The sequence below is a fragment of the Thalassophryne amazonica genome, chromosome 4, assembly GCF_902500255.1.
Source record: "Thalassophryne amazonica chromosome 4, fThaAma1.1, whole genome shotgun sequence".
Lineage (NCBI taxonomy): Eukaryota > Metazoa > Chordata > Actinopteri > Batrachoidiformes > Batrachoididae > Thalassophryne > Thalassophryne amazonica.
Genome location: NC_047106.1, coordinates 60,422,882 through 60,711,239, shown reverse-complemented (window position 1 = coordinate 60,711,239; position 288,358 = coordinate 60,422,882). Strand labels below are relative to the sequence as shown.

The 288,358-nt window shown below is 41.6% G+C and overlaps 4 protein-coding genes across 9 annotated transcripts; 1 reads left to right on the top strand and 3 right to left on the bottom strand.

Moving 5' to 3' along the window:
- Positions 1-17,501: 17,501 nt before the first annotated feature.
- LOC117508933 (carcinoembryonic antigen-related cell adhesion molecule 5-like) lies at positions 17,502-24,993 on the bottom strand. Its single transcript, XM_034168770.1, has 5 exons — positions 24,945-24,993; positions 24,388-24,729; positions 22,937-23,215; positions 22,559-22,828; positions 17,502-17,904 (listed from the first exon to the last, which is right to left on the bottom strand). Exons 1-5 carry the CDS (start codon positions 24,991-24,993, stop codon positions 17,804-17,806), a joined length of 1,041 nt encoding a protein of 346 aa, XP_034024661.1. The 3' UTR covers positions 17,502-17,803.
- Positions 24,994-43,730: 18,737 nt separating this feature from the next.
- serpinh1b (serpin peptidase inhibitor, clade H (heat shock protein 47), member 1b) lies at positions 43,731-51,391 on the bottom strand. 2 transcript variants are annotated; one of them, XM_034167972.1, is made up of 8 exons: positions 51,262-51,391; positions 50,624-50,655; positions 49,842-49,991; positions 46,992-47,184; positions 46,619-46,889; positions 46,418-46,516; positions 44,787-45,019; positions 43,731-44,671 (listed from the first exon to the last, which is right to left on the bottom strand). In XM_034167972.1, the coding sequence occupies exons 3-8, from the start codon at positions 49,958-49,960 to the stop codon at positions 44,369-44,371; spliced, it is 1,218 nt and encodes a 405-aa protein (XP_034023863.1). In that variant the 5' UTR covers positions 49,961-49,991; positions 50,624-50,655; positions 51,262-51,391; the 3' UTR covers positions 43,731-44,368. The 2 variants fall into 2 exon arrangements, with proteins under 2 accessions (XP_034023863.1, XP_034023862.1); XM_034167971.1 differs by lacking the exon at positions 50,624-50,655 and having other exon boundaries at positions 51,262-51,365.
- Positions 51,392-64,796: 13,405 nt separating this feature from the next.
- Positions 64,797-251,869, top strand: gdpd5b (glycerophosphodiester phosphodiesterase domain containing 5b). 5 transcript variants are annotated; one of them, XM_034167968.1, is made up of 19 exons: positions 64,797-64,811; positions 73,513-73,520; positions 80,148-80,181; positions 131,085-131,262; positions 184,512-184,615; positions 199,004-199,097; positions 199,300-199,359; positions 199,610-199,708; positions 205,473-205,566; positions 208,675-208,820; positions 227,499-227,581; positions 238,617-238,767; positions 239,779-240,000; positions 241,015-241,172; positions 241,250-241,397; positions 244,810-244,892; positions 245,217-245,231; positions 247,417-247,529; positions 250,982-251,869. In XM_034167968.1, the coding sequence occupies exons 4-19, from the start codon at positions 131,146-131,148 to the stop codon at positions 251,038-251,040; spliced, it is 1,746 nt and encodes a 581-aa protein (XP_034023859.1). In that variant the 5' UTR covers positions 64,797-64,811; positions 73,513-73,520; positions 80,148-80,181; positions 131,085-131,145; the 3' UTR covers positions 251,041-251,869. The 5 variants fall into 5 exon arrangements, 3 of the variants coding, with proteins under 3 accessions (XP_034023859.1, XP_034023860.1, XP_034023858.1); XR_004560042.1 differs by lacking the exons at positions 64,797-64,811; positions 73,513-73,520 and adding an exon at positions 247,758-247,954 and having other exon boundaries at positions 79,838-80,181; XR_004560043.1 differs by lacking the exons at positions 64,797-64,811; positions 73,513-73,520; positions 245,217-245,231 and adding an exon at positions 247,756-247,954 and having other exon boundaries at positions 79,838-80,181; positions 247,417-247,527.
- Positions 251,870-259,067: 7,198 nt separating this feature from the next.
- Positions 259,068-274,432, bottom strand: hspa13 (heat shock protein 70 family, member 13). Its single transcript, XM_034167970.1, has 5 exons — positions 274,276-274,432; positions 273,848-274,192; positions 266,735-266,944; positions 266,452-266,619; positions 259,068-259,699 (listed from the first exon to the last, which is right to left on the bottom strand). The coding sequence occupies exons 1-5, from the start codon at positions 274,298-274,300 to the stop codon at positions 259,119-259,121; spliced, it is 1,329 nt and encodes a 442-aa protein (XP_034023861.1). The 5' UTR covers positions 274,301-274,432; the 3' UTR covers positions 259,068-259,118.
- Positions 274,433-288,358: the final 13,926 nt, after the last annotated feature.

Below are 288,358 nucleotides of genomic sequence, written 5' to 3'. Positions count from 1 at the left end.
TTCTGATATTGATCCAGATCAAGTTGTGGCTCCAATAAAAAAAAAACTGCTCCACAAAAACAGAAAAATAAAACAGACACAAAAGCACATCACTAAAACAGTCGAAGAAATGTGGCTCTAACTCCATTAAATAGAAATCATCAACAAACAAACCATTTCATTATACCTCCAATTTTGTGGAACGATCTCAATCCATATATATAATGACATTTTTTGTCTACATCAGAAAATACATACTTTTCTAGTCTCTCTGTATGCTGGCTCCAGTGAATGCTTGAGTCTGACCTTCAAAATACACCTCATGTCTCTGGCTCCTTAGGGCACCTTCACACATAACACGATTGAAGCCGATTGGCGCACAAAGGAGGGATCGCATGCCACTTGTGAAAAGTCAGACCCACCTCAAATGCCTCATACAGCAGTCACCACAACCATTCGGGCACGGCACATGCACTCTACACTTGCGTGCCACTCGCGGCAGAAACCCATTCGAAGGGCGTGCAAGATGAGGTCGCACTGCTGTCTGATTGTGTTTGCAGTATTCACACAGCATGTCAAATGCAGGTCAGACATATCCTGCTGTGGCCACGGAGCTGAACGAAATCATCAGCCATGTCCAACCATGGCTGAATGGAGTGATTGAGGCAGCCTTCACACCTGCAGCCAAATGTCGGCAAATCCTGGATGAATGGCCATTCGACCCACTCTCGGCTGGAGTCGGCCAAAGTCCAGGTGCCACCCATAAACATCCAAAACCACTCGTGGGGCACTTGGAAAAGGTGGGGTTATTCGCTACCATTGTCAGGTGTGGCTGAGGTGGCTGGAGTGCAATCGCTGTCTGTGCGCATCCGGATATCTGTAATGTCCAACTGGAACAGCTGACCGCTGTGTACTCGCAACTCAGCTGGAGAACACATATCATGCCATGAACAACACTCCACACAATGCACATGTGTGGGCGGGCTCTCACACTCTCATGACATGCTGATAATTATGTGCAGAATCCATCACACCATCACATGGGGTCTAGTCAGCTCAATCTGAGCATGCACAGCAGTGTGAACTTTGTTATGAGCCAGGCAGCCAGACTTATGTCACTTCTACCACATAAATTGTAGTCCACATGACAGACAGAAAGAGTGGAAAATAAATAAAAACATACAATAAGGAGAAAGGTGTGAACTCATTCATGTACGATCGCTTTGCTCATAGTGCTGTGGACAAAGGGGGTGTGTCAGCTGACTGCCGGCCAGCGACTCACTGTCAGCTGGAAGTGACAGTGCACACGACGTGTTAAATTAAAACACAGACAGATGCAGGACAAATAAATTCAACAATAACTACATACATATTTACATAACAAATTTTTCCCCAGAGCAGCAGAGCAATATAGGGTGATGTGTTGTCACACTTTCCAAATGCTCGCACTGTATTCATTCACACACACACGAGCGTACATGAAATCATTGCCACGTGATCGTTCATGCCTCCCTGACCATGTGTCCCTCCCGATAGCAGGTGGAATTTTTGCAGTTATTCGGCCAGTTTCAGCTCCTTTCGCCCAACTTTGTGTTATTGTGTGAAGGGGCCATAAACCTTTGAGCTTGAGAAATGCCTGGGAACAGCTTATAAACTCATTGGATTGAGGTGTTTGGTAACAGAGATACCTTTGCAGGAGAATGGGTTCAAATCCCCACCTGACTGGAAAATCACTAAGGGCCCTTGGGCAAGGCCTTTAATCCCCTATTGCTCCCGATGTGTAGTGAGCGCCTTGTATGGCAGCACCCTGACATCAGGGTGAATGTGAGGCATAATTGTAAAGCGCTTTGAGCGTTTGATGCAGATGGAAAAGCGCTATATAAGTGCAGTCCATTTACCATTTAGAAGGAAGGTCCAAGCGACCCCCTTTTGACCATGTGTCTTGCTTCTCTGTTTGGGGTTCCCATTAAAAAACATGAAGATGGAATTTCTTCTACCTAGATTAGCTAACCATAACCTAACAAATAGGGTAAACCTTAGATAAAACCTATAACATATTATATCTGAGCCTTTGTTTATACATTTATACTGCTACAATTATAGCTTAACCTAATAGCTATTAATTATCTAATAGGTTGCCTCACCCTCATGCACCATATATATATATATATATATATATATATATATATATATATATATATATATATATATATATATATATATATATATGCTAGTTTAATGTTCAACGCTTTAAGTGGTTACTGGGATGATCAGCTGTAATTACATGTGTTCCCACACGAGGGCGAAGCTACTGAATACTGTATTAAAATATAGCAGAAGAAGAAGAAACAGCCAGATGTGTAACGCTGGCAGCTGAAGGTTTGGTGGTTAAAACGGCCACCGTTTTTCTATTTTCTGCAAATATATGTACTTATGTCTCCATATACATTTCTACACGCTTTACTTTTTCTTGTTCCCCCCTTTTTAATATTATTATATTTAAGTAAATATGGGAGGAGTGGGATACAATTAGTTATACCTAACAGCTAACGTTAGCTTGTCTAGCCAGACTTAGCAACGTTCATCGTAGCTAACAAAATAGTTGGTTCCTTTGTGTTTGATAACAATCTTCTCCTGTGATGTCTTATCCTTCTAATGTCTTATTACTTATTATATTATATATACCTTTTTCTTGAGCTGCTTTGGTGGGTAGGGAGAGTTCCTATGGGATAGAAAAGCTCAAGACCAGGCAACTAAGTGGCTCTACTCTACTCTTTTCTACTCTCCTATTTTACTCTTCCTTTTTAGATATTCAGATATACCTTTGTATACTGGCATAGTTCCACCTTAGAATTGGAATATAATATATAAGATATACCTTACTGAATTTTTGTGATCCAGCATGCAGGTACATCAGTACTGAAGGCCCTAGCGGCTGGAGAAGGCCAAGGGGATGTTGCAGATAGATTGTCACTTTCAAGTGGTGGGGATGGACTGGTTGTCGGCGTGGATAGTTGTCATTCAGGAGCCAAGTTAGCTTTGTGGTGTGGTGAATGTGGTGATGCGAGTGCATTCTCCTAGATCTGACCTCTATATTGGCAGGGTGTCCAAAATACCAGATTTGACAGGAATTTCTTTAAATTATGATTTGGACACAGATCCACATACAGCTTACGAGTGGACTGTCAGCCTTGGTGAACTGGTATCAGAATGTTCTCTTACTCTGCTTCGATGTCATAAAGCAATAAAAACTTGTAATATCAATGGGTGGAGAACTTTTTATAGGTACTTTAGCATCTAATTTCAGAACAGATATGGTATTCCGTACACAGTAAACACAAATCTGGACAACATACCAGCTTTTCTTAAAGGAATCATTAAACTTACCTTCGCCTCCAATTCACACAGTAGACAATGAATGCACTCAGTACTGAGATAGCAACACAGCAGCAGCCAATCCAACAGCAGCAGCACAGTCACACTCCTCTAGAAAAAAAAAAAATGAAATTAAGTAATGAGTTGCACAGGAATATTTATTTTTTAAAACACTCCGTTATATTTTTGATTAAAAAAACTAGATCTCAAACTGAATTAATTAAACAGAAAACATAGCTGACTCTTTCCAAGACATTATCAAACAAAATTTTCTATGATTACATTTTCATCACATACCTACAACAGACAGCTCATGATGTACTGTGTGTCTCAGTCCTGTGACAGGGTTCCTAGCAGTGCACGTGTATTTCCCACTGTCAGACATACTACATGACGGTATGACATGTACAGCGCCTTCAACCTTCAGTGGACTGCCATTAAAAAGCCAGGTGAACTTTGGTGATGGTACAGACACAGTGGAGCAGTAGAGCGATGCAAAATCCTTAACTTGTATAGAGTTTGGTCCTATGATCCTCACATGGTCTGGTCCATCTGTAACATGGCACAACAGTCACATTTCAGCAGACTGTCACTTGTCCCTGTGGTTACTTGAGACATTTAAGGATATTTGTTCCAAGGATTTTAATATGTTTTCTTGTTGACTTTAACTGCATATCCACAATCCCAAATCAGAAAAAGTGACACTCTGGAAAATGCAAAAATTAAATAAATAAATAAATAATAATAAAAGTGATTTGCACATTTATTTCGATTTTTTGAAACCAAGATATTTCATGTTTTGTTTGCTCAACTTCATTTCATTTTTTAATGTGCATCCAATCCTGCATTTAAAGCTTGCAACAATTTCCAAAAAATGTTGGGATGCTAAAGCATTTACAACTGTGTAATGTTGCCATTCCTTCTCATAAGACTTAAAATACATTTTGGCATTGAGGATACAAGCGAGAAAGCATTTCGGGTGTTATTTTGTCCCATTCTTCCTGCAAACACATCTTGTATGTTGCAACAGTACGAGGTGGTTGTTGTTGCATTTTTCATTTCAAAATTCTCCACACAATCTGTATTGGGGACAAGTCAGGACTGCAGGCAGGCCAATACATTACAATACTTTGTAATGTTTGAAGAATGTGGATTTACATTGTCTTTTTGAAAAATGCATGGATGAAGGCACCACATGTTGCTTTAAAAGTTCAACATACATTTCTGCATAAATGCTGCCATCACAAAAGGGTTTTCTTTGCCAAAGCCACTGGCACAACTCCACACCATAACAGACCCTGGCTTTTGGACTTGATAACAGTCTAGCTGGTCCTTTTCATCTTTGGTCCAGAGCACACGGCATCTACTAATTCCAGAAACACTGAAACATCTGACCACAGCACTCATTTCCATGGTGTGATGTCCTACCCAGATGCCCCCAAGCCCAGAGATGGATGCCACCACTTCAAGAAAAAGTTAGTGCAAGGCTTTTGTTCTGCACAGTAAAGATTTAAGTGAAATTTGTGAATATAACTCTGTATCGTAGCACTTGATAAAATAATCTCTTTCCCATGTGGTTATATCAGCTATTGATGAATGATGGTGCTTGATGTAGTACTGTTTGAGGGATCGCATTTCATGGGCGTTCAGCTTCAGCTTGCACCCTTGCCATTTATGTCTTGAAATTCCTCCAGATTCCCCAAATTGTTTAATGATATTATGCACTGTATAGGGAGACATAAGCAAATCCCTTCCTATCCTTCCAAAAGAAACATTATTTTTAAATATTTCAATCATTTTCTCATGCATTTGCTGACAAACTGGAGATGCTTTGTCAATCTTTTCTCATCAAAGACTCAGTCTTTTGTGGATACAATCACCTTTTGACATCACTTGTTTGAATTATACACACACACACACACACACACACACACACATTAATAACAATATATTATTGTTATTAATATGTATTTACATAATTAAATTTCCCCATCCCAACTTTTGTTTGGAATGTGTTACAAGTTTTAAATAGAGAAATTGATGTATTTTTTAAAAATTAAATGAAGTTGACCACACAAAACCTGACATATCTTGGTCAAGGACCCAGAGGAGGAGCAGGATAAGCAGACAGAGCCGCTGAACTAGAACAATTGTGTGGCATTCGACGTTATAACCACATGTGACACTGGAACTGTGGATGGAAATGCAGAAATATTCAGTGTAGTCGCTGTCACAGATTAAAAACAACGGTCAACAATTTTTTTTCTTGCATGGACTTTGAGAACTGATTTGGGGTCATTTTGGGGTGCTGAATCCGAATCTGAGTTCAGATTTCCTCTATCACATCACGTTTTTTTGGAATGTGCATGTTCTGTATTGATAGATTACCCAAAAGTTGCTTATTCACTAATAAGTTTGACTTCGCTAATCATGCACAAACGCAGCTTCAAAAGCATAGTTTTAAACCAGGATGGCGAAATATGAACAAGAGCTGTAAAATGGCTTGTGGTGCAGAAAAGGTGTGTGATACTGCAACTTTTGCTTTGGTTCTTGATATGAGAAATATGTTTTCATATCTCAAAAACATGATGTGCTTGGCCAAAACTAACACCAGATTTGGATTCAACACCCCCAAATTACCGAAAATCCATTGAAAAACTCCATGCAAGAAAAATCGTGTTGTCCAGTGTAATATTAGTGGATCAGAAGTTTAATAACAAGATGCCCAGTATAGGCACTGTGGCTCATCTGTTTTGGTGTTCATCTGATAATTTGGTGGCATGATGCAGATGAGAGTCTATGACTTCTCTTGGATGGGACACAAGTCTGATAGAGGTTACTGTCGCAACTAAGCCCTTACAGCTGGATGGACTGAGTCACTGCTGTTGAGGTGTCTTGTCCAAGAACACAAACAGGTAGCATCCCAAACATTGCACCTTTAGATCATGACTGGCAGCCACTGAGGCAGACCAACAGTCCATCAACATCTCCTGGAAACAGTCATCTATCTGCTACAGTCAGGTGGTAATGTGTACATCATCTTGGCCTTGTCCAGTTGCTGGTGTCCGCTGCACTGAGGCACTAACACGCTGGATCATTCTCAGGGAAATGTGCAACATAACTGTTCTAGTGCAAATGACAATCCCTCAAAGCACAGGTAATATGTCTCATTTTAGATCCTTGGATTTGCTGTGGCGACCCCGAGTGCAAACAAGGGAGAAGCTGAAGGGACTTACTTTTTAGATCCAAGAAATAACAGCTCAGTTGATACAAAGTCATTGTAGGAGAACCCAATGACACACAAAATACCAAAGACACTTTATACACAATTATGTGATTGAATAACTACTGTCGAATGTGTTACACATACTAAGAACTTACTGTTGGAGTTATTCTGTAGATACACTGTTTTATTTTATCATGCATGTTTTGTGTTCTCTGCTCTGGTAGAATGTAGTTCTCTCTGCTCTGATAAAGTGTATTGTACTGATGTGATGGGTGAAGGTTACTTAAGATATGTGACATGACGTGTTTCTGCAAGTTGTGGTATCTCTGTGTGCACGCTAAGCTCTTTTTAGGACATGTGAAGATGACTCATGCAGGACGCAGCCGAAGCTGAGCAGTAAGATAAAGAATAGAGAATTGAATGTTCCAACCACAGTGTGATTGTGATACATCAGTCCTTTTGTCAGAAGAAGTGTGATTAATCGTTAGATGTCTTAAACACATCTTAACCGAGCCCAAGATTAAAAAGGTTCTGAACATCCTGAATGTATTGTGCAATCAGCAGTTCTGCGGCAACAGCTCACGCGCTATCACTCTTCCCCTCAGGAGCTGTACCGCCCATGTATGTAGGGAAGTCCTAAATAAAAAGAGCGGGAGCGCAGGCCAGACTTTAGTGTAGCTTTGGTGTACAGCCTGACTGCACTCCTCGCGAGCTTAAATTAAATTCTATCTCTCACTTGTTTTATTGCCTGGTTGTCTCTTCCTCTTATCAAAGGTACAGTATTCTAAACCCGACAAAGACTGGGGGCTCGTCCGGGATCCCAACAGACCTGACGGATCCAGCGAGCGTGATCGACACCAGAGAAATCCTTGGCCAAGGTAACTCAGACCCTTTGACGGGACTGGCTCAATCCGTTGGCTGGGATCTGAAAGGTTGACGGGATCACCGAGAGGGAAAGAGACCGACGGAGTGTGAGTATAGAATTTGATTCTGATAAAATTGTTGTTGTGAATGGTGGCAGTAGGCTGCGTAAAATAGAAATGTTGAAATAGTGAAATAGTGACAGAAAGTCACGGTTAAACAGGGAAATAAGTGCACAGTGAAAAGGCAGTTAAACCTCGCAGGGATGGTGGAGTCCCCTAATGCAGGACATTAGTTAAATTCCACGGGAGGGCGAGCTCCCCTGACCTAAGAATACGCGTACGGTTATTAAAAGTGTTTCTATGTATTTGTGTAAATAAAATAACTGTGTGTGAGTGTAATAAAAGTGACCGAGTGAGAGTGTGGAGTCACTTCGACTCCCCTCTATGAAAATCTCACAGGAAAGTAAGTAGTAAGTTTTGAGAAGAAGCAAAGGCAAGGCCTTCCCGTGCCCTCCGGGGTGGCGAAAGGGAACGCACTTCTCAGAATACTGTGATTGTAACAACACCAGTGGATTAGGACCCTGTAGGGGCAAAACCATCACTGGTCTAAAACGTTCTGAAAACACAAAATGGGAAAATCTAACAGTAAAAATGAGAGACCTAAGTCCCGGGATGATCTAAAAACAAAAGATTGGATATACATGAATAAAATTGATCCAAATTCAACAAAACACTTAGATAAGTGGATAAAAGATCATGGATTTGATGGACGCCTGCAGAAAGAGTCATTAACTAAACTAAAGAACAGTATTGAGAAAAAGTGTGGAACAAGTGAGAAAAAGAAAGAAAAAGAAGGTCAAGGTGAAATTGTAGCATGGGAAAGAGAAGTTGAGAAACGAAAGAAGGGCCTTAGAGAAGCAAAGGAAAGACAGAAAGAAACAGTAAATGATAAGAAGGAGCAGGGGAACGTGATGTTTCACAGACAAGAAGATAATGAGACAGGGCCTGCGGCTCCAAAAGTAGAAATGGTAGTAAAATTGGATACTACAAAACACAGTCAGCCAGAAGCTGAAATAAAGGAGAATAAACTCTATCCAGATTTACCGCAGGGACAACCCCCATCATATGTAGACCCTACACAACACGTCATGAGAGCACGATCCAAAACACTAAAAGATGAAGAAAATCAACCTGGACCATCAGCCCCACCGGCTGATCAGGAACCAGGTGGATCAGGAGTCTATCCAATGATTCATGTGGCAAATCCACATACGTCAGGACCAAGAACTATTCTTGTGTACCGAACTTGGACACAAGCAGACGTTAAGGCAGCTGTGGAAGGTGTAACTCCCCCACGAGAAGATGTAGCCCAGTACATTATTGACATAACCGCTTTGGTTAAATCCTACAATCTTAGAGGGGATGAAGTTCAACAAGTCATAATGGCAACTGTGACAAAGGATTGGGCTGATGTAAAAGGAGATTGGGATCCTGCAGAGGCAGACCACACTCCATTAGCCCATGATAGTCAGGAATTGGAAGATCGATTGGCCGCACTACTGCTGAGAATTAAGCAGAAATACCAGCAGAAGTCAAATTACACAAAAATAAATCGCACAAAACAGAAAGATGATGAACCATTCGAAGACTATCGACATCGAATGGAAAAAGTTTTTAAAGTGCACAGTGGTCTTCTACCACTGAAAAATGATAGCGTGTATGAACAACAATTGAAAAATGCACTCCATGCCAACTCCAGATCAGATATCCGAGCATGGGTAGACAAACACATGATAATGCTCCCAACAGCTGGGTTACAAGAGTATGTAGACCACGCCATACATGCAGAAAGAAATCTGAAAACAAAAAAGGCAGCCCCAAAAAGGAAACAGGTGACTACCTTCTATTCTGATGAGTCTGAATGGCAGGAAGGCCAAGTCTTTTTTCAAGGCAGAAAATTCGGACCACCTCATGGGCGGGGCCGTTTTAGAGGCCCACCCCGAGGACGTTTTCAATCAAACCCACAGAGGCAATGGAAGCAGGACAGGCAAGGAAATTGGCAGGGCCAAGGCCAGTCAGCTCCCCCAAAGCCCTGGGCTGGAAGGTCAAATGAGTGTTGGGTTTGCGGCAAATTAGGACATTTCGCCAAGGACTGCCCACAAAGAACACAGAATCCGCAATGACTAACCGCCCGACAAGCAACATCAACGGGACCTTTAGTCCCTGAGGCAGATCTAAACCTTCAAGATCTGCTGATGAGTGATGTACCTAAACCGGAAGTGACTTTAATGATGAATGGGAAGCATGTTGTTTTCCTATGCAATTCGGGCGCATGTAAAACAACATGTTGCTCATGGCCGGTAGGGTTACAGCCCAGTGATGAAACATTTTGGGTAAGAGCAGCCAATGGGAAGACATGTGCTGTCCCTGTGTCCCAACCCGTGTGGATTTGGGACCCAGAAGGGAAGTCATGTTGCATCTCTGTATTGATGATGCCCCAATGTCCGGTTAATCTTCTCGGACAAGATGGTCTAACTGCATTGGGACTGTCTCTAGTGTCGGACAATGGACTGTTGCGAGTAAAACGACAACATCAGCTGCAGGTCTTTACTTTAGGCTCAAATTACGCCCTAAACTGCTACTATTATTATTTTCTGAAACTACGAGATGCTAGCCCCACCTCTTTTTGTGCATCTGTTCTGTCGTTTGCTAAAACATTGTTGTCTCATCCTGAACAAACACATGAACCGGAAGATCTCCATGTCACATTGTGGTTCAAGGGTACTCCAGGACCGGACGGTAACTATGAGAGCCTCTTGGAGGAAGTAACCCCAACATCTGCAGTAGCAGACTGTATTTACCATGATGGGAAAAATAGAGCTGCAATTGCGGTCTCTCATGTTCCTCCAGAAATTCAGAGATTACATAGGACTGGGACTCCCTTCCATGTCTCCCTCTTCAAACCATATCTCGTGACTTGGCAAAGCCTAGGGTTTATGGTCAAAGAGGGCATAAATGCAACCGATTGGGTTGAATCCCATCCAGGGAGTGGAGAATTTTTCAGTCCTTCCACCGGTCTATTCCGTGTACTCCTTCTCCATAGAACGGATTTGGAAGCAGGGAGTAGTGTTGACCATTGCGATAATCCTCAACAGACAGCATGATCATATTTATTGAATCCAGAGGATGAGCAGAGGTTGGTGGAAGTTCCACCTACCCTCTGGTCCCAAGGACCCTCTGATGTAGGGCTAGTAAAAGGAGCCCTACCAGTGCAAATTAGACCAAAAACGGAATATCGCCCATGTGTCCGGCAGTACCCTTTGAGACCCGATGCGACGGAAGGGATCCGACCGGTAATACAAGATCTATTGAAGGCAGGAGTCTTGATCCCCTGCCCCGATTCACCATGTAACACACCTATCTTTCTGGTAAAAAAGGCTCCTCCCTCCATAGGTTGGAGAATGGTGCAAGACCTACAAGCTGTCAACAGTGCTGTTGTTCAAAGAGCTCCTTGTGTCCCGGATCCGTACACGTTGTTAAATTCGTTGCGACCAGATGCTAAAGTATTTACTGTCGTTGATATTAGTAATGCTTTCTTTTCTGTCCCGGTTGATCCAGACAGCCAGTTCTGGTTCGCTTTCACATACGCAGGACAAAGGTATACATACACACGATTGCCACAAGGATATGCTGAAAGCCCAACCATTTATTCGCAAGTAATGTCAGCTAGTATGGCCAAATTTGTACCACCAGGTGGTAGCCAGATTTTCTTGTAAGTAGACGACATTCTGATAGCCTCTCATGACAAAGACACCTGCATCACAGACACTTTGGCCACCTTACATCACCTAGCCAGGGAAGGACATAAGGTCAGCAAGAACAAATTACAGTTGTGGTCCCCAACAGTAAAGTATTTGGGACATGAATTGAGTGCACAAGGACGCACTATTGTTCAAGACAGGAAGACGGCTATTCTCCAGGCACCCAAGCCATTGACAAAAAAGCAGATGATGTCCTTTTTAGGCATCACTGGCTACTGCCGTAGCTGGATTCCAGATTATGCGCAAATTACGTCTCCTCTCTTGAAATTAATGTATTACGAAAGTATATCCATGTCAACAGCATTGAAGTGGACCCCAGAGGCCATTCTAAATGTAGACCCGATTTAAAAGATACATCTCTTTCAGAGGGCACAGTGGTATTTGTGGACGGCTCCTCAAAGAAAAATCATCTAGGAGAAACGATGACTGGGTACACGGTAGTGACACATGATAGTGTCCTACAAGCTGTCAAGCTACCTGCTAACATGTCGGCACAAGCGGCCGAACTGGTAGCTCTCACCGTAGCCTGCCAAATTTTCAGAGATCAATCTGTCACAATCTATACTGATAGCCAATACGCATTTTCCACGGTGCATGTGTTCGCTCAACAGTGAAAAAATCGTGGAATGGTCACTTCAACAGGGAAGCCTGTCACACATGCCACTCTGCTCACCAAATTATTAGAAGCAGTCCAGCTACCCAGTCAATTGGCTATTTGTAAATGTGCAGCGCATACAAAAGGGATTGATCTTATTTCCCAAGGTAATGCGTTCGCTGATGAATCTGCAAAAGCTGCTGCTGAAGGCCATCTTCATGTGGTTGCTGATCCTAACACACTTACAATTGATAAAGCAACTACATGTGACCCCTTAACAAACCTGTGTTGCCCAAAAATTTGTATAAATGGGCAGCTATTTCAAGCCATGGTGTTTCCCATGTCTCGACAGGGGGGATGATTAAACAAATCAAAACAGTGTATACAACATTTGGATTTAATAATTTTTCAAAACAATTTTGTAAAGCATGCATGATATGTGCAAAACACAACGTGCAAGGGAATTTGAGACCTCTACGAGGAAAGTTCCCTGAACCACAATATCCATTTCAGACCATACACATGGATTATATTCAATTGAACAAAAGTGAAGGGAAAGAATTTTGTTTGGTCATTATTGATGCATTTTCAAAATGGGTCGAGATCTTCCCCACAAAACATGCAGATGCATTAACAGTGGCAAAAGCACTGTGCAAAGACATAGTACCTAGGTATGGTATACCAGAAAAAATATATAGTGACAATGGACCGCATTTTGTAAACCAAGTTGTGAGAAACATTGGACAACTGTTTTGCATAAACCTAAAAAACCACTGTGCATATCACCCGCAAAGCGCAGGACTAGTGGAAAGAATGAATGGGACAATTAAAAATAGGCTAAAGAAGGCGATGGAAGAAACAAACAGACCATGGACACAGTGCGTGGACTTAGTAAAAATGTATATAAACATCACAAGTACAGCAGGATTAACACCATATGAGACCCTTTTTGGCCGACTGTACAGATTACCTCAGTTCAGAAATCCATGGGAAATACCAAAAGAAGCAAACCTAGCTGATTATATGAGAAAGATGCTGGAAAAGCAAAAGGACAGGATCTCTCCACAGGACGACCCTAAAGTGGTACCTGGAGACTGGGTACTGATAAGAAGCATCAAGAGGAAACACTGGCACTCACCTAAGTGGGAAGGTCCATTCCAAGTACTGCTCACTACACCCACAGCCTTAAAAATAGGAGAAAGACAAACATGGATACATTTAACACATTGTAAGAAAGTGATCTCTGTAAACCCAGTGTAAGTACGGAAAGTGAGCAAGTCTGATAATAGTGTGTGGCTCTGGTGTTAAGATCCAGGGCAGACACGAAAATCAGCAGAAGAAATTACAAGCCACTGACCAGAAACTTAGGACACTGACTTTAGGGAGATCCTGACTATGTCGCGCCATACACCATTATGGATGAAAACAGCATTGTGCTGCTGGGCATTAGTGTTAGGACCCATAACAGTCACTATATGGGGAATGCACGTGTGGACACCATTAATGAAAAAGGGTGTTGGGTATTTTCTCCTCCAAACATTTTTAAAACCTTTAACAAGACAAACAGAGTCAAGAAACACCAGTGAGACAGAAAGTCAAATTTTACGCGCGGAGTGCAGTCAGGCTGTACACCAAGGCTACACTAAAGTCTGGCCTGCTTTTCCGCTCTTTTTATTAAGAGACGCCCTCATCACATAAACAAAAACTTGTCCTAAGGGTGGGGGTGATGACGCAAGACAAGTTTCTTCCCGTAACATAAACGCATACGTCAATAAGTGCAGCTGTAAGGAAGAACACTTTCTTTTACACAGGTCAGCTCATCTCGTTCGTCTGTTGCAGTTATCAGCTGTTCTGCATCTGCCTGAAGTGTCCTGTCCTTCACACTCCTTCACACTAAGCACCACATCACAACAGTCAAAACGTTAGACTGATAGAATGATAACCACAGCAATAAGTCCAGGACCAGGAGGGGGTCCGGCATCATATCCACTTCTGGGGACAGACGACGACGAGGAGGACGATGGCTCTCCTGACCTGTACCCAGACCAATGGAAGTATGATGACCCAGACACCGATGATGGTGACAATGATGACATCACCTCTGGGGTGTAAGCCTATAGAGAGAACATACCATGATGAACCTCTTAGTGAAAATCTCAAAAAGAAGTGCTAAGCTGAGTGATGCCTACTGTATGTTTAACAGGCGATAAACAGGAGGGGAATGTTAAAGATTTTGTATATATGTTATCACTGTTAAACATTTGTACATTTGTCTTCTTTCTCATGAGAACGGTGTTGTGCTGTTTTGCACCTAACCCTGAGAACGTGTTATTCAACCTTGCATGCTGGGATCATTCTGAATGTTATTGTGCTGTTTTGCACCTGTCTTAACGCAATCCTGAGAATTCAATTTTGTTTTAGCACTCTGGGGTCAATCTGAGCTGGGAATGAAGGGCTGGATGTACTTATTATTATAATATAACTTTGTTTTCGCAGCCTCTAACGACTGGGAGTAAGAGAACGTTTTGAGTGTTGTGATGTGGTGCTTAGTGTGAAGGAGTGTGAAGGACAGGACACTTCAGGCAGATGCAGAACAGCTGATAACATTCAGAATGATCCCAGCATGCAAGGTTGAATAACACGTTCTCAGGGTTAGGTGCAAAACAGCACAACACCGTTCTCATGAGAAAGAAGACAAATGTACAAATGTTTAACAGTGATAACATATATACAAAATCTTTAACAAAGGGAATTGACTTTGGGGAAGTAGAGAACATCACAACCAGAACAGACGAAACTACAAGTGGAAATTCAATCCGCCACGTTAAACGATATGTGGTTACCTCAAAGGGAGTAACCTGCTACAATCATGGGAGGCAGATACTATGCGGACTAAATCCTTGTGAAGACCAGGAAACATCCTACCAATGGTTTTATGCCTGTTACACCACGCCCAGGATCTATTATGTTGTACAGATACCCTTTTTGGCCCTCAGACAAGATAGCTGGATTGGTGATCCTGGACAATGGCTGGCTTATGATTTCTACATGACTACGGGTTTTCCCCGTGCCAGTCATGGGTGGGGAAATACCTTTCTGACGAATGGCTACCCGTCCGCCTGGCCACAAAATTCCTATGGGTGGACAGACGAAGCGTATAGTTGGAAAAATATCATATCAAACCTAACAGTCAGCGGCCGAACCAAAACAGTGACATTCACAATAAACTCGTTAAAATTCCCGATAAGCAGACCAATCGAACAGATATGTCACACGTTTGCACTGTGTGCATACAAAGCGGGGTATGATCCTTGCTGGAAGATTGTGCTATGCCCAAAGACACCAAATACAAATGCCTCAAGAGACACCACGAATCAAACAATACTGGGTGACCTTCTCCCCGGACCGGGGTCTGTAAGAGCCAAGCAGGCCCGCTTGCATAAAGGGCCTCTGTCAGCAGATGATTGGTTTTTGGTAACTACGGGAATTAGCGGACAAAATAACAATTGGCTCCTGATGGCGGAGCAAGCAGTAAAATCCACAAAACAGGATTGCGTAGTATGTATGGGGCCCCGACCAATTTTACAGGTGATTCCAGCAGCGATATCGGACGACTGCCTATTGGTGGTAATGAAAAATACAACAATACACCGAAACCACAATTGTTCAGTATGGGACCACATTTACCCCGTTGCGGCTGCGGTAAAAAACAAACCAATATTCTCAGAAAAGGTAGCTTTGGGAAATTTCTCCTGTATCAAACTGCCCGGAACAGGGAAACCACTGGGAAATCTGAACGAGACTAAGTGGTGTAGTCGAATAATACAGATAAACGGTTCATTTGTACCAGTCAGCCAAGTGACGTGTGGTGGTGGTGTGGAGATAATAGAATTTTTGACAGATTGCCTAGGAATGTGTCAGGCTACTGTGCTTTAGTGTCCCTACTCCTCCCAGTAAAAGCCATTCCCATTTTAGCCAAGGACTTGCTGATGCACCTAAAGTCTGTGGTGCCTGAAAATTGGCATAGAGTAAAAAGAGATTGGAAAGGAGTGGGAGATCCAACATATATTGGCGCAATAGGAGTCCCCAGAGGAGTGCCTGATGAGTACAAACTGGCTGATCAGATAGCAGCTGGATTTGAATCCTCCATCTGTTGGTGGTGCTCAATTAATAAGAATGTAGACAGAATAAACTACATCCACTACAACGTGCAGAAATTGGGAAATTGGACAGAGGAAGGTTTTAAAGCGGTACATTCCCAACTGGCAGCCACCTCACTGATGGCCTTCCAGAACCGCATAGCCCTGGACATGCTACTCACTGAGAAAGGAGGAGTCTGTGCAATGTTTGGAGAACAGTGTTGCACATTCATACCGAACAACACAGCAGCCGATGGAAGCCTGACCCAGGCCATTGAGGGCCTGCGGACACTGAACAAGAAGATGAAGGATCAGAGCGGCGTTAATGCCGAATTCTGGGACTCGTGGCTGGACGTGTTTGGGAAGTATCGCACTTTGGTCTCCTCTGCGCTTATATCTATAGCAGTTTTTGCTGCAATTCTGACCTTGTGTGGATGCTGTTGTATTCCTTGTCTACGTGGTCTACTCAATAGAATGATAACCACTGCTATCTCACCAGCCAGACAGGATTCAGCTCAGGCATACCCCCTTCTGGGTAACCATCCAGGCGATGACGATGATGAAACTGATGAAGAAGACGACTACGACCACTATCTTCCAGATCTGTTCCCTGATCCAGGTGATTATGGTGAACCTGACGATGACCTCAACACCAACGATAAGACCTCCCGAGTGTAAATGTATTCTTACCATTGTTTAATGACCCTGCAGCTGAAAATCTGAATAAGAAGTGGTTGCTTAGTAACAATTGTTTACTTTTAGGTGAAGATGTAATACCGTTGGAATGCATGATAAACAGGGGGGAAATGTTGGAGTTATTCTGTAGATACACTGTTTTATTTTATCATGCATGTTTTGTGTTCTCTGCTCTGGTAGAATGTAGTTCTCTCTGCTCTGATAAAGTGTATTGTACTGATGTGATGGGTGAAGGTTACTTAAGATATGTGACATGACGTGTTTCTGCAAGTTGTGGTATCTCTGTGTGCACGCTAAGCTCTTTTTAGGACATGTGAAGATGACTCATGCAGGACGCAGCCGAAGCTGAGCAGTAAGATAAAGAATAGAGAATTGAATGTTCCAACCACAGTGTGATTGTGATACATCAGTCCTTTTGTCAGAAGAAGTGTGATTAATCGTTAGATGTCTTAAACACATCTTAACCGAGCCCAAGATTAAAAAGGTTCTGAACATCCTGAATGTATTGTGCAATCAGCAGTTCTGCGGCAACAGCTCACGCGCTATCACTCTTCCCCTCAGGAGCTGTACCGCCCATGTATGTAGGGAAGTCCTAAATAAAAAGAGCGGGAGCGCAGGCCAGACTTTAGTGTAGCTTTGGTGTACAGCCTGACTGCACTCCTCACGAGCTTAAATTGAATTCTATCTCTCACTTGTTTTATTGCCTGGTTGTCTCTTACAAAATAGACCACTAAATGGCATTGACTCTGGTTCATAATGATGTATATATCTATAAGTCTAGCTATTTAAAATGCAAGAAGCAGCCAAACTGCCCAAAGATCAGTCTGTGGGCATGTATGGGTGCTCCTAGGCTGAAAATAGACATCTAGGGGCTTCTGGCTAAAAGTCTATCTGTGCATGTATGGCAAGATAAAGTAGTGGAGTAACTCACAGCTGATGGACAGCATTACAGGACCACTGGTCACATTGTTGAAACTGCTGGAGACTTGACATCTGAACGGCCCCTGGTCGTAACGGGTGACACTGATGATAGTGAGTGTGGAGTTTCCATCACTGAGCTGGACTCCGTCACTGACTGTGACCTTAGCCGTGTCGTTCAACCAGAGGTACTAGGGGGAGGAGCCAGAGGAAGAGCAGGACAGACTGACAGAGCTGTTAAATTCTACCAGCTCTGTGCTGTTGGTATGTATCATCACATTTGAGACATGAGCTACAAGCAAAACAAAAAACAAAGAACAGTTCAAGATCTCACATGATTGTTGAGAATATGATGGATGGTTTGCTCCAAGATGATCATTCATGGCTCACATTATTTTGTAATAACTACAAAGAAAGATTGCACTTTATCATTTCACCTTTTGGTGACACTGTGGTGTAAAGCAGGTCTAACATGGATCTAGAAATGGAAGAAGAAACACCAGTATGATGGGACATCAGTCAGAGGCAGGTGTCTTTCCCCAGTCAAGGCCAGTGTCGGTGACTAAACGGTCCCCCCTAAAAATCCATCCGCCCTGCCTTCACTGCGCATGTGTCATCTCGGAGCCGCAGCGTCATTTCTGAATGTCAGTAGTGATTCATCGATTATCACCTCGTTTCTGCTTAAAACTGCACTCAAGTCATCATCTAGCTCAGCAACAGATATCTGAAACTCTTGTACAACAATCATTTCCACATAAATCAGCATTATTTCATAATAAAAGATGGGGGAAGCGATCAGAGCGCCACAGCAGCACGTCTGAGTCTGATGTGGCGCTGCGCCTACGTCATTTCAGAGTGTCAGTATTATCGCCTTGTTTCTGCTTAAAACTGACTTCAGAATGATAGGTTTTAGTTTGTCATCTGATGTTAATAATCACATTAATCCCTTTGATCGCTTTGGGTGTAGAGAGTCAGAGTCAGAGAGTCAGTCTCAGACGCATGCGAGAAGTGAAGGCAGGGCACACCCATTTTTTAGAGGGGACTGTTCAGTCTGCAACACCGGTAACCATTTACAGTTGGGTGGACTGGGGCAATTCTGATGAAAGTGTTTGGTACTACGACCCAGACTGGGTGAGAGGTCAAGGGGCATGATCAGATTTCCAGCCCAGGCTAATATATGTAGGAAAACATAGTTCACATATTGTATTGTTGGTAAACTTGGTGTCATGCTAGACCCTGGTTCGGGGTTTAGGTCCGGGTTTCAAATTTATGTCCTATATGGTTTTCTGGTTTTTGTTTTCATATGTTTATACTTTCTCTTGTAAATGTCAGTTTGGTTCGATTTATTGCTTTACTTTGATTTCTAGGTAGTCACTGGTTCCATTCTTTATCTTATCATTTTGTTTCGCATTTATTTATTCTATAGCTGTTTTTTGTATTTGTTCAGTCATGGCTCTTTAGGTTTTTAGTCTTAGTTTTGTTCTGTTTATCACAATTATTGTATATGCTTAGTCACAGGTTTTTGTTATTATTTATCTTTGATGTTGCTTATCAGTTTATTTTTTATTTGATTTTTAGTCCCCATGGGGGCAATTCAGGTGCAGTCAGCAGTAAAAATTGCATTCATAAAAACACATCATACAAGTTCATAAAAACACAGCAGAATAAATATACAAAACAAAAACCAAGAAAATAAGGTGCAAGTCAGTGTAGACTTAAGTGCAACAGTGAGTCCTTAGGTGTTATTTAGGAGAGCAATGGCTGTGGGAATAAAACAGTTTTTTAGTCTGTTGGTTCTGCATCTGGGCATTACTAGGCAGAAACTTAAATTGTGAGTGCAGAGGGTGTGCCGAATTCGCCATAATTTTCCTGGCTTTTGACACAACCCTTGTTTTAAAAAGGTCCATGATGTCCGTGCACTGAGTTCCCATAATTTTACCACATTCCTTGACAATATTACAAAGACGGTTGCGATTCTTAAGGTTCAATAAGTTGAGCCAACACAGGAAGGAAAAGGTTAACACAGACTCCACAAAGCAACTGTAGAACATTTTCATGAAGACACCATCTACGTTGTAATTCCTAAATTTTCGCAGAAAGTGCATTCTCTGATGAGCCTTACTGCACACTACATTAACCTGCAATTCAAAAGATAATTTATTGTCAATTTGGGTGCCCAGATACTTATAATTCTCAGCAACATCTATGGGCTTCCCATCAATGAACATTTGATTCAGAACAGGTGGTGTTTTCCTGAAATCAATGTGCATTTCTTTAGTTTTGTCCACATTTATATAGAGAGAGGATGAATGGCACCACTCTAAAAAGTCCACAAAGACCAAACTATGGTCTGTGGAGTCATCACCGTGCAGAAGGGACAGGATAACGGAATCATCTGCATATTTTATGATGTGATGATTATCATGTTGGCTTTGACAGAGATTAGTATAAAAAATAAACAAGAAAGGAGATAAAATGCAGCCCTGAGGGACTCCAGTGGATGATACAACAGCGTCGCAGAGAGTTTCATTAACTCTGACTCTCTGCAATCTGTTTGTAAAATTAGGCCAACATCCATTTATGTTCCATTTGTCGTTTATTGTATTATTTGGCTGTCACCTGTTTTGTCTTCTGTTCAATCAATAGTTTGTTTTGCCATTTTTATTGTACCAGTTCCATTCCAGTTTTAGTTTACTCATTAGTTTTCTGGTTTTCCCCTTTTTTTATTTGTTACAGTAGTTCTTAGTTTTTCCCCTTTTGTTTTGCTCACATTGATTTTTGAGCACATCATGTTTCTCTCAGTTAGTTTTTCTGTCACTCACTTCTCTTGTTTTCCACCACTTTGTTTTGCTCTCTTGCACTCTCTTGCCTTTCTTCTCTCTTATTTCTTCACTTCACCACACCCCTTTCCAGAACTTTCAACACACCTGCTTCACATCAACCTGATTAGATTTCTCCTCTTTAAAACCATCACAGTTCCACAGCTTACTGCCTGAATACAGGATTACTACACAGGATATGAGTCGAGTTTTTTTTTTTTTTTTTTGGTTTTGGGGATGTTAGATTCCTGACCTACACTGCAGTCCTGTTGGTGGCGGTAATGCTCCATAGAAGCTGGTTGCCAACCACCATTAAACACGAAGAAGAAGAAGAAGCAGCTCACTGCCTGATTGTTGACTTTCTTTCACTTTCTCACCTCTCATTTTTGTCCAGTGTGCTCTTGTGTATTTTGACCTTGCTTGTGTGCTCCGACCTCCACCTTGTTGTATCGTGAACGCTGCCTGTATTTTGACTCTGCCTTTGTTTTTGCCTGCCTTATACCTCGACGCTGTGTGAACAAACCCTGACTGGTTTATGGACCACGTCCCAGCCTGTACCATGTCTAATACCTCTACTCCTATGTCTGACTACCTGTGTACTGAACCCAATGCCTGGTTTCAAGATAAAGCCTTTTCTTCATCTAAACCAACCATGCCTGTGAGTCTGCATTGGTCTCCTACTGCTTCCGTTTCCAGCCCACCACGAGCCTTGACACTTGGCTGTTTAAAGCCAAGTGATCGTTACTCTGGATGGCATTTCCCTGATCTCTAGTAATACTGTGAGAAATCTTGGAGTTATTTTTGATCAGGATATGTCATTCAAAGCGCATATTAAACAAATATGTAGGACTGCCTTTTTGCATTTACGCAATATCTCTAAAATCAGAAAGGTCTTGTCTCAGAGTGATGCTGAAAAACTAATTCATGCATTTATTTCCTCTAGGCTGGACTATTGTAATTCATTATTATCAGGTTGTCCTAAAAGTTCCCTAAAAAGCCTTCAGTTGGTTCAGAATGTTGCAGCTAGAGTACTGACGGGGACTAGCAGGAGAGAGCATATCTCACCCGTGTTGGCCTCTCTTCATTGGCTTCCTGTTAATTCTAGAATAGAATTTAAAATTCTTCTTCTTACTTATAAGGTTTTGAATAATCAGGTCCCATCTTATCTTAGGGACCTCGTAGTACCATATTACCCCATTAGAGCGCTTCGCTCTCAGACTGCGGGCTTACTTGTAGTTCCTAGGGTTTGTAAGAGTAGAATGGGAGGCAGAGCCTTCAGCTTTCAGGCTCCTCTCCTGTGGAACCAGCTCCCAATTCAGATCAGGGAGACAGATACCCTCTCTACTTTTAAGATTAGGCTTAAAACTTTCCTTTTCGCTAAGGCTTATAGTTAGGGCTGGATCGGGTGACCCTGGACCATCCCTTGGTTATGTTGCTTTAGACGTAGACTGTGGGGGGGTTCCCATGATGCACTGTTTCTTTCTTTTTTGCTCCGTGTGCATCACTCTGCATTTAATCATTAGTGATCGATCTCTGCCCCCCTTCTCGGCATGTCTTTCTCCTGGTTCTTTCCCTCAGCCCCAACCAGTCTCAGCAGAAGACTGCCCCTCCCTGAGCCTGGTTCTGCTGGAGGTTTCTTCCTGTTAAAAGGGAGTTTTTCCTTCCCACTGTGGCCAAGTGCTTGCTCATAGGGGGTCGTTTTGACCGTTGGGGTTTTTCATGGTTATTGTATGGCCTTGCCTTGCAATATGGAGCGCCTTGGGGCAACTGTTTGTTGTGATTTGGCGCTATATAAGAAAAAAGTTGATTGATTGATTGATTAAAGGCACATGTGACATTTTCTCTACATACCAGTGGTCACTGTTAAATATGTACCTGCATGAAGCATAAACCAGATCTTATTTGTTTTTGTAAAAAGACACTATTCACTATTTTATCCGGTGCATTGGCCCTCACGGTCCAACTCTAGTAATTGTACACGCTTGATTCTTCTTCAAGCTCTGACTAGCTTTGAAACATATCAAAAGCTCTGACATTGTGTAGCTAACGCCTATATGAATAAAAACATGTTTCATTCTGGATGCAGTTAATTTCAACCCATAACAAATATTAGTGGCTCCAACTTACCGTGCACAACAGTGACAGCTGAAGGTTCAGACGTTTGATTTCTCAGAGTTTTGTTGTTGACGGCCTGACAGCTGTAGTTTCCACTCTGACTTAACTCAATGTTAAGGAGTCTGAGCTCTGGTCCAGTTTCAACTAGTATGCTTTCATTAAGGAACCACCGATACTGGGCAGGAGGACTGGATGCAGCCGAGCAGGACAGAGTTACATCAGTGCCTTCGTAATAGTACTCGCGTGATGGAGATATCATCAAATTAATATTTTCTGGGCCAACTGCAAAAGAGCATCATGAGAAAATGGTTTGTAGCTTATATAAAGACAGGATGGGTTGTATTTTTGCGGTACTTTAACAGATTATGATAAGGAGAGTATGACACTCACAGTTGAAGAGAAGGATTATTGGTTCACTTGTCCCATTGCTGCCAATATTGGACACTTGACACCTGAAAGTTCTCTGGTCATAGCGGGTGACATTGACAATAGTGAGCGTGGAGTTTCCATCACTGAGCTTGACTCTGTCCCTGCCTGTGACCTCAGAGGTGCCGTTTAACCAGCAGAATGAGAGGGAGGAGCCCGAGGCAGAGCAGGACAGGTTGACAGAGCTGCTGAACTCCAGAAGCTCTGTGCTGCTGGAAGTTACCACCACACTGGAGATCGGCTCTGCGTAAGAATACAATGTTGTTTTGTGCACTTTTGTAAAGAGAAAAATGGGACAGCACTGGTCACTCTATTTATTAAATAAGATACCCTTGTAAGGGATTTTGGACTACAGCAATTGATTGGTTTTAGATGTATTGGCCAGGGTGTCTCCTTTACCCACTCTGGTTTACTCATGAAATGCACAACTTGCCACATGACAAATGTTGTAGTTGACATTCCCTCCCAGTGCCTGTGATAGTCCTCATCTGAGTCTCCTCAAGTAACCACTCATTTGGCACAAAGTCATTCCAGTGGTACCCAAGGATCCTCAGAGGAGACCTAGTAGCAAACACATCCAGGTGTCACTTTAGGCCACTGGTTAGCATCCAAGTCTCAAAACAATACAGCAAAGCAGGAAGCACGAGGACCCGAAAGACTTGGACCATTGTACTCCTGCAAAGACACGGGCATCACCAAACACCTCTGTCCAGAAACCACATATAAGATCCTCCCAGGGATCTCTCAGTTTCAAAGACTGAGGATTCATAGGCATGAATGTTATTGCCAAGATACTGTAACTGAATGTCTGTGTCCAAGTCCAACAGTTTCACCAAATTAAAAAGGACCTAATGAGATGGTTAGAGAGGTAAGCAAGACAGTGGCTTGACAGTTATGTTTTTTTGTCCAAACATGTTGCTCCACCCTTGGGTTAAATCCCTCCCTCTCCACTCCGTACTCACTGTCTTGTACGCACTGACGTACTGACCTTCCCTCAGCAGAACGTATAGCATCTGAGTCCAAAACAAAAGTTCTTTTGTGAGGATACCCGTGTCTCATAAAGAAGTGAACGAGCCACATGTGGCTCCGGAGCTGTGAGATTTTTCCAGGAATCAAGCACTATTAAAAGAATAAATGCTAATTTTAAAATGTTTACTAACAATCCACAAAAAAACTTGATTCGAGAGCTGATAATACAGAAAAATAGGTGTAACTTCTAGTCCAGTGCGACTTATACTCCAGTATGACTTATGTGTGGGTTTTTCCTTTTCAACAGGTATTTTTAATTTTTTTAGTCAGGTGTGACACAAACTCCAGTGCGACTCTGGAAAATGGTAATATAAATTTTATCATGAAAAAAAAACAGTATTAATTCTATTGATACAGAAATCACATATGCACAGTGGGATGCATACCATACACGGTCAGTCTGCAGACACCTGTCTGAGATGCTCCAAACACCGGAACGAGTTGGACTTTGTATTCTCCACTGTCGCCGAGACTCAGGTTTCTCAGCTCCAGAGATCCAGTAGTTCTGTTGAGGCTGATCCTGCCTTCATACTCTGGTCCAGTGTTATCAGCAACATTAGTAACTGATGTAATTATATCGACACTACTGGAGTCATTAAAATGAAAACGCCAGGACACTGCCAGAAATGCCTGTTCAGAAGGAGTCGGTTTTGTGATGAACGTCACCTTCCCTCCGAGGCGTGCAGTAATGTGGTCGTCAGGTATAACATCGGTTCCATGGCTCAAAGCTGGAGGAGAAAACACAAACTGAGATGTGTCTCAGTTCAATTTGGTGTATTTGAAAAGATAACACCAAATTGATGTTTCTGTGAGTAAAAACAATTTTGTTTGAGGCAGATTTCTATAGTTTTTACAACATCATAATGACCTCTCAGCCTGGTGATTAGAAAGTGATTTTAGGTCTTCCTTTGCCTCCTGTCTGACTCCTGCAGTAAGAACGTACCTGAGAATACTCCCAGAATGATGAAAAGTATGACACCTCCTGCAACCATTGCTCATGTAGTCTGCAGGCATGTTTAGAACTGTACTCTGGGAGGAGGTGCTGTAAATATGCACGTGTGCACGTTTGCAGGGAGGAGCCATGGAGGGGTTTTTTGTGCCCTACCCTGGTAGTTAGGATAGTGGAAACACAAAACAGAAACATAAAGATATAATAAGATAGAATGTAAAATATACATTAAATGAGGTTTTCAATGTTAAATTTAAATGGCCAATAAATAAATAAATATCTGGATCAGATCCAGATCAAACTTTGTCAGTCGATAAAGGATACCATCCTACACAACGCTCTCAAATATGAAATAAATTTGATCTTTTCAGTTGATGTTAAAGATAGGGATTTTTCCAATTTTCCAAGAATTTTCCTGATTGACCCCTTGAAAATTTCATTACTTCTTGTCTTTCAGGATATGAAGCTTCAGTACAAATTTCATAATGATATATGAAAAATTGTGAGCCCCAGGCTGTTCACAAACAAACAAACAAACTTCATCCAACTTCATTGGTGAAGGTAATAAAAGTTATAAATACACTTCAGACACATTAAAGGTGAAGTCCCTTTGGATTGTTTAATAAAAAAATTTTTTAACAACACCATCATTTTATTTCTTAGTATTGAAATAAAGGATTCATAATGTTAGTTCATAAAATGTGCTTATTCTGCACGCAATTTAGAAATCTGGAGTAGAGCAAGAAGACATGTTAGAGGACATGGCATGGAATCCCCTAATTAAATATTTTACCTGCATTACAATTAGCTGTAATTCTGCGATATATCACATAAATAAAAGTATTTTAAAATACAAACAAGATCAACATGTGTTAAAATTTGTCAATTTATTTTAATCAAAAGACACTGCATTTTTATTTGTAAAACAGTTTGGAAATTACGAGTAAACTGCAGCCCAAAAATTTAATAAAAAAATGAAATTTACAAATAAATAAAAAGGATAAAGCAAAAATACAACAAAACCTATGAAAAGCTTCTAAATATTAAAAATCTATGATTAAGAACGACAAGTCAACTTCAACTTCAACTTTTTTTCTTATGTAGCGCCAAATCACAACAAACAGTTGCCCCAAGGCGCTCCATATTGTAAGGCAAGGCCATACAATAATTATGAAAAACCCCAATGGTCAAAACGACCCCCTATGAGCAAGCACTTGGCCACAGTGGGAAGGAAAAACTCCCTTTTAACAGGAAGAAACCTCCAGCAGAACCAGGCTCAGGGAGGGGCAGTCTTCTGCTGAGACTGGTTGGGGCTGAGGGAAAGAACCAGGAAAAAGTATAAACAAATATCTCATGCCTATCATGAAACGTTTAAATATTGATTATAAAACGTATTTTCTTTAGGCTTCACCCCAAGTGACTGCATCAGGTTTACGACAGTAAGAGCGCCATCTGGTGCTCAGGTTAAGATTTGCAGTTCAAACAGAGCTCATTGGGCCTCATGTATCAACGTTGCGTACGGCGATATTTGAGCGTATATGGGGTGTACGCCAAAACGGCTGTGCTACTTGGCATTTATCAATGTGGTCGTTGGCGTACGCTGCGCTGAAAATATACACCAGGTCGAGAGGTGGCGTAAATTATACACCAAAATGAACCAGCACTGGCATCCACATAAAAATGAAGATGATCAACATGATAAACAGTGCCATTATACAAATCAATGTATATGTTACATAAATAACACTTTCCTGATTATACTACATAATAATCAATACAAATCCCGCTTTTGCGGGACTGTTATGGAGCACGATCCGTGGTCACAGCGCTGACTGCAAAGACAGCGCTGCTCACCTTTTTCTCCAGACTTCGAGCCTGGAGCCAGAGCAGCGCTGAGTTTAACTTTATGTGGTGTGATCGTTTTAGACTATGAAATTGATAATAACAACTGTAGTTTCATCATTCCCTTAATTCGCCCGTGCTGCAACCAGGTTTTGTCGTCTCCATTCGGTTGCCACAATAAAATAAATACAGAAATACATTTAAAAAATAAAGAAATCTGACAGATTAGGCGTGTCTTATTAATTGAGTGAGCAAATATCCACATGTCAAGAATTATTGACATGTGAAAAGAGAATACAGTGGTCCCTCACTATAACGCCGTTCACCTGTCGTGGCCTCGGAGTCTCGCGGAGTATTTAGTCCAATTTTGCATGGCTTTCTTTTTTCTTTTTTTTTACAGTGTATTGTGTTCTGCATATCTGTTTATAAGAATCTTGTTGCCCAGAAGAGAAAAGTGTTGTGTGGGCCGCCAGAAGAGGAGGTACTGCTGGCCCACCACCAGAGGGCGCCCTGCCTGAAGTGCGGGCTTCAGGCACGAGAGGGCGCTGCCGCCACGGACACAGCCGGGGGTGACAGTTGTCACTCATTATCTCATGACAGCTGTCACCCATCTACACTTCATCATACCACTCCATAAAAACCGGACGTCATCTCCACCTCATTGCCGAGATATCATCTACCTGTGAAGGTAATATTCTCTGCTGTATCTGAACTTAACACTGACTTTATAGTCTGAACTTCTTTGCAGCCGTTTTCCTGTGGGTGTTTCCTTATCTGTGGGATTGGCGTTTTGGTGTGACCAGCGATGGCTTCGCTTCACACCCCAACCAGATAAGTGGTTAACAGGAGCTGCACGAGTGTGTGATTAGAGGTGGAGGTGACTTTCCACCTTCTGACTGTTTTTGTTACTGGGTGTGCACACACCCACATCTCACTGTTTGTGCTCCTCGCCAGCAGTACCAGATCTGACAGTCGGGGACGGTGATCACCTGGGAATTCGGGACTTGGCGGCTCCAGTATTCACCAGGTTCGGTGGCGGCGGAAATCGTGTGGTTCCGGCTCTTCTCAGGACAGACGTCTTCTATCCTCGAGCCTGCCCACACGTCACCTTTGTGTATTGACTGCTATCAGATTCTGAGATTGTCTGTATATTCGTTGTGCACATTCACAATGTTAAATTGTTACCTTTTGGCTCATCTATTGACTGTTCATTTGCGCCCCCTGTTGTGGGTCCGTGTCACTACACTTTCCCCAACAAAAAGAGTGCCAACAACTACTCATAACTGTTTGTCCCACAAAAACACACACCTGCTGCAGCGAGGTGTGAGTGGGAACGCAGAGGCCTGATCTGTGACATACTGGTGAGTCACTATTAATAATTTCTTATGTGTCCGACCTCGTTCGTTGATCGTTAAAATTAATTTGTTAGTTCTAAATGCCATCATAATTATTTATAGGAAAACGTTCTATTTTTATTTCTCAAACAAATGTTTGGGTCTGAAAACAGTTTGGTCTTATTTTCCTACTAAGGTTTGAACTTTGAGAGTGTTTACACACGAGAGAAAAGTGAGAAAATGTTCATGCCTGATTGAGAAAAGTGTATAAACTGTGTAGTGAGGGGTTTTACAGCTTTAAAACGTCTATAATAATTGTAAAAAATAATGCTGCCTAACGTCGTGGTTTCGCGTATTTCGGGCTATTTTTTAGAACGTAACTCCAGCGATTAATGAGGGACCACTGTAACACTTTATTGATTATATACTACAAAACAATTGATACGACAGCCGCTTTTGGCGCCCTATTGGTACGCGTCGTGATTGGTGGAGTTCTTTTTCATTGCCGTCTTCCCGACTTCCATGTCGTAAAATGAGGGTGTGTCTGAAGCGGAGTCTGAATATTTATGGGCATGTTTATTATAATTACGGTTGTTTCCACCCGCCGCATTTATCAAGATCACGTCAGGCGTACGCCAGAAATGGGCAGGTGCGCACTGCTTGATACATGTCACGGTGACTTTGGTGTATTTCAAGTTTACGCCGTAAATTTACGCCACAAGTGCGCAACATTGATACATGAGGCCCAACCCAGCTAACACGGAACGTCCTTGCAACGTTGCTGGGAGGTTACATTTTCGTTGCACAATTGGGAACGTTCTGTCCACCTCCTGGCAACTTCCATCAGGAACGTTTACTTGTTACAGTTTTTGGACGTTTCTTTGGAACGTTGTACTTACGTTGAGGGGACGTTCTATTAACTACATAATTCACCAGCCTTATCAATCTATATATTGATTGATAAGGCTGGTGAATTGGTATTGTTGTAAATTTAAATAAAGTGATTCCTGTATTTTCTTTCTTAACACTTATATTTTATAACTTGCTTAATTTTCTGAAAGTTTTCATTCTTAGGGATACTTTAGTAGGCCTACCGTCCCGATGATAGTCTAGTCCTGATTGACCGGTCGATCGCATGGGGGGGTTTCATTCTATCTGAGCATGTGCAGGGTCAAGAGGTCGTGAGGAGCTACAGTGGAGAGTGATGCGAGCGTATAATGGCGGATGAAAAAGATCCCAAACTTATCATTTTCATCCAGAGTGGGAGGAAGATTATTTTTTCGTTTATTCAAATGGCAAATCCATCTGCCTTATCTGCAATGCAAACGTGGCATTACCGAAGAAAGGGAAGTTGGAGCGGCATTTTAAGACGATCCACAAGAGCTACGATGCTAGCTTCCCGGCTAAAAGCCGGCTTGCAGCACAACAGGCCGTTTTCCCCCGGACAAATAACCACCAGTAAGGCTGCAACCACAGCTTCGTATCGTGCCAGCCGTGTTCTGGCAAAAAGAAAGAAATCATTCAAGGATGGTGAAATTGTGAAAGAAGCTTTCATGGAAGCTGCAGATGTGCTCTTTGCCGATTTTAAAAATCAGAAGGAGATCGTGTCTGCAGGATGTGCAGCTCTCAAGAAAGTCTGTTGCACGACGATGCGAGTTAATGGCGGAGGATATTGATCGGCAACTGAGGAATGATATTGAGGTATGTGAGTTTTTCTCTGCAATTCGATGAATCCACTGATACTGTGGACGTGGCTCAGCTATGTGTTTTTATTAGAATGTTTTTTGACAACATGAATGTAAAAGAACTGCTGAGCATTTTACCTTTGAAAGGCCACACGAGAGGCACAGATATGTTTCAGGTTTTTATGGAATTTGTTAATAAGAGCCAGCTGCCCCTCTACAAACTCATTTCTATAACCGAGCTGTCAGCTCGATGCCATCTTAATAATGTATTTATACAAACAACCATGTCATCAAATTTCATTGCATGAGAGGCCTATTAACTGATCGAGTAGTTCTGTTGTGTTTATATACGTGTTCCTGCTTTCAGCAGCATTGTAGCTGTTTCATGTAAACTAAACTTGAAGCAACTTTGTAACAGATGGTACGCAGTGACTTGACAGACTGGAGTCAAAGGTGGACCACATACTACAACTACTGTGGAGAAATCAGGCTGCTGAAGAAGCTGACTGCATTGGAGATAATGCAGGCCAGACTTAAAACAACGGAGGAGCTGGACCAATTCAGCAAAACGCTGGAGGACCAGGAGTTTAGGAGGACAGTGGAAAATTACTGTTCCTAACACTTTTGCAGAAGTGGTTATTTTCATAAAAGTTGCATATTGCCATTGCACACATACTTCTTTTTACTCTGTCATAGGTGAATCTGCTGAAACGGCTATCTGGATCAATGCTGAACTCCATTGCCAGGACGATGCTCGGTGAAATTGGGATGTGGCGGTTGTGGGCTGGCGTCAGCCTCAAAGGATGGAAAGGGAAGAAAGCCCTGCAGCCTCTCACTCTCTAGAGTTTTGAAGAGTAAGTTATCAAGGTGTCTCACTGCATCATTTAATTTTAGTTAGCAATTAAAAACAATTTTATCGTTTCTCCAGTTAAAAAAGAGGAAAATACAAGACCGTTTTTTATTTTGTTTGTGTGACAGAAGCCTTCAGCAACAAGATGGAAATTTTACCAGATGCTATCGATGATGCGTTAACTGAAACACTGCGCCATGCAGCAAAGAGGGTAAGTAGTTAAACTTTTATGGCATCAGCAACTCACAGGTGACTTGTACTAGCACCATGGCCACACCTAGTCATTCCCTTCAATCAAATCCCGGTCCAGTGTTGACTGTTTCAAGAGTGAAGACTGTGACCCGCTCACATGCACCCCAGCTCTTTGGAGCAATCTCTCAATCCGTTCCTCACATCCTGTATTCTCTTTCCGCAAACATCTTAAAACCTATCTGTTTGGGCTCACCTTCCCTCCATAGTGTAACTGTCACTCGGCTGTGTTGACAATTGGAATTCATTCATTCATTATTGGTTTATTTGACAGGGACAGTGCATATTAATGAACGTACAATTGTTTATAGACAGTATATATACGAGGTCTGTCAATAAAGTATAGGTCCTTTTTTATTTTTTTCAAAAACTAAATGGATTTCATTCATATGTTTTTACGTCAGACATGCTTGAACCCTCGTGCGCATGCGTGAGTTTTTCCACGCCTGTCGGTGACGTCATTCGCCTGTGAGCACTCCTTGTGGGAGGAGTCGTCCAGCCCCTCGTCGGAATTCCTTTGTCTGAGAAGTTGCTGAGAGACTGGCACTTTGTTTGATCAAAATTTTTTATAAACCTGTGAGGCACATCGAAGTGAACACGGTTCGAAAAATTAAGCTGGTTTTCGGTGAAAATTTTAGCGGCTGAGAGATTTTGAGGTGATACTGTCGCTTTAAGGACTTCCCACGGTGCGAGACGTCGCGCAGCGCTCTCAGGAGCCGTCGTCAGCCTGTTTCAAGCTGAAAACCTCCACATTTCAGGCTCTATTGATCCAGGACGTCGTGAGAGAACAGAAGTTTCAGAAGTCGTCGGTTTCAGCATTTTATCCAGATATTCCACTGTTAAAGGAGATTTTTTTTTAATGAAAGACATGCGGACGGATTGCAGCGTCAGCTCGCAGCCGCCGCAATGCTCCGCCACAGGAAAAACACCTCTGTTGGAAGCCTTAAGGACAAGTTGGAACATGCCCAACTGTTTTCTCAGATACTCACTCCACTGAAAGCCATCAAAAGCCACCTGGATTTTACAAATGGTTATCAACACGGAGGTGTTTTTCCTGTGGCACCGCGCCGGCTGCATCACGATGCACGGACCAGTCCGCACGTCTTTCATTAAAAAAATCTCCTTTAACAGTGGAATATCCGGATAAAATGCTGAAACCGACTTCTTCTGAAACTTCTCTGTTCTCTCACGACGTCCTGGATCAATAGAGCCTGAAATGTGGAGGTTTTCAGCTTGAAACAGGCTGACGACGGCGCCTGGGAGCGCTGCACGACGTCTCGCTCCGTGGGAAGTCCTTAAAGTGACAGTATCACCTCAAAATCTCTCATCAGCCGTTAAAATTTTCACCGAAAACCAGCTTAATTTTTCGAACCGTGTCCACTTCGATGTGCCTCACAGGTTTAGAAAAACTTTTGATGAAACAAAGCGCCAGTCTCTCAGCAACTTCTCAGACAAAGGAATTCCGACGAGGGGCTGGACGACTCCTCCCACAAGGAGTGCTCACAGGCGAATGACGTCACCGACAGGCATGGAAAAACTCACGCATGCGCACGAGGGTTCAAGCATGTCTGACGTAAAAACATATGAATGAAATCCATATAGTTTTTGAAAAAAATAAAAAGGACCTATACTTTATGGACAGCCCTCGTACACACATATATATACTCGTGTGTGTGTGTGTGTATATATATAAGGCACACCCTTTAACGTAAATATGCCAGTTTTAGCATAATACTAATTTCCATCCATAGTCTCCAGACATAAAATATAAAACACAGAGCATTTAACAAGCATAAAAACATTGATAATTTACAATATAATACAGTGTCATATTTTAATATAACCCAGAGCCATATAAAGGAGGAGTTATCTGTTCCGGTCAAGATGGAGGTTAAAATGCTGTTGTCTCAATATAAAGTGCAGGAAAGTACTGAGGTAGAATTCAGTTGTAGGTGTGTACAGGTACAGTCAGTTTTATAAGATGCTGAATTAAAGTGCTTTGTCGCGATAGTATAGTGCTCGATACAGCTGCAGTATCTCTTTAAAGTGCTGGTGTGCATAAGCTTACCTATGTGTTGTCGTGTGCGTGTATATGAAACTATATTGCTTTCGCATGTCTTGAACTCATAATGATTACAGGTTTGGTTATCTTTCAGCCATGTTTTAAGCTGTGTCTTGAATAAAGCAAATGTGGGGCTGAACCTGATTGTCGTTGGCAGAGTATTCCATGTGCTATTGCCCCAATAGAGAGTACATTTTGAGCAAAGACAGTTTTTCAAAATTTGATCTCGCAATCACACCTAGCGGAGGATCTGGTGTTAATTTCATTGTTACTTTTCCTGTTAATATAGTTCCTCAGAGGGAGTGGGGCCAAATTGTGTAGGGACCTGTACACAGCACATTTTAAATAGCATGAAATTCTCAAAACTTAAAAGCTTATATTTTTCTAAGATTGATTGACGGTGATGAGAAATCGTGTTTGTTTTTTTTTGGTCCAATATTTTTATGGCTTTTTTGTACAGTTGTTCCTGCAAAGGACCTTGTTGTAATGCAATACTTTATATGTGACATTAAGTGTAAGTAAGATTTGGCCGCATCTATTGTAATAAACGGTCTTATCTGTTTAAAATTAGATCGACTGAACTTTACAGTGTGATTTACCTTTTTGATACGTTTTTTGAATGTAAGATTTGGGTCAAATATCACTCAGATATTTGAATTGGTTCACAAGCACAGTTCTTCCCCTTCCAAGAAAACATGGGATCTGGCTAACTTAATTGGTCTTTTGGTGAACATCATACATACAGTTTTTTGGTGTTCAGCAGAAGACAATTTTTATGTAGTCATTTGTGTATTTTACATAGTGCATTTGTGAGGTCTACAGATATTTTGTCACTCTTTCCCTGGGTCAAGATTACTGCGTCATTTGCATATTTAGTTCAGAGCACACATCGGGGAGATCATTTCTATACAGAAAGAATAATAGAGGGGCTAATATTGAGCCTTGTGGAAGACTAACATAACTAGGGAGATACGAGGATGTGGCACCATCCACAACAACACGCTGCTTTCTGTTCGAAAGATAGGATTGAAACCATTGAATAGTATCCTCTGAAAAATTAAAATATGAATTGTAAAAATTGAGATATTGAATTAAGGATTTAATACATGGACTGGTTGAGCGCCCTTGAACTTCACTGTGCTGAGGGGACTGGCACTATAGAAGTTATTGTATAGTATTTTTATGAATGGTTTTCTTTGTTTGTTTTTTTTAGGCAAAGAAGGAGGACGAAAGAATTGGTGCTGGGGTGGATGAAGCCCTGGGCGACGATGTGGATGTCGATGCCATGGACCATTGTGTAGTGAATGATGACGCCATGGACGGCAGTGCCATGAGTGATGATGCCACAATTAGTCATGGGTCACATGAGAAGTGATTCATTTTATACTGAGAACTTATGCCTCCCCCTCTGTAAGGTGCGGGGGAGACATGAAATAAGTGCCCAATTTTCCTTGCACAACTTTTTTCCTGGATGCCATGATCATCAACTCGACTGGACTGACGCTATGTTTGTTTTGATCCACCCACCATTGTGGGAACAAATCAAAAGCTGTGTTCACCACGGGGACACGTTCGGCACTGTTCAGGATTATTTGAATTTTTTTTTTTTTTTTACCGATGACAAACAATGCGTAAAAAAATCTGACCGATGCAACTACATTGGTCCAAACCGGTCTGGATCCGGGACTGATGTTGCTGCTTTAAAGGGTGGGCAGTGGAGACATCTTCAGTTTTTGTTTAACGTTGACCCTTCTAGTTCATTTTATACTGAGAACTTATCCATGGCTTAATGCTATTGTAACTGTAATAATACTGGATGATGTCACCTGGCTTAGTACCTGAGAGATTGGAGTGTATTTTACCTGTTTCTATGACTGTATTATTTTATGTTTATTTATGTAAGGTTATTCTATTGAAGTTTTATTGCACTGAAGTCACTGATTGAGAAAAGAAATTTCGTTTTCTAGTGTATACAATTGAACAGTGAAAATAACAATCTTTGAACCTTAGTCATGGGTCACATCACGGATGAGAACCGATCCCTGGCTTAATGCTATTGTAATTGTAATAATACTGGAGGGCGGATGAGAACTAATCAAGTTACTGAGAACTTGTCCATGGCTTAATGGATTGCTATTGTAATAAACTTGCAATTTACAGACTCATGCAATGTTCACAGTGTTCCTTCGTGTTGGGACATTGCAACAACGTTGCAGCAATGTTGTGTCACAACCTCCTGAGAACGTTCTAGGTTGGTTGGTTGGCAACGTTCTTGGCAACATCCCTGGAACGTTCTGGAGAGTCTACAAATGAACGTTCCTACAACGTTGTGATGCAACGTTACTGCCACTTTGATGTAATGTTCAGGCAACGTTCCATTGTTAGCTGGGAACGTGCTGCTGCCCTGACAAACACATTAAAACATGTTGCACATGGACATGTCAGTAAAGAAACAAATATAAGTACAATTTGAGAAAGTGCTAAGCCCTTAAACTGACATGAGCAAAAAATGTGTTGGACCCAAGTGTTTGGAGCTCAGCAGATATTACTTAGCAAACAGTTAAAACGTCAAAACATTTGTTGTTTTTTTGAGCAACATAAACCCTAACCGCAACACTTTAAAAAAATGCAAAACAACAAAAAAGAATGAACATATACGCACGCACACACACAAATCCAGAGACCAGTGGGATTTTTTTTTTTTTTTTTTTATCTGGGTTTTATGCCCTGCACTATCTTAATTTTAAAAATTAAGGTAACAATTTGCATGATGTGTTAAGTAATTCTGGGTAGAGGCCCCCTGACATTTGCACGACTTTGATCTGTGTACTTGCACACACTCTGCAGGAGAGTAAACTTGTCTCAAACTTGTAAACTTTGTGCAAATGTGCAAAGAAAATTTTGAAATGTTCAAAATCTCCATCATGCATTAATTACGTGAACTTCATGTGAACATTACGCAAACAATTCAAAAACACTGCATGTGAATGCAAGTGATTGTGTCAGTGCCCCGCATCACAGCGCAGCTCATCTGAATGATTATAACGAGATGTTAAATCTATCATAAACACTTTTACAGCTACTCATGAGAAGGAATGAACATGCAACTGTTTTACCAAGCTATTACAATATGCACATGACAAATAATTACCTTTTAGATGCTTCCAAATACGTTCTCCACCTCATTAAGCGCACGTGAGAGAGAGAGAAAAGCTGCAGCTGGAACAGCCTTATGTTATTCCGGAAGCAATTAGAGGTGTTTTCAACAGCCAACTCGGAGAGAAAATGATTAATCTGCTAGGAAATAATTATTTTATATACGTAGCATCGAGCGCACAACGCATGCCAGCCAGTAAAACAAACCATGGCATCTAGCTGGGAACACAGCGGGTGGGATCGTCACGGCGATGTCCATGCAAGTGTGTGGATCAAAATTTAGCAAATGCCAGGTCAACATAACTACCTCAAGGTTAGTAAAGTAGTTCAGTACGTTTGATTTGTTTTGTCCTGTACAACGTTAAGTTAAATGAACTTAATGAAAAGGTTTTGGTATCAAAAAGTCAAGTTATTTAAGTTACTCTATCATCTTTATTTTACTTCCATTTGGCTGATGAATGCAGAAATATAAACTAGAAGAGCAAGGAGCTCAGTGCATATGGAGCTGACCTGCCAATATGTAGACATGGGTTCAATGCCCATCTGTGGCCTTGGACAACACAGACAGAAGTAATCCTCATTGTCTCACTCCACCCCACTGTAAATGGGTACCTACCTTGGCTAGGGAAGTAAATGTGAGGCATCTTTGTTAAGTGCTTTGAGGATCTGCCAGATGGTAAAGCATTATAGAAAAGTAGTCCAGGTTTCAGTGTGGAAGGTTCCCAGTTCAAACTCCACCCCTGCCACATTTCTCTGTAATGTGGAGCTGCATCAAGAAGGTCATCCGGCGTAAAATGTGTCAATTCAACATACAGATCCACCTTAGATCTTCTGTGGCAACCCCGAGTGAAAACAAGGAAGCAGGAAACTATGACAGCCGACAGGCTGTGCAAATGTGCTCCAGAGACAGTCCATCACATCGTAGCAGGATGCAAGCTGGGACAGTGTCCACTGAGAGGCACAACCACGTGTTGGGAATACACACACACACACACACATATATATATATATATATATATATATATATATATATATATATATATATATATATATATATATATATACACTCAACAAAAATATAAACGCAACACTTTTGGTTTTGCTCCCATTTTATATGAGATGAGCTCAAAGATCTAAAACGTTTTCCACATACACAATATCACCATTTCCCTCAAATATTGTTCACAAACCAGTCTAAATCTGTGATAGTGAGCACTTCTCCTTTGCTGAGATAATCCATCCCACCTCACAGGTGTGCCATATCAAGATGCTGATTAGACACCATGATTAGTGCACAGGTGTGCCTTAGACTGTCCACAATAAAAGGCCACTCTGAAAGGTGCACTTTTGTTTTATTGGAGGGGGATACCAGTCAGTATCTGGTGTGACCACCATTTGCCTCATGCAGTGCAACACATCTCCTTCGCATAGAGTTGATCAGGTTGTCAATTGTGGCCTGTGGAATGTTGGTCCACTCCTCTTCAATGGCTGTGCGAAATTGCTGGATATTGGCAGGAACTGGTACACGCTGTCGTATACGCCGGTCCAGAGCATCCCAAACATGCTCAATGGGTGACATGTCCGGTGAGTATGCTGGCCATGCAAGAACTGGGACATTTTCAGCTTCCAAGAATTGTGTACAGATCCTTGCAACATGGGGCCGTGCATTATCCTGCTGCAACATGAGGTGATGTTGTTGGATGTATGGCACAACAATGGGCCTCAGGATCTCGTTACGGTATCTCTGTGCATTCAAAATGCCATCAATAAAATGCACCTATGTTCTTCGTCCATAACAGACGCCTGCCCATACCACCGCCACCATGGGCCACTCGATCCACAACACTGACATCAGAAAACCACTCACCCACACGACGATGCCACATACGCTGTCTGCCATCTGCCCTGGACAGTGTGAACCGGGATTCATCCGTGAAGAGAACACCTCACCAATGTGCCAAACGGCAGCGAATGTGACCATTTGCCCACTCAAGTCGGTTACGACGACGAACTGGAGTCAGGTCGAGACCCCGATGAGGACGACGAGCATGCAGATGAGCTTCCCTGAGACGGTTTCTGACAGTTTGTGCAGAAATTCTTTGGTTATGCAAACTGATTGTTTTCAGCAGCTGTCCGAGTGGCTGGTCTCAGACGATCTTGGAGGTGAACATGTTGGATGTGGAGGTCCTGGGCTGGTGTGGTTACACGTGGTCTGCGGTTGTGAGGCTGGTTGGATGTACTGCCAAATTCTCTGAAATGCCTTTGGAGACGGCTTATGGTAGAGAAATGAACATTCAATACACGAGCAACAGCTCTGGCTGACATTCCTGCTGTCAGCATGCCAACTGCACGCTCCCTCAAATCTTGCGACATCTGTGGCAATGTACTGTGTGATAAAACTGCACCTTTCAGAGTGGCCTTTTATTGTGGGCAGTCTAAGGCACACCTGTGCACTAATCATGGTGTTTAATCAGCATCTTGATATGACACACCTGTGAGGTGGGATGGATTATCTCAGCAAAGGAGAAGTGCTCACTATCACAGATTTAGACTGGTTTGTGAACAATATTTGAGGGAAATGGTGATATTGTGTATGTGGAAAACGTTTTAGATCTTTGAGTTCATCTCATACAAAATGGGAGCAAAACCAAAAGTGTTGCGTTTATATTTTTGTTGAGTATATATATATATATATATATATATATATATATATATATCATTTTAATCGTAAAGTTATGTGACTTACAACATGAGACCTATTCATGACATTAGTGGTGATGTATAAGACCTGCCAATATCTCTCCAAATGCTGATTTACCAGTGACGTGAAAAGAATTAAAAAGTAGGTTAACTGCATTAATCCTGTTGAGTGGACCACTGACTCTTGTAATGGACCTTGCTGTTTTTATTCTCATCAGTCCTTCCTAAAAATAAAAAAAAATCTCCCAAATTAAGCAAACAAATGTGACTCAGGTACTCAGAGACTTGATTGATAAGCATGTTTTAATGGTTGGGGGGAGTGAACGTAAGTCATTAAAGCAACAGTCTGTTTGATTTATGGGTGTTTATTAGCAGAATGAAGGTATAGCATTCATCACCATCTGTTCTTTAGTGTATAATTAGCCACAACAATGAACTGATACATTTTCCTGAGATCACAATGAGTCCTTTTATCTACAACCCCTGGCAATAATTATGGAATCACCGGCCTCGGAGGATGTTCATTCAGTTGTTTAATTTTGTAGAAAAAAAGCAGATCACAGATATGACACAAAACTAGTCATTTCAAATGGCAACTTTCTGGCTTTAAGAAACACTATAAGAAATCAGGAAAAAAAAAATTGTGGCAGTCAGTAACGGTTACTTTTTAGACCAAGCAGAGGGAAAAAAATATGGAATCACTCAATTCTGAGGAAAAAATTATGGAATCACCCTATAAATTTTCATCCCCAAAACTAACACGTGCATCAAATCAGATCTGCTCGTAAGTCTGCATCTAAAAAGGAGTGATCACACCTTGGAGAGCTGTTGCACCAAGTGGTCTGACATGAATCATGGCTCCAACACGAGAGATGTCAATTGAAACAAAGTAGAGGATTATCAAACTCTTAAAAGAGGGGAAATCATCACGCAATGTTGCAAAAGATGTTGGTTGTTCACAGTCAGCTGTGTCTAAACTCTGGACCAAATACAAACAACATGGGAAGATGGTTAAAGGCAAACATACTGGTAGACCAAGGAAGACATCAAAGCATCAAGAGAGAAAACTTAAAGCAATATGTCTCAAAAATCGAAAATGCACAACAAAACAAATGAGGAACAAATGGGAGGAAACTGAAGTCAACGTCTGTGACCGAACTGTAAGAAACCACCTAAAGGAAATGGGATTTACATACAGAAAAGCTAAACGAAAGCCATCATTAACACCTAAACAGAAAAAAACAAGGTTACAATGGGCTAAGGAAAAGCAATCGTGGACTGTGGATGACTGGATGAAAGTCATATTTACTGTTGAATCTCAAACCTGCATTGGGCAAGGTGATGATGCTGGAACGTTTGTTTGGTGCCGTTCCAATGAGAGTTATAAAGATGACTGCCTGAAGAGAACATGTAAATTTCCACAGTCATTGATGATATGGGGCTGCATGTCAGGTAAAGGCACTGGGGAGATGGCTGTCATTACATCATCAATAAATGCACAAGTTTACGTTGATATTTTGGACACTTTTCTTATCCCATCAATTGCAAGGATGTTTAGGGATGATGAAATAATTTTTCAAGATGATAATGCATCTTGCCATAGAGCAAAAACTGAAAACATTCCTTGCAAAAAGACACATAGGGTCAATGTCATGGCCTGCAAATAGTCCGGATCTTAATCCAATTGAAAATCTTTGGTGGAAGTTGAAGAAAATGGTCCATGACAAGGCTCCAACCTGCAAAGCTGATCTGGCAACAGCAATCAGAGAAAGTTGGAGCCAGATTGATGAAGAGTACTGTTTGTCACTCATTAAGTCCATGCCTCAGAGACTGCAAGCTGTTATAAAAGCCAGAGGTGGTGCAACAAAATACTAGTGATGTGTTGGAGCGTTCTTTTGTTTTTCATGATTCCATAATTTTTTCCTCAGAATTGAGTGAGTCCATATTTTTTTTCCCTCTGCTTGGTCTAAAAAAGTAACCGTTACTGACTGCCACAATTTTTTTTTCCTGATTTCTTATAGTGTTTCTTAAAGCCAGAAAGATGCCATTTGAAATGACTTTAGTTTTGTGTCATGTCTGTGATCTACTTTTTTTCTACAAAATTAAATTATTAAATTACCAGTATGTTTGCCTTTAACAACCTTCCCATGTTGTTTGTATTTGGTCCAGAGTTTAGACACAGATTTACTCTCTTTTAAGAGTTTGATAATCCTCTACTTTGTTTCAATTGACATCTCTCGTGTTGGAGCCATGATTCATGTCAGACCACTTGGTGCAACAGCTCTCCCAAGGTGTGATCACTCCTTTTTAGATGCAGACTAACGAGCAGATCTGATTTGATGCAGGTGTTAGTTTTGGGGATGAAAATTTACAGGGTGATTCCATAATTTTTTCCTCAGAATTGAGTGAGTCCATATTTTTTTCCCTCTGCGTGGTCTAAAAAAGTAACCGTTACTGACTGCCACAATTTTTTTTCTTGATTTCTTATAGTGTTTCTTAAAGCCAGAAAGTTGCCATTTGAAATGACTTTAGTTTTGTGTCATGTCTGTGATCTGCTTTTTTTCTACAAAATTAAACAACCGAATGAACATCCTCCGAGGCCGGTGATTCCATAATTTTTGCCAGGGGTTGTACATGGCAGTGGGCCCCACTCATGGAAGTCGCCATGTTGATACAGTAACTCCAGTGGGACTTACTTACTCCACCTTTCACATTTTGCACTGCAGCCGGAAGACTGGAAAAATCACTGATTGCTCCCCAACTGACTCACTGCTAGTTTACTTCCACAGCGGGTCCGTCGCTGTTCTGAAACTCTGCAGTTGTCGGCGCATTTTACCATAAACTGTGTATGTGGGAGTGGCATTTGAATTCCAGATTTAAGTAATTATTTGTTTGAATTTCAGTATATTTCTGTTGTTGGAACTTGGGACCTTAGTGTGGCCTTCAACTATTCAGAGGGTTTGGATAATATAGGAGCGATATAAAACTAAATTAGCAGCAGTAGGACTGGCATGTCGTCCGTATCAATAACACGAAGCTGGATGATGGAAAAATTATCCCACACAGTGACCAGATGTTCATTATCCTGATATTTATTCCTACCTCATAGACACACCAGGTATTTTTGTATTTTATATCATTTATGTTGTGTATGCACTGTGAATTGCTGGTCTGCTCCAGAAGGGGTCAGCTGCTGATTATTTTCCCCAAAGTAACACATGATCGATGTGACGCATAATCCTCTTGGTGTGTCGTGATGGATTTTAATTTTCTTTTTCACTTTGTTGGTACAACCCACTGCCTCGCATTGCAGAAGCATTAACAAAAAAAACCCCAAAACAAAACAGTGGTGAAAATGAAAAACTCTCATCAACTTCATTGTCCGCTACTGAGTGTTTACACACCAGCCGGCGTTCCTGAGCACTTTGCTAAGACCTCACAGACAGATTGTCTTGATGTGCAACCGAGTCAGTACTCCATCTGACAAACAAGCAAAAATGTGAAGGGAAACAATATGACCAGCAACCATCATATAGCAATCTGTCACAATGGTGGCCCTGAAGTGCAAAACACAACAGCAAATCGCACAGCACAACAACAAATCGCACAACACAATAGCAAATCGCACAACACAACAGCAAAAGAGAAACGACAACAACATTAACCAAAACGGAAAAGGTAGGTACCTTCAGGCAGCACGAATCATCGCTGATTGGCGGTGGTCCCTCCTGCCCTGTGAACTGGAAGACTGTATACTCAGGTGCCAGATGAACAGAAACAAACAAACATGTCGCGATGTATTGCCAAAACTGTGGCAAAGAGTTCGAGGAAAAAACAAACTTCTGCAGTGATTGTGGGAAAAGGCTAAAAGAAGACGGTGACGACACTCACGCGCGACCTTCAAGTTTAAGAGCACGTACATTTTCACTAGCGGTGCTCATATTTTGAAAACATGTAAACCTTCCGGTTCACAAGACAGGACGGACCACCGTCCAATCAGCGAAAATTCGTGTCGCCCGAAGGTACCTACCTTTTCCGTTTTGGTTAATGTTGTTGTCGTTTCTCTTTTGCTGTTGTGTTGTGTGATTTGCTGTTGTGCTGTGCAATTTGCTCTTGTGCTGTGCGATTTGCTGTTGTGTTGTATGATTTGCTGTTGTGCTGTATGATTTGCTGTTGTGTTGTGCAATTTGCTGTTGTGCTGTGCGATTTGCTGTTGTGCTGTATGATTTGCTGTTGTGCTGTGTGATTTGCTGTTGTGTTGTGCAATTTGCTGTTGTGTTGTGTGATTTGCTATTGTGCTGTGTGATTTGCTGTTGTGTTGTGCAATTTGCTGTTGTGTTGTGTGATTTGCTATTGTGCTGTGCAATTTGCTGTTGTGCTGTGCAATTTGCTGTTGTGTTTTGCACTTCAGGGCCACTGTAGAACTCACCACTAGATGATGCTAAATCCAACACACTGTTGCTATAAAAATGTTAAGAGAATGGCACAATGTTCACAACACTTTGAGCAAGTCATACTCAAAAAATCGAGTGAGCATGCCCATGACTAGTGAGGGAAGTCACCAAGACAGTTACTTGTATTCAAAGATTTCTCCATGTATAATAGAGTTAACCTTCACCATGAGAGCCTTGCACTCTGTCATTCTTGTTTGGAACTGGCTGCTTTTATCTGTTATTATACAGGCTTGTGGAGGCCAACATACAGTTTTTTCATAGCTGTCTATGACAGATCAGTGATGCTGACAAATCCTTACATTCCAGACCTGGGAAAACGCTTTGACCTTCAGCCAGCTGGAAAATTGTTTTCCTTTAGATTAGCCTGAGATGGTGACCTTACATTCCACTGAGAACTGTGTGTGGACATTATTCACACATCCCGTGCACAAAAAGGAATCAGACAGAGTCCAGTTTTTCTCTTTTATTGAAAAAGGAAGAAAATATTAAATCATCACAACATTCCAACAGCTTCTTGTGGAAAATACCCTCAGCGAGAAAAAAGGACACAGAAATTAGTTGGCTAGTAAACATGAATTTCGGCTGCAGACTCAGCTCGTGCAGCAGAACAATTCAGTGCAGACTGGGCGCAAAATAAAATAAAACCAGCATACAGGGCAAGGAGTGCGAACTGTGAAGTGGAATAAGCTTGTGCAAGGATCTTTCTGTCTTTAAACATTAAAGATATTGTCAGAAAAACACACATGGATCATAGCCTAAACAATATTTGCAAAAACAGGTTTTTTTTTTTTCTTTGAAGAGTGTTCATACTTAATATAAGCATGTTGTCTGCATGTTTTAACTGCTGTTTGCTTATATAAATCTCAAAGTTAGGGTTTTCATCTGTGTTTCTGGGCTATTATGAAGTCAACCTCTTATTAGAATTGTGCCCTGCAAGGTTTTGTGTATCTACAACAGCAGGTTCAGATACTCAATCCACAGATCGTCAATTGGAATGTCTTGTTGAGGTAACAGTCGAACCAGATTGCTCGCGTGGCAAAAACAATATGCATAAAAATCTACTAAACGCACCTGACGCCATTAACATTAAAGCTCGTCGCGCATCTTGTCCCCTTTAGGCCGCACCACTCTGCCGATATACAGGATAGAGTTGGTCTTGTTGTCCTTCACCAGGAAGATGAAGGGGTGATCGACATAGAAGAGTTTGGGGTTCCTCAGCTTCTCAGTGCCGAAGATGCTGGTGTCGTACGCGTTCCCATCAGTGTCCAGTTCCAGGGCTGATGCGTGGAAGACGTTAGACAAATAAAGGTCCTTCTTCCCAGAAATGTTGGACAGATCGGCCTTGGACTTGTCCACTGCCTCAGTCAAGCCAAGTTCAGCGAGGTGTTTCTGGAATGGACGAAAAACAAAGCCTGCTTATCTTTATGGTATTAAACACGAATAACAGTTTCTTAATGGAACAGAAGTGTCCTGAATGCATTATTCCTGCATTGATCACCATTACCTGTAGGTTGTGGCTGACTTCGACTGAGATTTTGGGGAGGGAGATAGCCACAGCCCTGTTCTCCATCTTGCTGAGCCAGGTGTTCACCTGCTTTCTGGTCAGAAGCTTCTCCAGGCGATCCAATGGCTCCAGGTGATAGGGCATAATAAGGATCATAGAAACCTGCTTCTGGCCCAAAGGCATGTTCAGCACAAAGACACGATTCTCTACGTCCTCGTAGAAGTCATACAAGCCTGCAAAGGACGGGTAAGAAGAAAACAAGGCACAATAACATGACAGATGAGCTGATTACATTTTCAATACTTGTTTGCTGCATATATTAGTATCAATAAAGTGATCTCTTTTTGTAAAGATAACTTATCAGGCAGACATTTCACATTCAGAAGTTTAAGCAGCATTGGTTTTAAAATCTCCTATATGACTGGAAATAGTTCCATTTGTTTTGCATGTGCTAGCTTGACTAGTCGTTAGCTACTAGTCTGTAGCTCTATGATGGCAAACAGAGGTTTCCTGTAGTTACTGAAATGTGAGGTAAAGTTTGTTAGTTTGTTGTTTTATGTTTTTCATGGACAGGTATTTTCAATGATTTCATGATTTTTTTTTTTTTTTTTTTTGTTACATTTTTATATCAAACTCAGCAAACTGTGAAATCAGTCATATCAGCTAGCATGAAGTGAAAGTTGCTCTGCTAGCAAACACTCAGTGTGGGATTTCTGTTATCATATGAAGAGTTCAAACGCAAAACCCAGTATCTTACCATAAAACCATAAATGTTTAGTTGAAGCCAACATGTACTTGGCTGTCAAGGGGACCATCAGTGTGCAAAATATGAAAGAACTTGAACAAACTGTTTTCATTTTATTGATGAAAGTCTGTGCATTTCCAAATATGGTTTCCTTTAAATCTCCATTTTCAACTGCATTTTTCTCCATTTAAAAAAAAAAAAAAAAAAAACACTTACTGGGTTTTGCATCTGAACTACTCATATATAAATGTAATAATTTTAAAGTACTGGCAGTAATTGCCACTGTTGATTTTTGTCTTCTTAACCTCCCCACCTACACCGCTATGGCAGAAACATACATTAATTTCTGGTCACTGTAGTAGACCTTTAAAACCATTGCTGTTTAAATTATCCATTTACACAAAGGAATTACCTGATTATTTTGTTAGAACTGTTTGGTGCATATGGTTGCAGATTGATGATAATGTGGCTTTTTTCAATAGAAGGTACACAGTGGATATACCTGTACCAAGTACCTCATATGGTGTACATGAGCTCAATTACAGAGGTTTGTTTGTTGTGTATACTTCTGTGTACATAGAATGAAGTCATTTGAATATCTCAACAACAATACCTGACACACACTTGGTGCTTCCACCACTGGTGCCACGTTTGGAGTAGATGAGCTGATTTGAATTTAGAGTTGCTTGGTGCATGCATTTGCATATTAATGATGAAGTTGGTTTTCTTGTGCTTACAGGAAATTAATAATACATGATAGACATTTGATACTCGCAACCCCTTGCAGAGCCAACTAGCTGATTTGACAGCCATTACTCAGTAGTAGTTTATTATAGAGGCTTTACATTCTTAATTAGTCTAAACTAAAGCTGATGGAGAATCTTACCTGTACGATGCATCATGGCCACTCCAACAGTGAATGAGCGAGAAACCAGGAAACCGCGATTGTCAACCATTTTTTCATGGAATTTTTCATTCCAGTGAGCTGTGGGACAAATGGTGGATCTGTCAACTATCAAAGTCTCTCATTTATGACTTGAAATTTGTCAAAATTTTGATTAAGTGATGTACGTTCATTTAAACTTACGTTTAAAGAACATGGCATTGACAATCATCGCACCGTCTGCGTTCTGCACATCCTTGGTGACCTCAGGCAGTTTACCGTTGGTGGATTTGGCTGCCCACTCATTGATGGAGTTCACCGCGCTCCTCTTGTCCCTGAGGTTGATTTTTGAGTGGTCATAGTTGTAGTGCTTCTTGCTGTTTTTCACAAATTCATCAGCAAACGAAACAGAGCTGGGGCCATACAGGCGGTTATTGATCTTCCAGGTAGTGTTGAGAGTTTTGGTGTCGCTGAACTGGAAAAGCGTGACAAAAAAAAAAAAACACCAGAAGTGCTACATCTGCAAGTGCCCAGAATATCTTAGTGATCTGAATCTCATACGCGTTACTGCCCGTACCTCTGAGAGCAGCTCTGACAGGCCGGCGTGCAGGTGCTCATCTCTCAGTTTGTCAGCACTGAGGACTGTCTTCACCTGGGAGGCAGTGGAGTTCTTACCACCAAGTGCAACCATCCCCAGGGAGGAGGCTACCACCAAGGGAGAGATTGCGATGTTTTCCATGTCCTTCTCCTTTGCCATGTTGTGATAGAGGCTAAATCAAAACCGCAAGTGCAAATTAGAAAACATGTCCTGAGTCCGTGATGTGATGCAGGAAATGTGTGAAACTCCAAATTGAATGAGCTGCTCCAACAAATGTATAATATATAATTGAGTGCTATATTTTGCATCCTCTTATTTTAAAACAACAAAAAAGTAATACGGACATTTTATATTAGGGCCCTGTCCCACTGGCGTTTAGGAGGATTTGCGTATGGATTGCGCACAAAATTGGCTCATATTCGCTTAACATCCGCAATATGCATGAAACATGCTCGTATGAGTTGGCCGACACCCGCACACATCCGCAATTATCCGCAGAGGAACGTTTTTCCGCTGCCAGAATTTTTGAGCTGCACAAAATTTTGGCTGCGGATGACATACTCCATACATACACAATACATACATATACATACTCAGTCTATGCGCTGTATATCCACCATCAACTGCTGATATCTGCAACTGACAGGGATTTGCAGCTTGGCAGCGGACTGGGACAGTGTTTAAAATGGATATTTTGCACCCATCATGTCCACATCACAAACTAAAATAAGTTGTAGCGACTGCATACAGACTGGAAACGAATAAAGTGTTTTTATTACGTCTGCTTTGCATCTGATTTGCGGCAGATGCAAATCAGATGCGCTGTGTTCACAGCTGGACGCCATTCTTTGTTCTACCAGCTGCCACGCGCTCTGCACTGGATGCTGCCTATATAAAATAATTATTTTGTGGTGGATTAATCATTTTATTCTGCAAATTGGCTGTTGAAAACGGCTGTAATCACCTCTTGAATCACAGAGGAAGCTGCAGCTGGAGTGTGCACGCGCGAACGACTCCAGCTGCAGAAAACATTTTGAGCCATCTAAAAGGGTAATTATTTGACTTGTTTACATTGTCAAGGCTTGATAAAATGGTTGCGTGTTTTTTCCTTCTTGTCTGCAGCTGTTACAGTATTTATTCCTACATTTATAACAGATTTAACTTGTTATATCATTATTCAGACGAGCTGCGATCTGATGCGACCCGCTGACATCACCACTCACCCTGTTCACTGCTTCTTTACTCCAATCAACTTGTCCAAGTCCAGCAAATGCTCCAGAGGCTGTATTGTTGGTGTGAATAGTGATGCTGAAAGGAGCGAGTGTGCTTCATTTGTGACCACAATGCAGATGCCGTGCACGCGCAACACGTGCGCAATGCATTCATGATACACCCGTAATACTGCCGTGATAATCTCAATGCGTCGGATCCGTTTCCTCAGTACATGCGTTACACAACCGTGATTGTTCATCATATATTCGCTATATATTATTAATATATCAATAATTCATACTGGGACATTTGTCATTTTTGGCCATTTTTTGTTGCGGACGACAACGAACGCCCGAACTTTGTATACTCAATTCATGCGCAATTAAATCTTTTCCCCAGTGGGACAGGGCCCGTACAGGGTGTCCCTAAAAAAGTGTCACAAAATCATTTGACTCTAATTATGCAACGGCTAATCTGAATTCTGTTTTTTTTTTTTGTTTTTTTTTTCCAGACATCAAGAAATATGTGAGGAATTTCTTCTGATGTAGTTTGAGACTGATCCAAAGAGGATGCTGCTTCCAGTCGAGCAAATATGGAAATTGGTGGATTTCTATTTTGAGACCAAATCGATGGTGCAAACTCAATGACAAGATCAATGTCATTTTGCAGTTAGAAAAGCTCCAGACAGAAAGACAATATGGAGGATTGTAAAGAAGTTTCAAACTGATATTGGAAACTTTGCAGATGTGTTGAATGAATGTCTGAACAGCCACGGCGCACATCATGTGAATGCCAAAACTCTTACAAACTGAAGTGAAATTAGAAATGAACACCAGAGATAAAATTCCCTGAGATATGCTTCAAGATGACATATGACAGATATCAGTATCCAGAAGTGTATAGAGTTTCTATGGCTTTATTTTTGTTCCAGTTTTTTGGGACACCCTGTATCATTATCAAAACTGTTAATGACCATTCAGTTTGTGCAAATGTTTGTTCATCCTTAAAACGAACAAAAAATGGACAAAGCGTGTATAAAAATAAAGTTGTAGTGAAATAATGAAAATATATCAATCCAACAATTTATGAAATGTTCCTAAATACTTTGTATCTCCTTAATTTGCCTTTAGAATCTCCTCTAATCTGTGAGGGTTCCTCTGAGCAACTTCTGTGTCCCCTCAGTACAAACAGTATGGTACTGTGCTATAAATCTGCCTGGAGTAGGCAGTTATCAAAAACTGACACCAGTGAGGGAAGCCACCAAAACACATGTGCCATCTTTTGTGGCTGTGAAGGTGTATAGTGCACAACTTCATAGTTGAGTGCCATAAAGAAGGGTTTTCTTCAAAAGAAGACGTGAAGTTTCAGCAGTTGTTTGCCAGAAGGCAGATGGGACATGTTAGCCTGGATTTGATGTGTTTTCTTGTTTATAATCCTTCTGTGTCACTCCACCATAAAGCTGTGACTGGTAATGCAACAGACAAATGTTGCGCTATGCACAGTTTCTCCAATCACAGTCACGGACGCCTATAACGCCTTCAGAGTTGTCATGTGTGTCTTGGAGACTTCCCTCACGTCTCTGTTACACCAACAGTACAAATTAAACAGATTTCAGACCTGAATGCCAAGTTGGCGCTAGTGTCTGCCAGTGTGGTGGCGTGGGTGCTCAGCTTCTTGACCTCTGCGGAGGCCACGAGGGCCAGCGTACATAGAGCTACAATGGAAGTCACCCACATCCTGTCTGTCTCCAAACGCAGCTGTAGCGGCCTGCAAAAAGAAACAAGACCCACAGATTCACATTACATACCAGAGTGCATACATATGTATGTATTTGTATGAGAAGAGGCGTGGCTTTGAACATTTTCTCAGCGTAAGTGTGTCTTATCCTGTGCTATATGAGATGTGATGATGCCACAGTGGCAGTGCACAATTTGCTGTTGAGGCCGAGGACCGCCTTCAGGCAGACATGTTTGCACGCCACGTCAGCAGCGTCGGAAAGCTGGCGATGCCGCCGCAGCTGCCGTCCACTCAGAGCTCTGCTCCGCTCTGACGCCAGCATGAAATGTGACACCTCTCTTGCTGCAGCTGATGCAAACTCTTGCACATCTGCACTTAAATTAATCCACCAGGATCAGAAAACATACTGTGATATTAATGTCCACACTTGGAGCACAGTTGCTGAAGCAGCTCCAAGCTGTTTTTTAAGTGGGTGTGGACAGCTCAGGTACTCGTGCTGGTTAAACAAAGAACAAAATGCACAGCCTGAGGCTGTAATTATCCAGCTGCAGCGGCATTTCTAAATCCGCTCCTGCCTTCTGAATGTAGTTCCAGATATGTCGCCTGCATCTCAGTGTTTATTTGTGATACTGCAGAAAGAGCTTTGCATCATGTTTGGATACCTTGAGTTGTTTTGATGCCTGCGATTTTCATTCTGAAAGACAAGAGGCGTATGTAGTGATCTCCATAGAGCAGACAGTAAGACATTGTTCACGCTCTAAAGGAGACAAAGATTTTCAAACCCTGTTCCCCACTTTTCAGCTTTCACACTTTAAACATGGAATATGAAGACGATACAGCGAGCTACGTGTCGCAATCGGTCGTGTACAAACTTTCGATTGGCTGCGTGTGACGCAGGAAATAACGTTCACCCAATCGGCTGCGCCACAGTCGCACAGTGCAGGCCGCGGATTCGAACCACTCGACTCTGCAAAGTGATGAATTCAGTTTAATCAAAAAGCTAGAAAGCATGAATCGTATAAATATCCATTTTTTTAACTTTTCGCATGCAGTTGGGGAAAAGCGCCAACGTGTTTGGATTTGATTTCGGTTACAGCGAAACTTTAAGCTTTTATGACATGTGAAACAATAATCGGACATATATGGAGGTCAAATCAGCAGAGAGACGTGGTAGATTGGAAAAAAAGATCCAGCTGAGAAACACTACACTCGACCTTTAAACGGCAAAATCAGAGCAGCCCCACTCACTCTCTGCATTCCTTCCAGGCAACAAATCTTTGATCTCTGTGGAGCTTCTTACCTGGCACAGATTTAGCGGCGTTCCTGTCTTGTGTGCTGTGGAAAAAAGCCTGACTGCTGCACTCTGTCCTGCTCTATATAGCCTCAGAGAGAATCTTCTAGAAGTGGGAATGGGATATTCAAATGAGGCTTGGATGGGTTTTCCCTCACAAGCTGGGGGAGCTGGGACGGCCCTCCTGATCCCGGCATTTGGCTCTGTTCTGGGTTCAGCTCTGAAACTTTCTCATGCACGGCTGCACACAAAGAGAGAGAAGAAAAATCTGACCTCTGATCAGTTACAACGCCATCCTTGCTTTGCTGACTCAATATTGAGTCAGATTTCTATAAATCTAAATGAAGGGAATAAATGGCACACGGTTAAATGTGGCACATCATGGCATTTATTAACCCTTCTTTTTTCTTTTTGTCTCTGCGTGACATGACAGGACTGTCTCAGACAGATCACCAATGAATTTGCGTGTGATCTCAAAAAAACAAAACACTTCAACCTTTAGTGCACGTTTATTTTTGAACAGGATCTGTACCCGAGCTGTTAAAGTTCTAGCTTTCTTCAAGTTATCTGCTGTTTCTGTGGAGTTAAGCCTGAGTTCCGGCACCGCTCCCACCCCCACAGTGCCACGTCTGTCCAACTCAGTGCTTACGGCAGCCTGAAGGACGGGGGTGATGTGGAGGAGGACCGCTGCTGTAAAAGCTGCTGTGTGAATCCAGGCTTGTTCTCTTTGAGACCACCTTCATTCATTCATTCAAGAAGAGTTTCTAGCAGTTTTAGTTGAACCTCTTTAAGCTGTAACATGCCGGTTATGACTGACAGCATTGCGGTGTTAAAGTTGAAGATGTTTTCTCCTAAAGAATCGACATATAATACCAACATTTTTCAAAATCTTTAATTGACATTTACAAACACATTTGTGTCTCAGATCAGCTAAATTCCTTCAATGTGTTGTGACTCTGCTTCGCAGGAGATTCCTCTTTCAGGGGAACATCTCCTGACATGCTACTTGATGGGTAGTGGTGAGCGTAAATCTTCCTTCTATGGTGTCAGCTCTTTTGGATCTATTCACTTAAAAAAATGTTCATTTGGCTCTTAATTCTTTTGCAGGCTTTTTATGTTATTTAAAGGATAAGTTGACTTTTTTTTTTACAACCTTAGGGCCCAGGTTTGTCGTTAGTGTAGCAGCCTGCTCTGCATTGTGTTTTTGGCTCCTCCCACTTTCTCCCCTCAGGACGCAAACCCACGATCTCCAGCATGGGAGGTGGATGCTCTGACCATTCAGCTAAAACCCAGGCTCTGGGTTGAGTGGCCAGAGAATCCTTTAGCTGTCAAGGGAAAGGGGCCTATTGACTACCTCATGCACAGTGACTCCTGCTAGCCTCCGTCACATTAGCACCAGCATCTTTTACAACCCAGTCTCACGGCGGTTCAAGGGACTGGGTTACGAAAAGTACATTAATCTATGGGTTTGTGACGGGGGTACGAAAATGGGGTGTTTTCCTAACAGGTGCACAAATTCATTTTGTGAAGGGGGGCACAAAATGTGGGGGGAAAGGGTAAGCGTCTGGGGGGGTCATGGTTAATGTTTGGGGAGGATACAGACTTACACTATGGTTATGGTTAGTATTAGGAGAAGGGGAAGATGATAAATAGCAAAAAAAAAAAAAAAAAAAAAACGGGTCACAAAAAGCTTTTTACTACTGCTCCAAATAAGAATGGAGCTGACATCGGTGTGTGAGTGTGTTTGTATGAATGGGTGAATGTGAGGCATAATTCTGAAGCGCTTTGAGCTTCTGATGCAGATGGAAAAGCGCTATATAAATTCAGTGCAGTTCATGGAGAGCATACAGTCACTCAGGATGGGACAAGACCACACATATTGAGACAGAGTCAAGACAAAGGGTTGAGCGAGACTCAAGACCAAGACTTTGAATTTCTGTCAGGGAAAGAGGTTTAACAGCTAATCTGGGGTCAGCCTGAAACTTGTATGAGATCAAAAGGTCCTATATGCAACCCCTGGCAATAATTATGGAATCACCGGCCTCGGAGGACTCACTCAATTCTGAGGAATAAATTATGGAATCACCCTGTAACTTTTCATCCACAAAACTAACACCTGCATCAAATCAGATCTGCTCATTAGTCTGCATCTAAAAAGGAGTGATCACACCTTGGAGAGCTGTTGCACCGAGTGGACTGACATGAAATCATGGCTCCAACACAAGAGATGTCAATTGAAACAAAGGAGAGGATTATCAAACTCTTAAAAGAGGGTAAATCATCATGCAATGTTGCAAAAGATGTTGGTTGTTCACAGTCAGCTGTGTCTAAACTCTGGACCAAATACAAACAACATGGGAAGGTTGTTAAAGGCAAACATACTGGTAGACCAAGGAAGACATCAAAGCATCAAGACAGAAAACTTAAAGCAATATGTCTCAAAAATTGAAAATGCACAGCAAAACAAATGAGGAAAGAATGGGAGGAAACTGTCAATGTCTGTGACCGAACTGTAAGAAACCGCCTAAAGGAAATGGGATTTACATACAGAAAAGCTAAACGAAAGCCATCATTAACACCTAAACAGAAAAAAACAAGGTTACAATGGGCTAAGGAAAAGCAATCGTGGACTGTGGATGACTGGATGAAAGTCATATTCAGTGATGAATCTCGAATCTGCATTGAGCAAGGTGATGATGCTGGAACTTTTGTTTGGTGCTGTTCCAATGAGATTTATAAAGATCCTGAAGATCTATTTATAAAATTTATAAAAGCCTGAAGAGAACATGTAAATTTCCACAGTCATTGATGATATGGGGCTGCATGTCAGGTAAAGGCACTGGGGAGATGGCTGTCATTACATCATCAATAAATGCACAAGTTTACGTTGATATTTTGGACACTTTTCTTATCCCATCAACTGAAAAGATGTTTGGGGATGATGAAATCATTTTTCAAGATGATGCATCAAGATGCATTTTGCCATAGAGCAAAAACTGTGAAAACATTCCTTGCAAAAAGACACATAGGGTCAGTGTCATGGCCTGTAAATAGTCCAGATCTTAATCCAATTGAAAATCTTTGGTGGAAGTTGAAGAAAATGATCCATGAAAAGGCTCCAACCTGCAAAGCTGATCTGGCAACAGCAATCAGAGAAAGTTGGAGCCAGATTGATGAAGAGTACTGTTTGTCACTCATTAAGTCCATGCCTCAGAGACTGCAAGCTGTTATAAAAGCCAGAGGTGGTGCAACAAAATACTAGTGATGTGTTGGAGCATTCTTTTGTTTTTCATGATTCCATAATTTTTTCCTCAGAATTGAGTGATTCCATATTTTTTTCCCTCTGCTTGGTCTAAAAAAGTAACCGTTACTGACTGCCACAATTTTTTTTCCTGATTTCTTATAGTGTTTCTTAAAGCCAGAAAGTTGCCATTTGAAATGACTTTAGTTTTGTGTCATGTCTGTGATCTGCTTTTTTTCTACAAAATTAAACAACTGAATGAACATCCTCCGAGGTTTTTGCCAGGGGTTGTATATATATATATATATATATATATATATATATATATATATATATATATATATATATATATATATATATATATATATATATATATACACACACACACACACACACACACACACACACACACACACACACATACACCAAAACTGAACATACTGACCTCTTTTGATGGCTCACATTAGAGTGTGTTAATAATAGATTCATTAAAATAATATTATTACTATAATATTACAATAACATATTCACAAAGTGTGACATATTTCAAGGCATGCATGAAGCAACACAATTACAGTTTGTTTTTCCCTCTGTGAAGCACTGAACTGTTGTGAAAGTGTAGTGACACGGACCCACAACAGGGGGCGGAAATGAACGGACAATGAAAGAGTCGAATATAAACACTTTACTGTTGTGAATGAGCACAACCACAATACAGAGGAATGTGAAATTTTGCAAACAGTCAATCACAAGGGTGACGTGTGGGCAGGCTCGAGGATAGAAGACGTCTGTCCTGAGAAGAACCGGAACCACACGATTTCCTCCGCCACCGAACCCGGAGAATACTGGAGCCGCCAAGTCCCGAGTCCCCAGGTGGCCACCGTCTCCAAATGTCGGATCTGGTACTGCTGGCAACTAGCAGAAACAACAAGATGTGGGTGTGTGCACACCCAGTAACAGCAATGGTGGAGATTCCACCTCCACCTCTCATCCACACTCATGCAGCTCCTGTCACACAGCACTTATCTGGTGGGGTGTAAAGCGAAGCTGTCGCCGGTCACGTCAATCTCCAGATAGTGCACTCCACAGGAAAAAACAGCTGCAAAAAATGATTTTACTAGATTTACTAGACACAGTTATTTATACGGCTGAAATTGTTGCCTTCACAGGTCAATGATATCTCGGCAACGAGGTGGAGATGACGTCCGGGTTTTATGGAGTAGCATGATGAAGTGTTGATGGGTGACAGCTGTCATGAGATGATGAGTTACAGCTGTCACCCCCGGCTGTGTCCGTGGCGGCAGCACCCTCTCGTGCCTGAAGCCCGCACTCCAGGCAGGGCGCCATCTGGTGGTGGTGGGCCAGCAGTACCTCCTCTTCAGGCGGCCCACACAACAGGACCCCCCCCCTCAACGGGCGCCTCCTGGCGCCCGACCAGGTTTATCGGGGTGTCGGCGGTAGAAATCGGCCAGGAGGGCCGGATCCAGGATGAAGCTCCTCTTCACCCAGGAGCATTCTTCAGGTCCATACCCCTCCCAGTCCACCAAATACTGGAACCCCCGGCCCATTCGACAGACGTCCAGGAGCCGGCGTACTGTCCAGGCCGGCTCCCCGTCAATGAGCCGGGCAGGAGGCGGCGCCGGACCGGGAGCACAGAGGGGTGAGGTGTGGTGAGGCTTGATTCTCGAAACATGAAAAACCGGGTGGATCCGCAGTGAAGCTGGGAGTTGGAGCTTCACTGCGGCAGGGCTGAGGATCTTGAGGATTTTGAATGGTCCGATGAACCTGTCCATCAGCTTAGGGGAGGCCACTTGGAGGGGAATGTCCTTTGTCGACAACCACACCTCCTGCCCGGCCTGGTATGCAGGGGCCGGGGACCGCCGGCGGTCTGCATGGGCCTTAGCCCTCGTCCGGGCCTTCAACAAGGCAGAACGGGCGATGCGCCACACCCGACGGCACCGCCGAAGGTGGGCCCAGACCAAGGGCACACCGACCTCTCCCTCCACCACGGGAAACAAAGGGGCTGGTACCAGACACACCTCAAACGGGGAGAGGCCGGTGGCAGAAGACACCTGGCTGTTATGTGCATACTCGATCCAGGCCAGGTGGTCACTCCAGGCTGTCGGGTGCGCGGATGTCACACAGCGGAGGGTCTGTTCCAACTCTTGGTTGGCCCGTTCTGCCTGTCCGTTCGTCTGTGGGTGGTACCCGGACGAGAGGCTCACGGTGGCCCCCAGTTCTCTGCAGAAACTCCTCCAGACCTGAGAGGAAAACTGGGGACCACGATCCGAGACTACGTCAGCTGGTATCCCATGCAGACGGACGACGTGGTGGACCAGGAGGTCCGCTGTCTCCTGGGCCGTAGGGAGCTTCGGGAGGGCCATGAAGTGGGCCGCCTTGCAGAATCGGTCCACTATTGTGAGGATGGTGGTGTTGCCCTGGGACGGTGGGAGGCCCGTGACGAAATCCAGGCCGATGTGGGACCAGGGGCGATGTGGCACAGGAAGCGGTTGGAGCAGTCCTTGGGACCTCCTGTGGTCTGCCTTGCCCCTGGCACAGGTGGTGCAGGCCTGGATGTACTCCCGGACATCGGCCTCCATAGACGCCCACCAGAAGCGCTGCCGGACAACTGCCACGGTCCTTCGCACCCCTGGATGACAGGAGAGTTTGGAACCATGACAGAAGTCTAGGACCGCAGCCCTGGCCTCTGGTGGGACGTACAATCTGTCCTTCGGACCTGTCCCCGGGTCCAGGCTCCGTGTCAGGGCCTCCCGGACGGTCTTCTCCACGTCCCAGGTGAGGGTGGCCACAACAGTGGACTCCGGAATGATGGGCTCCGGTGGATCCGGCAGCACAGTTTTGACTTCGTCTTCGTGTACCCGGGACAAGGCATCCGATCTCTGGTTCTTGGTCCCGGGGCGATAGGTGATCCGGAAGTCAAAACGTCCGAAGAACAGTGACCAGCGGGCTTGCCTGGGGTTCAGCCACTTGGCAGTCCTGATACACTCCAGGTTCCGATGGTCAGTGAAAACCGTGAACGGCACAGACGCTCCCTCCAACAGGTGTCTCCACTCCTCAAGAGCCTCTTTCACCGCAAGGAGTTCTCGGTTGCCGGCGTCATAGTTCCGTTCAGCGGGGGTCAACCTGCGAGAAAAGTAGGCACACAGGTGAAGAACCTTATCGGTCTCTCCGCTCTGGGATAGCACGGCTCCTATCCCTGAGTCAGAGGCATCCACTTCAACCACAAACTGGCGGCTAGGGTCGGGCTGCACCAGAACTGGTGCAGTAGAGAACCGTCGTTTCAACTCCTTGAACGCGGCTTCGCACCGATCCGACCAGGTGAAGGGGACTTTTGGAGAGGTCAGGGCTGTCAGGGGGCTGACTACCTGACTGTAGCCCTTAATGAACCTCCTGTAGAAATTTGCAAAGCCGAGGAACTGTTGGAGCTTCCTACGGCTTGTTGGTTGGGGCCAATCTCTCACCGCCGCAACCTTGGCCGGATCAGGGGCGACGGAGTTGGAGGAGATGATAAACCCCAGGAAGGAGAACGAAGCGCGGTGGAACTCACACTTCTCACCCTTCACAAACAACCGCTGCAGGACCTGACGTACATGCTGGACATGAGTCTCAGGGTCCGGAGAAAAAATGAGTATATCGTCCAGATATACAAAGACGAATCGGTGCAGGAAGTCCCGCAAGACGTCATTAACCAAAGCTTGGAACGTCGCGGGGGCGTTAGTGAGGCCGAACGGCATGACCAGGTACTCAAAATGACCTAATGGGGTGTTAAATGCCGTCTTCCACTCGTCTCCTTTCCAGACCCGAACCAGGTGATACGCATTCCTAAGATCCAACTTTGTAAAGATTTTGGCTCCATGCAGGGGGGTGAACACGGCATCTAACAACGGCAACGGGTATCGGTTGCGAACCGTAATTTCATTCAACCCCCTGTAATCAATGCATGGACGGAGTCCGCCATCTTTCTTGCCCACAAAAAAGAAACCTGCACCCATCGGGGAGGTGGAATTCCGGATCAGCCCGGCAGCTAATGAGTCCCGGATGTAGGTCTCCATTGATTCGCGTTCAGGACGTGAGAGATTGTACAGCCTGCTGGACGGGAACTCCGCGCCCGGAATCAAATCAATGGCACAATCGTATGGACAGTGCGGGGGAAGGGTGAGTGCCAGATCCTTGCTGAAGACGTCAGCAAGATCGTGGTATTCAACCGGCACCGCCATCAGATTGGGAGGGACTTTGACCTCCTCTTTAGCCTGTGAACCGGGAGGAACCGAGGAACCTAAACACATCCGATGGCAGGTTTCGCTCCACTGAACCACCACCCCAGACGGCCAATCAATCCGGGGATTGTGTTTCAACATCCACGGGAAACCCAAAATCACGCGGGAGGTAGAAGGAGTCACAAAAAACTCGATCTCCTCCCGATGATTTCCAGACACCACCAGAGTTACAGGTTGTGTCTTGTGCGTGATTAAAGGGAGAAGGGTGCCATCTAGTGCCCGCACCTGCAATGGCGAAGGAAGCGCCACCAGAGGGAGCCCTACCTCCCTTGCCCATCTGCTGTCCAGCAGATTCCCTTCTGACCCCGTGTCCACCAGTGCTGGGGCTTGAAGGGTTAAATCCCCGCTCAGGATTGTAACTGGGAGTCGTGTGGCAATATGTGTGTGTCCCACGTGAATGTTATGACCCCCCCTTAGCCCAGTCTCTAAGGGCGGGTGTTGTCGTTTTGGCCGTTTGGGGCAGTTTTTCTGTATGTGCTCTTTTGAGCTGCAGAGAAAACACTCCCCGCAGACCAGCCTCCTCATTCTGTCATCTGTTCTCATTTTGGCCCTGTGCATTTCCCTAGCAACGTCAGCAGGGGGAGCTGTTGCCCCACGGAACGCTGCGGCTGTGGAGCGTGGGGAGGGCGGAACCCTTTCGGACCCGGAAGGGAGAGGGACGGCGCGTGCCCGGCCACGTCCTTCGTCTCGCTCCCGATGGCGTTCCTCCAACCGATTGTCTAACCGTATAACTAGATCGATAAGCCCATCTAAATCCCGCGGTTCTTCCTTCGCTACCAGGTGCTCCTTCAGGACTGACGACAGTCCGTTTATGAAGGCAGTGCGGAGCGCAGCGTTATTCCAGCCGGACCTCGCAGCCGCGATGCGGAAGTCGACTGCATATTCGGCTGCGCTCCGGTGCCCCTGTCTGAGCGACAGCAGCACTGTTGAAGCAGTCCCTCCTCTGTTAGGGTGATCAAACACTGTTCTGAACTCCCTCACAAACCGGTATAAGTGGTAAGGAGCCGTGAATTTTGCTCCCAAAGCGCTGTAGCCCAAGCGCGTGACTCACCACGAAGCAAGTTAATTACATAAGCCACCTTACTGGCGTCAGACGCGTACATTACGGGATGTTGTGCAAAGATGAGCGAACACTGCATAAGAAAGTCCGCGCACGTCTCCACACAACCCCCGTACGGCTCTGGGGGACTTATGAATGCTTCAGGGGATGGTGGGGGGGTTCGTTGAACGACCAGTGGAACGTTTATATCCTGCACCGGGTCGGCAGGAGGGGGAGCCGCAGCAGCGCCCTGAGTGCGCGCTTCCACCTGTGCGGTAAGAGCCTCCATCCTGCGATTAAGGATGACATTTTGCTCGGTCATCAGATCCAGCCGAGCAGTAAAGGCGGTGAGGATTTGCTGCAACTCACCGATCACGCCTCCTGCAGACGCCCGTGCACCCTGCTCTTCCATTGGCTGTTCAACAGATGGGTGACGCCCCTCGGGACCCATGACGTTGGCCGAGATATCCTGTTGGGAAAGTGTAGTGACACGGACCCACAACAGGGGGCGTAAATGAACGGACAATGAATGAACGGAGTCGAATATGAACACTTTACTGTTGTGAATGAGCACAACCACAATACAGAGGAATGTGAAATTTTGCAAACAGTCAATCACAAGGGTGATGTGTGGGCAGGCTCGAGGATGGAAGACGTCTGTCCTGAGAAGAACCGGAACCACACGATTTCCTCCACCACCGAACCCGGAGAATACTGGAGCCGCCAAGTCCCGAGTCCCCAGGTGGCCACCGTCTCTAAATGTCGGATCTGGTACTGCTGGCAAGAAGCAGAAACAACAAGATGTGGGTGTGTGCACACCCAGTAACAGCAATGGTGGAGATTCCACCTCCACCTCTCATCCACACTCGTGCAGCTCCTGTCACACAGCACTTATCTGGTGGGGTGTAAAGCGAAACTGTCGCCGGTCACGCCAATCTCCAGATAGTGCACTCCACAGGAAAAAACAGCTGCAAAAAATGAGTTTACTAGATTTACTAGACACAGTTATTTATACGGCTGAGATTGTTACCTTCACAGGTCAATGATATCTCGGCAACGAGGTGGAGATGACGTCCGGGTTTTATGGAGTAGCATGATGAAGTGTTGATGGGTGACAGCTGTCATGAGATGATGAGTTACAGCTGTCACCCCCGGCTGTGTCCGTGGCGGCAGCACCCTCTCGTGCCTGAAGCCCGCACTCCAGGCAGGGCGCCATCTGGTGGTGGTGGGCCAGCAGTACCTCCTCTTCAGGCGGCCCACACAACACTGAACACCATGTAACACAATGAAAATATAATGGCAGTCAACACAATATGAATTCACTTTTGAATTTCATTATTATAACCAAGTCAAACTCAAGTAGAACTGCTTTCAGTCCCAAGACGAGACCAAATAAGTGAAAAGGTGGTGTCGAGACCAGGACCAGACTTGAGTACTACAACACGAGCCACCACCTAGAGATTGAACACATTATGTTGAAAACCTCAAGACATTTCAGAAAAGCGTTAATGAAATCACTGCAGTGGCGTTTTAGGCAACCAATCAAAAGGAGCAAAACTTGTCTCCCTGACAACCAAGAAAATGGAAGAAGCAGCTTGCTTTGGCAATGTATCTCCATCTGCCATATGCAAGAAATGACTGTCAAAATATTATGTTTTCTTATTGTTGATTCTGTTGTTTGTTGCTGTGATACATTTTAGGGGTAAATGGCTCATTTGTAAGGGTATCACAAAGCATGTATTTGTATTGAACCATACGGTACACATGCGACTGTTTGGTGCACAGAACATATGCAGAATACACTGTACGACTCTGCACAGTATGATTATAGAAATGTACATATTTATTTCCATAAGTCACTGACATTTCAGCGAGCTGCACTGCTCATGTCCACAGACTGTATCACTTGAGTTTCACCCTCTGCGCAGGAAGGTGGGGGTCAGTCCCCTCAGCCTGCTCTCTGTGTCTGACTCGAAACAGAGGAAACAGTAAACCAGCCATTTGAAGCAAGCAACTGTATTATTCCACCCAGAAACTTTGAAAGCACAACTGCAATTGGTTAATTGACCTTTTTGTTCCAAAATATGAACCTAAAAATGAAAACGTACATATCTGCATTTGTGTTGAATCACTGTCCCCGGATGAGATCAGTATGATCATTTGAGTTTAGGTAAAAAATCAATTTATGACAAAAGTTGACATTTTATATAAGTTAGTGAAAATTTCTTAGATGAGAGAGCCGGCAAATAGCAACACTGCCTACAATGATTTCAAATCTGTACTGAGTGAGATTTTATGAGATGCCGTCATTCATTCATTCATTAATTCATTCATTCATTCATTCATTCATCTTCTACCGCTTAGTCCAGTTAAGGGTCGTGGGGGGCTGGAGCCTATCCCAGCAGTCATAGGGCGTGAGGCGGGGTACACCCAGGACAGGACGCCAGTCTGTCGCAGGGCCACAAATAGACCACCACAGACACACCCACACACACACCTAAGGACAATTTTAAAGATTCCAATCCACCTAACCCGCGTGTCTTTGGATGTGGGAGGAAACCAGAGCACACGGAGGAAACCCACGCAAACACGGGGAGAACATGCAAACTCCACACAGAAAGGCCACGGGAATTGAACCCACGACCTCCTCGCTGTGAGGCAACAGTGCTAACCACTAAGCCACCGTGCTGCCCAAAGACGATGCCATCATTTGTGCAAAAATCAACCAAACTTAACCCCTTAACGCCCAAATTTATATAGCTGTATATAAAAAAATGTTTTGTGTGTGTTTTTGCCTTTAAGTAGATGGTAAATAATGTTGAGATTATTAATTTCACTTTTGCACAAAAACTAGATAGTAATATTGGGTATTCTGGTAATGACTTTATGTTATAATGTTATAATAATAATGATGGTATGTTGCAAATTTGTGACAACGGGCATACAGGTCAATTTGGTAAGTTGCATATTTGAGTCAGAGATTGTAGCATATATGCGACGATGGGCGTTAAGGGGTAAAAATGGACCAAATATTGAAGGCAGTCTGGCTGGACATGTTGGGCAACATAAAAGCAAACAACAAAACCAAAACTTTTAACGTGCTGCACAGTAAATTCATCCAACGCGAATGACAACACTGTAAAAAAATAGTTGAGAATACTTCAAATTTGCAGGCAACAGTCTGCACTAAGACTTTTATGTTGTGCCGATGATGAAATATATGTTATAGTAGTTCATCATCGGCACAACATAAAAGTCTTAGTGCAGACTGTTGCCTGCAAATTTGAAGTATTCTCAACTATTTTTTTTTTTACAGTGAAGAGATGTGATTCATTTGTAAACATTTAATGAAAAAGAAAGTTTACTTTGTCTCACAGTGCTGGAGTGTTTCATGATAGCTCTCTGTTGCTCACAGATTAAAGATACTTCATGGAGATTTGAAGAATTTCAACAATTGAACTCATACTGAACCATGATGTCTAAACCACGATGTGATCGAACCGTGACTTCTGTGTACCATGACACCTGTGGCGGCCATTCAACACGCAACCGACATAAATCACCATACCGAGCGTGTTTCCTGTTTGGTATGTGGTAACACGCACAAAGCACATACCAAAGTGTCGCCACTTGTGGTTGGAGTGTGTCCCCCTGTTCTGCATGTGTTAACATGCCGAGGTGTGCATATTGATGTTTACTGTCTCAGCCCCTGTGTGGATGATTGCCAATGTTTATTCCTGCCATGCATATGACATCCTGTCTCGGATATTGATGTTTCCTGTCTCGACCCCTGTTATGCTTTTCCTGTCAGGACTCCTGTTAGGTTAATGGGCGGGCTGAGCTATTATAAAAAGTCTGTGAATTGTGTGAAAAGAGAGAAATAAAGTGACATGCCATGTCGTTGTCGAAATGGGAAATTGTTGCTCCTTTTTTCATCCGTCACGATTTCCACACACCTGTACTAATTTGGTGGCCATTTTTGACATGGTCTTGAATTTAAAACTCGTGAACAAAATTATCCAGGCACCATAGGTGAATAATCCTGGCTTCTGTGAGTAAAAGTCCTACCATGTATTGTTTCTCACTGTGCACCTAAAACAGGCAATTTCACTGATTAGCTCATCTACCTGAATAGCTGGAGTTATTAAAATCAGGTGGTTTATTGTGTGGATGTAACAAATATGTGGCAAGTATTTTACTCACAGAAAATGGGATTACTCACCTCTGCCAGGCATGGATGTATTAACTGTAACCATAAACATTCTTCTCACTGAATATTATTGAATAATTAAGTCCTTTACATTTCAATGAATACATTTTAATAAAAAAAAATATTTTGGTGGCCATATTGGACACCATTATGAATATCTGTCTTGATGTGAGTTATTTTTGGGAAAATCCTGATTGTGTTTTTGGGTCATTGAAGGAACCTAAAAAGTTAATTTGGTTTCATTTTCAGGAAGCGAGAGGAGGGGGTGGGATGAAAAGAGGGTGGTCCTTACTGTTCTTTTTGACTCTTTCCTTTCATTGTTTACTTCACCTTCCTGCTGTTCTACCAGCAGGGTCCCATTTCCGAAAACTATCTTCTGGCTGACATGAGTTTAGCCTTGCTTTTCAGGAACTAGGCCTAGTTCTGCTGGTTGGTACCTCTTTTCATTGAGTGGATGGAAATGCAGATTTAGCGACGATTTGTTCTTAAAAATGGAACATTTATATATGGTTGGGCTTTTACTCACAATGTCATTGTTATGTATGTAGAAACTCTCATGCTTCAAGTCAAATTTAGCCATAAAACAAGTCCTGTTAGGCTTCTGTAACACGTAGCCTGTAGAAGATAAACTGAGGCAACATCGGAATATGCATACTACTGTACTATATATTGTTGTTTGTCTTTTGGCTATCCCTGTTTGGGTGAGGTCACCACATCAGAGCCAGAACAGAGCCATACTGGGATTTGGAACACATTCAAAGAAAGACAGCGGTCATACATGAAAATACGTAGTAGTGGGGTCTGCTGAGCCATGGCATTGTACAAATAATTTTATTTATAATGTGCGCTAAGATAATTCTAAGTGCTAAAAAATAGAGCCCATAATCATTAAAACCATCAAACAATAGAAAACATAAAAGATATGTTAAAATAAGACTACAAATTTTAAATCTTAAAAGTTACAAATGAGGACATCAAAACATGAAACAAAACTGTTTCTCACTCAGAGGCTACATGCCTTAGAGAAAAGGTAAATCTTTAATTTGGCCTTAAATATCTCAACTGAATTTAATTGGGCACTGTAGTCTCGTTTGTGGGTGGGCCCTAAAGTGTTAAAATATGACATATATGACACAATAATCCTACATCTGGGGACAGCCCTCGTCTGTCCCCATCAGAAAAATGGTACTTTCTCTGAGTTTTTGTGCAAATTACACCGCAAACAACATGAAAATGCAAAGAAAAAGTGACGATGCGGTGGAAAGTGGACATGTGTGTTGTGGTTTGTTTTTGGCCCGGTGAACAAACATGTGGAGGCGGTTGTGCAGTAGAGAGAACGCAGCTACTCTGGTTAGCTGTGTGGGCTAACACTTACTGACACAACCTCTCCCATTTGCCTTGTCTTCCTTTCTCCACTGGGAACCGAAAAAAAAACTGCACTTTTTGCGACTGCTTAGGTGATTGCAGTACATACTTAATACATTTGAGTATTGTATGTACTTAAAGGATTCAGAGATTCCCACTTGAAAAGGAGAGATGCTTCTCCCCATTTAAACTACCAGCCAGAGAAACCGGTTTTGTTGTGAGGAGGGGATTGGAGTCTGAAAATGTTTAATCATTTCTTTTCAGGGTGCATCACCTCAGTACATATTGGGTAGTTTTGGACAAAAGGTTTAATGTCTGTTTTTAAACAAATATAATGTAGGCTACTACAGTATAAACTTGCTGAAAACCTCACTCACTCACTCACTCACTCATCTTCAACCACTTATTCCAATCAAGGGCCGCGGGTGGCTGGAGCCTATCCCAGCAGCCATAGCGTGCGAGGTGCGGTCCACCCTGGACAGGATGCCAGTCTGTCACAGGGCTTGCTGAAAATCTGTGTAACATAATTGAAGATTCAGTCATCCCTGAATGAGATGTTTCTAATGCGTACTGATTTTACAGGTAAACCTTGTAAACTTGCACAAGTTGGGGTCCACAAAATTGACCCGCGACTTAGATGACCAAACAAAGTTAAAATCACCTTACCTTGCCATATTACAATAGTTTTGACCATTTGGAGCATGATTCCTTCCTGGATGATGATAATTTCTTCATCTTGAGCGGGTTCAAGATCTTCTTCCTCCTCAGGCTGTTGCACTTCAGCGATGAGGGCTTCATCAGTGTGGATGATTCTGGACAATTCAGAGTTTTTCATTTACAGATCTGGACATGACCTTCCTGTTTAGATCCTTCCCGCGACCGGACATGATGGCTATTTGCACACTTGAAAACTTGCTTGCTTTAACAACCAGAACTTGCTTGCTTGAAAATCTTCATAGAACTTTCTGGAGACGATGTGGACGATCTGATTCGGTTCCGAATGGGCCAGAATTTATACTCATGTCTGCCCCTCCTACAAATGGTCAAATCTGACGAAAATGTTGATGTTGATACAGTAGTCTAAATTTTCAGGGTCCGCAAATCCACCAAGTGTTTAGCGGAAAAGCGAGTTAACACATACGGGTGTTAATGGGGTTCATCAGTATTTGCTTTTCTGTGATTAATGAGAAGAAGAATAAATACATACCTGAGGTAATACACATTTTCATGAAACATTATGTTACGCGTATGCTAATCACAATCCACAAATGATGTGACTCACAGGTAAGACACGGTGAGCCTTGTGCTTCATGACATTGACCTGAGAGCAGAGTGAGGCCCCTCCCCTCCCTCCAGGGGGTGTTTGACAGTTTTCCAAGAGCAACAGTTTACAATGAAATTCCTCAGCATGAGTAAAGTGAGGGCGGCTTCCGGGTCAAACAAGTCTGTTCAAACCTCCGAAATAAATTCATGCAACTCCCATAGATATAGAACAAACCCAATTCTTCATCTGTTTAGATACAATAACCTAAAACACATGCACACACACACACACACACACACATATGAGTTTCTAAGTGCACAAAATATACAGTGTATATATTATTTTATATGCAGCATATATTATTATTATTTTGCAGCAAACACATTTTGGAGATATGTTGCTTTACCACTGGATAAGGCCAGTGTGTATAAAAATTATTCGTGTGTGCGAGACATGCAAACCTAGCAGAATAACTAGCACTCGAAGAAGCTTCTTCTAATGAGGCTCACGCTCACATGCAAGAGCTCAATGAGTGTCACACCATTAATGGGCCCGAGGTCATTCAGCGGACTGGACAAGCCTCACCCCGTCCAATGGTGGTGGGTTGCCCTTCCTAATGTGTCAATAAGACATCACAAATATACTATGAACGTGGTTTTGCATAAACATCCACCCATCCATTTTCCAAACACCATCACCGTGTAACAGGCAGGGTGCACCTTGGACAATCTATCACAGGGCCAGTTCACAGACACAGATTAACACATTCACACGCTCACTCATATCCTGTTTGTTTTTAATCTGTCCTGTTTTATATGTATATTTGTGGAGTTTGAGTCTGATAATCAAAGCTTCAACTCATATTCATTCATTCTCTATATCTGCTTACCATATTTTCTAGAGTATAAGTCGCACCGGAGTAGAAGTCGTACCTGTCAAAAAATGCCTCTTGAAGAGGGAAAAAACTATATATACTTTTCACCAGACTATAAGTCGCACCTTTTTCTGTGTTATGAGCTGTTTAATTTGGGATTTTTGTGCATACCTTTAGCAATTAAATGCAACACAATATTGGGATTTAAGTAATAATGTTTCATTTGATTTAATTAATGTCAATGACAATGTTGTTTTGCACTTAGTTAACAATGTTATGTGGAAAAAGATACCTTAACTTTATCAATTAAAGTCAACATTTTATTTCTTAGAGTGTATATAAATAGTCATTATAATTACTATTATTAATGTCAAACTTGTGACTTTTCAGTATACAAGTCACAGGGCCTCCCAAACAAGTAAAAAAAAAAACAACTGATTTATACTCTAGAAAATACAGTACTGAGTCAAGGACCCAGTTCTTTTTAATTTGCACTGGCTTCCAGTCTCTTTTAGAGTTGATTTTAAAATTTTGATGTTTGTCTTTAAAGCCCTTAATGGCCTGGCCCCTCCTTATTTGACTGAGCTTTTGCATCCTCGTGTCTCAAACAGGTCTTTGAGGTCTATAAATCAGCTTTTACTGGAGGTGCCCAGGTCCAGGTCTAAACGCTGGGGTGATCGGGCCTTCTCTGTTGCTGGGCCCAAACTTTGGAATAAATTGCCCCATGAAATGATAATTATCTCTGACTTAGAGCTTTTTAAGTCCAGGCTCAAGACGCATTTGTTCAGGCTGGCTTTTAACACTCAGTAGCATGATGGCACTTTACTTTATGCTATTAAATGTTTTTATGCATTTTTATATAATTGTTTCTGCAATGGTCTTATTGTTGGATATTTGTTTTTATTATGTTTTGTTTTTAAATTTTGTTGTAAAGCACTTTGGTCACTTTGAGTGCTGTAAAGGGCTCTAGAAATAAACTTGATTGATTGATTGATTGATTGATTGATTGATTGATTGATTGATTGATTGATTGATTGATTGATTGATTGATTGATTGATTGATTGATTGATTGATTGATCATGGGGTGCTGGAGCATATCCCAGCATTCATAGGGAAAAAGGCAACGTACACCTTGGACCGGATGTCAGTCCATCACAGTGCCACATACACACAGATAAACATCCACATGCACATCTATGGTCCATTTAAAACTTCCAGTCCACCTAACATCCATATGTTTGAAAGTGAGAGGAAGCCAGAGCACCCGGAAGGAATTCACGCAGACACTGGGAGAACATGCAAACTCCACACAGAAAGAAAGAGGTGGGAAGCAAACCCAGGAGCTTCTCACTGCGAGGCAGCAGTCCTAACCATAAAGCCACTGTGTTGACCTTTGCATAAACAATAATTTCATATATGTTCTAAAGTAATGTGTTCATAAAATATGTAGTCTGCCTAGCATTTGTGGTTTTATGATAAATTATTAACACAGCATGCTTCAGCACTTAGACCCCCTCAGCTGATGTGAAGAACATGATCGGTGAATGAATAGTCAGCGACCTATTTTCTCAGAAAAAGTAGGTCAAGCCCACAAATAGCTACTTCTCCACACCAACATGCATCACTGACTCCTATTATGAACATCCCATATCTTGTCCTTGTTGATGTCGTTACTGAAGAAGTTGATCTATTGTATTAAATACATAGGCAAAGATCATTAATGTTCGATACACTTCTGGTCCAGCCCAAGATGCATCACTGGAATTAAAATTATGAACATCAATTGACTTGTTCAGATGATATTTTGTGTAAGTCTTTTTATGACCAAGTTGACCTAATTCTGGAGAAATAGGTCAACTTGGCTTCTGGTTCATCCAAAAATGCACCACTGACATTCAACTAATCAGCATAACTTTGCCAATTCAAGGCATAATGCTGTGACATCATCACATGGACAGACAGACACACCCAGGGACAGGAGGTTGGGTGAGATGATGACAGTACTCCTTCAACTGTCAGCTGACAGCTAAATGCAACCTTTCTAAGAAACATAGAGTAGGTTACTGCCGTTCTGACCAATCAGTATGACACCACAACGCCTCCAGTTCTAGTGATCGTAAATCTTTGGCATTTCACTTTATGTGTATCTGTCGTGGTGGTAGGATAAGTGGGATAGAGTTGGGCTACACATTGGATCTCTGCCTTTGAATGAGTCACTTGTAGTCAGTTGGGTTAATGGTTGATATACGAAAGCTTCGGTCCCACCGAATAATAAGCCATGAATAATGAGCCACACATCACGTAAGGCGCTTCTATGTGCCTCTCTGACATGTGCCACGTATCCGCCTATAGTGAGCCACGACTGACCTGTCATTGACCTATCATTTGAGCCCCGTCCAGCCAGAGGCCCGTGTCGCCACATATGATCCATGTAGCGCCATGTAACGCAAAGTTGGTGCACATTTAGGCATGAGTTTGGTCCAACCCTCCACCCCTCCCACACTTGGTCCCTTTAAAGTGTGGGTTTTCCATTCACAGCATCCATTCAAGATGTTGTCACATTTTTTATACACAGTCCAAAAAAAAAAGACGCTCCTGCACAGTCCGGCCAGTGTGCGCATCTGTGCGGCAGGCTGCAGTTCATCTGTGTTCCAGAGTCATTAAATGTAGCAGTTCTGTGTGTTCACCCAGCTCTCTGTGACCAAAAAAAAAGACACCACAAAGAGGTGGCCGTTTTAATTATATACACCCGCAACTGTGTACATCGATCACTTCTCCCCCAAAAAACACAACACAAAACACATCCATAACCAGACCAGCTAGAAACAAACCACAGGTTCCTGGACAGTCGTCTGTGCGCTTCTTCTTGTTGGCATTATTTCTTCCGTGGCTTACAGTCATTTTGACACTGTGATCCAAATTTTAACTTTGTGTTCATCCGTTAATGTCTGTAAAATCTTTTTTTTTTTTTGTACATTGGCGTTCTGTGTAAATGCTCGTCTTGAGTGCGAGTCATTGTGTCAGCGCGCACAGTGCGTGCCTCATCTGATTCATTATAACAAGGTGCTAAATCTATCATAAACATACTTTACAGCTGCTTATAAAGAAGGAATGAACATGCAACTGTTTTACCAAGCTATTACAATATAAACATTACAATTTGGAACAGCCTAAAAAACCTTTTAGGCTGTTCTAAATACATTCTTCACTTCAGCGCACGAGACAGAGAGAGAGGAAATTGCTGCAAATGAAACATCCTCTGTGATTCCAGAAGCGATTTGAGGTGTTTTCAACATCCAAGCTCTGGCAGAAAATGATTAATCCACTACAAAATAATTATTTTATATAGAGCATCCACCGCACAAAGCAAGTGAGATTGTCATGACAAAGTGCGCAAGAGGGCGGTTCTGATCCACGCACTTGCATGCACTCTGCCATGCACAAAAGTAAACTCAGCTTAAACTCATTGTAAACCGGTGTAAACTGTGTGCAGCTTAGTGTAAGTGCGCAAAGAAAACTTTGAAATGTTCAAAATCTCCATCACGCATTAATTACATGAATTTCACGTGAACATTATGCAAACAATTCAAAAACACAGCATGTGAGTGATTGCATCAGCGCACCGCATCAGAGCACAGCTCATCTGAACGGTTATAACGAGAAGTTAAATCTATCATAAGCATACTTTTACAGCTGCACACAAGAAGGGATGAAAATGCAACTATTTTTCCAAGCTATTACAATATAAACATCACAAATAATTACTTTTTAGATGGTTCCAAATGCTTTCTCCACCTCACCGCGTGCGAGAGAAAAGCTGTAGCTGGAACAGCCCTCTGTGATTTCAGAAGCGATTTCAACAGCTAACTCACAGAGAAAATAATTAATCCAGTACAAAATAATTATTTTACATATGCAGCGTCCAGCACACAACGCGTGGCAGCCAGTGGAACAAAGCACGCCATCCAGTAGGGAACACAGTGGGTGGGATCTTCACAACGTTGTTCTTGCAAGTGCGCATATCAAAGATGTGCTAGATTAAGGGCACCTTAGGGTTTCAGTTGTAAATTGTTTGCCCCCCACCCAACCCCTGAAAATTAGAAGCCTTCTACCTCCACTAATGTTGGCCTGGAAACAGGACTGATCTTTAAATATGTAAATTAGGAGATAACACCATCAAATGAAATGACAAGATTCATTCTGTTATACTTTAATGATGGGAAAGTAATATATATTCTAAGTGTTGTTTTAAATCTATGTATTTTCAAGGCAGTAATTAAACAAAAGACTTCAGACGTGGCACAGTTCTTGGATACAGTAACAGTAGCAACATAGTGCTATTTAAGGATCCCACCACACAACATCTGGACATCATTACCCAGCCTACAGTTTCGGTATATTCAGTGCATTTCAGTGCACCTTTAGTAGTTTCTTTCTATTTTAAAGCTTTTGCTTTCTAATTTCTAGTAGCAAAAAAAAAAAAAAAAAAAGAGAGAGAGAGAAAGATAGAAATTTGAAGTAGAATTTGGGACTGTAATAATTGATTTTATATGAAAATGATTTGTCTCTTATAATCATGCTATAATGCAAAGAAAAAAGTAAATAGTAGATTGCAAATAAAAGAGCCTCCAAGCTGTTGTATATACGAGTAAATAAGAGGCGGTTCAGTTGCTTTCCTGTTTTAGCCATTGTGCTACTTGTTCAAAGATTTAACATCTTGTTGCAAAAGTTGAAAACTTTCATAAAGAACTCTCTTCCTGCTTAACTTTTTTCTGACATGTAAGTGTTATAAGGCTCGTCTCAAATCTATATTCCAGATGTGGATGCAGGGCTGTTTCCTGCTACTTTTCCTACACTTCCTACAGAAGCATCACAAAGTATTTGAAATACTGCCAAATAAAGGAATCAATAAATAAAATGAAATAAATTCACATGAAATAGAACAATTTAGCTTGAGAAACAGTAATGTTAAAAGAAACTTTCATGGAGGGAACAAAATTGAATTTCTTTTTGTAGTCAAGCCATTCATCACAAGCTTCTCCAACTCTTTACAAAGGAAGGAAAAAAATGTGGGACACGAAGCTCCACTGATGGAAGCTGCCAACAGAACCATGACGCAAGACGAGAAATGTTTGGGCTCTGCTGTGTGATGTAACACGCTGAGGTTTTTGCATCGTCCGCCTAAATCTGACTGACAAAGTATTGATACTTAAAAGACGCAATATGCAATGTCTTACAATGACTAAACATTGTATAGTTAAGTACAATGTAGAATTAACACCTATAGGTGTTAATTCTACACCAGGTGTTAATTCCCAGAAAAATCTATAGATAGATTTTATATAGATTTTATTTTATATAGATAGATAGATTTTGATTTTTCTTTCAAATTTCAGAAAACTGAGAAAATTTAGTTTCTACCGAAATCCAAGCATTATAATGTAGGTTCATTTTTGTAATATGTTGCAAAATTACAGCTCATTTCAATGAAAAAGACATATTTATCTGGGGGGAAATTCCACAGTGAATATTGTCTTTTCTTTCATCACCGTCATGCAAACTAACTACAGGAAGAAGTGTGTATGATGTGCATGTATGATGTTTTGAGATTACCTGTGACGCATTTTACATTAACATCCATGAGATTTCTTGTCAGTCACTTCCAAATAGGGCTGGGCGATATGACTTAAAATTCATATTGCGATATAAATTGAATCCCTTCATGGTAATGGTATATATCGCAATATAAACTTAAGTGGAAAATTATAAAATTATAAGTGTTTCTGAATGGGTCATATAGTCACTTAGCAAAGTTAAATTGACTAAAATAAACAAATAAACAAATAAATAAATAAAAAACAACAAAAAACAAAAACAGATATAATTCATTTTGAGCACCTGATTCACTGACTTGTATTTTTGTGCATTGGAATGATCTCATTTTGCCATTCATGTTTCTGTCCAGTAGGAGGCAGTGTTAGTTTATCTGCTTTTGGTGGCGTTTTGTCCAGAAAGTCCTCAGAGACCCTGCCACATGGGTTGATGATCCTGATTGGCTTATGTCGTGGGGTTCCAATGATACAGCAGAAGGCGTGTTTTTTTCCCTCTGCTCTCCTGCCCCCAGATGGAGTTCTCAGCTCATCTGAATGAGGAAATGTGAGACTGTTTACTGCAGCTTTCTGCAAATATGCACACCAAATATGACTATAAAATTCACAAAAACATTGCACAAATTATTCATCATATTTCAGGTTTATAGGCCTATTAACATAATTTAAAAACTCATATAGCGCCTGAAGCACACACTTTTAAAATGCATTGGCGCGGAGACTGAGTCTGGTGAATTTAATGGGACAACTGCTTAATTCGGTCATGTGATTTTTACATGACCAAATTCAGTCAGGCGACTCCAGAGGGTTAAAATAACTTCTAATTTTACACTCTTACAAGGAGAAGTTTTGATCCACCGAAGTTGAGATGGAGCCTTTGACCAAAGCATTGATTGTAGCCTTTTCCCATCGTTCAGAGTCAGTGAGGAATATACGATGTCATCAACAAGCATTATCGCAATTGGTCGGTGGAGTCTAAATCTCTACCATTGGCCAAATTTATACCATGAAGCGGTTAAATCATTTATATCATCCACCCCTAATTCCAAAGCTACCAATTGTTGGTCATAGCATCTGATCCAAAGCAAAAGACAATTAATCATTGTGTTTTGTTTTGTTTTTTTTAGAAATCTCCTTTTTATTCATATATGTATTTGTTTTAGGAAGAGACATCTCCGTGTTTCTGGGATATGTTTTGCTACAAACGTTAATATTATTATATTATTATAATTAATATTGTTATATTATTATAACTACTCAGACTGCCAACGTGAGGCAGTCTGAGTCCGTGGACATTTTTAAGTCAAGGCTCAAAACCTATTTTTAGTCTCTTTCTTATGGATAGTTTTTATTTTTATTTGTTTTATTCTTTTACGACCGTTGTTAACCCCAACGGTCGTTTTGACCGTTGGGGTTTTACATCATTATTGTATGGCCTTGCCTTACAATATAAAGCGCCTTGGGGCAACTATTTGTTGTGATTTGGCGCTATATAAAAAAAAAATTGATTGATTGATTGATGTGGGCCGCTGAAGAGGAGGTACTGCTGGCCCACCACCACCAGAGGGCACCCTGCTTGGAGTGCGGGCTCCAAGCACGAGAGGGCGCCAGACCCAGAAGAAGTGACAGCTGTCATTCATCCTCTGCACCAGCTGTCACTCGTTCATCATCATCATCACCATAAAGGCCGGACTGCAACTCCACCTCCTCGCCGAGAAATCGCGACTACTGAAGAGGTAATTTCTCTGCTGACACATACGTTGTGTAATAATCTGAACTTCTGTTGCAGCCGTTTTCCTGGTGGTTTTCCTTGTCTGTGGGATTGGCGTTTGGTGTGACAGCGACGGCTTCGCCTCACACTCCAAACCAGATAAGTGGTTAACCAGGAGCTGCACGAGTGTGTGATTGGAGGTGGAGGTGCTCCCTCCTAACTGTGTACAGACTGTGGATTACTGAGAGTGCGGACTCACACTCATTCATCTTGTCTTTGCTTTCTGCCAGCAGTACCAGGGTCGACAGCCGAAGACAGAGGCCACCTGGGGACTCGGGACTTGGCGGCTCCGGTGTTCTTCAGACCGTTGGTGGTGGAAGCCGTGTGGGACGCGGCTTCTCTCTCGTCGGGGGTCTTCTATCTTCGAGCCTGCCCACACGTCACCTGGTGTCAATTGACTTTGCAATTTCTGTGTATTTAGTTGTGTATTATCACAACATTAAATTGTTACTTTTTGGCTTATTCATTGTCCATTCATTTGCGCCCCCTGTTGTGGGTCCGTGCTACGACACCTTCCCAACATTTACGTCTGTTTTTATTTATGTATTTGGATTTTTTTTAATTCATTTTTAATTATTTATTCAATTTTATGTTGATTTGTTTTATGTAAGGCGCCTTGAGATGGCTTTTGCTGTGATTTGGCGCATTATAAGCTAATTAAATTAAATTAAACTATTTTAGGAAATGTTGTGACAGATATTAGCATACAGAAAAGATGTATAACATGCCACCTTAAATGTATTTTAAACATGTTTATACATAATCTGTTAATTGTTTTGGCAAGTAACATATATTCAAACAATAACATTCACTGCGGTTTTAAAAACTGTGATATTAACCATGCCCTTGTTTCCAAAAATACTTTTGCAAAATCATGAAAATACCATTTTGTACTGATGTGAGAATTTACCCTTCTTGTGATTACAAATCAGCTATAATCGGGTTATATAATCAAGATACATCCTGCCAAGTTGCAAAAGAGAAAAATACCTCTTCCTTTTCACAAGTAATATTTTTTTAATCGTAAATTTGGCCTTTTTGTTGCAGGAACTAGTGATGTGGTTTAAAATTAAAATGTTTTAATTATTTTGCCTCTTAATTATTTTGCATATTATAAACTAAGTCAATGAACTGAATCTGACAGTGATAATGTTTGTTCTATGGCCTTCGATGTCATCATCTTAAGCCAAAATTTGATAAGCAAGCAATAACATAGCTGTTGTTTATCCTTCACCTGCGCACTTATCATTGACTTTTAGGATTTTTGAAATACTCGTATCAACATTTAATTATTTTTAGTGATTATTTGTGCACATTTTTTGGTGTCACCTACACTTTTAGGTTCATGCACAGTAAACTAATCAGCTTTGCTGTGGACTAACAACCACTAGATGGAGTTCAAACCATCCGAACAAACTGTAGCCTCCACAGCTGAGCTTTTCCAAGATTCTCAAAGGGAAACAAACCTACAACAGAGCTGTGACATGCAACCCCAATTCCAATGAAGTTGGAACGTTGTGTAAAATGTAAATAAAAACAGAATAAATGATTTGCAAATCCTCTTCAACCTATATTTAATTGAATACCAACACTGAATGCCCGTGACCTTCGATCCCTCAGGCGGCACTGCATTAAAAACCGACATCATTGTGTAAAGGATCTTACCGTGTGGGCTCAGGAACACTTTCAAAAACCATTGTCAGTTAACACAGTTCATCACTACATCTACAAGTGCAAGTTAAAACTCTACCATGCAAAGCGAAAGCCATACATCAACAACATCCAGAAACGCCGGTGCCTTCTCTGGGCCCGAGCTCATTTGAAATGGACAGATGCAAAGTGGAAAAGTGTGCTGTGGTCTGATGAGTCCACATTTCAAATTGTTTTTGGAAATCATGGACGTCGTGTCCTCTGGACAAAAGAGGAAAAACAGCATCCAGATTGTTACCAGTGCAAAAATCAAAAGCCAGCATCTGTGATGGTATGGGGGTGTGTTAGTGCCCATGGCATGGGCAACTTACACATCTGTGATGGCAACATCAATGCTGAAAGGTACATCCACGGTTTGGAGCAACACATGCTGCCATCCAAGCAACATCTTTTTCAGGGACGTCCCTGCTTATTTCAGCAAGACAATGCCAAGCCACATTCTGCACATGTTACAACAGCGTGGCTTTGTAGTAAAAGAGTGCCGGTACTTGACTGGCCTGCCTGCAGTCCAGACATGTCACCCATTGAAAATGTGTGGTGCATTTTGAAGCGCAAAATATGACAATGGAGACCAGAGACTGTTGAACAACTGAAGTCGTACATCAAGCAAGAATGGGAAAGAATTCCACCTACAAAGCTTTAACAATTAGTGTCCTCAGTTCCCAAACACTTATTGAGTGTTGTTAGAAGGAAAGGTGATGTAACACAGTGGTAAACATACCACTGTCCAAGCTTTTTGAAACGTGTTGCAGGCATCCATTTCAAAATGAGCAAATATTTGCACAAAAACAATCAAGTTTATCAGTTTGAACATTAAATATCTTGTCTTTGTGGTGTATTCAACTGAATATAGGTTGAAGAGGATTTGCAAATCATTGTATTCTGTTTTTATTTACACTTTACACAATGTCCCAACTTCATTGGAATTGTAAAAAGTCATTGGTTGTAAAAAATCAACTGCAAGAGGCAAGTCTCAAATGTTTTAAATAAAAAAAAAAAACCCTGAGCTGATGTGCAGCTTTCAGGAGGAGGTCTGACTGTGGCGTCATAATGAGTTCATGTGCTCACTGCAGCAAATCAAATGCAAAACCTCCAAACTGTGTCAGCACTGAATGACAGTCAAGTGATGCATTGTGTGCACAGTTTAACTTTTGCACTTGTTAGAAAATGCACTTTTATCACCATCTGCAGACACAATCTGTTTGTGTTTCCATGATTTCTGTTGTTCCTCCTCTGGACCACAGTGGTGTAGGCAGAATCAGACTGTGCACCTGACCCCGCTGTGTTACCGCCTACGGAGGAGACCCCGACCGTCAACCCACCCTTCCTGTCTGCAGATGCTGTTTGCCATTTTAACACAGGTGGAGTTTAAAACAAGTGCAGCAGCTGGAGCTGCTGACTAATTCCAACCTATGGAGCGAGGAGGCGGGAGCTCGGGTCACCCACATCAAACACACCAAATCCTCCTGAGATCATTGTTTCCAAATGTATATGACAGAACTCTTCATTTCTTCCATCGTGATCATATCGTAACGACAACTGTGGATAATTTACCTGAAGAAGAATACAAAGTGTTTAAGCCAGAAATCTCTTTTATATCGAAAATCAGAGATCTTATGAAACAAAACAAACAAACACAAACACACAGGGTCACAGGATATGGGAAAATAAATTAACACAGACATTGTTTAGGGGGGAGATGGCATATTGATTAAAAGAGTGTTTCAATCTGTTTGCTTTGGCTGGAGGGATTCTACACTTCCTCTGACTATCCCTAGATGTAATTTCAACTTTGCTTAAACATTGGATCCCAAATCTGACCTCAGCCTGTGATAATGATTCTTTTTAGTTTCAAAATCAAGTCACTTTTTCCCCAATTAACCCTCAACCAGACCACCAAGTTTGATTCAAATTGGATCAAAACTCTTTGAGTTATTTTGTTCACAGTTGGACAGGTGGACACATAGAGCCATCAAGGACAGACAGTTTAAGTTTGACCATTTTAAAGCTCTGTTACAGTGAGCAGAAACAGATTTATGTTTCTACTGTAGCGGTGTAATTAAACCATGCTAACCACTGCCACTGACTTAAAATTAATATATACAATAACAGAAATTCCAGAATTATTTTTTTTCTTTCTTTTTTGCTAATAAAACAACTTTTGCCTGTAGTAGTGTTTGTTGATGTGGCCGATTTAACAGCTGGTTTAGGAAATTTAAATATATATTTTAAAATCACAAAACTACTGAAAGTAAGGTCAAGAATAAAAGCCACAAATGGGACAAAAACGTCCTCGCGTCAAGCAACCCAGTCCAGTCGAAGATTCAAGCTTCTCTACTATGTCAAGAATAAAACCTAAAAAAACCAACAAAAAAAAAACAAACAAACCCAAACATCTCATTTTTTTAAAGGTTGAAATCACAAAATCCTGTTACTTTTACTTCACACAGTAACAAGATAGATAGTGTTATTTCTACCTGGTTCTTTTTATGTAAAATTCTGCCCCTTACAAAAACCAAACCATTGTATTCCTCATTTTGAGTTTATTCAAGGTCACGTTAGAAACCAGGCCTGGGACCTTCATAGACAGTGTCCATCTTGTGAAAGGCCCCTAAAATGAGTCATACAACACTTTTTTATACCTTGTGGGTGTTAACATGGGTGTGGTTTAGTCTCACATTTCTAATGTTACTGGCTCTCACCAACAGGGGGCGCTCTCCCTGTGTCTGAAACTTGGACAGATTATGATAGAGTAAAACTTAACATATTTCTCAGAACTTCCAAACAAATAACACAAATAATAAACATTATTATCTAACAATAGATAGATAGAGGAGTCAGGAGAGGAGAAAGCAGATAAAGGGGTGGAGCCGGTGCACTTGGTTTCAGTGCAGAAGGTTCCCGGTTGAAACTCCACCCATGGCATATTTCTCCATGTAATGTAGAGTTGCGTCAGGAAGGGCATCCGGCGTAAAAACTGTGCCAAATCAGCATGCAGCTCCACCTTGGATCTGCTGTGGCGAGCCCGAGTACAAAACAAGGGAGCAGCCGAAGGGACCTACTTACTAAGAGGAGGAGCTTCAGTTTGGGCAGGTATAAACACGCTAAAACATGTGTCCCACCCCTAAAGTTATTTACCATTTTTACACAGGAAATAGTTTTAAGTGAATGAAATGAGTGCAGCAGCGGCGGTTCGGATGTAAACGTGGGTCTGTTCAGGAGGGAGGGAGATAAAAAAAAACAAAAAGAAACGAACCCCCGTCGACACGCCTTCCACAGGGGAGCGTTGAATTATTCACCGGTGTGCCGCCGCACGGGCGGAGACTAAGCAGGACCGCGACTGACCGCGGAACACCGTCCATCCTCTGTGTTCCACTTTCTGGCTGTTTTCGCTGGAAACTTCGGCTCTGTCAGCATTTTCTCCTCTCAGCTCTTGTTTGTCAGGGTTTGACTGGGAATTTTTCACCGGGGGAGAAAGAAACAGAGAACGGGCGAGTGCCGGGAGAAGCGAAGAAATTAAGAAGTGTCAGCAGTTCTTCTCACACCGGTGAGTGTTTTTGTTGCTTTGTTTGACACATTGACCTCAGGTGACACGGTTTTTGTTTAGTTTCTCTAACCCCCATTTGTCCATCGTCACATGCTGCATTCTAATTATTGTGAAAACATGTTTGTGTCTCAGAAGCCATTTATATTTAACGCGCAACTATAAACGTCGACATTCGCGATTCATCTTTTTTTTCCCGGTGTCTTTATTTTTCTCCTACTGATTGTCAGTTTAAAAATAAATTTCTGTGATAACCAGTTACAGCGTCATCGTGGAAAGGAACAGAAGGATTTTTATGCAAGAAAATAAATCAAATTTGGACTGAAGTTCGTCTCCAACATGAAGCTCTATAACACACAAGTGTCACACTGACAGTCTAACAGCTCTGAGTAAAAAAAACAAAAAAACATTCAACAAGCTCATCCATAATGTTTTATTCATTTATTGATGTATATTGTTAAAATTATTAAGTAATGATTTTATGGATCATCAATGCAGCTTTATATTAGTAAAAATAAGACACGGCATGATATCGATTGAATGATGATTTCTTCTTATTATTATCATTATTATTAATATGTATATGTTGCGAAAATGACGAGCGAAGCTCTTCAGCATATATATTTGCCTTTCAGCTTCTGGGGGACCTCCGACCCCCCCAGAGCCCCCACCTTTTAAATGTTTTTCTTTTTTTGCCTTTCAGTTTCTGGGGGGGGCTCTACTCTCCAGACTTCCCTAATTACAGCCCTTTTAACCCCCTGCCACTTTAAGCATTTTTAAAATGTAGATGTAAATTAAAATTCAAACTTTTCAGCTAGTTGACAGTAGGGCTGTACAATATGGCCAAATTATTGTATCTCAATATTGTCATATCAATATGATATCAAATATGACTGATTTCACACAAAGTGCAGCAACAGTGAAAATTAAATATTCTTAAACAAAACGGTAATAATACCACACTCAGCACTCATCATAAGGTTAGGATACAGTGTCCTACAAAAGTATTGGAACACTTGGTGTTTCACACATTATGTGTTCAATGTCGCTGACATTTAATGAGCGAAGCTCTTGACTGTCTGTGTATATAGTGTCAAACAGTAATTTAAAATTGAATAATTGTTGCAGAACCTACCATCAGTTTGTGGCTTTGTTGACCATCGGTTTGCAGCTTTTTACGGCTTTTTTACGACAGTGTTGTCCGGTTTGTGGCTTTTTTCCCCTATGGGCAGATTTTTGGTGCCATTTTCCGGATTGCTTTGTGTCATTTCCGGTTTGTGCCTTCGTCTACCATAGAGTGAGTTGCGCGGCGCTTCACTCGTATATTTAAAATGTCTTTAAAAATGGACTTTTTATTCTAAGGGTAGAGTGGGCTTCTGAGCCCCCAACCCTTTAGCTGTGCACCTGAGTGTACAGTCTGTGAGCAGGAGGAAGACAGACATGATAACAAGAAAAACTTGTTTATTTATGTGGAAAGTGTAACCTGATTAGTCGATACAAAGGGTATATTGCATGCACTGTCTGTCCGAAACAGATTGGTGCGTATACGGTGAAGGAAAGCAAAAGATGTTTTTAAAACATGTGCTGTGGCAGCACTGATGGAGTGCAGAGTATTACTGCTTCATCTGCACCAAGCATATGAAACAGAGCGACATGCACTGCTGATGATCCCTATGAATAAGATAGGCTTGTTGCATGTATAAAGTGAAGGAAAATGGTTATGCGCTTTTAAAACATGTATTGTTGCATGTGAAATGAAGCACCGATTTGGTGACTGAATTTATCAAACACTAATTGATTAAAAAAAAATGCCTTGATTTGGCATGATTCCATTCACTTCGATCGGATCAGGACATTCCTGCTTTAAATTCAGACTTTTTAAGCCCATCATATAAAATCACTTCTGCAGGTGTTCTGTCCAACCAGTCTCTTCAGCAAGCACTTTCACAGAGTGGCACTCCTTCACCTAGAGATTTGGACTAGGCACAGGCTGATATCAGAGTTTGATGATATGGTAACTAAGGGCACATGGCACAATATTACAGTATCGCTCACTTCCTGTACACACATTTCATTGTTACTTCTTTGTTTTTTGTACACTTGGCTGACATAAGTAAGAGCATCATCGTCTTCCTTCTGTATGTCTGTGTATCTGTCTGTCCATGTGATGGCATAAACACATTTTCTTTTGAATAGGCTGAAGGATGTTCATAATTTTGATGTCAGTGTTGCATGTTAGAATGGACCAGAAGCCTACAAAAAAAAAGATTGGTCATATTGACCAACTTTTTTTCTGCGGAAATGGGTCAATTTTGTAAGGAACAAGGTCAACACAATATCACCTGAATGGGCCAGATGTTTTTCATTTTGCTCAGTCGTGCATTGTGGGATGCCTCAGAAGTCTTTTGAAGAGTAGTAGTATGTGCAAAAACTGTCTTAAGAAGTGGACCTCTACTCCTAAGGGTGGGTGTGTGGGTGTGCGTGTGTGTGTGTGTGTGTGTGTGTGTGTGTGTGTGTGTGTGTGTGTGTGTGTGTGTGTGTGTGTGTGTGTGTGGCTGGGTGGGCGGGGGGGGGTACTCTGTCCTCTTCCCCCTCTGCCTATGCCCCTGGCCTGTGCAGTGAGCAGGAAGAATGGAGAACTTGTGTATTTATGTGGAAAGTGCTGCATGATTGACAGGTGAGAAGATTTTATCCATGCTTTTATTTCGTGACATCCTCAGAAAGAGACTTTGTGCATATTAAAAAAAACCAAAGCGCTATAATAATAATAATAATAATAATAATAATAATAGTATTAATAATGATAATGACAATAATAATAATAATTTCATTTATATATAATTTTTTAACTCACTGTAGGTGTGGTTCTGTGTTTAGCTGCTGTTGGTTCCTCTCAAACACAGGCATATGACACTTACAGAACAATGCATATTTGAAAGAAAATAAAGTATAAATGTTTCTGAAGCTGACTGCGGGTGTGCTCTCTTGCTCTTTTCCACTGCACTGTGAGACACAGAGAGATGGTCCAAACTGTTTTGTCAGCTTAATGTAATTGGATGTGCTGCACAAAATGGGGGCCAAATGGCTCCTCACGTCCAGCGTTGATATATAGAAAATATGTGGATGGGAATGAGGCTTTTTCCAATCAGGCAGTTAGAACCACCTAACATTTAATGAGAGACTGCATTACTGATCTGCACCTCAGGGATCTGGGGCATGCCCCCTCCCCTCCATGTGGGAAATTTTTAAAAATTGAAGTGAAATGGTGCACATTATTCTGACCATTTTTTTTTTTTTGCAACTGTGTATTATCAGTGTTTGTATTAATATTTTTCAGATAAAAACAGTTGTTCATTGAGCCTGAACATGACTAACAGAACTCCCAGCTTACCACTGGCTTATACCCACCTATAATTGATGGACATCATTTACATACTGCGCATTTAACATTTTCTCAGAGTCTGTTTTTGTGAAATATTCTGATACAAATCAAGTATGTAAGTTGCTAACAATATCATCTGCACCAGCATTATGCTATCATCATCATCATCATAACCTTCATCATGGTCAACAACATCCAGCATCACCATCAGAGAACAGTTTCATCCATCCATGTTTGCTGCCCCCTTATGGTGCGTTTACACATAGGCAAGATGCATTAGGGAATGTCATATTTGCATCAATCTTGGCACAGCCTGACATTCTTAATGTGACTTAATGCATCTGAATAGGTTTCTTAATAGTGCGTGATATTCGTGATTTTTGTGGAGCATGTTTTTGGCTATTAAAAAGTCTTCCACGAATGTCACGCACCACCCTCGTTTCGCCTCGTGGAGGTTGCAACTGAGCGTGTTGATCAGTCTTGATTAGTGGTGATCCATAATAGAGCGTGACAGTGTTCTTCTCTGACGTGCGCACAATTAAACCCTGTTGCACCGCATTCAGGTTCATTGCTACAGTATGCTGAAGGACAGTGACACCAAGTCGGCTAAAAATTTCCAGTGCTCATCAGCGCGCTTCTGCAGGTGTTCCACCTGCTGCATGTGCCTGATGTTTGGGGAAAACGAGTGAGATGAGAGCCGCGTGGAGCCATACATCTGGTTTTCTCTGTCTCCTCCTTCTCACTGTGCCACTCCATGGCACAGAGCCCAACTAAGCATGCAGTCACAAAGTTCTTCTGCTGTGGATTTTGAGGAGCAAACTGGAGCTATCGGAATTGTTCAGCAACTGACAGTTGGATGACTATGGGTGTGTGTGGAGACAATTCACCTCATTCACAATGTGACAGAATTTAAAGATGCTTTGTTACGTGCGATAGCACGCAGCAACGCGGAACATTCCTGATAATTTTCCAGCAACATGTGGCATTAATCGTAACACGTGGTAAAAGGTTGCAGCAGTTCCTGAGGACACCTGGCACCTCTGCCCCAAATCATCACATTCGTGATCAGCGGCCAAGAGTGTATACTTCGTGGCATTCGTGACTTGCTGTCGTTATGTGTAAACACAGCTTTACTCCAATAAAGAGTGATGGGGGGCTGGAGCCTATCCCAGCAGTCGCAGGGCATGAGGCGGGGTACACCCTGGACAAGATTCCAGTCTGTCACATACATACAGACAGACAATTTAAAGTTTCCAATTCACCTAACCTGCGTGTCTTTGGACGTGGGATGAAACTGAGGAAACCAAAGGGAACCCACGAAAAACACGCAAACTCCACACAGAAAGGCCACATGTTGGAAGCGACTAGGGCTGCAGCTATCAATTATTTTAGTAATCGAGTATTCTATCAATTTATTCTGGCGATTAATCGAGTAATCGGATAAAAAGTACTTTTGCATTTTTAAACAACCTCAATAGTCCAGGGCTTTCCCTAAACAATGGCACAATGTCGCTGAGCCAGTGTTGACATTTTGCTGAAATGGCAATGGGATGTGGTTTCTCTTTTGTTTTGTTTTTTCCCCAACTTGTAAAATTTAAGCATTTTTGAGTTTTTTTTTTTTTTTTTTTTTAAAGGTTGGTAGACTGGGTCCCTGTTAATTTTTGTTTTAATCCCTCTTTCTCTGCGATTCAGCACATGCATTTCAGCTGGAGGTTGAACATGCAAGCCTCGCAATCAGTTTTATTATTATTATTTTATTTAAATGACCATGTTTGTGAAGCATTGTGTGTTGCCCAAAAAAGCGAAAATTAAAAAGCGAAACACTCTGTGTGAGTCTGAGCAAAACACAGAAGAAAGAGTGGACTTTTGCTGAGAGGATCTTTCAGAAACTGTTTGTCCGTGTGGTCGGGGACGGAGCTGTGACTCGCATAGTGTGAACGGAGTGCTGAGAGCCCCTCACATCGAGCACAGAGAGACAGCAGCCAGGCAAGTCATTCCCCACGTAGAGTGGACTGTGTGTTTTTTAGAAACAGACAAACACAGCTTTGCTTTAAATGCGCAGTAAGTCTGTTTCAGATTCAGATGTCAGCATGGACCCTCTTCCTCTTAAAAGGCTTTATTTTACTCTGTGTGTTGCGTTGAAAAGCGGTAGCTTTTGGATTAGCCTTTACATGGTTACTTGGTTTATGGGCATGCTCTAGTCTTCTTCTGTTTTTTTTTTCTGGGGACGTTACAGCGCTACACACAGGCCTGGCATATGTACTACAACATTAAACAAAGCTTCAAGGCACAGAATTTGTCTTGAACATTTTTTGTAATTGAATTAACTAATCATGCTCACCATCGCCAATCACCATCATGCTGCCCAACAGTTTTATGATTCATTTAATTTCATTAAAGTTCATATGTCAATTTCTGAAAGATTTGTACAAATGTATTTAAATACCTTGAAATAAATATAAAGTCTTTATGGCCACTGAATATCTTTAAACATCTTTCACATTATTAATTTATGAGTTCCACAATATTTGTATGTAACTAGGGTATGTTCTTTTAATGTTAAACTATGGCAGATTATTCCTCCAGAATGCCCTTTAACATCACAGGCTAATCTGAAAACAGTGTTTAAGAGGATAATTCTTTTCCATAGACCATGTGTGTGTGTGTGTGCGCACACACACACACACACACACACACACACACACACACACACACACACACACACACACACACACACACACACACACACACACATATATACGAGGTCTGTTAGAAAAGTATCCGACATTATTTTTTTCAAAAACCATATGGATTTGATTCACGTGTGATTGCGTCTGCCAAGCTTGAACCCTCGTGCGCATGCGTGAGTTTTTTCATGCCTGTCGGTTGCGTCATTCGCCTGTAAGCAGGCTTTGAGTGAGGTGTGGTCCACCCCTCTCGTCTATTTTTTTTATTGCGAATAAATGTCTGAACGATTTGGATCTTTGCTGCCTCAATTTTTTTCCAGAAACTGTAAGAGACCTCCAGGTGGACACCGTTCGAAAATTAATATGGCTTTCAGGGACGATTTTATGGGGATTAAACAGATTACGGGGTGTTACTGCCCCTTTAAGGACGGCCCACAACTGCTGAGAACGCAGCGCGCTCCCAGCGCCGATGGACAGGCTGACACCCCGCACAAACAACCAGATCATTTCCAACGTGAAAGCTTTGTTGATCCGGGACCTCGTCTGACTTTCACAAAAAGGCAGAAGATGTGGACATCAGCACTCTTTCCGGCACATTCCACCGTTACAGGAGTTTTTTTTGTTTTTTTTCATGGAAAAAGAAGCCGAGGGACACGCCACGGAGCCGTTCATTACGCGGGACAAAACCACCTCGGTGTTGGTCTCACAGGACGGCTTAAAGGTGGATTTCAGACGGATTCCGGTTGCTTTCCAGTCGTGTGAATATCCGATTGTGATTGTGCATGAGCTGAACATGCCAGAACATGTCCTGTGAGGCTTCATCACGGCGTTTCTTTTCGCCATGTAGCTCCGCCGTGATGCGCGGAATTCCTCCGCCTTTGTTCCTCTTTCCATGACAAAAACTCCTGTAACAGTGAAATGTGCTGTTCATTTCTAAACTGGACGCTGTCTTGATCCGGTATGTCCTCTGACTAGCACAGGAATTGTGAAAAGACGTGGACATCAGCACTTTTTCCGGCACTTGACGCGGCACAAAACCACCTCAGTGTTGGTCTCTCAGGACGGCTTTCAGACGGATTCCGGTTGCTTTTCTGTCGTGTGAATATCCGAGAAATTGAGCTTGAGCTGGACAAGCCCCAACATGTCCTGTGAGGCTTCATCACGGCATTTCTTTGCGCCGAGCGGCTGCACCACGACGCGCCGAACTCCTCCGCACATCTGTCTTAATGTGCCGGAGTAATAGTTAATTACTTAATGTGTGAGTAATAGTGAGCGATTATAGCCAACATTTAAGTGACATATCGATTGTTTTTGAAGAAGATGAGGAAATTTCTGATGAACGAAGTGACAGTGAAAATAATGAGGGCTCCAGCCATATATGTTCGAGCCGTATGCGACAGAAGACGAGGATGAAGTGCAGCTGTCGGGGGATCACAACAATGAAGGCGCTGTGGAGGAGGATATAAGCCGCTCACAAAACACAGAATGGTTTGTTCACTCACCACCTTTTCTTATAAATGATCAGTTATTCCTGGCACGGTGTGTTTGTGTATGAAAAAAATCATGTCAGCAGCACAGCGTGCTTAAATTCAGGAGTTTGTTCTAAAATCATGAACTGTGTTCACATGAGCACCTGAAAGAAAACATTGACATTTTTGTGTTTTCCAAATATACATATGCATGTAAACTGAACAGCCTGTTTTTTTTTTTTGTTGTTGTTGTTCAGACTTCTGTTCATTCAAAGTAGATTAGATGTGATACAATTTATGATTACAGATGTTCTGTATGTGTATTTTAGACAGGAAAGTCTCCATTTAGCATAAACATTTTTCTACAATATTATGCCTGGTAAAATTTGACAACAGATATAGAAGTAAAATTTTCTTTTATTTAGAAATCTTTTCCCCCATCCCATGTGTGTCTACGGCTTTTCAGATAAAGATTTGCTTTGAATAAAATGTGAAGAATTCGCAATCACAAGAAACTGACTTATAAATGATTAAAATATATATAGAATGTACAGAAACTTTATTTTCAGTGATTTTAGAACAAACTCCTGAATTTAAGCATGCTGTGCTGCTGAAATAATTTTTTGCATACACAAACACACCGTGCCAGGAATAAATAATCATTTATAAGAAAAGGTGGTGAGTGAACAAACCATTCTGTGTTTTGTAAGTGGCTTATATCTTCCTCCACAGCGCCTTCATTGTTGTTGTTGTCATCCCCTGACAGCTGCGCTTCATCCTCGTCTTATGTCGTGTATGGATTGAACATATATGGTTGGAGCCCCTCATTATTTTCACCGTCGCTTCGTTCATCAGAAACTTCCTCATCTTCTTCAAAAACAATTGATATGTCACTTAAATCTTATAATCGCTCACTATGCCTTGTGCAGTGTAATTTTATGGTTTAAAAAAACAAAGACAACATGTGGAAAAAGCTTTTTTTTTTTTTTTTTTTTTTTATTCTTCAAGAATGTTAAAACGTCATAGCATGGCAGGGACCTCTTAAGTATTTTTTTATAAAATGTTTTGGTGGTTTTGTGTTGAGTTGTGTAAATGAGGAAATGACCGTCCTGAAAGCGCTTCATGTATTCAGAGTGGGTCTGCCATCTAGTGTTCAAGAGATGAAACTTCAGCTCCTGACCATAAATTTATTTAATTCTTTCACCAAAACAATCAAGTCTTGGCTTGCATCTTAGATGTACCTTCCGGCAAATTGTACCAGTAGTTTTGAGATCTGCACAATAAATGTTTTCAAAATTACATTATATCTGATTTTATTTTTTGTTGTTGTTGTCATTTTGATTTGTTTATTTTGATCAGTTTACCTTTGCTAAGGGACATGGCAGGGGTGGTGGCCAAGTGGTTAATGCGCTTGGTTTCAGTGCAGAAGGTTCCGTGTTCAAATCCCACCCCTGCCACGTTTCTCCACGTAATGTGGAGTTGCGTCAGGAAGGGCATCCAGCGTAAAACCTGTGCCAATTCAACATGCAGATCCACCTTTGCTGCCCCCTTATGGTGCGTTTACACATAGGCAAGATGCATTAGGGAATGTCATATTTGCATCAATCTTGGCACAGCCTGACATTCTTAATGTGACTTAATGCATCTGAATAGGTTTCTTAATAGTGCGTGATATTCGTGATTTTTGTGGAGCATGTTTTTGGCTATTAAAAAGTCTTCCACGAATGTCACGCACCACCCTCGTTTCGCCTCGTGGAGGTTGCAACTGAGCGTGTTGATCAGTCTTGATTAGTGGTGATCCATAATAGAGCGTGACAGTGTTCTTCTCTGACGTGCGCACAATTAAACCCTGTTGCACCGCATTCAGGTTCATTGCTACAGTATGCTGAAGGACAGTGACACCAAGTCGGCTAAAAATTTCCAGTGCTCATCAGCGTGCTTCTGCAGGTGTTCCACCTGCTGCATGTGCCTGATGTTTGGGGAAAACGAGTGAGATGAGAGCCGCGTGGAGCCATACATCTGGTTTTCTCTGTCTCCTCCTTCTCACTGTGCCACTCCATGGCACAGAGCCCAACTAAGCATGCAGTCACAAAGTTCTTCTGCTGTGGATTTTGAGGAGCAAACTGGAGCTATCGGAATTGTTCAGCAACTGACAGTTGGATGACTATGGGTGTGTGTGGAGACAATTCACCTCATTCACAATGTGACAGAATTTAAAGATGCTTTGTTACGTGCGATAGCACGCAGCAACGCGGAACATTCCTGATAATTTTCCAGCAACATGTGGCATTAATCGTAACACGTGGTAAAAGGTTGCAGCAGTTCCTGAGGACACCTGGCACCTCTGCCCCAAATCATCACATTCGTGATCAGCGGCCAAGAGTGTATACTTCGTGGCATTCGTGACTTGCTGTCGTTATGTGTAAACACAGCTTTACTCCAATAAAGAGTGATGGGGGGCTGGAGCCTATCCCAGCAGTCGCAGGGCATGAGGCGGGGTACACCCTGGACAAGATTCCAGTCTGTCACATACATACAGACAGACAATTTAAAGTTTCCAATTCACCTAACCTGCGTGTCTTTGGACGTGGGATGAAACTGAGGAAACCAAAGGGAACCCACGAAAAACACGCAAACTCCACACAGAAAGGCCACATGTTGGAAGCGACTAGGGCTGCAGCTATCAATTATTTTAGTAATCGAGTATTCTATCAATTTATTCTGGCGATTAATCGAGTAATCGGATAAAAAGTACTTTTGCATTTTTAAACAACCTCAATAGTCCAGGGCTTTCCCTAAACAATGGCACAATGTCGCTGAGCCAGTGTTGACATTTTGCTGAAATGGCAATGGGATGTGGTTTCTCTTTTGTTTTGTTTTTTCCCCAACTTGTAAAATTTAAGCATTTTTGAGTTTTTTTTTTTTTTTTTTTTTTAAAGGTTGGTAGACTGGGTCCCTGTTAATTTTTGTTTTAATCCCTCTTTCTCTGCGATTCAGCACATGCATTTCAGCTGGAGGTTGAACATGCAAGCCTCGCAATCAGTTTTATTATTATTATTTTATTTAAATGACCATGTTTGTGAAGCATTGTGTGTTGCCCAAAAAAGCGAAAATTAAAAAGCGAAACACTCTGTGTGAGTCTGAGCAAAACACAGAAGAAAGAGTGGACTTTTGCTGAGAGGATCTTTCAGAAACTGTTTGTCCGTGTGGTCGGGGACGGAGCTGTGACTCGCATAGTGTGAACGGAGTGCTGAGAGCCCCTCACATCGAGCACAGAGAGACAGCAGCCAGGCAAGTCATTCCCCACGTAGAGTGGACTGTGTGTTTTTTAGAAACAGACAAACACAGCTTTGCTTTAAATGCGCAGTAAGTCTGTTTCAGATTCAGATGTCAGCATGGACCCTCTTCCTCTTAAAAGGCTTTATTTTACTCTGTGTGTTGCGTTGAAAAGCGGTAGCTTTTGGATTAGCCTTTACATGGTTACTTGGTTTATGGGCATGCTCTAGTCTTCTTCTGTTTTTTTTTTCTGGGGACGTTACAGCGCTACACACAGGCCTGGCATATGTACTACAACATTAAACAAAGCTTCAAGGCACAGAATTTGTCTTGAACATTTTTTGTAATTGAATTAACTAATCATGCTCACCATCGCCAATCACCATCATGCTGCCCAACAGTTTTATGATTCATTTAATTTCATTAAAGTTCATATGTCAATTTCTGAAAGATTTGTACAAATGTATTTAAATACCTTGAAATAAATATAAAGTCTTTATGGCCACTGAATATCTTTAAACATCTTTCACATTATTAATTTATGAGTTCCACAATATTTGTATGTAACTAGGGTATGTTCTTTTAATGTTAAACTATGGCAGATTATTCCTCCAGAATGCCCTTTAACATCACAGGCTAATCTGAAAACAGTGTTTAAGAGGATAATTCTTTTCCATAGACCATGTGTGTGTGTGTGCGCACACACACACACACACACACACACACACACACACACACACACACACACACACACACACACACACACACACACACACACACACACACATATATACGAGGTCTGTTAGAAAAGTATCCGACATTATTTTTTTCAAAAACCATATGGATTTGATTCACGTGTGATTGCGTCTGCCAAGCTTGAACCCTCGTGCGCATGCGTGAGTTTTTTCATGCCTGTCGGTTGCGTCATTCGCCTGTAAGCAGGCTTTGAGTGAGGTGTGGTCCACCCCTCTCGTCTATTTTTTTTATTGCGAATAAATGTCTGAACGATTTGGATCTTTGCTGCCTCAATTTTTTTCCAGAAACTGTAAGAGACCTCCAGGTGGACACCGTTCGAAAAATTAATATGGCTTTCAGGGACGATTTTATGGGGATTAAACAGATTACGGGGTGTTACTGCCCCTTTAAGGACGGCCCACAACTGCTGAGAACGCAGCGCGCTCCCAGCGCCGATGGACAGGCTGACACCCCGCACAAACAACCAGATCATTTCCAACGTGAAAGCTTTGTTGATCCGGGACCTCGTCTGACTTTCACAAAAAGGCAGAAGATGTGGACATCAGCACTCTTTCCGGCACATTCCACCGTTACAGGAGTTTTTTTTGTTTTTTTTCATGGAAAAAGAAGCCGAGGGACACGCCACGGAGCCGTTCATTACGCGGGACAAAACCACCTCGGTGTTGGTCTCACAGGACGGCTTAAAGGTGGATTTCAGACGGATTCCGGTTGCTTTCCAGTCGTGTGAATATCCGATTGTGATTGTGCATGAGCTGAACATGCCAGAACATGTCCTGTGAGGCTTCATCACGGCGTTTCTTTTCGCCATGTAGCTCCGCCGTGATGCGCGGAATTCCTCCGCCTTTGTTCCTCTTTCCATGACAAAAACTCCTGTAACAGTGAAATGTGCTGTTCATTTCTAAACTGGACGCTGTCTTGATCCGGTATGTCCTCTGACTAGCACAGGAATTGTGAAAAGACGTGGACATCAGCACTTTTTCCGGCACTTGACGCGGCACAAAACCACCTCAGTGTTGGTCTCTCAGGACGGCTTTCAGACGGATTCCGGTTGCTTTTCTGTCGTGTGAATATCCGAGAAATTGAGCTTGAGCTGGACAAGCCCCAACATGTCCTGTGAGGCTTCATCACGGCATTTCTTTGCGCCGAGCGGCTGCACCACGACGCGCCGAACTCCTCCGCACATCTGTCTTAATGTGCCGGAGTAATAGTTAATTACTTAATGTGTGAGTAATAGTGAGCGATTATAGCCAACATTTAAGTGACATATCGATTGTTTTTGAAGAAGATGAGGAAATTTCTGATGAACGAAGTGACAGTGAAAATAATGAGGGCTCCAGCCATATATGTTCGAGCCGTATGCGACAGAAGACGAGGATGAAGTGCAGCTGTCGGGGGATCACAACAATGAAGGCGCTGTGGAGGAGGATATAAGCCGCTCACAAAACACAGAATGGTTTGTTCACTCACCACCTTTTCTTATAAATGATCAGTTATTCCTGGCACGGTGTGTTTGTGTATGAAAAAAATCATGTCAGCAGCACAGCGTGCTTAAATTCAGGAGTTTGTTCTAAAATCATGAACTGTGTTCACATGAGCACCTGAAAGAAAACATTGACATTTTTGTGTTTTCCAAATATACATATGCATGTAAACTGAACAGCCTGTTTTTTTTTTTGTTGTTGTTGTTCAGACTTCTGTTCATTCAAAGTAGATTAGATGTGATACAATTTATGATTACAGATGTTCTGTATGTGTATTTTAGACAGGAAAGTCTCCATTTAGCATAAACATTTTTCTACAATATTATGCCTGGTAAAATTTGACAACAGATATAGAAGTAAAATTTTCTTTTATTTAGAAATCTTTTCCCCCATCCCATGTGTGTCTACGGCTTTTCAGATAAAGATTTGCTTTGAATAAAATGTGAAGAATTCGCAATCACAAGAAACTGACTTATAAATGATTAAAATATATATAGAATGTACAGAAACTTTATTTTCAGTGATTTTAGAACAAACTCCTGAATTTAAGCATGCTGTGCTGCTGAAATAATTTTTTGCATACACAAACACACCGTGCCAGGAATAAATAATCATTTATAAGAAAAGGTGGTGAGTGAACAAACCATTCTGTGTTTTGTAAGTGGCTTATATCTTCCTCCACAGCGCCTTCATTGTTGTTGTTGTCATCCCCTGACAGCTGCGCTTCATCCTCGTCTTATGTCGTGTATGGATTGAACATATATGGTTGGAGCCCCTCATTATTTTCACCGTCGCTTCGTTCATCAGAAACTTCCTCATCTTCTTCAAAAACAATTGATATGTCACTTAAATCTTATAATCGCTCACTATGCCTTGTGCAGTGTAATTTTATGGTTTAAAAAAACAAAGACAACATGTGGAAAAAGCTTTTTTTTTTTTTTTTTTTTTTATTCTTCAAGAATGTTAAAACGTCATAGCATGGCAGGGACCCCTTAAGTATTTTTTTATAAAATGTTTTGGTGGTTTTGTGTTGAGTTGTGTAAATGAGGAAATGACCGTCCTGAAAGCGCTTCATGTATTCAGAGTGGGTCTGCCATCTAGTGTTCAAGAGATGAAACTTCAGCTCCTGACCATAAATTTATTTAATTCTTTCACCAAAACAATCAAGTCTTGGCTTGCATCTTAGATGTACCTTCCGGCAAATTGTACCAGTAGTTTTGAGATCTGCACAATAAATGTTTTCAAAATTACATTATATCTGATTTTATTTTTTGTTGTTGTTGTCATTTTGATTTGTTTATTTTGATCAGTTTACCTTTGCTAAGGGACATGGCAGGGGTGGTGGCCAAGTGGTTAATGCGCTTGGTTTCAGTGCAGAAGGTTCCGTGTTCAAATCCCACCCCTGCCACGTTTCTCCACGTAATGTGGAGTTGCGTCAGGAAGGGCATCCAGCGTAAAACCTGTGCCAATTCAACATGCAGATCCACCTTGGATTTGCTGTGGCGACCCCAAGTGCAAACAAGGGAGCAGCCTTGTTACTTACTTACCTTTGCTAAGGGACCCATTCAGAAACACGTTATAATTTTTGCACTTAGGTTTATATCACGATATATACCGTCACCGTGAAGAGATTTAATTTATGCCGCAATATGAATTTTAGGTTATATAGTTCACCCCTAGTTCATACTTGTATTGTCTGCTTGATAAGAGGGCTTCAATAAAATGCAGTGTTTTTTATGGTGTGTGGTTTTATTTATTTATTTATTTATTTTAATACATCCATCTCCTTGTTGATTTCAGGCATTTTTCCACACCTTTTACAGACCAGCAATGGTAGCCCGGTGGTAATGTTTCTGGTTGGCAATCAGCTTTGTAAATTGCAGGTTTGAATCCCGTGGGTGGCATGCATTTTTTTTTTTTTTTTTTTCTCCTTTTCTTTTCAACAACAGCTATGTGATGCGATTACACATGCTCCAGCGGCTCGCATTGTGTTCCCACTGTGACAGTGTTGTGTATTACACCGTTGCAGTGTGTTTGTTCATGCCTGCCCATCGGCTCAACATTTTCATGGTCTGCAGCTGGTTGTCTAAACATCAACTAAGCACCCGGACTTGGACATTTCGTTTGACAAAGTCTTTACAGAGATGCATATGAAACACCTCCAGAATCTCTACTTTTCACATGTGCTTCCAACATCAGTGGATGAATTTGTTGCAAAGAACGTTCTGCTTTGCCCCAAATATGTGAATCTCTTAATACAGTAATCACTCTGTATGTGTGTTACAGACAACAAAAGAGCACTGTATGAAGGAAAATGAAGGATGGAAATGAGACACTTTCGGTTGTTTATTTTTTATTGTTACAAGGAAAACAGTGTTTTCAATACATTGTCAATATACATTCCAAATAATTAAAAAAAAAATCTGTGTTATGTACATGTCACATTTTCCACCATAAGTATCAGAAATATACATGATTATTCCAGAGGGAGAAACAGCCACTAAATAAACTCAACAAAAATATAAACGCAACACTTTTGGTTTTGCTCCCATTTTGTATGAGATGAACTCAAAGACCTAAAACTTATTCCACATACACAATATCACCATTTCCCTCAAATATTGTTCACAAACCAGTCTAAATCTGTGATAGTGAACACTTCTCCTTTGCTGAGATAATCCATCCCACCTCACAGGTGTGCCATATCAAGATGCTGATTAGACACCATGATTAGTGCACAGGTGTGCCTTAGACTGCCCACAATAAAAGGCCACTCTGAAAGGTGCAGTTTTGTTTTATTGGGGGGGATACCAGTCAGTATCTGGTGTGACCACCATTTGCCTCATGCAGTGCAACACATCTCCTTCGCATAGAGTTGATCAGGTTGTCAATTGTGGCCTGTGGAATGTTGGTCCACTCCTCTTCAATGGCTGTGTGAAGTTGCTGGATATTGGCAGGAACTGGTACACGCTGTCGTATACGCCGGTCCAGAGCATCCCAAACATGCTCAATGGGTGACATGTCCGGTGAGTATGCCGGCCATGCAAGAAATGGGACATTTTCAGCTTCCAAGAATTGTGTACAGATCCTTGCAACATGGGGCCGTGCATTATCCTGCTGCAACATGAGGTGATGTTCTTGGATGTATGGCACAACAATGGGCCTCAGGATCTCGTCACGGTATCTCTGTGCATTCAAAATGTCATCAATAAAATGCACCTGTGTTCTTCGTTCATAACAGACGCCTGCCCATACCATAACCCCACCGCCACCATGGGCCACTCGATCCACAACATTGACATCAGAAAACCGCTCACCCACACGACGCCACACACGCTGTCTGCCATCTGCCCTGAACAGTGTGAACCGGGATTCATCCGTGAAGAGAACACCTCTCCAACGTGCCAAACGCCAGCGGATGTGAGCATTTGCCCACTCAAGTCAGTTACGACGACGAACTGGAGTCAGGTCGAGACCCCGATGAGGACGACGAGCATGCAGATGAGCTTCCCTGAGACGGTTTCTGACAGTTTGTGCAGAAATTCTTTGGTTATGCAAACCGATTGTTTCAGCAGCTGTCTGAGTGGCTGGTCTCAGACGATCTTGGAGGTGAACATGCTGGATGTGGAGGTCCTGGGCTGGTTACACGTGGTCTGCGGTTGTGAGGCTGGTTGGATGTACTGCCAAATTCTCTGAAACGCCTTTGGAGACGACTTATGGTAGAGAAATGAACATTCAATACACGAGCAACAGCTCTGGTTGACATTCCTGCTGTCAGCATGCCAATTGCACGCTCCCTCAAATCTTGCGACATCTGTGGCATTGTGCTGTGATAAAACTGCACCTTTCAGAGTGGCCTTTTATTGTGGGCAGTCTAAGGCACACCTGTGCACTAATCATGGTGTCTAATCAGCATCTTGATATGGCACACCTGTGAGGTGGGATGGATTATCTCAGCAAAGGAGAAGTGCTCACTATCACAGATTTAGACTGGTTTGTGAACAATATTTGAGGGAAATGGTGATATTGTGTATGTGGAAAAGGTTTTAGATCTTTGAGTTCATCTCATACAAAATGGGAGCAAAACCAAAAGTGTTGCATTTATATTTTTGTTGAGTGTACTTAACCGTTATTTGTATAATAATGACTGTATGATTCACTTCTTGAATCCAGGTTTTTTGCTTTTTTAAAACTGTCCCTGTGCAGTCAATTCCACAGGTTGTGTTAGCAACATGCGCTTTAAAAGCTTTTGGCAATTGTTTCATGAGGCAACCACACAATGAGATCCTTCATATGTTCACATATAACTTCTACCCACAGTCCCACTGTCCTGCTGACCTGGCCTTGTGTACCAAATGAGCCATGACAAGATTTATCTTAGTTTCATCAAAGTCATTTAGAATTTGGGCCACAACTGGCATTGATGGTGAAATGTTTGAAATTGTGAGTGGAATCTCTGCATAGAGATGGGAGTCTGCATCACTCTCTAAGATGCAGTCAGCTACAGGGTGTGGTGGTCCTGGTGGTGGTGAATGCATTTCACAAGTGATGGTGGGCCCTTTTAAACAAGTGTGACCTTCCACCGCTGGGCATCACATAATGACTTCATTACTGCAAACAAGCTCCTCACCCTGATCCATCTCATCTGGTTCATCTGAGGGCAGAAATACAGGACATGATTATCAAGAAGTGATGCATTAGGGTTTTCATTACAGCACTTTTATTACACCATTAACCTTCCACCACCCCACTACTACTTCCCACTGGTAACAACATCACCTCTGTGCTCCAGAAACCAATGGAAAACCTGGTACATAATAACACTGATGGGCACAGAGCCGCTAACTGCTAATTAGCGAAGCTAACTTTTTTGTTAGCGGATTAGCTTTTCAACTAACTTCAAAAATCATCAGCGGACCAACTAACTTCCGCTAAATTTAGTTTCGCTAACTATTAGTCCGCTAATGTTTTTTTGCTGGCATAGTAAGTAAAGCCGAATGGTCAAAAATGTTTGTAAACCTACAATCGCACGTTAGTTCCTCCCTGTTGTGTTTTGCAGAAGTCAGCCAGCTGTGAGGAGCTGAGCTCAACCTGACACCAGCAGAAGGGACCTGGCTGCAAAAAAAAAAAAAAATCATTCACAGCATACAGAGCCCCTGACGTGGGCCAAAGGCATAAACAGAAAAGCGGGTTTGATTTAAAAACCAAACTAATTCTGGACAGTTTATTGATATTAATGTTAACTGTCATTTTTACAAAGTGAAAATATCACAAATATCTTTTAGTTTTAAAGTAATGCACTAATACGAAATGTTTGAGCATTAAAACTCACAGATGCCCAAAGGCATTATGGGAAATTGAGCCTCCTCATCACTGGCTGGTTGTAAAAAAACAAAAACAAAAAACCAAAAGTTACTGTAACGTGTGGTTTTTACAAATAAATCTGTATTTGTAAATATGTAAAAAAAAAAAAAAAAAAGACTTGTAAAAAATAAATAAATAACAGCAAAGGCATCTGCAAAACTGAAAATTCTGTTTAAGTTCCAACTGATACAGCGCACCGAATGGCAACCGTATGACATTTTGACCCAAAATGCATAGGACACCACCATCTACTGGATGGTAAGTGTAAATAGCATCCAACTGTCATACGGTCACCATTCGGTGCGCTCATGTAAATCTGTGGATCAGGACCCCTGTTGTTTTAATTTTGCACTGATGATTGCAACGATGCTCACTACTGAACTTTGTGAGAATTCATTCAAAGCACCACGGAGTTATTTAGCTAACTGTGTTGTGCCTTTAAAAAAGAAAATGGTGAACACTTGTATCTTGTTGTGTACCACACAGAAATCATTTTCTACCAGGAGAATAAGTCCAAATTCATTATTTATAAGTGCAGTGTGTTTGTTACCCAGCTGGCTGGCTGTGCAGCATTTTGCTTTAAAGTCTGAGCAAAGTGAGTGGAGAAGACAAAAAATTTCACTGAGATTAACATCTGTGTTAGTTGTCATCTGCTTCGTAAAGTAGCTTGGAGTGTTTACTTCTCTAATATATCAGGAGTGTGTGCCCGCAGTGTAATGTGTTTTTCCCTTGCAGTCACTTTTCAAAGCATGCTTTGTACATGGGTGGACTTTCCATCTCAAATCTGTCATCTGTATGTGTTCTTTTATTTGACACCCAAAATATTGCCATAGTCTTTCAGCCATGACATGGGTTTTCCACAACATGAACTTCACTGGCTGCGTCATGCTGAATGACAGGTATAGTTTGTCTGGATTGCCTATTCTTCTGAGTGGGGCTGGGCAATATGGTGAAAAATTGGAGCACACCTTTAAAAAAAACAAAAAAACATTGATATCATGATTGAAATTTTTGAAGAAAGTGAATTTTTTTCTTCTGTTTCATTGTTTTTGACTTTCTAAGAACCTCATTTTCATGCTGTATGTGCCTCGCGATTGGTAATATTTACAAGAAAATAAGATGTGATTAAATGCGATTTAATTTATTCTAAAACTTGTAATTAATTACACTATTTTTTTAATTACCTGACAGCACTAATATATACACTGTGCTTTTATCTCATGGTTCCGTGTGAAATTCTGCCTGAATAGGGGGTGGGCTGATGCATGAGCACGGCCAACATTGCGTTCGCTGGAATACCCATTTCAGTAACATGTCAGATTTCATCACCGTTAAAAATCACAAATAACTCACCCTTATTTATCTGTTTTTGTCCTGTCCAAATCCTTTTCTCATTCATTAAGGCCCTGTCCACACAGAGACAGGTTCAGGCATATCCAAAAAGTTTTGTATCATATAGGCATGTCGTTGATATGAAACTGGGGTTTTCAGAGCCCCAAAACTGCTGCTTTCTGAAAACTGTTCCCAGGGTGGATAAATCCGAAAATGTCACGTTTGCGTTTTTGTGTGGACAAGCAATACGGAACTTGGTGTCATAACTCAACTTCTCTCAACACAGCTGATTTAAAAAAAAAAAAAAAAAAAAAAAATCATCCCCACCCATATGACAAAATTGGCCCGCATCAATTTATTTATTTATTTTTTGTAGCGAATTTCATTGATGGCAATGCAGCTGGTGCAAAAACCAGCACTTGTGCTAGGTGGTGAGCATGTTTTAGCTAAAGACGACCAAAGTTTACTGAGCCAGGCCTGGAACTTGCTACTTGTTGTCATTAACAACCACGCACGGACGACTGCAGATGAAGCCAAGAAGCTGAAGCCATGGTATGGAGTGAATGTTCCTCCCTGAGGCGAAATTGAGCGATATTTACAGCCAGAATGCATGTGGTTTGCTGCACAACGGATGTAGCTTCGAGGCCATGTAGAATGGTTGCAAAGTGATTTTTGCCCTCATGGAGTTGTAGCTGTGTGCTGACACATTCTATTCTGTGTGCCTTCTGGCAAACTGTAGCTGAAATTACACATCTTCTTGTGAAGAAAATCCTTCTTGCTTTTTGCATCAAACAAAACTTAAAAAAAAAAAAAAAAATCTGCCCCCCTTCATGACTTTTTCTGATGTCAAGGATGATAAACTAATGCTTTTATTATTTTTTATAGGGCCTAACAGTGTAATTTAACTTTTTTTGTCTTGGATTATTAATAGGATTTATTTTCATCACTAGCAGAATGTGGAAGAAACAAAAAATGCCTGTGGTGAATGTTGATCCTGAATAATTGCAGTGCTGTGATGCAGAGTTTTTTTTTTTTTTTGGTCATATTTGCACACTTTTCTGCCAAACGTATTTGAGCCATGATCAAAATGTAAGGAGGAGTGACAACATAAAAGTGACAATTCACAGCCCTTTGCGGTCTCCGATTTAGCAGGTGTGTGGGTTTGCAGCTATGCAGAGGGCTGTGATCTAATGGCCCAGTCATACAGCAGTTAACGAAGGGCAACGAAGCCCCAACGAAACAAGAAGTCCGGAATTTCGGTGGCATCGTTTAACCTTCGCGCAGCTTCGTTCCTGCAGCTGGTGCTTCATCAGGATTTTTAAACTGTTGAAAAATTTGAACGAATGCCACCGAAAACATCAGTTCATCTGTGTTTCGTTTTGCTGTCGTTCTTGATGTTTTTTTAATCATTTGCTTAGTTTTTGTGAAGTTAGCATTTAGTTTGACTTCGTTCGACCAGCTGATTCATACAGTGCAGAAGCCGGTGCTGCTGCCACTGCATTCATGTACCATCGTAAATTAGAGGGCAAACTCAGAATGTTTGCTTGGATTTTTTTTTTAATCTGGGTGGGGGGGTCAGCTTCACTGGGCTCAGGCACCTTATATAGGCCAGCATTAATCTTTTGTGTGGATACAATTAATTATTTTGCGGCAAGCAACTGCTGAATTTGAAACAACAAAAAAGTCGTGTAACTTCCGATGGTAGCTACGGCAGCAGCAGCAGCGATTGCCTCTTGTGTGCGCTTATTATTTTTTATTAAATATAATAATATGAGTGTAGGAATGACAATCCAGCCCTTATGTACACGTGGCAACAGGTAGATGATTCAGATGATTACATAAGAGCTCTTCTGGAAGACAGAATTCACGTTGTGGATCAGCTGCTCAGTATCAGCTGGTGGAAATAACAACACATGGGGAGTCAATGTGCTGTTCACATGGACTAATCAATTTACTCCTCTGATCTAGTCAATCATCTTTATACTTCTATTTATTCCCCCTATTGACAGTTTTCTTTTATAAATCGATATATATGGCTTATGTCTGGTTCACATGGCAGGATTTTAAAATTATCTGTAGGTTTCCAAAACCTGAGAGACCACACACATGGAGATAAAAAAAATCATAAATCTGACAGGTTTGGTCGTACAGTGTGTGGTGTTCAGCCACACAGTAAGGACAACAACACCACACACGAACAGATTTCACACACGAACAGTCCCAGGTCAGACAGGAAATCTCTCACAATCTCTCGAGATTAAACGTCACTTCAGAGTAAACAAACGGAGATAGTTTGACTATTTACAACAGAGGGGAAAAACATACAAAAAGAAAAATAAAAGGCGTTCTTTAAAAGGAGTGGAGAAAGCATGACCACCGGACTTCTGGTAAGTAAGAACAGCTGTTTTGATTTTATTTTCTGCTCCATGCGTCCGTCACCTTGCTTTCTGATTGGCTGCCATCACATTCAGCAGGCTGTGCTCCTTTGTGGTCGGAGGACACCACACATGCTGAGATATCGGGCCAAGACAATCCAACATGTTGAATATCCCCGATTTGCAATCGGAGCGCCCCTGAAGTCCTTCCAAGCAGATCAGAGCGCTCTTAACACACCGCACACAGCAGGAATATCTGACAAGATTATCTTCAGCATCATCACGACAATTGGGGCGTCCTTAAGATTGTCAGAAGGGGAAGTTCGGGTCCGATATCGGCCTAATTATCTTGCCGTGTGAACCAGGCTTTAGTAATGTAATACAGTGATAGAGCAGTCACCACGGCATGCCAGCTTTTTTTTTTTTTTTTTTTATTGGAGCAAGACAGAGCGCGCAGCGCGTCGTGGGACAGTGAGGATTCTGACGATGAAGGAGATGATCCCTCTTCTGTTCTGGACAAGGAACCAGAGCAGGTGGTTCCACCAACATGCACACAGATGTTCACCGTGAGTCGGATTATACGCTTCTGTTTGCAGCTGAGCTCCATCCCAGCACCGAGTCCTGGAACATGAAGATGCAGACACACACTGCTCCAGCAGTGGCTGCAGGCACGTTTTGTTTAGAGTGGAGATCAGTGTTAGCTTTGGTTTTGTTTTGTTCCTCTTTCGTCCCTTTTCCCTTGATTTGCAGGCTATTCGGTGATGGGGAAAAGTCAAAAGCTCATTCGTCGACCTTTTCTTGACGAATTGTGACTTTGTGCCCCCCCCCCTTCATTCAAGAATCGTCGTAGCCGTGTGGCATAAAGCAGTTTGGCTCATCACACCCAGGGGTATGTGCGAAACGTAACATCATATTACAGTGCAGACAGCAAGCAGCATTTTGTTAATAATCACCAGCCTTGAATCACAGCCTTGTTTAGGTCCCATGCCTGAGCACAGTTTTAGTAATCAAGGAAATACGGTACCCACTTTCCTCAAATCGACGAGTGTCATTGCTGAACTTCATTTTGTACCTCTATTACTGGGCACATCCAGACTGCTCTGTCTGGTACATGCGAGGGGTTTTCAGTGAAAATATATTACAATGGGGTGGGACATTTTGTCCAATGTTAGCGAAAATCTGTTATACAAAATCCTGTATGTGTTTATTATATGGAAAACCATACAAAACATTGGGACTTTTGGTTTTGTCCGGTGAGTGTGAATATTCGGTTGATACGATGATGGTTTAGGTGAGTTTTACTGTGTGTGCATTCATCCATCTGTGTGTCTATGCATCGTGTAGAACAAGCTGCATTATAAAATGCTGAAGAGAACGGCTTTTCAATTGTGCACCTTGAATGAGTTAGAAGAATTTTATGTGCATAGAATTATGGCTCATGAATTAGTCCATTTATGGGTCCTGCAGACATCAGCAGTTAGGGCAATCCATGGCACTGAGTACTGATTAAAATGTTCCACAATTAAGTTTTCTCAGTGCTTCACGATCAGTGAGTCCTGATTTATAAGGAAGCAATCTGGCCTCCTATGAAGTTGCCTTGCATGCATTATTCATTATGTGGGTGTGTGTGAATGTATATATGTATGTGTATTTGTGTGTCTGTACAGTTGTGTTCAGAACAATAGCAGTGTGCTTAAAAAAGAATAAAGCTCAAAATCCTTATAATAGCTTTTATTTCCATATATGCAAATGCTTCAGGAACACTGCACATTATATTACTCCAAATCAAAACATGAAGAAAAATGTATCAAATATATTACTTTACAGAAAGTGAAGAAAAGGGAATATTAGGCTGTTTAGTCTGCATTTTTCTTTACAAACTCAAACATTTACTGTGTAAACTGAAAAATGCTTGAAGATTTGTCTTTCCTGTGAATCACTGAACTCATTTAGTTGTATAACCAGTTTCTGAGAACTGCTTCAAATCTGTGTTACAGAGAGTTGACCAATTTCTGGCACCTGTGAACTGCTTTCTTGGCTTTTCCCTCAGAAACAGAAGCATGTTTGATGTCACCCCGCATGTTTCCTCTTGGATTAAGGTCCCGGGATTGGGCTGGCCACTCCATAACGTTAGTCTTGTTGGTTTGCAACCGTGATGCTGCTCACTTGCTGGTGTGTTTGCAGTCCTTGTATTGTTGAAACACCCATTTCAAGGGCATTTCCTCTTTGACATGAGGCAGCATGGCCGCTTCAAGTGTTTTGATGTATTCAGACTGATTTAGGGCTGAAACGATTAGTTGAGTAACTTGAATAATTTGGTTACAAAAAATGTTCGAGGCAAATTCTGTGCCTCGAAGCTCTGTTTAATGTTGTAGTACATATGCCAGGCCTGTCTGTGGTGCTGTAACATCCCCGGAAAAAAAACAGAAGACGACTAGAGCATCAAGCGGATAAGCCGTGTAAACACTAATCAATTTAGCATCAAAAACTACAGCTTTCCAAAGTGACACAGAGTAAAATAAAGCCTTTTAACCCTCTGAGGTCCGAGGGCATTTTTTGGACAGTTCACTCGCCTGGCATAAATGTTTTGTTATTGCTGTTAACACCTCTCCCTGCATCCCACAATCAAGTTTTATGTCTCTTTTTTCAGGACAACCTATGCTTTCAGAATATATATGTTTTTGTTGTGTTTTGTAAGTGTAAAATAAAGGTTTCCAATCAAAAAAGACAAGGAAAAAATAAAGCAAAAATAATTTTTCACACACATTTATTCAAAACAAACAGCAAACTATAATAAACGACTGTTTTGACACTTTATAAAGGTAATTTGAGGTCTTGTGTGAAAGACTGTACAACAAAAAGGTTCAAACAATAAACACAAATGCACATTTTGAACAATATATACAAAATAGTCTATGCATTGTGGTCCTCCGTGGGGGAGGAATTCGCCACGGAGCCGCTAATGGTCGGGACAAAAGCACCTCCGTGTTGGTCTCACAGGACAAGCCCTGACATGCCCAGCTCTTGCACCATTCGGAAGATTCAGATGGCTTTCGGTGGCTTTACAGTCATGTGACTATCCGAGCTGGACATGCCACAACATGTCCTGTGAGGCTTCATCACGGCGTTGCTTTTTGTTCTGCGCCATGCGGCTCCGTCCCGACGCGTGAATTCCTCCGCATGTCTTTCCATGACAAAAACTCCTGTAACAGTGGAATGTGCCGAAAAAGTGGTATGTCCACCTCTTCTGCCATTTCTGTAGTAGTCAGACGACGTCCCGGATCAACACAACGTTCAGTTTGGAAATGATCTGGTCGTTTCAGCCTGTCAATGGCCGCTCGGAGCGCGGCGTGCCCTCAGCCGCTGTGGGCCATCTTTAATCCGGTTGTAATGCTCCTTAATCTGTGTGATCCCCATAAGATCTTCACCAAAAGCCATCTGAATTTTCCACCTGGTTTCCACCTGGCTGTCTCTCACAGTTTCTGAAAAAATTTTGATGCAGTAAAGCGGCAGTCGCTCAGCCAATTTCCTGACAATGAAAATCCGCAGAGGAGGCTGGACCACTCCTCCCACAAGGCGTGCTCACAGGCGAATGACGCAACCGACAGGCGTGAAAAAACTCACGCATGCGCACGAAGGTTCAAGCTTGGCTGATGCAAGCACACATGATTCAAATCCATATAGTTTTTGCAAAAAATAAAAAGGTCGGATTCTTTTCTGACAGACCTGCAATCTTACTTTTATCTTTGCAATTAACTGTGTAATGGATTTGAGAATCTTACATTGTCATAAAGCTGATGTAGAACAGCAGATGTATAAGATAACATTTGTAACCAAAATCGCTTTGTAAACACTAGCGGTGCATAAATAAATCATTCATGTCTAAAAGAAATGACCTCTCTGTACTCTAATTTCTTATAATGAAAGGAGCTGATTTTCAATCCGCCCCCAATGACGTGGAGAGGCATCAGTGCTCCATCATCTTCCTCCCGAGCAGGTCGATCTGTCACGAAGAACCAGCCCATTTCATTGGGGGTGTATTGCATAAAATATGGGAGTCCAGTTACTTAAGAAAAAAAAACATATATGCGTAATGTGACGCCTTTTCCAAAGGAAGAGAAAACTGTATTTCTATGTAAAGTCCATCTTGTCATGGTTTCACCTGTCCCTCTGGCTTTCTTTCTGAGGCTCAGCCATCTTCAGTGTTGGAATGAAATCAGATTGTTGTCATCATGTACAGATGGTGACAATGAGGCCTCAGGGAAACATACAGATGGTGTCTTGATAAAAACTAATTTATCCCCCTCTTTTTAATTTATTATTGACCATGGAAAAACAGCTTGAGTAGGAGGAGGGACTGAAATATGTTAATAGGTAAACCATTTGCCTATAGTTGAAAAATGTTTCCAGCATAGTTCTGCATACTTTGCTTTCTAGGCCACATTATCAACAGCACCTAGGATTCGGAACATCAGTCATCCATATTTTGGTAGCCAAGTAGATTGAGTCAGGTCAACTAGATGCCTTTAGTTGAATATTTGAGTGTCTCACTACTCAAATCTAATGAACCTTTTCTGGATGCAGAGAGAAATGACTTCAAGAAACTAAATACATCCAGTTGACCTGACTCACCCTACTTGGATGATTAGGAACAAAGCTCAGAATTCCATTCCCCCAGCACCTACAGGCAGACAGACTATAAGAAGTAAGAAATAGCTCCTCGTACTACCGCTCAACATCGCTCAGACCCTCAAAGCACACAGGAACATTATGGATTGGCAGTAACAGTCTCTGAAACAGTGCACCAGGTGTAATAATAAGATAAAACAGAATGAAAAGGAGCGTCAAAGAGAGCAGGCTTATCAATTTGGACTGCTGGATTCACCACAATCTCAGGCTGTTTGTGACTTTATAGGAATTTTGTTCCAGTTTAAGGAGGGGCAAGAAATGGCTCATTCCAAATGCTTACATGCCACTTGTGTAAAACAGATTGTTGCATTTTGGAGAATTGGTGGCTTTCATCTCCACGGAGTGCATGACTGGTCTTTGTAAAAGTTTTTATATTTTGTGTTGGAGTCTTTCTGTCTCTGTTGGGTCAGTGTTTGTGGCTAAATGGAATGTGCACTTCGTATTACAAATCTATGTGAGTATAGTCCCATTGCTGGTAAAGACATGCCTATTAGACCAGAGCTGTAATGACAGGGATCCATTTAGATGCAGATATTATACGAGTAGTATATTTTTTTGTGATATTAAAATGCCAAAGGGACGTGCATGTTTCACTTGGCTGTGGGAGATAGATGGTTTCTCTTCAGGAGGTCAAGATGTGCCAATTGTCTGCCTGGGTATTTGCCATCATGTGGCACCAGCACACATTGCCAGACCTGACCCTATATTAGGCTCTTCCAAGATTCCCATTTCTCTATGAAGGAGGTTGAAAATGATGGACTTTTTAATGGAAGTTTGAGAAAGTACCTCTGCTGCCACTACAACCCAGTCTTTGATAAGCAGCAGAAAATCAATGGACTGTACCGTAATTAGGTGTGTCTTTGGCACTGTCCACCTCTCGCTCACACCAGATATGCTGCAGAGAGTCTGAGGCGAACTAGATTATCGCGTAGATGTTTTCCAAGTAATGGGCGAGGCGCACATCGAGTGTCTGTGATACCACATGAAACTTTGACATCGTGCAACTGTAGCCACCGATGTGTGACTGTGTGCCCTGCCCACATCTGTGATATCGAGATTTTTGCCATAACATTCAGTCACAGAACATGGAAATGTAATAAATACAGGCTAAATTTGGTAGATACCTGCTATTGTTTTGAGAAGAATCTGGTTAATTTCTTTCATAGGTAAAAGGAATGAAGTCTGCAGGATAATGACACTACAGCAGTTCTTGTTGAGGTTCTGAGATCAGAGCCTATGGTCTCACAATGGGCCCAATCACATGCATGGTCGGTGCAAACACTGCAGATGATGTCAGTATTGGTCCAGTGGCTGTTTATAGGAAATCAACACAGTATGTGCCGACAGTCCACTAGTCAAACTCATGAGTGAAGTATTTATTTGGGTGGTTTTTATTTGTATAAAGTCCATATGTAAGAGGAAGAATCAGATTTTGAGCACACTTTCCTTCAAGAAGCATTTATTTCTCTTGGGTTAGTTTTTGGTTCCACAGTTTTCTTCTGCTTGGCCTCTGCCTCAGTTCCCTGGACAGTAGAAACACATTTTCTGCTGGGAAAGTGCTGAAGCGTTTCCTCCCCCACAGACTGTTTTTCCTCAGTGGGCCTTTGATTGAAGGAAATGAGGCAGCAGAAAAGGAGATGACAGCTACTATTTGGGGGTACACCCCATATCTTTTGTTTGAAGATTATAGCAGTACATCAGAACTGTTGTTCATCCTTCTTGTTCAGCCAGAAATCTACTCCTGCTGTGGAAGAACTTCAACCTTGATTTCTTCATTTAATTCAGCCACTCTGTAGCAGTGTCAATGACATGTGACATGACACTTTAAAAGTTTGGCATGGTAGATTTATATTGTATACAGTGTGGAAATAAACACTAAAAAGAATTAGTTTTGACTTGGGGTAACCACTGCAGATATACGAGGTCTGTTAGAAAAGTATCTGACCTTTTTTTATTTTTTGCAAAAACCTGATGGATTTGAATCACGTCTGCTTGTATGAGCCAACCTTGAACCTTCGTGCGCATGCGTGAGCTTTTTCACGCCTGTCGATTGCGTCATTTGCTGGTAAGCAGCCTTTGTGTGAGGACATGTGTTGTGCTCTCGGTGGATTTTCATTGCAAGGAAAAAGACGGAACGACTGAATCAAATTTTGCCAGAAACTGGTGGAAACCATTCGGAAGATTCAGACGGCTTTCGGTGGCTTTTCAGTCGTGTGACTATCTGAGAAATTGTGGAAGAGGTGGGCATCATTTTTCGGAGTCCAGCATGTCCTGAGACTTCAACACAAAGGTGCTTTTGCTTCGCCGTTAGCAGCTTCGGCACGAATTTCACCGCCACTCTTTTCATGGCCAAATCATCTGTCACAGTGGAATGTGCTGAAAAAGTGCTGATTTCCACCTCTTCCGCAAGTTCTCGGATAGTCACATGACGGTCCCGCATCACCACAGCATTCACTTTGGAAATGATCTGGTCATTTCAGCATGTTGATGACTGACCGGAGCGTGGCTCGCTCTCCACCATTGTGCGGACGTCTTTAAACCGGTTGTACCGCTCCTTAATCTGTGCGATGCCCATAGCATCGTCACCGAAAGCCATCTGAATCTTCCGAATGGTTTCCACCTGGCTGTTGCTCAGTTTCTGGCAAAATGTGATGCGGCGCTGCTCCAGTCGTTCTGCCATTTTCCTTGCAATGAAAATCCACCGAGAGCACTACACGTCCTCACGCAAAGGCTGCTTACCAGAAAATGATGCAGTCGACAGATGTGAAAAAGTTAACGCATGCGCACGAAGGTTCAAGGTTGGCTCATGTAAGCACAGGTGCTTCAAATCCATCAGGTTTTTGCAAAAAATAAAAAGGTCAGATACTTTTCTAACAGACCTCGTATCTGCATGTTGATTTGGCACAGGCTGGATGACCTTCCTGACACAGCTCAAGATTTACCAAAATTGGGTATGGTCAGTGGTGGGCACAGCTAACCAAAAAGTTAGCTTCGATAACAGCTAATCAGTTAACTGAAAAGTTATCTTTTACAAAGTTAAACTGATAAACCACCCCAGAATTTATCAGAAGCTACAGATAACTGCTAAATTTCAAAATTGAGTTTTACCACCACGATCGCAAACCCAAACAATCAACCACCACTTCTGTCTTTGTGCGCTGTCCCCCCTGCTGGAAGCTCCTGTTTACTATGTATTTTACAGTACCGCAGCAAAAGAAGCCTGACCACCAGGTTGTCACAAAAAAGTAATTTCTTAACCGCATACAGATGTTCCGCTGTGAGGCAGAGGAAAATAAAGCAGTTTTGATTTATAAATCAAATTATTCTGGATAGAATAACTGACAATTCTGTCATTTGTACAAAGTAAAAATATAACACATTTTTTTATTTTAAGTAATGCACTAATTCTCAGGTTTTGTATCAAACATGCACAGATGCCAAAGGGATTATGGGAAAAATGAGCCTCCGCTAAACACTGATTGGTTGACTCATTCATTCTATGTAAAAACAAATACTTTAATGTGACGTGTGTGTTGGTTTACATATAAATGCGCTTTTGTAAAATATGCCACTTTTTCATATGTAAAAAACAAACAAAAAAGCCATTTGCAAAAGCCAAAAGTCAAGTTATTAGACAACAGTCTGCTATAACCAGGGTCAAAATGCATAGAACACTGCCATCTGTTGGTGCCCAGACGCTCAGACCCTACCCATAATCCTTTGCATGCCAGAGAGTTGCTGCAGTTTAAACAGCACAGAGAGAAAACGCATGACGACAATTGTAAATGAACATTATACAACCAAAATGTACATTTTTATTTCTTTTCATCAGCTGCAGCAACTCTCTGGCATGCAAAGGATTATGAGATATCTCAATACTTAGGGCGAATACTGCCATGAACACTACTGGCCAGTAGAGATCGTGAAAAATTGCCAAAACAAAAAATTGCCAAAACAAATATTTCAAATAAATAAATCTGTGTTTGCTAAGTTTAATCTGCGTGGAATTTAATAAACACAAACCGAATTTCAGACATCTCATATACATTACTCTGGAACAAAGATGACAAACAGTGTTGTAAAAGACAATAACCAGGACATTATAGAGCAAACAGGAAGTGATTGCAGCTCACATTGATTCCAATCGAAACTAATGGAGAAGTAACCTGAGCTTCTTCTGGCATTTTTACATAAAACAAACACAATTACAACATCTATAAACCCAGAGAATATATTCACAAGAGTTTTTTGGCACAGTATACAAAGGGTTTAATGCTGTTGTCTGTGTGGAGCCTGATCAGCGCGTCTCAAATGCATTTCTGCTGTCGTGAACTTTTACTGTACCCAGGATGCATTGCGCACACACCATGTCCTCACTAAAACCTTTAAAATTAGTGCAGTACTTCAAAACTAAAACATATTTCTGGTATTTTCACTTCATAAAACTTTAGACGTGACATTAATTTAAATAACTTGTCCGAGTTTAGTTTGGTTAAAATTTTAACCATAAGTTAAAACTATATGCCTCTGGATGACTTGGGTGATATTGCCGGCTAGTTAGTAGGGTGTCAAGAGAAAAGATGTCATCTTGGCTCTCATTTTGGTTCTTTTCTGAGACCAGCTCTCCTCTGATTGCAGAGGATAGAGCGGTTTCTCCTGAAATAAGCTCTCCTCTCTCTGTAGAGGATAGAACTGTACATCTACTACAAACCTTTTAACAGGCAGGCTCTAAAATCTGTGATATCAGACTTTTAAAATGTTTATTAACTGTTAAAGCTTTATTCGCTAAGCTTGTAATAATACGTTAGCAGTCTAAAAATTATCAGATCAAAATTTATTGGAAGATAATTGATCCAATGATGGTTTTCAAAGTTATCTGAAAAGCTAATCCGATAATGAAAACGTTAGCTTTGATAATTAGCGGTTAGCGGATTAGCGGAACTGTTCCCACCGCTGGGTATGGTCTACCACTGTGATGCCCATGGCATGCAAATAAATAGTAGTTGTTCAATAACGCAAAGCAGATTTAGTTTGATGTTTGAGCTTTTGAGGTTTTTGGTGGTTGTATCTATGACAAACTGATTTACTGTGACAGTGCAGCCCACACTCCTTATGGTGGTCACAAGTCCACACTTCCTGTGGTCAGCACCATGAAAGTGCAACTGCATAGATCAGAGTACTTTATATAAGCATTTGCTTCTTTATTTGAGAAACACAAATTGTAACAGCTTTAAAACACCTAAACCTCTTTGAAACTGCTTTTGCTTGTTTTCATAACTACTTTTGTCTTATTTAACCTGGAAGGTTTGTACCAAATATGGGTTAAAGTGCTATAAATAAATTATCAAGATAATGAATGAATTTTATTTAAAACATATTTATTTAATTTTTCAAAAAATATGTTACCCCACAACCTGATGTCGGATAAGCGGTTGAAGATGAGTGAGTCCCCACAACCTGATGCCGGATAAGCGGTTGAAGATGAGTGAGTGAAAAATGCCTTTGTTGTTGGTTGTTTGGTTTGGCTGCTGCAACCCAAAGAAAGGGTTGGGATACTATGGAAAATTAAAAAAAAATAAATAAAATAAAAATAAAACCTGCAATGATGCTGCCATTTACTTTGATTTTTATTTCACTGTAGACAGTGTAACTCCAAGATATTTCCTCTTTTTATATTATTTGTTAATATTTTCAGATCTGTCCAGAGATGTTCAATTGGATTCAGGTCTGGGCTCTGGCATGGCCACTCAAGTAAGGCTGCAGCTATCGATTATTTTAATAATCGAGTATTCTATTGATTGTTCTGGTGATTGAGTAATCAGATAAAAAGTACTTTTACGTTTTTAAACATCAATAGTCCAGGGCTCTCCCTAAGCAATGGCACAATGTTCCTGTGCCATAGTGTTGATATTTTGCTGAAATGGCAATGGGATGTTTTCTCCAACTTGTAAAATTTAACTATTTTTAAGTTTGTGTGCGTGTGTGTGTGTGTATGTGTATATGTGTGTGTGTATGTGTATGTATATATATATATATATATATATATATATATATATATATATATTACAACCCCTGGCAAAAAATTATGGAATCACCGGCCTCATAGGATGTTCATTCAGTTGTTTAATTTTGTAGAAAAAAAGCAGATCACAGACATGACACAAAACTAGTCATTTCAAATGGCAACTTGGCTTTAAGAAACACTATAAGAAATCAGGAAAAAACATTGTGGCAGTCAGTAACGGTTACTTTTTTAGACCAAGCAGAGGGAAAAAAATATGGAATCACTCAATTCTGAGGAAAAAATTATGGAATCATGAAAAACAAAAGAACGCTCCAACACATCACTAGTATTTTGTTGCAACACCTCTGGCTTTTATAACAGCTTGCAGTCTCTGAGGCATGGACTTAATGAGTGACAAACAGTACTCTTCATCAATCTGGCTCCAGCTTTCTCTGATTGCTGTTGCCAGATCAGCTTTGCAGGTTGGAGCCTTGTCATGGACCATTTTCTTCAACTTCCACCAAAGATTTTCAGTTGGCTTAAGATCCAGACTATTTGCAGGCCATGACATTGACCCTATGTGTCTTTTTGCATCTTGAGAAATGATTTCATCATCCCCAAACATCCTTTCAATTGATGGGATAAGAAAAGTGTCCAAAATATCAACGTAAACTTGTGCATTTATTGATGATGCCTTTACCTGACATGCAGCCCCATATCATCAATGACTGTGGAAATTTACATGTTCTCTTCAGGCAGTCATCTTTATAAATCTCAATGGCACGGCACCAAACAAAAGTTCCAGTATCATCACCTTGCCCAATGCAGATTCAAGATTCATCACTGAATATGACTTTCATCCACAGTCCACGATCGCTTTTCCTTAGCCCATTGTAACCTTGTTTTTTTCTGTTTAGGTGTTAATGATGGCTTTCGTTTAGCTTTTCTGTATGTAAATCCCATTTCCTTTAGGCGGTTTCTTACAGTTCGGTCACAGACGTTGACTCCAGTTTCCTCCCATTCGTTCCTCATTTGTTTTGTTTCTGTGTAGGCTCTCAGTTGTCCAGGTGGTTTCCATAGTAAAAAAGCTTGAATCTTCGACTGGACTGGGTTGCTTGACGCGAGGACATTTCGCTTCAAATCGCAGACGCTTCCTCAGCTAAAATTCTAGCTCTGGTGGTCTGACTTCTGTCTTGACTCTTGTAGAGAAGAATAATCAAGAAGTCACAAAAGCTGGAGTTTTAAACCTAACCAGACCCCTCCTACCAAGAGGCAGACTGCTATAGGCTGCTGACTAAACAATAGCTCTAATTAGCACCTACTGTGCTCTAGTTAGCACCCTCCTAATGACATGGCAGCTGTCCCTCTCCTGATGGCTCCCTTGACAACTCTTCTGATGACATGAATGACTCATTACCATGAACAAAAGACTGAAACTGCTTTGACCTGAGTACCCCATTGTAGATCAACAACTTGCTCAGTGACTCCAATACATACGAACGTCTGAAGAGAGACCACACGAGCGGCTATAAGAAGAAAATCATTAGCTACCTCCAAAACCTGGAGAAAGAGGGACTCATCGACAGGCAGACATACTACAGACTGTACCCTGGGGACCCCACTCCGAACAACAACTTGTCCGGAAAGCCCTCACAGTATGTGGGTACCCACGATGGTCCCTGGACAAAGTGCAGAAGTCCCAGAGAACAAAGAGACCAGATAGACAGGAGACGGAGACAAGAAGAAGAGTGTCTCTCCCTTATTTAGCAGGAGCGGGGAAAAAAACAACTACAGAGGATCTTCAGACAGCACAAAATCCCAGTTTACTTTAAACCGGTTAACACCTTGAGACAGAAATTAGTTCACCCTAAGGACAGGATCCCTAGTTACAAACAGAGCACTGTAGTGTATTCTATCAGATGTCAGGAAAACTGTAACGAGCACTACATAGGTGAGACTAAGCAACCTTTACACAAAAGGCTATACCAGCACCGCAGAGAGGGCGCCAGTGGACCTCAGTCTGCAGTTCATCTCCACCTTAAAGACACTAACCACACGTTTGAGGACAAGGAAGTTAAAATATTAGCCAGAGAAAAGAAATGGTTTGAGAGAGGGGTCAAGGAGGCATTCTTTGTGAAACGCTTTATCCCCTGTTTACAATGAAGTACTCAGGTCAAAGCAGTTTCAGTCTTTTGTTCATGGTAATGAGTCATTCACGTCATCACCAGAGTCGTCATGGGAGCCATCAGGAGAGGGACAGCTGCCCTGTCATTAGGAGGGTGCTAACTAGAGCACAATAGGTGCTAATTATAGAGCTATTGTTCAGTCCGCAGCCTATAGCAGTCTGCCTCTCGGTAGGAGGGGTCTGGTTAGGTTTAAAACTCCAGCTTTTGTGACTTCTTGATTATTCTTCTCTACAAGAGTCAAGACAGAAGTCAGACCACCAGAGCAAGAATTTTAGCTGAGGAAGCTTCTGCGATTTGAAGTGAAACGTCCTCGCGTCAAGCAACCCAGTCCAGTCTAAGATTCAAGCTTCTCTACTTTTTGTTGTGCATTTTTTGATTTTTGAGACATATTGCTTTAAGTTTTCTCTCTTGATGCTTTGATGTCTTCCTTGGTCTACCAGTATGTTTGCCTTTAACAACCTTCCCATGTTGTTTGTATTTGGTCCAGAGTTTAGACACAGCTGACTGTGAACAACCAACATCTTTTGCAACATTGCGTGATGATTTACTCTCTTTTAAGAGTTTGATAATCCTCTCCTTTGTTTCAATTGACATCTCTCGTGTTGGAGCCATGATTCATGTCAGTCCACTTGGTGCAACAGCTCTCCAAGGTGTGATCACTCCTTTTTAGATGCAGACTAACGAGCAGATCTGATTTGATGCAGGTGTTAGTTTTGTGGATGAAAATTTACAGGGTGATTCCATAATTTATTCCTCAGAATTGAGTGAGTCCATATTTTTTTCCCTCTTCTTGGTCTAAAAAAGTAACCGTTACTGACTGCCACAATTTTATTCCTGATTTGTTATAGTGTTTGTTAATGCCAGAAAGTTGCAATTTGAAATTACTTTAGTTTTGTGTCATGTCTGTGATCTGCTTTTTTTTCTACAAAATTAAAAAACTGAATGAACATCCTCCGAGGCCGGTGATTCCATAATTATTGCCAGGGGTTGTGTGTGTGTGTGTGTGTGTGTGTGTGTGTGTGTGTGTGTGTGTGTGTGTGTGTGTGTGTGTGTGTGTGTGTGTGTGTGTGTGTGTGTGTGTGTGTGTGTGTGTGTGTGTATATATAATATGCACACATAAAGGTTGGTGGACTGGGTCCCTGCGTGATTTTCTTTATTTTTATCCCTGTTTCTCTGCAATTCAGCAGATGCATTTCAGCTGGAGGTTGAACATGCAAGCCTCACATTTTTTTTTATTATTTTATTTAAGGTACCGTGTTTGTGAAGTGTTGTGTGTTGCCCCCAAAAGCGAAAATTAATAAGCGAAACACAGAAGAAAGACTGGACTTCTGCCGTTTGTCAGTGTAGCCGGAATGGAGTTGGGACTCGCACCGAGCAGAGAGAGACAGCAGCCGGGTCAATAGTCACTCCCCACGTCGCGCAGACCGTGTGTTTTTTAAAAATAGACAAACACAGTGCATCACTTTAAATGTGCAGTAAGTCTGTTTCAGATGATCAGCGTGGACCTTCTTTCTCGTAAAAGGCTTTATTTTGTGTCGCGTTGGAAAGGTGTAGCTATTGTTGCTAATTTGATTAGCTGTTATGCTCTAGTCTTGCACATGCGCTGCAACCTTTAAACGAAGCTTCGAGGCACAGAATTTGCCTCGAACATTTTTTGTTATCGAATTATTCAAGTTACTCGATTAATCGTTTCAACCCTATTCACAGAGTTGTCCTGAAGCTGAGTGAAATTCTTGTCTTATTGAATAGTGTAAGCTAATGGTGTTAGTATTTTTAGCAGCTATTGGTTGATAAGGTTAGACCTTACTTGTGTGAAGTAGCTTGAGATAGCTTTGTTGTGATTTGGTTCTGAATAAATAAAATAAGTTGAATTGAATATCTGTACCTGATCTGTTTAGTGCATGATTACTGAGAAAATAAGAGGCTCATAACTATTAATGTCCACACCAAAGCAAACCTCTATGAGGAACCCAAAGATAAGATTTAATCAACACCCAAATCGAGGTTAGCTTGTTGGCATACAGTGAGGCAAATTATTTGATCCACTGTCGATTTTGCCATTTTTTAATAATAATAATAATAATAATAATAATACATTTTATTTGTAATGCACTTTACATTCATGAAATCTCAAAGTGCTTTTTTTTTCCCACCTACAAAGAATGGAAAGGTCTGTAATTTTTATCATAGGTTCACTTCAACTGTAAGAGACATAATCTGAAAAAAAAAAAACATTCAGAAAAATCATTGTATGACTTTTAAAGAATTCATTTGCATTTTACTGCATGAAATAAGTATGTGATCACCTACCAACCAGCAAGACATGTTAGTTTTCTTTAAGAAGTCCTCCTATTCTGTACTCTTTATCTGTATTAATATGCACCTGTTTGAACTTGTATAAAAGACACCTGTCCACACACTCAATCACATGCTAAGCTATCCACCATGGCCAAGACCAAAGAGCTGTCTAAGGACAACAGGGACAAAATTGTAGACCTGCACAAGGCTGGGGTGAGCTACAGGACAACAGGCAAGCAGCTTGGAGAGAAGGCAGCAGCTGTTGGCGCAATTATTAGAAACTGGAAGAAACACAAGATGACTGTTAATCTTCCTCAGTCTGGGACTCCATGCAAGATCTCACCTTGTGGGATAATGATGATTCTGAGAAAGCCCAGAACTGCACGGGAGGACCTGGTCAATGACTTGAAGAGAGCTGGGACCACATTCGCAAAGATTACATGAGTAACACACTACGCCGTCATGGTTTAAAATCCTGCAGGGAACACAAGGTCCCCCTGGTCAAGCCAGCACATGTCCAGGCCCATTTGAAGTTCACCAGTGACCATTTGGGTGATCCAGAGGAGGGACAGGAGGTGGTCATGTGGTCAGATGAGACCAGAATAGAGCTTTTTGGCATCAACTCCACTCAGTGTATTTGGAGAATGAGAACAACCCCAAGAACACCATCCCAACTATGAAGCATTGGGGTGGAAATATCATACTTTGAGCGTGTAGGACGACTGCGCCGTATTGAAGGGAGGGTGGATGGGGTCATGTATTGCGAGATTTTGGCAAACAACCTCCTTCCCTCAATAAGAGCATTGAAGATGGGTCGTGGCTGGGTCTTCCAGTATGACAGTGACCCGAAACCCACAGCCAGGGCAACTAAGGAGTGGCTCCATAAGAAGCATTTCAAGGTCCTGGAGTGGCCTTGCCAGTCTCGAGACCAGAAGCCAAGAGAAAATCTTTGGAGGGACCTGGAATTCGAAACATGAAAGATCTGAAGAACATCTGTATGGAGGAGTGGACCAAAATCTCTGCTCCAGTGTGTGCAAACTTGGTCAAGAACTACAGGAAACGTCTGACCTCTGTAATTGCAAACAAAGGTTTCTGTACCAAATATTTAGGTCTGTTGTTCTGTTGTATCAAATTATTTATTATTATCATGCAATGTGATTTTCTGATTTTGGCTTTTTTTTGTTGTTTTTAATTACAGACCTCTCCATTCTTTGTGGGTTGGAAAACTTGCAAAATTCACAGTGGATCAAATACTTATTTGTCTCACTGTAGCTACTTCTGATTTGAAAATGGGGGCATGTTCAGACTTCTTTCATCAGGCAACTGAGTCAGCCATGCTCCCACCTCTTTCTCCATTTTTGGGCACGTCGTGCAGGGTTTATCCAGTTTATATACACTCTGGTTATACCCCTAGTCCTTGTGGTCCTCCAGGGGTAGGCCTGGGTGATCATCATATGCTTGGATCTGTTCCCCCCTCGAAAAAGCTTTATTAATAACAGGAAATGTGGCTTTTGCTGCAGATGCCAGTGAGCAGATGCGCTGAGCCTTAGACACTGTAATTGCAGTAGGAAGAGTGTCCTTAACATGCAGTCTTCTTCTAAAACATTGGATTACTCTCAGCCTTTTGCCATTTGAACTTTCCATGCTTTAAGCAAAGAGAATGCTAAAATAATTCCTGTGAATGCACTTCTGAGGGATGCATGTCTGCATATTACACTGTTTCTCTAAGCTTGGTGTGCAGGTGTTGTTAACTCTTTGACTGACTCAAAGTTTACACTATATCACAGAGATGGCCTTTGAACATCAGATTGTGTGTTTATCTTCTGCAGTCACAGCACAGTATCCTCTCTCATATCTGCAGAAAGTGGTGTAAAATTGTGATAACAGTCCTGCTGTAAAGTCATGCAGTAATTATTGTCATTGACTGCAGTGCCACTGAGTTTCCATTACCCTCCAAATTGCACAAATTGAAGTGGCAAATTAAAAATGTGCTTAATGGAAATAAATTTATGTTGGTTAAACTTCTCATTAAGGCAATGCAGTCTAGTTTGAACCCCAATGTGATATCGCAGGATTTGACCACATATGGGGACAGCCAGCACAAAAGAAGGCAGAGAATCCCCGGGCGGCGTGTGGGAATTTCAGCACAAACCATTCAGCCTGGGTCGATAAACTTAAAAGCATACTCGTGTAGCGGCTGCACTCTGCGTTGTGTTGTTATGACTCTGCCTATTCGCTCCCCTCGGGACGCGAACTCACAAGCTCCGGCATGGGAGTCGGACTCTCTAAACAGAAGGCTAAAACCCAGGGCTCTGGCCTTGTGACCAGAGAATCCTTTTGAGCTGTTGGGATTGAGGTTTTACTAACTACATCTGCACAGCGACACCTGCTGGCCTCCGTTACATTCGCTGTCACCTAGCGGACCTGCCGGTTTAAGACGTGATGATTTAAAATGGTTTCTGCTGAAACCCCCATCAACTGAATGGCTTGTGCTGACACTCCCACACTCCGCCCAGGGATTAGTCTCTTTCCACAAACAGCATCAGTTCTAAAGGGAAAATCGTGTACTGTTGTGTTTTCTGCTGCAATCAAGTTGCGAAAGGTGCAGTTTTTTTTGGTTCCCAGTGGAGAATTGAAGAAGAGGCAAATGGGAGAGCTTGTGTCAATTTTCAATTTATTTTCATTTATATAGCTCCAAATCACAACAAAGTTGCTTCAAGGCACTTCACACAAGTAAGATCTAACCTTACCAACCCCCACAGCAAGCACATAGGTGACAGTGGTATGGAAAAACTCCCTCTGATTTGAAGAAGAAACCTCAAGCAGACCAGACCGAAAGGGGTGACCCCTCTGCTTGGGCCATGCTACCGACAAAATTGACAAAACAATTTACAAAACAAATACACAGGAAATTCACTCGGTCACTCGGGAGGAGCTCGGAGTCGAGCCGCTCCTCCTCCATGTCGAAAGGAGTCAGTTGAGGTGGCTCGGGCATCTTTTCCGGATGCCCCCTGGACGCCTCACTGGAGAGGTGTTCCGGGCACGTCCCATTGGGAGGAGGCCCCGGGGAAGACCCAGGACACGCTGGAAGGATTACATCTCTCGGCTGGCTTGGGAACGCCTTGGGGTTCCCCTGGAGGAGCTGGGGGAGGTGTGTGTGAATTGGGAGGTCTGGGCGGCTTTGCTTGAGCTGCTGCCCCCGCGATCCGACTCCGGATAAAGCGGAAGAAAATGGATGGATGGATAGATACACAGGAAATTTTGCCGGTGCATTAGATGGGAGGGTTGCAGAAGTAGACACCACACCCATCTCTGGATGGAGCCACATCTCAGAGAGAAAAACAGAATAAGGCATCGGAAAGACAACAAACGGTATAATTTGTCAGTATTTCTTCTGTTTTTTTCTTGTTGCTTAATGCTAAGGTGATCGCCAGCCACTAGCCCTAAGCTTCACTTAAAAACCCAGACTTTAAGTCTGGGTTAAGTTGAGCCCACGGCCTGCTTTGTTTCCTCATAAAATGTATTTAAAAGGGCATTTAGTCCTGCACCTTGAGAACACAGAGCCCGGGCCGGTACGTAGGGTTTAATTAGATCAGCTAGGTAGGGAGGTGCCAGTCTGTGAATAATTTTATAGGTTTGTAGCAGAACCTTAAAATCTGATCTCACAGCGACAGGAAGCCAGTGAAAAGATGCCAAAATGGGTGTAATATGGTCAAACTACTTTGTGCCAAAAGTCTAGCAGCAGCATTTTGAACCAATTGGAGACCCCTAATGCTGGACTGCGGTAAACCAGAAAATAGAACACTGCAGTAGTCTAATCTAGAAGAGACAAACGCATGACTCAGGGCCTCGGCATCAGCCATAGACAGGATGGGATGAATCGGTATTGGGTTCCAATACCGACGTAATTCACATATCAGAAAATACTGATCCAGCCCGTGACATTTTCCAATACTGGAGAAGAGCCACCGTGAATCCTCTCAACTGCTGTTGTTTGCTCTTTGCTTGTTTACTGCCGAGCGGGAGGAGGGACTGGTTTTCTGAAGCCGGGCTGTTTGAGAGAGCTCTCTTCCGCAGCTGCAGTTAGCGACAAATTTCTGCTCAGCTCTCGGGTTCGAATTGTCTGTTTGTGGAGCATTGATTTTCTGAAAAATTAACTGAATTGTTGCTGAAAATGTGTGCTAAAAAGTTAGCCACTTCACTGTCTCGAGGCTGTAAAACGCCAGCTCAACGTGCAACCGAGGAGGACAGCAAACAGCGATTCTGTCCGCTGAAAGGTAAAAAGTCTCCATTCAAATCTTGTGCGTGAGCGTCGGTGATGATGCATTTATTTTACAGTTGAAAGGCTTCATGTTTCCAAAACGTTTGCACAGCACGAAAACTGCTGTTTTCGAGAGGAAGAAAAAGATAAGATAAGAAAAGCCTTTATTCACCCCTCAATGGGGGAAATTTCAGTGTCACATCGCAGCTTAGAACAGTAGGAGTAGACAGAAGGGCATGCAATAAAACAAACAAGTATCTCTTAAACAAGAACTAAAAAAGCACTGAGTGCCGGGTAAAGCTAAGGCTACCATTGTTCAGTTCAATGCTGCACTTCTGGGATGTTATACGCTGTCGGAATGTAAAAGTGATCAAATAAGTGACTTCAGCATGAAATGTACGGTAAGTTACTCTGATATTTACAATATGGACAGGTTAAAATATAGTAGGTAAAGTGACTTGAGTTTGCACCATAAGTTAAATTATTGCACCTAATAAATACAGCAGGTAATGACATGATTATTGTCCTGGTGACATGATTATTGTCCTGGTTGCTATGGTTACCACAGTGCTAGCATTGTTCATTGTACAGTCTGACAGCAGCTGGGAGAAACGATCTACGGAATCTCTCCCTCACACAGCGAGGGTGGATGAGTCTGTCACTGAAACTGCTCTCCAGAGCAGACAGAACGTCCTGCAGGGGATGACACTCGTGGTCCAGCATAGATGTAAGTTTAGCCAGGAGCCTCCTGTCCCCCACCTCCTGCACAGAGTCCAAAGGACAGCCCAGGACAGAGCAGGATTTCCTGATGATCTTATCCAGTCTTTTCCTGTTCCTCTCTGTGATGCTGCTGCTCCAGCAGACCACACCGTACAGGATGGCTGAAGCCACCACAGAGTCATAGAAGGTCCTCAGGAGTGGCCCCCTCACTCAAAAAGACCTCAGCCTCCTCAGGAGGTAGAGGCGGCTCTGACCCTTCCTGTAAAGTGCGTCCGTGTTATGAGTCCAGTCCAGTTTGTTGTTCAGATGAACACCCAGGTACTTGTATGAGTCCACTCTCTCAATGTCCCTTCCCTGGATGTTCACTGGGGGGAGTGTAGTGGAGTGGCGTCTGAAGTCCACCACCATCTCCTTGGTCTTCCCCGCGTTGATGAGGAGGTGGTTCCTCTAGGGATGGGTATTGATAAGATTTTATCTATCGATGCCATTATCGATTCCCTTATCGATACCTCGTGAATTTTGTACTAAAAGTAGGCTTTACAGGTTTTCTGTGTATTTCATTGAGTCTTAAAGTAAATAAATATGAAATTGGTCACTGTATCCTTGATCTCTGGACATAAATAAAAATAAAACGGTGTTTCGCTTTGAAGTTATTAATTCCGACTGGAATCTATCATTCTAATGTGACTTGGCAGAGAGCCGCGCAACGTTTGGAGCTGTGTGAACAGAACGGAGGACAATTCTCGTTTCTTTCTCGCAGCAAGACAGGAGTCCCAGTTAGTAACTTTAATCCACACAAAAGTGAATCACGATTGACATATTCAGGGATGAAAGTGGTGAAAAACAAAAAAAGCTGAAACCCAAAATTACCCCCAACACCACCCGCACGAAAATGTTTCAATTCTAGAAATGCAGTTCTCTGAAATGCAATCTGGGACTATTCCAGATGATAAACTGGAGTGAGTGAAGCATCCATTTAGGTGAGAAAAAAAAAAAAAACAACTTATTCAAATTCATTCCAGCAGTATTCTGCTCTTACTAGAATGCAGTAGTTTTCTAGTTTGGCAGATAGTTCTGGAGGAAATCACTGAAGAAATTAACACATTGAAAATATGGTTTGACCGAAACTAACTGTCATTAAACTTAAATAAGACAGGGATGAAATGGAGGTATAAGAGTCACTGGGTGTTCACAGGAAACACTTATTTATTTCTGTATGTATTTATTTATTTATGTTCATTGTTAGTTGCTTTTGAATTTTCTGTTGTGTTTCTATTCAGGTTCTTTTTGTCTCTTTCTCTAAAATTACACTCAACAAAAATATAAACGCAACACTTTTGGTTTTGCTCCCATTTTGTATGAGATGAACTCAAAGATCTAAAACTTTTTCCACATACACAATATCACCATTTCCCTCAAATATTGTTCACAAACCAGTCTAAATCTGTGATAGTGAGCACTTCTCCTTTGCTGAGATAATCCATCCCACCTCACAGGTGTGCCATATCAAGATGCTGATTAGACACCATGATTAGTGCACAGGTGTGCCTTAGACTGTCCACAATAAAAGGCCACTCTGAAAGGTGCAGTTTTGTTTTATTGGGGGGGATACCAGTCAGTATCTGGTGTGACCACCATTTGCCTCATGCAGTGCAACACATCTCCTTCGCATAGAGTTGATCAGGTTGTCAATTGTGGCCTGTGGAATGTTGGTCCACTCCTCTTCAATGGCTGTGCGAAGTTGCTTTATATTGGCAGGAACTGGTACACACTGTCGTATACGCCGGTCCAGAGCATCCCAAACATGCTCAGTGGGTGACAAGTCCGGTGAGTATGACGACCATGCAAGAACTGGGACATTTTCAGCTTCCAAGAATTGTGTACAGATCCTTGCAACATGGGGCCGTGCATTATCCTGCTGCAACATGAGGTGATGTTCTTGGATGTATGGCACAACAATGGGCCTCAGGATCTTGTCACGGTATCTCTGTGCATTCAAAATGCCATCAATAAAATGCACCTGTGTTCTTCGTCCATAACAGACGCCTGTCCATACCATAACCCCACCGCCACCATGGGCCACTCGATCCATAACATTGACATCAGAAAACCGCTCACCCACACGACGCCACACACGCTGTCTGCCATCTGCCCTGAACAGTGTGAACCGGGATTCATCCGTGAAGAGAACACCTCTCCAACGTGCCACACGCCAGCGAATGTGAGCATTTGCCCACTCAAGTTGGTTACGACGACGAACTGGAGTCGGGTCGAGACCCCGATGAGGATGACGAGCATGCAGATGAGCTTCCCTGAGACAGTTTCTGATAGTTTGTGCAGAAATTCTTTGGTTATGCAAACCGATTGTTTCAGCAGCTGTCCGAGTGGCTGGTCTCAGACGATCTTGGAGGTGAACATGCTGGATGTGGAGGTCCTGGGCTGGTGTGGTTACACGTGGTCTGCGGTTGTGAGGCTGGTTGGATGTACTGCCAAATTCTCTGAAACGCCTTTGGAGACGGCTTATGGTAGAGAAATGAACATTCAATACACGAGCAACAGCTCTGGTTGACATTCCTGCTGTCAGCGTGCCAATTGCACGCTCCCTCAAATCTTGCGACATCTGTGGCATTGTGCTGTGTGATAAAACTGCACCTTTCAGAGTGGCCTTTTATTGTGGGCAGTCTAAGGCACACCTGTGCACTAATCATGGTGTCTAATCAGCATCTTGGTATGGCACACCTGTGAGGTGGGATGGATTATCTCAGCAAAGGAGAAGTGCTCACTATCACAGATTTAGACTGGTTTGTGAACAATATTTGAGGGAAATGGTGATATTGTGTATGTGGAAAAAGTTTTAGATCTTTGAGTTCATCTCATACAAAATGGGAGCAAAACCAAAAGTGTTGCGTTTATATTTTTGTTGAGTGTATATATAATAATCATTAGATTATTAATATATAAACAAAAATAAATTTAAGAACTATTACAATTTGAAAACAAATGCACCCGAACATGACAGCTGCAACTGCTTAATGTTAACTTTTAACATTGAAAATGCCATAGACATGCTAATGCGTTAGCATCGCTCCCGTTTTTAAGTTATAAAATACATCTATCAACTGTTTCAGAAGACCATAACAGGTCGGTTTAACATAGAAAAGGTAAATAATACTCACAGATGTATGCTCTTCAGGGTTTTAGTGGGGGAAAATTAAGCGAAAGAAAGAATAAACGAAGCAATAGATCGAAGCATTGCTTGAAGACCCGATCCATGACCCCATACAGCTCATCTGCGCAGGATTTGAGGAGCCTTGGGCTAATCTTGTCTAGGCCTGCTGCCTTTTTGCTCTTTATTCTCTTCAGCTGACTCCTGACCTGATCTGCCGTGAAGAGTAGCGAGCAGGTAGGGGTGGAGGAGGGCGAGGAGGTCTGGCTGGTGCCAGGATGTGTATTGGGAATGAAGCAGTCTGTGGCGGCGGTGTGAGTGGAAGTGTAAGGAGGGGGGATACTGGGCAGAGGCACAGAAGACAGAGCAGGGGGAGGAGGAGGAGGGGTTGTGTCGAACCTCAGGAAGTGCTTGTTGAGGTCGTTTGCCCATTGATGGTCACCTTCCGCCTGTTTGGGAGGGGGTTTGAACCCAGAAATGGTCTTCAAGCTGCTCCACACCCTCCAGATGTTCTGGTGTTGGAGCTGCTCCTCCAACTTCCTCTTGTAGGTGGTCTGCGCCTTGCAAATTTCCCTCCTCAGTTCTCTCTGTATATTCTTCAGGGCCTCTCTGTTCCCTGACTTAAAGGCTCTCTTCTTCTCCTTCAGCAGTCTTTATATCAGGGTTAATCCATGGTTTGTTGTTCGAAAAACACCACACTGTCCGGGTAGGTACGGTGTTTTCAAAGCAAAAGTTGATGTAGTCCGTGAGGCATTCTGTCATGGCGTTTATGTCCTCCTTGTGAGGGTCACAGAGTTCGGACCACATAGTTATGCTGAAACAGTCTCTAAGTGCCTCCTCACTCTCTGAAAACCACTTCAGTACAATCGGAGACTCAGCAGGCTGCCTTCACACAAGGGGGACATATACTGGTGCCAAATGGATCAGATTGTGGTCTGATCTGCCCAGTGGGGGAAGGGGGAAGAGGTGTATGCCTCCTTCACACTGGCAAAAATAAGTCCATACGTCCAAATATTTGCTAATTTTGAAATGGATGCCTGCAACATGTTTCAAAAAAGCTGTGACAGTGGTATGTTTACCACTGTGTTACATCACCTTTCCTTCTAACAACACTCAATAAGCATTTGGGAACTGAGGACACATGATTGGGTATAAAATGTGTTGCAGGCATCCATTTCAAAATGAGCAAATATTTGCACAAAAACAATAAAGTTTATCAGTTTTAACATTAAATATCTTGTCTTTGTGGTGTATTCAGTTCAGTATAGGTTGAACAGTATTTGCCAATCATTGTATTATGTTTTTATTTACATTTTACACAACGTCCCAACTTCATTGGAATTGGGGTTGTACAAAACAGTGAAAACGACTGGTCAGGTTTAATGTCAATCATGCAAGGGCACTCCCAGTAATCCCAAAATGATTCTCCAGCCTATCGAGTAGAATATGATGATCCACGGTATCAAACGCAGCACCATAATGGTGTCCGAATCCGTTGCAAGCAGATCATTCGCCACTTTAGTGAGAGCTGTCCCTGTGGAATGATATTTTCTAAAAGCAGACTGCAGTGGCTCAAAAAGAGTGTCGTTAAGTGTTAGCCTACACAGCTAACCTCAGTAGCTGTTTTCTCTCGCATGCACAACCGCCTCGACATGTTTGCGCTCCGGGTCATAAAAAACCTCAACATATGTCCACTTTATGTAAAATATGTGTATATGTCCACAAATATGTGTTATATGTCCACACTGTAAAATACGTGACAAAGTACTTGTGCATACAGTAAGAGACAGAGAGCTTCTTAAACATAGTAAGAGATGACGTTGCTCACACATTTGATTAAAAAAAAAAAAAAAAAAAAAAGCCAATATATTACAGGACTTAGGACCCATCACCATGACTACTGGAACTACAGTTCTTCCAAGAGCCACATTCATTGGAAGCACTGGCATTAACACAATTGTTTTTTCACTAAACGTTTCTGCAAATCTGTAATGTAAACCCAGCTAGTGATGAATCAGCAGATGTTTGATGGAACACTTGAGTTATTTCATTGTGATGACTCATGCCCAGCAGAGTTTAGACTGGTGCTTCCTGCTTTGGTGCTTAAATGTAAGCATGAAGACAAAACTGAAATTTCCGATGTTGTATTTGTTTTCTGGCCGCCGTTCCATGTTGACAGTCGCCAACCAAGCTGGAATGCACCACAAGCATATGTATGTGATAATCTATAAGACAGCCCTGTGTTTGGCCATGTTGAAATATTCAGAAATTATAAATACTCAGTGTTCAGTGTTAGACAGACTTTTAATTCTGCAGTTGCATATTCTTCATTTGTGACTGTGCATGTGTGGCGAGATACTGCCCCTCTGAATTTATTTGAAAACACACTAACATAATTTTTCTGAACTTGGAGTTTTCATACAAATTATACATTTATTCCATGGTGCTGTAATCTTGGCCTGGGTAAGCTTATGACGCAGGCAACATTTAACACGTGCTCGCAAACCTCCCCTGACTCCAGTTGTCAGAACCTTGGGCTGCAGATCCCATATTAGGGTTGAAATGAAATTTATGTCACAGTTTTGAACATTTTGAAAACTGTTTGATCGACAGTGCTGAAGTGTTGCTTTTTCGTGACACAATCTGTATCTCTTAAAATTCTGATTCCTGACTGAAGAAATTACTGAATGTGAAATCCTAGCCTGAAACCTCTACGGACAACGTACATTTCAAGGAACTGGCAAATTGAATTGAATGGTTTCATGAAATGAACCCTGCCGTCAATGAAATTTTGGTTTACTTTTCAAACCATATATGATCAAGTCATGTACATCAGGTGCCGTATTGGTTATTCAAGTCTTGTACTTGTTTTTTTTTGTTCAGGGTAAGAACCACACTCAGTAGAATGCTTCTAACGTATTTCACTTTTTTAAATTTGATCTGTACTTGTTGCTTTTTCGTCAGCAGTGATGCAGTATACGTTTTAAAAGCATATTTGACCTCTACAAATACACCCCACACCTGCTTCTGACACATGGCTTGTTATAGGCTTCTTTTTGTCGTCATCTTTTTCATGATTTTCTCCTGCTCACAGGCACTCTACAGCCACATAGCCAGAAGGGCGAGGGTTTGGAAAATTTCCCATTTTGGGTGAAAGTTAGTTAGTTAGTGCGTTTTATTTCGAGCAAGTGCCAAGTGCAGGCCAGACAAAACTGTAACGGAAGAAATTAAGTCCAAAATTGACTTAAATCTGAACTTAAATCAACACAACAATAGCAATGTTACATTGATGCTCAAAATGCAGTGGGGAGAAATAAAACTTATTGAACCCTACCCAAAGTTACAAAATTAGACACTCACAAAAAACAAAAACAGTCACTTCCTTATTAAGTCATTTCAGAACCTAATAAACAGCCAATCAGAATCCTATACACATGCAAAATCAGACATACATAATAACTTATCTTATATACAGACATATTACCACAGGTAACAATGTTTTTTTTCCAATTCTAACAATGGAAATGAAAATACCACTAGGGTAAGTAACAATGTAACAGTAATGATCTGATATCAACAATGGTAAATGGAATACCATAAGGGTAAATAACATGTAATTTGACACAAACAACATAATACAGCCAATCCTCACTATCTCTACATTATGACCAGATATTTGTTTATAAAGAAATTTAACCTGATAGATGCTTTGACATTGCTTTAGTTCAAGCCCCAGACACAACTTAACACTGCATCGTCCTTCTCACCTTTGGAACTATGTAGTTCCCAAATCCTCTTAAACTGTACAACTGATCTCTAAGAGAAACAAGTGAACTTTTAAAGGCATAATATACATTATTTTTGCAAATAATGCTCTGCTCTGTGTAAGCCTGATCTGTTCAAATCTCAGAAGCTAGGCAGTGTGAGTCCTGGTTAGTACAACCCCAATTCCAATGAAGTTGGGATGTTGTGTAAATGGTTTGCAAATCCTCTTCAACCTATATTCAATTGAATACACCACAAAGTGTGTGTGTTAGTGCCCATGGCATGGGCAACTTACACATCTGTGATGGCACCATCAATGCTGAAAGGTACATCCAGGTTTTGGAGCAACACATGCTGCCATCCAAGCAATGTCTTTTTCAGGGACTCGCTGTTTATTTCAGCAAGACAATGCCAAGCCACATTCTGCATGTGTTACAGCAGCGTGGCTTCGTAGTAAGAGTGTGGGTGCTAGTCTGGCCTGCCTGCAGTCCAGACCTGTCGCCTATTGAAAATGTGTGGTGCATTATGAATACATAAAAATACATAACGGGGACCCCGGACTGTTAAACAACTGAAGTCGTACATCAAGCAAGAATGGGAAAGAATTCCACCTCCAGAGCTTCATCAATGAGTGTCCTCAGTTCCCAAACGCTTATTGAGTGTTGTTAGAAGGAAAGGTGATGTAACACAGTGGAAAACATACCCAGCTTTTTTGAAACGTGTTACAGGCATCCATTTCAAAATGAACAAATATTTGCACAAAAACAATAGTTTATCAGTTTGAACATTAAATATTTTGTCTTTGTGGTGTATTCAATTGAATATAGGTTAAAGAGGATTTGCAAATCGTATTCTGTTTTTATTTACATTTTACACAACATCCCAACTTCATTGGAATTGGGGTTGAAATTTATGTAAATTTCCTGTATTAATGTATTTAGAAATTGTTTAGGTTCTTGTTATCACATACACATTATTACTATTGTCAGTTTTTACAAATCTGTGTAATTTTTTTTAATTGTTTGTTTTCACCATTTATTTGTACAGTTGTTCTTTACATTTTTGCCCTGAAGTAGCCATATAATGATATTCCACTTTTTGTCACATTTAATACAGATGCTGCCATATTTTCTGGAGTATATGTTGTAAGCTCTCCAAAACTAGTAAAATCAAACAGCAAAGACAAAAAAAAAATAATAATAATAATAATAATAAAAATAAATAAAAAAGCGACATACTCTAAGTCACAGTGCAGAAGAAGTACTACACATTTACTATCAATACTTGTGGGAAACCCATAAACATTCTAATATTTCATTGATTTAAATGTAAATGTATTTGGACTGTATGTTGCTGTGCATTTTGTTCATTGCCAAGGTTGTTTGTGGGCCCAGTTAGGTGGGCGGTACTTGCTGTCTTTTGACCCAGATAACTACTGAATTTGAGATGGAGGGAATACAATAATTCTCATGTAATTTAATGTGAGACACAGTCTATGGTTTATTCACCAAGGCTGTTTTGTTTCCGTTTCTTTTTCATAAATTACATTGATGAGAGCTCTTGCTCACTTGGTTGTCATTGGAAGCTGAGAGACAAGGTCTTAATTTGAGGTTGCATTTATCACAATCATTATTTTTTTCTAGCCTATGTGTTTTGCTTGATAGTGGCAGTGACCTTTTCTCCTCCCTCATGCAGGATACGTCTGTCAGTGGGATGTTAAATCTCTGGATGCAGGACCAGGACTGACTGAAGGAGCATGGTGAAGCACCAACCCCTGCAGGTCTATGAACGGCAGCTGTGTTTGTCATGCATCACTGGGTTCTACGGTTGCCGCTGGAAACGCTACCAACGTTCCCATGATGACACCACTAAGGTGAGAAGAGCTAAAAATCGCTTTCACAAAAAAAAAAAAAAAAAAAATCTGGCCATTTGACACCACCATAAAGATTTGCACAGTGCACCATCTTGTATGTGGTATTTGTAACATAACTACCATATCCGCACGTTTCAATGCCCCCATTGGGTAGCAGCCCACCCCTCTTTATTTTTTTTGTGAAAGTTAACCGCCTTTAAAATAAATACATTTTTTGACCCAGACACATCAAAAAGCAAAAGATGAGTTTTTGCAATGATTTTCTCAACATTTCTACATCTTGCATATGACAACGAGTGAGTGCTGGTTGTAGTTGCATGACAATGATGCCAGTTTGAGAGTTTGCAGTATGAGAGTTGCGGCCAAGCCAGACCGAATGTGGCACCTAGGCAGTAGTGTTGCACTGTGATGGATTAATTAAATTTTGATTCAAATGGATTTAAATAATTTGTCTGGTAGCAAAAATCACATAATCCATCGATCTCCAGTGGATGTCAGGCTCTGATGGAAGGAATGTACAACCACCAGATGTAGGTGTGCAGCACTTCCATCATGAACAGAAGACAGTTGGATAACACACAGATAAAAGTGCATTCACGTCAGCAGTCAGCAGCAGACAGAAAACTGGGATGTTCAATTTTTTTCAGTGAGAAGTTGATGGAAAAATTCCACCACCTCTGACTGTGACTTTACAAGACAAACTGGATGTTTTATCTTTAAAGAGGAGGGAAAATGAACTGCGAGAGATGGATTATTTAAGTGCAGAGAGTTGCCTGGTTTGAAGCGGGTCAAGGGAATTAATCTGTAACCTCAAAAAGTTAACTTTTTAGGCAGCCTTCACAGCCAGGGTTTTTGGTTTTAAAGTACGTAATGCTGTGCAAAACACTAAAACTCTATCTTTCAGTAGGGTAAATTACTGACCATATAATTGTCATTGAAAGTAATGGCCATGCCTCACGTCATCACCTATGATCTGCTACAGACGAAATAATGCTGTACAGTTTTTCTGCTGCTGACATGTGAAAGTAACTTAACATCAAGTGGATATCTGCTGGCAAGCTACAAACACGTACAGGACAAAACAAATGCATAACCACCGGGAAAGTTCTGTGTCTGATGTCCGCTTAAAATTTTGAGCGTGCACACAACTTTCCTAAGGACTTGCTGGACTTCATTTGACGAAGAATGCATTTAATGAATGAGAAAAGCATTTGTACAGGACACAAAAGAAACGAAACAAGTGAGTTATTTGTGATTTTGTGTGTGTGTGATGAAATCAGACATTTTATTGAAATAGGCATTCCAACAAATGTAATATTGGCTGTGCTTGTGCATCCACCCAATCCCTCTTCAGTCAGAATTTTGCAGAATTCCTAGGGCGTTTCAACACACTAGTATGGTATATGATGATCAGTAGAGAGTATCTACTATTAATGCAGCTTTAGGCATTTGTGTCCCAATGTTCACATCAGTCTTAAAATTTGCTGAGCCATTTGTAATGGGATCAAGTTTGTCTCTTGATGTTATTACAATATAGTTTAACTAAAGAAAACATCCTGATTTTAATGATAATTCTATTGTTTGAAGTTCAAAGCTGTATAAAATCATAGGTGCTGGTTTTGCGATCATTAACACCTCACTTGATTACAAGGTGCGTATATGGCCGTGAAATCACATTGCATATCCGTTTATTTGTACTTGGGGTGTTCAGGTTTACCTGACCTTGTTTTTGGAAACAAAAACCGAAAGCTGATGCTCTCAGGGGCATTTTCTGTGTTAGCTGTACAGCTGTCCTGTAAGAGGCTGACTCAAAATGATACTAATTTTATCAGGACCTATTTTAAACCATGAATGGGCATAAATAGTTAATGAGAGATTGGTTTTCCTTGTCTTTTTTTGGTACAACAATTTCTAGTGAACTAACACTTGTACGTTAATGTGTCTGGAGAAAAAAACAATCTGATGTCGTATTTTCACTGTTAAAACAAGTTTGAATGTAGGTTGTTGTGGTTGTGAAATTAATAATTCTTTCACAGTTCTGAGGAACAAGATGGCTATATGGAAGCGTGAATATTACTAAATGTGCTACTGAGGGAAAACCTGCTGAAGGCCTTTTGGCATTTTTAAGTGTGTTATTACTATGCTTCATGGTCTGTTGAGTCCCTGCTGAGGATTATCCCAATGCTGATTATCAAAGAACAGTTATCTAAAGTAAAAATGTCCTTGGTGCACTATCCTCTGTGCAGTGACTACATGCTTGCTGTGAAGAACTGCAGCGGGTAGTAAACCAGTATAACATTTCATCTGATTTTCTGTTCATATGTTCTGTACATATTATTTTTTCATCAGGTTTTGTGGTGCAGGTGCAAGCTTATTGGTGCCCAATAATTTTACTGTATTTGTGTAAATTGATTTTGTGTACCCCCCCCACTCCCCTCCAGAACCCTGGGAATTGCTTAGTTTAGAAAATCTACAAGTATAAATGTATGTGATTCATGGTTCCCAAGCACTAGTCATAACCAGAAAGAAATTAAATATTACAACTCAAGTGTTGTGTATTCCCAAGTGACATGACTGAATCCAAACGACTGCATAACTTTGCTTCATGAGCTGAGATTTAATGACAAATGTTTGCATGTATTGACCAGACTGCAGGAAAGACTAAACACCTTTAAGAAAACAGTTTCATTGGTCTGATTTGATGTTAAGTGCAGTACATTCAGGTCGATTCAAATTGAGCAGTATCTGCTGGTGTTGCACTTCTACAACAACTCGGAATTGCCTGGGTCCTGGATGCCAACCACCTAGGCAGACAGTTTATCCATCCATATCTCTAGAAACAAACCATCTATCTGCCACAGCCAGATGAAGCGTAGTCGCCCCCTCGGACGTCTCCAGCCACAGGGACAAATGCGCCATGTGGCCAAAATGTCGCAGCTGACGTTCCCTCACATTATAAGTGATACTGCTCATTAGACACAGCCATTCCAGCGGTACACAAGGATCTTCTGAAGAACAGGATACCAAAGACATTCAGCCACTACTTTAGGTCACTGGTTTGCATCCCAATTTCACAACCATACAGTATAACTGGTAGTACCAGAATCAATCAATCAATCAATCAATTTTTTTTTTATATAGCGCCAAATCACAACAAACAGTTGCCCCAAGGCGCTTTATATTGTAAGGCAAGGCCATACAATAATTATGTAAAACCCCAACGGTCAAAACGACCCCCTGTGAGCAAGCACTTGGCTACAGTGGGAAGGAAAAACTCCCTTTTAACAGGAAGAAACCTCCAGCAGAACCAGGCTCAGGGAGGGGCAGTCTTCTGCTGGGACTGGTTGGGGCTGAGGGAGAGAACCAGGAAAAAGACATGCTGTGGAGGGGAGCAGAGATCAATCACTAATGATTAAATGCAGAGTGGTGCATACAGAGCAAAAAGAGAAAGAAACAGTGCATCATGGGAACCCCCCAGCAGTCTAAGTCTATAGCAGCATAACTAAGGGATGGTTCAGGGTCACCTGTTCCAGCCCTAACTATAAGCTTTAGCAAAAAGGAAAGTTTTAAGCCTAATCTTAAAAGTAGAGAGGGTGTCTGTCTCCCTGATCTGAATTGGGAGCTGGTTCCACAGGAGAGGAGCCTGAAAGCTGAAGGCTCTGCCTCCCATTCTACTCTTACAAACCCTAGGAACTACAAATAAGCCTGCAGAATAATCAAGACTTGGACCTTCTCCTGCAAAGATATCAGTATAGCCAAACACCTCTGTCCAGCGACCTCATGACTCCATTACCTGTTCCCAGGTACCTCTCCATGTAAAAGGCAGAGGACCCAGAGACATGAATGAAGATCTCTACATGTTCAACACCTTAACTGCATAAAGATACACTTGAGATGGCTGAGTCCAGGAGGTCATTGAAAAGTGTGTGTGCGTGCCAGGCGCATGTAAGTGGGTGAATGTGAGGCATGTAAAACACTTTGAGTATCAGTTGGAAAGGCACTGTAGTCATTGCCTACCTTTTATTTTCCTTTATCACTAGATTAACAGAAAATCAAGTTTGGATTGTCCAGATACTCTTATTCCAACAAAAAATAAAATGCATTCAGAAAATTTAACTACTCTAGTAATTACAAACCATGTTTTCTAGTTTAATAACAGTGGGTACAAAAAAGTTGATTTATTTCTAAGTGTACTGTCATTTACTTGACAGAGTTGCCGATGACCACTCATTAATAAAACGATTAAATAACACTGGATTTTCTAAACATAGATTATTCACGTTTATTTGTAAATATTAGATGTTTAGTAGGTTGTCATAAATGTTTGTTTGCAAAATTTTTGCACTGGTGTGTGGTGTGTGTGTGATATAGATATATATAGATATATAGATATATATAGATATAGATATACTCAACAAAAATATAAACGCAACACTTTTGGTTTTGCTCCCATTTTGTATGAGATGAACTCAAAGATCTAAAACTTTTTCCACATACACAATATCACCATTTCCCTCAAATACTGTTCACAAACCAGTCTAAATCTGTGATAGTGAGCACTTCTCCTTTGCTGAGATAATCCATCCCACCTCATAGGTGTGCCATATCAAGATGCTGATTAGACACCATGATTAGTGCACAGGTGTGCCTTAGACTGCCTACAATAAAAGGCCACTCTGAAAGGTGCAGTTTTGTTTTATTGGGGGGGGATACCAGTCAGTATCTGGTGTGACCACCATTTGCCTCATGCAGTGCAACACATCTCCTTCGCATCATCCGTGAAGAGAACACCTCTCCAACGTGCCAAACACCAGCGAATGTGAGCATTTGCCCACTCAAGTCGGTTACGACGACGACCTGGAGTCAGGTCGAGACCCCGATGAGGACGACGAGCATGCAGATGAGCTTCCCTGAGACGGTTTCTGACAGTTTGTGCAGAAATTCTTTGGTTATGCAAACCGATTGTTTCAGCAGCTGTCTGAGTGGCTGGTCTCAGACGATCTTGGAGGTGAACATGCTGGATGTGGAGGTCCTTGGCTGGTGTGGTTACACGTGGTCTGCGGTTGTGAGGCTGGTTGGATGTACTGCCAAATTCTCTGAAACACCTTTGGAGACAGCTTATGGTAGAGAAATGAACATGCAATACACGAGCAACAGCTCTGGTTGACATTCCTGCTGTCAGCATGCCAATTGCACGCTCCCTCAAATCTTGCAACATCTGTGGCATTGTGCTGTGTGATAAAACTGCACCTTTCAGAGTGGCCTTTTATTGTGGACAGTCTAAGGCACACCTGTGCACTAATCATGGTGTCTAATCAGCATCTTGATATGGCACACCTGTGAGGTGGGATGGATTATCTCAGCAAAGGAGAAGTGCTCACTATCACAGATTTAGACTGGTTTGTGAACAATATTTGAGGGAAATGATATTGTGTATGTGGAAAAAGTTTTAGATCTTTGAGTTCATCTCATACAAAATGGGAGCAAAATCAAAAGTGTTGCGTTTATATTTTTGTTGAGTATATATAGATATATAGATAGATAGATATGCACCCACACTGTGGTGACACATTACAGTAACATGATGAGTAATAAAATTATATAATGCCAAAGTTTTATAACTATCACTAATAGAATCACTGATCTGTAGACTTATATGTATGTGATATACTGCAGTGCATTACAAACAGGTTGCAATGTTGCTAATATTAATAACGGAAAGAATACATACTGTGCAGTAACATACTGAAGGCTCGGATGTAGCGCACCCTCTGTTGCTGAGCACATTGTGTTAAAACCCAAATGACTATGTGCATCTTCCAAACAAAGAATATCAGGCTTCATGTTTTATAGTGACTTGGCACATGCCAGAAGTGGTATGTCCAAGTGCACAGTCCATATCTGACATGTGCCAGAGGACTTGTGTGTGTGAATTCACAGACGCAGAGACTGTTGGCTGTTCTTGACGTCCTCATAGCATGTGCAGTGCAGCAGACAAGAAGCACGGAACACAAAGCAGGTTCATGTCACCAAGTATACCCACAGAAAATATGATGCACTGCATTAAGCGTAGTTGAACAGAAACGGCGCAAATTTTATTCAGGCCGGAGAGTTGCAGCAGTAAATAAAGGACAGATATTATAGGTTGCCCTTCTTTTGGAAGGAAACTGGATCTGTGCAGTGCTGTTTCCTTAATTGTATTTCAGGCCAGCTGATAGGAAAGTGTTGAATCAGCCTTCATTCTTCAGTGTTAATCTTTTGTTTTTGACATGCTGATGAACATTGCATATCTTTTTTGAAGAGTAAGAAGCACACAGTGAACATGCACTCATTATGTTGTCTGCTTTTAATGTAAAGAATGCAGAATTTACTGTATTTACTGGACTGCATGTTACTTATGTCCAAAAATGCACTATGAAGAGAAAAAAAAAAAGACAACTGGTCCATAAGTTGCATTTATTTGTGAAACTTGGTGCTGTTGTTTCATGCAGTATGAAGCAACATGAATTTAATCAGAGCTATATTATAACATATATATATATATATATATATATAAAATAACTAGCAGACGCTTACACGCTAATAATGTTATTGTACGAGGCACAAAGAACTCAAAAGTAAATTGCTTCTTGTTGCCACTAAACAGATGAAAATATCTTTTACAGCTAAATGCACACAAGTAACCTCAATAAATGTGGTTAAGCATTTTACATTTTTATGATGAGCCTTACCACAGCCTTGCTGGCTTTGTCGTTGCTGTTCTGGCTGTCCCACAAAGTACAAACAAGTGGAATGCTGAGTAATATGAAGGTTAGGTATTCCCTCTCTTTATTCAAGCGTATGATCTTTGAGTATGAGACCGATCTTTGAATATGAGACCATGATTTATTAATTTCATTCATTCTCTAAGATTGTGTACATTCTTTGTTTTCTATGTCTTGCTTAATGGTGGTTGGCATTCTGCTTAATGGTGCATTCCTGCCATCTTCATGTCTGGGGTGTGAATCACAGTACCTCAGATCAGTTTTCAGGACCATCTTGTCACACATCTAAACGATGCCATCTTGTGGCCATAGATGATAATGCAGCATGTTTTTATGTACAAGTCCCAAAATGAGTAAAAAAAACAAAAAACAGTTATAGTATTAAAGAGCTACAGTTACGTAAGAAATGAGCTACAAGCTAAAATTGCTTAGTTCAGGAATCTGGTTTCCCCTCTCATTTATGGTCTAGTCTAGGTGCTATGTGTTGCCACATCCAACATACCACAGCATCTGCCTGTGTCCTGGATGCAACCACTCAGGCAGACAGCTAAGCCATCCTCCGCTCTCAAATGGAGCGGCCTCTTTGCCACAGCCATGTGAAACGTGGGTGTCTCCTTGGCCTTCTGCAGCTGCTATAGTCCTCAACACTGAGGCACCTGTGTGATGGCTCTTGCACAGAAACATGTCCCACTCTTCATTGGAGTACCCCTAACTAAGCACCCATTTGATACAGAGAAATTCCAGCAGTACCCAAGGATCCTCTGAAGAGACGAGGTAACAAAGGCATAGTTGACCCCTTAGATCACTGGTAGCATCTAAATCACACAACCAAATGGTAAGCCAGGAAGCACCAGGACCCTAAAGACGTGGACCTTTTATTGGCATTGCTGGACCTGCCTAGATAAGTAAATGTTTCCAGAGGCTCAAAACGTATACCTTAAAAAGGTGCACTTCAGTTATACAAATGACATTAAATAAGTTTGAAAATGTAGTATGGTGTTGCAGCCATTCGTTTAGAACTTTTGGGACAGTTAGAACCTATTTGATATTATGGCAAATTAACAAAGGATAAATGTTAACTTTCTCAACATGTATTTATTTTAAGAGTAGCCTATTGTGCCACAGTCTTGGAGAATTTCGGACATGTTTTCATGGTGACACATTTCTTAACATCCTGAGTTGATATTTGCAGTCATTCTTGCACGATATTTCTACTAGCCCGACAGTCAATGATGTGTTTCTATCGGAAATGCTTCCTGGTATAGACTAAACAAATGCTATGTAAGACTACATCCTTACTGATCCCTGTAAACAAAGTGTGTGACCAATCAAGTATCGGTTACATGTAACTAGACCTCAGTGAATAACAAAGCGTGATAACTGAGAAACTCGCTTTGAACCAACTGTAGTCTGATCATCCAAAAAGATGAAGCATCTCTCCTCTTTCTTTGCACACTTTGCTGAACCTCTCAGTTTGTTTTATTGAACTTTCTGTCTGTGTTTACCAGGAAGACTGCTCACGTCATGCAATGCAAGCCGATATGGCTTCTCAGTAATAATTAAAAGTGTTTCCATTTCGGCAGCCTTTACCTTTCAGCCGCACAGTGGTTCAAAAATAGTAGTGAGAGGCTGCTCTGCCTTTATTTGACAGTGGCCTTCTGGTCGCCATTTGCCTCTTTCCAAAAAAAAGATACACTGAGGAAATTCATAGCAGTTTGAAAAATTATTGGGCTCCCGTCTCCCCCCATATTGTGGGGGGGGGAGCTTCAGTCTTATAGGATGTAATTAGGATTGTTGATGATTTATTTGAACTTTATTCATTCTGGATGAAATTGTACTTACTTTGTGTCCCCCACATTAAAATGTGCTTCATCGGTCCACATCTCTGTCCACACTCCCATCACACCCCTTGTTGACTTGACATGATAACTCAGTCATTTCCAGGTGTTGTTTTCATAACGGATACATATGGTCACTGGATTAAAATCTTAGATGAGCTTGCATGTGAGTGCTCTGAGGCTTGTGACGTCTGTAACTTTTGTGATCTACTTAAAGTAGGTCATGGTAAAAATACCTTGATGCCGCCATAACTCATACACATGCATTAAATACATATATACTTTAATGATATGTATATATTTTTATACTTCTATGTTAAATAGCTAGGGCTTGGCAAGTTAACACGTTATCACATTAACACACTAATTAATTAACGCCAACAATTTTTTTTATCACACGTTAGTTAACGCTGTTTTTTTGTTTGTTTGTTTGTTTTATCAGCGGAGTACTTCAAGTCTTTAATATCACCTAAATGTGGCACACACAGCTGATACCAGCAAATCATTCAACGAAACACACTGCGGCGTGAGGCTTCAGCAGACTACGTTAGATGCAGTGTGTGGGAGAACTGTTGATAAACAAAGGCAAGAGAAGCTTGCAAATGCGACAGCGAAATGGATTCCTATAGACTGCAGGCCGATTAGTATTGTGGAAGACGTCGACCTGAGAGACATTCTGAGAATCGCAACAAATGATGGCACGTATGAGATTCCCTCACGCTGCACCATAAAGGAGAGGACTGCAAAAGCCGCAACTTTACGTGCACCTGCTGTTGCTCTCACTGGGGACTACTGGACATAACTGGGTAATTTTACAGTGTAATTTTTAGCATATTTATTTATTTATTTATTTTTTTGTGGTGGGACAAAGCAGGTTGAAAAACTCACTCAGAGCAACCACACACTGAGGGACTTCTTCAAAACCCCTTTAAAAAAAATCTCATAACAAATAACTTCCATCATAAGGAATTAATGCATTTCCAGGTGTCATCTTCCGAAACAAGGGTGTCATGTGGAGAAGTTTTCACCTGTGATGATGAATCCTGGGATTAGGTCAGATTAAAAGACTTTATTTAATCTGTGAGCCGGCTTCTAAAGTTTTAGCTTTTTTTTTGTTAGCACCACGTCTTCTCCATTTTTTTGTAGAAGCGTTACAGCGCTACATACAGGCTTGGCATATGTACTACACCATTTTCACGTGGATTCACTCGATCTGTGAGAAGGAGATATTTCTTGAATGGAACACTTTTTGAAAATGGCAAAGAAAAAGACTGTATAGGAGAAGTTCAGTTTCAGTGCAGACAAGGCCTTAAAAACGGGATGAAATTAAATAATAAATGAGGAATTATTTTATTGGGGGTGCTGTGGGGATGCCATGACAAATGCAGGGGGAGCTCTAGCGGTCCCCCTGGTGCTGCCCATGCTTTCATTCATATGGCAGAACATTTAAAATAAAATTGTGCTATACACTACTTTTGAATTCATTTTTGGATTTTGTGTATAACAATGCAATTAATCGTGATTTAATCGTGGAAATCATGCGATTAATCGCGATTAAAAAAAATTTAATCATTGCCCAGCTCTATAAATAACACTTTACACAGAAGATTGCCGCTTGTTAAAATCTGCATTTGTGTGCCACAATACAAAGTAGTTCATTCTTTTACCCTTGATCTTATAAAACGTCTTCCCAGATGGAAAGGGCAAACATGAGCTGCATAAAGATGCTGCCCAGAAACTGAAGACACCATTTACATGCATAGGTATCGCAATCTACTTCTCCCAGTTTTTTTTTTTCTTTTTTTCAAGAAAATGCCAAATCTTGACATTTGCAAGTGTATCACACTGTCATTGCATTTATGTTTCATGGGTTTCCACAAACATAACTTACCTGTTGTTACACAATACTGGAATACTGTTGTGAATTAGATTGTTCTATTTCAGGTTCTGAAGTAACTCCATCCATCTAAAAACACTACAACGAATATAAAAATGACTGATTTGACATACACATAGCGACGTCCTAGTAACCGAAGATCTACAGCATGTAAAGCCCAAGCAGAGTTTAGCTTTATGGCCAGAGTTTGCTTGTATGTGATGACACAGAGAGCAGTATTCAGAGAATGTGACCGTTTTCACATCTACAAAACGGTTCATTAGACAGACAAAATTTTATTTTCTGATTTTCTGATATTTTTGTTTCACAGCGGATAAGCTGCAAAACAAAAATAAACATGTCACACGTGAGCAAACACTTCTTCCTTCTGGCTTTCTGTGGCTGGTAGAGTCTGCCTGATGTGTTTTTTTATTTTTGTTTATGGGGAGGAGGGCAATGGCAATATTAGGGCATTTAAAAAAATTCTGATAATGGATTATACAAAACAAATAATAATGACTGCAACTAGTTTTTGCAGTTTTCACTTGTTCCTGAAATTTCATTGCAAACAAACAAACAAAAAACACCTAACACTACCGCAACTTGTATTGCTACTTTTTAGAAAAGCTGCCACAACATCATGAGATATTAAAACAATGCAGTAGCTTATTACAAAAATTAGAAGTAAAAAAAAAATGTAGTAATAATAATAAGCTGTGGATTCCATGAAGGAGGAAAGGTTAATGGGTTGTATTCAGTTGTATGTTGCTTTTGAATATCAACAATTTGTTGATTGAATGTAGACTCCATCTAATGACAAGTGGACTCCAAACTGCTATTTGTATCCAGTGATTTCCAGTGTAAAGTCTTTGTCTGAAGACATGTGGATGAACGGCATATGTAACACTTTTTATTGTTAGATTTGGTATAACTACGTACATCACAACCTAGGATTGCAGTTTTATTTTCAACAATCAGATTGATGAATTTGACAGTTTAGATTAGGACACAATGATTGCAAGTGAAATTCAGTGACATCAAAACAATATACCTTCGGGATTAATAAAGTTCTTTCTTCTTCCAGCTGTTCCCGTTAGGGGTCACCACAGCAGATCAGTTGTTTCCATCTCACCCTGTTCTTTGTAACTTCCTCTGTCAAAAAACCACCTGCATGCCCTCCCTCACCAGATCCATAAATCTCCTCTTTGACCTCTGTCTTCTCCTGCTTGGTGGCTCCATCCTCAGCATCCTTCTCCCTGCATACCCTGGGCCCCTTCTCTGCACGTCCAAACCCTCTCAATTTCACCTCTCTGACTTTGTATCCAAACTGTCCCACCTGAGCTGTCCCTCTGATAAGGTAATTCTAAGGTAAGTCTCACTACTGTCTTGTAGACTTTCCTCTTCACTCTTGCAGATATTCTTCGGTCATAAATCAATCAACTCAATCAACTTTTTTCTTATATAGCGCCAAATCACAACAAACAGTTGCCCCAAGGCGCTCCATATTGTAAGGCAAGGCCATACAATAATTATGAAAAACCCCAACGGTCAAACGACCCCCTATGAGCAAGCACTTGGCCACAGTGGGAAGGAAAAACTCCCTTTTAACAGGAAGAAACCTCCAGCAGAACCAGGCTCAGGGAGGGGCAGTCTTCTGCTGAGACTGGTTGGGGCTGAGGGAAAGAACCAGGAAAAAGACATGCCGAGAAGGGGGGCAGAGATCGATCACCAATGATTAAATGCAGAGTGATGCATATGGAGCAAAAAGAGAAAGAAACAGTGCATCATGGGAACCCCCCCACAGTCTACGTCTAAAGCAACATAACCAAGGGATGGTCCAGGGTCACCCGATCCAGCCCTAACTATAAGCCTTAGCAAAAAGGAAAGTTTTAAGCCTAATCTTAAAAGTAGAGAGGGTATCTGTCTCCCTGATCTGAATTGGGAGCTGGTTCCACAGGAGAGGAGCCTGAAAGCTGAAGGCTCTGCCTCCCATTCTACTCTTACAAACCCTAGGAACTACAAGTAAGCCCGCAGTCTGAGAGCGAAGCGCTCTAATGGGGTAATATGGTACTACGAGGTCCCTAAGATAAGATGGGACCTGATTATTCAAAACCTTATAAGTAAGAAGAAGAATTTTAAATTCTATTCTAGAATTAACAGGAAGCCAGTGAAGAGAGGCCAACACGGGTGAGATATGCTCTCTCCTGCTAGTCCCCGTCAGTACTCTAGCTGCAGCATTCTGAACCAACTGAAGGCTTTTTAGGGAACTTTTAGGACAACCTGATAATAATGAATTACAATAGTCCAGCCTAGAGGAAATTAATGCATGAATTAGTTTTTCAGCATCACTCTGAGACAAGACCTTTCTGATTTTAGAGATATTGCGTAAATGCAAAAAGGCAGTCCTACATATTTGTTTAATATGCGCTTTGAATGACATATCCTGATCAAAAATGACTCCAAGATTTCTCACAGTATTACTAGAGATCAGGGAAATGCCATCCAGAGTAACGATCTGGTTAGACACCATGCTTCTAAGATTTGTGGGGCCAAGTACAATAACTTCAGTTTTATCTGAGTTTAAAAGCAGGAAATTAGAGGTCATCCATGTCTTTATGTCTGTAAGACAATAAATCACTCTTGCCACCTTTCTCCGCCCTGCCTACGCTCTCCTTCACCTCTCTACCACACTCTCCATTTCTTTGGACAGTTGACCCCAAGTATTTTAACTTATTTACTTTCACCACGTCTGCACCTTGTAACTGCACTATTCCATTGGGCTCCCTCCCATTCACACACATGTACTCAGTCTTGCTTCGACTGACTTTCATTCCTCTTTTCCCCAGCGCATGTCTCCACATTTCCAGGTGAGACTCAACCTGCTCTCTACTCTTACTACAGATCACAATGTCATCTGCAAACATCATAGTCCATGGAGACTCCTGTCTGATTTCATCTGTCGACCTGTCCAATACCATTGTGAACAAGAAAGGACTCAGCGCTGATCTTTGGTGTCACCTCTACATTGAATGAGTCTGTCAATCCTACTGCACAACTCACCGCTGTCACACTATCCTTGTACATGTCCTGCACTACCCTCACATACTTCCCTGCCACTCCAGAGTTCCTCATACAATACCACAATGCTTCTCTTGGCACCCTGTCATAAGCTTTCTCTGATTCCACAAACACACAATGTAACGCTTTCTGGCCTTCTCTATACTTTTCCGTCAGTATTCTCAAAGTAAACATTGCATCTGTAGTGCTCTTTCTTGACATTTAACCATATTGCTGTTCACAAATCTTCATCTGTTAGTGTAGGATCATTTGTAATTTCATGTATTTTTTAAACGCAAAAACTCACTTGATTTTGAAAGAAGATATCATAAGCTTTATAAAAAAATAGGGTGCCTTTTTTCTTCACAGTCTAAGGGTCCGAAATCCAAGATGGCATCCAAAATGGCCTCTGTTTAGCAATAATGCAATACTTTTGCTAATACACAAGATATAATTACAAACAAAGTATATAAATATAGGTTTTCTGACACAATGAAACTAATTGAATTATCAAATTAAGGCTTACATTATGATTTACATGCTTATCCTCTTCATAGCTGCTCTCGCTTCATCCTTACTAATCTCTTGCACTTCCTGATTTACTCTCTTTACATCATCCAGACTTTTCTCGCTCTCATTTCCTTCATTCATTATTACTCTATTATTGTTGTTGTTGTTTCTACTGGTGGTTGGCTCTCACTGCGGTATTGTATCACTTCCTGTTCCGGAGCACAGCGGTGTTTTTCTGTATCTGTTAGCTGTTTAATCTGCGCAGTTAGATTGATCTAGTTATCTAGATTACGATTTGTTTCCCAGTGTAATCTTTACGTGCCTTAACTAAAGCACTCATTCTGCTGAATCACCTCTAAATTATTTACACATTATTCACTTTGCGTGTTTTTAGGAATCCGCTAGCTTAGCGTAGCTACTAGCTCTTAGCCGATTTAGCATGGCAGCTTCTCCTGTCTCTCCCGCACTTTTCTGCTCTGGGTGTGAAATGTTTAGTTATTCCTCGGCCTCCTTTAGCAGTAATGGTACTTGTAATAAGTGTAGCTTATTCGTAGCTTTGGAGGCCAGGCTGGGCGAATTGGAGACTCGGCTCCGCACCGTGGAAAATTCTACAGCTAGCCAGGCCCCTGTAGTCGGTGCGGACCAAGGTAGCTTAGCCGCCGTTAGTTCCCCCCTGGCAGATCCCGAGCAGCCGGGAAAGCAGGCTGACTGGGTGACTGTGAGGAGGAAGCGTAGCCCTAAACAGAAGCCCCGTGTACACCGCCAACCCGTTCACATTTCTAACCGTTTTTCCCCACTCGACGACACACCCGCCGAGGATCAAACTCTGGTTATTGGCGACTCTGTTTTGAGAAATGTGAAGTTAGCGACACCAGCAACCATAGTCAATTGTCTTCCGGGGGCCAGAGCAGGCGACATTGAAGGAAATTTGAAACTGCTGGTTAAGGCTAAGCGTAAATTTGGTAAGATTGTAATTCACGTCGGCAGTAATGACACCCGGTTACGCCAATCGGAGGTCACTAAAATTAACATTAAATCGGTGTGTAACTTTGCAAAAACAATGTCGGACTCTGTAGTTTTCTCTGGGCCCCTCCCCAATCAGACCGGGAGTGACATGTTTAGCCGCATGTTCTCCTTGAATTGCTGGCTGTCTGAGTGGTGTCCAAAAAATGAGGTGGGCTTCATAGATAATTGGCAAAGCTTCTGGGGAAAACCTGGTCTTGTTAGGAGAGACGGCATCCATCCCACTTTGGATGGAGCAGCTCTCATTTCTAGAAATCTGGCTAATTTTCTTAAATCCTCCAAACCGTGACTATCCAGGGTTGGGACCAGGAAGCAGAGTTGTAGTCTTACACACCTCTCTGCAGCTTCTCTCCCCTGCCATCCCCTCATTACCCCATCCCCGTAGAGACGGTGCCTGCTCCCAGACTACCAATAACCAGCAAAAATCTATTTAAGCATAAAAATTCAAAAAGAAAAATAATATAGCACCTTCTACTGCACCACAGACTAAAACAGTTAAATGTGGTCTATTAAACATTAGGTCTCTCTCTTCTAAGTCCCTGTTGGTAAATGATATAATAATTGATCAACATATTGATTATTCTGCCTAACAGAAACCTGGTTACAGCAGGATGAATATGTTAGTTTAAATGAGTCAACACCCCCGAGTCACACTAACTGTCAGAATGCTCGTAGCACGGGCCGGGGCGGTGGATTAGCAGCAATCTTCCATTCCAGCTTATTAATTAATCAAAAACCCAGACAGAGCTTTAATTCATTTGAAAGCTTGTCTCTTAGTCTTGTCCATCCAAATTGGAAGTCCCAAAAACCAGTTTTATTTGTTATTATCTATCGTCCACCTGGTCGTTACTGTGAGTTTCTCTGTGAATTTTCAGACCTTTTGTCTGACTTAGTGCTTAGCTCAGATAAGATAATTATAGTGGGCGATTTTAACATCCACACAGATGCTGAGAATGACAGCCTCAACACTGCATTTAATCTATTATTAGACTCTATTGGCTTTGCTCAAAAAGTAAATGAGTCCACCCACCACTTTAATCATATCTTAGATCTTGTTCTGACTTATGGTATGGAAATAGAAGACTTAACAGTATTCCCTGAAAACTCCCTTCTGTCTGATCATTTTTTAATAACATTTACATTTACTCTGATGGACTACCCAGCAGTAGGGAATAAGTTTCATTACACTAGAAGTCTTTCAGAAAGCGCTGTAACTAGGTTTAAGGATATGATTCCTTCTTTATGTTCTCTAATGCCATATAACAACACAGTGCAGAGTAGCTACCTAAACTCTGTAAGGGAGATAGAGTATCTCGTCAATAGTTTTACATCCTCATTGAAGACAACTTTGGATGCTGTAGCTCCTCTGAAAAAGAGAGCTTTAAATCAGAAGTGTCTGACTCCATGGTATAACTCTCAAACTCGTAGCTTAAAGCAGATAACCCGTAAGTTGGAGAGGAAATGGCGTCTCACTAATTTAGAAGATCTTCACTTAGCCTGGAAAAAGAGTCTGTTGCTCTATAAAAAAGCCCTCCGTAAAGCTAGGACATCTTTCTACTCATCACTAATTGAAGAAAATAAGAACAACCCCAGGTTTCTTTCAGCACTGTAGCCAGGCTGACAAAGAGTCAGAGCTCTATTGAGCTGAGTATTCCATTATCTTTAACTAGTAATGAGTTCATGACTTTCTTTGCTAACAAAATTTTAACTATTAGAGAAAAAATTACTCATAACCATCCCAAAGACGTATCGTTATCTTTGGCTGCTTTCAGTGATGCCGGTATTTGGTTAGACTCTTTCTTTCTTTCCGATTGTTCTGTCTGAGTTATTTTCATTAGTTACTTCATCCAAACCATCAACATGTTTATTAGACCCCATTCCTACCAGGCTGCTCAAGGAAGCCCTACCATTATTTAATGCTTCGATCTTAAATATGATCAATCTATCTTTGTTAGTTGGCTATGTACCACAGGCTTTTAAGGTGGCAGTAATTAAACCATTACTTAAAAAGCCATCACTTGACCCAGCTATCTTAGCTAATTATAGGCCAATCTCCAACCTTCCTTTTCTCTCAAAATTCTTGAAAGGGTAGTTGTAAAACAGCTAACTGATCATCTGCAGAGGAATGGTCTATTTGAAGAGTTTCAGTCAGGTTTTAGAATTCATCATAGTACAGAAACAGCATTAGTGAAGGTTACAAATGATCTTCTTATGGCCTCGGACAGTGGACTCATCTCTGTGCTTGTTCTGTTAGACCTCAGTGCTGCTTTTGATACTGTTGACCATAAAATTTTATTACAGAGATTAGAGCATGCCATAGGTATTAAAGGCACTGCGCTGCGGTGGTTTGAATCATATTTGTCTAATAGATTACAATTTGTTCATGTAAATGGGGAATCTTCTTCACAGACTAAAGTTAATTATGGAGTTCCACAAGGTTCTGTGCTAGGACCAATTTTATTCACTTTATATATGCTTCCCTTAGGCAGTATTATTAGACGGTATTGCTTAAATTTTCATTGTTACGCAGATGATACCCAGCTTTATCTATCCATGAAGCCAGAGGACACACACCAATTAGCTAAACTGCAGGATTGTCTTACAGACATAAAGACATGGATGACCTCTAATTTCCTGCTTTTAAACTCAGATAAAACTGAAGTTATTGTTCTTGGCCCCACAAATCTTAGAAACATGGTGTCTAACCAGATCCTTACTCTGGATGGCATTACCCTGACCTCTAGTAATACTGTGAGAAATCTTGGAGTCATTTTTGATCAGGATATGTCATTCAAAGCGCATATTAAACAAATATGTAGGACTGCTTTTTTGCATTTACGCAATATCTCTAAAATCAGAAAGGTCTTGTCTCAGAGTGATGCTGAAAAACTAATTCATGCATTTATTTCCTCTAGGCTGGACTATTGTAATTCATTATTATCAGGTTGTCCTAAAAGTTCCCTAAAAAGCCTTCAGTTAATTCAAAATGCTGCAGCTAGAGTGCTGACGGGGACTAGAAGGAGAGAGCATATCTCACCCATATTGGCCTCTCTTCATTGGCTTCCTGTTAATTCTAGAATAGAATTTAAAATTCTTCTTCTTACTTATAAGGTTTTGAATAATCAGGTCCCATCTTATCTTAGGGACCTCGTAGTACCATATCACCCCAATAGAGCGCTTCGCTCTCAGGCTGCAGGCTTACTTGTAGTTCCTAGGGTTTGTAAGAGTAGAATGGGAGGCAGAGCCTTCAGCTTTCAGGCTCCTCTCCTGTGGAACCAGCTCCCAATTCAGATCAGGGAGACAGACACCCTCTCTACTTTTAAGATTAGGCTTAAAACTTTCCTTTTTGCTAAAGCTTATAGTTAGGGCTGGATCAGGTGACCCTGAACCATCCCTTAGTTATGCTGCTATAGACGTAGACTGCTGGGGGGTTCCCATGATGCACTGTTTCTTTCTCTTTTTGCTCTGTATGCACCACTCTGCATTTAATCATTAGTGATCGATCTCTGCTCCCCTCCACAGCATGTCTTTTTCCTGGTTCTCTCCCTCAGCCCCAACCAGTCCCAGCAGAAGACTGCCCCTCCCTGAGCCTGGTTCTGCTGGAGGTTTCTTCCTGTTAAAAGGGAGTTTTTCCTTCCCACTGTAGCCAAGTGCTTGCTCACAGGGGGTCGTTTTGACCGTTGGGGTTTTACATCATTATTGTATGGCCTTGCCTTACAATATAAAGCGCCTTGGGGCAACTGTTTGTTGTGATTTGGCGCTATATAAAAAAAAAATTGATTGAATTGATTGATTCATCAGCTCCTCAAATTGTTCCCTCCGAATTCTCAACACACTCTCCTCTTCACTTGTAAGCATATTATCATCTGCAACTTTTACCAACCTAACCTGCTGCACATTAATTTGATACAACTCCTTTCTCCTTTCTTACTATTCATCATTTTGTACAGCTTGCTATATGCCTTTTTCTTAGCTTCTGCTGCTTCTCTTTTCTCCTCACGCCGCATCTCTTTGTACTACTGTCTACTTTTTTTCATCTCTCCAACTATCCCATTTTTTTTCCCCCAGCCTCTTTCCTGGACATCTTTGTTCCACTACCAAGTCTCCTTATCGGCTTTCCATTGTCCAGATCTCACACCCAGTACCTTCCTAGTTGTCTCTCTCACCACATCTGCAGTACTTTTCCAGTTGTCTAAAATTGCTTCCCCTCCATCCAGTGCCTCTCTCACCTGCTCACTAAATTTTGCACAACTGTCTTCCTCCTTCAGCTTCCACCATCTGATCCTTTGTTGAGCTCTCACTCTCTTCACCTATAAAGTCATCCTACAAACCACCATCCTATGCTGTCTGGCTACACTCTCTCCTGCCACCATGTTGCAATCTCAAATTTCTTTTAGCTTGCATCACCTACAAAGAATATACAGTGAGGAAAATAAGTATTTGAACACCCTGCGTTTTTGCAAGTTCTCCCACTTAGAAATCATGGAGGGGTCTGAAATTTTCATCTTAGGTGCATGTCCACTCTGAGAGACATGATCTAAAAAAAAAAATAATAAAAAAAATCCGGAAATCACAATGTATGATTTTTTTAATAATTTATTTGTATGTTACTGCTGCAAATACGTATTTGATCCCCTACCAACCAGCAAGAATTCTGGCTCACACAGACCTGTTAATTTTTCTTTAAGAAGCTCTCTTATTCTGCACTCTTTACCTGTATTAAATGCACCTGTTTGAACTTGTTACCTGTATAAAAGACACATGTTCACACACTCAATCAATCACACTCCAACCTGTCCACCATAGCCAAGACCAAAGAGCTGTCTAAGGACACCAAGGACAAAACTGTAGACCTGCACAAGGCTGGGATGGACTACAGGACAGCAGGCAAGCAGCTTGGTAGCAGACAACAACTGTTATGATTATTTATTAGAAAGTGGAAGAAACACAAGATGGCTGTCAATCTCCCTCGGTCTGGGATTCCATGCAAGATCTCACTTTGTGGGGTAAGGATGATTCTGAGAAAGCTCAGAACTACACAGGAGGACCTGGTCAATGACCTGAAGAGAGCTGGGACCACAGTCACAAAGTTTACATTAGTAACACATGATGCTGTCATGGTTCAAATCCTGCAGGGCAGCAAGGTCCCCCTGCTCAAGCCAGCACATGTCCAGGCCTGTTTGAAGTTCACCAGTGACCATCTGGATGATCCAGAGGAGGCATGGGAGAAGGTCATGTGGTCAGATGAGACCAGAATAGAGATTTTTGGAATCAACTCCACTTACCATGTTTAGAGGATGAGAACAACCCCAAGAAAACCATCCCAACCGTGAAGCATGGGGGTGGAAACATCATACTCTGGGGGTGCTCTTCTGCAAAGGGGACAGGATGACTGCACTGTATTGAAGGGAAGATGGGTGAGATTTTGGCAAACAACCTCCTTCTCTCAGTAAGAGCATTGAAGATGGGTCGTGGCTGGGTCTTCCAGTATGACAATGACCCCAAACTCACAGCCAGGGCACCTAAGGAGGGGCTCTGTAAGAAGCATTTCAAGGTCCTGGAATGGCCTGGCCAGTCTCCAGACCTGAACTCAATAGAAATCTTTGGAGGGAGCTAAAACCTCCAAACCTGAAAGATTTGGAGAGGATCTGTATGGAGGAGTGGACCAAAATCCCTGCTGCAGTGTGTGCAAACCTGGTGAAAAACTACAGGAAACGTTTGACCTCTGTAATTGCAAACAAAGGCTACTGTACCAAATATTAACATTGATTTTCACAGGTGTTGAAATACTTATTTGCAGCAGTAACATACAAATAAATTATTAAAAAAATCATACATTGTGATTTCCGGATTTTTTTTATTTGTATTTTTTAGATTATGTCTCTCACAGTGGACATGCACCTAAGATGAAAATTTCAGATCCCTCCATGATTTCTAAGTGGGAGAACTTATTTTCCTCACTGTACTCCACCTGGGTGCACCTTCCTCCTTCCACCTTATATGGCCCCCCAAACCCCTTTAAGGTACACTTTTGAAGACATTTATTTAGCAAGTAAAATGCCAACCAGATTATACTACTTTGAAAAATAATATATTTATTTAATAATAAATGACCTACTATTTGTCATATTTAACAATAAAGTAATGCAGTTAGATCCATGTTGACTTTGAAGATTGGTTTTGACTGATTTTGTCTCATTCCACTGAATTGAACATGCACAGCCGAGCTGGCTGAAACTCCATCTCTGGCCAGAAGACGTTGGGCAGTCAGATGTTGTCATGGTAGTAAATAACTCTTGAAAGTTATGAAGGCAAATCAGTTTTGCTCCATTTCTCTTTGTGTCTTTTTGTATTTTCATTATTTTGACAAATGCAGTTTTTATTCACTGATACCATTCATATTGCAATTTAATACAACTATTAAGTATTTTATTTTAAAATATTCTGTAAAACATTGGACACCTTGTTTTCATTCATTCACAAATGTTATGATTCTAATATGCAGCTGTTCTGTGTGCATTCTAAAACTTTGTATTACTACTACCACAACTATTCCCAGAATTATCTGAATGAGTACCTCATGATATGCCAAGTACAACAAGTTTTCAGATAGTTTGTCTTTTGATGTTGGGGAAGAGATGTCCTGGCATCTTACAGTGTGTACACAGGGATGCTCTGTACCATGCACAGTGCCAGGAACAGTTTCATCATCGCCGTCTGTACATGTTCCCAAATAATGCATTGGGATGTTTTCACACTGTAGTTCTGCTCTGAAATAGCCCTGATAGAAATGTGTAATTGCTTTCCTTTTTTTTTTTCTAAACATAAATAGAGAATAAGAGTTTGTTACAGCTCCATTTCTACATTTGAAAGGTGGCTTGAATGAAATGTGATCTTTCTCCCATGCATAGTTTGTCCTGAGCACAAATCAATAGAAAGATTATCTTGGAACAGTGTGAACAAATGTTTTGAAACATCACTTCCTGCTGCCAGATTTGGTCAGTGGAGCTGTAGATTTGCAAAACAAACAAGATGTCATTGGTATTTTGTTTACATGATTCTGCATAATCTGTGATTGCATCTTATGTCTGCCTCTGAGCACAAATAACAGTTGTCAAATACGAGTAAATGGTGAAACCTAAAGTCCTGTTTAACACATTGCAGCACATGTTACAGCATGTATGGAGGGAAAACAAAGCACTCTGATCATTTTGTCATGTTCATTTTGCTGTTATGGACAAAACTGGTTCCAGGTGAATTTTAGAAAATCCCTGGAACTATTCCAAAATCAACTTTATTACAGTTGAATGACTAATGTAATGGTCTCATCTTTATTTTGTTGACTGTAATCTGTCTTGGGTATGCAGTGGGTGGTGATTATTGCAGACAGTGCAGGCATCGAGATACTTCCGCCTTCATGAATCAAAATGGGATAAAACGCACACTGAGTCCTTGTTTGTTCTGTAAAGTTAATCTTTACCTCATTCATCCTTATCTACCTTCCTGAGTGTGAAACTCAGAATGCTTATCGGTACACATCAATCCATGCACTGTTTTTCAAAATAAAACTGGTGTAGCTTCTGCTCTACTGCAGTTCTGTCAGGCTTATTGTGATTATGTTCTAAATGTAACTTACAGTAGTGTTCAGAATAATAGTAGTGCTATGTGAGTAAAAAGATTAATCCAGGTTTTGAGTATATTTCTTATTGTTACATGGGAAACAAGGTACCAGTAGATTCAGTAGATTCTCACAAATCCAACATGACCAAGCATTCATGATATTCACACTCTTAAGGCTATGAAATTGGGCTATTAGTAAAAAAAAAAGTAGAAAAGGGGGTGTTCACAATAATAGTAGCATCTGCTGTTGACGCTACAACTCAAAAACTATTATGTTCAAATGCTTTTTAGCAATCCTGTGAATCACTAAGCTAGTATTTAGTTGTATAACCACAGTTTTTCATGATTTCTTCACATCTACGAGGCATTAATTTTGTTGGTTTGGAACCAAGATTTTGCTCATTTACTAGTGTGCTTGGGGTCATTGTCTTGTTGAAACACCCATTCAAGGGCAGTCCCGTCAGCATAAGGCAAATGACCTCTTCAAGTATTTTGAATATCCAAACTGATCCATGCTATGGTATGCGATATATAGGCCCAACACCATAGTAGGAGAAACATGCCATATCATGATGCTTGCACCACCCATGCTTCACTGTCTTCACTGTGAACCTGTGGCTTGAATTCAGAGTTTTTGGGGTCGTCTCACAAACTGTCTGCGGGCCCCTTGGACCCAAAAAGAACAATTTTACTCTCATCAGACCACAAAATCTTGCTCATTCTCTTTAGGCCGGTTTGATGTGTTCTTTGGCAAATTGTAACCTCTTTGCACATGTCCTTTTATTTAACGAGGGACTTTGCGGGGGATTCTTGCAAATAAATGCTTCACACAGGCATCTTCTAACTGTCACAGCCTTACAGGTAACTCCATCCTGTCTTTGATCATCCTGGAGCTGATCAGTGGGTGAGCCCTTTGCCATTCTGGTATTCTTCTATCCATTTTTGATGGTTGTTTTCCATTTTCTTCCACGCGTCTCTGGTTTTTTGTCCCTTTAAAGCATGGAGATCATTGTAGATGAACAGCCTATAATTTTTGCACCTGCGTATAAGTTTTCCCCTCTCCAATAAACTTTTTAATCAAACTACGCTGTTCTTCTGAACAATGTCCTTGAACGTACCATTTTCCTCAGGCTTTTCAAAGAGAACTGCATGTTCAATGGGGCGGGCTTTATCCTTAAATAGGGGACACCCTGATCACACCTGTTTGTTCCACAAACTGACGAAATCACTGCATGACTGCACACTACTATTATTGTGAACACCACCTTTTCTTCTTTTTTTTTTACTAATAGCCCAATTTCATAACCTGAAGAGTGTGCATATCATGAATGCTTGGTCTTGTTGGATTTGTGAGAATCTACTGAATCTACTGGTACCTTGTTTCCCATGTAACAATAAAAAAAAAAACTCAAAACCTGGATTAATCTTTTTAGTCAAATCAAATCAATTTTATTTATATAGCGCCAAATCACAACAAACAGTTGCCCCAAGGCGCTTTATATTGTAAGGCAAAAGCCATACAATAATTACAGAAAAACCCCAACAGTCAAAACGACCCCCTATGAGCAAGCACTTGGCGACAGTGGGAAGGAAAAACTCGCTTTTAACAGGAAGAAACCTCCAGCAGAACCAGGCTCAGGGAGGGGCGGTCTTCTGCTGGGACTGGTTGGGGCTGAGGGGAGAGAATCAGGAAAAAGACATGCTGTGGAAGAGAGCAGAGATCAATCACCAATGATTAAAAGCAGAGTGGTGCATATACAACCCCTGGCAAAAATTATGGAATCACCGGCCTCAGAGGATGTTCATTCAGTTGTTTAATTTTATAGAAAAGTCAATTCTGAGGAAAAAATTATGGAATCACCCTGTAAATTTTCATCCCCCAAATTAACACCTGCATCAAATCAGATCTGCTCATTGACATTGACCCTATGCCATGACATTGACCCTATGTGTCTTTTTGCAAGGAATGTTTTTGCAGTTTTTGCTCTATGGCAAGATGTATTATCATCTTGAAAAATGATTTCATCATCCCCAAACATCCTTTCAGTTGTCCAAAATATCAACATAAACTTGTGCATTTATTGATGATGTAATGACAGCCATCTCCCCAGTGCCTTTACCTGACATGCAGCCCCATATCATCAATGACAGTGGAAATTTACATGTTCTCTTCAGGCAGTCATCTTTATAAATCTCATTGGAAAGGCACCAAACATAAGTTCCAGCATCATCACCTTGCCCAATGCAGATTCGAGATTCATCACTGAATATGACTTTCATCCAGTCATCCACAGTCCACAATTGCTTTTCCTTAGCCCATTGTAACCTTGTTTTTTCTGTTTAGGTGTTAATGATGCCTTTCGTTTAGCTTTTCTGTATGTAAATCCCATTTCCTTTAGGCGGTTTCTTACAGTTCGGTCACAGACGTTGACTCCAGTTTCCTCCCATTCGTTCCTCATTTGTTTTGTTGTACATTTTTCGATTTTTGAGACATATTGCTTTAAGTTTTCTGTCTTGATGCTTTGTCTTCCTTGGTCTACCAGTATGTTTGCCTTTAACAACCTTCCCATGTTGTTTGTATTTGGTCCAGAGTTTAGACACAGCTGACTGTGAACAACCAACATCTTTTGCAACATTGCGTGATGATTTACTCTCTTTTAAGAGTTTGATAATCCTCTCCTTTGTTTCAATTGACATCTCTCGTGTTGGAGCCATGAGTCATGTCAGTCCACTTGGTGCAACAGCTCTCCAAGGTGTGTTCACTCCTTTTTAGATGCAGACTAACGAGCAGATCTGATATGATGCAGGTGTTAGTTTTGGGGATGAAAATTTACAGGGTGATTCCATAATTATTTCCTCAGAATTGAGTGATTCCATATTTTTTTTCCTCTGCTTGGTCTAAAAAAGTAACCGTTACTGACTGCCACAATCTTTTTTTTCTTGATTTCTTATAGTGTTTCTTAAAGCCAGAAAGTTGCCATTTGAAATGACTTTAGTTTTGTGTCATGTCTGTAATCTGCTTTTTTTTCTACAAAATTAAACAACTGAATGAACATCCTCCGAGGCTGGTGATTCCATAATTTTTGCCAGGGGTTGTAGAGCAAAAAGAGGTGAATAAAAAGAAACACTGGGTGCATCATGGGAAACCCCCCAGCAGTCTAAGTCTATTGCAGCATAACTGAGGGATCTTTCAGGGTCACCTGATCCAGCCCTAACTATAAGCTTTTTCAAAAAGGAAAGTTTTAAGCTTAATCTTAAAAGTAGAGAGGGTGTCTGTCTCCCTAATCCGAATTGGAAACTGGTTCCACAGTACAGGAACAAGAAAGCTGAAGGCTCTGCCTCCCATTCTACTCTTAAAAACCCTAGGAACTACAAGTAAGCCTGCAGTCTGAGAGCGAAGCACTCTATTGGGGTGATATGGTACTAAGAGGTCCCTAAGATAAGATGGGACCTGATTATTCAAAACCTTATAAGTAAGAAGAAGAATTTTAAATTCTATTCTGGAATTAACAGGGAGCCAATGAAGAGAGACCAATATGGGTGAAATATGCTCTCTCCTTCTAGTCCCTGTCAGCACTCTAGCTGCAGCATTTTGAATTAACTGAAGGCTTTTCAGGGAACTTTTAGAACAACCTGATAATAATGAATTACAGTAGTCCAGCCTAGAAGAAATAAATGCATGAATTAGCTTTTCAGCATCACTCTGAGACAAGACCTTTCTAATGTTAGAGATATTGCGCAAATGCAAAAAAGCAGTCCTACATATTTGCTTAATATGCGCATTGAAGGACATATCCTGATCAAAAATGACTCCAAGATTTCTCACAGTATTACTGGAGAGTATTAGTCACATAGCACTACTATTATTCTGAGCACTACTGTATGTAACATGGAAGTGTGATGTCATCAGGTCAAGTCCTCTTCAGTTGGAACTAATTGGTTGTGCAAGTCAAACATAACACCAGTGTGATTAAAATATTCTTAAAATTGGAAGAAGTCCACAAAAACTTTATCAGTTTTGAGGCAAGAGTATGTTCACGGCAAGCCTTTGATGTGCTTGGTCTAGTCTGTTAAATTAAATGTGTACTTAAAGAATCTACAAAACGTGTAAATGATCAAAAATGATCCATTTCACAGTTGAAGCAGGTTTCTCTCCAGTTGTTTGTTGCCATGTGAATGGGCTTAGCACAAGGGAATAATCATACTTAAATGTTGTCATTTCAGTACATTTTTAATAATTGGACTTTCTTTTCTTTTTTTAATATTTCATATTTGTCCATTACATTTACAGAGGTTGGCCACTTGGTAATTCAGATGTTTGACCACAAAGGATTTTCTACCACTAATATTATGTAAAGCATGCAAACAACTACTGTGGGACAACTGGCAGTGTCATTTTATGACCTTGACCTTGAATGTGCTGAAGGGAAGGTTTTTGCTCTGTATATGTATGTATGTATGCATCATAAACAAACTGTGTGAACTTCACATTAAAGTGTATCAAACAGTCAGATGCAGGAACACAAGAAACAAATGTAAAACATTTAAATAAATTGAGTTCAGGAGGTGGAGGTACTGAGGATTTGCTTTTTCAAATACTCTAAATGTTCTGTTTAATTTTGTCTGAGTCTCTTCCAATAACCTGTTTAATAGGAATCCTTTTTTCATATAATTTATAATAAAACTGATTTTTGTAAAACAATATGAAATACTATATTCAAACAATAATATAATAGAACATAACTACACCTCTTTTTACATCCCACCTTTAAACACGGCCTATTACGACCATCCATGAGAAATCTACTTAAGCTCCCATTTATCTATAGGAATACAAACTTCCTGCAGGCACTGCACTAGTAACTGTTGATCCAGAGAACAACTTGTAGATTAAGTGAGACTGTTGGTAAATTTCATTAGTAAATGTCAGCACTGTTGCATTTCTCCCACTGGCACCAGGAGTCATCCATCGTCAGTGAGCTTTGATGTGAAAACAAAAGCTCTTACTCTAGTTTTGTAAAAATGTTCTGCTCAGTTTTGCCTATGTGATAACTTGGTCTAGTGTGTCTTTGTGTGTTTTGTAAGTCATGATATGTAAAGCTTTAGTTATGTTGCTAACTTGCATTGCTGATTCCAGTAATTGTGGTTATTGTTTCACTCTGTCATTTCATTGGCTAGCTGAAACGCTGACTAAATGTGCACCATGCCAGCAAGTACTCTCACCCTTTTCCAGCGGTCGACCTTAATTCAATCATGCTGTCTCCACAGTCTTTTTAGAGGGACATCAATTTCAAAGGTTTTTTTTTTCTTTCCAGATTCTCTTGTTGTACTTCAGTCTAAAGTGTCTTTCAAGAGGGTAGGAGGGGATGGGACAGAGGTTAAACAATGTCCCCTCTCACGAGCACAAGGTCAGCTCTCCCAGGTGTCTGCAGGTAGTCACTGAGGTTCATGAGAACCAGAGCTGCTGCTTTCACATCACTGAGCAACGCTGTCACTCCCTAACAGCCACGGTCGCCTTTACTTGAAACGATTTGTGTCACTTTTGTCATAACGTGACATTTTTTATGAACGTGCTTGAATTTAAATCCCTTTTTTATTGCCACATAAAATCACAATACAGAAAAAAATGAATGCTATAGTTTTGGTTTCTTAAAAAAGTGTTCTTGTCTTTTAATTTGTAGAGAAAGGGGTGCCTGTATTTTGCTCAGTTTTCTACTTCTATGGACAAACTACAGTATGCAGCCAAACAGTTTGGATTGTGTCCATGGTATTTGACATGACAGGATCGCCTGCATATTAAATGTTTTTCTTAGTTTTGAAAGTAAATCTGGAAATGCATTTTCAAAGCTTTGTCCAAATATGAAGTGGTGTTGGATCAGCATGCAGTGCTGTCCCTAAACCGCCAAGGATTTTTCCTTATATAGCATGGGGTCAAGTAGAACAACGCGGAACGCATTGGCACAATGAATTGCATGGCAGCACAGGGATCAAATTTGTGCAAGTGTCAAGGTGCCTTTAGTTGTGTAAGCATTCACTGTCATACCGTACTCCAAAATTAAAATATTACATCTTAATATCATCATGGTTTCTACACAATGCCTGGGCCTTAATCTGAAGAGTTCAAGTGAGTGAATGTCTCAGCACAAACCTGAAGCCCAGAGATGATCTTCTTATCACAGCGACTTTTGAATTCAAGCAATTAATCAAATGGTGCTTCAGAATCATTTACATTAGGGCTGTCTGATTCTAATTTATTTCTCTCTCGATATAAATGCACACTGAGTGCAGCATGATGGCCAAGCAGTTATTGTGCTTGTTTTCAGACTAGAAGGTCCACAGTTCAAGACAACCACTGCCCATTCTCCATGTAATATGGAGTTGCATCCAGTAGAAAACTTTTGCCAAATGAAGATTCAGATGGCTAAAAAATCTGCTGTGGCGACCCCAAGTGAAAAAGGGAAAAGCTGAAAGAACTGTAAACGCACAGTGTATTGCAGCAGTTAGGCCTTAGGCTCATACATGTTGATGAGATGCCTCATTGCAACCCTTCAAGCATGTTCAGAAATTAAACAATGCCACCACTGCAGTATTCCCATAATACATGGATAAGACAGAGCAGGAAAAAAGAAAAAATAGCTGTGCAGTGCTACCAAGGTGCACATGTAAAGGTGTGTGAAGAACACATCTGTGGAGCCCCAAAGTGTCCATACAATGAAAAATATCTAGAGGGAAAAAACTGTTGTGTAGTGTTCAGTATCAGCACTATACAAATAGTGACTGGTAGGGATGTGAATCGTACAACTACTCATGTTTCAATTCGATTCTGATTCTTGGGGTGACGATTCGATTCAGAATTGATTTTCGATTCAAAGAGCTCTGAGAAATAGTTATATTACTTAAAAACTGTTTATGTTTAAGAAAATGCAGCTTTACAAGGTTAATCAAGTGATTCTAGATGTAAATTTACTTATCTACTTTGCTTGTTCGGAGTTGGCTGGCAGTTTAGCAAAGCGCTGGTCGGTAGTCGGCAGAGACCGCTGCTCCCCTCTTTTAGCTTCGGGTGATGGCGTAGCATGTGGGCTTGTGGTTTTGAAGTGTTTCCGAAGTACTTGACTTTCATTTTGCAGTTTTTGCACACTGCATAAGTCATGTCAAGCTCCTTCTTACACAGCAAATAATAAAATCCAAAATGTGCCCAAACATTTGCCTTCAGCAAAAACGGTGCTGGCTGAATTAGCCCTTCATCCACCATGCTAAGCTACAGCCACTGAACTCTGCAGCTCACGAGTGTTTGAAGCACGCCGGACCCCCCCTCGCGGGGACACTGTAGTACGGAAGCCGTTGCCTGACAAACAGTACACGCAGTGAGTAAGCAAGAAAATGTAAAAAAAAAAAGTTTTTTAAAAATCGATTCTTGGTCATTTTGGATCAATTCAGAATCGTAATAAATAAGAATCGCGATTCGGACGTGAATCGATTTTTTTTTTTTTTTTTTTTTTTTTTTTTTCTCCCCCCGACACCCCTAGTGACTGGTTTGGAGGGACCCCGAGGGACCCTGATAGTTAATAAATTTATCTTTACAATTGTATGAAAAATTTGCTAAATAATTTTTTATTCTTTTTATTTTTGGTTATTGTACCTGGATATCCCGTACCGTAGTGAGTTCATGGTACTGTGTTTCAGCCTCTGGCCAGACTTGGAGCGCACTGATGCGCAGAACTGTCCCAGTTCATTGTCGAGTGTGGCAGTGGGAAGATTCTCAAACTCGACGGGTGAAACACCATGCAAATCTTTCCCGTCGTCCTTCGCTAAAAACTCCTTGAACAGTGTGGAACTTTTCTTGATACTTTCCGCGGTACTTTCACTGTCTTTCTTGGCTAGAAGAGCATTTATCTCATTAGTATCCACAGACACAAACCTTCTGCTCTCCGCCATGATGTCATCTGCGACGCATCACCCCTACACATGCGTGCAACACTGTTGCCCCATTATGATAAAATCGGTCTGCAATCACTCATGATGTTGCCGGAAATGGTGCAGAAACAGTCAGAAATGTGGCTATGGTTAACTTTAGATGATTTATTGTGAAAAGTATTGCAATTATTACACGCGAATCAGCCAATCACAACAAAGGATTTCAATCAGATGTATAATAAATTTAATTAGTTTCCTTATGCTGAATATAACTTGCTCGAGATGAATGATTACATAATTTCAGCAGTGCTTACTACAACCCCTGGCAAAAATTATGGAATCACCGGCCTCAGAGGATGTTCATTCAGTTGTTTAATTTTGTAGAAAAAAAGCAGATCACAGACATGACACAAAACTAAAGTCATTTCAAATGGCAACTTTCTGGCTTTAAAAAACACTACAAGAAAATCAAGAAAAAAGATTGTGGCAGTCAGTAACAGTTACTTTTTTAGACCAAGCAGAGGAAAAAAATATGGAATCACTCAATTCTGAGGAAAAAATTATGGAATCACCCTGTAAATTTTCATCCCCAAAACTAACACCTGCATCAAATCAAATCTGCTCGTTAGTCTGCATCTAAAAAGGAGTGATCACACCTTGGAGAGCTGTTGCACCAAGTGGACTGACATGAATCATGGCTCCAACACGAGAGATGTCAATTGAAACAAAGGAGAGGATTATCAAACTCTTAAAAGAGGGTAAATCATCATGCAGTGTTGCAAAAGATGTTGGTTGTTCACAGTCAGCTGTGTCTAAACTCTGGACCAAATACAAACAACATGAGAAGGTTGTTAAAGGCAAACATACTGGTAAACCAAGGAAGACATCAAAGCGTCAAGACAGAAAACTTAAAGCAATATGTCTCAAAAATCGAAAAATGCACAAAAAAAAAAATGAGGAACGAATGGAAGGAAACTGGAGTCAACGTCTGTGACCGAACTGTAAGAAACCGCCTAAAGGAAATGGGATTTACATACAGAAAAGCTAAACTAAAGCCATCATTAACACCTAAACAGAAAAAAACAAGGTTACAATGGGCTAAGGAAAAGCAATCGTGGACTGTGGATGACTGGATGAAAGTCATATTCAGTGATGAATCTCGAATCTGCATTGGGCAAGGTGATGATGCTGGAACTTTTGTTTGGTGCCGTTCCAGTGAGATTTATAAAGATGACTGCCTGAAGAGAACATGTAAATTTCCAGAGTCATTGATGATATGGGGCTGCATGTCAGGTAAAGGCACTGGGGAGATGGCTGTCATTACATCATCAGTAAATGCACAGGTTTACATTGATATTTTGGACAATTGAAAGGATGTTTGGGGATGATGAAATAATTTTTCAAGATGATAATGCATCTTGCCATAGAGCAAAAACTGCAAAAACATTCCTTGCAAAAAGACACATAGGGTCAATGTCATGGCACAGGGTCAATGTCAACGAGCAGATCTGATTTGATGCAGGTGTTAGTTTTGGGGATGAAAATTTACAGGGTCATTCCATAATTTTTTCCTCAGAATTGAGTGATTCCATATTTTTTTCCTCTGCTTGGTCTAAAAACGTAACCGTTACTGACTGCCACAATCTTTTTTTCCTGATTTCTTATAGTGTTTCTTAAAGCCAGAAAGTTGCCATTTGAAATGACTTTAGTTTTGTGTCATGTCTGTGATCTGCTTTTTTTCTACAAAATTAAACAACTGAATGAACATCCTCCGAGGCCGGTGATTCCATAATTTTTGCCAGGGGTTGTAGTAAGACCGCAATCAGCAAAACAGCTGTTCTGTTGTGCTCTGTTGGCGTGCACTCATATCTCTGAATAAACAAAATGTATTCTGAGCTCAGGAAATGCATTTCTGTGTTTGGTGTTGTCCACATGAACCCTCTCAGTGGGTTATTTTCGTCTGAACCTAGCACACACTGAGTTCGCTCATCTTGATGCAGCACACACAGAGGAGGTGCTCATAATGTGACCCCAAACTGTGGGCTCTAATTAATGAAATTGTAAGAACACATTGTAGCTTTTGCACCTACAAAAGCTTTTTGAGCACTAACTGTAATGCAGAAGAGTTATTTTTTAATGTTTACTGAGTGAACTTTTACATATGTGATATTTTATTTAACAGACCTTTGAATCACCCCCCCATCCCCCACCTTCAGTTCTGTCCTAAATCCTGGCAGAAAGATGACTGTCATACAACTGCTCAAATACAACATACAACTGTCCTGGTCTATATCAATCAGAGTTATTTTGAAATGAGTAAATCAGAAGAAACTCTAAATTGATCATGACAGTAAATAAAATGTGTGTTATACATATTTACTGTGAAGCTGGTGTTTAAGACCGCTGTATTGGCTCTCAAGCTACTTGTTGCCAGATGGCAGCAGATTATAAGGTTTTGTGGGTGAGGGGAAAGGGGCCCCATGCTGTCAGTCCTCTTCTGGGTGTAGAACTCCAGTAAGGTGATATCCTGAGTAGCCTGGTGTTCTGCACCGGTTTGCAGGCTGCTTGGAGTTGATTCCATACCAGCATGTGATGCATCCGGCGATAAAATGCTACACATCAGTCTGCGAATAAAGAAGAGGATTTCTCTGTCCTCACCATGTTGTTTGTGTGGTGGGGCTGTGGGTCAGACTCTATACCACTGCCCCGTTGAGGTTGATGATTGGGGGGGGGGTGCTCCTTGCACATTCCTGAAGTTGAACAGCATCTCCTTTGTTTTGCTGATGTTCAGCAGCAGGTTGTTGGTTATTGTCTGTCGTGTAAAGGCACCTTGACACTTGCATGAACTTGATTCCACACAGCCAAGTAATTTGTCGTGCCAATGCGTCATGTTTTTACCTGCCTTTGTCCTGCTTGATGCCACGCTTTGTCTTGCTTGATGCCACACTATATAAAATAATCATTTAGTAGCCGATGACCATTTGCCCTCAGAATTTGGCTGATGAAATCATTCTGTCATCACTCCCAGAATCACACAGAAATGATCTACAGCTACAGGTTGTCTCGTGCACATTGTGCGGCAGATAACACATTTGGAATCTTGTCTTAAAGGTAATTATTTGTAATATATATACTGTAATGGATTGGTAATCAGTTGCATTTTCATTCCTTCGTAAAAGTTACCTGTAAAATTATGTTTATTATAGATGTAGCATCTCGTCATAATCGTTCAGATGCCCTGTGTGCAATGAGACGCATCGACACCCAGTGTTACACAATGTTCATGACTAGTTCGTGAAATTAATGCATGCCAGAAGTTTAAGAATTTTCTTTGTGCACTGGCACACAGCCGCACACAGTTCATGCACTGTTTACAAGCATTTTCGACAAGAAAATTGCATGCCAGTGCGGGGATCAAATTCGCGCAATTGTCAAGGTACCTTAAGATTGCGCAGACACATTGTAGTGTACTTTTTTTACCAAAGGCATGCAATGTGCTAATAAGAAACATGTTATGATGATATGCAAATACCAGTAAATGATTATGTTGTGCATTATTGATAACATTTAACAGATGTGTAGAAGGATAAAGTATATACTTCTTTGGCACCGATTAGGTAATAGCATTTAGAAAAACACACAATATATTCAAACGTTGTATGCAAAAACATATGTTGTGTGCAAAAGAAACCATGAAGCCAGAATTTGGAATTAAGGGTGTAATTTGAGTAAAGCACATAATTTTTAAAGAAAACCAAAGTTGAATTAAAACCATTTTTTAAAACCATTAACACCATTTTCCAAAAAGTGATCCAACGACACCTGGGTATTTCTTGAAAAATGAAATCATTAACTGTTTTTATTGGTGTAAGTTTTGCAATATTTTAGAAAGACCACCCACTTGGGTGGAGAAAATGCCCATTACACAGTATATAAGATGATTGCAAACCAGTTTGTTCCTAAACTATTCCAGTGGTTTTGATAACTGAATTTTGCTTCCTTTCCTGGCAAATACTGTAAAAACTGTTGCTTTGAGACTTTGATTTTTCTCTGACTTTTCTGGACAACTTTAAGGAGATCTTTTTGAACATCTGAGCACCCGTCTGGTCATCAAGGAGTCTGTCCTGAGTCTCCATGACATGATCATCTACTTTGTGTGATAATCATAGTCGTGTAGCCTTTCAGTCACCCTCCCTATGCAAGTGCAGAACATTCTGCTTGTGGAGAACAATCTGGTCATGTGTTTACAGATATTTTGATATTTTCCCATCCAACGAATTATAAAATGGATCGAATCCCCCTTGCTGATCTGAGCAGATTTCTTATCAGCTCGACCCATTTCGCTCTGATCAGAGTTTCTAAGAGACATGGCCAACCAGATTCTCAATCATTCTGATTATGAAGCCATTATTGGGGTCCTTGTAAACACAACAACTTTGGCTTTAAATCAGCTGTGAAGTGTATGAATGTGAGATTTTAACACTGCAGTTTTTGCTGTGTATGTGTCTCTGGACAAAACCGACAGCTGATGATAGTGGATTGTTGTAAGCTTAAATACAACATTATTTAATGGTGAATTGTTTTGTGTTCACTGTGAGTTTCAACAATGTCTGCTGTAACTGTCACTCTTCCTGTTGTGTGGGCCGCCAGAAGAGGAGGTACTGCTGGCCCACCACCAGAGGGCGCCCTGCCTGAAGTGCGGGCTTCAAGTATGAGAGGGCGCTGCCGCCACGGACACTGCCGGGGGTGACAGCTGTCACTCATTATCTCATGACAGCTGTCACCCATCTGCGCTTCATCATACTACTCCATAAAACCCGGACGTCATCTCCACCTCATTGCCGAGATATCATCTACCTGTGAAGGTAATTTCTCTGCTGACTTAAAACTAAATAATAGTCTGAACTCTTTTGCAGCCGTTTTCCTGTGGTGTGCCTTATCTGCTGGATTGGCGTTTGGTGTGAACAGCGATGGCTTCGCTTCACACCCAAACCAGATAAATGGTTTAACAGGAGCTGCACGAGTGTGTGATTAGAGGTGGAGGTGACTTTCCACCTTCTGACTGTTTTTGTTACTGGGTGTGCACACACCCACATCTCACTGTTTGTGCTCCTCACCAGCAGTACCAGATCCAACAGTCGGGGACAGTGATCACCTGGGAATTCGGGACTTGGCGGCTCCAGTATTCACCAGGTTCGGTGGAGGCGGAAATCGTGTGGTTCCGGCTGTTCTTAGGACAGACGTCTTCTATCCTCGAGCCTGCCCACACGTCACCTTTGTGTATTGACTGCTATCATATTCTGAGATTGTCTGTATAGTCGTGCACATTCACAACATTAAATTGTTACCTGGTTTAAGGATATGATTCCTTCTTTATGTTCTCTAATGCCATATACCAACACAGTGCAGAGTAGCTACCTAAACTCTGTAAGGGAGATAGAGTATCTTGTCAATAGTTTTACATCCTCATTGAAGACAACTTTGGATGCTGTAGCTCCTCTGAAAAAGAGAGCTTTAAATCAGAAGTGTCTGACTCCGTGGTATAACTCACAAACTCGTAGCTTAAAGCAGATAACCTGTAAGTTGGAGAGGAAATGGCGTCTCACTAATTTAGAAGATCTTCACTTAGCCTGGAAAAAGAGTCTGTTGCTCTATAAAAAAGCCCTCCGTAAAGCTAGGACATCTTTCTACTCATCACTAATTGAAGAAAATAAGAACAACCCCAGGTTTCTTTTCAGCACTGTAGCCAGGCTGACAGAGTCAGAGCTCTATTGAGCTGAGTATTCCATTAACTTTAACTAGTAATGACTTCATGACTTTCTTTGCTAACAAAATTTTAACTATTAGAGAAAAAATTACTCATAACCATCCCAAAGACATATCGTTATCTTTGGCTGCTTTCAGTGATGCCGGTATTTGGTTAGACTCTTTCTCTCTGATTGTTCTGTCTGAGTTATTTTCATTAGTTACTTCATCCAAACCATCAACATGTTTATTAGACCCCATTCCTACCAGGCTGCTCAAGGAAGCCCTACCATTATTTAATGCTTCGATCTTAAATATGATCAATCTATCTTTGTTAGTTGGCTATGTACCACAGGCTTTTAAGGTGGCAGTAATTAAACCATTACTTAAAAAGCCATCACTTGACCCAGCTATCTTAGCTAATTATAGGCCAATCTCCAACCTTCCTTTTCTCTCAAAAATTCTTGAAAGGGTAGTTGTGAAACAGCTAACTGATCATCTGCAGAGGAATGGTCTATTTGAAGAGTTTCAGTCAGGTTTTAGAATTCATCATAGTACAGAAACAGCATTAGTGAAGGTTACAAATGATCTTCTTATGGCCTCGGACAGTGGACTCATCTCTGTGCTTGTTCTGTTAGACCTCAGTGCTGCTTTTGATACTGTTGACCATAAAATTTTATTACAGAGATTAGAGCATGCATAGGTATTAAAGGCACTGCGCTGCGGTGGTTTGAATCATATTTGTCTAATAGAATTACAATTTGTTCATGTAAATGGGGAATCTTCTTCACAGACTAAAGTTAATTATGGAGTTCCACAAGGTTCTGTGCTAGGACCAATTTTATTCACTTTATACATGCTTCCCTTAGGCAGTATTATTAGACGGTATTGCTTAAATTTTCATTGTTACGCAGATGATACCCAGCTTTATCTATCCATGAAGCCAGAGGACACACACCAATTAGCTAAACTGCAGGATTGTCTTACAGACATAAAGACATGGATGACCTCTAATTTCCTGCTTTTAAACTCAGATAAAACTGAAGTTATTGTACTTGGCCCCACAAATCTTAGAAACATGGTGTCTAACCAGATCCTTACTCTGGATGGCATTACCCTGACCTCTAGTAATACTGTGAGAAATCTTGGAGTCATTTTTGATCAGGATATGTCATTCAAAGCGCATATTAAACAAATATGTAGGACTGCTTTTTGCATTTACGCAATATCTCTAAAATCAGAAAGGTCTTGTCTCAGAGTGATGCTGAAAAACTAATTCATGCATTTATTTCCTCTAGGCTGGACTATTGTAATTCATTATTATCAGGTTGTCCTAAAAGTTCCCTAAAAAGCCTTCAGTTAATTCAAAATGCTGCAGCTAGAGTACTGACGGGGACTAGAAGGAGAGAGCATATCTCACCCATATTGGCCTCTCTTCATTGGCTTCCTGTTAATTCTAGAATAGAATTTAAAATTCTTCTTCTTACTTATAAGGTTTTGAATAATCAGGGCCCATCTTATCTTAGGGACCTCGTAGTACCATATCACCCCAATAGAGCGCTTCGCTCTCAGACTGCAGGCTTACTTGTAGTTCCTAGGGTTTGTAAGAGTAGAATGGGAGGCAGAGCCGTCAGCTTTCAGGCTCCTCTCCTGTGGAACCAGCTCCCAATTCAGATCAGGGAGACAGACACCCTCTCTACTTTAAGATTAGGCTTAAAACTTTCCTTTTTGCTAAAGCTTATAGTTAGGGCTGGATCAGGTGACCCTGAACCATCCCTTAGTTATGCTGCTATAGAGTAGACTGCTGGGGGGTTCCCATGATGCACTGTTTCTTTCCTCTTTTGCTCTGTATGCACCACTCTGCATTAATCATTAGTGATCGATCTCTGCTCCCCTCCACAGCATGTCTTTTCCTGGTTCTCTCCTCAGCCCCAACCAGTCCCAGCAGAATACTGCCCTCCCTGAGCCTGGTTCTGCTGGAGGTTTCTTCCTGTTAAAAGGGAGTTTTTCCTTCCCACTGTAGCCAAGTGCTTGCTCACAGGGGGTCGTTTTGACCGTTGGGGTTTTACATAATTATTGTATGGCCTTGCCTTACAATATAAAGCGCCTTGGGGCAACTGTTTGTTGTGATTTGGCGCTATATAAAAAAAATTGATTGATTGATTGATTACCTTTGGCTCATCTATTGACCGTTCATTGCGCCCCCTGTTATGGGTCCGTGTCACTACACTTTCCCCAACAGGATATCTCGGCCAATGTCATCGATCCCGAGGGGCGTCAACCATCTGTTGGACATCCAATGGAAGAGCAGGGTGCACAGGCGTCGGCTGGAGGCGTGATTGGTGAGTTGCAGCATATCCTCACCGCCTTTACCGCTCGGATGGACCTGATGACCGAGCAAAACGTCATCCTTAATCGTAGGATGGAGGCTCTCACCGCGCAGGTGGAAGTGCGCGCTCAGGGCGCTGCTGCAGCTCCTCCTCCTGCCGACCCGGTGCCGAATACAGACATTCCACTGGTCATTCAACGACCCCCCCCCACCATCCCCTGAAGCATACATAAGCCCCCCAGAGCCGTACGGAGGTTGTGTGGAGACGTGCGCAGACTTTCTTATGCAGTGTTCGCTCGTCTTTGCACAACGTCCCGTGATGTACGCGTCTGACTCCAGCAAGGTGGCTTACGTGATTAATTTGCTTCGGGGTGAGGCACGCGCTTGGGCTACAGTGCTTTGGGAGCAAGGTTCACGGCTCCTTACCACTTATACTGGGTTTGTGAGGGAGCTCAGCACCGTTTTTGATCACCCTAACAGAGGCGGAACCACGTCTACCGTGCTGCTGTCAATGAGACAGGGGCGTCGGAGCGCAGCCGAATATGCAGTCGACTTCCGCATCACGGCTGCAAGGTCCAGCTGGAATATGACTGCGCTCCGCGGCGCCTTCATAAACGGACTGTCGTCGGTCCTGAAGGAGCACCTGGTGGCTAAGGAGGAACCGCGGGATCTGGCTGAGCTTATCGATTTGGTTATACGGTTGGACAACCGGTTAGAAGAATGACGACGGGAGCGAGGCAAAGGGCGTGGTCAGGCACAATCCGTCCCTCTTCCTCCCGGGTCCGAAAGGGAGCCGTCTTCCCCACGCTCCACAGCCACAGCGCTCCGTGTGGCTACAGCTCCCCCTGATGACAGTGCTAGGGACACGAGCAGGGCCACATTCAGACAGAGGAGGCTGGTCCGTGGGGAGTGCTTTGTCTGCGGCTCGAGTGAGCATCAGCAGAGAGACTGCCCCAAACGGTCAAAACTCAAACGCCCGCCTTTAGAGACTGGGCTGAGGGGGGGTCAAAACATTCACGTGGGTCATACACATCTGTCTACACGACTCCTAGTTAAAATCCTGAGCGGGGATTTAACCCTTCAAGCCCCAGCACTGGTGGACACGGGGTCAGAAGGGAATCTGCTGGATAGCAGATGGGCAAGGGAGGTAGGGCTCCCTCTGGTGGCGCTTTCTTTACCAGTGAAGGTGCGAGCACTAGATGGCACTCTTCTCCCTTTTATCACACACAAGACACTACCTGTAACCCTGGTAGTGTCTGGGAATCACCGGGAGGAGATTGAGTTTTTTGTAACTCCTTCTACCTCCCGCGTGATTTTGGGCTTCCCATGGATGATTAAACACAATCCCCGGATTGATTGGCCGTCTGGGGTTGTGACTCAGTGGAGCGAAACCTGCCACCAGAATTGTTTAGGATCCTTGGTTCCTCCCGGTGTAAATGCTAATGAGGAGGTTAAAGTCCCTCCCAATCTGACGGCGGTGCCGGTTGAGTACCACAACCTTGCTGACGTCTTCAGCGAGGATCTGGCGCTCACCCTTCCCCTGCACCGTCCGTACGATTGTGCCATTGATTTGGTCCCGGGCACTGAGTACCCGTCCAGCAGGCTGTACAACCTCTCACGTCCTGAGCGCGAATCAATGGAGACCTACATCCGGGACTCATTAGCTGCCGGGCTGATCCGGAATTCCACCTCCCCGATGGGTGCAGGTTTCTTTTTTGTGGGCAAGAAAGACGGCGGACTCCGTCCATGCATTGATTACAGGGGGCTGAACGACATAACGGTTCGCAATCGATACCCTTTACCCCTGTTGGATTCAGTGTTCACGCCCCTGCATGGAGCCCAAATTTTCACCAAACTGGACCTTAGGAATGCGTATCACCTGGTTCGGATCCGGAAGGGAGACGAATGGAAGACGGCATTTAACACCCCATTAGGTCATTTTGAGTACCTGGTCATGCTGTTCGGCCTCACCAACGCCCCCGCGACGTTCCAAGCTTTGGTAAATGACGTCTTGCGGGACTTCCTGCACCGATTCGTCTTCGTATATCTGGATGACATACTCATCTTTTCCCCGGATCCTGAGACTCATGTCCAGCATGTATGTCAGGTCCTGCAGCGGCTGTTTGTGAAGGGCGAGAAGTGTGAGTTTCACCGCACCTCTTTGTCCTTCCTGGGGTTCATCATCTCCTCCAACTCCGTCGCCCCTGATCCGGCCAAGGTTGCGGCGGTGAGAGATTGGCCCCAACCAACAAACCGTAGGAAGCTGCAACAGTTCCTCGGCTTTGCACATTTCTACAGGAGGTTCATTAAGGGCTACAGTCAGGTAGTTAGCCCCCTGACAGCCCTGACCTCTCCAAAAGTCCCCTTCACCTGGTCGGATCGGTGCGAAGCCGCGTTCAAGGAGTTGAAACGCCAGTTCTCGTCTGCCGACCCTAGCCGCCAGTTTGTGGTTGAAGTGGACGCCTCTGACTCAGGGATAGGAGCCGTGCTATCCCAGAGCGGGGAGACCGATAAGGTTCTTCACCCGTGTGCCTACTTTTCTCGCAGGTTGACCCCGCTGAACGGAACTATGACGTCGGCAATCGAGAACTCCTTGCGGTGAAAGAGGCTCTTGAGGAGTGGAGACACCTGTTGGAGGGAGCGTCTGTGCCGTTCACGGTTTTCACTGACCATCGGAACCTGGAGTATATCAGGACCGCCAAGCGGCTGAACCCCAGGCAAGCCCGCTGGTCACTGTTCTTCAGACGTTTTGACTTCCGGATCACCTATCGCCCCGGGACCAAGAACCAGAGATCGGATGCCTTGTCCCGGGTACACGAAGACGAAGTCAAAACTGTGCTGTCAGATCCACCGGAGCCCATCATTCCGGAGTCCACTATCGTGGCCACCCTCACCTGGGACGTGGAGAAGACTGTCCGGGAGGCCCTGGCACGGAGCCCGGACTCCGGAACTGGTCCGAAGAATCGTATGTACGTCCCACCAGAAGCCAGAGCTGCAGTCTTGGATTTCTGTCACGGTTCCAAGCTCTCCTGTCATCCAGGGGTGCGAAGGACCGTGGCAGTTGTCCGGCAGCGCTTCTGGTGGGCGTCTATGGAGGCCGACGTCCGAGAGTATATCCAGGCCTGCACCACCTGTGCCAGGGGCAAGGCAGACCACAAAAGGTCCCAAGGACTTCTCCAGCCACTTCCTGTGCCTCATCGCCCCTGGTCCCATATCGGCCTGGATTTCGTCACGGGCCTCCCGCCGTCCCAGGGCAACACCACCATAATCACGATAGTGGACCGATTCTCCAAGGCGGCCCACTTCGTGGCCCTCCCGAAGCTCCCAACAGCCCAGGAGACAGCAGACTTCCTGGTCCACCACATCGTCTGCATGGGATACCAACTGACATGGTCCCCAGTTTTCCTCTCAAGTCTGGAGGAGTTTCTGCAGAGAACTGGGGGCCACGTGAGCCTCTCGTCCGGGTACCACCCACAGACGAACGGACAGGCAGAACGGGCCAACCAAGAGTTGGAACAGACCCTCCGCTGTTTGACATCCGCGCACCCGACGGCCTGGAGTAACAATCTGGCCTGGATCGAGTATGCACATAACAGCCAGGTGTCTTCTGCCACCGGCCTCTCCCCATTTGAGGTGTGTCTGGGGTACCAGCCCCCATTGTTTCCCGTGGTGGAGGGAGAGGTCGGTGTGCCCTCGGTCCAGGCCCACCTGCAGTGGTGCCGTCGGGTGTGGCGCAGCGCCCGTTCTGCCTTGTTAAAGTCCCGGACGAGGGCTAAGGCCCATGCAGACCACCAGCGGTCCCCGGCCCCTGCATACCAGCCCGGGCAGGAGGTGTGGTTATCAACCAAGGACATTCCCCTGCAGGTGGACTCCCCCAAACTGATGGACAGGTTCATTGGACTATTCAAGATCGTCAAAATCCTCAGTCCTGCTGCAGTGAAGCTCCAGCTCCCGGCTTCACTGCGGATCCACCCTGTTTTTCATGTCTCCCGGATTAAACCACACCTCACCTCACCCCTCTGTGCTCCCGGTCCGGCGCCGCCTCCTGCCCGGATCATTGACGGGAAGCCGGCTTGGACAGTGCGCCGGCTCCTGGACGTCCGTCGAATGGGCCGGGGGTTCCAGTATTTGGTGGACTGGGAGGGGTATGGACCCGAAGAATGCTCCTGGGTGAAGAGGAGCTTCATCCTGGACCTGGCCCTCCTGGCTGATTTCTACCGCCGACACCCGGATAAACCTGGTCGGGCGCCAGGAGGCGCCCGTTGGGGGGGGGGGGGGTCCTGTTGTGTGGGCCGCCAGAAGAGGAGGTACTGCTGGCCCACCATCAGAGGGCGCCCTGCCTGAAGTGCGGGCTTCAGGCACGAGAGGGCGCTGCCGCCACGGACACAGCCGGGGGTGACAGCTGTCACTCATTATCTCATGACAGCTGTCACCCATCTACGCTTCATCATACTACTCCATAAAACCCGGACGTCATCTCCACCTCATTGCCGAGATATCATCTACCTGTGAAGGTAATTTCTCTGCTGACTTAAAACTAAATAATAGTCTGAACTCTTATGCAGCCATTTTCCTGTGGTGTGCCTTATCTGCTGGATTGGCGTTTGGTGTGAACAGCGACGGCTTCGCTTCACACCCAAACCAGATAAGTGGTTTAACAGGAGCTGCACGAGTGTGTGATTAGAGGTGGAGGTGACTTTCCACCTTCTGACTGTTTTTGTTACTGGGTGTGCACACACCCACATCTCACTGTTTGTGCTCCTCACCAGCAGTACCAGATCCGACAGTCGGGGATGGTGATCACCTGGGAATTCGGGACTTGGCGGCTCCAGTATTCACCAGGTTCGGTGGCGGCAGGAATCGTGTGGTTCCGGCTCTTCTCAGGACAGACGTCTTCTATCCTCGAGCCTGCCCACACGTCACCTTTGTGTATTGACTGCTATCATATTCTGAGATTGTCTGTATAGTCGTTGTGCACATTCACAACATTAAATTGTTACCTTTTGGCTCATCTATTGACCGTTCATTTGCGCCCCCTGTTGTGGGTCCGTGTCACTACACTTTCCGCAACACTTCCACTCTCTTCACTTTGCCTTTGTGGGCGGATTTGTGTCAAAACTAGAATGCAAGCTTGAAACCCTTAATACTTCAGCTGTTGTGAGGAAAATGTGTGGTTTTCCTGCGCTCTGACATCATGCATTCTGGGTCATCGGATGATTAAAGTTTCTACAATGTTGTGTGACAGTGTGTGATTCAGACATAGTGGTTAACATCTCACAACTTTTCAGCTTGTCTCTGTTGAACTTCTTGAGCTCACCTTAAATTAAGATTAATTTTCTGCATGTAATGAATATCAACATAGTTCGGTTGTGAGATATACAGTAGTGTTCAGAATAATAGTAGTGCTATGTGACTAAAAAGATTAATGCAGGTTTTGTTGGAAACAATGAACATATTGTGCTTTATAGTAGAGACAGAGACAAGATGTGGAGGCGACGTTTTCTGTGTGCGGGAGCGCACTTTTAACATTTTAGGTGTTGAGTGTTTTATGTTGTTGTTTTTAGACTTTTTTCAGAGTGTTGGTCAGTTAGTGTTAGTGCACAGTCAGACTTTTTTTTCCCCGCGGTTGTAACGTTGTGGACCTGCTAAGCTAAACTAAGTTCCTCTAGCCGGCTTTATTCGCCGGCTAGCAGGCATATCTCCTGGTTATCTCTGCCACGAGGAGGTGTTTGACAACCCATAGGCAAACAAGGGAGCACTGCAACAGCGCGACAAGCTGTAGTATATGAGAAATTAGCAGTTGAAGTGGACGCTAGCTGTTGTTTACCTGGGGAATGGTGAGCTCCAGCTAAGGAGGCCAGAAACCAGTAGACTTCCTGTGCCAGAACAGAAGAAGCCATAACAACAAGCACTGAGTAGGACTTCAAGTTCGGCTAAGTACATCCACCCAAGTAAGACTGTTTCATTTTGTGCCTACTGTTAGCCTAACTAAGTACTGAGAATATGCCATGGACAGACAGATATAAGCTGCAATCTCCAATTAAAGTAGTGCCAAAGAAGAGGGCTCAAGACTCCAACTCCAAGACAGGAAAAGGGAAGGACCTAAAACTAAAGGTACCTCAGTCCAGAGACCAGGAAACTGTGTGGGTCTACGAGGAGTGCCAAGTTGAATTCATTAATGATGATGATAAACTGGTGAGTTGTAGTCGCTGTCACAAGTTCTTCTGCATAGAATGCATCGAGATGAGCGACAGCCAGTATGAGACTCTTTCCAGACCAGATGTATTCTGGCTGTGCCCTGATTGTACGACAAAAACTAAAGATCAATGGAATAGCAGTTCTCATCTGGAGGAAAAATGTGAGGTTATTAGGGGTGAAATGCAGAAGAGGATGGAGTCATTGCAACTGAAATTAGAGGAAAAACTTGATGCAAATGTTCGTTCAATTACCCGGAAACTGCCGGACCAGATTTCAACCCTTGAAAAAAAACTTGACAACCAATTTGAATCATTACCACACAGTATGACTAAAACATGGACATCTCTATTCAAGCAGGATGAGAAGACAGAATCCCAACCTTCCTCCTTCAAAACAATCATGAAAGAAATACTAGAAGAGCAGAAAAAGGAGGATGTTGATAGAAAAAAATAGAGAGAACAATATAATAATATACAACATAGAAGAGAGTGTAAAGGCAGATGCAGTAGATCGTAAGGACGAAGACGTTAACTTTTTCAATACACTATGTCAGGAAGTCTTGCCGGCTGGGAAAGAAACCTGCAGCAGAGGACCTACAACGGCTAAGACCACTGAAGGTAGTTATGGACAGTAAAGAGGCCCGGAGCAAAATAATGAGGAACTTAACCAAATTGAGGGATGCAGAAGAAAGGTACCGAAAGATAAGCATAACATATGATTACTGCCAGGAGGACCGAGAGAAGATTAAGACCAAAGTTGCTGAGGCAAAGCAGTTAGAAGACGGTGACCAGTCAAAAAACTCCTGTTACAGGGTGAGAGGACCACCGTGGGATCTCAGAATCATAAAAATAGCAAAGTAATCAACGAATGGAGCAAACTGAGAATGTGTCAGTCTGATGTTAATTTTGATGTCAACCTCTACGACATGTTGTCAAACACAGATATGTTAGATGAGAATGTCTCCGATGACATATGGCTTTCCTGTACTGATGAAGACAGTATTGAACAGCATTTAAAAGTAAGAGAGCACATGATAGAGCCACATACATGCGACCGACACCCAGCACCCAAGCATAAAATAGAAACAAGTACGGAAGAAACAATAAACTTGAAAGAAAGCACCATTAATATGAACAACCAGGCCATAGATAAAAATGCCAGTGGCGGTGGCAACAACAGCAGCAGCAGCAGCAGCTACAGTGATCGTAACCTAGTGGGGAGGAGTAATCCAAGAAGAAGGAACCAGAATTTAAAATACTTACAAGTAATGTATACCAATGCTGATAGTATCATCAATAAAAGGCATGAATTCCAGGAGAGGGTGAGCAGTGAAAAACCTAATGTAGTTAACCCCAAAAATCAGAGATATAACACCACAAAACACAAGCTGGCAATGGATGGCTATACACTCTTCACCAATGTAGAGACCAAAGGTGTATGAGGGGTTGCTATATTTCTAAAAAATCACTTGAATCCAGTGGAATCGCAGAGAATTAAAACTCATGAAGTTCAGGAGGCCATAGCGGTTGAAATTAAGTTACGAGGGTTGGACAAGCAGCTGATCGTGGCTGTGTATAGAAGCCCAAACAGTCCATCTGACAACAACAGTAAGTTGAATGAAATGATACAAGAATTACATCTGAGTAGTTATAGTCATATTCTTCTTTTAGGAGACTTCAACTATCCAGAACTTGAGTGGAGTGGTGGTGGGTCAGTAGGCAGCTACTCCCAAAGTGCCTCATCATTTATTGATGCTGTCAGTGATTCCTTCCTGTACCAGCATGTTGAATTCCCTACACGGCATAGACCAAATCAAACTCAAAACATTTTAGATCTTATTTTTACTAATGAGGAATCAATGGTGGAGCAGGTGACCGGTAGCTCACCACTTGGTAAGAGTTAGGGTTAGGGTTAGGATCATGTAGTGATCAACATCAAATTGAGGTGTTACGTTGAAGTGGCTGATATTGTGGTAACTTGCCACCAATATGAGAAAGTAGACTTTGACAAAATGAACAAATCCCTGTACTGAAGAGAGACGGCAGATTTGTCTTGAGAAAATAAAGCAGGTTATGGAGGAACATGTACTATTGAAGAAGCATATGACATCAGAGGCAGGCAGACACCTGTGGTTAAACCGGGGAACCATCCGTTCAATACGGCGCAAGCATAAGGCATGGGCAAAACTGCAGGAGTTGCGAACTGATGAGGCCAGAAAAAAATATGCAAGAGCTAGAAATCAAGCTAGGTGGGCCACTCGGAAGGCAGGCAGAGAATTTGAAAAGTCAGTTGCAATGAACATAAAGATAAACCCGAAATTTTTCTGGAAGTATGTTCATTCAAAAACTAAGACTAGACAATCAGTATCTAACTTGTATATGGAAAACGGTACTCTTACCGAGACTGATCATGAAAAGACCCAGGTTCTGAACAAGTTCTTTACAAGTGTCTTCACAAAGGAGGACCTTACCAACGTCCCTAGCATCAATGACCAGGAGGGAATAATGGAGCTGGACACCTTCCAGATCACTGAAGAAGAAGTACAGAAGAAACTCAACAAATTAAAATCTAGTAAGTCACCTGGACCTGATGGTTTACACCCGAGGCTTCTGAAGGAACTGGCACCTTCTTTATCACACCCACTAAGCTTGTTATTCCAGTCTTCACTAAATGAGGTGGTGCTCCCAAGAGACTGGTTGGTGGCCCATGTCTCCCCAATTTATAAGAAAGGTGCAAAAACTGAAGCTGGAAATTATAGACCAGTCAGCCTGACATCAGTTCTATGAAAAGTAATGGAGGGCTGTGTATGTGATCAAGTAGTGAAACACATGACGGAAAATGACTTGTTCAGCCCACGCCAACATGGGTTTATGGCAGGCTGATCAACTGTGACACAGCTTCAGGAGACGATTGAATTTTGGTCGCAATCATTGGATGAAGGGATAGCAGTTGATATTGCATACTTGGACTTTCAAAAAGCTTTTGACTCTGTTCCCCATTAAGGCTTGCTGAAAAAGATATTCAGCTATAAGATTACAGGGAAAGTATACTCTTGGATAGAAGCATTCCTGTCAAATCGCCAGCAGCGGGTTATAATAAATGGAGCAGAGTCAGACTGGGCAGAGGTAACCAGTGGCATTCCACAAGGGAGTGTCTTGGGTCCGGTGCTTTTCCACACTGTTTATTAATGATATGCCAAGTGAAACTGTGTGCCCAATTAAGCTGTTTGCAGATGACACAAAAATATATCATAGAGTTGAGAATATGGAAGACTGTGACAAAATCCAAGAAGATCTGGAGAAACTACAAGACTGGGCAAATCAGTGGCAGTTGTGCTTCCATCCCAAGAAATGTACCATCTTACAAGTGGGTGCTAATCATCCAGATTACAGGTATTATATGATGGATGGGAACATAAAGGTGGAGTTATCCAAGTCAGGTCATGAGAAGGACCTAGGTGTATATGTAGACGCTTCCCTTAAGTTCGATTACCATATCAGCATGCTTGTCAAAAAGGCAAACCAAATGAAAGGACTATTGTGGAGGTCATTCAACTATATGGATGAAGTCATGTTCAAGATTAGGGATGGGTATCGAGAACCAGTTCCTTTCGGGTATCATTAATAAATTATTCGATCCACCGACATCAATAAGCTTTGTGCTTAACGATTCTGTTATTGGTCCTTCAGCGTGGCCGTTGTTTTGGGGGGGTGTTTGTCAGGAAAATGATGATTTCTCTACATTGATTACAGACCCTGCAGCGGGTCTGGAATCAACTTTTCTGCAGCGCGGCTTTGCTTTGAACCTTGAACCAATCGAAGCAGTGGTTCGCAGATTGAAGCAATGCTTCAATCTATTGCTTTGTTTATTCTTTCTTTCTTTCTTTCGCTTAATTTTCCCCTGCTAAAACCCTAAAGAGCATACATCTGTGAGTATTATTTACCTGTTCTATGTTAAACCGACCTGTTATGGTCTTCTGAAACAGTTGATAGATGTATTTTATAACTTAAAAACGGAAATGTTAAAAGTTAGCATTAATCTGTTGCAGCTGTCATCACGTTCGGGTGCATTTGTTTTCAAAATGTAATATTTCTTAAATGTATTTTTGTTTATATATTAATAATCTAATGATTTATATACAATATATACTTATTATATACAATTTTAGCGAAAGAGACAAAAAGAACCTGAATAGAAACACAACAGAAAATATAAAAGCAACTAACAATGAACATACATAAATAAATAAATACATGTATACATACAGAAATAAATGTTTCCTGTGAACACCTAGTGACTCTTACACCTCCATTTCATCCCTGTCTTATTTAAGTTTAATGACAGTTTGTTTAGGTCAAACCATATTTTCAATGTTAATTTCTTCATTGATTTCCTCCAGAACTATCTGCCAAACTAGAAAACTGCTGCATCCTAGTAAGAGCAGAATACTACTGGAATGAATTTGAATAAGGAAAGTTGGGGTTTTTTTTCTCACCTAAATGGATGCTGCACTCACTCCAGTTTATCGTCTGGAATACAAGTAGTCCCAGATTGCATTTCAGAGCTTCTAGATTTGAAACATTTTTGTGCGGGTGGTGTTGGGGGGTAATTTTGGGTTTTAGCTTTTTTTGTTTTTCACCACTTTCATCCCTGAATATGTCAATCATGAGTCACTTTTGTGCGGATTAAAGTTACTAACTGGGACTCCTGACTTGTTGCAAGAAAGACAAGAGAATCATCCTCCGTCTGTTCACACAGCTCCAAACGTTAATATTTCTTAAATTTATTTTTGTTTATATATTAATAATCTAATGATTATTATATACAATTTTAGAGAAAGAGACAAAAAGAAATAGATCACTGTGCCAAGGAGGGAATCTCTCTAGTGTCAGTGACCCTATGGCCTTGTTTAGAGAAGTGTTTCATAAATGTTAAAAAATTCATATATTTGCAGTTTAGTTGAACAATAAATTGAATTTTGTCTCATTTGTTTTTGTCTATAAGCACATGCAATATCAATATCAGTGCTCAGATGACAGTAGCTTCTGGGAAAGGTGCAAGTTGCAATAAACTGTGATGCCAAGCGCTAAGGATACATGCTATCCAGTCACAGCAGATGAAACTTTTTTTTTACTACTGAGCAAACATCGTTAGACTTTTTTAGGTTCAATGATTCCACGGCGTGTAGATGTTATGGCGTCAGTGACCCCATGGCCTTGGCAGAGGTTTGCACTCCCTGAGTGCTTCTAGTTTATTTTTATTTATGTCCAGAGATCAAGGATACAGTGACCAATTTCATATTTATTTACTTTAAGACTCAATGAAATACATAGAAAACCTGTAAAGCCTACTTTTAGTACAAAATTCACGAGGTATCGATAAGGGAATCGATAAGGAATCGGATCGATAAACAGAATCAATAATGGCATCGATATCGCTAAAATCTTATCAATACCCATCCCTATTCAAGATACTGTATAGGACAATGATAAAATCTCACTTGGAGTATGCAGCACCTGTTTGGTCACCGCATACATGGAAGCTAGCTGAGGAAATAGAGAAGGTGCAGAGAAGAGCAACTAAGAGGGTGCCAGGACTCGGGATCTCTCTTACGAGCAGAGGTTAAGAAAGCTCAAGCTTCATATTCATACCCTTGTATACAGGAGACTGAGGGGAGACCTGATTAACACATACAAGTACCTCACAGGTGAATATGATGTGGACTCATGTTTACCACCACTGGAGGATGACAGAAGAACGAGAGGCCATGATAAGAAGCTGAGGAAGATGTACAGCCGAACAGATAAGAGACGGTACTTCTTCACTCAACGAGTAGGTGCCTGGTGGAATAGTCTTCCTCAAGAAGTGATAGATGCACCCACGACAAATTCATTTAAAAGCTGATTGGATGATTATTTCAAGGATCACCCTATGGTCTACAACTGCAGGGCGCTCGACTGTCCAGTCAACCCACATATGATGGTGGACCAGGTCTAAGAAGAGCGGCTTTCCTATAGGAATCCTTGTGGATTCCAAGCCGAAGAGGATATGTATGTATGTATATGTAATTTCTTGAATGTCCCATTTTCCTCAGGCTTTCAAAGAGAAAAGCATGTTCAACAGGTGCTGGCTTCATCCTTAAATAGGGGACACCTGATTCACACCTGTTTGTTCCACAAAATTGACGAACTCACTGACTGAATGCCACACTACTATTATTGTGAACACCCCCTTTTCTACTTTTTTTACTAATAGCCCAATTTCATAGCCTTAACAGTGTGCATATCATGAATGCTTGGTCTTGTTGGATTTGTGAGAATCTACTGAATCTACTAGTACCTTGTTTCCCATGTAACAATAAAAAAATATACTCAAAACCTGGATTAATCATTTTAGTCACATAGCATTACTATTATTCTGAACACTACTGTACGTAGAAAAAATTTAGAGGGACTTGAATTATATTTGAAGATGATGTGAAATCCCAAAGTAATACACATTACTAAAATGTCGTGTATTTTACATTTAATAAGGTGCAAAGGTGTCTGACAGATCAGGACATTAATTAGTTGGGATACTTCTGAACTTATTAAAAGTAATTACTTCATAATGAGCAAAGTGTGTGTGGGAATACTCTCTGTAAAGTTCATCTACCAAACTTGCACTCATGGTAGGATCCAAATCCATTTCTGAAGATTACCATTCTCATGGAAAAATGTTTATACTACCACATATTTCCCCTGAACACATTCAGTAATGCATTATTGTCACAAATGTAAAATCTAATATTGTGTTTCATTACCAGCATTTATTCAAGATTGTAGGCCATTAAAATTACACAGTTTCTGCACTTACCCCCTCAAAATGAGGTGGTCTTTAATTATACTCAAATGATCAAAGCTCTTTATTAAAGTGCCCGTAACGTTTTTATCAGTTCTCATTAAACTCGTGCACCGTATTGCCTAAAGGTGTATTGGTTTCTGTCCTATGGGTCTGTCTGTGTGCAAACAAAATGACTACAAGACTTTTAATCCAGTTTGGACCAAACTTGGTGGAATGAATTTGTACTCACATAGGAGAAAATGGTTTGATATCGAAGTCACAGGTGAAGGCATCATTTGTCCCAATGCTGATGTATGAGATGCATCCAAAAGTATCTGACATTATTTTATTCCACAGACACAAATGCAGCACGCGAGGTGTCATTTGGTGGAGAGGTGTAGGAAATCTCCTTGAGCATGTGTGAATTTTTTTTTTTTCTAGTCTGCATTACATGCTAGTCATGTGCATACATGTACTGCACCTCTGTTGGATTTTAACATGACAGAACAACTTGAGGTGGAGACTTTGACAGAGGATTTGGGCATGCAGAGAGCTCATTCAGGCTTTTCTAATAAAACACAACACTCCTGTAATTATCAGGCTTCCTACGCTACTGATGTGGCTCTCTCTGAGTTTTGGCCATTCAAAATGACACTAAAGAGGACTCTGTTTGAGTCATGAGAAGCCATCAGCTGGTCCAGCTGGACACCATTCCAAAATAGACTTCCAGAAATGTTTCTGTCAATGGTAGAAGCACTGGGAGAAGCGTGTGAGAGAGAGTACAGAGTCTGAGGAATCACAGGAGTGTTCTGTTTACCCAGGAAAACCTCAGTCAGCTGAGCAGAATGAGCGGCTGCAAGACTTCCAGATGCAGTTGCTTCTCCTTCTGCATCAGCTGCTTTGGCGTGAATTTTGCTGACAATCACCGCATGTCAAAATCCTCCAGTAAAAAGGAACCTGTGCTAATCCCCATGTCCGCCGCAAATTCTTGCATGGTGACACGATGGTCCCCCATTACCAAAATCTGTATTCTGTCAATTACTTAGCAGTTTCGACTTGTGGATGGCCTCAAGTCATTCCGTCATGAAAATCCAACCGAGGCGCAGTACATGTCTCCACTATTTGGATTTGCTGCATGTGACTGGCATGCACTGCAGACTAGAAAAAAATTCACGCATGAGAAAGAAGGTTTCCTTCACCTGTCGACCAAACGACACCTTGCATGCTGCATTTGTGTCTGTGGGATAAAAAAAGATGAGATACTTTATGGATGCACCTCGTATAGAGGATATTTAGAATGGCTATTTTGAAGATTGGATTAAATATACACTTATGGTTATTATTAAACACTAATAAGTACTATATTACCTTGCTGTTGGCCACATGACCTTTGAATTTGGGAGATGTTACAAGGACAAACAGTTATACATGCTTAACATGTAATGTGTCAAACATGTAAGCGCAGGCGTTGGACTGTCTGGGTGTCTGTTCTAGTTATGATTGTTATATCCTAATTATGTTGATGCACATAAATAATGTATTTGTATGTGCAGTGGGAGTTGCTGTGGTCCTTCATCCTGCTCTTCACCTTCTGTCTGTTGCTGGTCTGGTTCTACTTCTGGTCAGAGGCTCATAATGACTACAATGAGTTTAATTGGTGAGTACATCACTATTCTGAGTGTTCTTGTTTTCTGAAATCATGCAGCACATGCTTGGATTTTACTACATTGTTTTTGCTAATAATAAAAACAAAAATTGCTGTGGAGATCCATGGGTTCTAGACTGGGTAGTGTGTATTAAATAGATACAGTAGGTGACATTTTTCAAGGGTGGTAATAAATTATGCAAAATTTCTATAATGAGTTGGAATGGTGTGTGAGTCTAGAATGTTTTAATCTAGACATCAACAATTTTTAGAAGAAGAACTCAATCCTTTTATTTCCTGGTAATTATTATTTTTTTTAATGTTAATTTTTGGGCACCATGGTGACTTAGTGGTTAGCACTGTTGCCTCACAGCAAGAAGGTCATTGGTTTGATTCCCACCTGTGGCTTTTCTGTGTGGAGTTTGTCTGTTCTCTCCTCGTTTGCGTGGGTTTCCTCCGGGTACTCCGGTTTCCTTCCACATTTAAAGACATGCAGGTTAGGTGTATTGGAAACTTTATCATTGCCCAGGTCTCCCTTGCAAAAGAGATCTCGATCTCAATGGGACTAACCTCTTAGTTTTTGTGTCCGTGGAATAAACTAATTATTATTAGTTTAATTTGTTATGATTTCTATTTTGCCATTTGATTTTTAAATGGACCACAGTGGAAATAAGTGTTTTCACTTTCTTGCATAATCCATGCAATTTTAACATATTTGCAATGATATTTGGTACTTACATTAAACTTCTTAAATAAAAGCAAGCACTCACACTTTTAATAGGAAGATGAGTTACCGTCACCTGCTGGAATGGCTTGTGAATCCAGAATGTAATTAATACGTCCATTGTTCAGTGTTGTTAGCTAATATCTGTAGTTTCTCCAAAGATGTTACTCCTATCAACGTATCATTTTGGTGGTGTTCATCCTTGCCCAAAAATACAGCATACCAATTGGCAAACATCAGTTCTCCCCAGTTGGTCCGTAATCTATGTTATATGCACGGACGCACAGCTTTTTGTCGTTTCTGCATTCTGCCGCAAGCAGGTGCTTTTAATTTTACACACCCACAAACAGAGATGGTGGCGGAACACATCAAACACAGTACAGTTTTCACTCATGGTAACAGCAACATGACACTTAACTAAACTAACTCAACCAATTTAACTACAAAAACACAACAAATCAATAACACTAACAATACTGTTAAACTAACATGAACATTTTAAACCCCAAACTCCCATGGTGCATTTCAGCACAATGTCCATTGTTCACTGTTGTTAGCTAGTATTGCTAATTTCTCCAAAAATATTAGTCCTATCAACTTTCTGTGTTCGCAGCATTCATCCTTGACCCAGAATACATAAGCATACCAAACGGCAAATGTTAGTTTTTCCCAACTTTCTCCGTGATCGAAGTTATACACACGCATGCATATTCACACACAGAGGCTACTTGGCTATTATAATATAGATAAAATGATGTGCAGCCTTAATGCCACACCATTAAATAGCAGATTTACCTCTCCCCACTCACAAAAGCACCCCCCCAAAAAAGAAAAGAAATGAGTGCTGTAGATTTCATACATTTGGTGAAGAATGATAAGAATGATAAATATTTTACGCGTGTGATGTTTGACGGATGGCAGCTTCACTTTTCTGTTCTGCTGCACTGCACATGTGGGTGAAACAGCTGCTGATCATTTTTCTCATGTATGTACTGTGCTTAAAACAAGTGATGCCGGTAACACCTTACTTGGTAACACATTAGGATCAGGGGGGCCAATCAAAGTGCCGTTCATGGTCTGATTGCGACTGACGCTTTAAAAGTTTAGAGAGTCACAGCACTTCATTCATTCACGGCAGATCGGGTTGATCAGGTCGGGGGACCGATCAAAGTGCTGGTCGCGATCTGATCAGTGATCAGACCGTGACACCGGCATCCTCTGAGAAATGCACCTGGAGCAGAAAAACCACAGAGGGACTTGCTTTAAAATGCTACATTGATAGACATATTTAGACTTATGAGTAAATTACAAGAAACGTGTGTCAACAATCGCATAACTTACCTACAACTTATGTCCCGTGTGTGCAGGACGTATGAGTCATACACTGGCATGCTTTGAAAATTTTCAGCATGCCCAAAATTTTCTCAGGTGCTCAGTGTATTACGATATATATCAGCGTGCTTCAAAGTGCTCCAAAAAACTTACCTATAACATATTAGACGTATGCCAGCATTTTGTAATACTTTCAGCAAATGCTGGCTAAATCGTCAGGGTGTGACATTGCCTTTAACATCATTGTAGGTAGTGCGCAAAAGAAAAAAATACCAAAACAAAAATTTAAGACCATACATTTTCATATCACATTTCCCCACAACAATCACAATACAACTTTGTCATCAGCTCACGCAGCCCTGTTCTCACATGTCTATTTCCACAATCACGAGTTTAATCTGTTTTCTGTCTTATTCTCAGCAGATATCCTCTGTCTGCTATCACTCCTGTATCTTTGTATGTACACAAAACTCAGTGGATTTTGTTGACATATTGTGGAGACGCTCTGTGGCTCATAGAAGACTATACACATTTGTTATTCCTTTTATTGGGAGCACTACTAATTACCTGTTTTTGAGGGTTTCATGGATACCCTTACCAAAACGTAGTACATGCAAGTATGTTTCAAGTATACTTCCAGTTTACTTTTTATATACTTATCAGTACTATATTTTGGTAAAGCTAATCACACCCCTGTCTGTTTGCGGTCCATGTGCAGTACAAACGTGCTCACAAAGAGCTGCGAGCATCAACACTTACGGTACCCTGCTGTGACTCTCTGCCACTGGAATCACTGATGAGGCCTGATATCTAATTAATGTTGGGGTGTGCTACAGTACTGAGATGTTATTTGAATCACACACACACTTGTAATTCAGTAGACTTGTAAGATAATGAGATGGCAGGTGAGTTTGACAGCCTCAAATGTCGTGGGTTTTTTGAATGCGAGGACATGCACCTACTTTTGACTTCGTTTGTGGCGAGTAATGCTGCTAGATGGAAACATGATGAATGTTGCATAATCTTCTTTCTCTGTGGTCCATCAGTGATGTGTGGGTTTACTGAGGTTACCGTCTTAGTTGTGTGAACATTGAGCTTTATTGCAACGTGTCTTTTGGTGCAACTCAACAGTCATCTGCCTACAACCTTTAAGGCCCCTTTCACACATAACACGATTGAAGCCGACTAGTGTAAGAAGGAGGAATTGCATGCCATTCGTGAAAAATTGGAGCCGCCTTTAACGCCTCGTACAACTGTCGCTACAACCATTCACGCACAAAAGAGGCTGAAACACAGCAAATGCCCTGTGAGTGCCCATTTGATCCATCTCTCAGCAGGTGTCGGCCAAATTCCAGGTGTCACACACGAACATCCAGTATCACTTGCAGAGCACTTACGAATTGTGGTGCCATTCACGCAGTCAGCACAAAAACAGAGAGCAGGTGACTACTTTTGAACTGGCTGTGAAAATTGTCTTAAGTGCCCCATGATTTTGGCATAGCCAAGCAACACACATGTGGCGTGCGTGTGTATTGCACGTGTGCGTGTGTGTCGCAACTGCCCCCCCCCTCCCCCCAACACATGTGGTGTGCAGAGGGGGGGAACAGACATGATTACATGCACATGGGGGCCAGCCAGCCACGTCTGAGAGCACACAGCACAGCGAGGTGCCTGTTGTCAGCTGATCACCACACACTGACAGCCGGAAATGACAGCTCAGTGCACATGACCTGTTACATTACAAACACAGAGACCACAGCCAGGACAGGTATATAAATAATTACTACAATAACTACATACACAATTACATAACAAATTATTAAAAAGTAATCACAGAACAAAGAAAAGGGCCATGACACTTTGTTCTGTGGGATGATCAAAAAAAGTGGGCTTGTCTGCATGAGCCAGCTGCTGTTGTAATCTCTGCACCTGGTCCTCACAGTTGGAGAACACGTACTGTGTTTTGAAGGACATAATAGAATAGAATAGAATTTATTTCAGCAACAACACAGCAGCATAAAGACAACATATCAAACAAATAAAAAAAACAAGACCAAATTAAACACTGTGTGCCTGAAAAGGGGGTGGGAAGAAGCAAAGCTTATAAATTACCCACCCCTCATACCCCATCCCAAAAGTCCAAGTCCAACATATAATTACACTTATGCTCACACTCCTATATATACAAATAAGCAAATTAAATACATACATCCACAAATTTATACATCTTGTTTGTTTTTTTTTTATGATTTTCTTTATATCCAGAAATTATTAATTTCTTATAATGTTTCTTAAAACAGACAAAAGAACTACATAATCTAATTTCCACAGGACATTTGTTCCAAATCTTCACCCCTTTAACTGAAACACAAAAACCCTTGACATTAGTACGTACGGGAGGCTTCTTAAAAACCATGCATCCTCGTAAACTGTATTCAGATTTCCTGATCTTGAACAGGCTCTGGACATAAAGTGGCAAGGCCTGGTTATTAGCTTTGTACAAAGTTTGTATGGTGATATAATCCACTAAATCTCTAAATTTCAGTAAATTTAAAGTCATAAACAGAGAATGCGTTGGCTCAAGATAAGGTTTATTACAGATGATTCTGATGGCATGTTTTTGTAAAAGAAATACATGATTGGTATTTGATTTGTAAGTATTACCCCAGAGTTCGATACAATATGTCATATATGGTACAATTAAAGAATAATATAATCTAAGTAGCCCATCCTGGGACAATATGTCCTTGACCCTGTACATGATAGCGATAGATTTTGACATTTTAAATTTTATATAATTTATATGAGGTTTCCAGCTGAATTTATTGTCAATTATAACACCTAGAAATTTGTTCTCAGTTACTATCTGTATTTCCATATTGTTAATGGTTACACTTTTACATTTAGGCACAAATTTATTTCCAAAAATCATACATTTGGTTTTCCCAAGATGAAGTGACAATTTATTAGCATCAAACCAAGCCTTAAATTTATCCAGTTCGTTTACCACCGTGTCAAGAAGCTGTTCAAGATTATCACCACTGCAAAATACAGTTGTGTCATCTGCAAAAAGAACACACCTCAGTACCCGTGACACATAACATATATCATTTATATATAAAATAAATAACAAAGGACCTAAGACCGAACCCTGGGGCACCCCACACGTAATTTCCCGAAGTTCGGAATCAATGTTATTGTATTGAACATACTGATACCGACCATGTAAATAACTATTTATCCAGTCATATGCTAATCCTCTGATTCCATATTTCTGTAATTTAGTTAGCAATATTTCATGATTTACAGTGTCAAACGCTTTCTGTAAATCAAAAAAAAATACCTACTGTATATTGCTTGTTATCAACTGCAGTCACTATATTTTCCACGAAATCCATCAATGCATGTGAAGTAGTCCTAGATTTTCTAAATCCATATTGTTCTTCACAGAGTATCTCATACTTTAGTAAGTAATTATCCAGTCTTTTTACAAAAAAATTTTCTAGTATTTTAGAAAATTGGGGTAAAAGTGAAATAGGTCTATAATTTGAAAAAGTGTGTTTGTCACCAGTTTTAAACAAAGGTATTACTTTGGCTATCTTCATCTGTGAAGGGAATTTACCAAAACTTAATGATATATTACAAATATAAGTGAAAGGTTTTACTATACAATCAATGATTTTTTTCAACAAAGCCATATCCAAATTATTGAAGTCCTTTGATTTCTTACTTTTAGAATTCTGCACCAGATCAATTATTTCTTTTTCATTTGTTCCACCAACAAACATTGACACAGATTTATTAAATGTTATCTTATTTTCAAAAGATTTAACGCTCAATGAATCAATATTACTGGCAAGATTTTTACCTACATTGACAAAATATTCATTAAAATGGTCAGCAATAGTCTCATTATCTTCTATCACAGTATTATTGGAAAGAAAAAAAGAAGGATAATCTCTACCATTTTTGTTCTTTTTTATTACTTCATTTAAAATATTCCATGTATTTTTATATTATTCTTATTTTTAACAAGTAAGTCACTATAATATCTTTTCTTACTAAATCTCATAATATGAATTAATTTATTCTTATATATTTTATATTTACTTTCAGCTTCCTTTGATCTCGATTTTATAAATTGTTTATACAGTAAGTTCTTCTTTTTACATGCCCTCTGAAGACCTATAACATAATAACTCTACCCCGTGAGGCATGTGCGTGCGCTTGCTGTCCTCACGTAGAAATACATAAAACATATCACCTTGTCCATGGGCTGAAGCGGCTGTTCAGTGTGCACACCAGCAGGCTGCTCCATGTGAAAAGGACCATCTGCTCATGTGTACACTCAGCGAGTGATCTGAATGTCACGTCTCCCATGTGAGCTCTGGTCCATATGACATGGTGTCTCTCCTCCGATGTGCCACTCGTGGACATGCACGCCGCTCACTGGACACGTGAGACCAGCAGATGTGGACATAAGCATGCACTGCTTAATTTATATCATTTCATGACTGTACGTCTTTGACCATGAGTCATCTACAGAGGAACCGGATTTTCTTCCGGTTTCTGCGTCTTTCGTGAAGGGGCCCTAAGGCATAAAAATGGATGACAGTACTGTAACGGTGAGTCAGGTCTTTTATTTTATTGCATGCTATGCTTGATTTTTGACGTTCCCTTTACCTCAGTAAAATATGTATTGGTATTTGTTAATACTGTAGATTAAAGCAGAAATAATTAGTCGACTAATCAATTGACAGATGAAACAATTAACTATTGGGTTCACTGAGACATGAGTTTTAATACATTTTTATTTTAATGTGTATAAAGTTCAAGCAGGTGCTATTTTAAACTCAAAATCTAATCTAGATTTAACGTCTAAATTAGAGATTTGGTTTAATTGATTTTAAACTGGAGTGTTATCTGTTTAAAACCCTTTAAGATGGATAAAAATATCAGATACAGTGCATCCAAGTATTCATAGCACTTTTACAGCCTTATTCCAGAATGGATGAAGTGTTTTTTTTTTGTTGTTTTTTTTTGGTCAAAATTCTACACAGAATACCCATAATGACAATGTGAAAAAGTTCTTCTTGACATTTTTGCAAATTTATTAAAAATAAAATAAAAACCTGAGAAATCACATGTACATAAGTATTCACAGTCTTTGCCAGCCAAATGAGTGCCCTCTGCCAGCTCACCGTACAGTAGATCTTTAGGAATGCGGCCCGGATTCATTCTCCTGACGTGGCCAAGCAAATGAACGCGCCTTTTGCCAAGAATTGTGAACCTGCTGCTCATGTTGGTGTGTTCCAAGATCTCTGTATTGGACACCTTGTCCTGCCATCCGATGTGCAGAATTCATCTGAGGCACCTCAGATGGTAGCTGTTGAGCTTTTTCTCATGTCTAGCGTAGGCGGTCCATGCCTCGCTACCATAGAGGAGTGTGCTGAGCATGCAGGTCTGGTAGAAGCACAGTTTTGTCTTCTCAGTGAGGCTGGAGTTGTTCCAAATTCTGTGGCTTAGTCTTGCCATAACTGCTGCTGCCTTCGCAATCCTGCTGTTAATCTGTGCATCAATGGAGAGTGAGTTAGAGATGGTCAACCCAGGGTATGTGGAGTGCTCCACGACTTCCATGCTGTACCCATCAGTTAGGGGGAGCAACTGTCCCCTGTGCCATGACGTTTGTCTTTTTCACACTGATGGTCAGTCCGAACTCCTTGCAGGCGTGACAGAGGTGATTAACAAGCTGCTGCAGACCATCTTCAAAGTGTGATACCAAGGCTGCATCATCAGCAAAGAGCATCTCACTGATGAGTACCTCCACTGGTCTTGGCGTGAAGTCGGGCGATGTTGAAGAGCTTGCCATCAGCCCTGGAGTGAACATACACTCCCTTGCTGCAATCCTTCAAAGCGTAATGGAGGAGCATGGAGAAGATTCCAAAGAGCATTGGCATAAGGACACAGTCCTGTTTCACCCCATTGCTAACTGGGAAGGCCTCTGATGTTGCACCATTGAAGCAAACTGTACTGTGCATGTTCTCACAGAATGAAGAGACCACTGCGAGGAGTTTTGGGGGACAGCTGATCTTCTGCAGGAGCCTGAAGAGTCCCCTTGGAGTGATCAAGTCGAAAGCCTTGGTCAGGTTGATGAAGGCGATGTAGAGTGGCATTTGCTGCTCTTGACACTTCTCTTGCAGCTGGCGTGTTGAAAAGATCATGTCCACGGTAGACCTCCCAGCTCGAAAGATGAACTGGGACTCTGGGTAAACACGTGAGGCCAAGGTCTGAAGACGCACTCAGGCAACATGGGCAAAGGCCTTCCCAGTAGTGCTGAGAAGGGAGATGCCTTGATAATTATTGTAGTCACTTCTGTCTCCTTTGTTCTGATACAAGGTGACGATGCTTGCATCTCACGTCCTGGGGAATGTGTCCCTGTTCCCTGCAGAGGCAGAAACAATTATGCAGGTGTTTTAGCAGCACAGGTTTCCCACTCTTTAAGACTTCTGATGAGAGCTCTTCCATGGTTGGTGGCGTGTCTAGCTCTTCCATGACCGGCAAATCTGGGATGTCCTCAAGGACTGTGACAGTGTTCTGGGTTGCGTACATATACTGTATATTTTTGCTTGCCTCTACTGGTGGTTGGCTCTCACTGCGGTATTGTATCACTTCCTGTTCCGGAGCACAGCGGTGTTTTTCTGTATCTGTTAGCTGTTTAATCTGCGCAGTTAGATTGATCTAGTTATCTAGATTACGATTTGTTTCCCAGTGTAATCTTTACGTGCCTTAACTAAAGCACTCCTTCTGCTGAATCACCTCTAAATTATTTACACATTATTCACTTTGCGTGTTTTTAGGAATCCGCTAGCTTAGCGTAGCTACTAGCTCTTAGCCAGTTTAGCATGGCGGCTTCTCCTGTCTCTCCCGCACTTTTCTGTTCTGGGTGTGAAATGTTTAGTTATTCCTCGGCCTCCTTTAGCAGTAATGGTACTTGTAATAAGTGTAGCTTATTCGTAGCTTTGGAGGCCAGGCTGGGCGAATTGGAGACTCAGCTCCGCACCGTGGAAAATTCTACAGCTAGCCAGGCCCCTGTAGTCGGTGCGGACCAAGGTAGCTTAGCCGCCGTTAGTTCCCCCCTGGCAGATCCCGAGCAGCCGGGAAAGCTGGCTGACTGGGTGACTGTGAGGAGGAAGCGTAGCCCTAAACAGAAGCCCCGTGTACATCGCCAACCCGTTCACATCTCTAACTGTTTTTCCCCACTCGACGACACACCCGCCGAGGATCAAACTCTGGTTATTGGCGACTCTGTTTTGAGAAATGTGAAGTTAGCGACACCAGCAACCATAGTCAATTGTCTTCCGGGGGCCAGAGCAGGCGACATTGAAGGAAATTTGAAACTGCTGGCTAAGGCTAAGCGTAAATTTGGTAAGATTGTAATTCACGTCGGCAGTAATGACACCCGGTTACGCCAATCGGAGGTCACTAAAATTAACATTAAATCGGTGTGTAACTTTGCAAAAACAATGTCGGACTCTGTAGTTTTCTCTGGGCCCCTCCCCAATCGGACCGGGAGTGACATGTTTAGCCGCATGTTCTCCTTGAATTGCTGGCTGTCTGAGTGGTGTCCAAAAAATGAGGTGGGCTTCATAGATAATTGGCAAAGCTTCTGGGGAAAACCTGGTCTTGTTAGGAGAGACGGCATCCATCCCACTTTGGATGGAGCAGCTCTCATTTCTAGAAATCTGGCCAATTTTCTTAAATCCTCCAAACCGTGACTATCCAGGGTTGGGACCAGGAAGCAGAGTTGTAGTCTTACACACCTCTCTGCAGCTTCTCTCCCCCTGCCATCCCCTCATTACCCCATCCCCGTAGAGACGGTGCCTGCTCCCAGACTACCAATAACCAGCAAAAATCTATTTAAGCATAAAAATTCAAAAAGAAAAAATAATATAGCACCTTCAACTGCACCACAGACTAAAACAGTTAAATGTGGTCTGTTAAACATTAGGTCTCTCTCTTCTAAGTCCCTGTTAGTAAATGATATAATAATTGATCAACATATTGATTTATTCTGCCTTACAGAAACCTGGTTACAGCAGGATGAATATGTTAGTTTAAATGAGTCAACACCCCCGAGTCACACTAACTGTCAGAATGCTCGTAGCACGGGCCGGGGCGGAGGATTAGCAGCAATCTTCCATTCCAGCTTATTAATTAATCAAAAACCCAGACAGAGCTTTAATTCATTTGAAAGCTTGTCTCTTAGTCTTGTCCATCCAAATTGGAAGTCCCAAAAACCAGTTTTATTTGTTATTATCTATCGTCCACCTGGTCGTTACTGTGAGTTTCTCTGTGAATTTTCAGACCTTTTGTCTGACTTAGTGCTTAGCTCAGATAAGATAATTATAGTGGGCGATTTTAACATCCACACAGATGCTGAGAATAACAGCCTCAACACTGCATTTAATCTATTATTAGACTCTATTGGCTTTGCTCAAAAAGTAAATGAGTCCACCCACCACTTTAATCATATCTTAGATCTTGTTCTGACTTATGGTATGGAAATAGAAGACTTAACAGTATTCCCTGAAAACTCCCTTCTGTCTGATCATTTCTTAATAACATTTACATTTACTCTGATGGACTACCCAGCAGTGGGGAATAAGTTTCATTACACTAGAAGTCTTTCAGAAAGCGCTGTAACTAGGTTTAAGGATATGATTCCTTCTTTATGTTCTCTAATGCCATATACCAACACAGTGCAGAGTAGCTACCTAAACTCTGTAAGGGAGATAGAGTATCTCGTCAATAGTTTTACATCCTCATTGAAGACAACTTTGGATGCTGTAGCTCCTCTGAAAAAGAGAGCTTTAAATCAGAAGTGTCTGACTCCATGGTATAACTCACAAACTCGTAGCTTAAAGCAGATAACCCGTAAGTTGGAGAGGAAATGGCGTCTCACTAATTTAGAAGATCTTCACTTAGCCTGGAAAAAGAGTCTGTTGCTCTATAAAAAAGCCCTCCGTAAAGCTAGGACATCTTTCTACTCATCACTAATTGAAGAAAATAAGAACAACCCCAGGTTTCTTTTCAGCACTGTAGCCAGGCTGACAAAGAGTCAGAGCTCTATTGAGCTGAGTATTCCATTAACTTTAACTAGTAATGACTTCATGACTTTCTTTAACAAAATTTTAACTATTAGAGAAAAAATTACTCATAACCATCCCAAAGACGTATCGTTATCTTTGGCTGCTTTCAGTGATGCCGGTATTTGGTTAGACTCTTTCTCTCCGATTGTTCTGTCTGAGTTATTTTCATTAGTTACTTCATCCAAACCATCAACATGTTTGTTAGACCCCATTCCTACCAGGCTGCTCAAGGAAGCCCTACCATTATTTAATGCTTCGATCTTAAATATGATCAATCTATCTTTGTTAGTTGGCTATGTACCACAGGCTTTTAAGGTGGCAGTAATTAAACCATTACTTAAAAAGCCATCACTTGACCCAGCTATCTTAGCTAATTATAGGCCAATCTCCAACCTTCCTTTTCTCTCAAAAATTCTTGAAAGGGTAGTTGTAAAACAGCTAACTGATCATCTGCAGAGGAATGGTCTATTTGAAGAGTTTCAGTCAGGTTTTAGAATTCATCATAGTACAGAAACAGCATTAGTGAAGGTTACAAATGATCTTCTTATGGCCTCGGACAGTGGACTCATCTCTGTGCTTGTTCTGTTAGACCTCAGTGCTGCTTTTGATACTGTTGACCATAAAATTTTATTACAGAGATTAGAGCATGCCATAGGTATTAAAGGCACTGCGCTGCGGTGGTTTGAATCATATTTGTCTAATAGATTACAATTTGTTCATGTAAATGGGGAATCTTCTTCACAGACTAAAGTTAATTATGGAGTTCCACAAGGTTCTGTGCTAGGACCAATTTTATTCACTTTATACATGCTTCCCTTAGGCAGTATTATTAGACGGTATTGCTTAAATTTTCATTGTTACGCAGATGATACCCAGCTTTATCTATCCATTAAGCCAGAGGACACACACCAATTAGCTAAACTGCAGGATTGTCTTACAGACATAAAGACATGGATGACCTCTAATTTCCTGCTTTTAAACTCAGATAAAACTGAAGTTATTGTACTTGGCCCCACAAATCTTAGAAACATGGTGTCTAACCAGATCCTTACTCTGGATGGCATTACCCTGACCTCTAGTAATACTGTGAGAAATCTTGGAGTCATTTTTGATCAGGATATGTCATTCAAAGCGCATATTAAACAAATATGTAGGACTGCTTTTTTGCATTTACGCAATATCTCTAAAATCAGAAAGGTCTTGTCTCAGAGTGATGCTGAAAAACTAATTCATGCATTTATTTCCTTTAGGCTGGACTATTGTAATTCATTATTATCAGGTTGTCCTAAAAGTTCCCTAAAAAGCCTTCAGTTAATTCAAAATGCTGCAGCTAGAGTACTGACGGGGACTAGAAGGAGAGAGCATATCTCACCCATATTGGCCTCTCTTCACTGGCTTCCTGTTAATTCTAGAATAGAATTTAAAATTCTTCTTCTTACTTATAAGGTTTTGAATAATCAGGTCCCATCTTATCTTAGGGACCTCGTAGTACCATATCACCCCAATAGAGCGCTTCACTCTCAGACTGCAGGCTTACTTGTAGTTCCTAGGGTTTGTAAGACTAGAATGGGAGGCAGAGCCTTCAGCTTTCAGGCTCCTCTCCTGTGGAACCAGCTCCCAATTCAGATCAGGGAGACAGACACCCTCTCTACTTTTAAGATTAGGCTTAAAACTTTCCTTTTTGCTAAAGCTTATAGTTAGGGCTGGATCAGGTGACCCTGAACCATCCCTTAGTTATGCTGCTATAGACGTAGACTGCTGGGGGGTTCCCATGATGCACTGTTTCTTTCTCTTTTTGCTTTGTATGCACCACTCTGCATTTAATCATTAGTGATCGATCTCTGCTCCCCTCCACAGCATGTCTTTTTCCTGGTTCTCTCCCTCAGCCCCAACCAGTCCCAGCAGAAGACTGCCCCTCCCTGAGCCTGGTTCTGCTGGAGGTTTCTTCCTGTTAAAAGGGAGTTTTTCCTTCCCACTGTAGCCAAGTGCTTGCTCACAGGGGGTCGTTTTGACCGTTGGGGTTTTACATAATTATTGTATGGCCTTGCCTTACAATATAAAGCGCCTTGGGGCAACTGTTTGTTGTGATTTGGCGCTATATAAAAAAAATTGATTGATTGATTGATATATAGTCTATGGTTCCTGGTCTTTGTTTTTTTTTTCCCCCTCTTTTTCTGGACCAATTTGTCCCTCAATGAGCTCCACTTCTTTATACAATCATCAACCTCCAAACCAACGTTAGGTGCAGTTTTTTTTTCCCATTTAGGTGTCTTTGTATATTTTTTTGTGTGTGTTGTAAAGTAGGTCATATTTGAGGACTTTTCTGCAAAAATGTTCCTCTGTTTAATTCCTGATTGAAATGTAATTGGCATGCACACTGAAATTTTTTTTTAAATATGACAGGAGAGGAAGGAGTGACACCGGAAGAGTGACCAATCACAGCCCTTGCAATCTCCATCGTTTTGACGTGTAGTTTAAATTTTTGGGAGGCGCACGTCAGGCTATGGAGAGGGGCTCGGAGAGGGTTCGCAGCGAAGCACAGGGCACTGATTTCAAGCACTTGTCTTTGGTTTGCCACACTCGGGGATATGTGTAAAACAACACCATATTGCGGTATAATTGCCGGCCTTGAATAAAAGGCCTGCCTAGTTTAGGCCCCGGGCCTGAGCATGGTTTGAAAAAATAAATAAATGTGTAATCAAGGAAATGCAGGATGTAAACCTCCAAGATGTCACTTGTCGGGGGTGTGAATGTCTTTTTATTTATTTATTGTGCTGATCTTGTAGCACAGTCCTCAACAGGACTGATCTTGTAGCTCACTTGACTGGCACATTTTTCTCCTTACCTGCTCTGGTCTCAACTAATAAACTCAGTCAGGTGTGTTCAGCCAATTAAGATCTGGCAGACACCAGAACTGGTGACTCAGCTGGGTGCAGAGTGCAGAGAGATAAAACATATGCACGGTAGGTCATCACCAGGAGCAGGTTTGATGACTACTGTTCTGATCATTTTAAGTTGGTGACATTCACCCAAAAAGGAGAATTTAAAATATATATAGTATAATATAATATAATATAATGGCACACATGAAGAGATTCTCGCTCTTGCAGTCTTTCCATCTGCTGCTATTAGCAATAAGAAAATGCAGCTGAGTGCTCAGTCAGAGAATCATTATTAGCTCTCGTGTTCCTGCAGGTTCCTCTACAACCGCTCTGGGGAGTGGAGTGATGGCACTGTTCCAGTTCTGGCAACTACTGCTGCCGGCTTCACCTACATTGCATTTCTAGTGGTCAGTTCTGCATCACATATTCAGATGAATTGGTAAACATGTTGTTGCACTCAAAATACCTTCATAGTTATGAAGTTACTTTTGATGAGTTTGCTCTTAAAGTCATTTTTTTCTTTTGTATCTTGGCAACATGGGGATTTGGACTTGTAGTTTTGTTGTCATGTATGCTTGAATACGTGTCTCTCGTTTTCTTTTTTTTAAGGTTTTAGCAATTTGCCACATCGCACTTGGGCAACAGTTGAATTTGCACTGGCTCCATAAGGTAATGTGCCAAATGTGTTCTAAGCAGCTGTGTTTATGTGTGTGAGCGTAGTGAATACAGGGAAGGGTAAAGGAGTTTTCTCCATCCGCTCCTTGTTTGCGTGGTCCGTGTGCTCACTCTGTGGTGACCAGCTGAACTTGTCCTGAACTTACCGTTTTGATTGTGTTGTCCCTGAAGTGTTATGAAAATCCAAATATGATAGAATGGCGTCATCACAGCTCTTGTTTGCTCTTCCTGTCCGTCCACACAGATTGGAGTGATTGCTGCTCTGCTTTCCACCATTGTTGCACTGATCGCAGTCAATCAAATATGGTGGCAAGAATGGGATGTCATCCCCATATCCCTACAGGTCAGTGTACTTGGTTAATGCTTTTACACCAAAGACCAACGTGATTCGCAAAGCTGTGCATAGTGAAGCTTTTGTCTTTTCCTAAATGGTTGGTCATTTTTTTTTGTTGTTTTGTTTTGTTTTTGAACACCTTGAATTAAATGTGGAAATCTTCACTTCAGTAGGGCTGCAACTAACAATTACTTTTGTAATCACTTAATCTGTTGGTGGTGTCATGCATCACCACATCCATGACACCACAGAACCACCCTGTGTCCTAGATGGCAACAATCCAAATGACAACTGATCCATCCTCACTTCTCGAACATAACCATCTCTTTGCTGCAGCCAGGTGTACCCTTTACACAGCGGGCCATGGGAGTGTCATGGTCTCATCTAAAAAGTTGCGTAGTCCCCTAATTGGTTTCACACACTAATATTACTAATTGATTATATGGTTGATACTTAAGAAAAAATACCATTGTTCTCCAAAATCCTCTGTCCCATTAATGATATAATCCTCTAATTAGTAAAAATATAATTTCTACAAGAATTCCATTATTTGCAGCGTGTACTGCAAATACGTTCCGATGTTAAATTGTTTTGCTTTTCATTTATCACACTACTGTAGAAAATATGTATTGGAACATAATACTGCCCACAAACATTAAAATTTAATCCATTAAAAAAGCTTTGTTATACATATATTTGAAGAAATTTAAAATTAAACTGCAACAAGTTTTGTAGGCCTGTCCTTCACCCATAAGTATTTTTTTTTCTGAGAAAGCACTACAGCAATCTAACAAGTATGAAATATAAATTTCATTTAAAAAGTTTAGTTTATCAACTGACCATTCATGGCACTGCATACTTTATGTTCATTTACTTTGTATGCGGGGCTGTGCATGCACTACAATTACAGATAAAAATATGCAGTGCAGTTAACATACATGTTTAAATTGCAACACAACTGATGTCTGGTAGAGCACAAATTCTTAACAGACTATAATACAATATACTTGTACCTCTTCTTAGATTGATCAACTGAATATGCAAACATTGCGCAAGGCACAATTAAGCCCAACCCATTATTTACTGCCCTCTTCATAAAAATCTTCCTCCCCTACCTCCTCATCATCAGAATAATCAATTGGATTTCTTCATCTGCATCAAATAGTCTAGGTTGCATGTTGTCACAGTTTTTGCATTGGCATAGGTCTGTACACCGAAGACAAAGATTAGCACAGCATTCATCATCTGTATCCTCTGGCTTGCACTTTGATCGCTTAAACATCAAATTTAGGCTTGCGTCTCAGATGTACCTCCTGGCAAATTGTAGCTGAACTTTCAGGTGTATTTAAAAAAAAACAAACAAAAAAAACCTCCTCTGTACCACTTCATCATGAAGCTGTATAACTGATCATGCAAAATGCAAAACTTGCACTGTGCACAATTTTTTCAGTCACAGCCACAGAAGCCTGTAACTTCTTCTGGGTTGTCTGGGTGTCTTGGTGGCTTTCCTCACTCTTCTCCTTCTTGCACAGTCATTCAGTTTTTAAGAACTGCCTACTCTATGCAAATTTACCATAGAGTGCTATACTGTTTGTATTTCTTCATAATTGCAGTGAATAAAGTTCAAGACATATGCAGTGACTTGGAAATGTTCATGTATCCATCCCCTGACTTGTCTGAAGAAAACTGGCAATAAAGATGATTATTTACAGGTATTATACAAAAGAGGCCCATTACTTATGCAACCATCATCTTGGCTTTTATATTTTCTATTAATTTATATCAAGTTGTAGAGATTTGTTTTCAGTTTGAGTTTAAGGAACATAATTTTCCAAATTTTTATATTGAGAAACATGATTTACTTTTTGTAGTTGACATGGCATAAATAAATTAAAATCCATGAAATACAAAGGGGCCAAATACTTTTGCAAAGCACTGTACATTCACATTGTCATGTCAGTGACATGAATTGGTATGTACATTTATAGCATGTAACATTCACGACAAAAAAAAAAGGAAATTATTACATTCTCAATACAGTCCATACTATAGGCCAGGGTTCTCAACGGGATTTTTTCTCAGCATAATGGAATGGAAAAATCACCTTAAGAACCCGGGGGTTCGTGGACTGCTTACGCTTCAACCCTGCTGAAGCTTTTGCTTTAAGGGCTTTTTGTGTTTTTATTTTTACTTCAAAATGTAGAGTAATCAGAAATCAGTCTTGAAGTTAAAAAAAATAAAACATTTGTAAGGATTTTCCATAGTATAAATTAGCAGTTCTGATGCTCCTGTGCAGTGACACACATTTCTACACTCTTCCATATTTTGGCCTGATGCCTCTTCTTTTGGCTTTAAAGTAAGGCTGTAATAAAGATAAAAAAAAATATATATATATATTTCTATATATATATATATATTGAGCAGAACATATAATTGTGCACCTTTGAGTAAAGTAAGTAAAGTGCCTTTGTTGTCATTGTACATATATATATATATATATATATATACACACAACACAATATGTCCTCTAATTACAGTTTGACACAATCCAACCACAAGGAGCAGTGGGCAGCTGCAGTCCAACTCGAGATGTGGCTTTACTTAACAAAATTTGGCCCTCAAAATGCAGGCAATATTGTTTCAGAGGGATATAAATGTGAAATGTTTCTTTGGTCCTGGTCATGATATTATGGAATGTGATGCATTCGAGTGAATAAATACTTTATTTGGAATCAATCAGTTCATGACATGTCGTTATCACTTGATCAATTTCATTTACATCAGTCAAGCATGCAAGTATGCAAAATAACTTTAATTACAAGAAAACTCACCTTCCAGTACAGGATTTTTTTTTTTCTTCATCCTCCACTTTCTTCCGCTTTCTCTCTGCTTGTTCAAGCTTTCGCTTATCAGTAAATTTTTGGTAGCATTCCCGATGAAAACGGGCTTGGTTTGGTATTGGAATTTCGGTGCTCGCACACACTGTGGTACTGCTAGTAGTACTCGAGTTAATAAGTGCCAGAAAGTCTGTTGCAATTTGGGCCTTTACGCCGTCAGATTGTTTCAAAATCTCAGCATAGGACAAAGCTTTGGCCCACGTTGTTACGTTAAATAAGTTCAATTTAACATCATTAACAAACCCAAAGTGAATAGAAAATTTGACTTCACTCGCGTCAGTTGTGTCAGACACCATGTTTTTTTGTTTGTTTGTTTGTTTATTGGGGGGCAGTGAACAAGCCAGAAAATGCTGCCTCCTGATTGGTCAAAATTTTCAAACCAGGAAGTGCCCGGCCAAGCCATCAGAATTAATTCATTTTCTGAAAATTGGGCAAAATTCATGAGGAGAACAAGGTGTTTATGCATTTTTAATAATATTTGGCAAATTATCATGAATTTTATTTCTAAAACAAGTTATGGGATCACGTACAAACACAATAAGCTCACATGGCCTACTGCCTACTTGGCCTTCTCCAATCACTAGGGTCCTCAACACTAAAGCACCTACGTGCTCGACCTTGCTCAAAGAAATGCACCACATGTCCATATTGTTGAGGAAAGATTTACCCTTGTCCCTTGAACACCCTTGAACACATCCTTGTCCCTTCATGGACAAGGGTGTGTTCTCTGCAGAATCAATGCATACCCTGATTGCAGCACTTGAGAAATTGACTTAAGACTGGTAATGTCTGGGTTTGCGATCAAGATGAAGATTCAGGCTTTCAGTGACTTCCTGGATTCAGCCATCAGAAGTGTATTTGTATTTGGTGAAGTGATGAACTTGAAGAGACATTTGCTTATTTTTCTTTCTTCACATGAGTAGCATCACTTGCACTGTGAGGGAGCATCAGTGTGGTTGATTATCCTTTGGTTAATTTACCAGTAAATCAAAACCATAAATTCCACCAATATTTTCAGCCTTGCACTCAAATATTTCATCATAAAAATTATTTAATTTACAAATTTAAAAAAACAAACAATAACATATAAAAGACGTGAAGTGTTGGAGCCTATCTGCTCTGTTTACACCTGATTCTGTCAGGACTCGGATGTGAAGCGAAGTAGGTCATGCTTAGTACTTGGTTAGGAGACAGCTTAGGAACAGTAGGGGCTATGTGTGTTTCTTCCATTTAGAACTGGAGTTGCAATCAGGAATCGTATCTGGCATAAAACTTGTGCCGAATCCCAATGCAGATCCGTAATGGATCTGCTGTGGTAACCCCGAGCAACAGTGGGCAGCCGAAAGACAAATCCATCCATCCATCCATCCATCCATCCATTTTCTTCCGCTTATCCGAGGTCGGGTCGCGAGGGCAGCAGTTCAAGCAAAGCCGCCCAGACCTCCCGATCCACACACACCTCCCCCAGCTCCTCCGGGGCAACCCAGAGGCGTTCCCAAGCCAGCCGAGAGACGTAGTCCCTCCAGCGTGTCCTGGATCTTCTCCGGGGCCTCCAGTGAGGTGGGGGAGGTGATGGCCTAGTGGTTAAGGTGTTGGGCTTGAGTCCAGAAGATCATGATCATCATCATCAAATCCCCGCCTGACTGGAAAATCACTAAGGGCCCTTGGGCAAGGCCTTTAATCTCCTATTGCTCCCGGTGTGTAGTGAGCACCTTGTATGGCAGCACCCTGACATCGGGGTGAATGTGAGGCATAATTGTAAAGCACTTTGAGCGTCTGATGCAGATGGAAAAGTGCTATATAAATGCAATCCATTTATTTTTACCAGTGAGGCATCCAGGGGGCATTCAGAAAAACAAATTTGTCTTTTGGACAAATTTGTCCGAAAGACAAATGACACCAAAAATAGGATATAAAGGGCCAAAAATTCAAAAGCTAGTCATGTACAATAATATGCCTCTTAATGAAACACAAAACACATATCCCATTGGGCTGCAACTAAACTATTTTCATTATTAGTTAATCTGTTGATTATGTTCTGGACTAAACTATTAATTGTTTAGTTGTGAGAAAATGATTTAAAAATATGAATCTGCGTTTCTCAAAGCCCAAGATGACTTCAACAAATATATAGTTTTGTCCACAACCAAAATATACAGTATTTGGGTTACTGTCAGAGAGGAGCAACTGAAACCAGAAAAATACTCACATTGAAGAAGTGGTAATTGGAGAATTTGAGCATTAATCAAAAAATTAGTCAATTTTCAAAACTGTGGATAATTTGTTTAACAGTGAATTAATCATCAGTTTTTCGTGTGACTGTTGCAGCTCTGTGCTTAAGGCACATTCTGTTTCATTTCAGCTTCAGTGTGGTGGTTATAGTAGAGAAACAAAAGAACTGTCCCTGTCCAAATACTTATCGACCTGGCTCAAGGTGTTTCTTACGTCTAATGACAGTTATTGCAGTGCAACATCCATTTTAGTGTTGTTGTTGTTTTGTTTGTTTTTTTGTAACTGTAATTGCTTCTTTATGCGAGCAGCACTGTTGGATTGTAACAGCTGCAAGATATTTAGGGAGTTATTTGTGTCTTATAATTAGTTTGATTTGAGATTATCACAGCACTGGTGAACACATAATTCTACACTGACTCAGTGACAGCATGCCAATTATGTTCAGTCGCTCTCCAAATTATTGCTATTATCTTGTATGTAGTGTTGTTGACCTTTGGTTTTCAGTAATAATCCTGCACCTCTAGTTCATTTTCTTCTTGCATTTGTTCACTGTTGCTGTATTCTTTTTGGTTAATCTATTCTTCTTACTTCTTTACCTTATATCTGATACTATCTTGCCTTCATTTCACCTTCCCTCTATCTAGGCCACAGGTCCATTCCTGCACATAGGAGCTCTTGCTGCGGTCACCGCACTGGCTTGGATTGTTGCTTCTCAGATTGCTCATGCAGAAAAAACAAGTAAGCATAATTATGCATTAGAGAAGATAAGCACATTGTCTGATGTACAGTAACACAGACACACACACAGAGAGGGTGGTGAATGATTCACATTATGTTGCCAGAGTTTAGAATCTCCACCTTGGTGTCAAAGATAACTAACATTCCTGTAGGATCATGTAACTTTGTGTAGCTGAGACACATTGGATTGTGTCATCTGTGACTGTACAGGTCCTGTGGAATAGTTGCTGTTAGTTTTCCTTTTCATCAGACGTAGATTTGAGTAATCACTCTGTTTCCTTCAAATCTGGCTTCACATTAATGTAGACAAAATCCTTAGCTCTCATTGGATAAGTACAGATACTGGAACCCCCTAGTTGATGTGCTTTGCTGTGATTTTATGGTACAAATATTCAGGGTATGAATGATACAGTCTTCAGCATGCTAACATCAGCACAACACTGTCTGGTCGTGACTCTGTGGATATCAAGCACATTAATTAATAAATGGAAGCAGGAATTTTAACAGAAATAAATGTGAAAGTCACAGTGTTAATGTTTGTTTTACCTGTACTGCTGAAACATGAACACCTGGGTGTGTGTGTGTGTGTGTGTGTGTGTGTGTGTGTGTGTGTGTGTGTGTGTGTGTGTGTGTGTGTGTGTGTGTGTGTGTGTGTGTGTGTGTGTGTGTGTGTGTGTGTGTGTGTGTGTGTGTGTGTGTGTGTGTGTGTGTGTGTGTGTGTGTGTGGTTGATGCAATATCTTAACAAAGAGTGTCTGTTATAGTATAAAAGTTAGTATACAAGTTTGACATTGGGCGTGTTGTGTTTCTCATTGTGGCTACTAGGGGGCAGAGTTTCTGAAGCTTTGTGTTTGCAACTTCATGTACCAAGGTGAGCCAGTGGTGGGCACAATTAACCAAAAAGTTAGCTTCAGTAAGCATTAATCAGATAACTGTAAAAAGTTATCCTTTATGATGATAAACCGATAAACTGCTAAAAAAAAATGTATCTTTATTACAGATAACCGATAACTTTTAGTATTGATTTGGACGCGGCCACATCAGATTACACTGTCAACTTCTGATAAACCAGTTTCACTTTAAGTGCTGCAGGGGCTGGTGTGTAAATTCAAGGATCACGAACACACAAGAACGCATGAAAAATGAATGAATAAAAAAAAATAAAACCCCAAATACTGTCATCTTTCAAAAGCAGTAAAACACAGTATTAGAAGTCACAGTTTATCTCGGTATTATATACCCCTTCATTTACTTCATAACTAAAAAGTTGCTGCTTTTTTTTACACGCTTTCAACCCTGTGGCTTAATCAACCGAAATACGTTGATTAATGCATTGATTGGCAAAGTAAAATACACGTAGTAAATATAAATTCTTACAAACATTTTTCACTGTTAAACTTTGCTCACTTTACCAGCAAAAAAAAAATCGGAAACTATCGGAAAAAATCGGAACTAAAGAACAACAACAGGTCCAGAAAGCCCTCACAGTATGTGGGTACCCACGATGGTCCCTGGATAAATTGCAGAAGTCCCAAAGAACAAAGAGACCAGACAGACAGGAGACGGAGCCAAGAAGAAGAGTGTCTCTCCCTTATTTAGCAGGAGTGGGGAAAAAACTACAGAGGATCTTCAGGCAGCACAAAATCCCAGTTTACTTTAAACCTGTTAACACTTTGAGACAGAAATTAGTTCACCCTAAGGACAGGATCCCTAGTTAAAAACAGAGCAATGTAGTGTATTCTATCAGATGTCAGTATGTTTATTCGTCCATCTTGTTTGTATTTGTAATTTAAAAGTCTTTATGTTAAGTAACAACCCACACTGTGGTGTGCACATATGGGTGACACTGAGCTCTGGTCTCTTGTTAAACTTTCTCTCAGCAAATGCTGTTAAAAAGGGAGTTCCACAAAAGTGTGATTTATACATTGGCACACAACCTCACCTCACTATGACCTCGGACATGTTCAACCTTGGTTCTCACCATTTTAGGCTAGGTAGTGTTGCTCTTCTTCTATAAAGAATAATTATAAAAAGCAGGACAGAGGCAATTTTCTTTCAGCACAGCAGTGGCCATTCAAACTGCCTGTGTAGATTCCATTTCCAATCAACATGTCCTAGTAAATACAACCAGTCATGGAAAATAGGAAATTCAGTCATCACCTTTATTCTGCTCCTAGTCAGACAGAAGCTTTATTGTGGGGGGCTTATACAAGCACTCTCGGTTTTTAGACCAGTTCCTATGTTTGACACATGTTTACCTTGTTTAAGATTGATACCAGTCGGTTTTAAATATTTGTTGGACTTTACATTGGGTGGAATTGGTCAGATTTCTCCCACTTATAACGCAGAGCTGAGTCTGAATACCAACGATTGTGTGTTTGTGTGTCTGAATGAAGTAGCATGAATGCAAGAATGCAAGTATCCTGCTTGTAACAAGAGTTTTGTGATAAACTCTGATCCAGAGCTGACCTTGAAACAAATACATTCCTGTGTGCACACACGCGCGTGTGCGTGTGTTGTCTGTACATGTAGTGTGCCTCACTCAATCACACTGAGGTGGTCTCAGGGGAAAGACAATGTCCTTGGCCCCTGAGGTCAGTGGTGTTGTCCATTGTGTTGAGCTATAAATATTTCACGTCATCGACATTTTCAGCATCTACATAAGTCTCTTTACAAACTGGCGCTCCTATATTATGCAGATTCTTCCTTCAGGCTCAAAAGTAAATGATAAAGTATTTCATACTTTGTTCCTGAATGTCACATTTGGTGTGCTTATTATTCGTTTATTATGTTGGATTTGCATGCCTACCCCTTCCAAGATGATGCTGAACAGCTTAGCATATATGAAACACATTTTTCACTGTTTGTAATGGGTGATTTCATTAGGACAAAGGCAAATTTTGCTATGGCAACCAATTGTATGAACCTTTTCCAAGGAAAACTGGAAAATATTGAAGAAATAAACTGCATTTTAACTTTTAACGTCCATATTGACCTGATGCATAAAGGATAAGTCAGAACTTTATCCTGTAATACAAGAAGGGGTAGAATTAGTGTGTATATTTGTGCCATTTTTGAGAAAACTGTTATTGTGTCACTCCCATGTCAGTGTTCCAGGTGGGAATTATGCTTCTGTATCTGAGCGTGTTAGTGGGCCTTTACGTGGTGCCTGTCTACATCACTTCTCCATGCATTATGAACCCTGCCAGGCTCAAACCACGGCCTGATGTCATTGGCCATCAAGGTGCCCCCATGGTGAGTCAGCATGATGTCATCATGTGTTCATGATGTAGAAATCTGAAATGGTTTGAACACTATGTATGTTATTCATGCTTTCAGTATTGTGCACTCTTTGAGCTACCAAGATATAAGTTGAAAACAGTAATTCTGTAAATGTGATGTGTAATCCATGAACATGAAATGTATCCTGTAACCAAGTATGTTTATTCTATTTTGTGAAAGACCTACTCTCACATTTATTAGTCTTTTGGATGCATCTCTTCTTTTCTTGTTTTGCAGCTCTTCTTCACAGCACAGTGGAAACTGTTTTATAACTTAATTTGTTCCTAAATGTTGTTCTTAAACCGAAACCAGTTTTCCCTTAAGAAACAATGTAAAATGGATTAGTCAGTTCCTGGCCCCCAAAATAACAGTGTTTTTACCTTTTTTAACAGCATTTCATGCATAAAAGACAGGCAAAATACAAAGAATATACAGAGTATCTTGTTTAAAATACTGTACAGTAATTGTAATAAAATAGACCATTTATTTTCACCTTACCTGTACAGAAGAGACTTGATGATGTACATGGATGGTGAAGGGGATGGATAATCATGTTTGTTAAGATGTTTCACCACACAATAAGCCCAATTATTCCAAGTGTTGCAATGAAAATCTGGTCGGATTTAATGTTGTATGCTAACAGCATTAGCGTTTAGTAGCTGTCAGCAGCTTCAACCATTAGCTCCGCTTAATGTATGATTACTGGAAAAGAAATATGCGGCTCATAACTTTTAACGTCACCAACAAAGTAAACTGTTAGGATAACCACCACGCAGTCCGCAAAATATGATTTAATAAACAACCAAACATAAAACAAAAATAACCCTTCTTCTTTTGGGTTTATTGGCAGATTGCAACCCAACATGGGGCATTACCATCACCTACTGTGGCGGAGGTGTTCGTGCACCAAGACTTTGTTTGAAAAGTGACACATTTTTTATTAAAAAAAATATGTTTGTGAACTGATATGTTCAAAAAGAAAGCTATTCTGAAACTGAGGTTCTACAGTATATGTTTTAAGCTTTTGGAAATGGCATTATTTTTGTAATGGGGCTCTTGCTTAATGGCCTGTTGGCCGCATGTCAAGTGATTGGCACTGGTGGACAACATTGGACCCACCCCCATTGGTACATTGGTACAACCCCAATTCCAGTGAAGTTGGGATGTTGTGGGAAATGTAAACAAAAACAGAATTCAATGATTTGCAAATCCTCTTTAACCTATATTCAATTGAATACACCACAAAGACAAGATATTTAATGTTCAAACTGATAGACTTTTTTGTTTTTGTGCAAATATTTGCTCATTTTGAAATGAATGCCTGCAACACCTTTCAAAAAAGTTGGGACGGGGCAACAAAAGACTGGGAAAGTTGATGAATGCTTAAAGAACACCTACCATAATTGGAAACAGGTGAGTGCCATCATTGGGTATAAAAGGAGCATCCCCAAAAGGCACAGCCGTTCACAAGCAAAGATGGGGTGAGGATCACCACTTTGTGAACAACTGCATCAAAAAATAGTCTATAATATAATCAGAAGATTCAGAGAATCTGGAGAACTGCATTAAAAGCCCACATCATTGTGTAAAGGATCTTACTGCGTGGGCTCAAGATCACTTCAGAAAACCATTGTCAGTTTGTCGCTACATCTACAAGTGCAAGGTAAAACTCTACCATGCAAAGCGAAAGCCATACATCAACAACATCTAGAAACATCGCCACCTTCTCTGGGCCCGAGCTCATCAATCAATCAATCAATCAATTTTATTTATATAGCGCCAAATCACAACAAACAGTTGCCCCAAGGCGCTTTATATTGTAAGGCAAGGCCATACAATAATTACGTAAAAACCCCAACGGTCAAAACGACCCCCTGTGAGCAAGCACTTGGCGACAGTGGGAAGGAAAAACTCCCTTTTAACAGGAAGAAACCTCCAGCAGAACCAGGCTCAGGGAGGGGCAGTCTTCTGCTGGGACTGGTTGGGGCTGAGGGAGAGAACGAGGAAAAAGACATGCTGTGGAGGGGAGCAGAGATCAATCACTAATGATTAAATGCAGAGTGGTGCATACAGAGCAAAAAGAGAAAAAAACACTCAGTGCATCATGGGAACCCCTCAGCAGTCTAAGTCTATAGCAGCATAACTAAGGGATGGTTCAGGGTCACCTGATCCAGCCCTAACTATAAGCTTTAGCAAAAAGGAAAGCTTTAAGCCTAATCTTAAAAGTAGAGAGGGTGTCTGTCTCCCTGATCCGAATTGGGAACTGGTTCCAGAGGAGAGGAGCCTGAAAGCTGAAGGCTCTGCCTCCCATTCTACTCTTACAAACCCTAGGAACTACAAGTAAGCCTGCAGTCTGAGAGCGAAGCGCTCTATTGGGGTGATATGGTACTATGAGGTCCCTAAGATAAGATGGGACCTGATTATTCAAAACCTTATAAGTAAGAAGAAGAATTTTAAATTCTATTCTAGAATTAACAGGAAGCCAGTGAAGAGAGGCCAATATGGGTGAGATATGCTCTCTCCTTCTAGTCCCCGCTAGTACTCTAGCTGCAGCATTTTGAATTAACTGAAGGCTTTTCAGGGAACTTTTAGGACAACCTGATAATAATGAATTACAATAGTCCAGCCTAGAGGAAATAAATGCATGAATTAGTTTTTCAGCATCACTCTGAGACAAGACCTTTCTAATTTTAGAGATATTGCGTAAATGCAAAAAAGCAGTCCTACATATTTGTTTAATATGCGCTTTGAATGACATATCCTGATCAAAAATGACTCCAAGATTTCTCACAGTATTACTAGAGGTCAGGGTAATGCCATCCAGAGTAAGGATCTGGTTAGACACCATGTTTCTAAGATTTGTGGGGCCAAGTACAATAACTTCAGTTTTATCTGAGTTTAAAAGCAGGAAATTAGAGGTCATCCATGTCTTTATGTCTGTAAGACAATCCTGCAGTTTAGCTAATTGGTGTGTGTCCTCTGGCTTCATGGATAGATAAAGCTGGGTATCATCTGCGTAACAATGAAAATTTAAGCAATGCCGTCTAATAATACTGCCTAAGGGAAGCATGTATAAAGTGAATAAAATTGGTCCTAGCACAGAACCTTGTGGAACGCCATAATTAACCTTAGTCTGTGAAGAAGATTCCCCATTTACATGAACAAATTGTAATCTATTAGATAAATATGATTCAAACCACCGCAGCGCAGTGCCTTTAATACCTATGGCATGCTCTAATCTCTGTAATAAAATTTTATGGTCAACAGGATCAAAAGCAGCACTGAGGTCTAACAGAACAAGCACAGAGATGAGTCCACTGTCTGAGGCCATAAGAAGATCATTTGTAACCTTCACTAATGCTGTTTCTGTACTATGATGAATTCTAAAACCTGACTGAAACTCTTCAAATAGACCATTCCTCTGCAGATGATCAGTTAGCTGTTTTACAACTACCCTTTCAAGAATTTTTGAGAGAAAAGGAAGGTTGGAGATTGGCCTATAATTAGCTAAGATAGCTGGGTCAAGTGATGGCTTTTTAAGTAATGGTTTAATTACTGCGACCTTAAAAGCCTGTGGTACATAGCCAACTAATAAAGATAGATTGATCATATTTAAGATCGAAGCATTAAATAATGGTAGGGCTTCCTTGAGCAGCCTGGTAGGAATGGGGTCTAATAGACATGTTGATAGTTTGGATGAAGTAACTAATGAAAATAACTCAAACAGAACAATCTGAGAGAAAGAGTCTAACCAAATACCGGTATCACTGAAAGCAGCCAAAGATAACGGTACGTCTTTGGGATGGTTATGAGTAATTTTTTCTCTAATAGTTAAAATTTTATTAGCAAAGAAAGTCATGAAGTCATTACTAGTTAAAGTTAAAGGAATACTCGGCTCAATAGAGCTCTGACTCTTTGTCAGCCTGGCTACAGTGCTGAAAAGAAACCTGGGGTTCTTATTTTCTTCAATTAGTGATGAGTAGTAAGATGTCCTAGCTTTACGGAGGGCTTTTTTATAGAGCAACAGACTCTTTTTCCAGGCTAAGTGAAGATCTTCTAAATTAGTGTGACGCCATTTCCTCTCCAACGTACGGGTTATCTGCTTTAAGCTGCGAGTTTGTGAGTTATACCACGGAGTCAGGCACTTCTGATTTAAAGCTCTGTTTTTCAGAGGAGCTACAGCATCCAAAGTTGTCTTCAATGAGGATGTAAAACTATTGATGAGATACTCTATCTCACTTACAGAGTTTAGGTAGCTACTCTGCACTGTGTTGGTATATGGCATTAGAGAACATAAAGAAGGAATCATATCCTTAAACCTAGTTACAGCGCTTTCTGAAAGACTTCTAGTGTAATGAAACTTATTCCACACTGCTGGGTAGTCCATCAGAGTAAATTTAAATGTTATTAAGAAATGATCAGACAGAAGGGAGTTTTCAGGGAATACTGTTAAGTCTTCTATTTCCATACCATAAGTCAGAACAAGATCTAAGATATGATTAAAGTGGTGAGTGGACTCATTTACATTTTGAGCAAAGCCAGTTGAGTCTAATAATAGATTAAATGCAATGTTGAGGCTGTCATTCTCAGCATCTGTGTGGATGTTAAAATCGCCCACTATAATTATCGTATCTGAGCTAAGCACTAAGTCAGACAAAAGGTCTGAAAATTCACAGAGAAACTCACAGTAACGACCAGGTGGACGATAGATAATAACAAATAAAACTGGTTTTTGGGACTTCCAATTTGGATGGACAAGACTAAGAGTCAAGCTTTCAAATGAATTAAAGCTCTGTCTGGGTTTTTGATTAATTAATAAGCTGGAATGGAAGATTGCTGCTAATCCTCCGCCTCGGCCCGTGCTACGAGCATTCTGGCAGTTAGTGTGACTCGGGGGTGTTGACTCATTTAAACTAACATATTCATCCTGCTGTAACCAGGTTTCTGTAAGGCAGAATAAATCAATATGTTGATCAATTATTATATCATTTACTAACAGGGACTTAGAAGAGAGAGACCTAATGTTTAATAGACCACATTTTACTGTTTTAGTCTGTGGTGCAGTTGAAGGTGCTATATTATTTTTTCTTTTTGAATTTTTATGCTTAAATAGATTTTTGCTGGTTATTGGTGGTCTGGGAGCAGGCACCGTCTCTACGGGGATGGGGTAATGAGGGGATGGCAGGGGGAGAGAAGCTGCAGAGAGGTGTGTAAGACTACAACTCTGCTTCCTGGTCCCAACCCTGGATAGTCACGGTTTGGAGGATTTAAGAAAATTGGCCAGATTTCTAGAAATGAGAGCTGCTCCATCCAAAGTGGGATGGATGCTGTCTCTCCTAACAAGACCAGGTTTTCCCCAGAAGTTTTGCCAATTATCTATGAAGATAATTGGCAAAGATCTATAAAATAAAGATCTATTTCTCATTTGAAATGGACAGATGCAAAGTGGAAAAGTGTGCTGTGGTCTGATGAGTCCACATTTCAAATTGTTTTTGGAAATCATGGATGTCGTGTCCTCCAGACAAAAGAGGAAAAAGAGCATCCAGATTGTTACCAGCGAAAAGTTCAGAAGCCAGCATCTGTGATGGTATGTAGTGTTAGTGCCCATGGCAAGGGCACTAACACATCTGTGATGGCACCATCAATGCTGACAGGTACATCCGGGTTTTGGAGCAACACATGCTGCCATCCAAGCAACGTCTTTTTCAGGGATGTCCCTGCTTAGTTCAGCAAGACAATGCCAAGCCACATTCTGCACGTGTTACAACAGCGTGGCTTCATAGTAAAAGAGTGCGGGTACTAGACTGACCTGCCTGCAGTCAACACCTGTTGCCCATTGAAAATGTGTGGTGCAATATGAAGCGCAAAATACGACAACAGAGACCCCGGACTGTTGAGCAACTGAAGTCGTATATCAAGCCAGAATCGGAAAGAATTCCACCTACAAAGCTTCAACAATTAGTGTCCTCAGTTCCCAAACGCTTATTGAGTGTTGTTAGAAGTAAAGGTGATGTAACACAGTGGTAAACATACCACTGTCCCAGCTTTTTTGAAACGTGTTGCAGGCATCCATTTCAAAATGAGCAAATATTTGCACAAAAATAATAGTTTATCAATGTGAACATTAAATATCTTGTCTTTGTGGTGTATTCAGCTGAATATAGGTTGAAGAGGATTTGCAAATCATTGTATTCTGTTTTTATTTACATTTTACACAACGTCCCAACTTCACTGGAATTGGGGTTGTACATCTACTATAGAAAATTGAAATGCAATTGTGCTGAATGATTGGTGAGCTAGTTTTACTGCAGTATTCATGGAATGTCATGCATGGTCTTCAACTTCCTCTGTGTTAAAAAAAAAAAATAAAATTAAATTTAAAAAAAAAAAAAAAAAACCTGATTTAATGAATTTTTTTTTTTTTTTTTTTTTTTTTTTTTACTTAAGATCCCTCTTGAAGACCACCAAGAGCAGTTGTTGAGAACAGTATACCTCTACGGGTATGACTAAGAACTTTTATGAACATGTTCAGTGATTAATAAAAAAATGTAAAGATGGTGAATTTATTGTGCTTTTTTTAATGCAGTTAACTTGGGACATTTTTTTCTGTCAGTGTGGAGGAATTTGGAGCAAATGTTTTATACAGAAAGGCAGGTGGCAAAAGTTAGTTTAAAACAATTCGATTTTTCATGTTTTTCTGTAAAACAATTATTTTTTCTGTAAACCATAATCATTTGTTTTACAGAAAAACATGTTTTTCTGTGAAACAAATTAATGCTATTTGTTGCTTGAAAAGCATTAATTTGGTTTCTTCTTAATTTCAATATAAAAACCTCAGTTAGTTGTTAAACAGTTAAAGCGCATATACGAGGGCTGTCAATAAAGTAACGGTCCTTTTTATTTTTTTCAAAAACTATATGGATTTCATTCATATGTTTTTACGTCAGACATGCTTGAACCCTCGTGCGCATGCGTGACTTTTTCCACGCCTGTCGGTGACGTCATTCACCTGTGAGCACTCCTTGTGGGAGGAGTCGTCCAGCCCCTCGTCGGAATTCCTTTGTCTGAGAAGTTGCTGAGAGACTGGCGCGTTGTTTGATCAAAATTTTTTCTAAACCTGTGAGACACATCGAAGTGGACACGGTTCGAAAAATTAAGCTGGTTTTCAGTGAAAATTTTAACGGCTGATGAGAGATTTTGAGGTGATACTGTCGCTTTAAGGACTTCCCACGGTGCGAGACGTCGCGCTGCGCTCTCAGGCGGCGTCATCAGCCTGTTTCAAGCTGAAAACCTCCACATTTCAGGCTCTATTGATCCAGGACGTCGTGAGAGAACAGAGAAGTTTCAGAAGAAGTCGGTTTCAGCATTTTATCCGGATATTCCACTGTTAAAGGAGATTTTGTAATGAAAGACGTGCGGACGGGTCCGCGCGTCGGGACGCAGCCGACGCGGTGCGGCGGCACAGGAAAAACACCTCCGTGTTGATAACCATTTGTAAAATCCAGGTGGCCTTTGATGGCTTTCAGTGGAGTGAGTATATGAGATATTGTTTAACAGCAGGACATGTTCCAACTTGTCCTTAAGGCTTTCAACAGAGGTGTTTTTCCTGTGGCGGAGCGTTGCCGCCGCGCGGACCCGTCCGCACGTCTTTCATTAAAAAAATCTCCTTTAACAGTGGAATATCCGGATAAAATGCTGAAACCGACTTCTTCTGAAACTTCTCTGTTCTCTCACGACGTCCTGGATCAATAGAGCCTGAAATGTGGAGGTTTTCAGCTTGAACAGGCTGACGACGGCGGCTGAGAGCGCTGCGCGACGTCTCGCACCGTGGGAAGTCCTTAAAGCGCCAGAATCACCTCAAAATCAGCCGTTAAAATTTTCACTGAAAACCAGCTTAATTTTTCGAACCGTGTCCACTTCGATGTGTCTCACAGGTTTAGAAAAAATTTTGATCAAACAACGCGCCAGTCTCTCAGCAACTTCTCAGACAAAGGAATTCCGACGAGGGGCTGGACGACTCCTCCCACAAGGAGTGCTCACAGGCGAATGACGTCACCGACAGGCGTGGAAAAACTCACGCATGCGCACGAGGGTTCAAGCATGTCTGACGTAAAAACATATGAATGAAATCCATATAGTTTTTGAAAAAAAATAAAAAGGACCGTTGCTTTATTGACAGACCTCGTGTATATATATATATATATATATATATATAAAATATATGTGTGTGTGTGTGTATATATATGTGTGTGCTTTATTTATTTTTAAATGTGTATGAGGTGGAGTATCTTAAATTAACTACATAGTCACCCATTCATGAAATCATCTTTGTTATCTCCACATCAGACCCTGTTTTAGGGACTACAAACAAGTGTAAGCACATTTGGGGATTTATGTCATCATTTCAATTCATCTTTTTATTTGTTTTCAGTCTGTGCTGAGTATGGAAGAAACAGGCAAGAGTTTGTTGTTTTTTTTTCCTCTCACTGATGTCCTGCTGCAAATTTCAAATGACACAAAGCTTGACTTGTTTTACTTGTTAGGTGAATTTTAAATAATGATTTCTGAAAATATAAATTGGTGGGACTTATAGAAGCATGTATATAAAATGTAGGGATGTGTTTCAGCCATTTCATCTTGGAGAACATACTCCAGACTACCTACTAAGGTTGGCTCTTGAAGCCTGCATGTTTGCATGCACGTCTAAAGAGACTTTCAGGGTAATTATCTATGGAATTATTTTTCTTTTTTTTACACATCCCATTTGCACCAGATTGTTACCATTTCTCTAAGCTACCAAGAGGTAATAGAGGCTTAAACCCACAGTCTTCAGAGACCTTTTAATTTAAATGAATTTTTGTTTCCCTCACAGATTTTCATTCCTGTAGGGTTTTGTTACTGCTGTTTTTGCTTTTTGTTTTTCTTTTGCTGTACTTCCCAGGGTTATTTTCGTCTGTTGCTGACCTTGTGGTGGCAGAACTGAAAATAGGCAACAAAAGTGGTACAGTGAGAGCCTTGAGCTGTCTCTGCCTGGTGTTTGAATGCAGATTCACCAGCACTATTGCATACATGTCATTCTTAATAATTATGAACCTCAAACTCTTGGGGTGATCTCTGACCCCCACATTATTGGTTGACTTACACTATAAAATATATAGTGAACATTCAGCCTATTCTGTCTGTGACTGATATGGACACTTGTGTTCATATTCTTGTTTCATGTAGAACTGATTATTGTAATGTCTTTTTTTTTTCCTCTGTTGTCACACACTAGTATTAGAAGATTCAAGGAGCTCAGAATGGTGCTTCTAGAATTATTATTATTATTATTATTATTTTCCTTTATATAGCGCCAAATCATAACGGAGTTGCCTCAAGGCGCTTCACACAGGTAAGGTCTAACCTTACCAACCCCCAGAGCAACAGTGGTAAGGAAAAACTCCCTCTGAGGAAGAAACCTCAAGAAGAAGAAGAAGACTCAAAGGGGTGACCCTCTGCTTGGGCCATGCTACAAACATAAATTACAGAAATAATTCACAGAACAATTCACGGCCGAATATACAAGAATTGCTGTTGATGCACAGGACAGGAGGGTCGCCAACACAAACACAACTCCCATCTCTGGATGGAGCTGCACCAGAGAAAAACAGAGAAAAAAAAAGAAAAAAAAAAAAACAGAGAAAAACCAGAATCAGGCATCAGAAAGACAAAAAATACTGTATAATTTGCCAGCATTAATCAACAAGAAAAACAGAAGAAATACTAAGGTGATCGCCGGCCGCTAGCCCTAAGCTTCACTAAAAGACCCAGAATTTAGGTAAAGTTGAGGCCGCGGCCCGCTCCAATCACTAATAACATGAATTAAAAGAGTAAAAAGCGTAAAACAAAACTGTACCAGTATGCTAGCCATATGAAAGGGAAAATAAGTGCGTCTTAAATCTGGACTTGAAAGTCTCCACAGAATCTGACTGTTTTATTGACGCAGGGAGATCATTCCACAGAACAGGGGCACAATAAGAGAAAGCCCTGTCACCTGCAGACTTCTTATTCACCTTAGGGACACAAAGTAGTCCTGCACCCTGAGAACGTAAAGCCCGGGCCGGTACGTAAGGTTTAATTAGGTCAGCTAGGTAGGGAGGTGCCAGTCCATGAATAATTTTATAGGTTAGTAGCAGAACCTTAAAATCTGATCTCACTGGGACAGGAAGCCAGTGAAGAGATGCCAAAATGGGTGTAATGTGGTCGAACTTTCTGCTTGGTGTCAAAAGGCTGGCTGCAGCATTTTGAACCAGTTGGAGCCCTAATGCTAGACTGCGGTAAACCAGAAAATAGAACATTGCAGTAGTCCAATCTAGAAGAGATGAACGCATGGATCAGGGTCTCAGCATCAGCCATAGACAGGATGGGACGAATCTTCGCTATATTTCACAGGTGGAAGAAAGCAGTCCTAGTAATATTTCTAATATGGAGGCCAAAGGACAACGAAAGATCAAAATTACCCCAAGGTTCCTCACTTTGTCAGTGTGATGTATGACACGCGAGCCTAGGCTGAGTGTTAACTGGTCAAATTGATGCCGATGTCTCACTGGACCAAGAACCATCATTTCAGTCTTTTCAGAGTTTAAAAGTAGGACGTTTCTAGACATCCAATTTCTCACAGCTGCAAGGCAATCTTCTAAGGATTTTATGTGAACGAGATTACCAGCAGTTATCGGCATATATAACTGAGTAGCAGTGAAAGGTAATCCCAAAACGCCGTAATATGTGCCCAAGGGGTGCTATATAAAGGGAGAAAAGCAGGGGGCCTAAGACAGACCCCTGAGGAACCCCAAATTTCATGTCACTAATGTTTGAGGTAGTGTTACTGTACAAAACACAGTGAGAACGACTGATCAAGTATGACGTCAACCATGCAAAGGCACTCCCAGTAATCCCAAAATGATTTTACAGCCTATCAAGTAGAATATGATTATCCACTGTATCAAATGCAGCACTGAGATCTAACAGCAGCAGAACCGTAGTGGTGTCCGAGTCCATTGTAAGCAGAGATCATTGACCACTTTAGTGAGGGCCGTCTCTGTGGAATGATATTTTGTAAAAGCAGACTGCAGTGGCTCAAAGAGATTATTCTCAGTAAGATAGTCTACGAGCTGTCGTGACACCACTTTTTCCAGAATGTTAGAGCAAAATAATAGATTTGATATCGGCCGATAGTTTTTCAATACACTAGGGTCAAGATTAGGTTTCTTAAGTAATGGTTTAATCACTGCAGATTTGAAACATTTAGAAACAGATCCAGAAGTTAAAGAAAGATTAATAATTTCCAGTACAGTCGGCCCAAGAGTGGGCCACAGGTCCTTAAACAGTTTTGTTGGTATAGGATAAAAAAAAAAAACAGGTTGTGCTTTTTGTTGACATTATGAGTTTCATCAGCATGTCTAGAGAGATACTGTCAAATTCTGTAAATCTAGGTAATACCTCAGTAGTGGCGCCCACCTCAATAGCAGGGTGTAGTGGCTGGGTTAAGGCATGCTGGGATATGTTCAACCTAATGTCATCTATTTTCTTCTCAAAGTAATCTAGGGAATCTTGTGCTGTAAAAGGAGAGCGAGCTACAGGTGGTTGTCCATGAATAAGTGTTGCCACCGTGTCAAACAAGAACTTTGAGTTATGCTTGTTTTTGTTGATCAAATCAGAGTAATAGGTCCGCTTTGTAGCCAATAATGCATGCTTATAATCTAAGATAGCATCACGCCACGCAAGGTAGAATACTTCTAATTTTGAACGACATCATTTCCGTTCTAGACCTCTTGCTTTATGCTTGAGGTCACGCAGGTAATCATTGAACCAAGGTGACTGCGATTCGGGGGAGCGCAGTTTCAACACAGGTGGTGCAATCATGTCGAGTGTCGTTTTGAGCACTGAGTTTAAACTATCCACAAGTCTGTCTACTGACTGGGTATTTGTCAAAAGTGAGGCTAAGTCATCAGGCAGTCTAGCTTCTAGTTCTATCTTAGTTGAGGAGTTGATGCATCGCTGCAGTGATAAATAAGGTTGTTGTTCCACTAAACATGGCAGCGAAACTGTAAACTTAATAAGTGAGTGATCAGAGACCACTGATGTAAGAGGCATGATGTCAGTATTCGTGACAGCAATACCACGTGCAAGAACCAGATCCAGGGTATTTCCACTAATGTGCGTCGAATGCAGTGCATTGCCAAAATCCTAATGCATCCACAATTTCCATAAATGATTTGCAGAGGGGATCAGAAGGCTTATTTATATGAACGTTAAAGTCACCAATGATCAGAATGTTATCTGCACTAGTTGACAAGTTAGAGATGAACACACCAAATTCATCTAAGAATTCAGAATATGAGCCAGGAGGCCTATATACAGTGACAGAGTAATACGGCTGACCTTGGCAATGCGTAATATCCTGAGCGGAGCAGAGAATCAGATGCTGAAACGAGTTATATTTGTGACCCCCAACAGCTAATAAGCTAAACCTAAATTTATAAATAAGGGCAACACCCCCGCCTTGCTTCGCATCACGAGGGACATGAGTAAATGTATATGCTGGTGGGCAGGCTTCATTTAAGGGGAGGACAGCTGCAGGTTTAAGCCAGGTTTCACATAACCCAATCATATCTAAGTGATGATCAATAATTAGATCATTGATCAACAATGATTTTGAGGACAGTGATCTTATGTTAATGAGACCCAGTCTAAGGACCTCAGTGGAGTTGACAGTTGAACTGTTTGGGTTTAGGGGTGGTTCCAGAGTAGCATATATAAGATGCCTAGAAGTAGGTTTAGGTTTTAGACATTCCACGTGCATTGAAGGTAGCAGACATGAAATCTTTGCTATTACTGGAACAACCACTGAGCCATCCTCAGTTTCCTCAAAAAATCCTCAAAAAAAGACCATTTCAGTGTATTACCCCAGTTTAACCTCATTTCACTGACTTCTTGTTCAAAACGTTAAATGTTAGTTTTGCTGTTAGCATATAAGATTCTGAATGGTCAACTTCTTTCACATGATAGATGATGTAAAGCCTTATGTACCTTCCGGTGCCCTGCAGTCTTAGAATGCAGGATTACTTTGTCTTCTAAAGGTAAAAAATATAATGCAATACTAAAATACCCTCGGCCGTATGAGCATTATTTTCTTTATAATTTGCAGTTGTTTAATTAATTATTAAGATACTACTGTCTTATGTATAATTTGTACATGTTCAGTAATGCCCCTCTATCAATCAATCACAAATAATATTTATGTTTTAATGGCCTTGCATGTGTGCATATATGAGCTTTTGACTACTGTGGAAGTTGTGCAAATCAAGGAATATTTGTAGATCACCTATTTGTAGATCTATCAGTAAATTGTAAATCAGTTCAGAGGTGTTATTCGGTTCCAAAAATAGCATTTTCAGTTTTAGAAGTCTTTGTTTCTTGCTAAGTTTTACATAATATATGAGAAAGGTGTTATTTGTAGCCAAAATGAAGTGAAGTTAGGAGCTGGCACATCACCACACTAATGTCCGTGAGATCATACCATAACATTAGGTACAGAATGGGATAGCTTGAGGACTGATGGGAATTCAGGTTTGCGCGGTGTAGACCTTAAGATGCCCTCTATCTGGATGCCTGAGATCCTGCATTGACTTGCAGACTCTGCACTACCTGGTTCTCTGGTATTCTGGTCTATACAATATCTCAGTGTTCATTTTGAGACTTCATTTTGGTGTCTTGTTGTGTACAGTCTTAAGGATCACTGGCTTCATAATTTAGTGCTGTATAAATAATTTGAATTGAATTAAACTTGCATTTTAAACTTTAAGCCACAGTGAATATCATTCATATGCCTCAAAGAAAATTGTAGCTTTTTAGATTTGATTTGCATACTTGCTTCAGTTTTATTGCTTCTAAATCGTATTTGAAGAACTGGCATGAAATTAAAGGACGTATATCTTGCTCAGTATGCTGCAGTTCCTGAAGGGAATCGGAAGATAGAATCCTCGTTAGTCAGAATGGCTTGTGGCACTCTCAAAAACACAGCCTGGATTCTGTGGGATTTGTGTAAAGTTATCGATCATCACAGTGGAGTCTAAAATTAGGAGCGGTTGTGTGAAGGGTTAATGAGAAACTCCCACGGAGGGGAGAAAAAATCATGTGACTGTGACTGAACTGTGGTTTCCCAGAAGGATTCTGTATTGATTCATTCCTATCCTGTGGTTCACAGTCATTAACTTTGCTCTTAAGGTCATGTATAATTTTTTTTTCCAAAATAATTTTTTTGTTGTTTTTTCCTGTTGTGATCTTTAATCTCTTGATTTTGTATTGTTCATAATACAGGTACAGAGCATGGTAAAGTCCTGCCTTATGTCATTATACTCCTTTATGTTGGCAGGAATTACAACCCCTGGCAAAAATTATGGAATCACCGGCCTCAGAGGATGTTCATTCAGTTGTTTAATTTTGTAGGAAAAAAAAAGCAGATCACAGACATGACACAAAACTAAAGTCATTTCAAATGGCAACTTTCTGGCTTTAAGAAATCAGGGAAAAAAATTGTGGCAGTCAGTAACGGTTACTTTTTTAGACCAAGCAGAGGGAAAAAAATATGGAATCACTCAATTCTGAGGAAAAAATTATGGAATCATGAAAAACAAAAGAACGCTCCAACACATCACTAGTATTTTGTTGCACCACCTCTGGCTTTTATAAGAGCTTGCAGTCTCTGAGGCATGGACTTAATGAGTGACAAACAGTACTCTTCATCAATCTGGCTCCAACTTTCTCTGATTGCTGTTGCCAGATCAGCTTTGCAGGCTGAAGCCTTGTCATGGACCATTTTCTTCAACTTCCACCAAAGATTTTCAATTGGATTAAGATCCGGACTATTTGCAGGCCATGACATTGACCCTATGTGTCTTTTTGCAAGGAATGTTTTCACAGTTTTTGCTTTATGGCAAGATGCATTATCATCTTGAAAAATGATTTCATCCCCAAACGTCCTTTCAATTGATGGGATAAGAAAAGTGTCCAAAATATCAACGTAAACTTGTGCATTTATTGATGATGTAATGACAGCCATCTCCCCAGTGCCTTTACCTGACATGCAGCCCCATATCATCAATGACTGTGGAAATTTACATGTTCTCTTCAGGCAGTCATCTTTATAAATCTCATTGGAACGGCACCAAACAAAAGTTCCACCATCATCACCTTGCCCAATGCAGATTCGAGATTCATCACTGAATATGACTTTCATCCAGTCATCCACAGTCCACGATTGCTTTTCCTTAGCCCATTGTAACCTTGTTTTTTTTCTGTTTAGGTGTTAATGATGGCTTTCGTTTAGCTTTTCTGTATGTAAATCCCATTTCCTTTAGGCGGTTTCTTACAGTTCGGTCACAGACGTTGACTCCAGTTTCCTCCCATTCATTCCTCATTTGTTTTGTTGTGCATTTTTGATTTTTGAGACATACTGCTTTAAGTTTTCTGTCTTGACGCTTTGATGTCTTCCTTGGTCTACCAGTATGTTTGCCTTTAACAACCTTCCCATGTTGTTTGTATTTGGTCCAGAGTTTAGACACAGCTGACTGTGAACAACCAACATCTTTTGCAACATTGCGTGATGATTTACCCTCTTTTAAGAGTTTGATAATCCTCTCCTTTGTTTCAATTGACATCTCTCGTGTTGGAGCCATGATTCATGTCAGTCCACTTGGTGCAACAGCTCTCCAAAGTGTGATCACTCCTTTTTAGATGCAGACTAATGAGCAGATCTGATTTGATGCAGGTGTTAGTTTTGGGGATGAAAATTTACAGGGTGATTCCATAATTTATTCCTCAGAATTGAGTGAGTCCATATTTTTTTCCCTGTGCTTGGTCTAAAAAAGTAACCATTACTGACTGCCACAATTATTTTTCCTGATTTCTTATAGTGTTTCTTAAAGCCAGAAAGTTGCCATTTGAAATGACTTTAGTTTTGTGTCATGTCTGTGATCTGCTTTTTTTTCTACAAAATTAAATACCTGAATTAACATCCTCTGAGGCCGGTGATTCCATAATTATTGCCAGGGGTTGTAGTTTGGCTACACATACAACTGTGATTTATAGCGTACAGAATGTTCTGATAGCATTCCACAACAGGATTATACACACACCATGCGGCTCTGGCAGTGAATATCTGCTGTACGCACAGTGCACAGGAAAAAAAAGAGAAGCAACACCTTTCATAAATTGTTTTACTTTTCTCTTCAGCATTAATTTCATTCTGTCTTTGGCAAAGGTGGTGAGCTGGTCTGCTTTCGATTAGCATTTGAGAACTAGGCTTTGGTCACACGTTAACATCAACATAGGGGCTCAAAGAAGCACCTGTGTTTCGTGATTTATTCTACTGTGTGAAATGACTGTCTGCAAATGTATTGCAGTGGCACAAGCCTCCACAGCAGTCTGTGGAATTAATATTTCCAGGCTTTGGAAAGATATATATATATATATATATATATATATATATATATGGACCTTATCATCAGATGTATGATAGAAATTGTGACCACATGCAGTAACTGGGCACAGGGGGACCAGGGAGCGCGTACAGCTCCATGAGTGATCCACACACGTAGGGTATCTGTGTGACAAAAGTAGGTGACTCCTGATTCTCCTCTACATCATAAATCCATAGCATGAATCCTACGAAAAGCATGTTACATTCTTCAACAGAAGACAGTTTTGAGATCCTAACAGACACATTTTATCTTTGTGGAAAGTATGGCGAAAACTGCAGGGGTTTTATGGAAAGTAAAGTGTCACAATAACAGATGTGTAAGATTACAGATGTGTAAGATTCTGTCGAGTCAAGTCTGGGACTGTGTGCTGGTGCTGAATGTTGATGCATCCCCAGCACCACAGAACTGCCTTGGGTCCTGGATGGCAACCACCCAGGCAGACAACCGGTCCATTCTAACATCTGTAAAATAATAGTGTATCTCCTGTAGCCAGGTGAAACGTGGGCATCCCCTTGGACTGCTTCACCTGCTGAGGTCCTCAATACTCAGGCAACTGTGTGCTGGCCCCTGCACAGAGAAACATGGCCATGTGGCCTATATATATATATATATATATATATATATATATATACATACATACATACAGTGGTGGGCACAGCTAACCAAAAAGTTAGCTTCGATAACCATTAGTCAGATAACTGAAACGTTATCTTTTATGGCGATAAACTGCTAAAAAATGTAACTTTATTACAGATAACCGATAACCATTAGTATTGATTTGGACGTGGCCACATCAGATTACACTGTCGGCTTCTGAAAAATCAGTTTCACTTTAAGTGCCGCAGGGGCTGCTGGGTAAATTCCAGGATCACAAACACAAAGAACACACGAAAAATAAATAAACAAAAAGATAAAACCCCAGTCACTGTCATCATATTTCAAAAGCAGTAAAACACAGTATTAGAAGTCACAGTTTATCTCGGTATTAGATACACCGTCATTTACGAACTAAAAGCTGCTGCTTTTTTCACATGCTTTCAACCCTGCGGCTTAAACAACTGAAATACATCCATTAATGCATTGAATGGCAGAGTAAAATGCACGTAGTAAATGTAAATTCTTACCTGTTAGTTTCAGTGGGATTCATCTGAATAAATAATCCAAATAAAGCGTCCTTTTTTTAATCCAAAACAGTGTCGAAATGTGAAGAAAAGTCCCTCCCTCTGTACACACAGCTGTGCCATGAGAGCTCCTCCCCCCCACCGAGTCTTGGCGATTAAATTACAGCCACAAAGAAATAAAATAATGTTAAAATTAGTTTTGTTTTTGTGTGTCGAGTGGACAAGTCACTATAATGTCCAAAGTGAACCTGAACTATACTACCCACAATGCTCCCTGTGTCGACGGGCCAATCACGTTTTGAGCTTAATGATGATGTCATCAGCAAGCAACAGGCTGCTCAGTGGCTATAAACACAACATAAACTGACTAAAATGTTTGATATTAGGGTTTACAAACATTTTTGACCATTAAACTTTTCCAGCAAAGAAAATGTTTTCGGACTGAAAGTTATCGGAACTAAATTTATTGGAAGATAATTGGTCAGATGATGGTTTTAAAACTTATCTGAAAAGCTAATCCGATAGCAAAAACATTAGCTTCAATAATTATCTGCTATCAGATTAGCTGAACTATGACCACCACTCTGTGTGTGTGTGTATATGTATATATATATATATATATATATGGTATAGTGTGAAAAAGTTAAATGTTTTGTGAGTTATTTTAGAAAGTAAAATTTTATTTTAAATATGATCATTTTGACCTACAGCTCTTTAAAATATGATGATGTGTATATTGGGAAGCCCCAAAACACACTAGAGGGTTTATATTTCCTATCTGAAATAGAATTAGAGGAGCTAGTTGGAGATAGAGAAGTATGGGATGAGCTGCTTGGTCTACTGCTGCTGCAACTCAGACCCAGATGAGGGTTGGAAAATGAATGAATGAATGAAAATATAAAAATGCTTGAGGCATGTTATTTTACATGATGTCGCAAACTCTTCATTTTGTGACCTCCCCCCAGATCTCCAATCAATACCAGATTGATATTTAAGCTGTTTGTTTTCAGCTTGCCCCAGAGAACACACTGTGGTCCTTCCAGAGAGCTCTGCAGATGAATGTCAGTGGGCTAGAGGCTGACGTGGCCATCAGGTACACACACACACACACACACACACACACACACACACACACACACACACACACACACAGAGGTTTGCTTTCGTTAATTGTCAGAATGCTAATTTCAGTATCATCTCTTCAGACATGCAGCCCATGTCTCTGTGGGTGTCCTCTTGCTGTTTTTTGCAGTCTTTATTAATTTAACACTGTGGAGTCAAAATGGGTTTTTGCATGATCTTGGATAGGGTTTAATTTAGTGTTTTATATGTAATCATCAAAATACAGTATAGTCTGTTGTGTTTTTAACTGTCTGTTTTAAATAAAGCCTGTAGATGTAAATATAATGCAATGCTAAAATACACTTGGCTGTATGAGCATAAAAATAGGAAACCAAATGCGACTTTTTGACCTCTTAAAATAGGTCAAGGTAAGCCATCTTTGAACTTGTTCAGGTCTGTGTCCCAAGAATGCTCCCTATAGGACTGGAGCTATGCTGAGCACAGACCAGATAGACATATTTTGGTGTGAGGTAAAAATTAGCCCACACAGTCATGTGTCAGAGATCCAATGAGAACAAATCTGTAGGTCAACATAACACAAAAGGCCCATCGATATAGTGCATGATGGAGTATGTGTGCACGTGTGTCGTCATGCATAAAGGGAGATAAAAGGTGAGTGATCTGCAGAAGTATTGCTTGAGCTTTTTGGAGTTAATTTTGCTGCCCTCCCAAAACGTAATTAGTTTTATACACTTTATGTGATAGCGACCACCTCAGCAGGTACGTGCGTGTGTGTGTGTGTGTGTGCGCGCGTGCTTGCTGTGAACTCCTGCACTCCTCAGAGTTGAATTTGTGAGTTTCTTCCTCTTGTCTGTGCGCACTAATTAAACTCAATGACAACCCGAGCGTCAGTGAGACGGCACTTCTGCCACACAAACACAGTAGGTTTTTCACCCTCTACCTTTTCCACTTCTATCAGTTTGTCATAGTGTTATTGTTTTCATGAATTCATTTTTAGACTAAAGTGTTCATAGCAGTTCTTAGCCTGCCAGAAAAACGTAAACGGTTTGTGGTCTTCTCGTGTTGGACGTGACCTCGTCCATCCCGCTCTAATCATATGTGACTTTAAGAGCCAGAAACTGTTTCAGAGATGCATCTTTAAAAAGTAATGGTTTAAACATGGATGAAAAATATATATTTGTCTTTGGCAATCTTTTTAAGACCCTTTTTAAATGCCTGCTCAGTGTGAATTATTTACTGATGTGGTTTAGCCTCAGTATAAAATGGACTGTACGGTAACACCGCTTCTGCTTTTGAGTTGTGTCTGAAAGTAAAACTCACTGGAATTTTAAGATTGTCTGCAGACATAGCAGATATGATGATGAAAACAACATTTTTTCATGCATTTCAGGCATCATATTGCCAATGTAATGGCTGTTTAGTGCGTCTCCTTATGGATGAGCTCCTTCACACCTCTTAAACATATGAGGGGCGACTGAGAGGTTTTGAGCCTGACCCAGAAAAGTAGGGTGTGGTTTTCCATCTTTTGCATTCTGAGAAACCAACATTTCTCAAATGTGTGAAGTTTTGACTCACTGAATACAATGTTGAGAACTGTTGATTTGTCAGAATGCAAAAGCTGGAGAACAACACCTTTTTTGGAGTCAGATTCAAAAAGTCTGTCACTCATAGAGTTTTAGAAATACAGCCTTGATGCTGTTTTACCACTTGGTTAATCGCAGGTGCTGAGTTATGTGTTAATCAACCAAAAAACAATGAATAATTATAGATACACACACACACCTTTAAACAGCCCAGAAATTGAGTTAAGATGAGCCTCAGATCATTGTGTATTATATAACGGCTGAGTGGATTCTTGTCATTTGATTGGTGCTTTGTATGTCACATGACATGGATTAATTCATCCCATTTGTGTTGCATTGCATTCAGAGTGCGGCTTGATTCCATTTAGAGTGCAAATTTGGTTCCATACGTTTGGTACCATTGCACTCTCACGTGCACGTGCGCACGCACTCGCACACAAGCACACACGTCCTCGTGCACGTGCACACATATGATCACACACATGTGCACACATACTCGTGCACGCGCACACATGCTCTCGCACGAGTACGTGCGCGCCCATGCATGCTCGTGCACGCGCACCCACACGTGCGTGCGTGCGCACGTACACACAAAACCAATCCACTGTGCTGTCAAGAGGTTGTTAGCAGGAAGAGAGAACAAAAGCTGGACTCATTTCTGACGTGATTTTTTTTTTTTTTTTTTTTTTTTTTTTCTGCACTAAGGACGTATACAGTCTTAAGCGCTGACCAGGTTTTGTGTGTGTGTGTGTGTGTGTGTGTGTGCGCGCGTGCGGGGACACAACTCTCCTGAGACATAATTTGAGCTAACTGACACTGCTATTTCTTGTAACATACACACATACAAATCCACTGTGCTGCTGTGACTTTTTTTTTGGTGCACCGAGGAGGTACACAGCTCGACCGAGCCGGTTGCATGTGCGCGCACTGGGACAGCGACATGATGATTTGATTGAGTTAACTGACGCTGCTACACACACACACACACACACACACACACACACACACACAAAATCCACTCCGCTGTAAGCCGTCCGGATGCATGAAGAGCTGTTTACATGAAACGCTGATGTGATTTTTGGCTGGACTGAGGAACTAACTACACATAGTCTTTTTTTTTTTTCTTCTTTTTTTTTTTTTATGGAAGGCTGAAGTCAGTGCACAGCATCACTGGACTACACGTCACAGTGGAACACCAAAATGTACAGTAAGTCCCTTTTCTGTTGTTTACAAATTAATAAAATATCAAATGACAATCTGTTGTAGCCGTTATATAAAACAAATCTATCCATCCATCCATCCATTCATTTTCTTCCGCTTTATCCGGAGTCGGGTCGCGGGGGCAGCAGCTCAAGCAAAGCCGCCCAGACCTCCCGATCCACACACACCTCCCCCAGCTCCTCCGGGGGAACCCCAAGGTGTGCCCAAGACAGCCGAGAGACGTAGTCCCTCCAGCGTGTCCTGGGTCTTCCCCGGGGCCTCCTCCCAGTGGGACATGCCCGGAACACCTCTCCAGCGAGGTGTCCAGTGAGCATCCGGAAAAGATGCCCGAGCCACCTCAACTGACTCCTTTCGACGTGGAGGAGCAGCGGCTCGACTCCGAGCTCCTCCCGAGTGACCGAGCTCGGGAGGAGCACTCTCTAAGGGAGCACCCAGCCACCCTGCGGAGGAAACGCATCTCGGCCGCTTGTACTCGCGATCTCGTTCTTTCGGTCATGAGCCAAATCTCATGACCATAGGTGAGGATCGGAACGTAGATCGATCGGTAAATCGAGAGCTTTGCCCCCCTAATCAGCTCTCTCTTAAAACAAATAATGAATGTTTTTACATTCTTTCAATGGTACGAATATTTAATTCGGTGAAAGCTGGAACATACCAATCAACTCGGCTTCGCCTCGTTGAATGGTATGTTCCAGCTTTCACCTCATGAAATATTCATACCATTGAACTCATAAACATTCATTATTTGTATAATATTCAACAGTATGGGCTTGATTTACTAAGACCCCAGATAACGAGTGCCAAACTGTGTGTGCAGTCCAAAATTTTGCACGTGTGGGTGGAGTCCATTTCAACTTCAGTTTCAATTTTCAATTTATTTTCATTTATATAGCGCCAAATCACAACAGAGTTGCCTCAAGGTGCTTCACACAAGTAAGGTCTAACCTTACTAACCCCCAGAGCAGCAGTGGTAAGGAACAACTCACTCAGGAAGAAACCTTGAGCAGACCAGACTCAAAGGGGTGACCCTCTGTTTGGGCTATGCTACAGACACAAACTACATAACAATTCACAAAACGAATATACAGGAAATGCAGTTGGTGCACAGGACAGGAGGGTTTTCAGCACAAATACCACACCCATCTCTGGATGGAGCTGCACCTTAAACAGAGAGAAAAAACATAATCAGGCATCAGAAAGACAAGAAATATAGTATAGCTTGCTAGCATTAAACAACAAGAAAAAAGGAAATACTAAGGTGATCACTGACCACGAGCCCTAAACTTCACTAAAAGACCCAGAATTTAGGTAAAGTTGAGGTTGCGGCACGCTCCATTGCCTAATAAAATGAATTAAAAGAGTAAAAAGTGTAAAACTATACTGTGCCAGTATGCTAGCCATACGAAAGGGAAAATACGTGCATCTTGAGTCTAGACTTGAAACGCAGGGAGATCATTCCACAGAACAGGGGCACAACAAGAGAAAGCTCTATGGCCTGCAGTCTTCTTATTCACCTTAGCGACACAAAGTAGTCCTGCACCTTGAGAACGCAAAGCCCAGGCCGGTACATAGGGTTTAAGTAGGGAGGTGCCAGTCCATGAACAATTTTATAGACTAGTAGCAGAACCTTAAAATCTGATCTCACTGGGACAGGAAGCCAGTGAAGGGATGGCAAAATGGATGTAATGTGGTCAAACTTTCTGCTTCGTGTCAAAAGTCTGGCTGCAGCATTTTGAACAGATTGGAGAGCAATCGGTTCAAAATGCTAATGAGTCAGTTTTCCGGGTGATTTACTAAGAGCCAATACACAAATGATAGTGGGATGTATGGACAGCAGTATTTAAATGAGAATGTAAATGGTCATAAGCACAAAATTAAATTAAATCAGCCATGTATGTTATGTTACTGGACGCAGGTGCAAGGCACCTCTTTATCCAGATCTAATATACAGATATGGATATGGACAACTCAGTACTTGAACAGCAGTATCTTTGCTTTATCTAATGCTGTCTACCATATTTACTCCATTAAAGTCCCCCCTTTTAAAAGCACCCTGATTTTTTTCTTTTCTTTTCAGGACATTGCATGTCGTGAAATTGTGAATTCCTGAGAGAACAGCATAAAATGAAAATGAAATGGTACTACCTCATTGCCACGAAATCTCAAGTCTGTTCTTATGCAGCTGCAGTGCCTCATATTTAAGACTCTTCCTGTCTCTTCCTGGGTCCATTTTATCAGCACCTCTTCAATGTCCTGATAACACACTTTCCTCCCCCTACCAGCCAGTCATTATGCTGTTTTGTCCAGGGTGGCAAGCTTGTCCTTGTTCCTACGCCATTCCCGAACGCATGTCTTATTGACTAGGAAAATCAGAGCGGCATGCTTCACCTTCTCTTCTGCATCTTTCACAACTTTTAGCTTGAACACTGCCATACATATATATATATATATATCAATCAATCAATCAATTTTTTTTTTATATAGCGCCAAATCACAACAAACAGTTGCCCCAAGGCGCTTTATATTGTAAGGCAAGGCCATACAATAATGATGTAAAACCCCAACGGTCAAAACGACCCCCTGTGAGCAAGCACTTGGCTACAGTGGGAAGGAAAAACTCCCTTTTAACAGGAAGAAACCTCCAGCAGAACCAGGCTCAGGGAGGGGCAGTCTTCTGCTGGGACTGGTTGGGGCTGAGGGAGAGAACCAGGAAAAAGACATGCTGTGGAGGGGAGCAGAGATCGATCACTAATGATTAAATGCAGAGTGGTGCATACAGAGCAAAAAGAGAAAGAAACAGTGCATCATGGGAACCCCCCAGCAGTCTACGTCTATAGCAGCATAACTAAGGGATGGTTCAGGGTCACCTGATCCAGCCCTAACTATAAGCTTTAGCAAAAAGGAAAGTTTTAAGCCTAATCTTAAAAGTAGAGAGGGTGTCTGTCTCCCTGATCTGAATTGGGAGCTGGTTCCACAGGAGAGGAGCCTGAAAGCTGAAGGCTCTGCCTCCCATTCTACTCTTACAAACCCTAGGAACTACAAGTAAGCCTGCAGTCTGAGAGCGAAGCGCTCTATTGGGGTGATATGGTACTACGAGGTCCCTAAGATAAGATGGGACCTGATTATTCAAAACCTTATAAGTAAGAAGAAGAATTTTAAATTCTATTCTAGAATTAACAGGAAGCCAATGAAGAGAGGCCAATATGGGTGAGATATGCTCTCTCCTTCTAGTCCCCGTCAGCACTCTAGCTGCAGCATTTTGAATTAACTGAAGGCTTTTTAGGGAACTTTTAGGACAACCTGATAATAATGAATTACAATAGTCCAGCCTAGAGGAAATAAATGCATGAATTAGTTTTTCAGCATCACTCTGAGACAAGACCTTTCTGATTTTAGAGATATTGCGTAAATGCAAAAAAGCAGTCCTACATATTTGTTTAATATGCGCTTTGAATGACATATCCTGATCAAAAATGACTCCAAGATTTCTCACAGTATTACTAGAGGTCAGGGTAATGCCATCCAGAGTAAGGATCTGGTTAGACACCATGTTTCTAAGATTTGTGGGGCCAAGAACAATAACTTCAGTTTTATCTGAGTTTAAAAGCAGGAAATTAGAGGTCATCCATGTCTTTATGTCTGTAAGACAATCCTGCAGTTTAGCTAATTGGTGTGTGTCCTCTGGCTTCATGGATAGATAAAGCTGGGTATCATCTGCGTAACAATGAAAATTTAAGCAATACCGTCTAATAATACTGCCTAAGGGAAGCATATATAAAGTGAATAAAATTGGTCCTAGCACAGAACCTTGTGGAACTCCATAATTAACTTTAGTCTGTGAAGAAGATTCCCCATTTACATGAACAAATTGTAATCTATTAGACAAATATGATTCAAACCACCGCAGCGCAGTGCCTTTAATACCTATGGCATGCTCTAATCTCTGTAATAAAATTTTATGGTCAACAGTATCAAAAGCAGCACTGAGGTCTAACAGAACAAGCACAGAGATGAGTCCACTGTCCGAGGCCATAAGAAGATCATTTGTAACCTTCACTAATGCTGTTTCTGTACTATGATGAATTCTAAAACCTGACTGAAACTCTTCAAATAGACCATTCCTCTGCAGATGATCAGTTAGCTGTTTTACAACTACCCTTTCAAGAATTTTTGAGAGAAAAGGAAGGTTGGAGATTGGCCTATAATTAGCTAAGATAGCTGGGTCAAGTGATGGCTTTTTAAGTAATGGTTTAATTACTGCCACCTTAAAAGCCTGTGGTACATAGCCAACTAACAAAGATAGATTGATCATATTTAAGATCGAAGCATTAAATAATGGTAGGGCTTCCTTGAGCAGCCTGGTAGGAATGGGGTCTAATAAACATGTTGATGGTTTGGATGAAGTAACTAATGAAAATAACTCAGACAGAACAATCGGAGAGAAAGAGTCTAACCAAATACCGGCATCACTGAAAGCAGCCAAAGATAACGATACGTCTTTGGGATGGTTATGAGTAATTTTTTCTCTAATAGTTAAAATTTTGTTAGCAAAGAAAGTCATGAACTCATTACTAGTTAAAGATAATGGAATACTCAGCTCAATAGAGCTCTGACTCTTTGTCAGCCTGGCTACAGTGCTGAAAAGAAACCTGGGGTTCTTATTTTCTTCAATTAGTGATGAGTAGAAAGATGTCCTAGCTTTACGGAGGGCTTTTTTATAGAGCAACAGACTCTTTTTCCAGGCTAAGTGAAGATCTTCTAAATTAGTGAGACGCCATTTCCTCTCCAACTTACGGGTTATCTGCTTTAAGCTACGAGTTTGAGAGTTATACCATGGAGTCAGACACTTCTGATTTAAAGCTCTCTTTTTCAGAGGAGCTACAGCATCCAAAGTTGTCTTCAATGAGGATGTAAAACTATTGACGAGATACTCTATCTCCCTTACAGAGTTTAGGTAGCTACTCTGCACTGTGTTGTTATATGGCATTAGAGAACATAAAGAAGGAATCATATCCTTAAACCTAGTTACAGCGCTTTCTGAAAGACTTCTAGTGTAATGAAACTTATTCCCTACTGCTGGGTAGTCCATCAGAGTAAATGTAAATGTTATTAAAAAATGATCAGACAGAAGGGAGTTTTCAGGGAATACTGTTAAGTCTTCTATTTCCATACCATAAGTCAGAACAAGATCTAAGATATGATTAAAGTGGTGGGTGGACTCATTTACTTTTTGAGCAAAGCCAATAGAGTCTAATAATAGATTAAATGCAGTGTTGAGGCTGTCATTCTCAGCATCTGTGTGGATGTTAAAATCGCCCACTATAATTATCTTATCTGAGCTAAGCACTAAGTCAGACAAAAGGTCTGAAAATTCACAGAGAAACTCACAGTAACGACCAGGTGGACGATAGATAATAACAAATAAAACTGGTTTTTGGGACTTCCAATTTGGATGGACAAGACTAAGAGACAAGCTTTCAAATGAATTAAAGCTCTGTCTGGGTTTTTGATTAATTAATAAGCTGGAATGGAAGATTGCTGCTAATCCACCGCCCCGGCCCGTGCTACGAGCATTCTGACAGTTAGTGTGACTCGGGGGTGTTGACTCATTTAAACTAACATATTCATCCTGCTGTAACCAGGTTTCTGTTAGGCAGAATAAATCAATATGTTGATCAATTATTATATAATTTACCAACAGGGACTTAGAAGAGAGAGACCTAATGTTTAATAGACCACATTTAACTGTTTTAGTCTGTGGTGCAGTAGAAGGTGCTATATTATTTTTTCTTTTTGAATTTTTATGCTTAAATAGATTTTTGCTGGTTATTGGTAGTCTGGGAGCAGGCACCGTCTCTACGGGGATGGGGTAATGAGGGGATGGCAGGGGGAGAGAAGCTGCAGAGAGGTGTGTAAGACTACAACTCTGCTTCCTGGTCCCAACCCTGGATAGTCACGGTTTGGAGGATTTAAGAAAATTAGCCAGATTTCTAGAAATGAGAGCTGCTCCATCCAAAGTGGGATGGATGCCGTCTCTCCTAACAAGACCAGGTTTTCCCCAGAAGCTTTGCCAATTATCTATGAAGCCCACCTCATTTTTGGACACCACTCAGACAGCCAGCAATTCAAGGAGAACATGCGGCTAAACATGTCACTCCCGGTCTGATTGGGGAGGGGCCCAGAGAAAACTACAGAGTCCGACATTGTTTTTGCAAAGTTACACACCGATTTAATGTTAATTTTAGTGACCTCCGATTGGCGTAACCGGGTGTCATTACTGCCGACGTGAATTACAATCTTACCAAATTTACGCTTAGCCTTAACCAGCAGTTTCAAATTTCCTTCAATGTCGCCTGCTCTGGCCCCCGGAAGACAATTGACTATGGTTGCTGGTGTCGCTAACTTCACATTTCTCAAAACAGAGTCGCCAATAACCAGAGTTTGATCCTCGGCGGGTGTGTCGTCGAGTGGGGAAAAACGGTTAGAAATGTGAACGGGTTGGCGGTGTACACGGGGCTTCTGTTTAGGGCTACGCTTCCTCCTCACAGTCACCCAGTCAGCCTGCTTTCCCGGCTGCTCGGGATCTGCCAGAGGGGAACTAACGGCGGCTAAGCTACCTTGGTCCGCACCGACTACAGGGGCCTGGCTAGCTGTAGAATTTTCCACGGTGCGGAGCCGAGTCTCCAATTCGCCCAGCCTGGCCTCCAAAGCTACGAATAAGCTACACTTATTACAAGTACCATTACTGCTAAAGGAGGCCGAGGAATAACTAAACATTTCACACCCAGAGCAGAAAAGTGCGGGAGAGACAGGAGAAGCCGCCATGCTAAATCGGCTAAGAGCTAGTAGCTACGCTAAGCTAGCGGATTCCTAAAAACACGCAAAGTGAATAATGTGTAAATAATTTAGAGGTGATTCAGCAGAATGAGTGCTTTAGTTAAGGCACGTAAAGATTACACTGGGAAACAAATCGTAATCTAGATAACTAGATCAATCTAACTGCGCAGATTAAACAGCTAACAGATACAGAAAAACACCGCTGTGCTCCGGAACAGGAAGTGATACAATACCGCAGTGAGAGCCAACCACCAGTAGAGGCAAGCAAGCCTCTACTATATATATATATATATATATATATATATATATATATATATATATATAAATATATATAAATATATATAAATATATATATATATAAATATATAAATATATATAAATATATATATATATAAATATATATATATATATATATAAATGTTGGAAGCCTTAAGGACAAGTTGGAACATGTCCAGCTGTTAAACAATTTCTCATATACTCACTCCACTGAAAGCCATCAAAAGCCGCCTGGATTTTACAAATGGTTATCAACACGGAGGTGTTTTTCCGCCGGCTGCGTCCCGACGCGCGGACCTGTCCGCACGTCTTTCATTAAAAAAATCTCCTTTAACAGTGGAATATCCGGATAAAATGCTGAAACCGACTTCTGAAACTTCTCTGTTCTCTCACGACGTCCTGGATCAATAGAGCCTGAAATGTGGAGGTTTTCAGCTTGAAACAGGCTGACGACGGCGCCTGAGAGCGCTGCGCGACGTCTCGCACCGTGGGAAGTCCTTAAAGCGACAGTATCACCTCAAAATCTCTCATCAGCCGTTAAAATTTTCACCGAAACCCAGCTTAATTTTTCGAACCGTGTCCACTTCGATGTGCCTCACAGGTTTAGAAAAAATTTTGATCAAACAAAGCGCCAGTCTCTCAGCAACTTCTCAGACAAGGGAATTCCGACGAGGGGCTGGACGACTCCTCCCACAAGGAGTGCTCACAGGCGAATGACATCACCGACAGGCGTGGAAAAACTCACGCATGCGCACGAGGGTTCAAGCATGTCTGACGTAAAAACATATGAATGAAATCCATATAGTTTTTGAAAAAAATAAAAAGGACCTATACTTTATTGACAGCCCTCGTATGTCACTGAAATCCATCCACTCAAAGATGTTTCTAGTCACCAGAGATAACTGGATTTTTGTTTTTTCTACATATGTCATATTTTTCAGTTACATGAACAGAGGTTCAAAAGTTTGTTTAATCAGGAAAGATTTACAGTTACCAATATATAATTAATACATGCAAGCAGTTAGTATGGCAGAGTGGGGCAAAAATTTTGAGACCTCTAGTTACAACTCTTAGAGCTGGTCATATGACTTGCATCTTTAAACTGTGCATCCTTTCTCTGATCCCCAGTATGGATGGCGTGCCTTTCTTGATGCATGACCACACTCTGCAGAGGACCACAGATGTGGAGAAAGTTTTCCCAGATAGGCAGATGGATGATGCCTCATTCTTTAACTGGACGGATCTGCAGCAGCTCAACGCAGGGCTATGGTTCCTCAAGGTAGTTGGAAGTAGCTGATAAGGTTCAGTCACAATTATTTGAAGTCATTTTCAGCTTTATTGGACAAAGTTACTTGCCTTCTCAAAACACTGACCTTCATTGACACTTTTGAGGTGATCTACTGTACTGTGCCTGAGTTTTGTAAATGTACAGAGTGATCCATATTAACTTTTGTATGGGTAATTTTATTTATTTTTTTTTATTAATTATTTTACCCATACATGCAAAGTTTTATTTATTTTTAAATCAGTATGACAATGACGTCAATTTGACAGTTTGCAGTATGAGAAATGCGCACATGGCGGAATGCATCTGGCACTGTCTGGCACTCAACGGGTGAGTTATCTGTAATGAAATCAGACTTTTTCTTGAAATTTATGGAGGGCTGGGGTTTCAGCAAATGTAATATTGGCTGTGCACTCATAGATCCACCCAGCCTGCCTTAAAGCAGAATTTTGCGTGGAACACCCTGGGCATTCTGACACTGATATGGTAATTATTGCCAACTGGACACCCTTTCCCATTTAGTTGAATGTCCAAACTTTTGATTGGTACTGTTTGTTCAGAAATATCACCCTATTTTTTTATGTCTGTATAGTGTACAAATGGAATCAGTTGTATGTATAATAATGTATATGAGTTATTCTAGTGGGTTTGATCAAGTGATAAATCCAAATTATTTTCAATCAGAAAAGCAAAGCTCCTGAACGTCATTGTGACTTGAAAATGACTGAGGGTGCAGGGACATGGCAATAGCTATGAGGATAATGGAAAAAAGGAACAATTTCCAGCAATTTAGTAGTATTTTGCAAATGCACCACATAATATTTGGATAATTTTCTTCCAAGCATTTACTACCATAATTAAGCATGAGCATTAAAAAAAAATTCCAAAAACAAATTTGTAAGAGTAAAGGTCTTATTACTTTGTTGTATTTTAAACTGTAATACATGTGGGATCAACATCCTGATAACCAGTAGGTGCCCTGCTGCTCTGTCTCTTTGCTTTCAGGATGACCCTTTCTGGATGGTACACTCTCTGTCCTCCCATGAGACTCATCTGATTGCCAACCAGAGTGTCTGCAGCCTGGAGCAGCTTCTTAAATTGGCTTCTTACCACAACAGCACAGTGGTTTTCAGGTTGAGGAGACCTCCTCCTGGGCACCCCTGTTACCACAGCTGGATCAATGACACAGTGCAGGCTGTACGACGGTCTGGGGTACCTCAGGGCCTGGTGTGTGTCCCCTGTATCATTTCATTGACTTAGTTGACTGTGTAAACATGTTAACATTAACATAACATTAAACATTTTACATGTAGATACAAATAATTAAATTGGATATATTAATTTATGCTCTTTCAGTCATATATGAAATGTCCCATAGCAAGCGGTAAAACACAGAAAACCTCTAAAGCAGTTTTTGAAACCATGGTCACTTTTCATGTCTGATTTATCCAAAGCATTGTGGTGGTATGGTCTTTAAAACATGTAGTCATGTTTTCAGTCAGTCAGCCTCTTCTGATTCTGAGATCCCTCCAAAGGTTTTAAAAACGGTGCCAATAGATAACTCATGACATCCATATTTGGATGTCTGTGTGACACACAGAAGCAGACTGTCAGTCCTTCAGTTAGCTGACATTGTGTTTAAGAACAAAATCAATTCAGAACAGCGGTGGATGTAGCACGTGTAGATAAGTGTGTCATGATGCACACAATGAAAGTCACACCTGAGTATATATTTTTAAAATGTATATTATACAAGAGTTCAAGAAAAATATTGTCACAATCTGGAAAGACTCAAACTGTACTAAAGAATATAACATTTTGCATTATTATTTGGTTTCACTGTATTGAAAAACAAACTGTACTGGGATTTTTGTGTATAGTTACACCCCTTTTTTGACATGTGTACTTCAGAGTACAAGTCACAAGACTTTCCAAACTAATAAACAAAAAAGTGTTTTTAAATAACTTGAAAATGCAACTCAGTCAGGAAATTACAGTACACAGCCCATATTTGATTTGTAAATGACTGATCTTGATAGAGATGTGTTGGTATAGCCAGAGTGTTTGATGATCCCCTGGTTTAGAGATAAAAAAAAAAGGTACAGAAACTCAGATAAACATTATATTACAATATGACACTTTTATTTTTAAAAAGACTTCTGTGGTTGGATTTTATCCAGGGGACTGTATCCAGTTTTGAAGCAGTGACAGCAGCTGCCCCGTGTGTTTTCCTGTGTGTAGGTGATGTGGACCCCAGACACAAACAGAGCTCAGGTGAGACTGCTGGAACCTGGCCTGGTTCAGACCTCATTGGAGAAACGGAGCCCTCAGAGCCTTCATCAATCCGGCATCAGCAGGCTGCTGCTCAGATACAGCCAGGCCAGTGCACAGGAAATCAGGTAAGTTGACAATCTTGACTATTTAGAGGTTCGCGCCATAACGCGCAGATTGTAAAACGAGTTGTGACTGTTTTCAGAGAGTTCTCTCAGAGCAACATCAGCCTCACTGTGTACACTGTAAATGAGCCATGGCTGTACTCTGTCCTCTGGTGCAGTGGAGTGTCTTCAGTTTCCTCTGAGGCCTCACATATCCTCAGAAAGGTGCCTTACCCAATCTGGCTCTTGGTAAGAACCACACCTCGAAAACACTCTTAAGTTCTTCTTGACGTGAGGGGTTACAAAGGGCATTTGTCAAACATTTGTTTGTTTGTTGACATTGGCATTTGTCAAATGTGACACTTTCTCATCTATCTGACTCTGCCATTTGGTTCTTTTCCAAAATAAAAGTTTTACTTGAATTACCAGATTTCCAGATATTAAGCATACGACTGTATTGGACTTTGATGGTGCATTTCATTACTTATAGGCTGCTTTTTTTCCCCCTTTTTTTAATAAAGTGCACACATTTAGTGCAGCAGATAAGAGAATATTTAGAGAGGAATCCTGCAAATGGTGATACAAGCATCAAATTCAGCACAAATACTCCTTAGACTTTCCTCTTTTGAAAAAAAAAAAAATTGGCCCCTTGAATTTTCAATAAGCAGCCAGGTAGGGGTCAGTTGAAGAATTACACAGGGGTCAAAATGAAAAGCTGCTCCAATCATAGTGAAAGCTACACCACATTATTTGCCTGATCATAAATATTCCAAAAAGGTATAGTTTGGACAATCTGTGACTGAATGTTATGGAGTAAAAACAGCAAGAATGGTGACAAAGGTCAGTTTCAGTTTGTACAGGGGTCAAAAGATAAAGTTGCTCTAATTTTGGTAAAAAGGAGTTTTACCAAAAAAAAAAACCCCAAAACAAGACAGATATTTGTGACCGTAATCCAGCATGAACGTCCGCAAATCATCAGACACAACAGGGTTATTCCCATTCTAATCCAATTCCATCGTAGGCACGTTTATTTTTCTGTAGTAATTCGGTCAGCGAATCATTGTGAAAGGGTGTGGTCAGCTTATCAAATCTTACCGTAGCAACAGCGTCTTCATGTCAAACTGGAAATTCTGTGAGCAGACCCAAAGATTTCTCCATCTCGTCAACTGCATTGAGGTAAATCAACGGTAAATCCATCAATCAGTCCAGTTAAATCCATTAAATCCATGCATTTCGACATAGTCTCCACTGCACGTCAGTTGACAGCGCCATTGATGACACCTGCGCAGCAACACGGTCAGGCACGGAGTTATACATCAAATGTGAAACGGTCTAATATTTTGCCACTGTCGACTCAATATTTTATGGTCTGAAATCTCACACGATTAATGGCCCAGTCACACGGCATACGACGATTCCTGAACGAAGGGAAAAAAGTAAATCAGTCACAATTCGTTGAGAAAAGGTGGACAAAAGAGGAACAAAATGAAACCAAAACTAACGTTGATCTCAACGCTTTAAACGAAACGCACCTGGAGCTACAGCTGGAGCAGTGTGTGTCAGTATCTCTCAGTTATTCCACCAGCTGGTGGAATAACTGAGCAGCTGATCCACAACGTGAATTCTGTCTTCCAGAACAGCTCTTTATATAATCATCTGAATCATCTACCTGTTGCCACGTGTACATAAGGGCTGGATTGTCATTCCTACAATCATTGTTATGCCGCTGCGTTCAAGTACCGTCAGAAATTACACAACTTCTTTGTTGTTTCATATTCAGCAGTTGCTTGTGGCAAAATAATTAATTGTATCCACACAAAAGATTCATTCTGGCCTGTATAAGGTGCCTGAGCCCATTGAAGCTGACCCCCACACAGATAAAAAAAAAATCCAAGCAAACAGGCTGAGTTTGCCCTGTAATTTCCGACGGTACATGAACGCAGCTGCAGCCTCAGAAACGGCTTCTGTACTGTGTGAAAACATTCAACTAGTTGAACGAAATCAAACTAAATGCTAATGTTACAAAAACTAAGCAAACGATAAAAAAACCCGTCAAGAACGACAGCAAAACAAAATACGGACGAACTGAGGTTTTCGGTGGCATTCTTTAAATTTTTCAACAGTTTAAAAATCCTGACGATGCGCCAGGTGCAGGAACGAAGCTGCGCGAAGGTTAAATGATGCCAACGGAATTCCAGATTTCCTGCTGTCGTTTGGGCTTCGTTGCCCTTCGTTAAGTGCCGTGTGACTGGGCCATTACCAGTCAGATTTGCAGAACAAATGCAATTGAACTAGAATTTAGCTTTAACTCTAGAGTTTGCTTGAATGTGAGACCCACTTTATTATGACTAATTCCTTTCAGCTGCATCACTACTGCATGATTCACTGCATTTATTCAGTGATATTCTCAGAAGTGCTCAGTTTTCAGATGGATCACTTCCTACTCTGTGCTTTTAATTTTAATCACTGTTGTGTTCACTGGTTTTGTTACAGCGTATGACTCAGTGATTTCTAGCTCACTTGTCCTCCTGACATGAGTAACACCCACGCTGTGATGCAGTGTGCCAAACCTTTTTTCCTCATCTGTGTTGCTTTGCGGGACGTGTGGACATGAGCAGAACCCCTGCCGTGGCTCTGGAAGAGTTCAGGCTGCTTTGCCCACTGTTTATTTGAGCTTTGTGTCCATGTCAAGTTAGTATAATCGGCAGATAGACTTATGACAGTCATTAAATAAGTCTATGTAATGACTTATGTAATGACTTGCATCATGTAATGAATGCGTCTTAACTACAGACGATCCTCCAACCACACCAGGTCAGATTTGTAGTCAGGCTGGAACACAGTATTGACTGTTGTTGTTCACCACCTTCTTTGTTGAACGTGTTCATGATTGAAAAAGAGCAATCGTGCGACAGCAGAAATGTTCTGAGCATCAGCTGCTTATTGTGACATAATGTCAAACTGCTCCTCTGGATTATCAGTCCAGTTGTTACTGATTCCTTTATTCCCTTGGACCAATTTTTCTGTGAGGATAAATTTCAGCCAACACAGGTTTTCAGTGTTGCATGACATCATGACACATGAGTTCTTGCGAAGTGGAACTCCAGAAAAAACATGCTGGCTTGATAGGATTGATAGACTCTTGACATTTGAAATCTGTTCTCCATTTCAATCTCTTTTCACACATGGTTAGACAAAGCCACACAAATACCTCCTCCAAGGTAACAGCTGTCACTGCCATAAATCGATGGAGCGGATTACTTTATTCTCGAGTCTATAGGTCTGTAGCTCTTTGTGATGTCATGAGATTGGTTCTTGAAATATTCCAAAAGAGATTAAAGATTTTTAATCACTCCAGAAAGTGTCACTAAAACTCATCTTCTGGTTTTTGAGTTACGGTGTACATAGTTGACCACATGGGGGAACGATTAACCTCCACCAACTGCTCCTTTAAAATGCAATAACATTGCACGTTAAATGTACCTAAAGGTTTTGCACACGTGTCTGAAAACCTGACGTCCTTGAATTGTTACACTCAGGTTGATTTAAAAATGCGTTCAGTCATACTGACGACAACAGTGTTGACAGATTCCATTGTGTTTGCACACAGCTCCACCCTGTAGTGGCTGGTGTTCTAACATGACTGTGTTTGTGTTTGCAGAGACCAGAGGAATACTGCCTGATGTGGGTGTCTGCAGACATAGTCTCCTTTGCTGTAGTCATTGGAATATTTATTTTGCAGAAGTAAGTGCGCCCGCGTCGCTGTAGTTTAGTGGTTGCGAGCGCTCACACAGCAGTTTAGTGGTTGCGAGCGCTCACACAACAGTTTAGTGGTTGCGAGCGCTCACACAGCTGCTACATTTGTCATTTTGCTCAGAACACAGAGTATTCACTGTAGCTTAATTAACAGACTTCCTTCAGTGGTCTTTGTCTCTGCTGACCTCTAAACTGGACCTCTCTTGTCTCCTGCCTCCTCCTTGTCCTTTATGTGGCGTCCTCGTCCTCTCCTCCTCTGACTGATGTGCATGTTCTCCTCCTCCTCTACTGCATTCTGGCATCTTCTCTCAGCTATCACATGATCAGGTAACTGGGCCACCGCTTCTCTCCTTTCACCCTCACCATCTCTTCCACTATTTTTAGTCATTGTCCTGTCTTTTTTTCTGTTTATTGGGGGGGGTGGTATTATTTTCCTTCTTTCTCTCGTTCTTCATGTTCACACTTAGTATGTTGCATTCATTCCTTCTGTTTTGTTTTTGTTTTTTTGCTTATCACATGCATCACTGTGCTGCTCTGTTGCCACGTCTTTGTTTTTCCTGTAAAAGCAGTTTTTCCAGTGCATGCAACCACACGGCACAAATTGTGCACACTGATTGTCCATGTGCACTCTGATTGTCCGTGTCATAAAGCAGCGTAACAAAATGTCAGACATACAGTAGTCAGGTCAGTTTCTTTCGACCAGTCGGGATGGATGCGTGAACATTTCAGAGTCGCTGCCCCGCTCCACTGTCACACTGCATAACTGATCATGCAACAGATGAAAGTTTCTCATATCACAGAAACCTATATATAACTCTTTCAGAGCCTTTTCAGTATCTTGGTGGCTTCCCTCACTTTTCTTCTTCTTGTATTGTCACTCAGTTAAGAACTGCCTACTCCAGACAGATTTACCACACACAACCACACGGTTTGTTTTTCTTAATGTCTGATGTAAATGTATGCTCATGTTTTTCAGTTATTGTGATATCCTCTAGTCTAGTTATCGTTATGTTTAGTTAGCTTTGGGTTCAGTTAACTCTACATTCATTTTGATTTTCCTGTAGGTTTTCATTTGGATTTATAACACTAGTCAAAATAAAAAAATTCTTGCATGGACTTTGACAACTGATTTAGGGTAATTTTGGGGTGCTGAATCCGAACCTGAGCTCAGATTGCCTCTGTCACATCACGTTTTTTGCAATCTGCATGTTCCATATTGATTAATTACGCATAAGTGGTTCATTCACTCAGGAGTTTGATGCCACTAATCATGCACAAAAGCAACTTTAAAAGCATAGTTTTTAAACTAGGTTCGCAAAAAGTGAACAAAGAGCTTTAATGTCATTTATAGCAGAGAAGAGGTTTGTGAGGCTGCAGCTTTTGCGTCAATGCTTGATACGAAAAATATGTTTTCATATCTCAAAAATGTGATGTGATTGACAAAAACTAACACCAGATTTGGATTCTGCACCGCCAAATTACCCAAAATCCATTGAAAACTCCATGCAAGAAAAACCCGTGTTGACCAGTGTAATCTGTAGGTTTAGTATTGAGTTCTTGTTATATTCTTTTCCAGCATGGTGTGGTGTTGTAACAACTAGCCGACTTGCCTGTCGTCAAGAAATTTTTAGATTCTGTTCCACTAATCCTCACTGTCCATACCAAACGTGGATTAGTCCGCCATGTTGTATGTATGTGCAATGTGCATCCACATTGTGTTACCCTGAAACAACAAATATGCATCCTGCACATGAGGTGTCTATAAGATTGAAGCTTTGGAGGCTGTAAGCAGGCTAAGCTGTAGTTCTGATATTCTCACATATTCATCCCCTGACTTGTCTAAAGAAAACCGCCTGTGAAAGTGGTGATTTGCATGAACAATAATCCTAATATTTAGTGTGTCCAATTACTTATGAGCTCTGAAAATAGCAAGAGACTGCACACTAATGGCTGAAATTCCTAAATGGTTATAATCAGGTGTTAGAATGAAAGCAAACATTTGACACTAGAAACACATCTTGTTTTGTTTCAACTCCACTGCAATCGAGTACAGAAGCAAAATTACGAAAATTGTCACTGTACAAATACTTATGGACCCAGCTGTCCATTCATCAGGAAAAGTGTCACAGGAGTGGCTTTTATGGATGCTGATTATCTAAAAGCTTTGCTTGCTTGCATTTCTCTTTCTAATGGTTCAGTGCATTAATCCAGAAGCACTGCAGTTAATTGAAGTCATTAAAACGAGCGCACAGTTTCCTGCATCTGAATCAGACGATGCCAAGAAGTGATCCTGTGTCAATAACAAATATTGATTGGCTGAACAAATGGACAATGCCACGCCCCTAACATGCATATCTTACTGAAGTATTTAATTAAATTTAAAAAACACAGCACATTATCCTGAATATTGCATCACACAGCACAGGCTTCCGTGGTGCTGTACACTTTATTGACATCAGAGGGCGCAGTTTACTGCTTTGTTCTGGTCCTGACCTGATGTGACCTCCTGCAGGTTTAGGATGAGTGGCATGCGCAGTTACCACCCGGAGCAGATCATGCTGAGCGCAACGGTCGGCCGGTCCAGCCGAGACGTCAGCGTCATGAAGGAGAAACTTATCTTTGCCGGTAACGTGTCACACCCACACAGCTGCAGAGGAGGCGCTTGTACTCGCCACTTGAGTGTCTATTTGGGCACCCAGTCTCAAAACCAGTAAACTTTAGTGCATCACATGTTAAGTTTGTAAGACAAGGAATTCACCATTTTCAGAGGTGCCCACATAGCACGTGTCTCCTTCCCAGCATGCATCTATCTCTCTGAGCATGACTGTTTTCGTGTGTGTCTCTCCCCTGATGGTCATACCCAGTAGCAGCCTGCCTCATCCCTCCATGTGTGGCGTGCATCACCCCTCCACCTTCTCTTTCATCCCTCGCTACCTGCCAATCTCAGCCTTCTTTGTCCTTCTCCCTTCATGCGCCTCACCCCCGATTGTCATGCGGAGATTAAACTCTGTTTTTGCTTAGTCAACCTCTAACACTGGAGGGGACAAAAGGTAAGCCCAGCAGGGAGGTCAACACAGGCTACTTCCTGATATTACACACGGTAGAACATTTTTAGTGACGACGTCTCATCACGGCAGCTGGAAGCTCAGCAGCTTGTTGTCGAGGGGAAATAAGAAAAACACAAGCACATGGGTAGAAGTAACAAGTACAAAGTAATGGTGCTGTGAGGACTAGCATCTTCTGAGAGCTGCTGTTAGTTGGCTAACCTACGATTGCATTCTGTGGCAGATTGTTAGCTGTGTGCTAAGCTAATATCCACATGCAAACAGTAGAGTCATTCATTGTTTGCTGATGGCAGTTTCTAATTTTTCACATTGATTTCTTGCACAGCAGTGAACACACTGGGAGTGGAATAGGTTTTCCCAGAGCGTAGCCAGTGGGCTAGACATCACTGTGTGCGGGGAGTCAGACGTTTTAATTTTGAGCGAGATTACTTCAGTTGTACTGGCCCAATTTGTCACCAAACGTAACAGAAGAGCCTTTATTGTCATTGTACATATATACATACATACAATGAAATTTGTGCTCTGCATTTAACCCATCCTAACCCTACAGTTAAACGCAGTCCAACTACTAGGAGTAGGTGGCAGCCACAGTCCGGTGCCCAGGGACCAACTCCAGATGTAGTGACGGAGCCTTGGTTAGGGGCAGAGAAAGGAGCAGACCCTAAATAAGTCTGCTTTGATTCTGAGAGGACATTGCAGTGTCTAGAGGAATCCCACACAGACCACTGTGCTGCCCTACGATACACGTTACTTATAGTGACCCCAAGAAAGTTATTGTTTTTATGGTCAAAGCAAAGGGGGGTACTGCACTGCAGTGTACTTTGGAAAAAAAAATCTTGTGAGTACAATGACTTGTTTCCTAGGTGGCTGGTTGTCACCAGACTTCATGTGTATGAGGTATATTGGCCCTAAGAAGCCTATTGACTTTGGGGTCAAAAATCAAGTGTTACTTGGTAATAGTAAGCTTACTGCCATTTTCCCAGGGTGCTGTGGGTTTGTGCAGACTATGCTGTTGTTCTCATTTATCAGTTTTAGTGTAACAAAATGGCAACTCAAATGAAAAAGACTTTCACATAAAAGATCCATGTCTGTGAAGCAACTTGAAAGCCAGCAAAATTAAATGTATTGTTACACAGCTTGAAAATGCTTGAACGTACGTCATTCACATCCCAAATATCTATGTATTAAAAGTGTGCCTGAGTTTATTTAGTAAGTTGATTGTAAGTACAAAATATAATTGTAAATACATTAAAAATACATGCATGACACAAGAAAGTGAAAACACTTATTTCCTTTGTGGTCTATTTAAAAATCAAATGACAAAATAGAATAATAAAAGAAAATAGCAATACAGTGGTCCCTCACTATAAGGCGGTTCACCTTTCGCGGCCTGGCAGTTTCGTGGATTTTTTTTAGTCCAATTTTGCATGCTTTTTTTTTTTTTTTTTTTAACCGCGCATTGTGTTCTGCGTCCTCTTCAAGCAGGCCGGTTGCGGCACCGCGAAGGTAGAGCACGCGCATTGTGTTCGGCGTGTCTGTTTATAAGAATGTTCTCGCCCAGAAGAAAAAAAGAGTGCCAACAACTACCCATAACTGTGTTCTTCGCTCGGAAAAAGACACCTGCACCGAGGTATGACTCAGTGGAAAAAGGCGCAATAGCGGAGTGGCGCCAGGACAATGAGGCGCGATCAGAGGAACTGTGAAATATTGGTCAGTCACTATTAATAATTTCTTATGTGTCCAACCTCGTAGGTTGATCGTTAAAATTAAATTCGTTAGTTCTAAAAGCCATCATAATTGTTTATAGGAAAATGTTCTATTTTTATTTCTCAAACAAATGTTTGGGCCTGAAAACAGGTTGGTCTTATTTTTCTACTAAGGTTTGAACTTTGAGAGTGTTTACACACGAGAGAAAAGTGAGAAAATGTTAATGCCTGTTTGAGAAAAGTGTATAGTGAGGGGCTTTACAGCCTTAGAACGTCTATAATAATTGTAAAAAATAACGCTAACTACTTCGCGGATTTCGCTTATCGCGGGTTATTTTCAGAACGTAACTCCTGCGATAAATGAGGGACCACTATATTAATAATACCGATGATAGTATTAATAATACAGATGATAATAAAAATAATGCTAATATTAAGAGTGTGTATATGATAACAAGAACCTAAACAATTTATAAATACATTAAGACAGTAAATTAACATAAAATAATTATGTAGATCAAGCAGGTAGTGTGTTACTGTCTCACTGTCATCCTACATACGGAGAATATCTCTACTTCCTTTCTGCCATCTTCTTTGTTTAAGACACTTTTAGGCTTCTTAAAAGTCCTCCTCACTACTCTTACCAGTTTGGCACCTTAGGAGCTCTCTGAAGGTCTAAGGTGCTTTGCGGACAACTTTAATCTTACCAAGGGAAAATTGTAAGAAATCTCTAAGAATTCAAGGAATTCTAAGATTTTTCTTAGAATAACGTCACTAGGAGCTATTTTTAGTCTTAGGTTGCTTCATGGATACGGGCCCTGGAGTTTTGTTCACCAAAAGTTTAGTCTTGAATGACTGCAGCTGACGATGGCTTAAAACCAGTGTAGTGCTGCTCATCTGTAGCGTCCTGGTGCACATCTTCCAAGGGTTGTCTCCAATGGGTGGGAGCAGAGGTATATGTTAGCAAAAACAATACAAAAGTCCAGCATGGAAACAGTTTTCATGGTGTTAGTCTTATGCAACACTAATTGCACGTTGTCTCACGTAGGCTGACCGTGTGTACAGCAACATGAAAGGATACGTTAACCTTGGCTTCCTGAGCTCTGAATTTTGCAACTTCCTCCACTTTTGGCATAAACATAACGCTGCTTCATCTTATAACTTTCAGCCACTCATCCATCATTTCTGCATCATCACAATCCCTTTATGTCATAAACACTATTGTCAAGTGTTTGTAGTTTGCATGTTGTCCAGCTCACATTATATTTACAGATCTTATTAAACACCACCCTTTGTCCCCCTCTAGAGGTGGGGAATGGCATTGGCAGTGTTGAGGAGCTGTACGTGGACAATGGCTACGACTAATCCACCGAGAACCACTAACCAGGTCTCGACCCCTGTGGATCTACTGCGAGTTAGACCACTGTCCTGAAGAAGAAGAGGGCGTCGCTCTGAGCGACTGGCTCGATGGGCTCGTCTCGCATCGTTTTCATTTGTCCATCTGCATCACGTGACATCTCCTCCTCTCTCCCACTGATTAGCAGGCTGCTCTGTCTGAGAGAGAGAGAGCGGCCGCCCTGTCACTCTGTGCACATTTTGTATATACCCCTGTCAGATGCACTGTAATGCACAGGAAACTGCGAGCACTTTTTTTTTTTTATTGATGGAAAAATCTGCCGTCACAGCTACAAATAATTCCAGACTTTTAAGCTATTTTTGTTTTGATGCGCTGTATACGACCTTCTAGTCCTTGCAGATTGTCTGCCGTTTGAACCAGGCACTGGTGCAGCAAGAAGCGAAAACGTTACTGCTTGTATGCTTCTGCCTTCTGTTGACACGACGCTTGTCTTAACGTGAGCAATTTTAACATACTTATAAAGAAAAACAATGTGTTTACAGAGGTCCTGCCTTTTCTCCTCAAACATGTAAGATAATTAATTTCAGAGGCCGGACGTTCTTTTGTCCAGCACGTCAGTTGTGAACATATCAGTTGATTTGTGGGAGCTGTCCAGAACAACTCCTGAAGCACTCATAGGAGGAACGGCGAATGCAAAGATGTGTATTCTGTGTAAGATGTTTGTATTTTCTGGTGTGCAGTGCTTTGTTGAGTCCGTACATAACAGCTGAACATATATGTGAGCTGATGAACAGCATTTAAACCAAGTGACAGTGTTGAACCGTTAAATTACAAAAAAATAATCGTAATAATGTTCCTTCCGACACGACCTTTGTTAGCCTTTGCTGTTGTGTTAACAGCCAGATGTCTCGTGTAAAAATTAATACTATGGGTGATAATTGTGAAAATAAAGCTCTCATTACCTCCGCTGAGGGTGTGATGTGAATTCCTTGTCTGTTGTGTTTGTCTTTAGCGGGGGGGGGGGGGGCATCTAAAACTACTGAGGCTGTTTCAGTAAATGGGCCATGGAAGAATACATTAAATTTTGGTGTGGACCTGCAGTCTATCAAGAGTGAATCTTGACTCTTGACTGTGTATATGTGTGTATATATAATCTTTATTCACATACGAGGTCTGTTAGAAAAGTATACGACCTTTTTATTTTTTGCTAAAACCTGATGGATTTGAATCACGTGTGCTTGCATGAGCCAACCTTGAACCTTCGTGCGCATGCGTGAATTTTTTCATGCCTGTCGATTGCGTCATTTGCTGGTAAACAGCCTTAGTGTGAGGTCGTATGTAGTGCTCTCGGTGGCTTTTCATTGCAAGGAAAATGGCGGAACGATTGAAGCAGCGCTACTGCATCAAATTTTGCCAGAAACTGGGCGACAGCCAGGTGGAAACCATTCGGATGATTCAGACAGCTTTCGGTGACGATGTTATGGGCATCACACAGATTAAGGAGCGGTAAAACCGGTTTAAAGACGTCCGCACAACGGTGGAGAGCGAGCTGCGCTCCGGTCAGCCATCAACATGCTGAAATGACCAGATCATTTCCAAAGTGAACGCTGTGGTGATGCGGGACTGTCGTGTGACTATCCGAGAAATTGCGGAAGAGGTGGACATCAGCACTTTTTCAGTACATTCCACTGTGACAGAAGATTTGGCCATGAAAAGAGTGGTGGCGAAATTCGTGCTGAAGGCTTCGGCACGAAGCTGCTGACGGCGGAGCAAAAGCAACTCCGTGTTGAAGTCTCACAGGACATGCTGGACCACCTCTTCCCCCATTTGGAAGATTCAGATGGCTTTCAGTGGCTTTTCAGTTGTGTGACTATCCGAGAAATTGTGGAAGAGGTGGGCATGTCACAGCATGACCTGTGAGGCTTCAACACGGAGTTGCTTTTGCTCCGCCGTTATCAGCTTCGGCACGAATTTTGCCGCCACTCTTTTCATGGCCAAATCTTCTGTCACAGTGGAATGTGCCGAAAAAGTTTTTTTTAAACAAAATGTAGTTGTCCCACACTATTGCCATAATTTCCACCACAACACTGTAATGTCCCTTTAAACAGTTTGAATGAAAGATTGTTTGGGTAGTTTCTATGGAGATAAACAGTGACATCAGAGCACATGTATATAATGCCAAATCACAACAAACAGTTGCCCCAACGCGCTTTATATTGTAAGGCAATGGTGTGGAAATTACATTTACAAGGCCAATAGTGCCCGTAGTTAAAAAAAAAATCACCCACATACTGAAAAATTATCTCCCAAAAGGTGAATGTGAGTCTCACAAAATGTTAATATTCATGACACAGACATACGTACATACATACATACACACATATATACATGTAAGTTTATGGATTTCAGTTTACAGATCATCAGATTCCTTGATCGCAAACCCTATCACCGCAATTATTTTAAATTTTTTTATTTTTGTAGCAGGGGTCACAACAACCAGCGAGGTGCAGAGGTGTAAATCTGGGTGATCCAAGCAGCTCTCGCTTCTGCTGTCAAGCGCCCAGCCCTGCTGAGTGTCCCACTCCAGGGAGTGTCAGGTGAGGAGTTTGACTGGGACAGTCCACCTGTCAAACTCGCAGAGGACAGAAACCTCCCCCTCTGGTAAACAGCTCAATAAATCTTAAGAGAAACGCTTTAGAAAAACAAACACACAATTATATGAGCAGTGACGCTTCACTCATAATTGCACACACTGATGTATAATGCAGGTTGAGCTTATTATAGAAAATTCTATTTTTCTGGTGGGAACTTCAGACTACAAACTTGAAATAATCAACAAAGGTTCTTCCATCTATTTTTTAAAGACTTTTACACAGCAAATACTATGATTGCTCTGTCACTGTAATAATTAACCTCCACTATACTTTTCACCTCATAGCATTCAACAAATTAACTTATTTAAATACACATCGAAACCACAGCAGACTGACTTCTGCTCGCCAAATGAAAAGATACTGCAGAATTAGATAAATGTCATTTTTAATACACGAAAAGCAGCTCATAGCAGGTTTTTTTTTGGCAGGTCACTGAACTCAGTTAAATTCAATATAAAAATAGATTTTAGTTTCTCATACTTTTCCCCACAGGGGCAACTTTGTATGTATCCAAAGCAAAACACTGAAGGCAGCATGATCACACATTTGGATTAAAAAAAATCTTCTAAATGACCAATAATTAAAATAACCTATGATACTGTGGAAAGCAACATACAGCAGGTACCTCACGTACATGGTCATAAAATAGAGACATCACATCTGGCCTCCGGAACACTCACATTTGTACTTTTGGCAGCAAGGGGAGGGGAAAAAACAACAACAACAAAAAAAAAAAAAACAGTGAAGCCAATTTCCATCACACCAAATAATTTTCAAAATAAATGCCCGAAATCAAAATTCATTACACAAGCCTCACATTATCTTAATGCATTTCAATGCAAGATCTGTTTTTTTTTTTTTTTTTTTTTCTTTTGGGGGGGGGCGTCCTGGACCAGCAAACATGCCATGGAACATTTGTCCAGAACAGCAGTCACCTTTAAAGTAAGAGCTTTGGTCCTGTGGGCTGTCAAGATGCATCACTTCAGTAAATTAAACAGATTGTTACCATTAAAAGGGGGAACTCTGGGAGCCCCATCCCAAAACATCAAATTTTAAACATTTTCAGTTTCAACTTTTCATTTTCAACAAAAACACCAATAAACAGTTCTGTATTGATTTAAAAACAAATACTGTCACTAGCTAAAGTACTATATTGTAATTCTCTGGGGCGAGCTACAACCGCCTGCATTTTTACTTCAGTACATGTCTTATAAATAACTGATTATATTGGCAGCTAAATATATTGACCTTTTCCCCCATTGAGCAGTGCTGCTCTCCACTAAGACCATACACACCAACTGTCAACATGAGGTTCGGTTCATCTGCGTACCACAGGTAAGAGTTCCTCAATGACCGTCAAATTATACAGAAACCAAATGAAAAGTTCAACTCCACAGTTCCACTTTAAAACCACCAAAAAATATTGCACAAACAAGCTGGTCCATAAGTGAATTCGTTAAACAAGCAAGTCGTCTCTCGAAAACAGACAGGCGCGTTACGTTACAGTACTGTGTTCACACCGAAGGCTTTGTTTAACCTTCATTTTTGGAAGGTCAGCCTCATTGCACCCCAACATTTCATTCATGAGGCAAGTAGTAAACATTGCAGTGATAGTCAAAACAGTCAACTAAAACAGGGATTCCCAAAGTGTGGGCCGTAGCCCCAGTGAGCTGTGAAGGTGCTGCGGGTGGACCATGAGAGGTCATTTAATGTAATAAAGTGTAAAACTTGAAGTTTTTTAATTTTATTAATGTACTCAGGAGGAATAAAGCTAAGGGATTTAAACTGTGTTAATTATTAATTTATCTGACATATTTCAACATGTGTCACCAGATTGCATATTATCACCAGTGTGGAATCATATTTGACAGAACACTACCTCACTGGTGAGGGTGGGCAGCCAAAACTGTGACTATAGTGGGTGACGGCATTAAGGGCCACTTCACACATAACACAACTGAAGCCGACTAGTACACGAAAGAGAAACTGCACGCCAGTTGTGAAAAATCAGAGCTGCCTCTAATGCCTAGTACACCTGTTGCTACAATTATTTGCGCACACCAGCAGCTGAAAGACAGAGTGTGCCCTGTGAGAACCCATTCGATCCCTCTCACGGCAGGTGTCGGCCAAATTCCAGGTGACACACAGGAACATCCAACAGTGCTCGCTGGACACTTAAAAAATGGTGACCATTCGCACTGTTAGCACAAAAATAGTGAACAGATGAACACTTTCAAGCTGGATGTGAAATTTGTCTAAGTGCCCCCATGACTGTGGAGTTGCCAAGCAACACATGTGGCGTACCAGAGTGTCGGCTCCTGCCTCAACACATGTGCCTTGGATGTGTATCGTGTGTGTGTGTTGAGCATACTTGCATAACATGCTGATATTTATGTACAGACGCGGAGCGGCCAGCCAGAGCGTACACAGCACGGTGAGCCACCTTTCAGCTGATCACTGGCCAGAGACTCACTGAGACCTGGAAATGACAGCTCAGTGCACACAACGTGTCACATTGTAACAGAGACCACACCCAGCCCGCCACAGGACTAAGCCAACAGTGCAGCAAATACACCACTTTCAGTTATGTATCACCAAAAATACACTAACAAATGCCGTTTTGTCAGTTATTATGGCAAAAATTAAAGACTTCCTCTTTGTCTCATTTCTTAAAAATTTTTCTCCTTGTTGAATTTAGGCTTTTTACGCTCCTGTTATAGCACAGCGATGGTAGCGCAGTGGTAAAGAATCTGTCTGTTAATCAGAGCTTTTGTAAATTGCATGTTCGAATCCCATTGGTGGCATGTATTTTTTTATCTTTTCGCCACATCAGCGACACGATGTGGTGCAACAAGTTCGAGCTCGCACTGTGTTCGTGCACGCTTGTGCATGAAACAGTCGCCTGTGTCGTGTCATGTGACCGTGCGTCCCTCATGACAGCAGGTGGAATTTTCATGGTTCCCCATTTCGTGTTTGGTTTGTGGATCTTCTTACGGTTTCTGCATCTTTCGTGTTATGTGTGAAGGGGCCCTAAGTTTGGGAATTCTCCGACAACGTCATTGCACAACTCTGATCGGGACACCATGGAAGGGGTTCACTTCAGTTTGCAGCTTTCTGGTAAGGCACAAACACAGACAACAAAAGGAATGGCAAAGTAAAGGCCTGCTACACACACGGTCATAAACAGACCACAGGAATAAATATATAAATTAACACATACCGACTAATCTTTAAATGGATTAGTCCCCTGAATGGAACAGTATCTACTAAAAACCACACCGTCACCGCTGAAACTGGGAGGGAACAGCAGATACAGATGGGTGACAAACAGTGAGGTGTGGTTGGACCACCGCATGCTGCCAGAACAGCTCCGGCAGCACTTCATGTTTCCACCAACTGCAACTTTATGAGGTCACGTGCACTAAGGCTTTGCTCCGTAATGCATGTAATTTCAGACAGCACTGGCAGCATTTCATGACTCAAGTGTTTGTTTACTTGGTCATTTTTCCTTAAATTGTATGCCTCTAACACAGGTAAGCAGTCTACATGTTTTGAGGTCTAATGGCATTTTATCTATTTTTTTCATCCCTTCAGAATTTTCCATTTGAAAAAGGTAGCTATATATCTTATGATGCCCACGTGTTGCATATCAAAATGTTAATAATTTCAGCATTGATGTGTGACATTTATCTCAAAGACAGTATAGAGATATAACTTTGCTGTTAAACTGAAATTATTTAACTATTTTTTAGAAATTCTTAAAATCTTTAATGAAAATACACACTTGTTCAACTGTTTTGGCATTAGAATTCAGTTTACCAGAAGTCTTTGCGTGGGAAAAAAAAAAATTCTGATCAATATATAAGAAAGGTCCAAAATGAAAATATGTAATTTCATGTATCGACTGGAAATGTTGTCAGTCATGCTACCAAATTTTTGAGCATATTCAGTGCAAAGGTTACAGCCGCTTCTTAGTAATGAATTAAATGCACTACGGTGCTGCCAGTGAAATCCGAATTATTGTCTAAAATGGCTGCTATCAGCTTTAGCACCTACGGTGAAGCCATGTCCTGGTGGACACCTGGTGTCACCTGGTGGAATTTAGGAGTTGATTGGTAATAATGATGGCCAAATGAGGCCCCCTGAAGCACTTTCTGTTCTTCCTAAACCCACTAGCATGTCATTTCAAAACAAAATACAATAAATAAATAATAAAGAGTACAAAGCAAACTAAACTGAAGTGTAATGTACTTTGAAACCTTTCTTTCAGGAAAAAAAAAAAAAAAACACCTGTCATCTTGTGGCCTCAAAACAAACTGTAAATACTTCATGAGGCTTCATACAACCGTCACTGCCCACAGACACTCAGTTCAATTGAGATCTGGTGACTGTGAAGGCTGGAGCATGATTCACATTGGCTGTGTCAATTCAAAGGCCGCATCCTTCAAAGGCTATGTTCTATGAAAATTGGTGTTTCCGAGACTGCAGATGCCAAACCAACCATTCTGAAATGAGACAGTGTAGTCCACAAAGCATTTTTCAATTGCATCCCATCCCTACCCTGTGTTACCCTGTAATCTTGACAGCTGCACACTACAATTTTACATGGTGGGTGGAACCTGTAGCTTAGTAATTATATATACATATTTATATTTATTATTACTACTATTATTACTAACTATTATTTATAACTGAGTACAGGGCTTGTGGCCGAGAGGTTAGTGCACTCGGTTTCAGTGTGGAAGGTTCCTGGTTGCATATTTGTAATGTGGAAGTCTTGAAAATAAGAACCTAAATGCACCACGATGACATATGTCGATGAATGAAGCCACTGAAGGATGCACCTCCTGAATTTAAACAGTCATTGTTTTCATCAAACCACTGAGTGAGCCAGTGTATCCTAGGGATCGGGGTTTGTGCTGTGCTGCTCGTTATTTATTCAGGATTTCCCTTGAATTTGTCGCCGCGTCTGTAAGAGACGGCTTCACTTTCCCTGAAGCTTCTGGTTCATTTTTGCTGAAGCTTTACACACAGCAGCAGCTGTCACTTTAAACATGAAAACTGCTCATTAATGCACATTATGCCACTTGCTCAGTCAGTGAGTGATTATTTTATAATAAAGGGAGGTGGTATGATTGAAGATGAAAGCAACAAGACTTTTTAATTTTAGCACTACAAAACTTTTTCTTAGACTTTGCAGTACTGATGTATTGTTGCAGTCACTTCAAAAAGGATGAGATGGTTTAAACAAATTTGACAAACCCCATCGTATATCTTCATCTAAGTGGCATCTTCTGTTGTGTTTCTCCAACTTCAGCAGATATTAAATTCTGCACATTTAAATAAGCGTTAATAACATAAAAATACGTATCTGATTTTTGTTTCATCTTTGTGGCACAATTTCTTAATTTTATTTTGTAGATTTATACATTTTAAATGAAGTTCGTCTTGCGTAGGTGTCTGTTGGGGAGTTCTATGGCGCTGACCTGTAAAGGCCACGAGCCGCCCATGATGCCAGCCTGAATGGCCACACCTGTAACCACCGCCAGCTCAGGGTCCACTGAAGTGTTTGGGTCCTTCCCAAAGTACTCACTGATCAGCCTCCTGATCCGCGGTATTCGGGTGGACCCTCCAACCAGAACAATCTCATCCACGTCCTCTCTTGCCATGTGGCCTTCAGCTAACACTGTCTCAATGGGAGCCAGAATCTTCTGGAAAAGGTCCTCATTTACCTCTTCAAACTGATCACGAGTGATCACACACTGAAAGAGAATGGGCTCCGCAGCATCCCCTTGAGGCGACTCTGAGCCATTGTCTATGTGAAGGTGCAGGGGCACGCTGATGCTGGCACTGGGATGCAGGGTGAGGTTGAGCTTGGCAGCCTCTACAGCCTGTCGGAGATGGTGGATGTCCAGTTTGAGAGTGGGCAGAACTCCAAATTCCTGCTGGACCCGCTCCACAGTGTACTGCAGCAACCTCTGGCTGAAATCTTGTCCTCCCAGCTTGTTGTTTCCTGCAGAAAAATAATGCAAACTTACAATTCACTCAGAAAATCCTCCACAGGCATTTAGTACATGGCTCGAAGACTACTTGGGAAAACCAGGAATTCTGTGTGTTTCTCCATGTAGAAATGGAGCTGCACCAGACTGAGTTTTTCCCAGTAACAACTGGCGTTCATCAGAGGTGTGTTCTGCCTCCTATAATGTTCTGTGCTTGCATGGACTGGGTGTTGAATAGGGTTGTGGAAACCAGTGACTTTGGTGCTTTTGTTGGTGAGGAACGGTTCATCACTCTCGACTTTGCAGATGATGCTGTAATCATTGTAGAATCAGTGGATACCCTGACCGCAGCACTTGAGAAGCTGAGTGAGGAATCAGAGTGTCAGGGTTTGAGATTATCCTTATTCAAGACTAAGAATCAGACTTTTATCGACTTCCTGGATTCAGCCATCAGAAGTCTAGCTGTATGTGTTGAAAGTGCTGAAATTGTAGAAACATCTACTTATCTTGGCACTGACATACGCGTCTCGGGACCTTCTGCCTTTGAGATCAAGGGGCACCTGGGAAGAGCTTCTGGAGTCATGGGGTCACTGGACAGAGGTGTTTGGCGATGCTGATATCTTTGCAGAATGAAGGGCCAAGTCTTTAAGGCGCTGGTGGTATCCATCTTGCTGTATGGGTTGTGAACCAACTGAATGTCTTTGGCACTAGATGTTTTCAGAGGATCCTTGCATACCACTCAAATAACTTTGTGACAAACGAGTGGTTACCAAGAGAGACCAAGATGAGGAGTACTACTTGCATTGCATTTTTTTTTTTCCAAACTTGAGCTCCACCTCATGAGCTCTGTTTTGTATACCTTAGTTTTCTTCCTGTGTAGCTACTTTTGCTTTTTTGGGGGGGGGGGGGGCAGGCTTTGAACTCTTTGAGAACAGAAGCCTTTTGATTTATTAATACTTCTACCAATGTGCAATTTTCTTTTCAAATGAAGTTTAATGAAAATGCATCTGTGTTCTAATTACATCACCCCCACTCACCATCATGGTCTAGTGGTTAAGGCATTGAGCTTGAGACCAGAAGATCCTCAGTTCTCAGCCTGACTGAAAAAAAAAAAAAAAACTACTAAGGGTCTTGTGGAAAGGTCTTTAATCCCCTATTGTTCCCGGTGTGTAGTGAACACCTTGTATGGCAGCACCCTGACATCGGGGTAAATGTGAGGCATTACTGTAAAGCACTTTGAGCATCTGTTGCAGATGGAAAAGTGCTATATAAATGCAGTCCATTTACCATTGTGAGGGAACGTCAGCTTCAACATTTTGGCCATGTGGCCCGGTTCTCTGTGGATGATCTAGCATGCAGGTGCCCGAGTGTTGAGGACCCTGGTAGCTGGAGAAGGCCAAGGGAACGCTCATGTTGCACCTGGCTACAGCAGATAGATGGTTATTTTTGAGATGTGGGAATCAACCGGTTATCTGCCTGGAATGTTGCCATCCAGGACAAAAGTCGTTTCGTGGTGTTGTGCATACTGCGTAGAGCAGCACCAGCACGATCCCAGACTTGACTGGTTATCAGGGAACCAGTGCATCACTGATGCTGTACCTCAAGTCAGCTCATCCGTCCAGCCCCTCGTCGGAATTCCTTTGTCTGAGAAGTTGCTGAGAGACTGGCGCGTTGTTTGATCAAAATTTTTTCTAAACCTGTGAGACACATCGAAGTGGACACGGTTCGAAAAATTAAGCTGGTTTTCGGTGAAAATTTTAACGGCTGATGAGAGATTTTCCAGTCCAGGGTCCTCTGTAATCCAAACCGGACCCTGGACTGTCTCCCGAGGTGTCAGCGCACATCCACCGGCGCGGCCCCACCTGAAGCCCGAGGCGTCAGCGCAGTTCCACCGGCGCGGCTTTACCGAGGCCCGAGGCGTCAGCGCACATCCACCGGCGCGGCTCCACCTGAAGCCCGAGGCGCCAGCGCACATCCACCGGCGCGGCTCCCCCTGAAGCCCGAGGCGTCAGCGCAGTTCCACCGGCGCGGCTTTACCGAGGCCCGAGGCGTCAGCGCACATCCACCGACGCGGCTCCACCTGAAGCCCGAGGCGTCAGCGCAGTTCCACCGGCGCGGCTTTACCGAGGCCCGAGGCGCCAGCGCGGAGTTATCTGACCATGGGTCCGAAGAAGGCACTGACGGCGGAGGAGGGAGACGATATCAAGAAGTCCATGGACTTTTTGTCTGAGGAAATCTCTGTGGTTCAAATGCAGCAGAAATCCATTATGGAGCGGTTGGAAGAAGTGAAGGCTCTCCGGATCCAGAATGCCGAGAAAGACCGGCGTCTGGTGTACCTGGAGAACCGTGCTGCGGAGTTGGAACAGTACACAAGGATGAACGACGTTATTATACAGGAATTCATATTAAACCTCGATCCTACGCCACGGGCGGTGTCAGAAGACAGCGGAGGGGAGGCCAACGAGCAGGAGGCCAGCTCAGTGGAACAACAGGTGGCTGACTTCCTGCAATATAAGGTATTCAAATGGACTGTAATAACATTGAAGCGTGCCACCCCCTGCCCAGGAGAGAGGATGGAGACAAGCGAGCAGTTATAATGAGGTTTGTCAACAGAAAACATAAAATGGCATTGTTAAAACAGGGACGGAAACTCAAAGGAACAAACGTATTCATCAATGAACATCTGACCAAAAGAAACGCAGACATCGCCAGGAAAGCTCGTTTCTTAAAAAAGCAGGGAAAAATTCAACAGACATGGACATCCAACTGCAAAACATTTATCAAATTGAATGGAACACCAGAACAAGCGAAGGTTATGGTAATCAGGAACATCGAGGATCTGGACAAATATGACCAATAAGGTATGAGGACACAAACACATCACAACACCATGACACAGACCAGAGGAACCTATTCATCTACTACCTATTCATCTACATCTGGAGACAAGAAGGATATAACTCAAAGGATTGCTGATCATGGAAAGTAGAACTGAGAACATTTAAATACACAGACCACAATGTACTGGACTTGGAGCACGATATAGACCCGGACAATAATTTCTTCTCAAATATCAATGACAGTTGTTGCTATTATACAGATGAACAGTTTAATCGGATCATTAGAACGGATAACAAATTATCAATAATCCATTTCAACAGCAGAAGTCTATATGCAAACTTTAACAACATTAAAGAATATTTAAGTCAGTTTAAAAAAATTTAACATAATTGCTATATCAGAACATGGATCAATGAAGATAAAGGAATGGATTTGAACTGGATGGATATGAATTTAATTGTGTAAACAGAAAAAATAAGAGTGGAGGAGGAGTGGCTGTGTATGTGGATAAGAACATGGATTATAAAATAGTAGACAATATGACAACTGTGATTGATAACTTATTAGAATGTATAACTATTGAAATATGTGAAGAAAAAAGCAAAAATGTATTAGTCAGCTGTATATATAGAGCACCAGGATCTAGTATTGAAACATTCACTGACTGTATGGGAAAAATGTTCTCAAAAACTAATCAAAAACTGTGTTCATTTGTGGTGACTTAAATATTGATCTGCTCAATCCAAATAAGCATAAAATAACAGATGAATTTATCAGTATAATGTACAGTATGAGTTTATATCCAAAAATCACCAGGCCAAGCAGAATTACATCCCATAGTGCCACCTTAATTGATAATATATTCAGCAATGATATTGAGAATAACACTGTGAGTGGATTATTAATCAATGACATTAGTGATCATCTACCAGTTTTCATCGTTTATAATAGAAACCATCGGCGGAATCAGCCAGAGGAGAAAATAAAATACAGGCGAGTGCGGACAGAGGAAAACATGAACACACTAAAGAAGGATTTACAGGAGCAAAACTGGGAAAAGGTATACAGTGAAAGTGATGTTGATAGTGCATATGAAACTTTTTTTACAAATATTTACATCATTATATGATAAAAATTGTCCAATTAAACAAGACTACAGAAAACAAAAAATCCAAGCTCGACCATGGATGACGAAAGGGTTACGAAATGCATGTAATAAGAAAAATACACTGTATAGAGAATTCATAAAACTAAAGACTAAAGAGGCAGAAAATAGATATAAGAAATACAAAAATAGATTAACTAATATTATACGGGTATGTAGGAAGGAATATTATAGTAACATATTATATAATAACAAAAACAATATTAAAGGAATATGGGATATATTAAATAGCATTATCAAAATGGTAATAAAAAACAGAGTTACCCTCAGTATTTCATTGATAATAATGTCAAGAAGGAAATAAGGATGAGGTAGTCAACGGTTTTAATAATTTTTTTGTAAATATTGGACCAAGCTTGGCAGAAAAAATTCCCAATTCCCAACCTGAGGATTGGGATAATAATCTCATAGAAAGAAATCCCTGTTCAATGTTCCTCACAGCAGTGGATGGAAAAGAAATTATAGACATTGTGAATAATTGTAAATATAAAACATCTACCGATTTAAATGAAATTGATATGGTGGTGGTAAAACAGGTCATTGAATGGATTGTAGAACCATTAACATACATCTGTAACTTATTTCAAACCGGTAAATTTCCCAATCAAATGAAAATAGCTAAGGTTTGCCGCTGTATAAGACTGGGGATAGACACCACTTCACAAATTATAGACCTGTTTCTTGCTTCCACAATTTTCCAAATTATTAGAAAAGTTATTCAATAATAGATTAGACAAATTCATAAATAAACATAAATTACTTACTGATAGTCAATATGGATTCAGAGCACATAGTTCAACATCACTTGCATTAATAGAATCAGTTGAGGAGATTACAAACGCCATAGACCACAAATTACATTCAGTTGGAATATTTATAGACCTTAAAAAGGCTTTTGATACAATCAATCATGACATATTAATCAAACTTGAACAGTATGGGATTAGGGGGTTGGTGTTGCACTGGGTGAGAAGCTACTTAAGTAACAGAAAACAGTTTGTGAAGTTGGGGGAATATACATCATCATGCTTGGACAATGCTTGTGGCGTCCCACAGGGGTCAGTATTGGGTCCAAAACTGTTTCTAATTTATATAAATGATATTGTCAATGTTTCCAAAATATTAAAATTAGTATTATTTGCAGATGACACAAGCATTTTTGTTCAGGGGGGGATTTGCAGGAGTTACTGAGGAGGATCAGTATAGAAATGGGAAATTGAAAATATGGTTTGACAGAAACAAATTATCATTAAACTTAAGTAAAACAAAATACATGTTATTTGGCTATTGTAATACAGACATACAGGTTCAGTTACAAGTCGAAGGGGTAGATATTGAAAGGGTACATGAAAATAAGTTTCTGGGGGTGATAATAGATGATAAGATAAACTGGAAGACTCATATAAAACATATACAAAGTAAACTGTCAAGAAGCATTTCAGTTCTAAACAAAGCGAAACATATTCTGGACCACAACTCACTCCGCATTCTTTACTGCTCACTGGTTTTACCATATTTACAGTACTGTGCAGAGGTATGGGGTAATACTTAAAGGTACAACACAATCACTATCAGTAATGCAGAAAAGAGCTATAAGAATTATTCATAATACTGGCTATAGAGATCATACAAATCCACTATTTTTACAATCCAAATTCTTAAAATTCACAGACTTGGTTCATTTTCAAACAGTACAAATTGTGTATAAAGCAATAAACAATTTACTTCCAGCAAATATTAAAATATGTTTTTTAACAGATCAGGGGATTACAGTCTGAGGGGGAAATTTAATTTAAAGCATCAGTGGGCACGAACAACATTAAAAGGTTTCTGTATTTCTGTCTGTGGGGTGAGGATGTGGAACAGATTGGGAGTGGGGCTCAAGCAATGTCCAAGCATGAACCAGTTCAAACAGCGGTACAAAAATATGTTTTTTTCTAGGTATAGGGAGGAGGAAGGGTAATAAGGGTTAGGGTGTTTTTGTTTTTTTGCTTCGGCTTGTAAATATATAGTATTTTGTATGTAAGTAGGTATGTGTATATATATATATATATATATATATATATATATATATATATATATGTGTGTATATATATATCGGTTTAGGTGTGTAGGAATCTATGTGTATATGTGGCAAAGGGTATTACTGGTTGTGGGGAAGAAGGGGTAGGGATAAATAAGCTGATGCTTCACCCTACCCCTTTTCGGACATGTTGGGTACACAGTAGGAACTTTTTTGTTGTTGTCTTTACTGATCTATCTTGTAATTGTTGTTGTATCAAATGTTCGAAATAAACAGTTTTCATTCATTACACTGAGGAGCAATTTTCATGAAAGCATTTAAGCAACCATAGAATCTGACCTCTGACCTTGAGCACACTTTTGATGGAGGAACACTTGAGGAATACTGTCTGCAAATTTGACCCAAACTGGACAATAACAAAGAAGGAGTGTGTGTTTTTGTTATTAGATTGGTTTTTTTTTTTTGTTGTTGTTTGTTTTTTATGAAATTCATGAAGTGACCATAGAATTTGAAGTCTGACCTGGAGCACAATGTTAAAACAAACAGTGTTCACGTTTGATCCACATCAGTTCTGGGCATTTTACACACAAATTAATTAAATCATAAAAACATTTAACAAAATCAACAATAAAGTTAAGTTCTTATTTACAAATGACTCATAACTGAAGGATTTTTTTGGAGACCACTTTGACATGGAGTGAACCTTGTTCTCTGGAAAACAGCTGGGACGTACGCACCTGCCATTGCCCTGGTGAGGAACATTCCTCCCTGTTTGCTGAGCAGAGACACATCCAGTGTCCCACCTCCTAGGTCCACCACCAGCACGTCAGATACGTCCACCTTGTGGAGGCCGTAAGCCATGGCCGCCGCCGTGGGCTCACTGATCACACGCAGGATCTCCAGGCCTAAGATGAGTGAACACAGAGCTCACAGAAGCGTTTCTTTAAACAACTTCTACGAGTTGTAAAGATTGTGAACACACCCCAGGAACATGCGATGTGTTCAAATGATCACACTCACCAGTGAGAGTGGCGGCCTTGACGGTGCAGTTCCTCTGCCGTTCATCAAATTCTGCAGGTACAGCGATGACCGCTTTTTGGACGAGCACACCCAGCTGTCGCTCGGCCATCTTCCTCATCTTCAGTATCAGCCTGGAGCCAATGAACTCCGGTGTCACAGTAAATGTACCGTTGGTGGTAATGACAAACTCTGCACTGCCGTTATTGTTTACTACCTAAAAGGGGCAGCCGGAGAAACAGAAAAGAACAAATACGTTGTCACATTTTGGTTTATTTGCTCATATCAACATCTGTTACAAGTTGTTTTGTGTAAATGATGGATGAAAATTCAGCCAATTTTCAAACCGTAAATTTATACTTATTATTTGTTCACTTTTTGCCCTTCTTTCAAGCATAATGTGAAGTAAGGAAAACTAGTTGTAGTGCAGTAGATAACAGAACATTTACAGAGGAATCTTTCAAATGGTGAAACAAGCACCAAATTTGGCACAAATAGTCCTTAGACATCACTCTTTTGAAAAAAAACAATTGGTCACTTGAATTTTCAGTAGGCAGCCAGGCAGGGGTCAATTGAAGAATTACACAGAGGTCAAAATGAAAAGATCCTCCAATCATATTAAAACTATACCACATTATTTGTTTGAACAAAGATTCCAAAAAGGTATAGTTTGGACAATCTGACTGAATGTTATAGCAAAAATAATGAATAATAAAGAAATTAAAAAATAAAATCAATACTTGAATGTAAAAATGACTTTAGTTTATGAGGAATTCATTATTGTAACTGTATCATGTGCCATACAATCAATTGTAAAGTATTACCAATTGTGCAGTATTATATTTTACTGAGTGACAACAAAATTCCACAAATAATAAGTACATGTACTTGACAATTGAATGGTGAAAATTGAGATAAGTTAAAAATTTTATATCAAACATGTTTTCTGTCCATTTTTTCTTATGATCCCAGACAACAACCAAAGGTATTTCAGCCTTTGTGACAGAAAAGATTTCCATTTTAGACAAAAAGTTTCGACATTCTACAAATTTGATGCAGACATTTTTGTCATTAATTTTATATAAAATGACTGGACAGAAAGAAAAAAAAACATTATTGCAATCCAACAAGCCCATGACAGTCAGTCAATTTCCTGAATAAGAATATGCACTTGGGTTTTAAATGGATTTCATGATTATGGAGAACATAAAATGCTGTAGACTTGGATCTCAGAGTGATAGTAAGGCGATCGTGATTGGTCCACTACACCAGTGTGTCGAATACAAGATCTTCTGGAAAAACAGTCAATGGTTGGGCGATAGACTTGGCCGCGGAAGTTAAAGTGAAAATATTTGCTGAAATTATTCATTTTCACGCTTCTGTGAGCAGCTCTTTGGTGTGGGGATAAACATTTTCTCAACAATAGTAGTTTTTGAATTTCTGTTACAGACAATTGCCCCCCTGTGTGCCCCCGAAACAGAGCTTTAAAGGGGCAAGTATCATGGCCTAACAGTGTCATCAGTTGGATTCTCATTCTGCACTATCTGTAGAATCAAAATCCATAAAAAAACAAACAAACAAAAAAAAAACCACAACTTTTGCCATACCCTACTTCGAGGTGAGGCTAAAAATGATAACAACACTGCTGTTGGCTGTTAGTATTGTTTGCAATGATAAAAATAGTATAGATTTTAAACAAGAATAACACTGCCGCTGGCTGTGTTGTTATTGTTTTCAATGATGAAAATAGTATAGATTTTAAACAATAACAACACTGCCGCTGGATGTGTGTTAGTATTGTTTTCATTATATTTTCATGGTGGGCCATGGTTTCACGGCGAAAGCAAAAGTGCAGTTAAGTACAGTGATGAAAGTGGGCCATGGAAAAAAAATAAATAAATAAATTTTGGCAAGGGCCGAATCCTTGGCGGGGGGTTTGAATCTCAGATGCATTCTGGTGTATTTTCAGGTCTATTTACCCACCAAAAAAGCGCCAAGGTCAATATTTCCACCCCAGTCTTTTCACACAACTTGAATTGTGCTACCGGCCTTTAACCCAAAAAAGCTACATTGTGGTTCATAAAAGTTGTACAGTAAAGGAAATGACAATTCAAAGAACTCAAAAAATAATAATTAGCTGTATCAACTCAAATGGAACAATAGTAGTATTTACGGCACATTAATGCATCAACTTGTTAAACCTTCACTAATTTCTGAGTTTTCCTGGTTATGTTATTTCCTAGTTATTCTTAAAAACACCAGAATGATCCCTGTCACAAGCAAACCTATGCAAGGTGAGTGTGAAGTCAACATTAAGGAAAAATTCCATTCATATGATTAATAACCACCTTTGCATGAACTTAAGTTAGTCCATGCATGGGCATAGCTTATGTACAGCTAGCTACATGTTAGTTACTGTGCTTTGTTTATTCAGTGATACAGACATTGTTTATAATGTAGCAATGTATGTGTATACATGCTGGATGGATTTCAGAATGGCTATTGTATAGACTGTCATAAATTTCCTGTACATTTATGTACATTTTCATGTACATTTTGATTAAGCTGAAAGCTGAAGATTACCAATAAAGAGGGCACTTGTTTTCCCATCAGACCTCTTTGTTAGATGTTGGTACCAGGTTTAATTTGAAGTTCCAATGAAGACCTTTCATTTGAGACCAACAAAACAAAAATCAAAAGATGCCAACATGCCCAAAAGGGGGTGCCAAAGGAACATATTTGGTAAAAATAGCCGGAAAAGGTTAATTTTGGGCAAAATCTAAAGACATTGTGGTGTTGTTCTTTGCATCTCAAGGAAGCCTAACATTAGTACTACCAACATGCCAGAGACCATTTTTCACATGACAAGGAACATGAATGGAGTCTGACGTCAAAAATAACCCACAAAAGTTCACCACACAAGTAAAAACACGGATTTCCAGGAATTTCCAGAAAAGTTTCATCACTGTAAGTGGAGAGCAAACCATAGGCACATCAACGTATAGAACAACACTGCCATCTACTGGATGACAGTGTTGCTTTGTGCGAATCAGAGCTGTTTGTGGATCTGTGAGCAGTTTTGCAGTAGTGGAGCAGATATATGCAATATATGAGGGAATCGTGACTTTGACGATAAAAGCATGAAATTTGGCACACAGTTAGAGCATACCAAACAGATCATTTTTGGTGATAGGGTCTTCTTAGAGGTAGTCATTTTCCAAGATGGCTGCCACGGGTTGTTTTATCATTTTCTGTGGCTCTAGACCATCAAGGCTCTTGATTTCTGTGACTAATCCTACATATTCAAGAATGAGGAATGCAGTAGTACCATTTACAAGATGCTAGCACCTACATAACAACATATAGCTAGCATGCAGGCAATTAAATAAGTGTAAAACCATTAAAGTAGGGCTGAAACGATTAGTCGAGTAATTCGAATAATTCGATTACAAAAAATGTTCGAGGCAAATTCTGCGCTGTAATGTCCCCAGAAAAACAAACAGAAGAAGTAGAGCAAGCGCTAATCAAATTAGCACAAAAGCTACAGCTTTCCAACGTGACAAACAGAGGGAAATAAAGCCTTTTAGCAAAAAGACGGTCCATGTTTATCATCTGAAATAGCTTACTGCGCATTTAAAGCAAAGCAGTGTGTTTGTTTGTTTTTTTTTTTTTAAAAACACAGTCCGCTGGCCGCTCTACGCGTGGCGGCTGGCTGCTGCCTCTCTCTGCCCCTCTCTGCCCGGTGTGAGCGGCTCAGCACTGCCCTCACACAGCTCCATCCCGGCCACAGACAGTCTCTGGAAGAAGTTCACTCTTTCTTCTGTGTGACTCGCAATGAGTGTTTCGCTTTTTAATTTTGCTTTTTTAGGCAAAGCACAATGCTTCACAAACACGGGAACTCAAATAAAATAATAATAATAATAATAATAATAATAAACCAGTAACTGCGAGGCTGCATGTTCTACCTCCAGCTAGGTCTGTCATGATTAGGAATTTCTGGAGATGACTGTCAGGCAAATAATTGCGACTGACGATTATATTGTCTATTTTTTTTTTCTTTTTTTCCCTTCTTTATATTCTACTATCGTAGTATAATCACAACTCTGGAAGAACGTTTGGCTTCTCTGAGTGGAGAAACTGGGAATAGAGCAACATTTTTATTTTTATCTTCATTTTACATATAGTCCCACCTTTTTCTGATTTGTGGTTGATTCTGTTGCATTTCTGAAATTACAGAACTGCTATAAAAAAAAGTGTGAACATTTTATTGTGTTTTAAAACTTTGTGGAGCAAACGCAAACAGCAAACTCTTATAAAGAAGGAAAAAATACCTGGTCATGTGCAGGAAAACTGATATAAACTTAAGAGAACAATGCAGGCTGATTTGACTCCCCATATTTTTTTTTTGGTATAAATAAATCAGAATACAATAAGAGGCAACTCACTTTGAAACAATTAAAACATATAGCTGCAGCTTAATAACTTTGAAAAATAACAGAAATCAGCAGCTTGTATTTTTATTCTGACTCCAGTTCATTTTAGTGTGATGAAGTCATCCTTTTTTTCCTTATCAGTCACGGTTTGTGCTCGAACACTACATTAAATTCAAGATTGAACAAATACATACCTTTGGAAAATAACAGCTGTTAAAGTTCAGCTTTTTGTGATCGGTGCCTCTGACCATCACTGCACAGCTTTTCTGTAATTTTTGCTCAGTTCATTTATATATTCAAATTGACCGTTTATTTCATCTCATGATCCCATAAATTCAGTATACGACGCGCACATGGTGTGAACAGGACGGTGCCATCAGAACCGCACCAGTAGAGAAAGTACAGAAAGTAAAGACAGCTGCACGGTTTGGTTTTGTTTTTTATATATATGTTCACTCGGGTTAAAATCTTCTCTCTCTGCTCCGTGCTCACTGTCTCACGTGATGCTTCACAGCAGAACGTAATGTCTCGTGCCTCCGTTCAGGAATCTCACTCCCTCACTCTGCAGCGAGTTGACTCAGCGCGCACGCGCACGCACACACACACACACACAGCTCTTTCGGTAAACTGCGCATTTTAAAAGGCTTTAAACAAGACGGCTGCTGTTTTAATCGGCAGTCTTATTCAAAATTTGAAAATTTGCTCGCTGACTAAAACTATGAATTGAGAGAAAAATCAGACTTAAATAAAATAAATGACTCGTCGACTACTAAATTAGTTGTTAACGATTTCAATGGTCGACGTAGTCATGACTAGTCGAGCCAGCCCTACAAAACCGAAATGCATCCACAGGGGTGCGTGGCTTTGGATCCAGAACCTCCTCACGCTCCATGTTATTATCCGAGCCTCGCTAACCATCCAACCAAGACGAGAGGAAACAGAGTGAGTCAGGCAGCGTGCGGCTGCTGCTGCACGATGACGTCAGATTCCGAATCTTTTATGCAACTTTGTTGATAAAATAAATAATTCACGGTAATCGCGATTATAAAAAATATTCGCGAATATGAAAAATAATTGCGATTGGCGAATGTTTTAATAATTGTGACTGCCCTACCTCCAGCTGAAAATGAAATGCATTGGCTGAATCGCAGAGAAAGTGTTAAAAAGAAATCCATGCAGGGACCCAGTCCACCACCTTAATAAATAAATGGTTACATTTTACAAGTTGGGGAAAACAAAAAACAGAAAGCCACAACCCATCGCCATTTCAGCAAAATGTCAAGACTTTGTCCCAACTTTGGCTGAGCTCCTTACACCAGGAAAGATCCAAAACTTTTAAAGATGTGAAAAAATAAATAATTACCCAGGAAAACAGAAAGGGATACACTAAATTTGACAATCTGCGTGATGACGCAGTGACACTGTGCCATTACTTAGGGACAGCCCTGGACTGTTAATGTTTTAAAATGCAAAAATACTTTTTATCCGATTACTCAATTAATCGCCAGAATAATCAATAGAATACTCGATTACTAAAATAATCGACAGATGCAGCCTTACATTAAAATATGTAATATTGGTGATATTATACATGTTTTTGAACTGCGACTAATGCGAGTACAACACAGTACCCTACTTCTCAATGTATCATTAACTGCTATTTACAAGAATTATCCAGTAGAGGGAGCTCTAAAAATAGTGTGACCTGCTGCAGCTTTTTGTCATCCACTATTCTCTGCAATAACACTTGTTGGTGCAGACTTGATCGCTGCATGAAATGTTAGAGACGTTTTTCTCAATACTCAACAATGAAATTTTTAAATTAAATGCATTTATACAAGCACCATGTTTATTAATCCTCATTATTAAGCAAGATAGCTAGCTTTCTGTAATTTATGTCTGTAGCATGGCCCAAGCAGAGGGTCACCCCTTTGAGTTTGGTCTGCTTGAGGTTTCTTCCTCAGAGGGAGTATTTCCTTACCACTGCTGCTGTGGGGGTTAGTAAGGTTAGACCTTACTTGTGTGAAGCGCCTTGAGGTAATTATGTTGTGATTTGGCGCTATATAAATGAAAATAAATTGAAATTGAAAATAGCTAACATATTTGGCTAACATCAGCAATCTAGCTAAGTAGCAAGCATTTATGAAGGGCCTGTAAGTACATAAGCACCATATTTCAAACTGATTTGAAAATGTTATTTCATGGTGAAAACGCAAAACTACTAATAAAACGTGTGGCGGCCATCTTGGACAATGGCCACCTCTGCGATCCCCCTATAGCCAAAAAGTATCTTTAGGGTACGCTCAAACACTGTGCCAAATTTCATGCTTTTATCATCAACGTCACAATTCATCCACATATCTGCTCCACTACAGTAAGAATGTCAAAATTACATAACTGAGCAAAGCGATGGATGCGTGGTCGTGAGCCACAAATGCCTAATGACACTTCACAAGCACAATTTTCAGTTTTGCAAATGCTTCTTTTTTAACAAATGATAACACATTTATTACACATTTATTTGTAAAAACAAACACGCAAGTTCCCAATCGGAAATTTGTGTTTGTGGATTGCAAAACGTGCAAATCGAGAACTATTTGTAGATCACCGTATTTGCTGGTATTAATGAGACAAATTTAACTCCATACATACGGATAAAATCCACTCTTAGCCACAACATGACCCACCTTAAAGGGGTAGCTGTTGCTCTCCTGCTCCAGGTGCGCCGGGTCAAACAGCTTCCCGATGAACCGCTTGGCATCGTAGACGGTGTTCTGGGGGTTGAGGTCGGCTAATTCCAGGGCTTCGTGTCCGACCAACAGGTCGGTGTCAGTGAAGGAGACGGCGCTCGGGATGCTCTTCCTCCCCGCTTCATCCGCCATCACCTCCACCTCCCCACTGCCCGGGTGAAAGACTCCCACAGAGCAGAAAGTGGTGCCCAGATCCAGGCCGATCACTTTGGGTTTCGGGGGCGGGAGGTACTGCTGTCCCAGGTAACCAGCCAGGAACAGGGCCAGAATCACCGAACCTAAGCCCCCAACACAGTTAGCTCAACTTAGCATCTGCATAATGTGTTAATAACTAAGGAAAAACACTTTTAACATCACTTACCAATCATTGATATTTCTCCAGCCATCTTTCCAAACTGTCAACAAATCGCGGAATGTCACTATGTCGTTAAATAAGCATTAAAGTTCGGGTGAAACGATATGGAATTGTGACAAACTGCACAGAATGTTTCAGCTCGCTGAAATACACGTCAATAATCTCGTAGCTCCTATGAATGCTGGGTAATGTAGTTCATATCTTACTGCCAACGCTCTCGCCAGGTACTGCTAAGTACTACACTTCCCATCAATGCTAGCGCCTATTTCCTCCACGTCGGTTTATTAATATAAAACTACATCATGTCACACCTGTACCAACAGGAAATATCACACTGCTCTGCGTGTTGTTCTTGTTGGAGCGACATCTCTGCTATTTTGGGATTGTGGGATAGTTTTCGCCACACTGCTGCTCATGTTGGAGCGACAGCATGCAGACTGTGTCTGTTCCCTGAGAGATTTCTTTTAGTGCAGCTTCTTGTTCTGACTTTAACACAAAGTTAACAACCAAGTCTTTTCATCACCAACTGTAAATGGTAATCAAAACATTCCAGAGCAGCAGTGGTAACGAAAAACTCCCTCTGAGGAAGAAACCTCAAGCAGACCAGACTCAAATGGGTGACCCTCTGCTTGGGCCATGCTACAGACACAAATTACAGAACAATTAACAAAACAAATATACAGGCAATGCTGTTGGTGCACAGGACAGGAGGGTCTCCAGCACAAATACCACACCCATCTCTGGATGGAGCTGCACCTTAAACAGAGAGAAAAAACAGAATCAGGCATCAGAAAGACAAGAAATACAGTATAATTTGCCAGCATTAAACAAGAAAAACAGGATACTGTGGTCATCGCCGGGCACTAGCCCTAAGCTTCACTACAAGACCCAGAATTTAGGTAAAGTTGAAGCTGCAGCATGCTCCATTTCCTAATAAAATAAAAGAATAAAAAGCGCAGAACTATACTATGTCAGTATGCTAGCCATACGAAAGGGAAAATAAGTGTGTCTTAAGTCTGGACTTGAAAGTCTCCACAGAATCTGACTGTTTTATTGACGCAGGGAGATCATTCCACAGAACAGGGGCACAATAAGAGAAAGCTCTGTGAACGGCAGACTTCTTATTCACCCTAGGGACACAAAGTAGACCTGCACCCTGAGAACGCAGAGCTCAGGCCGGTACGTAAGGTTTAATTAGGTCAGCTAAGTAGGGAGGAGCCAGTCCATGAACAGTTTTATAGACTAGTAGTAGAACCTTCAAATCTGATCTCACTGGGACAGGAAGCCAGTGAAGAGATGACAAAATAGGCATAATGTGTTCGAACTTTCTGCTTCGTGTCAAAAGACTGGCTGCAGCATTTTGAACCAATTGGAGAGCCCTAATGCTGGACTGCGGTTCACCAGAAAATAGAACATTACAGTAGTCCAATCTAGAAGGGATTAATGTATGGATCAGGGTCTCAGCATCAGCCATAGACAGGATGGGACAAATCTTCACTATATTTTGCAGGTGGAAGAAAGCAGTCCTAGTAATACGATAATAATCGTATTTCTAATGTGGAGGTCAAAGAACAACATAGGATCAAAAATACCCCAAGGTTCCTCACTTTGTCAGTGTGATGTATGACACACGAGCCTAGGCTAAGCGTTAACTTGTCAAATTGATGCCGATGTCTCACTGGACCAAGAACCATTATTTCAGTCTTTTCGAGTTTAAAAGTAGGAAGTTTCTAGACATCCAACTTCTCACTGATGCAAGGCAGTCTTCTAGGAATTTTATGTGAATGAGATTACCAGCAGTTATTAGCATGTATAACTGAGTATCATAGCAGTGAAAGGTAATCCCAAAACGCCGCAATATGTGCCCAAGGGGTGCTATATAAAGGGAGAAAAGCAGGGTCTTAAGACAGACCCCTGTGGAACCCCAAATTTCATGTCACTAAGGTTAGAAGTAGTGTTACTGTACAAAACACAGTGAGAACTACTGGTCAAGTATGACGTCAACCATGCAAGGGTGCTCCCAGTAATCCCAAAGTGATTCTCCAGCCTATCAAGTAGAACATGATGATCCGTGGTATCAAATGCAGCACTGTTTCTTAAATATTTATTACGGCCACTCTTACAAGTTCAGCTATCTTTATAATTTTATTACTGATAAATTTTAGAATTAATTTAGATGAGATATACTCATTATCTTAGGAATATATCACAATTATCTGCTGGGAACTATTTTTTTGTGCAGGAATTCATCAAGCACGTCGGCTGCGGGCGCATACTAACACAGAATCCAGAAACTGGATCGTTGTTCAGCCAAAACAAGAACGTCCACTTTTAGCTTGCCATAAGCTAAGCTAGTGGCGCTCGTGAGAGTATGAGGAAATATAGCTAATAATTTACATACATGGAATAATTTATATAAACATAATCCTGATGAGTTTTAAAATAAGGAAATAAATGTATTATAGTATTTGGAATCGGAATAAGAATCGCCTTTATTGTCATTGTAATTTGCATTGCAACGAGATTTGAGTGCAACTCCAAAAGGTCCTTTTCCGAGGTGTGAGTAATTGTTAGCCAAATAGAAGATAATAAAATTTAGTAATAATAATAGTAATAGTAATAATTAATAATAGATCATTTATTAATTAAACAACTGTCACAGAAATTTTATGTTGAATCACGCTTAAAAATTTATGTTTAGTTGAGACCTTCTTCAGCTGTTTCATTCTTTTAAATTATATGCAAGAGTACTGTGGAAGTTTAGAATTCCTGGTACATGTATGCCCCAAACCAACAGGGCACTCGTGATTGCATACGTCAGTAAAGTGTAGGACATTATTTCAACCTTTCAGCTGGTCAGTGTTCAGACACTGAAGGCCATTAGTGCAGCAGATAACCAAAACAATCGTTCAGTTTGTGATAAAAACATGAAATTTGGTACACATATAGCCAAAGGCATACCGAAAAGATTTGGATATGGAGGCATTATGAATTTTCAACATGGCGCCCATGGCAGCCATTTTTTCAAAATGGCCACCAGCAACGCCTGTTTTCTTATGAGTGATGGACATAATATGATATTTTAGACATATTTACCATATATTGTACTTGGTAAATGTCTATAGGATAATTGAAAAGTTGTCATTTCATATTCAAGATGGCCGCCATTTCCCAAGATGGCAGCCGTCACTTGTATGACGGTCTGATATGTATGATCTCGGTGTCAAATCAGTCATCGTTTACGATGCAGAATTCAAATTCTGGACTTAAAATTGGCCAGAAGCATCCTTCTTCCTCACAACTGAACATGACCACTGTTTCTCTCAAAATGGCAGCTATATGGCCCACAATAAAATGTATAATTGCATGTAAATAGAGCTATTATACATTTTATTGGAATTAAAATGTTGAACAATAAAGTAAAAATCCCCATATCTGCAAGAACTGAACCATTCAATGAATGGAAATGTAATAGAGTGGATATCAAAGCACAGCCAGGGCACACTGGCGACACCACTGCTGTGAAACTCAGCAGGGGGTTCAGTGCCAGCTAAATACACTCCTCTAGTCTTAATAATGCCATATTTTCTGTAATGTGCTGGTTGTGGTGATAGTTTAATGGTACTGTAGTTTAGTTTCCTAAATGCTATCTAATGTTAGCCCCACATCTACTTAATAGTTTATTAATTTAGATGTAGTTAGATAGCCGCACCTGAATGGACAGGATGTTGTTGGGAAAGTGTAGGAACACGGACCCACAACAGGGGGCGCAAATGAACGGACAATGGAGGAAGTCAAATAACAACACTTTACTGTTGTGAATAAGCACAACAAACACAACGGATCACAACAATAGACAAAGAAGTCAATTCTCAAGAATGTGTCACGTGGGCAGGCTCGACAATAAGAGACGTCTGTCCAAAGCAGAACCGGAACCACACGATTTCCTCCGCCACAGAAACCCCGGGAATACTGGAGCCGCCAAGTCCCGAACTCCCAGGTGGCCACTGCCTACGTGTGTCGGATCTGGTACTGCTGGCGAGGAACAAAAACAGTTAAATGTGGGTGCATTTGCACCCAGCAATCCGTATGGCGGGAAAACCACCTCCACCTCTCGTTGGCAGAATGTCTGCTATTCAACGCACAAAAGTAATAAAGGATTACTGTCAAAAAGACAACACAGTCAGCTGAGTACGTTACCTTCTAGGTAGAGCGATATCTCGGCAAAGAGGTGGAGATGTCGTCCTGCTGATATACCCCTGCTGATCAGATGATTGGTGACAGCTGTCGTAGGCGATAAGTGACAGCTGTCACCCCGGCTGCTCCTGTGAGGCGGCAGCGCCCTCTGGTGCCTGGAGCCCGCACTCCAGACAGGGCGCCCTCTGGTGGTGGTGGGCCAGCAGTACCTCCTCTTCAGCGGCCCACACAACAGGACCCCCACCCCTCAATGGGCGCCTCCTGGCGCCCGACCAGGCTTGTCCGGGTGGCGGCGGTAGAAATCGGCCAGGAGGGCCGGGTCCAGGATGAAGCTCCTCTTCACCCAGGAGCGTTCTTCGGGTCCGTACCCCTCCCAGTCCACCAAATACTGGAAGCCCCGGCCCATCCTACGGACATCCAAGAGCCGGCGCACAGTCCAAGCCAGCTCGCCATCGATGATCCGGGCAGGAGGCGGCGCCGGACCCGGAGCACAGAGGGGTGAGGTGTGGTGAGGCTTTATCCGGGACACATGGAAAACAGGATGGATCCGCAGTGAGGCCGGAAGCTGAAGCCTCACTGCGGCTGGACTGATGACCTTAAGGATTTTGAAGGGGCCGATGTAACGGTCCTGCAGTTTGGGGGAGTCCACTTTGAGGGGAATGTCCTTTGTGGACAACCACACCTCCTGCCCTGGCCGATACGCAGGGGCCGGGGTCCGCCGACGGTCTGCATGGGCTTTTGCCCTCGTCCGGGCCTTTAGCAAAGCAGAACGGGTGGCGCGCCACACCCGACGGCACTTCCGCAGGTGGGCCTGGACCGAGGGCACACCGACCTCTCCCTCAACCACCGGAAACAACGGGGGCTGATACCCCAGACACACCTCAAAAGGGGAGAGGCCGGTGGCTGAAGACACCTGGCTGTTATGGGCATACTCGATCCAGGCCAAATGGGTACTCCAGGCCGCCGGGTGCGCGGCCGTCACACAGCGCAAGGCCTGTTCCACCTCCTGATTTACCCGTTCTGCTTGCCCGTTGGTCTGAGGATGATACCTGGACGAGAGACTCACCGTGGCCCCCAGTTCCCGGCAGAAGCTCCTCCAGACTTGCGAGGAGAACTAGGGACCGCGATCGGAGACGATGTCTGTTGGAATCCCATGCAGCCGGACGACGTGGTGGACCAGGAGGTCCGCTGTCTCCTGGGCAGTCGGGAGCTTCGGGAGGGCCACGAAGTGGGCCGCCTTGGAGAATCGGTCTACTATCGTGAGGATGGTGGTGTTGCCCTGGGACGGCGGGAGGCCCGTGACAAAATCCAGGCCGATGTGGGACCAGGGGCGATGAGGCACAGGCAGCGGCTGGAGCAGTCCCGATGCCCTGCGGTGGTCAGCCTTGCCCCTGGCGCAGGTGGTGCAGGCCTGGATATAATCCCGGACGTTGGCCTCCAGGGACGCCCACCAGAAGCGCTGCCGGACAACTGCCATGGTCCTACGCACCCCTGGATGACAGGAGAACTTGGAGCCGTGACAGAAGTCCAGGACTGCAGCCCTGGCCTCTGGTGGGACATAAAGTCTGTTCTTCGGCCCAGTTCCGGGATCCGGGCTCCGTGCCAGGGCCTCCCGGACGGTTTTCTCTACGTCCCAGGTGAGGGTGGCCACGATAGCGGACTCCGGGATGATAGGTTCCGGTGGATCCGACAACTCCGTTTTGACTTCGTCTTCATGCACCCGGGACAAGGCATCCGATCTCTGGTTTTTGGTCCCGGGACGGTAGGTGATCCGGAAGTCAAAACGGCCGAAGAACAGTGACCAGCGGGCTTGCCTGGGGTTCAGCCGCTTGGCGGTCCTGATATACTCCAGGTTCCGGTGGTCAGTGAAAACCGTGAATGGCACGGACGTTCCCTCCAACAGATGTCTCCACTCTTCAAGAGCCTCTTTCACCACAAGGAGTTCTCGATTGCCGACGTCATAGTTCCGTTCGGCCGGGGTCAACCTGCGGGAAAAATAGGCACACGGGTGAAGGACCTTATCGGCCTTTCCGCTCTGAGATAGCACGGCTCCTATCCCTGAGTCCGAGGCGTCCACTTCAACCACAAACTGGCGACTAGGATCGGGCTGCACCAGAACAGGTGCAGACGAGAAGCGCCGTTTCAACTCCTTGAACGCGGCATCGCACCGATCCGACCAGGTGAAGGGAACTTTTGGAGAGGTCAGGGCTGTCAGGGGGCTAACTACCTGACTGTAGCCCTTAATGAACCTCCTGTAGAAATTCGCAAAGCCGAGGAACTGTTGCAGCTTCCTACGGCTGGTGGGTTGGGGCCAGTCTCTCACTGCCGCGACCTTGGCCGGATCAGGAGCGACGGAGTTGGGGGAGATGATAAACCCCAGGAAGGACAAAGAGGTGCGGTGAAACTCACACTTCTCGCCCTTCACAAACAGCCGGTTCTCCAACAACCGCTGCAGGACCTGACGTACATGCCGGACATGAGTCTCAGGATCCGGAGAAAAGATGAGTATATCGTCTAGATATACGAAGACGAATCGGTGCAGGAAATCCCGCAAGACATCATTAACTAATGCTTGGAACGTCGCGGGGGCGTTTGTGAGGCCGAACGGCATGACCAGGTACTCAAAGTGACCTAAGGGGGTGTTAAATGCCGTCTTCCACTCGTCTCCCTTCCGGATCCGAACCAGGTGATACGCATTTCTAAGATCTAGCTTAGTGAATATCTGGGCTCCATGCAGGGGCGTGACCACTGAATCCAACAAGGGCAACGGGTATCGATTACGAACCGTGATTTCGTTCAGCCCCCTATAATCAATGCATGGACGAAGTCCGCCGTCTTTTTTACCCACAAAAAAGAAACCTGCACCCATCGGGGAGGTGGAATTCCGGATCAACCCGGCGGCTAAAGAGTCCCAGATGTAGGTCTCCATTGATTCGCGCTCAGGTCGTGAGAGGTTGTACAGCCTGCTGGACGGGAACTCAACGCCTGGAACCAAATCAATGGCACAATCGTACGGACGGTGGGGGGGAAGGGTGAGCGCCAGATCCTTACTGAACACATCCACAAGGTCATGGTACTCCACCGGCACCGTCCCAAGATTGGGCGGGACTCTGACCTCCTCCTTAGCCTGGGAACCGGGAGGAACCGAGGAACCTAAACATACCCAATGGCAGGTCTCGCTCCACTGAACCACTACCCCGGACGGCCAATCGATCCGGGGATTGTGTTTTAACATCCAAGGGAACCCGAGAATCACACGGGAGGTGGCAGGAGTCACAAAAAACTCGATCTCCTCCCGGTGGTTTCCTGACACCACCAGAGTTACTGGTGGTGTCTTATGTGTGATTAGAGGGAGTAGGGAGCCATCTAGTGCCCGCACCTGCACAGGTGAGGTAAGTGCCACCAGAGGGAGCCCTGCCTCCCTGACCCATCTGCTGTCTAGCAGATTCCCTTCAGAGCCCGTGTCCACCAGTGCTGGGGCCTTCAGGGTTAAATCCTCATAAAGGATTGTCACTGGGAGTCGTGTGGCAATATGGGTATGTCCCACGTGAATGTTTTGGCCCACCCCTAACCCAGTTTCTAGGGGCGGGCGTTGGTGTTTTAACCACTCGGGGCAGTCCCTCACTTGATGCTCTATTGAGCCACAAACAAAGCACGCTCCGTGGACCAGCCTCCTCTGTCTATCTGGTGGCCTAAATGTGGCCCTGCTCGTGTCCATAGCTTCATCGGCAGGGGGAGCTGTAACCACACGGAGCATAGAGGCCGTGGAGCGTGGGGAGGGCGGAACTCGGTCGGAACCGGAAGGGAGAGGGACGGCGCGTGCCCGGCCACGCCCTTCGTCTCGTTCCCGACGGCGTTCTTCTAACCGATTGTCTAATCGTATAACGAGATCAATAAGCCCGTCTAAATCCCGCGGTTCGTCCTTGGCCACCAGGTGCTCCTTCAGGACCAACGACAGTCCATTTACGAAGGTGGCACGGAGGGCAGTGCTATTCCAGCCGGACCTCGCAGCCGCGATGCGGAAGTCGACTGCATAAGCAGCTGCGCTCCGGCGCCCCTGTCTCATTGACAGCAGCACGGCTGAAGCGGTCTCTCCTCTATTTGGGTGATCGAACACTGTTCTGAACTCCCTCACAAACCCATCATATGTCAGAAGGAGCCGTGAATTTTGCTCCCAGAGCGCTGTAGCCCAAGCGCGTGCCTTGCCGCGAAGCAGATTAATTACATAAGCTATCTTACTAGCATCAGTCGCGTACATGACGGGATGTTGTGCGAAGACGAGCGAACACTGCATAAGAAAGTCCGCGCATGTCTCCACACAACCCCCGTACGGCTCTGGAGGGCTTATGTATGCTTCAGGGGAAGGTGGAAGAGGTCGTTGAACGACCTGTGGAACGTCACTGTTGCGCACAGGATCGACAGGAGGGGGAGCCGCAGCAGCGCCCTGAGGGCACGCTTCCACCTGCGCGGCGAGAGCCTCCACCCTGCGGTTAAGGAGGACGTTCTGCTCGGTCATTAGATCCAGCCGAGCCGTAAAAGCGGTGAGGATTCGCTGCAACTCACCGATCATTCCTCCTGCAGACGCCTGTGCGCCCTGCTCTTCCATTGGCCGTTCAACAGCCGGTTGACGCCCCTCGGGGTCCATGACGTTGGCCGAGATATCCTGTTGGGAAAGTGTAGGAACACGGACCCACAACAGGGGGCGCAAATGAACGGACAATGGAGGAAGTCAAATAACAACACTTTACTGTTGTGAATAAGCACAACAAACACAACGGATCACAACAATAGACAAAGAAGTCAATTCTCAAGAATGTGTCACGTGGGCAGGCTCGACGATAAGAGACGTCTGTCCAAAGCAGAACCAGAACCACACGATTTCCTCCGCCACCGAACCCCGGGAATACTGGAGCCGCCAAGTCCCGAACTCCTAGGTGGCCACTGCCTCCGCGTGTCGGATCTGGTACTGCTGGCGAGGAACAAAAACAGTTAAATGTGGGTGCGTTTGCACCCAGCAATCCGTATGGCGGGAAAACCACCTCCACCTCTCGTTGGCAGAATGTCTGCTATTCAACGCACAAAAGTAATAAAGGATTACTGTCAAAAAGACAACACAGTCAGCTGAGTACGTTACCTTCTAGGTAGAGCGATATCTCGGCAAAGAGGTGGAGATGTCGTCCTGCTGATATACCCCTGCTGATCAGATGATTGGTGACAGCTGTCGTAGGCGATAAGTGACAGCTGTCACCCCGGCTGCTCCTGTGAGGCGGCAGCGCCCTCTGGTGCCTGGAGCCCACACTCCAGACAGGGCGCCCTCTGGTGGTGGTGGGCCAGCAGTACCTCCTCTTCAGCGGCCCACACAACAGATGTGCCAGTGCGGGAGAGCTGAGCCAAGGGTAATGGGGCTTTATATGACTTTCATATTGTTACCCGGATGGTGTACAGATCGCACAGGAATGAAATGGCATTGGATGAACGATCGGGCTAGGCGTAGTGCAATTTTCTTGTCCGAACCTAGTTGTATCCCATACACAAATGCGTTACTGTTGTCCCTGGTAGTAAACAGTGGTAAAAGGATAAACCCTCGGCCTTTACTGCAAACACATTTTTTTTTTTGAGAAAATGTCAAAGAAATTACAACTTGTGAATTTTGATGGTCAAGGACCATTAACTTCTTACGCAGCCAAGACTGACTGGAAGCTCTGTATTATTTGCCAAGAGCACATAACAGAGGCATTGAGATGTCCTTTGCAGTCTAAGCGAGAAGACAAGGGGAGTGGATATACTTCACTTGCAGAGCATTTAATCCAGTTCAATGAACTTGGCCAGCTCTCTTCAACATTTCCTATTGGAAGACTGGATGAGAGTCGTGGTATTGAAGCAGCCATGGTTGTGAACAAAGCTCAATATCATCATACATGCAGGCTGAAGTACAATGAAACCATGTTGAAAAGGGCAAAAAAGCGAGCATGCAGTGAAAGTCCTGATCAACAGTCAGAATCCAAACTCAGAAGATCCCAACCAAGTCGGACTCCTGAAATGAGACAGGACATCTTTCTTCTGCAGACAGCCTGCTGGCAATGAAGGCCTTCACGAGGCTGCAACATTTCAAGTAGACAATCGGGTGCGTGCTGCTGCAACCCTGCTTCAAGACACAGAATTACTTGGACAACTTAGTGCTGGGGACATGGTGGCAGTTGAAGCTAAGTATCACTCCAGATGCCTAGCAGGTCTCTATAATCATGCCAGAAAAGTTAACCTGGAAGGTTTTGAAGGTAATAGCAAGGGACATGCAGCAGCAACCTCTGGTGTTGTTTTTGCTGAGTTGGTGCTTTACATCAAGGAGACCAGACATGATGGGTCAGCACCGGTATTCAAACTAGTGGAACTTTCCCAGCTCTACAAGTCACGAATGGAACAGTTAGGAGTTGAGGTTGAGAGCAGAATTAATTCTACACGGCTGAAAGAGAAACTTCTTGCTGAGTTCCCAGATATGCAAGCTTACACAAAGGGAAGAGATGTCCTGATGGCCTTTGAAGATGACATTGGCACTGCTCTTGTCTAAGCCTGTGAGCAGGATAACAACGAAGATGCTATGCACATTGCACGTGCTGCACAGATAGTCCGCCGTCACATGTTTGATGAAGCAAAACCATTTAATGGTTTTCCTGAACACTGCCAAGAGGACTCTGTGCCACAGCTGTTGCTTACCCTTATTAACATGGTACTAGAGGGACCCAGTATCAAAGACCAGATGAAGAAGCAACATCTGTTAAGCACAAGCGGGCACCAGACAGAACTGCTTTTGTCCGACACAGTACTGCACAGGAGACACCAGTTCCATTATACGTGGGACTGATGGTGCATGCCCACACACTGGAACTGCGATTCAGAGACGTGTGGTAGGTGATGCAGCCATTCCCAGGACCTGGCCAAACTTTCTCAGAGTTGACAGCAATAAGACAGAATTGTTTGTCTTTCTTTAAAAAGCTCTTCTCACATCGTTACTGCAGGAGGACAAACAGCTTGTTATCACTAGTGACATAGAAGTCCTTAAGCATGGTTTACACAGAGACGGTTTTGTCGGCGGGTAGTACGTAGACCGAAGTTTGCGGTAGTTCCAGCTGTTTTCGCGGTGGAAAGGGGCGGAGCATTTCTCCGGCATTTTGACCACCGTACTAGCCGCAAATACGCTCATAAAATGCCGCTAAATCCGCCGAATAAAGCGGCGTTTTAACGCCGTAGCATCCGGCACACATCAGGCAATGGGGGTTAATACCCAGTTCTATCCTTTACAATCGCAGGCTAAGATGCGCGTGAGAACGGCAGTGTTCTGCTGCCGCCGATAATGCCATGTGTACCGCTGGATTTATCCAGGCAAATCCTGCGTTACTCCAGGAACTTTTGCATATAGGCACCGCCCCCAGAGTATAATAGGCTGCAGCAGCAGGAATACATGCCTCTGTCACTGCAGGGGGAGGGAGATCATACTCAGCCTTTTCTTCTCCTTTTCCCCTCCTCAACGTGTTGCTCCGTCTCCACCACAGGGCTACCCTCTGCTTCTGAACCAGACCTCTTGCTAAGTCCTTGCCGCTGCCAATTTTCTTTTAGGAGGCATACTGGAGCTTCTCTGCAAAAATATCTGGAGCTGGCCGCGAGTGAGAGGCCTGCATGCAGCCCGCTAGCGTTTTTATATTGACCGCCGCCTATCGGCCGTTTGGAACGCCATTAACCGGGAGGTGGCATTTAGAACGGCGTACTGTCCACTAGCGCCGCCGTTTTGTCTGCCTCTGTCGCTGGTTAAAACACCCTTGAGGACGCTGATGTGGGCTCTATCGCCATTTTACATGCTGTTGATTAGGGATACAACGCCGGCTGCCAATTACGGCGGTGTAAACTGCGGCACTACAGGAAGGGGCAGGATGAACCGGCAATTAAAAAGTATCAAACGCCGTTGTTCGCGTTGTCTCTGTCGTCACGCGAATTCTCCGGGAGCGCTCCCGGAATTATTCGACATGTTGAATAATTTTTTCACCGATTCCCGGTAAAGCCAGAATTAAGCCACGCCCCCTAGTGCTGGCGTTAACAATGGCGTGTGATCCTTAAGACGGCCAAAAACTCTTCCGGGACGCTTCCGGGAGCTCTTACCGTCTATGTGTAAACGGGGCTTTAGCAAGCCACCACTCCCAGATAGGTCTTCGATTACTCCTTGTTCACATGAGGAAGCCGATAGTCGCATGTTATTACATGTAGCCCATGCAGCCAGAAATGGTCATCATAAGATCATGATTAAAACAGTAGATACTGATGTTGTGGTGCTAGCTGTGGCAGTGGCTCAGACTCTACAACCAGAAGACGAGCTTTGGTTGGCTTTCGGAACTGGAAAGAGTTTCCGATACTTAAACGCCCATGAAATTGCAGCAGGGCTAGGACCTGAGAATGCACGTGCGCTACCACTGTTCCATGCAGTGACGGGTTGCGACACTGTGTCAAGCTTTGTTGGCCATGGGAAAAAGACTGCGTGGGCTGTATTGACTGTGTTTCCTGAGCTTATGCATGCCCTGTTGAAACTGTCTTCAGCCATAACTGAGATACCACAAGAGGTAATGGCCACAATTGAGAGGTTTGTTATCCTACTCTATGACCGAACCAGCACATGCACAGAAATAGATACGGCAAGAAGGAAGTTATTCGCCAAGACGCACAATGCAGAATCAATCCCTCCGACCAAGGCTGCCCTGGAGGAGCATGTCAAGAGAGCAGTATACCAAGGAGGTCACGTGTGGGGTCAAGTGCTGGTGTCAACACCAGAACTACCTTCACCGTGCAAATGGGGTTGGTCAAAGACATCTGAGGGAGACTATGAACCCTTCTGGACATGCCTACCAGATGCAGGCCAGTCCAGTTATGAACTTGTCTCTTGCAGATGTAAGAAGGGTTGTGTTGGGCATTGCAAGTGCAAAAAAGCTCAGTTACAATGCACTGCCCTCTGCTTCTGTGAAGGCGAGTGTGAATAGTCTTCCTTGTGATAGACCCTAGATTTGTCCTCACTTAATATATGTCTTGTGAGATAGAACAAAGTTTCTCAGAAATTCTACATTTGCTAATTCAAATTATGCATCACGAAAAATGTATAATTCGACAGAGTTTATCCGTATCTAACCAGTCTGGAAACAGTGGCGACCATTTTGAATTTTTAATGAAAATGTCTAATCCAAAAAAAAAAAAAAACACACATTAGCAAGCACTTATGATAATTAATTAATCGAATTCTGTGTACAATGTCACATTATATCCATCACTCATAAGAAAACTGTTGTTTCTGGTGGCCATTTTGAAAAATAGCTGCCATGGGCACCATGTTGAAAATTCATGATTCCTCCATTTCCAAATCTTTTCGATATGCCTTTGGCTATATGTGTACCAAATTTCATGCTTTTATCACAAACTGAACGATTCTTATACATATTGGAGTTAAGCTGCTGGACTACATCTATTACTCGATGATAACAGGGCTGCAACTAATGATTATTTCCTAATCAATTCATCAATTATTTTCTTGATTCATTTGTTAGGTCCATAAAATATTTTTAAAATGGTGAAAATGTTGATCAATGAGCCCAAGATGTTCGTTTTTTAAATAACGAAAAAATATCAGTTGTCACAATAGTTGTCAATTAAATAAATGATGATTTAATGAGCTGATTATTCAATGATTAATCAATGTATCATTGCAGCTAGAGCTCATAACAAAAATATCTTGCAGTTTAAAAAAAATTCTGGGATCTGGATCTATCAGGTCAGCTTCACCACATCCACCACACTCCCGTCAGTCAATCAATAGCTATTGTTCCCAACCTCCACACAACATTGAAGAGATGTATGAAGCAGA

Coding starts and splice junctions, on each gene's coding strand:
- LOC117508933 (XM_034168770.1), bottom strand. CDS start 24,993: ATGGTTGCAGGAGGTGTCATACTTTTCATCATTCTGGGAGTATTCTCA. Junction 23,216..24,387: donor CTGCAGACTGACCGTGTATG/GTATGCATCCCA, acceptor ATTCTTACGCAG/AGCCGATCTCCAGTGTGGTG. Junction 22,829..22,936: donor AATAATCCTTCTCTTCAACT/GTGAGTGTCATA, acceptor GCTCTTTTGCAG/TTGGCCCAGAAAATATTAAT.
- serpinh1b (XM_034167972.1), bottom strand. CDS start 49,960: ATGTGGGTGACTTCCATTGTAGCTCTATGTACGCTGGCCCTCGTGGCC. Junction 47,185..49,841: donor AGCGCCAACTTGGCATTCAG/GTCTGAAATCTG, acceptor GTTTTGATTTAG/CCTCTATCACAACATGGCAA. Junction 44,672..44,786: donor AAGTCAGCCACAACCTACAG/GTAATGGTGATC, acceptor CGTCCATTCCAG/AAACACCTCGCTGAACTTGG.
- gdpd5b (XM_034167968.1), top strand. CDS start 131,146: ATGGTGAAGCACCAACCCCTGCAGGTCTATGAACGGCAGCTGTGTTTG. Junction 199,098..199,299: donor CCTACATTGCATTTCTAGTG/GTCAGTTCTGCA, acceptor CTTTTTTTTAAG/GTTTTAGCAATTTGCCACAT. Junction 208,821..227,498: donor GCCATCAAGGTGCCCCCATG/GTGAGTCAGCAT, acceptor GTTTGTTTTCAG/CTTGCCCCAGAGAACACACT.
- hspa13 (XM_034167970.1), bottom strand. CDS start 274,300: ATGGCTGGAGAAATATCAATGATTG. Junction 274,193..274,275: donor TGGAGAAATATCAATGATTG/GTAAGTGATGTT, acceptor TTGGGGGCTTAG/GTTCGGTGATTCTGGCCCTG. Junction 266,945..273,847: donor CAGCTACCCCTTTAAGGTGG/GTCATGTTGTGG, acceptor CCTTTTAGGTAG/TAAACAATAACGGCAGTGCA.